General features: G+C 45.4%; 1 protein-coding gene across 8 annotated transcripts; it reads right to left on the bottom strand.

Moving 5' to 3' along the window:
• Window positions 1–90798: 90798 nt before the first annotated feature.
• Window positions 90799–254012, bottom strand: HIVEP2 (HIVEP zinc finger 2). Of its 8 annotated transcripts, none has more exons than XM_086631204.1 (11): window positions 253681–254012; window positions 250937–251029; window positions 217177–217282; window positions 154659–154756; window positions 117536–117580; window positions 110622–116248; window positions 109732–109886; window positions 104205–104380; window positions 101293–101394; window positions 99558–100468; window positions 90799–92477 (listed from the first exon to the last, which is right to left on the bottom strand). In XM_086631204.1, exons 6-11 carry the CDS (start codon window positions 116037–116039, stop codon window positions 91668–91670), a joined length of 7572 nt encoding a protein of 2523 aa, XP_086487330.1. In that variant the 5' UTR covers window positions 116040–116248; window positions 117536–117580; window positions 154659–154756; window positions 217177–217282; window positions 250937–251029; window positions 253681–254012; the 3' UTR covers window positions 90799–91667. The 8 variants fall into 8 exon arrangements, with proteins under 8 accessions (XP_086487330.1, XP_086487329.1, XP_086487328.1 ...); XM_086631203.1 differs by lacking the exon at window positions 253681–254012 and adding an exon at window positions 251289–251590; XM_086631202.1 differs by lacking the exon at window positions 250937–251029.
• Window positions 254013–254504: the final 492 nt, after the last annotated feature.

Here is a 254504-nt window from a genome sequence, read left to right as displayed (position 1 = left end):
AGCAGGTGGAACACACCACCATGGCTATCTCGGCACCTGCCAATTAAAATTAGTATTTTTGACCTTCCAGCTTTAAGCTGAAGATCAGCCGTGTTTCCTCAAGGAAGCAACTCCAGCACTTCCATGCTTGAAGTCTAACCTAGCGATAACATCTCTGTAGTTCAGGAAGAATGTAATGGCCCTCATGATGAGAAATCAGTCTGATAAGGTTCAAGTACCACACCAGAAATAGCTTAATAAATCTCATGGAAACGTTTTCTGGAAAGATAACCCTTCCTCAGGAAGGTCTGCTCGCTCAAAGACACTGCTGCTGGTGGCCTTAGATGAAGCCCAGATTCAGTACTCATGAGGAGGTCATGTTGCGGTGATGTCCATATGGACACCACCACAGCGCTCCAAAGGACACGGGTTTCTCAGGATGTTCTGGATGACCCACCCAACGAAACAAACGCCAGCTTGAATCTCTAGCGTGTACCAGCTACCGTATCCAGACTATCCGAGTTCCCAAAAAACAGAGCTCCAGACAGCGTTCTCAATGATCCCGACCGCATCGTGTACGTGACGTGCAGGAGAAAGAGCGAACGCTGACAACTGTGGTCTGATGCTTCCTGCCACCACCAGGTTGTTCCCATCCTGGAAGCCCACGGAAGCAAAGGGAAGCACCGTGGCAGCGCTGCTGCGCACCGACAGATTCCCACACCTTTTTCCCGCCGCGCCCGGGCGGGAGAGAGCTGTCTGCCTGCCTTTGGGCATATTCCGTGGAAAGAGGAACACGGAGCCTCCCTCTATTTTTGCTTGCTGGTTGCTACGTTTGCTCGTTTTTTTGCTCGGAGAGGATGCAGTGGAATCAGCAACTGCTGTGCTTCTGTCAGCTGAGCAAAGAGATGCAGCTCGCCATTTTGGGCTTGCACACTAGCTTATGCCAGTACTGGAGGAATGATTCCATCTGCTGGGCTGCCGTCCTGCCACTCAGGAGTTCACTGTGTGCATAATTATCCAGGGAGGAGACAAAAACCAGCAGCCTTCAGTTGACTGGGCACACTGGCCCATAGCTACGTACCACTTTTCCCTCGACAGCAAAGGGACAGAGCTGTGCCCCGTGCTCCACAAGCTCTCTCTCCCACAACACGTGTTCCCAGTTCAGCTCCAGCGCAGTGCGGAACCGCTCAGCTGTGCTCGGTCATGGGGCGGGACTGACCAGAAAGCTGCTCCATTGCAAAATGGCACCATGTTGAAATAAGATGTCTCATCTGCAATTCTGGCAAGATCTTCAGGGAAAAAAATTCAGAAACTGAATCTCCCCATCAGTGCTTGTCCCAGGAGTCTCCATGGCCTGTCCCTCTCACCCCACACTTGCACCAGTACCGAGCTAAGGGGAGAAGGGTAGTCTGGGACAGATTGGGTAGGGAAGGCAGGGAAAGACATGACCTGCTTTAGCCTCTCCTACTTTTTCTGAGAGAGCCCATAGGCATGGCTGCCCTGGCCGTGGGAAGAAGGAGCAGTGGGAAGGAAGGCCCAAGGACAGTCAGGACTTGGTGCAGAGAGCAGGGCACAAGGCTAGTACGACAGACATCGTGACACCCTCACTTCTCCCAAACACCTGTGGTCTTGGTGTTGCCCAAGTTCAGAGTCGCAGCACAGCTGCATTATGGTGTGTTGCCTCTCCGTGAGCTTACAGAAGCACGGCTCTGTACAAGGCAGGAGCTGGTGTGGGTTCCCCACCATTTCTCTGTGCTCCCTACAACCAACGCTCACTTCCCAGGAAAGCTGATCGTAGAATCATAGAATCATAGAATCATAGAATGGTTAGGGTTGGAAGGGACCTCAAAGATCATCTAGTTCCAACCCCCCTGCCATGGGCAGGGACACCCTCCGCTACACCAGGTTGCCCAAAGCCTCATCCAGCCTGGCCTTGAACACTTCCAGGGATGGGGCAAATGATGTGCCAGCACGCCTCTCAGTCTGACTGCAAACGTCTCGTTACTCATGACATGGTCATTTGCCAGAATTACCCAGGGTACAGAGTGATCTGGGCATTATGCAGATGCTGACAGCACTACCCAGATCACGGAGCTGCAGATTAGGACAGTGAGGGTGCTCAAGGAAGGAGGGCAAGCATGGGAAACCAGCCCTTAGAAAGCTTTGCAGGGGCACTGGAGGACAGGGGCTGAAATACTGTGGTTTCCCATGCAGAGTGCAGCTCAAAGATCTCTCAGAGGAGTTTTGTGTGCGTTTGCAACAACGTGGTGTGGGATGGGCCCAGGCTGAGCTCTGCAGGGAGGACAGCTCCATCAGCCTAGCTGGATCTCTACCCGTGGATGGTTTCTTCACCATTTCTTTGGTGTAACCTAGAGACAGCGGTAACTGTGGAGCAAGATTTGAAGCAGCCAGGCGAACACCTCGTGAAGGTTAGCAGGATGCATTTAGGCAGACTGGGCCTTAAAACAGTGATCCAAACCAACCCCCACCCCGTGGTCCCGTTAGATGGCAGCTCTTAGTGGAGATGAGGAACTTACATTTATTTTAGCTACATTAGAGGGAAGAGAAGCTGGAGTCAAGCCTGCCGGTTCCTAGTAGGTGACTCTAAGGATTACACTGTGCAGGTACTTCACTGGGTTTTCAAAGAAAAGGTGAGCCTGTTCAAGCCCCAGATGCATCTCTCCAGATCTTTGTGCCAGCTTCAGACAGCGGCACGGTGAAGTGAGTCTGTCGTGGTGCTTCTGAGGCAGCTGGGCAGAGCTGAGAGAAAAGTCAAACGCACGTTTCATTGCAGAGAAGATCAACTCAGGAAAGATCAGCCTTGGCAGAAGCCACCTGTCCCCGAGAGTGCGACGGTGTCAGATGCTGTTGCTGGGTAACAGCCAGCTGACTTTAATGCATCCTGCTCTTTTATTCTCATTGATATTTTTAATGCCTCCCAAAGATGGGCCTTTTTTCACTTTGCCTGTTGTTTCCACCCAAGCTGATGTGCGCTCTGGTTCAGCAAGTAAGCAATGCTCTGACCATATTTTATCCTACCAGATGCTGTACAGGATGTTTCCTACATTCAAGCAAAGAGATGCTCTCGCTGCAATCAGACTGGACATCAGTTGGAGACTAGTGTGAGAATAGTCTATAATTGCCTCTTGAACAAGGCAAAGGTGAAGGGTATGTCCTAGTGAAGCACCGGAAGACTTTGAGGACAGAGGAGACCCTCTATCACTGGAGGTGTCTGAGAACAGGCTGAACCTGGGCTTCCTAAACCCACTCGTGTGGGTGCTGCCATCAAGACCACCAGCGGTATCAGATGACACACAGACAACCTCCTGCCCTGTGATCCTCTTTAATTCCATGTAACTATTTTTACTAACACAGTACATGAGGAGGAACATGCTCCCACAATAAATTCATGTCAGTACCCTATCTCCACAGCTTATCTTCTTCTCCCCCCCTAATTTGTCAGCTGTAAACCCTTTGCCCATAACAGCTGCCCGATCCACGATATAGTTTCACCCTCTTAAACAAAGACCCCACACCCATCATTCCCATGCTACCATTAATCACCCCAGTCACCAGCCTCCCCCACTGAGTCAGCAGCCCCCATCCCTTCCTTTATCAAAGCCTCTGCTGTAGATTTAAGGCAGAGATCATAGAATCATAGAATGGTTCGGGTTGGAAGGGACCTCAAAGATCTAGTTCCAACCTCCCTGCCATGAGCAGAGAAATCCTCCACTACACCAGGTTGCCCAAAGCCTCATCTCAAGCCTGAGATGGCAGCAGCAGCAGGGACTCCCAGCTCCTGAGCATCCTGGTGCTGGCACAGTGCTGTGGCACAGCCGGTCCACAGTAACCTGTCGTGGGTAGGCAATGCATGTGCTAGAGGAGCAGTTGCAGGCACCATTGCCACCACCACCTCTCAGCCCTGGTCCTTTTCAGAGGTGGGTTGCAAACCTCTGGGTTGTGCATATGTATCCCAGGGTTGATTTTGACATAGGTAAGTTTGCCTTAAAGCATGGAGGGAAATTGGATGCCCTCCTGAGAACCTTTCTGGTTCCATTTTACTTTTCTATTTTACTCAGATTAACATCTTTGTAGGAGTGTTGCCATCTCCAGTAGGCTTGTGTAGGCTATTTACACTAGAAACGAGAGCTTCTGACTGGTGCCTTGATGGACCAGGTCAAATCTGTGCCAGAGCTTCCTCTGTTTCACTCCTTAACCTCCGTGCTAAATTCATGTGGTTGCCTGTGCAAGCTGCCACCATGAGCATGGTGGCCTGCACCTCCTTTGACTCTGCCAGCTGAAACTGGCAGGCCCAATATCTCCCAGTTAAAAGAAATCCATCCATTACTGAAGATGCTGCAAAAGACATTTCAGTGTCTTCTTTTGATGAGGCTGAAAAAAAAGAACATGAGAAAGAAGCTGCAGGGATAATGTTAACGTGAAGAAGTTTGACCCGAAGCTTTGACGTTTGCCAGGGATGGCATGAGCTTCTCAAATGTGCGGACGCGGAGGCTGCCGCGGTGCTCCCTGTTGAAGTGGCCATTTCATCAGGTGCTCAGTAGGCAGCGGGGTGGGAAGGATGTAAGCAACAACAAATATTGGCACCACATCTGGAGAGAGGAATATCCCGATGCACATACACGCATCCTGGCCAGGTCTGAAAAACAAGCCATGTGTTTTTTCTCTTCTTTTTTTCTAAACTGCTGCTTACACAGTCCAGCACGAAAGCGAAAACGCTGGCTGCAATTGTCCCAAAGCCCAGGATACAGAAACGAACAGATAGCTTTCCACGATGTTCAAAAGCAAATGGACCTACCTAGTTCCGCAGCTAGGCATTTAATTAAATGGCTCGATTTTTGTTATTTTTCATACCACAGGAAAATATTTTCTCCCTTTGGCAGAGAGTCCTTCCTCCTCAGATCTCCATCTCTGCCTAACAAGGTTTCTATGAGCATGAACCTCAAATTGTCTTGGCGCATACAAATCCTGAGGTTTTGGCTGCCTGATGACGGGAGCTGCGGTGGCATGTTCCCGTAAACCAGACATTTTCATGTGTGTAGAGCAGCCCTATGATTGTGATTGGCATGTGGCTACTTTCAACCAACTTGTTTCTCCCGTGGCTGGCCCAATGTCAAGAGAAGCATTTTAATATGAAGGTGGTTGTGGAAAAGCAGCAGATGCAATAGCTGAGGAACAAAAAAAAAAATAAAATACTGCTTTATGAAGTGTTCTGGCTCTTCCATCCATTCTAAATAATTACCGATGACTAAGTGCCTGAGTTCAGAAAACAAAGGTTGTTTGTCTAGTGCAACTTCATTTGTCCAGTTTTGGGTGGATGGGGTCCACTGAACCAACACCCACATGTAAGACAGACAGCTCTCCCAGAAATAGTTTTCTTTATATCAACTAAAATAGGACTAATTTGCTTTAACTATTTTGCCATACACTTGGGATTTATTTATTAAGCCACACTATTGAAGGAGGATGAGGAGCATCAGCTTCACTGAGGCTGAATGGAACCCTCCTTCTTTCTCTCCCCATATACTAGGCTCAGCCTGAGCTTAGTATTGTGCATATATAGCCTCCCTATATATTTTTTGGTTTTCTAGCATGGATATCCTTTCAGTGGATAATTAGTCCAGTGGTTCTACAGGCCTCGTTCACATATTGTAACAAAAATGTGCAAACAACCCCTGTGGGTTATTCACTTTTCCATTTTATCAGGATCCATTTTACTTTAGCAGAAAAAAAAAGGCAATAGCTTTTAAATTCAGGTAGTTATAGAACCATAGAATGGTTTGGGTTGGAAGGGACCTCAAAGATCATCTAGTTCCAACTCCCCTGCCATGGGCAGGGACACCCTCCACTACACCAGGTTGCCCAAAGCCTCATCCAACCTGGCCTTGAACACTTCCAGGGATGGGGCAGCCACAACTTCTCTGAGAAACCTGTTCCAGTACCTCACCACCCTCAATGTAAAGAATTTCTTTCTTATATCTAACCTAAATCTGCCCTCTTTCAGTTTAAATCCATTGCCCCTTGTCCTATCACTACACACCCTTGTAAAAAGCCCCTCTCCAGCTTTCCTGCAGCCCCCTTTAGGTACTGGAAGGCTGCAATAAGATCACCCCGGAGCCTTCTCTTCTCCAGGCTGAACAGCCCCAACTCTCTCAGCCTGTCTTCACAGCAGAGGTGCTCCAGCCCTCGGATCATCTTCATGGCCTCCTCTGGACTCGTTCCAGTAGCTCCATGTCCTTCTTGTGCTGGGGACTCCAGAGCTGAACACAGTATTCCAGGTGAGGTCTCACGAGAGCTGAGTAGAGGGGCAGAATCACTTCCCTCGACCTGCTGGCCACGCTCCTTTTAATACAGTCCCGGATACGGTTGGCTTTCTGATCTGCCAAATGTGATGTGATGTGTGTTCTCACTGTAGAGGCAGCAGAAGCTTAAAGGCACAGGGCTGATGCTTGACTGCGTGTAATCTCCTTGGCTTGCCTCTCACATCCACAAAGTCTGGCATCTTTTCTCAAGTTGCCAACTTTCCCTTTCCATAAATCTTGGGACTCAGACATACAATGAAGTTATTGCCATTTAAAAAGTTCGTCCAATCCTCCTGAGTCATTAGGACTGCTGAAGTGAAGGTTCTTCATCCACCTCTTTTTCTCTTTAATGTGTTTTACTGTACGCTTGCCACAAGTTAAGAATCGAGCTGGCTGCTGCCAGTCCTCTCTCAGCTGATGCACATTGAATTTCTGGAACAGAATCGTGTGCCCCAGACCTGAATGCACTGATTTATCGCGTGTGATGTGCTACTGATGTCTTCTTGTTGTGCCTACGAAGCAGGGTGTAACTAGCTTTACCAAAAATGGTCAACGATTGCTTGCCTTTGCAATTATTTTGGTCCTAAGAATAAATTATTTCAGAATGGATGAATGAGGCAATTCTATTTGTAGCCTTTATAGTTGAATGTTTTCTATATGTGAGTGAAATTATCATTTTTAAAAGGCAGGAACATCCACTTACAAGACCGTTGGACAACACATAGGTAGTGTTTAAAAATATCTGTACTTTTTTTAGCAGTATGCATTATAACCTGTGGGGAGGAAAAAAAAAAAAGGAAAATAAATTCTCTATCATACTGGATTTACCATACTTTTGTTGGTAGAAGGAATACTGCTTAGAAGTTTATGTCAGTGGAGTTTTAGATGAAAACAGATTTCAAAGTCCTGAGTAAGAAAACTGGAATTGCAGCTGGTCAGTCACTGCATGAGGGCGAATGAAAAGCACATCTTGCACTCCTCTATCTGGGAGGACAAAAAAAAAAATCATTTGCAAGCACAGTTACTGAAATGTAAATTGACTGTCTCCACTTGCCCTGATAAATCTATCGATTGCAAGAAACTGTCAGATAGCTTAAACCAAAAGCAAATTTATAGTTAAGTGTTGCTCACGAGCCTAGACTGCGGCTCCAAGGATGCCATTGCATCTTCCGCAGCCAGGAGGAAACGGCCCATCTTTTGTAGGCAGGGCCTAAACCTTAATTAGATAATTACAAGCCAGCTGGGTGATAGCCATAATTCCCCCTTTTTGTTTTACAGGTTTATTTTTGTTTGCTTTCAGAAAGGCTTTACAGTGAGCAGAGACCCAATTCATTCATTCCAACTCCAGCTCGCTTCCCTCTTTTGGGGTAGCAGCTTTACCTTCTTTATCAAAGGACTTCTCACTCCAGCTTTGGCTCTGGCTCTTTTGGCTCCGGCAAGGGAGTCAGGGTCATGGTCTTCAGGGTCTCTCGTGAAGGTATCACATCAGAGTCACCAGATGTTGCTCACCAGCCTAAGCTGTGGCTCCAAGGATATCATTGCATCTTCCACAGCCAGGAGGAAATGGCCTGCCTTTTGTAGACAGGGTCTAAACTTTAATTAGGAAATCAATCAATTCAATCCAGCTGGGCAATCTGGGCAATAGCCACAGTTGCAATAGCCATAGTTAAGACTCAGGGATGAGTCAAAGCTAAAAATCAAGGCAAAGGGGTGCCTTAAATTGTGTCATTTGTCTCCTGCAGCCATGAAGCTCTGGGGTAAAAGCCGTCCTGACTCTGGCCCATGAGACTGTCCCCAGGATGGGTGGTGGGTGACTCCTGTGCACCAGGTGAACGGATCTCTGGGCTGCTCTGCTGGAAGAGCACTAGACTTACAACATGGGGTCCAGGCTTGAGCATGGCCCTGGTGGGAGAATTTGTGCTTATTGCTCGGCAAGAGGCTTGACACCTGGCATCACCCTGAGGAAGCAACCAGCCAGGGAACCCACCTGAGCTGCCCTTCCCCTGGAAAGCAGGGAGCGAGGGAGGAGAAGGAGGTCAAGCATTCAGCCTGTAGCCCGACACTGGGACACCATGTGCGTCCTCAGTGAGGATCCGGCACTCTGCACTGAGGCTAACTGGAACCCGACATGAGACAGGCATCAAAGCACTACAAGGGCAACGGAATCGCTAATAAATCCTGAGTCCTGTGAGCCCAGTTTGCTCTTCACAGTGGGAGTCTTTCTAGGGCAGCACAGGATGAGAAGCATTTCCCCCACCAGGAAACTGCATTACCGAGCAAGACACCATCTCGCCTTTCCCTCTCATTCCTGGCCCTTTTCATCTCGTGGTCGCTTTGTCGCTGAAACAAGACCTTCCTCCAGACAGCAGCGTTAGGCAAAGCTCAGTTTCTGCGAGTTCATTAGTCCGACTCTCATCTTGTCCTCAAACTCCCTGCAGATCTCCCGAAAAGCACTCCGGCACTCCGGAGCACACCGACGCTGGGAGGCAGACACATGGGCAGAAAGGAGATAGTGCTTTCAAAGCATCCCGCTGGCACTCTAAGAGCCTCGTGCTCTTTATCTCAGCCCCAGGCTGCCTCTGTGACCCTCAGCATAACTGGGTTTTTCACTGTTTTCCTTCGTCGACGCTTTGGAGATAACACCAGCCGATGGGGCACTATTCTTAGCCGGTGGCCGGGTGGCAGGTGCAGCCGTGGGCACAAAGCTGCGCGTGGGAAGGTGGCAGAGCCACAGCGATACCATCCTGCCCAGCAGCCCCGGGGCTTCGGGCGAGTTGGGACTGTTCAGGGATGGGTGGATGATTAAAAATAAGCTAAATCGGGCCCAGGGTACTGATAGACTTAAAGAAAGTTAGAGAAAAATCTCTGTGGACAGAGAATTCAAACTCTAGTACGATTAAACCGACACACTCTACAATGTCAAACTGATCGGAAGAAAGTCCTCCTGAAAAGAATAAAAAGTTGGTAATTAATTTCAATGTGGTCATGGATTGAAATTCTTTTCTTTCCAGTCATTCAGTCAAGGGAGGTTTCAACTGTTTTAGTGTGAGATTCTGAGAAAAGATATTTGCAAATTCTAGGATCGAAAATTTCTAGGAATGTTTGTAGAGGATGCAGTCAATCAATTTCTCCAGATGAGCAGGGGGTAATTTAGTTACTACGTTCCCTACATCTGCTACAGTCAAACTTGCCTAATTTTTATGCTAAAGCTTTCTTACCTTAAGTAATGTTTACTGTCTTTTGGCACTGTTTGAAAGATGCACAAAAATACATGGGAAATTATTATTATACCAAACTCCTATCGAACCCTCAAAATAGTCTGAAAAAAATAGGAATCATTTTCTTTAAATACCACAAGATTAAATAATAATACCATTATTATTTAATTATTTAATAATAATACCATTCTCTTATAATTGCATTCTACTTGTTTGCACAATTAGATGCACTTCTGTTTTCAAGCACTTCTCTGCAAACATGAGGGTTAGAAATGAACGCTTTACTTTGGAAATGCAATTAAGACAAGCAAACAAACAATCCCAGCTTCAGTTGGCATAAATCAGCACAGTCACGCTGGTGGAATTACAATTTATGCTGAATTGTTTCAGTTAATAATGACAGGTTCTTGCCATACAACTTTTTGTCACTCCATTTATCTCACATGCAGCTTCTTTCCCAGCCCTGTAATAAATTCTAAAGAATTATGATGTAAATGCTTACAAAGCAACGTGTTTACCCCCTGACAAGCTGAATCCTTTGCTGTTAACTATAACTGGTGCAGCTAGAAAATTTGTCACTACAAGAGGTCTTGGTGTTCACAAGTGCTTTTAGTAAACTTTCTCAGAGCTTGAACAGCTAACTCACGGTCTTACTCTCATATTGCAACACTCCACAACCAATTGCAGAGCAACAGCAGTGCAGTAGGACATCAGGTTAGGTCAGAATTAGCCCCACGGGCTCCAGTGACCCCATACGCACCTGCAAGGGGCACCCAACGCAGTCCACAGTCATAGGAGTGCCAGCATCTCCATGTCTGCTCCTCTGCTGGGCCTGCCTTGGTTTGGGTTGCCTTACTCCTCTTCCTCTGCGTCTCCGGGTCACTTGGGAGGGCAAGTTTGGGGGAAAGGTTTCCGGACACCAGGCTGGGAAAGCTGCAGTCCTTTTGGTGTTTACCTGTACAGACCTGCTGGTCCTCGGCCCTGGGCTCTCTGTGCTATCTTCTCACTGGAAACCAGAGCTATTCCTCCTTTCCTCAGAAAAAATGACCCCAGCACAGTGGATAGTCACAGACCCCAGACTGGAAGATCTGAAGGTGAACTGAGAGTCACAGATTTCCGTGCCCTTGACACTCAGTTTTTGCCCTTTTTAGGGAGTTTGTTCTGTTTTCCTTTCTACGTCGTCACCATTGTTGGGACCGGAGCAAGCTCAAGTGGTGTTAAGAGGACTCCTCGTAAAGCTCATTTTCTCAGCTTATTTATTCTGTAACTTGAATTTGCTCATAGCCTTTTATAGCCACAAATAACACAACTGTTCGAGGGTCTTTTGGTGCACAGTTGTCAAAGTAGCAGCGCAGTGTCAAGTGAAAGGTCTATTTTACATTAGCCATAATCCCTTTTCAACTGAGTGCTTCAGTTTGCAATTTCCTACCCTATGCTACTGGTGTTTATTTTTGTTCAACTTTCACGTTGAAAATATCTTATTTCAGATATTTCAGCACAGTAATGATTCTACATAAGTTTAAAAATTTCAATTATAATATAATTTTAAAGAGTCCAATATTGTTTTATGGGCTGCTCAGTACACTTTTTTTTTCCTTCTTCTTCTTTTGTTCTTTTATAAAAAGAAAATTCTCGTTGTGAGTTCATGAGCTGTAATAGAAACGAAATAGATATCAAATCTTTGTTCTGGGCTCAATAAACTACAAGTGCAATCCAGAGTTTATGAAGGGGAATTCTTTCTGTATAATTTTTTTTTCTATGTCACCAGACAGAAACAATTTTCTGATTTATTCTTCCTCCCTTTCGAGAGGTTCTGTTTCAGCAACAGACGAGGTTCCACTCCCCGCCACACAAGGACTGCAAAATGCTTGCAACCCTTGAGCTTATGATTTACACAAAATAGTGCTTTTCAAACATGTGCAGCACATTCCAGTGTAGAACCAATGACAGCATCTGGGGGAAGAGCAAACAGGAGAAATAAATATCAAGAAAAGGAGAAGAGATGCCCCTCACTTCACGGCATTGCCTGGCCAAGAGGGCACAGCAGAGTGTGTGGTATCTGTTCCACTATGGCTCTTCAAATGCAGAGAGTGGGCAAGGGAAAACAGAATATCCTCTGTTTCTGAGGGTGGATGTCACTCCTTGATGCCACCTTTCCATCTACTCTGTGCACGGACTACAGCAGAGGGAAAGGGACAGCTAGGACATTTCCAGAGGACAGCCTTGAGTCAGGACACAAGTCCAGAGGAGGGCCACGAAGATGATCAGAGGGCTGGAGCACCTCTCCTATGAAGACAGGCTGAGAGAGTTGGGGCTGTTCAGCCTGGAGAAGAGAAGGCTCCGGGGGGATCTTATTGCAGCCTTCCAGTACCTAAAGGGTGCCTACAGGAAAGCTGGAGAGGGACTTTTTACAAGGGTGTGTAGTGATAGGACAAGGGGCAATGGATTTAAACTGAAAGAGGGCAGATTTAGGTTAGATATAAGAAAGAAATTCTTTACATTGAGGGTGGTGAGGTACTGGAACAGGTTGCCCAGAGAAGTTGTGGCTGCCCCATCCCTGGAAGTGTTCAAGGCCAGGTTGGATGAGGCTTTGGTCAGCCTGGTTTGGTGGAGGGTGTCCCTGCCCATGGCAGGGAGGTTGGAACTAGATGATCTTTGAGGTCCCTTCCAACCCAAACCATTCTATGATTCTATGATTCTATGACACGGTCCCCAAATGAGTCTTTCCCACGCCCCTGATCCTTCCCCAGTTAGTGCTGGTGCATAAAGGCCACTGCCCAACAGTTTTTGGTATATGATAACATGACAGCACCTGATTGAAAGGCCATGAACAAAGCACTGATGACGCTGCTTTTCACTTTTGTCCTCCAGAGAACCTTGATCCTCTAGAGAACTTTGGTCCTCCAGCACAGAAAGGAGCCTCTGAAAGCGCCGGATGAATATAACGAATGCAGGTGCAATACAGTGTCTGTACAGGAACACTTTGGAGTACTAGAAGCTAAAAAAAAAAAAAAAAGGAAAAAAAGCTTAAAACTATCTATGACATAAATAGAATATAACCATCCATGTTAGATTGAGCCAGTCTAGTATTAAAATTCATTTCTGGTCCAAAATATAATATTTTATCTGTATCCGCAGGATCAGAAATGAACTCTCAAGAGAGTCAAAATGTGATTTTTTAATGTCTTTCCCAAACCAGAAACATTCAGGTATTTACATATGCTTACATTTTGAATCTTGTCACCTTTGCAACTTCATCTTAGTTTCCTCTGCTTTTTGATTGCACGGTGAGAATGTCACAATTTATATGCACTGTCCTGTAAGTCTGTCTTCTGTCAATAGTACAGTACTAACGGTTCAAACGTTTTAAGATAAAATTGATCATTACAGAGAGAATAAGAAAGTAGAAAACATTTAAAGTGGGCTCATGAGTTCTGCATCTCTTCCCAATTTTTCTGTCTAAACTTCTAACGTGTCCAAAATGCCACATGGGTTCAGACTGAAAATTCATCCAGTTAGTACTTTATCAGGCCAACGGAGGTTACCTGCAGGTACTTTGGGAAAAAGTATAAGAAACAGACCATGTCTGAAGTGACCGCTGGCACCTGATTTTGAGCCCATTTAAGGGGGTTTGTCATTCCCCACCACCACCCCCCCTTTGCAGTACTTTACTTTGCATTTTATCTACTGCTTTAGTGCCCCATCGAACAATACTGTGATACCACACTCCAGCTTCTTACTGTCATCTTTCCAGTTGAGAATCCCAAATCAACTTCAGACATCATCACCTCTCCGTTTTCTTCACAAATCATGTGTAGGTATTTTTAACAGTTCAACCTGCAGTAGTGCATCTCTTATGGGGCTAAACTTCATTCCATTGCTAAAAGTTTTCATTCTTTATCTTTTAGCAGTTATTTACCCAAAAGGGGCTTCCTTCTTAGTTGTTGAGGTTTTTAAGTGGGTTCAGGTTTTTTTAAAGACCTCTGGCAAATGGTGTTGGTGAAAGCTTGTAGAACATCCGTGTATGCCACGTGGATCTACATATATTACTTACAAAGGACTCTAACAGCTCTGTGAGACGTAACTGCCTTTGATAACGTCTATATTGCCCATTCCTTCCTGTAACACATTATCCAGTATCTGTCTATTCTACTTTTGGGGGGTTTTTTACTGATTTCCCAGAATGGAAAATTAGACCCACTGGTCTACATTTTCTAAGACCACTCTTTTAGTGACTGAAGTTACCTTTGCCAGCTTTAATTTCTTTGGTATTGTTAAAGGTTTAAACTATGTGTTGTCACCAGCCTTTTCTCGGTGGCTAGCACCTGATGGGATCAGGAGAGGAATAGTTTAATGCCCATCTCTATTCATCTAATTGCTTTTTATTTGGGGCTACAAAGTGTGCAGGACGATGCCAGTCATTTAGCATTACACACCCAAAAATCTATATACCATCTATACATGCTGCCCCTCCAGCCACAGTTGAGCATAACTTCAATAAAGTCTGTGTCCGTCAAGGTCTGTAACTGGTGTTGCCCTATAGGTATCCTGCAGCTAACTGGGTGCTGAAGGAATCTTATTCCATAACAGCTAATCAAAAAACCCATGATTTAGGCATACTCTATGGGGCATTTAAGGGAACAAGACATCAAGAACGACAAGGAGAGGGACTTTTTACAAGGACATGTAGTGATAGGACAATGGGCAATGGATTTAAACTGAAAGAGGGGAGATTTAGATTGGATATAAGAAAAAAATTTTTCACTCTGAGGGTGGTGAGGCACTGGCACAGATTGCCCAGAGAAGTTGTGGATGCTCCATCCCTGGAAGTGTTCAAGGCCAGGTTGGATGAGGCTTTGGGCAACCTGGTGTAGTGGAGGGTGTCCCTGCCTGTGGCAGGGGGGTTGGAACTAGGTGATATTTGAGGTCCCTTCCAACCCAAACCATTCTGTGATTCTATGACATCTGAGAAGGTGAAAAAAAGCCCTCATTTTTAATGACAAAGGATAAGGGAGTGTTCTGCTGGAGCAGAGCCACATATTCTGACGCAAAAAATTTCAACTTCTTAGCAGTTAAGCCTGGATTCTCCCTTTCCATGATCATGACTCCTAAAAAGCAAAAGAAATTAATAACCACATAGATATGAATTTAAGTGAGGCTAGATGAGTCACTCGACAACATCACGTGGGAGCCCTCCTGGAGTGATACCTCTAAATTACATGGACTAACAAGATCTTTCCATCTCCAACTTCCGTATTTTAACTAAGATTTTAGTAGTTTTGCTGAGTGCTAATTCACAACTTTTCCTCACATACCCAATCTCCTTTAGAAAAATCTAGTGTCAGCTGTATCTGGAGAATAAATGTAGGTTTTCCTGAGTCTTCATCCTCATTCAAGTTCATATGCTCCCTCTCCACAAAAGGTGTGTTGAGCAGTCTGTAACTTGACTATCGATGCTAACTACGCGTAGATTTGAACAACATAGGGGAGCTCATTCTGGACTTTTCTCAGCTCGTTTCGATATTTTCCCCAACTTCCTTACCATTCCCACCCCAGGATTATCTGGCTTTTTTAATTGTCCTGCATACCCCCTTGCTCAGAGAGTAGAAATAATTCACAGCTGGTGTGTTCCTTAGTGCTTTAGCCAATCAAAACACACAGCTTGCTATTTACTGGCAACAGGGTTATCATGATTCAAGCCACTTGGCTCTTCTGTTAGGTCCCTCTGGCATGTGAAGGAAAATTCACACCAGTGAAGAAGAAAACTATCAAATCATTAAATATTTATTTGAATATTTAAATCTTTGGCTGCAGGGAAGTGTCTAGGGAGAGTTCCAGATTTAACAAGGGGCTTACTGAAACTGCACATGCAGACAGAGCATTTGCAATTTGCTGACACATTTGCTGGTCACCTCTCTGTAAAAGAGAGGTGGAACTCTATTACCAAAGACATTCTTTTCTGAAAGATCCTGATTTGGGATTGCAAGATGATGCTGGTGGAACAACAGGAAATCAAATTGTCAATGATGTCACATGTGGAGACGAGGAAATTATTTTTCTCTTGGTCAGACAGACTCTGGGTAGTAAGCTGGAATTCAAATGCAATGATCCAGAGTTGACTGGAAGTAGAGTGTGACCTGTCATATCTCATACATTGAGTATTTTCCGACTTAGACAAGCCATACTTTTTGGGATCTTTGGCCTCAAGCTGAACCTTGCTCACTTTCAGAGAAGCTGTGTTTGGAGCACAGGCTCAGCAGCTGAGAGACCACTTGGCCACAGTGTTGAAGGAGCTACAGTGCATACTAAGAGCTCTACCTGTCCCAGATGCTGCCTGGTATCGTGGTCCCTCCTCATCTCTCCTCCTTCACATAACTGCTATGTGCCAAGGCAGTATCCTTTACGTGCCCTCTTATGACACTGTTTCCTGCTACGAAGCAGAAGAAACCTTACAGGACTATAAATGAGTTAAAAATGAGAAAGGTAAAATCAAGAGCATCTGCTAGGCATGCAGAGCAAAGAAAACATTTTTGTTCCTTCTTTTGAATGAAAGCTATTGTATCATAAGAATTATCACAACATTAAGAAGAGAACTTAGAGAAAATCAAAACCCAGACAGGAAATAACAGTAGAGGAGTATTTTTGATCCTTCCAAAAGTCTTCATTTTGAATGAGGTCTTAAGCACACAAGGGCAGGCAAAAAAAAAAAAAAAAAAAAAATTTTACAGTTGTATTTGTTTAGCAAACCAAATGGGCCAAACTCCTAAAAATAATATGTTCCTAAGGCAGGATCCAGTAAATCAGTTTAATGCTTGGAAAAGAGGGCAGTTTATTCAAAATTGGGAAAGTCTTCTTAGGAAGACTTCACCGGCTGTCTAGATGAGAAAGAATAATATTGTGATGACAAAAAAAAAGCCTTTCTTTTTTCCTTCTTTACCCATGTAAGTACTAAGGGAAAGTTTGTTTCTTGTATGGTTGAATGTTATAGATTTGTCTAAACAAATCTGAACTGACATGAGTGACAAACAGAGGTCCCTTTCTGTGAAGTTATTCAAGATTTAAATCCTTTTCCTAATGAGTGTCCTCTTATCAATGGCAAGGAAACGAGACTAATAAGAGAGATGATCAGCTGAAATCATCAATAACCATGGGTTACAGTGCTCAGATATTCTTAGAAAATCAATCCTGATTTTCTAAGAAAATAAACCAGATGTTGGTTGCTGGCACCACTGAGTTCTTGGTCTCACAGCTGACATTGCCCGCAGGAACTGTGAGTTTTGTGCTAGGCTGACTAGTCAAATAAAAAAAAATGCACTGTGTTCAAGAACTCATTACCACACACTTAAACATATTCATAATGCCAGGCTGGCACAGCTGTGTACCAATGCAATTAATGTCTTTCAAAAACTAAGTTAAAATTAAAAAATCCCTAACTCAATAGAAGAGGTTTTTTTTTTTAATTTTATTTCATTCTTGGCAAAAGTCTAGCCTTTAGGAAGCCAACAAATAAGTAAGTTTAAGAAAGTTAAATAAGCTTTCAGGATCTCCTTAGTTTCTTCATCATTAAGGGCATAACAAATTAAAATTGGAAATAGTCCCCGCTGCCCTAAAACATCTCATCCATCACAGACTTGTGTTTATGTCGACATCTTTTTCTTTTCCCTCCAAAGAAAAGAAGTTGGCTAAAGAAACCATCTGTCTAGAGCCAATCTTTTCCCCAAAGGAATCTGGTGCTTATTGGAGTGAAATGAAACTACTGGTTTCCAACGAATATTTGTGAGAGGGGAATAGGAATAAAAAAAACTTTTGCATAAGAAGTAATTGCTTGATCAATTTAAATATTTGCATAAGCCCTCTGCTTTCTTCAAAATGGCAATAATTATAACTTCAACCCTCTTGATAGTAAGTTACTTACTGCCTAACGATTCAGACTGGGGCTACAGATATGCTTACTATATGTTCAGCGTATGTCATAAAAAAATTCCATCCCTGAAAAGAATTTCCAAACACTGAGTGACTCAACTTGGAGAAAATGAGCAAAATACATCGGACGGAGACATACTTGTTTCATTCCAGTTATCTATTGTACATGAAAGAGAAGTAAACTCAACTGGAGAAGGGAAAGGAAGGCTTAGGATAGGAGGCATAATAGCATCTCGCTGATTTAAAGAACCAAATCCTACTATGGGACTTAGACTCTACATCTGACTGCATTCTTTTAGAATGTGTTTTTAGAGTTAATAAAAAATACAAGTGAAAAACTGTAACTAAATTTAGACAAGGATGAATCAGGAATGTTATGCCTCCGTCTTTGTGCGGGAGAACACTACAGAGTCAAATAAAGTATTCTGTTGCCTCTTTTGAGAAAAGAGAGGATGTATTTGTAGGCAGTACTGACCACAGATGACAGACATAGAGGGACAGAGGCTCTCATTTTGCATTTCCTTAGCTTTTGCCAGTTACCACGGGAGCTGCTATATGTCTGCCCCTGGGCAGTGCAAGGCTCCCCATGCCTTGATCGTACTGACCTTGCCAGCCCCCTCCTCATCACCAGGCCTCCTAATGCCCACAGATAGGTGGGCTCAGCATGCCCCACTCTAGGTATGCCTGCAGGGAAGCATGGAGGGGTCCTGTCCATCTTTTGCTCAGTTTGGCAGTTAAAGCACGTGGGAAACGTGAGGCCATGCTTCAAGGTCCTCTTGGCTTGGACAAAGTGAAGACTGAATTCAGGCTCCATGCGAACCATCTTCCTGTTGCCCTAGGTTAGGAAGTTTGGGGGTTCTATATCGGATCCTGGACCTTCTCCATCCAACCCATCAAAGTAGTTCACGTCATTCCTCCTTTTCTTTTCTCATATCTATTCCAATGGTCTGTTTGCCTTTTTTTTCTCCTGGCTATTGTCATAGATTGCACACTCCACTCACAAGCATTGGTTTAGCTTCAGCATGCAGAGTTGAGGATGGAGAGGGATGAGGAGGGATGGAGAAGTTCTCTGCTGCTGCTGCTGTCAGCAGTCTGGTCCATACTTTCTTCTCTCCCTGCCCCATCAATGCCACTTCCATCGCTCCAGGCCTTGCCGTGGAAATCTATTCCCATGGAATGACTGTCAGGGAGCTGAGACAACATTCAGACTCTCACTTACAAACTGAGTGCCCCTTGAACGTTTTGTATTTAAAACTTTTGTCTGCAGACCTGATACAGGCTGATATACAGAGGATTCAGTGAGGTTTTCTTATTGTGTACAGTGAGAGCAACCAGCACCGGCCAGGGTTCACTTCCTTTCTGGCCAAAATTTTGAAAACAAATCAATTTCCAGCCACTGACAAGCTTACTGAGAAATTCCCCTCCACATTTCAGCGTGTCTTAGTAAAAATCTCATCATTTCTAGGGCCAAGGCTTTGGGCAACGTTATCTTCCCTTTCTCCTTTGCTATCGAAGAAAGGGGCCATCCCACTGCTCTGGGACCTAACACCATGCACATCATGGCATTTCTCAGACCAAAGGATGTTAGTCCACGGTAATGGACAAAAATTGTTTCTGCCACAACGGAACTGTCCTACCCACAACTAGACATCTGTATTTTTTTGTCTTTTCAAGGCCATATGCATTTGTTATTCAGGGAGTACTGTCATTTCTAATGTGGTTTGACCAAGAGGAGATGGACACAGTGATCACAGATAGCCGAAGGACACCTGCAGGCACTCAGTTGTAGACTGCATTTCAGAGCTGCTCTGGCATTTGGGTACTCTGTGCCTGTCTCTCTAGGACACTCACCACACCCTTTGTCCCTGTCAGGGAGCACATCCCCTCATTACAAGAAAGACATTGAGGTGCTGGAGCGTGTCCAAAGAAGAGCAACAAAGCTGGTGTAGGGTCTGGAGAACAAGTCTTATGAGGAGCAGCTGAGGGAACAGGAGTTCTTTAGCCTGGAGAAAAGGAGGCTCAGGGGAGACCACATCGCTCTCTACAGCTACCTGAAAGGTGGTTGTAGCGAGGTGGGTGTTGGTCTCTTTTCCCAAGTAACAATAGGACAATAGGAAATGGCTTAAATTTGCTCCAGGGGAGGTTTAGATTGGACATCAGGAAAAGTTTCTTCACCAAAAGAGATGTCAAGCCTTGGATCAGGCTGCCCAGGGAAGTGGTTGAGTCATCATCCCTGGAGTTGTTTAAAAGATGTGTAGATGTGGTTCTTAGGGACATGGTTTAGCAGTGGACTTGGCAGTGTTAGATTAACGATTGAACTCAATGGTCTTACAGGTCTTTTCCAACCTAAATGATTCTCTGATCTAGACAGCTTTCTGGCCAGTCAAGCCATCAAGGCAAAAGTATGAGTGGGTTAATGCTCAAATAACTGTTCCACCATGTAGTTTCATACCCTGATCATTAATTCTGCATGAGTAAAGGTCTGCTGAGTTGCCTATGCAGAGTTGCCTATGCAGCACATGACCTCGCCGGGGGCAGCCGAGTTGTGATTTCTGACCTTATGATCAGGAATAGGTGAAAAGTGGTTGCCTTTCTGGCTATGCTTTAAGCCAGGTTTGCTGTTCTATCTGGACTTCTCTTTCACTTTAAAATTTAACACTGAACATACCTGCCTGTATGTTCATTTCTTTAGGTAGTACCTCTTCTAATCTCCCAGGATGCACAGTGGCTTTGTTTGGTTCAGTCATGCAATTTGAAAGACTCTTACAACTGCAAATAGTGTCATCATGTGACCTTTTTGGGGCACAAGCTGAAATACAGGAAATTCCATTGAAACATAAGAAAACCCCTTTTTTACTATGTGGCTGACAGAACATGAGAAGAGGTTGCTGAGAGAGGTTGTAGTATCTCCATCTTTGCCGAAATTCAAAATCCAGCTGGACAAAGCCCTGAACTCCCTGCTCTGAGCAGGGAGTTTGAACTAGACAAGCTCCAGAGGTCCCTTCCTACCTCAGTTGTTCTGGGATTCTGTTTTACATGAGCCATTTCATGCACATAGAATCATAAAATCATAGAATGGTTTGGGTTGGAAGAAACCTCAAAGATCATCTAGTTCCAACCCCCCTGCCATGGGCAGGGACACCCTCCACTACACCAGGTTGCCCAAAGCCTCATCCAACCTCTCCTTGAACACTTCTGGGGATGGGGCAGCCGCAACTTCTCTGGGCAACCTGTTCCAGTACCTCACCACCCTCAGAGTGAAGAATTTCATTTTTAGATCTAATCAAAATTTCGCCTCATTCAGTTTAAAGCCATTGCCCCTTGTTCTGTCCCTACACGCCATTGCAAAAAGTCCCTCTCCAGCTTTCCTGTAGGCCCCCTTTAGGTACTGGAAGGCTGCTTTCAGGTCTCCCTGGAGCCTTCTTTTCTCCAGGCTGAACAACCCCAACTCTTTCAGCCTGTCTTCATAGGAGAGGTGCTCCAGCCCTCGGATCATCTTCAAGGCTCTTCTCTGGAATTTTTCCAACAGCTCCATGTCCTGTTGTCCACATAGGACACAACAAAGTCTTGTGATGGCCTTTCACAGCCTATGGTGGTCATTAAGAGTTCCAGTTTGGGCTTTACCTCATGCCCTTTACCATGCTTGGTGTTGGAGCTGAGGCCTCAGCTGCTGTTAGATACCAGAAATAGCTTCTCAAGGAACAGGGAGGGAGGGCTGTGTGGCAGCACTCTAACAAAAACATGAAAAAATCTGATGCAATGGTTTTGGAGTCTCTACTACATCAGAATGCAAAGCATATGTTGAAGAAGTTTTAAATTAAAAAAAAAAAAAAACCTTATGGATATTCACCACTTCAAAAAAAGGTTGATTTGTTTTTTCCAGACTAAAAATGTTTTTCCTGCTGCCATCAGTGAAGAATGCATTCATGAAAACAAATTTCCCACGGACCTTTGATGCCATCTGAAAGTAAGAAGAGAAATTGCTGTTCCTACTCAGATTTTGGCTTCCATGACGCAAGCTGTCACTAGCAATGATGTCATACCACCACTTCCACAGCGTACATTTATCCAGCACTCACATATCCTGACTGAGTTGTAAAATTTGATTAATTCCTTCTGCATCCCCCACAAAAATGCCAGGGTCGCTTGCGTTATGAGAACGCAATGACAATTCCTTGCACATTGTTTGTGCTTCTCTAAATGAAATGTGATTCCACACCCCACCCCTCAAAATGACCACCAAGGTACTGGATAGCAATTTCATACACTTACTGCAATATTTACATTATTCTGGAATATCTTCTATAAGGCTTATGTTCCAATTAACTGAAATTACTTACACTATATTCTGAATGGTAAGCAAAGATGATCACCATTACAATGAATAGCAGCAAATTAACCCCACAAACTCCCTTAAATGGGAAAATATTTGGTAAAAAACATATTACTGAAGTCAAGAGAAACAACTTTCAAAGAGACCTTTGTAGTAATTTGTATAGCTTCATGCTCATTAGCAGCAGCATAAAAGCTGAGAAAATCTGTGGAAATATACTTTGGTAAATAATCACCAACTTTTCCCATGGCTGCACTTTTTGTCCCTTGCCTACTATTTTTAATGGCTCTGGACAATAATTCCCGTCTATTTATTCGCATCCTCATCCGTGAACCAGAATTGCTGATGATGTAAGGATAGACTTTGGAACAAAGCTCGTTAAATATTGTTAGCCTAACCCTGCAGTCCCTAAATGACTAAAATTTCTTTCAAAATTAATGTGAGGTTGCTCTGTGAGAGGACTTAGCATCATTGTTGTACTGCACTGTGCTTCATTGTTCCAAACACCATCAAGCAAGGTGCACAAACACATGGTGAAAACCTGCAGAGCACGAGGAGCAAGTCCCTGAAAGCCACAAAAATACTTATTCCTGGTGATGCTTCACTCTGCAGCTCTAATAATTGTTACAATGATAGGCACTTGATAGAAATGTTGCTGTGTAATTTTTATTGTTAGGTTCCGCACACATGTAATCAGGAGGAATTTTTTTCCTTCTTAGGAGAAAGGATTGCAAAAACAAAAGTGGGGGGAAAAAACTCTAAAAATGCCATTATCTTAGCTGTAGAGAGAAATAATCCTTGGCTTCCCCAGGGTTTGAAAGATGAGATGAATGGGGCAGGCTCCACACAATGCTGCTTGAAGTAGAAAATGTGGAAGGATGAAGGGCACATTTATATCTTTACCTGGAGCTCTCATAGCCTGCAGCACGCCTGCTCCAGTGGAGCAGAAACAAAACTTTCCGTAGGTTTCTAGCAATAAGATGCAGACATTTATACTAAGAGCCTGTGCAATTCCTTAGGTAGGACAACCTTGAAGACCTGGTAGTACTGATGTTTCAGGGTGTCACGGAGCCACCATCATGGCCAACAACCTCTCTCTGCAGACTGCTGCTCACGAACCATGGTGTGCGTTGGGGTGAGAGGCTTTTTGGTGCCAGTCCCTTTGTGGTGGTGGGTCCAGCGGGGCCTTTGGAGCCCCAGCTACGCCTGGCGCAGCAGGGGTGCATCAAAGCAGAGCCCACCACGTGCCGGGGACCTGCTCACACGCCTTGGTGCAAAACCCTGGCTGCGGCCATAAAGAGTCGTGCTGAGGTTGAAGCCCAAACAGATGGCTGGCAGGGCAGCCCGAGGGAGCCCGCGTACCCCAATCTGTTCCCACAGCCAGGAATCTCTGCCCCAGCTGGCACTGCCCCTTGCAGCCACCTGGCATCACGAGGAGGGGGCTCTGGGGGCCATAAAGGCACCACACACCCCTCCCATCCTCCTGGCCACATGAGACACCTGAGAATTGAGTACCCAGAGAGAGAGCAGGCAGCCCCCACCGAAGATTTTCCCAGTAGCTATGACACATTCCTCGGTGCACAGTCCTTAGATGAAGTCTGATATGGAAATGTCGGTGTCCCTCTGCTGCCCTTCGCCTTCTGCATCACTGCCAGCTTGGGAAGCCCAGCTCAGCACGCAGAGTCGTGCTTCCTGCAAGAACAGTGGGTTTGTTCTGTCTTCTTTCTCCTGGGATTGAAGTTTAAGCTGTTCAGATGCTATTTAGGCCTAGAGAATCTGGGTCACTTCAGAGAGCCTTAAGTTACACGCTGAGCCGTGCATAACAGAATCATAGAATCATAGAATGGTTCCATAGAAGGGACCTCAAAGATCATCTAGTTCCAAACGTCCTGCCATGGGCAGGGACACCTTCCCCTAGACCAGGTTGCCCAAAGCCTCATCCAACCTGGCCTTGAACACTTCCAGGGATGGGGGGCAGCCACAGCTTCTCTGGGCAACCTGTGCCAGTGCCTCACCACCCTCAGAGGGAAGAATTTCTTCCTTATATCCAATCTAAATCTGCCCTCTTTCAGTTTAAAGCCATTGCCCCTTGTCCTGTCACTACGTGCCCTTGTAAGAAGTCCCTCTCCAGCTTTCCTGTAGCCCCTTTAGGTACTGGAAGGCTGCAATAAGATCCCCCCGGAGCCTTCTCTTCTCCAGGCTGAACAGCCCCAACTCTCTCAGCCTGTCTCCAGAGCAGAGGTGCTCCAGCCCTCGGATCATCTCTGTGGCCTCCTCTGGACCTGCTCCAGCAGCTCCATGTCCTTCTTGTGCTGGGGACTCCAGAGCTGAACACAGTATTCCAGGTGGGGTCTCAGGAGAGCAGAGCAGAGGGGCAGAATCCCCTCCCTCGCCCTGCTGCCCACGCTGCCCTGGATGCAGCCCAGGACACGGTTGGCTCTCTGGGCTGCCAGTGCACGGTGCCGGCTCATGTTGAGCTTCTAATGAGAGGCCAGAATAATGAGAATAATGAGAAACCAGAATTATTTACAAGAAGAACAATTTGAAGTTTATTTTATTTGATAATACTTTTATAAAATGGCATGATTTCATGTTTTAAATAACGATATGTTTTTTAAATAATGAAATTGCAGGACCTTTTTTTTTCAATACACGTACTAGAACTTCTGTTCTAAATTGTGTATCAGTTGAAAATGTGCTCATCGGTCCTGGACATTGCATTAAAAAGTAATTCTAAATCAAAGGAATTTGTCCCCCCCATTCATTTACTAAGTTTCCATGTATGATTAATTTACACAGGTCTGGAATTCCTGGTTGCCAGACTTCAAGATTCATGGAAACATTTGTTTCTGAGTCACAATCTTAACAGATTGTGAGCTATCACAATGTCACAAAATATCATATCATAATTTGTCTTGGTTTATGTCAACGTTTTCTCTCCAATGTAGATGTCTAAAGAGTCAATAAACATAGGACTCTATTCCCTTTTTTATAAGAAAATCTATTTTGTGAATATCTGCTGTTTAAATTATTAGTGGTCATACATGCACCACCACTATACATAGAAATCTTCCAGTGAAATATGGATGAAATTTTATCTGACAACCAATGTTGTTTTGTCTGCATTGTCCATGTCCTTCATATTCTATTGATTAAGTAACATTAATTGGATAATAAAAACAAGGAGGTTTTTTTTCTAGAAGTTACGTTTACCACAGAACATGGCTGATTCAACAGGTCTAATATTCAGACAAAAATCTTAGCAATCGACACTGAATTAATCCTTAAAGACAAGGAAGACACAGAAACTTTTTGGGTAATCATTTGAGCTTCCACTTAGTTCAATGCTACCACAGATGCTGCTTTATAGTAGATGTCATGATGGATTTCAGACCCTGTTGAAAAGTAATCAAAGTTTATTCTGACAATGTCCTACTGACAAAAAAGGTCCAAGGTACAAGAGAGGGAATTTAACATTCAATATTTTTCCAAGTAAAAGCTTTCAGGGATTGATCCAGGGTTGGTGAAAGCGTTTGATGTCTTTCCACTGACCGCAGAGGAGTTTGGATCAGCTTTTAAGAGTGGCATAGGGGTCATCAGAGCTAAGATTTCTTTCAACTGAAATAGAACAGACTGATGATTTAGAAGCCTACAAAATAATTTGGTTCTGCAGGAATTTTCTAATTATTTAAGTAGGAAAATGCTACTTATATATATTTGCTTTTGTATCATACTTTCACATCGTATTACTTTCTTATAATTCTTTTCACAAGAAAATCTCCAACTGTTTGAAAAGCATTAATAAAACTTAATAGGATAAATAATATAGAACCTACCTGTCCGAATGCGAGCCAAATATCTGATCTGCAAATTGGTTGCAACAATGTGGAGAAAGAGTTGCAACTAATTTTATTCCGATGCCTAACACATTTTGGACATCAACACTACAGTTTTGAACAGTTTTGGTTTTACATTTACATAAGCATGTTAAAAAAAAACACTGCTAAAAAGGCTGTACATAGATTGAAAAATGGGATCCAAAGTTGCCAGATAATAAAGTCTTGGACGTTTTCTGCTTGGCAAGCTCACACATAATGTCAATTGATTTTATCTGTTTGGAACAATTTTAGTTATTATCACTTTTAACAATCTCTTTACTACATGAATCAATTTACCAATACCAAAAGGCACTTGTGTATTGTTTGTGCATAGAACACTTATTTGGCCTCACTTTTAAAGATCTCCTTCTAACGAGACACTAATGAAAGTCATCTGTATTATGCAGGTGCTCTACAACTGGACCTGATGGGAAACAAAAGAGAATTTCCAGGGTCTGTGATACCAGGACAGCCAGCAGTGCCAGGGTCCCCCAGGCATTCTGCCATGAAGACAGGTACCTGCAAGGCCACAGACTTTCCTGCTAGCTGGAAAATCCACATTTGGAAAAACAAACAAACAAACAAACAGAAAATGACTTCTCTTTTTGGCCAACCATTTAAAATAACGGCTGGCCCCAAGAATAAGCTCTCTAGAGTAAATTTCTCTCTAAATGAAGGAAGGTTTAGCAAAACCAGTGAAAAGGACCAGGCCTAAAGACCCAGAAAAACACACTTGATCAGTCCCTTCAAACTTCAAAATGTGACAGTAGATCTTTACCTGTCCACACACTTGGTCTGGTACATCATAATCTGGGATATGATTTCTGATGGTTCTAGGAAAATGGTTTTGATAAGTAATGGTATGTGATTTGGTTCTTGGTTGGGTTTTTTTTTAGTGATTGCCATTGGAAAGATGTCAATGCCTATTTAGAGGAACTGATTCGAATTTTCATTAGAATTCTAGCACTTCCAAGATAATGAATCTTCATCTCTTCTCTTTTCTTCACAGAAATTAAAAGACAGGTAGGAGTGATACCAAAATTATTGATTAGCCAGCACAGCAGAATCAAATGACCCAGTTGCAGAAGACATATGGGACATATAAAGGTGATATAATAACGTTTAACAACCAAATGCCACAGCAATTTCCCTCCAAACAGTGTTCTGATTGAGCCAGCTCACTGCAAGAGAACACAAAAAGAACAAGGCATGGGTTTCCCCCCCAAAAAAAAACTGTCATTGCCAATGGAAACCTGGCTATAGGGAACTTCCCCTTGCTGAACCTCTCTGGATGTACTCTATCAAAGAGTGTCTCTGGCTACCAGAACTCATTGTGTACCTTCAGAGTGTAAACTCCCAGCTAAGAAATTACCAGCTTGCTATTTTCATACAAGACCTGCTCACAGTGAGCATTTTAAGGAGAGCAGAGGGGGCTCCTTAGTGTTTAAGGCACTTCTGGAAAGGCTCTTCTCAGTAAGCAGCAGCCCATATAGTCTAAACCCTCCCTCCAACAGCAGCAGATTTGCAGTTGACCTTACTGTAAAAAAGAGAACAAAAAGAGATTATATCTTATAGTTGGGTTATTATGATGGTCTAAATCTTCAGGGTCTTAAGCTTGCATTCATTGAATCTGATTCTTTCTACGCTCCCTGCAAAGTACCTCTTCTGGCTTCATTGCAGTTACAGCAGACTTTAAAAAAATGTAAATACCAGGAGAAGCCAACTCAGTCTACCGGCACAGTGCTTCAGAAAGATAATTTTGTGTTTTAAGATGTTTATTTCAGGAGGGTAATGCGTATGGAAAATCGTTTAGCAATCTAATCTCTTGAGTAATTTCCATGAGATTATTGATGGATGTCTCTCACTGAGCATTGTAAAAAACAAAGTGAGTGGAAATTGCCCTTCAGAAAACATAACGCAGACCCAAGGATGCTCAGAAAATACGTCTGGGTTATAATGTCTGTCAAAAGCAAGTGAAATGTAAGTAACAGGTGATTCCTCGGTCTTGCTAGAGATGTGAATGTGCAGTGTTGAATCAGAGAAATGAAAATAGAAATGTATTTTCTATTGCCTCCTCTGTAATGATAGACTGGCAGCCTAGATCATCAATTAGCTCAATATGACCAGAATTTATGTAATGGGCAGTTAAAGTGGATCTTGAACAGTCACTGCAATGAGTAATGAATTCTGAGCTGGAACAAAACAAACTGTTCTCAATGTCTCTCGTTTACCTGCCACAGTTTCCCTTTCCTCTAATCCAGGCAAGCTTTCCAACAGATTCCTTGTATAAATGTAGATGCTAACAGTAGAATTCTGTCTATCAAATGCAATGAAAGTTATGCCCTTCACTTCAAAGTAATTGGGATTTTCCCCTGGAAGTGATGTTCGAATTACTGCTCAAGCTTTCATTCTTGGGCTGATCTGAGGTTCTTTTTACTTTTTTTTTATGTCAAGGTGTCCTGGTTACACAAGAAAATTATTTCACTTTTGTTGATAGTGCTTCCTGTGTTATTGCTTGCTGAAGTATTTTTTCATTTCTACTCTCGTGAGACCCCACCTGGAATACTGCGTTCAGCTCTAGAGGTCCCAACACAAGAAGGACATGGAGCTGCTGGAACGGGTCCAGAGGAGGCCGCGAAGATGATCCGAGGGCTGGAGCACCTCTGCTATGGAGACAGGCTGAGAGAGTTGGGGCTGTTCAGCCTGGAGAAGAGAAGGCTCCGGGGGGATCTTATTGCAGCCTTCCAGTACCTAAAGGGGCTACAGGAAAACTGGAGAGGGGCTTTTTCCAAGGGCTTGTAGTGATAGGACAAGGGGCAATGGCTTTAAACTGAAAGAGGGCAGATTTAGATTGAATATAAGGAAGAAATTCTTCACTCAGAGGGCGGTGAGGCACTGGAACAGGTTGCCCAGAGAAGCTGTGGCCGCCCCATCCCTGGAAATGTTCAAGGCCAGGTTGGATGAGGCTTTGAGCAACCTGGTGTAGTGGAGGGTGTCCCTGCCCATGGCAGTTGGGTTGGAACTAGATGATCTTTGAGGTCCCTTCCAACCCAAACCATTCTATGATTCTGTGATTTCTTTGCATAGTCAGATGATGAAGTTAAATGCACTGGTAAACAGAGCTGCAGAAAACTACAAACAATGGCAATGACATTTTGACCCGGGACACAATATACCCAGCAGGTCACTGCTGTGCTCACAAGGCAGTCATCTGTACCTGGCTGATTCCAGCTGCCTGCAGAGTGCCTCTCTCAACCTCTCCTCCTCAAGGCTGAGTACCAGTGCTGGAAAATACAACGCAGGATGTGGATAATGTAGCATGGTTAAGAAGAATAAGCACAGAGATGGGAGATGAAAATGCTAATTCCCATTTGGCCTGGGATTTTTGTATAGCTTTTAGCACATTTCTTCAGTCCAGGCCTTGATTTCTCCATTCACAATGTAGATGTAGCAATTTCCACCTATTCTATTCCTCTAGTTGTCACAAGGAACGTGTGATGTTTGTATCACACTTTTGAGGCATAGTCACTGGCTTTATTTATGCTTTTCTTTTTTTTAGTAATGCTTACGCTAGGTCACACTGTGCAATCTAGAATTTTTGAGCACCTTCTTGCCACAGCACCAAATACGTAAATAAGACATCAGACAGTCCCTGGAAACCTGCTCAGATTTGTTCATAATATCAGCTCTCAGGCACTAACCTCACTACGTGGGAGGCAGTCTGGAGGGGACGGAGCGTGCTGCACTCCAAAGCTGCACAGAGTGAATGAGCCCCTTCTCCCAGGGTCTCCTAACTTCTGTGGCTAGGAAAATGCCATGGGAACTGCACAAGGAGATCGGTGCCTCTCTCTTCCACAGGTCTTCTGAAGATGTGATGATCACAGCACGCTTTACGGGAATCTTCTAAATGCACTTGTGTGTGTGTGTGATTCTGTGCATATATGGTGAGAGAGGATGGATCAGTCTTTCTGAAGCACTGATTTTGCTAACCTAGCAGAAGATCTACCAGCAAATGTGTAGTCCTGCACTTGGAGGGTGTCTTCATGAGCTATGCACACACTACAACACAGGCAGAACAAACTTAGCCACTCACTAAGTCACCATTGCTGAACACATCAGTAGAAAAATCATATTTGAACATATGATTGCATTCTAACATAGCTGTAACGTGGCACATGTAAGGGGAATTGAACTGAAGCTGAATGGTCAGAATCTCAGTTCTACCATTTCCTAAGTTTCACGTGCTTGACTTTGCAGACTTAGTGTTTCTCTAATGAAGTTTTCTCATTTGAAATAAATTATTTGCTTAGATAACATTATCTGGATGATTCATAGCAACAAACCCATCATCTGTATTTGTACTCAACGTGTTGCCACAAGTGCTAGTTACAGGCAGCACTCATTGCCTTACAGTCCTACTTAAAGGTTGAAACAGAAGGAAGAGCATTATAATGGTCTTGCTGGCTGAAGTCAGATTTTATATTTTGCCGCTTCATTAGATGGCATTACATCACAGGATACAGACAAGCAAAGCCTGAATTGATCCTACTTGACTGAATTCTAAATGAATGGCAAATGACTGCGTGGTTTGCCAAGGAGCAGCAATAATGGCATGACAAACGTCTGATTTCTATGAAGATTTGTATCTTATAGCACTTCTTTCCAGTTTATGTGTTTCAGCTGTGGTCATGGAACTTGAAAAATGAAGACCATCTTGCAAGTTGATTTTTCAAGCAAATTGAAAAAATATATTGATTTCTTGGTGTGTAATTTTAGAGTTTTTTTCATTTCACTTAAAGAATTGTGCCTTATCCCAAGCACAGAAACCTCATGGTATTTTGGGAACTTATTTCCAAAATAAGCATTGATAATTACCAGTTATCAAAATGGCTTCTCCATCCCCCTCCTGAAAGAGATGGGAGCAGAAAAAAAAAAGAGTATATATGTTGTAGGAAGGTATCTGGAGAGGATGAGTTCTTTAATGAGTTGATATTCAGGACAAACTATTAGGAATTTGGTTTTGTGGACTTTAGTTCAGTATGATTTTGAGTAGGTCATCTCATCTTTAGGTCTGATTTTACCCTTCCCCAGAAAATCTCAAGAGGAGCGTGGCCAGCAGGTCGAGGGAGGTGATTCTCCCCCTCTACTCTGCCCTCGTGAGACCTCACCTGGAGTATTGCGTCCAGTTCTGGAGTCGCCAACATAAGAAGGACATGGACCAGTTGGAGAGGGTCCAGAGGAGGGCCACGAAGATGATAAGAGGGCTGGAGCACCTTTCCTATGAGGACAGGCTGAAAGAGTTGGGGCTGTTCAGCCTGGAGAAGAGGAGGCTCCGGGGTGACCTTATAGTGGTCTTCCAGTACCTCAAGGGGGCCTACAAGAAAGATGGGGAGAGGCTGTTCAGGAGGGCCAGTTGTGATAGGACAAGGGGTAATGGTTTTAAAATAGAGGGAGGAAGGTTCAGGCTGGATATTAGGAAAAAATTTTTTACCATGAGAGTTGTAGAACACTGGAACGGGTTGCCCAGAGAGGTGGTGGATGCTCCATCCCTGGAGACGTTCAAGGCCAGGTTGGACGAGGCCCTGAGCAACCTGATCTAGTTGGAGATATCCCTGTTCCTTGCAGGGGGGTTGGACTAGATGACCTTTGAAGGTCCCTTCCAGCCCTAACGATTCTATGATTCTATGATTCTATGATATTCTTGCAAGGAAAAATCTCCAGAAAACCTCAGAAACCAGCTTATTCAGAGGATGTAGAGAAGATATGACATCTCGGTTTACTACTGTGATCACCACAAGAAGTTGGATTTCTGAAGAAGTTCTGAGCAATAAGGAATACACGAGTTTTTCGGTGTGTGATAAACAGACAATTTTATTCTTTTCCACCTCCTGCCATGTTTTTTCAGGCAGACTCTCATCACACAAAGTAAAAACAGTGTATTGAAAACAGTTTTATTAAACATTCCAACTGGGAGATTCACCTGCATAAAGTCGTGTAAATACACAGGTCTGACTGGGAAAGGGCAGAACAACCCTCTCTTTTGACAAAACTCGTTTTCAGATAAAATCCCACATTTTTCTCTCAAGGTAAAGAAGAGTCTCTTTTGGAATTCAGGAAGCAATACTTCTCAACCACTTGGCATGACAGAGGATGGTTTGAGAAGAATCAGGCATTAAGTAACCCTTCCATTGCCAAACTGAACGTGCTAGCACGTGCTGGGATTTGAAGTTCTACATTTTCTTTGCCAGTCTCTCTTGGAATATGTTTTGACCAGGCTGGGTGAAAAGAAGGAACAAGACGTCATCTTGTCACATTCTGTGGGTGTGTTGTGAGTGGTGTGGGGTTTGTTAATAGAAGGTTGATGTTATCTCTTATATTAAACTTTCCTCCTTTTTCCGCTTGAGATTACTCCATCTCCAAACCAGATTCCTAAACTAGCAAAACAAGTCTAACCTTGTGACATGCTTGTACAATTAAAGCAGAATCTGAGTCCCCAAATCTAGCTATGACTTGCAAAGTTTGTGTCCAAGAGTGAATGAAGGGATACCATGACCAGACAGAGCAATGCCTGCTCTGGAGCTGGAGAAAGAAGAGCATGCCGGGAGGAAGATGTCCAAGAATTACACTGCTCAGCCCTAACACCCTGGGCTTTTTCAGGAGAGAGCCTGAAGAGGAGAAAGGAATACATATAGGTCAGTGGAAAAGAAATGAAAGTCCTACAGAAGCAAGAAAAAAGCCTTTGAATTTATTAATAAACAGGAGCTCTAAACCTTTGAACTGCTATTAAAGGCATCATTTTTATTAAATATGGAAGAGTAGAAGTTCGATACTAGTAGAGGTTGACAGCAGAATGAAGGAATAGGCTTCACTTGTAGAGTAATTTTGATTCCAAAACAGATTATAAATTTTAGCCTGATTGTAAGAATTATTTTGGCCCTCCATGTCAGCACCCTTCTGGTAGCGTAATTCAGCAGCATCCGTTACCAGAGCCTGTTTCTGTGGCATTGGGCTGTCTGTCAATATGCATTTGCAGCAAAGAAGCCTTGAAAGTTTTGAAGGTTGCATTTGGTTTGAGTAACCATCTAAACATCTGAAAGATTATCCAATCTTTCTGCATCTTTAGTTTCTTGAAAAAGAGAAAAAATTATTGGAAATTTCACAAAGACAACCCTTCTCTGAGTTTTCTGCCACTTCTGATTCTGCTCTTAAATGAAAAACTGGAGGAAAAAAAAATCCTCATCAAATATATTAGAAATATAAAAAAGTTTGTTTGTTTAACTTTTTTCTGAAATTAATTCAAGTGAATGAACCCAGTTTCAGTGTTGAAGGCGCAGGCAGATGTGGGCACAATCATCTGAAAAGACCCTGGATATCTGAAAACTAGAAGAAAGAAAACGAGATAAAGAACATTTAGAAAGTAGGAGGGGAAAAAAAGCTTTTTCTACAGTAGCTGTAGTTCTATCATATAAGAGATGCTGACTGGGGACTCTAATAGCAGGTCAAAACCACTGTGACCAGGTGACATAAAATTGGATCTGTTATGAACTCACTCACCAAAACAGTCCGGTTATTCAGCCCTCACTTCAGTGTGAGCATCATTTGTCCTCCTGCAAGTAGCCTGAACCTGGAGAAAAAGTCCCCGAGGTAACATACAACCTACATTGTTTTACACCACAGAAATTCAGCTGTGTACCAACAACCAGTCTGGTTTCAAACTAGGTGCCATAGCAAAATCAGAAAATGGGAAAACAGCAAAATTAAGGAGAAAGACAATTTGGGTATAAAATACAAAGTAGATTGCTAAAATGGAAAACCAAAGAAGGAAGTATTTTCAAACTCTCTAATCAAGTCCTTCAACAATTCTGTTTTTCTCCTTTTTCTCCATCAAATAACAAACTATCTTGTTAAGAGATGTCAACAAGCCTGGAAAAGAAGTACAAAGCTGCGGCACTGCGTAGTAACATAGTCCATTTTCAGAAGTGATACAAAATTAAATCAAGAAGAAACTTGCAGATAGCAAGGAAAAGTCTTTTTAAAGAAATGAGAGACTTGTTTTCTAACAACTGTTCAGCTTTCAGACAGAGCTGCCTTTTCTGTGCAACAGGAGCAGAGGCATATCGGCTCCTGTGCTGGGACTCTGCTAGGGCACAAGGATGTTGTACACGCAGGAGCATCCCAGTGTTTTTAAGAAATCAGCTAAAAAGCTTACAGGAGGGGAAAGGGGGAACAATAAAGTCCCGAGACCTAGCAGCTGTGGGATCCCTTTTTCCCCACAGAGAATATTTTCCACCTTTCCTCATATAAAGAAGATAAAATACATACGAGAAAAGTTTAGTCTCTTACTATATTAAGTCATGAATATAATATTTTTCCCCTTGCCTTTCCAAACTGGAGCTTCATCAAGACTTAACATCTGAATGGTAAGGTACCAATGCATTCTACCAGTAAATTATCTTTATTGTGGATAATGTCCAAGTCTTGAAAGCCATTTTTTACTTGGATTAAGGTTTAGTGGCTAACCTATTGCAGTTCAATTTCACAACAGGCGAGGTCATTTTCCATGAGAAATCCCTAACATTGCTTTCTCGCTATATTTTGGAGATGTGTACTTCTCTTTTTCTAACATTATGTGCAATAGGAGAGATTGGATGATGGATTAGAGAAGCTGATAGTAAAATACACATTTAAAAGTTCTGGAAGCAAATCCTGCATTGCTTGGCTACAGGACTCTGTCAGTGGTAGTGGTACACTGCACCGATCCATGGAGCAAGCATCCGTGCCGAGCTGTTTCACGCTCTGCTGATGGGAAGGTGCTAGCAGTGAAGTGAGATGTATTTCAGCATGACTAATGATTGTGAGATCAGACATTCCTCAGTCTTGCTGGAGCACCGAGCTGCTGGTGATGGGAGAAAAGAAGTGCAGAGATCCTGCTGGTCTCCCACCCAGCAACCATCCCCAGGGAAGATGGGTTTGGAAAAAGCAGCAATGAAAGTGTGATGGCCCCGTGTCTGAGAGCCGTAGTGTCACTCTGGGTACAAACTTCACTAGTTTATGTATTACATATCAAAATTATTAAAAAAAAATAAACACCACCAGGAATGAGGCTGGACTTTTTGCTGTTTTCTTCCTCCTCTTCTCTGACAGCAAAGACACTCTGCATCATGAAGACTGTTCTGCCAAACCTTTTCCTGATAGACAAATCTCTGGCCACCACTTTTTCCCACCCATAAATGATTCTTCTGTGTTCCCTATCCCTACTCACAACCTCCTTCCTGCTCTATGGATATACATCTAAATCCTGATTACCAGGCATCCCTTTTCTCTCCTCTGTCTAGATACCAGATGGGCCTTTGGACGTCATCACGCCGACATCCAGGTATCCCGCTGATCTTCCTTTTCCTGTCCAGCCTCTCTATCACCTATCTCCAGCCCTTTTTTGTTTGGTTGGTTGGTTGTTGTTGTTGTTATTCTTTGTGTACTACACTTTGTTTATGTTTGGGACTGGGAGGAAAAAAAAATCCTCAGCTGCCTGTCTATAAGGAACATTTCTCCTGAGCTGCCCTGTAATGCCCCACAGGGCATCAACCATGTATCCCTCTAGCAAGTTCCTGAAAAATCATGGGAAACAGGGGATGGGGTGAAGAAAGAGCCTCATCTTCTGTTGCTCTGTACTCTGCATCTTCTCCTAAAAACACATATCCTTCTCCTGTGCAGGATACACAGCTCTTGCCTCTAAAAAAAAAAAGCTGCAGTACAACTCAGCACAATGCGAGAATCCTTATGGAATACTAAAATATCTGGCATTACAGTATGAGTCTTTGCAATACCCGAGTTAGTTTTTTAATGACTTCATTTCTCAATCCATAGTGATGTCAAAACTGAGAGTCAGTCTTTTGGGAATTTTCGTCTGAAACGTCACTTTTTTTGAAGACAATGTTTCCCTTGACAGGGACCAGGATTCCTGCCAGCATAAACACAGACATTTTTTTTCATTGGACTGTCTGTATGTGATTCAGTGAAATGGATGCTGTAGTCCAGAGAGAGGTTTAAAACATCAGCTATTGTGCTTCTGGCATTTTCGTCATCTTTGAAAAGGAGCAATCTTGGGCTTAGAATTTTTTTTTTACTTTTTTTTATGAGTATACTCTAAGCAATGGCCTGATTGCAAATTCTGGGCAAAGAATAATGCAGAAATATCTTGCTGATTTTTGAGAGAATTTTTGAAGTTACGATTCCTTCAGTTCTACAGGAAATAAGAAATATTAAGGTAAAACAAATGTCAGCTTCAAAGGTGGAGGGCTCAAGGCACTTACAGTTTTGTATACCTCAAAATTTTCTGGTGATTCTGGTGCAACGATAAGATTCACATAAGTCAATTGAGTAAGAGACTGTTTACAGAATGCATAAGGACAACAAAGTCCATATGGTAGTGGCCAATATTGATTGATTTGGTGATTAAAGCATCTTTCCTGTTCAGGGAAAAAAAAAACCATATATATATATATATAACCTGCAAATTCAAAACTTCTGTGATGTAACACAACTAACCACATTATTTGGTGTGAATATGGTCAGGAACTTTGCTACTGAGCAAAATGCAGTAAATATAGACCAAAAAAATTCCTAAGGGAACGTACCTGGAAAAGAAAACCAACAGGAGTTCTGGAGGGAGCACTAAGGAAACTGTTTATTGAACCATAACCTCTTCCCTATAGGGTAAAAACTGGTCTACTCTTCCCAAGCTTTGTAGAGTTTACTGATTCACCAATTTAGGTCAGAAAAGATATAGTTACCTAAAGTATTTCTTCTTTAATTTGTATTGCATTGATATATGTACATATTTTTATATATATATATATATACACACACACACAACATGTATATATTTCTTTTAGCTAACATGTTTATTTGATCAAAGGCTTTTTCTGGGTCACATTAATTTATGAATGAGACTCCCATGATGCTTGAGCACTTATGTTAACTGGCTTAACATAGCCTTTGCACGACCTCTGAGCTTGTAAACTATTTAAAAAAAAAAAAAATTAGCCGTCAGTCTTTGAACTTGTCAGAGATGATTTATGTATTTTGCACTTTTAAATGTCTGCTTTTAAAATTTGCCAGACAAATACCAGTTATGAAGATTTGTGTGTCTGGTACTTCAGTACTGCTCCATACAAGATAAGCAGATGAGATTAGCTCCTTTTTATAATGTGCTATAAACAAGAATGGATAGAAACACACACACACACACGTATATATATGCTGAGCTTGCTCAGTTTCAGTTACTGACAATCCATAAGTCCAAACCAAGACTTGCCAAAGTACACTTAATGGGTCATGGACTTCAGAAACAATCAATAAGGCAATTGAACTGCACAATGTTAATTTTCTGGAGTGTTTTTCACACTAGAAATGACTAATAGACCATGTTACGCTGATCATCTGATCTCAGCATATCCAGGTTGCAAAAGGTTCTCCCACTGCTGGACTTAGTCATCTTCTTAAAATAAAAAATATTTTGAAGATTATTATAATAGATGGCAAATTTATCATCTGCCTTGCTAAACCGTCCAAAGGTCTAATCATCTCCACTGATGGCATCTATGTCTTATTTCAAGACTAAATGTCTAAATAAAGACTAAACAATGGATCTAAGCTGCATTTATGCAACCTCTTATCACACTGCTACGTACGTTTAACAAAACATTGAAAATGTCTAGCCTTTGACATCTCTAGTCTTCGTGTAAATAACTATAATATGCTGTTAAGGTCATCTCCCAGCCTTCTCTTCAATACACTGATGAGTTTGAAGAAATATTTACACCATGTAAAAAAGCACAGCGCAGAGGCCCCTAACCAATGACCATTATGGGAACCTGCGTGGCCTGCGTGCTTGATGGAGGTAACAGCTCAAGCTCACAGAGATCTGGCCACATCTCTGCACCTCAGCTCGTTAGTCCAGATGAAAGCATCCAGGAAGTTATCTCTATGGGGTGTGCATTTGGAGATCTATATGTAACAGTTAAATCAGCAGCACAACTGGGCAAATACCTCAGATCAGCTTTCAATGTCTATAGGGTTCCAAAGCTGCTCAACACCTTGTTATACTACTTCTTTTCCAGTTTCCATGCAAAGAAATATGTTGTCACCCATGCTTTGTCTCAGTGATGGAATAAAGTCAAGAGTAGGATGGAGAAGTAAGCAATGATCCAGAGTCTGGAACTTAGTCACACTCTTCTGTGCTTCATTTTTCTGCCTTTAAAACAGAGACAGAATTTTCCAGCTTATCTTATGTAAAGGTAAGCTTCACTATGGAGCATTAATTATTCAGAACAACAATAAAACCAATAATTTGAATTAAGAGAGAAAAGGGGGAAAGATAGTAAGACAATTGTACTTGCCACTGAGAGTTCATCATTCCGGCACAAAAATTTGAATGGTAACCATGCCAGCTGAAATACTGGACACAAACCAAACTTGTTAGGCAGAAGCCATTTAGGACTGCGTCCAGTTCTGGAGTCCCCAACATAAGAAGGACATGGACCAGTTAGAGAGGGTCCAGAGGAGGGCCACGAAGATGATAAGAGGGCTGGAGTACCTTTCCTATGAGGACAGGCTGAAAGAGTTGGGGTTGTTCAGCCTGGAGAATAGGAGGCTCCGGGGTGACCTTATAGCGGTCTTCCAGTACCTCAAGGGGGCCTACAAGAAAGATGGGGAGAGGCTGTTCAGGAGGGCCAGTTGTGACAGGACAAGGGGTAATGGTTTTAAAATAGAGGGAAGTAGATTCAGGTTGGATATTAGGAAAAAAATTTTTACAATAAGAGTTGTAGAACACTGGAACAGGTTGCCCAGACAGGTGGTGGATGCTCCATCCCTGGAGACGTTCAAGGCCAGGTTGGATGAGGCCCTGAGCAACCTGATCTAGTTGGAGATATCCCTGTTCCTTGCAGGGGGGTTGGACTAGATGACCTTTGAAGGTCCCTTCCAGCCCTAACCATTCTATGATTCTATGATTCTATGATTCTATGATTCTATGACTGATTTACCCTGCAATAGGGTAGATGTGCACCATCCCGTAGTTAATGCAGCTATGACAGTTTTGGTACTTGGGTACACAGCGCTAGATGCTACCAGGTAGATATATCTCAGGTCTCATTTGAACAGCCGTAATTTGATTGTGGCTTAATAAATCTACAGAAGAGAATAATTTTTTTTCCATTTACTTGAGAAGCTTTGTCAACTGAAATAAATCACTTCACCCTGTTCAACCATTTCACAGTGAATATGCACGAGGAGGAGCAGAGCCCGTTTCGGAGCATTCAGCAGTCAGCCAAACTGACATCTCTCTGACAGGTGACACATTCCTCCTTGCAAGTTTCGGAAATTTAACGCGGTGCGTAGACTCTTGTTGGATCGTTATGTAACGCTCACAGCTCCTAAGGGAAAGACTAGGACAGCATACAGAAGGAGAAGTTCTTGTGTACATAAGATAAGCCAATATTCAGATTCTGTCAATATAAATGAGTCGGTGTCTGTTTCCTAGTCTATTGTAGGAAAGAAAAATTATGCACGCAGCCTCTTCTCTGTCATTTCTAGCCTCCTCCTTTTCAGCCAGTCAGCAAGGCAGTGCCATACTCAGTGACCTGGACTAATTATTTATTTATGGCAACTGTTCGTGTATTAAGCAGTCATAATGCTTAAACAGTAAGGTTGCTTCCTTCCACAACATGTTTGCCATCTGAATTAAATGGATCATAAAAGGAAAGGATAAAAAAAAAAAAAGTAGCAAGCTTACATAATTTCCCAACAAAGCTCTGGTTCTTAAAGGCATTTAAGTATCTAACTCCCAGTGAAATAAGTGGCTTCCCCTATTTACAGGTACAGACCAAAGCTTTGGCACAGGTGCCAGAATCCACACATACCTTTTTGGTCCATCAGAGTAGCTCTCTTTTTCGTATTTTAGTCAATGTCAATAGAGCAGAGGAATTCTGAAGAGCAGTTTGAATGAACCAAAGAGGGATATTGGTTAATATAAGCTCAGCAGTTCCTGCTGGAGAAAACCAAATGAATGGCTAGAAACACTATGCCCTCCAAAAAAAATGCTTTCTCCAGATGATAAAATGTTCTCTCTAAGCTCCAGTTTGTTTCCCATTTCTGACTTCAGCACGGACGCGGTGAGTCACTTCAGTTCTGCACTAATTTCGTCTTTCACCTTTCAGTTTGCTTCATTCATGTGGATTTCATCTCTCTTTTGGCTGAAGTGTCAAGCTGCTAAATAAATAGGAAGACAGTATTTACTAACAAGCAGCGAGAAATAACTAAGGAAACAATTCTGCGTGTAAAGAGAGGAAATACTCTCAAATCTGGAACATGACAATGGCTCCTGAAAACCTTTCTTCTCTTTTCCTGAAGTCAGAGAAGAACAGAAGGAGCTCAGCCTGTTGTTTGGGCTACTGAAGTCACAATGAGAATATGGTGTAAAACTGATCATTAAAACACAGCAATTTAAGAGGCAGAAAACCAGCACTGGGTGATCAGAAGTACTCTAACATATTAGGTACAAAATTAGAAGCTCTTTGGTGTGTTCCCATAGGCTTTATTCAGGCAAGTCAACTGTTTGAACTTCATTTGGCTGCTTGGAACTCTGATTTCACAAAGGGAAAATGCCTGCAAGACATGCAGGTATATGGGATTCAGATGATTGCAGCTGGTGGCTTCGGGGTCATTATTTTTAACATTTTGGACAATTTCTGCCTGGAGCAGACATGGATCCAGCGTTGCACAGAAAACGCTGGTGCTTCAAGCATAGTGGCACCGGCTCGAGGCTGGAAAGTTTGTTCAGCAGACCATGCCCTTTTTTGTTCAATAAACTAGCATTTTTTATTTCCAGAAATAATATATATTTTCCAAATAGCTGATAAATATTCTGAAGTCAGAAAAGGCTGCAACATGGAAAGGACTTTAAGATGCAAAGGAAACTCTGCTGCTTCCCATGAGGCTGGCAGCCAGAAGTCCCAAGAGGAAGCTCTCTGGGGTTGAACGGTGGCTGCCCGGTTGCTATTTGACCAAGGCTGTCAGGGAAGGTCTGTTGGCTTCCTGCATCCATCAGTTGGTCATGTTTTTACTGGATTCATCATCTCTCTTCTGGTGTTTGGCTCTGACTGATCTGTGTTGCTTGGGCAGACACATCAGGTCAGAGAGTTGCTTCTTGCTGACAGTGCCTGGTTTGATGCAGTCAAGGAGGAATAGCTACAGCACAGTCTGGGGTTACTGCAGCTACGGCTCCAAACCTATGTCAACATGAAATGGGGCATAACCGCGCAGAACTTGTGGCTGACCTGCAGAATAAGTCACCAGGCATCAGCTGGCCTTTGACAGCAGGCAAGTCAGAGGAGCCACCCTGGAGGGGACAGCAGCCGGCTCCAGGCCCTTGTGCCTTTTCTCAGTCTTGATACATGTTTTTACATACGTAGGGGCACCACAGTGCTGTCCTCTCACTAAATGAAGATACACGGACAGCCCAGCCCAGCCTGAGGATCGCTGACCAGGACAATAGGCCAACCGTTGTGTCTGGGGTCAACCAAGGCTCCAACCGCACAGATTCCAGCTGTGACAAATAAATACACTGAATTCACAACCAGGGATTCTCCAGATCAAAATAACGAGTTCTTGGGCAGGAACAAAGACTAAGATTTCCAGTGATCAAATTAGGTGGATAAATAAGAGCATCACAGAAAATAAGGCTGGCTGGGTCATCTAGTTCATCCAGCTGACAGCCCAGGACAGAACTGTTGATGTCAGTCTTGCAATGAGCTGGAATTAACTCAGTGCAGGGCAGGCAGATGAGCAGAGAGCCGGAGTTGGAAGAGTTAAACCTCAGGAGCAGCCAGGCACTCAGAACATTTACTGTAGGTGGAATTTCATTACACAGAGAAACTCATGGCTTGAATAAGCTGCCAAAGGAAACAATAGAAGCTACTACCTTACTTTAAAGACTTAAGAAAATATTTAAAAGAAATAAATATTTGGTAGTACATCTGCCATCTCAAAGGATACCTAGCTTCCTTTCATCCCTACAGTGTTCTCTATTCCAGCTGCAGGATATTTTTCCTCATTGCACTGCTAATTCTATTTTTTTTTTTTCTTAGACACCTTTTATAGATTAGGCTTAAAAGCAGCATCTGCTACATTTTAAGTTGGTTCTCTATGCTCACCCAAGCTACCATTACTCCTGTTCCCAGCAGAAGGGACATAAAAGCAGCTTTACTCTGCCTTTTGGCCTCTCCTCAGCTCGAGGACCAAGAAAATGGATGTGTTGCACCCCAGTCCATATCCCAGCAGGCTCGGAGCTGCTCTACTCGTTGCCTGGGAGCTATGGAGGGTAGAGCACTTCAGCATCTGCTCCAGGCTGGAGAATATGCTGACACTTAGCCATCACTCTCTGTTTGCAAGTTGACCAGTAATTCTGAAGTTTGGCTTAGGTGTTGTGCTGGCAGGTGGTGCATAAGGCACTTCATGGCACCATAACGGAAGACTCTCTCCATCTCTAACCTCAGCTGCGACAGCAAAAAAGAGTTAAAAAAAAAAAAAAAAAGTTCTGAATTTGGAAGTTATGATTAATTTCTGTGTGGGGAAGGAGAATTATACATGTATTAGTTTCACCATGTGAGGAACATATTTTTGCCATTACCTAAGTAATGAACCTCCAAGGACAAGAAAAAGGAACTTGGAAGCCCTATTTTTCCCATTTTGATCCAACAGCAGCGGGGGTCGGTGCCTCCTGTGTCAGCTTGTTATAATGAAGAGTTACTAAGAGGTTTTTCTACTTGTCAGCTTTCTGACAACTCTTGAATGTGGTAAAGGTGGGCTAAGAGATGATTAGTCACCACCTGCCTCTAACAAACAAGTTCTCTTGAGTAACTCGTGTGAAACGTTTACCTATGAATAAACTCATTTAAAGCACCAGCTCCCTCGAAGGCCATCTGATGGATATCCAGCCCCGCTCCTCTTCCCAGGAGGTATCTTGATCACTGTCCCACCGAGCAGCTCGGTGGCCACATGCTCCAGTCCTGAGCAACTCTGGATGCCCATGAGGAGAAAGCCAGGGGAAGAGGCACGGAGAGCGGTTTATGCTCAGTGCATAAAAAGCATTCTGCTCCCTGTCCCGTTAGGAGTATTTGGACAATACAAGAACACCGGGTGTAAGGACCTGGACACCGTTCCTTGACCTCGAGCTGCTTTCCCTGCAAGGAGAGCGTGTGCATCCCTCCTGCAGTACGACAGCCACAGCTGGGACGCTGCCTGAGGCTGTCCTGCAGGGCTACACTGTGCTGCTTCAGTGGTGCAAGGAGCTTCAGATGCCCTTCCTGCGTGTTTTTGTGCCAGGTGTGTTTCATATATGCATATTGTGAATAGGAACAACAAAACCAATAATATGTATTATTTTATTACATCCTGATTCCCTTTACTTCCTCTTCTACCACTATAATTGAGTTCCCAGCCTTGTACTTTCAGTCCACTACACTTCTTACCTTCTTTCTTCCATCTCCTTTATTTAGACTCTCTGGTTCCACTGTATGTGTCAACTTCAGTGTGTATTTTGTCCCGAAAGACTAATATTAAATTCATAGAGCACCGGCACATATACTTACACACAGAGGAAAGTATGGAAAGACGTAACAAAAACAAACCTTACGTCTGAAGAAGTCAATGTATGTCTTTAGACTTCATACTTTTCTGGCAGAAAATGGTTCCCTAATTTTTTACAATACTGGTCTAATAGTAGCAGGTAGTCCCAAAGCCAACCCACACAAACCACTGCAGTCTGGGCTACTGGTACCTGAACTAATTCTTTTGCATATTGTGTCTTGGGCTGTATTCAAAACCAATTTTGGCAGCAGCTTTTTATCATTTAATTTGGAGTGTCTCATTCCTTTTCTCTGCTGGACTTGCCTTCTAACATATTTCATAAATACACTGGGCACCAAGGGAAAGTTGACAACACTCATTCAAAAGACCTGCTTGAAGGGAGACCAGAAGATGATAACTGATGTCTGTGTAAGAGGATGGAGAAAAGGCCTGAAGAGCAAACATGAAGATAAACAAAAAAGTGGAATTCGTTGTAAAACTCAGAGTTTAGCTGCAGTGGTTGAGACATCAAAAGCTCGATGCACCACCCCGCACAGTGACGGCATGTCAGCTTCCATCCACATTTATCTAAGGATTGAGGTAAATGCTACTCATCCCTCTTCACTGGGCGGTGGGCTCTGCTCTCTTCTGAGAAGGGACTATGTTCCCTTCCACACCATCCTGAAGTGTGATTGAGGGCAGCTTGTTATGTTTCTACTTACTCGTTGAAAAGTAGATTTTGTGTAGTGTTTTCCTTTCTGAGGAGCTGTGGGATGAGCTGGTAGGCTGCTAGATAAACACCCAGATGCATACTTGTGAGATCTATATGGACGGAGTGACAGTATTGTAATTCAGCTGTTAAACCAAAGATTGTACCTGTAGCATTAGCTGAGACATTTTCCAAGGTGAGAGAAACCAGTACCTAAGCATAGGTACCATTAAAGGAATTCACATTGTAAGGTAAAAGCAGCACAATTTTCTGAAGAACAGGCAGACCAGAACCAACACTGGTATTGTAATAGACGCTCATATCCAGGTGAGTCTCAGAGAGTTTGAAACCTTTGGAGAATAAGATATACTTTAGCAAGGCATATTGACCAATTGAATGTAATTTTGATCATCTGACTGTGGATTTTGGTTCTATCCCATTCAGTTCTCCCATATTTGGATGAGGCTTTGGGCAACCTGGTGTAGTGGAGGGTTTCCCTGCCCATGGCAGGGGGGTTGGAACTAGATGATCTTTAAAGTCCCTTCCAACCCAAACCATTCTATGATTCTATGATTTTCCTATACGATGTTGAACAGAAAACCACCTTCGTGGTGTTCACAGATCCCAAGGATTGTATGGTTTCATTCAGATAAAAAGGCTAGGAGATTTACAAGGGACAAGCAAGTATCTAATACACTTGTTGCGGTTCTAAGTTTCTACATCTGCTCCAGGCTGGAAGAACGTTTTCAGGTCATGAAGGGGAGTGAAATCAGCTAAAGAAGAGCAGCTTGCATCCTTTGGCAAACACTACAGGTGGAGAGCGGGTGGAAGCAGGGGCAAGGGTCAGAAAGTTCCATACAAATGTCTCCATCAAGCCTGGAGATACCGAGTTTTACTCTAGCATGGTCCCTGGAACACTTCCCCATGAAATAGAGTTTGCCATCCGTTTTCTGGAGAGCACACTTCTTTGATTCCCACAGAAGTGTATGCTAAAAACTTGACGGTATAATTTTATCTTTACGTAAGTCATCATCTCTATATATAAAGAATATTTTCAGTATTTTCTGTATTCAGTTATACTATGGAGTGGGGTTCCTGGCTGCTAATCGGGACTTTGCTGTCTGTGTTTAAATTCCACAGGATGATTGATTTGTGAGCAAGCCATGTTGCATCCGTTTTACGAAGCGTTGGGGCAGTTATTCATTTAAAAGGCTTTGGTTCCAGTTTTGCCCCCAGATAAGCAGACGCAGCTGCCATTGAAGTGTAAGGGCACATGAAAATCAAATGATCCTGACACCCACTCCCCTGTAATCCATCCTCCATCATCTGATACAGGATAGTCAGACAGTTGTTGAATCCACTCTGAGATTAATGCAATCTTGTTTTAACAAGCAAAATGGCCTGAGTAGCTTTTTCTGAGACTGGACTTTGTATTTTCCAGCACAGGAAAAAAAAACACATTCTGTTTGTAGAAAGCTAATCAAAGAGATGAAGAAATCTTCCTTGCACTGATTAAAACCTTTTAATTCTCAGATTTGCTGAAAGATTCAGAGATATGCTAGATAACATCTGGGGTCATAGTAAGAGTCTATAGAACCATCTCTGAAAAGATGTGTTAAATAAAACAATGAGGTACCTTCAGTGCTAGTGAGGGAGAATAATTTGTGCTTCTGCAAGCATCAATAGCTTGCAGAGTGAACGAGGAGCCCAAAGAGAGAAAGAAAGAAGTAAATCAAGAAAAGCTCAGCTGCACCAAATCCACAAATTCTGTGTGGTTTATGGACATGTGATGATTGCTATAGCACTGATAATTATATTCACATTACCAATGATGCTTTCAACTATAAAGCCCTCACCTCAGCCCTAGTGTCAGCAAACTCTTTATGACAGAAGGCAAATAATTGGTTCAACACAAAGATAAACCAGCACATTGTCCTTCTGTACCAACACTTCCAAAGAAAAGAAAAAACAATCTGCATAATGTCTTTGCTCTCCTCTGTCACTAAGAGTGAAAACTTTATGGAAGACATAACAAGTCTGCAGGAAACCTTGAAAAGAAATCAAATTTAGAACTTCTTTATATTCTATACATTAATTGAACTTCCTGAAGATGAAAAATAGATGAAAAGAGTGGGTTTCATTGATGGTAAAGAAAGGAAAAACTCTTGCTCTAAAATAATTATAGTTTGCATTTCTGAAATCATCTTCATTTTAATGTTTCTGACCTGGATTGGTACAGCTTGGCTGGTGGACTGAAACCAACTTCAAGCAGAGCTAAAATCTATTATTATTGTCATTAATTAGTAACTGTTGGTTTAAAACGTACTTAATGTATTTTCCCAGTTTCTTTACAGTCCGAATATCCAAAGGGATTTTATGTTTCTATTAGAAATTTAGTTTTCTTCAAATGCTTTTCATATCTTAAAAGGGATTGCAGGAACTTACAAGTAGCCACTAGATGAGCCCAAGTGTCACAGCTAATATCTGTGATCCTAACCCAAACCCACAGAGTTCAGTAGTTTTTGCATCAGGCTGTGAAAAAGGACAGATCAGGGTACAAAAACTCTAACCTAATCTAAAAACTAAACCTCAATGAATATAATTGACTCTACACAGCCTTGTATCACACTTGTATTGCCATGCTCAAAAATAAAATAATAACAACAAATGTGCTAGAATTTAAAGATCTCTTTATTCTTCAGCACCCCAACACGCTGTATATGGTTCACAAAGGTAATGAATCCTGGTCCTTGATGCTAAGTGTTTAAATAACATGCCTACATTAAAATTATTCTATTCACCTTAATACTTCTGAAAATTGCCAGAAAACTGCCCAAAGGTGACGAACATGTACATGAGCTGATTTTATTTCTTTTCACAGAAAGTCTCTGTGAAGCTGATGCAGAGCGGTGGTCTCCTCCACAGGGCCAGTTTGCACAACAAAGTGATCCAAATTGCATTTTGTGCAATTCTTGAAGTATCTGTGCTCCCAAAAGAAAGTTACTTTTTGCCTTTTCTGTTTGTTTGCGGGTATGTTCAGGATGGTGAGGTAAGATTTCTTGTGCCTGTGGGAGGAGTAACTGGACTCGTGAAACAAGCTGACGTGTCTGTGCTGTGATAAGACATTTCCATGGTATGTCTTTCACTAAAGAAAGAGGAGGACAGATGATTTTTCGTCAAAAAAATCAGAGCGTTCGATCCAAGCCAGGTAAGTAGTGATGGACCAAGTGGCAAGTTCTCGCTGGCTTTTGAGAGAGCTTCAAATTCAGCTCAATTCATTACTGTGGACACAGCCTATGCAATTGTAGCAAGAGAGGCCTTGTCAGATCAAAAGTCAGTTTAATGACCCACAGGAGAGACCCTTTTAGAGGTGAGTGGCTGGCTGGAGGGAACAGGGGAAAGGGGATTAGTGGAGAAGTCTGCTGTTCCTCTTTCCTTGCTACAGCCGTTTTGTGGATCAATGGAAAACCTGTTTCCAGATTTGCCAGTTTGTCATTTGTCAACCCAAGTAAACAGGCCAGTTAAAGAGACGCCATTGCATGGCAGGAGCCCAGGACTCATTCTGTTCTGCTAGCTCTCTCCAACGCCAAGATTGACACCTGCGGTAGGAAAAGTAGCGTAACTGCTAACGCTGCGTGTCGGCGTTCCCACCAGCCCAGAACAGGCTCTCACTTGCTATAGCCAAGTGCTCCCTCTTTCCCCCCATCTCCTTCTCCTCTGGAAGGAGAGATTTTTTAAAACTCAGAGGTAGATAAAGACCTTTAGCTGGTGCAAACTGGTGTGGCTTCTCCGACTTTTTGCCCAAGCTAAGGAACCGGTGCCGAGAGCAAGGAGTTATTTTCTGTAAGGAAGCAGGAGAATATAAATTTAATCCTCACACTCTGTTCCACTGAAGCTGGCATGAGCAGTCACTGCTGAGTGACTGCTGTTTACGTGTCCCACTTCCAGCTGGTTTTACGAGCATATGTTACATCTAGAGGAGATCTGTGTAGGGAGCGGAAACAAAGACGCTATGGAGCGATCTGTCTCCATCGACTGGAGAAATGCTTAAAAAAAGCACTTTTTACACATGGAATCAGAACTGCACCAGTGCCCAGGAAGGAGTTTTACAGGCAAATTTGAGCACCAAGGGGGCACCACTAGCAGTGAAACCAGAGTGGTTCCGCTTGGGGTGGTGGAGCCAAGCAGGTATGTCCTAACTGTGCCCTGTCAGGAGCCCAGGTTAGTTCCATGGAAATCTCCTCTCCATCACTTCACTAGGGGCAGAAAGGACCAGAAGATGTGGAGGAGACCTTGAAAATGCAGGATCTGCCAGGGTGGAGACCAGTCACACCGTGCAGCTTGCTGTGGAGGCGCGCTGTCCCCAAAGCCCAGGCAACCATGGGAGCTCAGACCGTGGCTTTAATTGAAGATGGGACTGGGAGGAAAAGCACTTCCACAGTCTCTGTGGTTGTGAGCAGCCAGCAAAGAGGAGGATATTCTATCTCTTTCCAAGGTCAAAGCTTGTCTGCAGAAAAATATCAGTCAGACCCTCACGAATCGTTATCAGCTGTTTTTCTTTCCCAAGCATTTCGTTGGACTTGCCAGTAACAAGATCGTTTCAAATTTCAAAATGTTTCCTGAAGAAAGGAAACCTTTTGTTTTCGATGCTACGTGTCATCCTACAATTGGTTACTCTTTATTGTGAGTGTTTGCTTTATGTTGTGACAGCATGAAGCACTTGATGGAAAATAGGTAACTCATTCAGGATAGTTCACTTCAGATAGAAGAAATCCTGCACACCTTCGTAAGTCCAGATCAGCAGTTCCCATATTTTTCCGGTTCTTATTCCCCTAAATCAGCTTTACAAGGACACAGAGATAAACCTTAAAGCAGAAAACGGTATTTATCTAGCATTCAAACAGTTGAAGACCACCACTGTGAAGCTTTACTAGAATAAAGACTAAATCCTGCTATCTGATATCCAGCAGATTTTTAGGAAGGAGCTTAGCTGAACTTACTACCCCAATGACCAGCTATAACATTTTTGAGCAGGCACATAAAGTACCTTTTCACCCTCTCCTCTCCCCGCTGCCCCCACCAGTGCAAATACTTTCAAGCTTTTCTCCCACAGAGCTAGTTGAGGATTTTGAGGAGAGCTAGTGAAATGATTCATCGGGCAAAAACTCGAATGTAAATGCCTTACTTTAGGACAGATTTACAAACTCATCCGGGAAACAGTATCCAAATTCCCAAATCAGTGCAGCAAAAGAGTGCAAGGCAAGGAGCAGACGCAGTTGCTGGGTTTTGACCTTCCTTTCCATTTGGGGAAAAAAAGCTCAGTGCTTCCAAAAGACACAGAACTCCCACTCTCTCTTCAGACGATTAACGTAAGAACAGTTCTGACATATGTAGAGAAAACTTGCCAGATTTATCTTCTGTACCTTTCTAGTAATTGCTTCCAGTTATGTAGCATGGCTGCAGTATCTGGAAAATTAAGTCAAAAGTAGCAATCAATTCAACAAAAATCTTCTCTAGTTAAAATGGTTTGTTACAGAATCCTCTTGCAGGAAGATTCACAAGTCCTTTAAAATCAACCCAGAGAAATAAAAACCCTGCTCCAGGACTTGCTCCAAAGACCTTTGAAATCCTATAGTCAGACCCTTACAGTCTGAAATGCTTTTCCATACTCAGCATCTTTTCCTTCTTCTTAGGAACAACTCCAACGTTTCTGTCTACACCTGCAATTATCTGAAATAAAGTTCAACATGGAAAACTCATCTAGAGGGGAAGCATGTGTTTAAAATATCTAACTCAGGTCACTCGAACACCAAATTTATATTCTTTAATATAATTATGTAGTCACAGGGGACTGGACTTTTAAGCTACTTTTAGGCATTTACAGATTGAAAGATCCTTTAGAAAACCCCATTTGGCATCTAAATGTCTCTAAAAAGGAACTCTGGCATCTAATTTTCAGTGAGCACAGAGGTGATGCTTTTGCCAAGCAGGTGAGTAACCAATGACCAAGGGCTTGGTTTTCTAGTGCCCATAACTGAGTTTTTCCAGTGAAAAGCATCTGAGCCAGAGGTTCACAGTGACAGAAACCATCAACCTCTGATATATCAGCATAGACTGTAGCTCAGAAGAGATTAACTCTGAAAGATGATACATCTGGTAAAAACCTTGGCATTTCTGAAAAGCTGGCTGAGATTGTGTTCCTTGAACCAGCTTCTAGGTATTCATCTTGAGGCTCTTTTAACCCAGTCTGGGCAGCGTTCTGAATATGGCTCACCTTCAATGAGATAGGCTCAGATACTCAGTAATCTGATGTCAAGATGTGGACCTAAGGAAAATAACATATCCTGCATTTCTCAATAATTGCTAAGAGGGAAAACAAAATATTTTTGAACTCTGTAGTGTTCGTGCGCTTCTTCCGCCTTCTTCCTTTTTCACATACAACTCACGTAAAAATGTGAGCTGACATTCTCTCGTGCTTCAGGATGTGAATCACCTGTTAGTAGACTTGGAAGGAAAGTTTCTCTAACAGGTGAAGGGGGAATTTGAATTGTAACTAACTGCTCAGCAGTGGTAATTTGTGACCAAGGTATGATCTGGCATGGAGGGCAAGAAGGCCCAACTGCAGAAAGGGTTGAGCTGGCTGAAAGCAGGAATGCCAGAGATAGATGACTTCAGCAGGGGAGTGAGATTTCCCTCTGCACTGAGATAAAAAACAGCTGCAGTGTCATAAGGGGCCACCTTTGGGCAGCAGAGGTGGGTGAGGTGATGGACCCACCACCGGACTGAGGCATCTGATGCTGATGCTCACAGGATTGGTGCTGGTGCAAGTGTATATAAGGTATTGGTTGGTGACACATCTTTGCAGACTCCTTGGAGAGACACTTACAGTGGTAGGACTCTGTGCAACGCGTTCTTCCTCAAATCTTTATATTTAAGCACAAATCCGTGATTAATTTTCCTCAAGGGAGACAATACAAATTCCCCAGTAGGCGAACACAAGACTTGTCCAGTTTAACAGCTCATATCTTGCTAGTCAGCTGATGGCCCTCTGACCCAGCAACGGCCTTCTCTGCACCACCTGGCATACTCTGATGGAAAACTAGTTCTACATAATTTTTGCATACCTACCTATGTTGAAACCATAAGCCGTTCCAAGTATTTTTGTGATGCTTAATTAAAGCATGTAACTGGGAAAAAACTTTCTCGATGAAAAATATGGGGAACTCATTAGGTTATGATCATCAACCCATTTATTTTCAACACGTAAACCACTATATTGCTCATTTCTCCAGAACAGAACTTTAGTTGAGAGCTCTTATGTTGGCCACAAGCAACTTGTAGAAGACAGGTGAAATTCTGGTCCTGCAACTTAAGGAAAACTTACACTGCATCAGGAAGGCCAGAATGATACCTATTATTTAAGCTTCCATAGAGCCACTAGCCAACAAGTCTTTCTTTTTGCTGTGTCCTGGGGATTTTACCCTGGCTTTCAGGACCATCTCTTTAAAGTTCAGGGCAGAAAATTGTGCCTAAATACAAGAGAGCGAACTAAGGGCGTTTTACACTACAATAAAGACTCTGTATCTCCAGCCTGTGGAAAAGGCCAAGAACCACAGTGGTATGTGTCAGAGAAACCACACAAACACCATAAAGGGAGCTACCTAGGATCCCTCAGTAGGAAGCACCAGGCAAGCCTGTTGGTAGAATTTAGCATATTTGAATGTGGCCTTTAGTAGCATTAAGCTAGGAGTTGTCTACTTGACTTCCAAAGGGAGTAAACAAGGGAGATCTAGACTTTAGATATTTCACAGATCAGCTTGCTCATCTGAATTTTGTGACACAAGCAGGCCCTTGGTCTTTGAAAGCTGGGACTAGTGAAACCTCTGCTATCCACATAGTCGTTCCCATCATCTGTCTGTGCTAGAGTAAAAGGACTCAAAGGCAGTAATGTGTCACATTACTGCAAGATTGCCATCTTGCTATCAAACTTGTCATCAAAACTAGATGCACACAGTTTGCTTTTGTTTGTGCTTCCTAACAAAGAGCTGGGAGAGGCCAAAATGAGCAAAGTGTACGTCTTTAAACAATATAAGCTAAAAGCTCAGACCTGCAGTAACTCAGTTGCTTGCAGTGGTCTATCCAGGCTCTTGGGTATGATGACAAATTTTACTAAGCCAGGGAAACCCATTACAGTATGCTGGTCATTAAAATAAGTGTCTCGGATATATATTAATGTAATAAAAGACTTAATAACAGTTCCATTTACTTTGCTGTACCTTAAATAGTCATTTAAAGAAAAGACACTCCACATCTGCTCTCTAGATGTGCAGAAGAGCCAGCAGGCAGGTGGGTCTGTCCCCAGTTGCACCACTGCTAGTGTAGTGCACATGCATTTTGGAGACAACGAAACCACAGATAGGTTGGTGTGGTGTTAAAGAAATTTTTAAACACAGATGTATAAAGCCATCAATGGATGATCCAGAAGTGATTCAAGCAAAGTATCTCAGAACTTTGGAGAAGGCCATCCCCTGAGCATTTCCTGTATGTGAAAGGACAATTTTGGTTGAATCCTTTACACAGAAGGGAGCATCTTAAGCCTACCACTTGCAACTATCTGCTGGTGACCCTGTTGCCATGACCATGTCTTCATTGCAGAATCCAACCCTTTGCCTTGCAGTTAGTGCCTTTTGGGCCAGCCTGGCTGGAGAGAGAGCACGCTGTGAAATAACACCTGTACTACACTACATCCTGGAGAAGAGAAGGCTCCGGGATGATCTTCTTGCAGCCTTCCAGTACCTGAAGAGGGCCTACAGGAAAGCTGGAGAGGGACTTTTTACAAGGGCGTGTAGTGACAGGACAAGGGGCAATGGCTTTAAACTGAAAGAGGGGAGATTTAGATTGGATATAAGGAAGAAATTTTTCACTCTGAGGGTGGTGAGGCCGTGGAACAGGTTGTCCAGGGAAGTTGTAGATGCCTCATCCCTGGTTCAAGGCCAGGTTGGATGAGGCTTCGGGCAACCTGGTGTAGTGGAGGGTGTCCCTGCCCATGGCAGGGGGTTTGGAACTAGGTGATCTTTGAGGTCCCTTCCAACCCAAACCATTCTGTGATTCTATGATTCTACACATAGGGACTGACTTGCCATGTAGGGAAGTTGGATTAGCAGCTGGGGAGCTGAGCTAATACACTGTAGCTAATGTTCCCTTGTGCGCCCACTAATTTGAGTTAAAAATGACATCCTGCTCGAATTAAGGGGCTTGTATGTAGAAAGGATTTGTGATGGTAGCAACACACAGGTTATAACAGCAAAAAACTCTGACAGTTATTATGACCTTTAAAGCTCTGAGAAAAAATACGAAATGATACAAACTTATAAAATGATCTAAACTAGAGATGATGTGATAACTTCTCTGAGTGTCACTCAGAGCCAAGGAGAAGGAAGGAGGAAGTATCTTCACACTGTTGTTAGACCTCTCCAGATGTGCAGCCAGCTTGGGAAAGAAAGGGGGCTTGGCAACCCCTGTCAGTGAGGCACATCCCCATCTGTCCCAAACACCACAGAGCCGCAGTGACAGCCACCACCCTCTTCTTACGTGCCTCAGGCACAAGAAGCATGAGGATGAGAGCCACAGGATTACCCTCCTGGCCTTTTCCTGCCCTAGAAACTCTGCACTTGCACACAAGCACAGAGAGGCTTTTCCAAAAGCCTGTTTCAACATCTAAGTCTCCTTGTAGGCAGCAAAGCCAATTTTTAATAGTGTTCTCTATAACTGGGGCCAGAAATACTTCTGTCTTCCAGGACCAGAAGCGAATGCCAGAAGACACTAAGAGTTGCACCTCTGGGATGCATTGACAGTCCAAGTTTCGCTTTACGTTAAACGAGCAGACAAAGTCCCGTAGGACTATTCAAGTCTGCACAGCACAATCGTATGCAGTATATAGGGCCCTGAATTGATGCCAACGGAGCCCACAACAGAAGCAGAGCAGGGTACTGGTGGTGGTCAGCCCCTGTCCCCCACTGACAGAACAGCTACTTCAAGGCCCAAGCTAGCACCAACCCAACCACTTTGGGCCAGGATCAGAGTGCAAAGGATGCAAAGGATGCAAAGGATGCAGGATCAAGCCTGCCGTTCGGGTCACTTTAGGATCACTCTACCAGAAACATTTCTTAGAACTCCTGAATGGATTGGTTTTTTTCTCAGCAAGATACAGTATCTTGCTGACCTGGTATTGATACTGCATCTGTTTGCAATTAGAGGATATGGTGCAAAACTACAGGTTTTACAGAATTAAGCCATGTAGGGAGTGCATTTACGGTCTTGAGTGGGGCTTAAGTTGTTTCCAGGTTGTGATTAAAAAACCAGTTTAAGAACAGGAAAAAGGCCAGCTATCTTGCTGTGTTGACCTTTCTTTCACTTAAATTTCTGTTACACTTTCCTGCTTTTTACTGTATCACTCACCTCATCTTTTGTCCAGAAATAAACCTAGGTGACTCTTAAGTTTATTTATGCTCCTTGCTTCAATTTCCTTTCTTGGTAATTTATTCTAAATGTCAACTGAAATTTTTGAATTGTAATATTCTCAACTTTTTGGAGCAATTTGTAAATTGTAGGTGTAGTCACAGAAGTGGAAGTCTCACCTGAAAAGGGAAAGCCGGATCTGATACCAAACCCCCAAAGTATGGTTTTCAATTTGACCTGCTCCCCTATTGTTCTCCAACATACGAAACTTTTTGTAATAGCTATTGGCTATGATGAGCCTATGGCTTTTTCAAAAACCACATGACTGTTCAGAGGAAAAAAAATACCAATTTGGTAATGAGAGATGTGATGTAGACACCAGCCTCACATTTGTCATTGCAGGCACAGTCTTGGGATACTGTTCATGTTTCCAAGAACAAAATGTAGGTGCTGCTAACACTTTCTCATGGAAATGTATATTGTTAAATCAACATAATTTAGAAGCAGCTTCCTCTAAAGGGAATGCAAGATTAGGATTTGCAGATCTCTTCACTTTCCATGCCTCCAGGTCTAATCTCTTAAGGTAAAGTTGGCTCTTGGGTTCTCAATAAAGCTAATCCACATATTTTCAGCACTATTTTTCACTTCCAGCATTGCCATTCTGCCAAACCTAGAATGTTTTGTTAATCAAAAAGGTTTCCTATAGCCTATCACAGAAGAATGCAGAATAGCCAAAAGTGTTATTTATAAGGTACTCACCTTACTGGGAGCAGCTGTTGTTTTCCCATATGCCAGGTTAGTGCCAGGTTCATCTTTTGATTGTTTTTTCTCTCCTGATTCTTCTCTCTTTGTTAATGCTAAAAGGCTCTGAAATTCCCATTTTCATTCTACCACATGTGGACTATTTTCAAAACCTCAGAAATACTCACCAAAAGAAACTGCTGCTTTCTGGCCAGGGGTAATCAACAATCCTAACTACAAATACTCTTAGCACAATAAGTTAATAGAAGAGCAGGGGAAATCTCACAACGAGTGTAAACATTCTGATTCTTGCAAACCAGTCCCAAATGTATTTTCAAATACATTCCTTCGTCATTGCTCGGGATGCTGCCTAATGAGTTGACAGTAAGCCAGTGACGGTCTAGCACAACAAAAGTTTAAGGCTTCCTTTTTTGGGTGTTCAAGTATTCCCTATTGTTTTGAAACCCTAACTCTGCTTCTCTGCCTTTGCCATCCAACAAGCCCTTCTCTAGCAGTGACTCATTCAGGTTCTGGCACAGCGTAGGATAAGGGAGAAGTGTTAACAGAAAACGCTTGGTGACACAGAGAGGAGGAGAAGGGGAGGAAAGATGCAAAGCAGAGTTCTGGCTTTGTCACGTTCCCTCTGATTGTGGAGTTTTCTACTCTTTTTGGAAACCGTAGATGCTGGGGGTCACCGCACTGCATTCCCTGGATATGCAGAACGATGAAATCCCAAAGAGCATAGTGAACATCACGTTACTATTTCATGTCATTCTTGTTGAAAAGATCTTTTATTTCAGTGTTACTTTTGTTCTCTGCAATGCACGTTGGGTTACTTTGCTGTCTCCTATAGCATAAAGCTTCATAATTATGGAACACTGAGCCTGCTGTGCAACATTGCTTTTCCAGGGATCTACCAGTTCGTTACTAGTCGACACTGATTTCAGATTAGGGTGGGCAAGAACATCACTTTTCAGTTGAGACATGACCATTGCACCCTATACCATCTATGCCTTGTGTAAAATCCTCACACATGAAAGGCAAGAGGGAAATTCTCACTGCCTTTGTCTGTGTCAGTGTTTCACTGTAAATTTTATTTTTTAGAGCTCCATAGGGTAACAGGCATCTTTGTCCTCTGCAATTTCAGAGTGTTCAGCAAGGCAGAGGGACACGACTACGAACACAAACTGCCTTCAGGAGTTTACCTTCTTTTCATATTTTTGTATTTTCTCCATGTAATTAAAGAATTTAGCCTATTGTCTTCTGTGCCTGCTTCACATAGGACTAACACTTCTGTGTTGAAGAGATACCTCTAATCTGCAAGTTGAAAGAGTCCCCAAAATACTGGTAGGATAGAATTTTTCAGGCAACGTGGATGTGATTCTCCTTCTTGATGTAGTGCCGACGATTTAATGGAGTCCTGTAGCTAACGGAGTAATGTAACCTTGACATCAACAATCTGAAATTGATGCAAGAGGAGAGTCAGGTTCTGTATATTTTATTAGCTCTTAAAACTAAAACAGTAAAAGTACTTTTGAAAAGAGATAGAGAGGTGAAGGGGTCTGAATAAAACCTAGAGGAGACTAAGTTTGGTTTATTTCTCTTGTATTTTCTTGACTATATGTCACCTCGAACTCCTATGAAGAGCATGCTTTTCTGTACTATTCTAGTTTTTCTGCTTTCTGCTCTGCAGTGTCTTGGGACACCCACTAAAAGCGTGTTAAAGGAGGGGTGGAAGGGTGGGGGCTTAAATATTTTAGATCTATTAAATAAAATAACACTTTTGAAATACTAAAAAACATATGGAAATGTGTTTCCCCCCATATGGGAATTCAGCTGTTCCCAGGAACAGCCTGGGTGTCAGGAGACCAGAGCAACATATGAGGAATGTATTAAACAAATGACAGAGGGAGGATTGAATAGCTTGGGGAGCTGGAAAAATATTACATAACTTTTCATCTTGAGTCTACCCCAGACTGACAGTACAAATGAAAATCATTAGGCTCTGAAGACGGTTTGGTGGTCCATGTGGAATCACTTGGTGGTTTCTCTGGAGTTACTAATAGACAGCTTTCTACATCACAGAAACTTCCATACATTTATCATCCTTTTCAGCAATCTTAGTGGAAGCCAAGAATAAGGGTTTAAGAGAGAAAAACGTTTAAGCATATGCTTAAAATTAAGCACCTGCTCAAGTACTTTACTGGATGAGAACCTTAAAAACTGCACTGCTAATACATGTAGTAAAAATATGAAGAGCAGAAAGGAAAGCTGGACTGTTCATGCCATACCTGTGCTGGAAAAGATTTTGTTTTCATTAAATAGCTTTTAGTAACATCACATTGTGTTAAAAAAAAAAAAAAAAGAAAAAAAAAGAAAAAGAATCAAAGCTATATTCCAAAGGCTGTCAGTAATGGACTATCAGAAAGGAGCATCAGTTGATATGATATGCTTGATGTTGACCATGATGTTGACCATCTCACCAGATGTTGACCATGCTGAGTCCCCTCATGTGCTTGTATTTAGATGTCGATTCAATTAGGAGATCCCATCATATTTTCCATTTCTCTTCACTGGACAATGTTACAAATACTGAAGCAACTTCCAGGTAAACCAGTAGAAGTACAGAGCAAAGTGCAGTACCAAAGATCTCACTGGAGTCCTACCAACCGATGCAGCTGCGTTAGCGCAGTGCAGACACATCAACGTTGCTTCCAGTTTTGAAGCCAGCTGAAATGTCACAGGTTCCTCTGCCAAGTGCTGCCTAGCATGGGACAGATAAACCTTCCTCTTCCCACAGGGCAGGGAATGGAGCTGCTCAGGGGGTGACTGTGCAGGGCCCTGCCATAAGTGACAGAAGCAGAGTGCTCATCTGTCCTAAGAGACACATTTTTCATTTATTTATCACATAACTACAAGGAATGGTGAGTGCATCGACCCAACCTCAGCAGGAGCACCCTAAGCAACATCGTCCAAACTTGCTTCCAGTTCAGAATTTACACTAAAGCTGAAAAAAAATAATCTAACACCTAATCAAACTAAAAAGGGTTATCCTTCTTATCTCACCCAAAGACTGGACTTCAAAACACTCCTGAAATAAAACTGAAGAGAAATAATTCATTGGTCCATGATTATTTTTGGACTGCACTGAAACTGCGTCAGAAGTATTTGAAAAAGTGTAAAAAGCGTTCTGCAGTAAAATGGGCTTAATTTTGTCAATAGATGTGAACTTCTTACTAGTAACATTGATTGTGGCAGACCATTCTTCTACCTACACTCTCTTCTTTCCAAAATTTAACTAGAAAATGAGAAGATATATTTGCTTCCACCTGACTACTACTTCATATAATACATTACACAGCTAAATACCGTAGTGATAAGACAATTTTTCATCACCTTTCCTTACTTTCCCTGACAAAGGATTTAAGAATCACAGGAGCTATTGCATTTTGTCAGCCTGAAATGCATGGAAATGCTGAAGCACGTCTTGGTCAGCTGTTTTTGTCTGTTCCAGCTGTTAGATATTACATTAACAGAAAGATTTTGAGTACAGTTTTTAAGTTCTTTAAGAATGGTAAAAATTGAGAAGATAAGACAAGAAAACATGTTTATCTTTCATTCATAACATACTATTTTTTACAATACCATTCAAAAATCAGTCTGCTCTGGTATTTGCTGAAATTTATGACCTAATGGATTACTTAAGTGGCAAAGTAAGGAATTGACAACAAATTCTCTGGCCATAAAATGTGATTCTTACTTTAAAATACATCATGATGAAGCAGGGGAAAACAAAACAAACAAAAAAAACCACAGATTTGTTCAGGCATATTATCATGGCTCATGTTCCTGACTTCACTTTTCACTCTACCTAAGTTATCCTACTCCAATTCAGCCAAATTCATAGATTCATAGATTCATAGATTTCTAGGTTGGAAAAGACCTTAGAGATCATCGAGTCCAACCATCCCTAATCCCCATTAAACCATATCCTCAAGTAGCTCATCCACCCTATTCTTAAACACATCCAGGGATGGGGACTCAACCACTTCCCTGGGCAGCCTATTCCAGTGGCTGACAACCCTTTCAGAGAAGAAATACTTCCTAACATCCAACCTGAATCTCCCCTGACTAAGCTTATGCCCATTTCCTCTTGTTCTATCTCCCATCACTAATGTAAAGAGCCCTTCCCCTACCTCCCCACCATCTTTTCTCAAGTATTTATAGGCCATAATCAGGTCTCCCCTCAGCCTCCTCTTCTCCAGGCTAAACAGCCCCAACTCCCTCAGCCGCTCCTCATAAGTTTTATTTTCCAGCCCCTTGACCAGTTTAGTTGCCCTTCTTTGGACTCGCTCCAGGAGCTCAATATCTCTCTTAAAGCGAGGGGCCCAAAACTGGACACAATATTCCAGGTGCGGCCTCACCAGTGCCGAGTACAGGGGCAGGATCACTTCCCTGCTCCTGCTGGTCACACTATTCTTGATACATGCCAGTATCCCATTGGCCTTTTTGGCCACCTGGGCACACTGCTGGCTCATATCAAGCCGGTAGTCAACCAACACCCCCAGGTCCTTCTCCGCCAGGCAGCTCTCCAGCCACTCCTCCCCGAGCCTATAGCGATGCTTGGGGTTTTTATACCCCAAGTGAAGGACTCTGCACTTGGCCTTATTAAAGCTCATGCCATTGGCCTCAGCCCAACGATCCAGTCTGTTCAAATCCCTCTGAAGGGCCTCCCTACCCTCGAGCAGATCGACACAGCCTCCCAGCTTGGTGTCGTCCGCAAATTTACTGAGGGTACATTCAATCCCCTCATCCAGGTCATTGATAAAGATGTTAAACAGAACTGGACCCAGCACTGAGCCCTGGGGAACCCCACTGGTGACCGGCCTCCAGCCGGATTTAGCCCCATTTACCACCACTCTTTGGGCCCGGCCATCCAGCCAGTTTTTAACCCAAAGGAGGGTGTGCCTATCCAGGCCAGCAGTTACCAGTTTCTCCACCAGAACACTATGAGAAACTGTATCAAAGGCTTTACTGAGGTCCAGGAAAACTACATCCACAGCCCTTCCCTCGTCAACCAGGCGGGTCACCCTGTCATAGAAGGTGATCAGGTTTGATTGGCAAGACCTGCCTTTCATAAACCCATGTTGACTGGGCCTGATCACCCGGTTAACCTGTATGTGCTCATTAATAGCACTCAAGATAACCTGTTCCATGACTTTGCCCGTCACCGAGGTCAGACTGACAGGCCTGTAGTTCCCCGGATCCTCCTTCCGCCCTTTTTTGTAAATGGGGGTAACATCCGCCAGCCTCCAGTCCAGCGGAACTTCCCCAGTGAGCCAAGACTGCCCAAAGATAATGGACAGGGGTTTGGCAATGACATCCGCCAGCTCTCTCAGGACTCTCGGGTGGATACCATCAGGCCCCATAGACTTGTGGGCATCCAGCCGAAGGAGCAGATCCTTGACCCGTTCCTCTTGGATCACAGGAGCTTCAATCTGCTCTCCCTCCCTGCACTCAGACACCGAAGGCCAACTCACCTGGGAACTGCTGACCTTATTATTAAAGACTGAGGCAAAGAAGGCATTAAGGACCTCAGCCTTGTCTTCATCCCTAGTGACTAACGTACCCCCCGAGTCCAGTAGGGGCTGGAGGTGATCTTTAGCCCTCCTTTTGTTATTAATATATTTATAGAAAGACTTTTTGTTGTCCCTTACGGAGCAGGCTAGTCTAAGTTCCAATTGGGCTTTTGCCCCCCTGATTATCTCCCTACATGCCCTAACTTCCTCCCTGTATTGATTCCTGGATGCCTGCCCATTCTTCCAAGACTTGTAGACATCCCTTTTTCTTTTGAGATGTTCCCAAATCTCCTTTGTCATCCAAGCTGGTTTTCTACCCCGGCGGCTCGACTTCCAGCACACAGGGACAGGAATTCTGAAACATGAAAGAAGTTGAAAGCATGGTCTTCCATCTTGTCTAGAAGAACACGTCTGAAAGATGTTTGCAGACAGCAGTGAGGTCACCACCCAGTCCTCTGGGGTCCCATTCCAGCTCTGGAGACTGGAGCATGCCTGGGTGGGTGCAAGCTCTTCTGTCTGTTTTCCATCCCAGCACAACCCTTCAGTTCAAAGCCTTTCAACTTTTTCCTCCCGCACTCTGTTTCCTGACCTCTTCCCTGACCAGTGCTATGATCCCCTCACTGGGTTTCTGGACCCAGTCCTCTTCCCAAACACGAGAAGAGCCCAGCTCCACAACTCGACGTTCTCTCTGGTCCCTGTCTAATCTCAGCCTTTCCACACCCTCCCTTCCTGGCTTCCTCTCCCAGTTTCTTTGCCAAGCTCGTGTGTCCCCACCCCAACGTCCCCAATGACATTCCTCCCTCCTTAGGTCAGCTTCCCACTTGCCCTGACTCCAACTACTCATGTCATTACTCTCCATGTCCTTATCTGCTCCTTTCTTCTCTACATAAATCACACGGCTCCCTCCTGTCCTACTGCCCGGGCTGACCACAGCAAGGGAATACAGGGGCAGAGGGCAAATGCTTGGGGTTTTGCATCCCACCCTCCTTGGCACGGTGCAGTGGGAAGCCACCCTGGCGAGGAAAGCCCTGGCAAGACCTTTCCCAGCTGCTCTCTGCAGCCACGGTGTGATCAGCCACAGGCACGGAGAGACTCAGACTTGCTCACCATGGCTGCAGTTGAATTTTGGAAGCCCATAATGAGCAGGCATACTGAGGTTTTCTTCCCCCAAATCTTGTAACTTCACTGATTTTCATGGGGGTTTTCCTTGGCATTGGGAACGGGCACATTATGACAGATTAGGAGCTACTGATGAGAATCATGTGACAGTAGATGATGCTACTGATAACCCATGGCCATTCCAGTTTGGCTGGTTATACTTTCTGCTTGAAAAATGTTGCCTGAGTCTAGGGGAACTCTACCAACCTGTCTCCTGCTACATGGTTTCACGTGTCCAAGTGTCCAGGCACGTACATAGCCCCAGTCCTCATCAGCTTGCAGTTTACCAAGGAGACACCTAAAATGGAAATTGTAAGAGGATCACCATTATCTTCCACAAGCACTGTAACATAGGCTTTATAGATTTAATTATAAATCCTGAAACAAACCAAATAATGCTCAGCCACTGCAGATGACTGGAATTAGTCCCCATTTACTTCTGTGTAGTAAAGTGGAAATCAGAGACGTGCAGTGTGAGCCTTCTCTTGGCAGGCACTACGGAGTGTGGAAGTGTTCTACGGGCCTGGCAAGAGATCCAGGAATGTGCAACGCTACCCTCTTCGCTACAGGTGCTGTACCCATATGACTAATAAGTCTTTTCTCTCCAAGGGTTAATAGATACCATGCACTGGGCTGGTAGCACACTTATTTTTCTTGGGATTGCTCAGTACAGGAAGGTATGTATGCCAATTCCTGCCTTTTCTGTTCCCCCTCTATTTTATGTTAACCTTAGCTGACCTGAACCAGCAGAGCATCCTGAAACTGGACCAGAATTTTCAGGAGAAAGATGGGGAAAACAATATGGAAAAGGTTTTTAGCTACAGACAGATTGTAGGAGCGCTTTAGCTGACACAGTCAGTTGTCTGCCCTCTCTTTCCTTGCTCCAGGTCTTGCCTAAGGGGACAAAGAGGCAGGGCAAGTCCCAAGTGAATCAGTTATGAAGTATCTTTCAGAAATTTGGCATTTGCTTCAGGGACAACGGTCCTGAAGGAGTGAGGATGGAGGAGCAGGAGCTGGTGAGGACGCAGACATCCTGGCCTCCACAGCCCCCCGAGCAAACCGAAGTCCCAGCAGACCATGACAGCTCCAGCAGGGAAAAGACACATTCCCAAAGAGAGAGAAATACAGCCCTTTGGGCTATTTTGTTTCAGTCGTGCCTTTCTGGCCTTACAGAAGCACAGGATGGACTTGAGGAATTGCAGACTGTTCAGGAAAGAGTTAAACCCAAAACACAAGGGTGCCCTTATTTTCATGCAGGACATGGTGATTTTATTATTCATAGATTCATAGATTTCTAGGTTGGAAAAGACCTTGTAGATCATCGAGTCCAATCATCCCTAATCCCCATTAAACCATATCCTCATTATACCCTTCTCTAAAAGTTGACAGGCTGCACGCCAAGCACTTTTCAATTTATTTTTTTTTTTTATTTTCTCACATGCAGAAATTCTCCTCAAAACCTCTTACTTTTAAGCTAAGTGCCAAAAAATGCTCAAGTGCCAGCCAGTGACTCATCTTCTAAAAGCCTGGGTTTTGGAAGGTGGTTTTCATTTCAGGAGCTTGGGATTGCTTCCTGGATACTAAACATTGTGGGATCAATAATTAGACTAGAAAAATGTCGAAAAAGGAGGAGTTTAAGTATTTAAACATCAGGCATCTTTGGGGTTTCTGTTAACTAGAGATACGTGGGAGTTCCAAGAGAAGGAAAAAACAGGAAGGCCAAGAGTTTGGCTGATGACTCAAAATGGCCAACATCCACTTTTTTTTTTCTTTTTTAAATACTGAAACATATTTTAAATCATTTTAATCTCTTTTTAATAATGGAACCAGACACATACATCACATTGCCTTGGAAAGAGTAGAAACACTATCTTTTTTTTTTTTTTACGTGGGTGCAAATGGAAAGCATATGATGACATTCCAGCTCTTCCTCCCCTGTGCTGCACTTCACCCATTTCTCAACGCACAACACAGGCATACGGCCTTTATTAGTGCTGTACTTACATGTCATCATTTTGCCATCACGCAAGCCAAACTTTTGAAGTGCTTTTTTTGCTTCTAGGGATTTCCTTGTTTACACATCACATAAAACCTTACTTGCCCCGAGACAAAGACGTGTGGGAGCATGGCAGCCTGTACACAGGTGAGGGTGTCTATCAGCAGGCAGGGAGGAGGAAGGGCACAGATCTGCTTTCAAGCCTGATACGAGCATGGATTACTTCTGTTTGGAGGCAATACTGTTTGTCAGCCCCAGCAGGACGGCGGCTGGACAACTCAACAGCAGATTTCTAGAGGGAATAAACAAAGCAGCAGAAGAACAAGAAGGACATGGAGCTGCTGGAATGAGTCCAGAGGAGGCCACGGAGATGATCCGAGGGCTGGAGCACCTCTGCTATGGAGACAGGCTGAGAGAGTTGGGGCTGTTCAGCCTGGAGAAGAGAAGGCTCCGGGGTGATCTTATTGCAGCCTTCCAGTGCCTAAAGGGGCTACAGGAAAGCTGGAAAGGAGCTTTTTACAGGGGCGTGTAGTGATAGGACAATGGCAATGGATTTAAACTGAAAGAGGGCAGATTTAGATTGGATATAAGAAAAAAAATTTTCCCTCTGAGGGTGGTGAGGCACTGGCACAGGTTGCCCAGAGAAGTTGTGGCTGCCGCATCCCTGGAAGTGTTCAAGGCCAGGTTGGATGAGGTTTTGGGCAACCTGGTGTAGTGGAGGGTGTCCCTGCCCATGGCAGGGGGGTTGGAACTGGATGATCTTTGAGGCCCATTCTAACCCAAACCATTCTGTGATTCTATGATTCTAAGAAAATCCAGAAAGCAGAGAGGAAAAAATGAGATATTTATTAAGTCAGAAACTGTGCATGAATTACCTCTTGCTATGTTTGATGCAGGCTCTCTGGCATAGTATTCAGGGTAACTGTCTTTTTTTTCTTTTATTTTGCTGAGTTCATTTATTCTTTATATACCAAGACTAGCAATTATGACTTATGTGGTGCTACTCTCAAAAGTTGCCTATAAACACAGTTCATATCTTACGCATAGGACAGTCTCACAGTGTGCAGATGCCCTTGTCCATGGGTGTTCTGGGTTAAATATATATAGCTATCTGGTTATTCTGGGACTGCTAACATCCTGGACTGACACTGCAATCTGTTACAAAGCGGTTTTGAACAAGTCTGATGACATGGTATAGATCTTCCGGGAGTAAGAAGGGCTATCAGAATTCTCTCCCACCTAATCTGCTCTTATATATCAAAGAGAAACTCGCATCAAATGTTTCAAAGTAAGGTCAAGAGTCCTCGATTTTGCTGGTTTGAGCACTAACTGTCCCTAGAGAAAATTATTGCTAACCACTCAGCTGAAGCATATGTATGGTTAGCAATTAGGCAGCACGCCACAACTTTGGGTCCTTTTTATCTGTTGCTGTGTTTTGGAGTAACTACTAATGGAACCATAGCTTATTTTTTTTCTCCTCACACAAATCAACCACAAACCAGAAATTTCTTCTATCCTGTCAAAAGAAACAACCAACCAAACACTACATCCATTTAGCCACAGCCCAGTTTTAGTTCCCAGAAATGAAGACTTTCAGACCACGGTACTAAGCATCATAAAGAAAACATCCCATGCTATCTTTTTTTTTCCAGTGTGTTGACAGCTGCAAGTTTGGTAACTTTTTTCTTCTTCATTTAAAACGTATCAAAAACATAGAGCACAGGGTTCTCTCTAAAACCTCTCAGTGTGCCACATTGCAAACACAGCCAGCAGCGAGCGTCACCTACTGCCATGGTGCTGGGGGCAGGTTTTTATCTGCACTGGTGAGCTGGTTCACCCAGCGGCAGGCTTCAGACCTCCACTTAATTTCCTGCTTAATCACCCTTGCTTGCAGCGTCCAGTCTCACAGGATGCGCAGGTCCCAGTTTTGCTACCAGGAGCAGAAGAGCTGCTTAGCTTCCTACACTAGGTGGCATGGAAGGACTAAGTTTCGCCACCCCCACCACGGTCTGATGGCAACCGATGCTGCTGTTCTGTGACTTACAAACTCTTCTGCTTGTGTTCTGCAGAAATGTCTATTTTTTAATCACCTGTCACAATTTTATGGGGATAAATGCCAAAGCTCTTCTTCAAGGGGTTCGTTCCCTTGTGACTTTTCCATTCCAACTGAGTGGTGAGCTCTTCAACGCCCTTGGTGACTTTCCCTCTTGACTTTCCAACATTGACTTTCAGTTGTCAGATATTATACACTCTAACTCTGTACCTTATCCAATTAAGTCTCAGGGTTCCCATTAGTCCTCCTCATTTCCCCATTAATCTACATTCACATATGCCAAGAAACAGCACTGACATCTCTGAACTTTTGCAATTCACAGAGCAGGAACTTGGAAGCCTGTGTCTGAATCAAATACTTTCAAATCCTCAGACTTTAGATGTCTGAAATACTCCACCTTCTTGAAGAGGTCGATTTGCTTCTTACCTTGCTCAACTACTAAGCTGATTACTACAAATTATTGACCCTATAATGCAACCAAGCTGGATCCATCAGTGCTGTCTCTGGGAAGGGCGGCGTTGCTCAATACTGTGCTTGCAGTAACAGCTCGGCATGTGCACAGCTACAGCCCTGCTGTAGGACCTCCTAGTCCTTACCCCTACCCCACGGCGCATACAGGCACGTAATGAAGATCATCTCAGTCAAGTCAAGAGGTCCATCTGGCCCTAAAGCATTTGGACGACAAAACTTAGAGCACAGTCATCACCTTGCGTTATTGTTTCTCCACTGTCACCACAGAGCACCTCATTTCTACCTGGTGGTTTCCAATACTCGATACGTGCAATGCCATCCCCATTACCTCACCGTTCTCCCAACATGCTACTTAACAGCTCTCCAGCAAATAAACCCTGCCCATGCATCCCCACACACACACACTCAGCCCACATATGTAATCTGCCTTCCTCTGTCTGGGGGAACAAGAGGGGTTAGATTACTTCTTGAGGTGCTTTCCATCCCTGTTCTCTATGATTCCCTGGGGACAGGCTTATCTCTGAGGTAACATCTTGCAGGACTCCAGGGTAACAATGGTGAGCGTGTTAAGGCCAGAAACAGGGAGGGAGATGTTTAGCATTAATGGCAGAGGCATGACTTTCCAAAGTGGAAGATTTTCTCACCATGTGAACAGGGTTGAGTCACTCAGGTTTTGTCAGCTGGAGGTTCAAGAGATGTCCCAAGATCTTTTACTGTATTTTTTAATCTGATCCTGCAGTCTCAGCTATTTAACTCTGTCTTGCCCTACTTTCTGCTCTCTTGTCCTTACTGAGGCAATTTTCCTTCCCTTTTCCTCCCTGCTGTACTGAGCTGGCACCTTCTCCATTCCCTTCTGCCTGGCCTGACCCTCCACGGCCCTCGCCAGGGTACAGAGAGAACCAGAGAGACCACCTTTACCAGGAGCAGAAAAAGAAAATGTGAAAAACACCTGGAAGCAGGCTGATGCCAAGGAAGGCTGGAGTCAAGAACAAAGCTCAAGAGTATGTTTAACCTCAGTTTTGGTTCAAGAAGATGTCTAGTGAATATACTCCATGGCCATTATAAATGCCTGTGTTTCATCACTTGTTCTAGAGTGATAAGCACCACTAGCACATTTCAGTTTCCATGGTATCTACAGAAGTATACTTTCTGGAGGAAGAGAGTTCCTATGAGGAGCTGTAGACAACGGCACTGCCACCATTTGGCATGGGGGAGACCACTGTGCAGGACGAAAGGGAGAAGACAGTGCTACACACAGCTCCCTCCCAGCTGCCTACCGCCCCTTTTGTTTCCAAACGGGGTGAAAAAAACTTCAAAGAAGACATGGCAACAAGCAAAACAAAATCATGCCTCTTGAGTGACTGTATGGCAGCTCATGCTGTCCTCAGTTTCACCAGTGCAGGTGTAAATAAGAGCTAAAAATTACACACAGGGCACAAACAAACACAGGACGATGTGAAACACTGTGAAGTTTTAATTGCCACTTATTTGGTTAAGCCCTTCGTAGCTCTGTGCTGGTGAGTCTTGAGCAATGTGGTCATTCCATCCTCGGTCTCATAAAAATTTACTGCATGCCTTCACGTGTTCTCCCTATATAGCTCTGCTTTATTTCACTGTCAAAATACGGCCAGCTGGAGTTGCAGCTCTGATTATTTGAACGCTCGAGATGCAGAATGCAGTCCCTGGAATACATCATATGCATGGCAATATTCTGAGTGTAAAAAAGGCTTGACTTTTTAAGCTGCTCCAGAGATGCAGATAAATGTAATGTGTCAGAAATAGGGACCACCTACACATCAGATCACACTTCCAAGGATAATGTATGCAGGCATATAAAACTGCCAAGGAACACGAAGCCACCCAGAAAGGGGTACTTCCCCAGGCTACTGACTGGTTTATTCCATGTTTCACCGACTTTATAAGGCAGCCGAGTGACATTTGGTTTCAGCAGAGCCACCTGAAGGGATGCAATTGCACTGTTCTTGGATGGCCAGCACCAGGGACGTTAGGATTTTAAAATATCTTGCCAAAAGACAAAGCCACAAGCAGACAGCATTGCAAATCAGAACCTACTTACTTCAAAAATCATAAACAAAAAACGATGAACATAAGCTTCCTGGTAGAGGCACTGAAACAGCTCCATTAATTTTTAAGATTCCAGTTCTCAAGATTGTTTTTAGGGGGAGGGAAATGAAAAATTTTTCTGATATTTAAAAAAAAAAAAAAAAGAAAATAAAAGAAAATGGGAAGAGAAGAAGAAAGAAATGCAGTTCTGTGACTCAGAGGTGCAACCGACATAAAAATCTAAACGTTGCCACAAGTGGGATCACTGAAGCCCAAAGCAAAAGTCTACGTCTTGGAAATTTCTCGAGGATCTTGGAAAAATTCCGTGCTTTTAGACAAACAACAGCAAAATGAAAAGAATGTCTACAGGAGAACTTGAGGATGAAACAAAATGGAGTAGTTAAAGCTAAATCTTCATTATTTCCACAGTTGGAGCAGTAAATATTGATTGATATATAGCTTGGTGTTACAAACTTATATTTCAAGCTTACTGCACTTGTTCCACACATCCAAGGAGCAGAAGACAGGAAGAGTCACCATCAGTGCGTTAACACCAGGTACTTTCTCATCTTTCTCAACAAATCTGAACACTGTTCTTGCTTGGTTTCCCCAAGTTCATTTGATGACCCCTCAAACGAAAGTAGCCGGCTTTGCTTAATCCAGATATGATCCTCCAGTAAGCTTTTGGAAGAAACAGCAGGAATGAAAGAGGTGTAGTAGCACCCCAGCTCCCACCCCGGACACGTATGTCCATCACCACGGACTGTTTTGTCCGAACTCTCTGTCTTGTCGAATTTATACCCCATGGCTATGCTGGTGATTGAAACTTTGGATAGCACAAGAGGGTCATGCTTAAGCCCTGCACACACCACGGGGTCCCTGCACTTCCCAAATGGGTGCTCTGTCCACCCAGGCATCATTCTGACTCTTGCCCTCAGCACCTGCAAGAGGAGGGCTTGCAAGGAGCTGCCTGAGGGACACGGGTGCCTTGTGGCTCGGACACTGCTGGGGAGCGCTGGGTGCCCACTCAAAGCTCTGGTGCTACCTTTAGAGGCAGATCTGAATCTAGCTCCTCTACCTTGCAGGTGAATGTCCTACAAACCCCTGTCCAGTCACTCTAAATTCAGGTAGGTCTCCTTAGATACTCCACTTGAAGCCAGTCTCCTTGGAGTAAAATACTTTCAACAGGCGCTGAAGCAGAAAACAAATGTGGAAATGATTCACATGGCTGGGAAGTGGATGTTTGGCTTCTAGACTACGTTGCAGTGAACGTAAAATGCTGCACACGGAGTGGATGTCTCATCAGGAGAGACCAAGGAGCAACGCTGCAAGTCTTGCATAGGCCCAACCAGCTTGTAGGTGGCTAGTAAAAACATCGTCCTCTGTGGCCCATGCACTCAGATTTCTTCAAAGATGGAACAGAACTAGTTCTTCTAAGGCTTGATGCATGCTCCAGGCTACTGGGTAATACATCCTCCCACAGCAGCTTTTGTGAATCTAGCATTTATTTCTTTGGTCTGCAAGGAGCCAAATGAAAATCTTTTGAACACATGAAATGTTCTGAGATTTTGCTCCACCAAGAAACCAAATTAAAAAAAAAAAAAACAACACTTTTTTTTTTTTTTTTGTCTTAGAATGAGGGCATGAGTTGGCAGCTGAGCCAAAAAAATCAGTTAAATGCACAGCTCTTCTGGTGGCAGATTGTTCCCTGTAGGAGGTCTCTGGTTGTTCTTCACATCTCATGGGTGTTACAGAAGTAGTTCTCAGGCAACTATAAAAAAGGAGAAAGGAAGTTTGTTTGGCATATTCAGAATAGAGTGTTCATGTAATCAGAAGAAAATATTGCATTGAGTTCTGTGAATGGTACACAGATACTATGGGCGATTTGAGCCTTATACATTTATATAACTCGTAATTACTTAATTCAATTATTCGAAGAAAATTACTTCACACCCCCACAAAATACCCTGTATCTTACTAAGGAGACAGATATGCCTGGTTTTACTCTCAAGTAATGTCACCTCCAGCAGAAGCTCCTTTATTAAAATACCAGAGTACTGCCGTATGATGCCTGTCGTAACACCCACCTCCCACACACGCAGGGCAGCGTGAGTCTTATAACAAAGGAGGCATTCATAACTGTTATCTTGAAAGGTAGTAAGGGCGAAAAATGAATTAAAGGGACCAGAGAAATGTTCACTCCACCAAAGAAAAGCTGAAATAGCTTAGGGGTGTTTTTACTGGAAGTTGAGGTGCCTCCACGCTCGCTATCCTAGGACCAACTTCCCCTCGCGTTATCAAAAACCTTATTGTAGCTTTGAACTTCACCTGAGCTTTACAGCTACCAAGAACTCTGAATCCAAACACTTCAGCCTGTGCTCCCAAAAGGTCCAGAATTAAATTAGGATCTCAGCTTTTTGGCTAGAGCTCTTGGTCTAAGCTGCTTTGCAGCTTTGCCTGGACTGGTTATCACCAGGACATCTGCTGCTGGTTCAAGCTCTGCTGCAGGCAGGAGCAGGAGCAGGAGCAGGAGCAGGAGCAGGAGCAGGAGCAGGGCTCCTGAGAGCCCCTTTGGTTTGGGTTAGACAGATTTAGCGACTGGATTCACTGGTCCCTGCAGCAGGGTGCTAACTGCAACTCATTTTCTTTTTATTATCACTACAACAGCTCTCAGCCTATTAATATGCCTTTTGTGCAAAAACCAGTCTGGCACTTTCAAGAAGGAGAAGGTGGTAATGAAGAGACTCTCAAGCTCTTAAACTCACTCCAAACTGTTAGAAAAATTTATTGAGAGCTGTAAAATCTTGGGACAGAATTAAATAAAAAAAAGAAAAAGCAAAACGACCTCACTCACATCAGGTCACTCTAGGCAAAGTGAGTTCTCCGATTTATTCCCTCACCATTGCTTTTGTTGAATATTTGAAAAAAAATAGCAGATTTTCAGTGAAGCAGCCTGACAAGTGACACTTTTAAGTTAGAGGTCAGCCCTCCGCGATGGCCACGTGAAGTTGGCGACAACCTGTTTGCCCAGTTGGTAGGTGCAGGTGCTCAGCAGGTTGAACTGCAAAGGTGACAGCGTTGCTTTCTTAGCTCCACGTGTGCCATTCGGAGCAACCTGCTGAGTCCCTGGTGTCGAAACTCACCAAGCCCCCTGAGACCCAACCCGGCCACAAGCTGCTTCCAAACTGGAACGGCCAGATTTGGGGGTTTTGACATTAGCCACAGGACAGAGATCAGCAGTCTTGAGGTTCACCTAGGTTAGACCTTCCCCTTTCCTTTGTCGAGTTTAACCCCTGAAGCACAGCAGATGCTGCACCGTCCCGACGGGTGCACGCAGGCGGCAGGAAAACTGAACGCGTGCTATATAAAGCAGCAGAAACACACACGTTGTGTAACAAATGTCTGTTGAAAGGAGATAAAAAGACAGCCCAATTTCTTTTCCTTTTTTTGTTTGCCTGTGTCCTCATTCCCCTCCGCCCGCCCGCCCTGCTGTCTGGGGGAGGTTTCACATTGCATTAGCGTTACCGCCCGCGCCCCAGTCGGCATGGCGGAGGCTGGGCCACCGAGCCACCGCCGCGGGCTGCCGGGCAGCTGGTGCAGGGACAGCCTGCGACAGGCAGGACAGGGACCGCTCTGTGGTGGCAGACCCTGGGGACGAGGGGTGGGAGAGGGTCTGGAGGCAGATCTGCTGGGGAGCAGAGCGGCGACACCGCGTCACGGGGCTGGAGCACCTTTCCTATGAGGACAGGCTGAAAGAGTTGGGGCTGTTCAGCCTGGAGAAGAGGAGGCTCCGGGGTGACCTTATAGCGGTCTTCCAGTACCTCAAGGGGGCCTACAGGAAAGATGGGGAGAGGCTGTTCAGGAGGGCCTGTTGTGATAGGACAAGGGGTAATGGTTTTAAAATAGAGGGAAGTAGATTCAGGTTGGATATAAAAAAAAAAATTTTTTACCATGAGAGTTGTAGAACACTGGAACAGGTTGCCCAGAGAGGTGGTGGATGCTCCATGCCTGGAGACGTTCAAGGCCAGGTTGGACGAGGCCCTGAGCAACCTGATCTAGCTGGAGATATCCCTGTTCCTTGCAGGGGGGTTGGACTAGATGACCTTTGAAGGTCCCTTCCAGCCCTAACCATTCTATGATTCTATGATTCCAGCTGCCGTAGGTAGGGCAGATTTGGTAGCTCTCAAAGCCTACCGTTTTAACACTGATGATCCCCGGTTAGACTTTGACTCTCAGCAGGGAAAAGATATCTTTTTTTTTTTCCTTTTTTTTTGTCCCCCAGGGAACTCCATGGCACTGCGCAATGCCTCTGGTATCTAACCTCATTAAAAGACCTCATCTAACTCCCCTGGACTGAGGGAACTCTCACCTCCCTCAAAGGCAATGACTCAGGATACTAATTGGTGCAACGAGGATGTCTGAGGGTTTTTCCATCCACTACTTCAGTCTGGGCTTTACTTTTCCTTCCCCCATCACCGCAGCCGCAAACACCGCGCTCTCGGTGCAGAGGAAGGCACCCAGCCACTGCCTGGGGTACATTGAAATTTAAGCCAAGCAGCAAGTAATTAAAAGTGACCCTGAGCACACCCGGGAAGAGACCATTTTCTGCCTTTCCATACTCTTCCCTCTTTCCCGCTGTTACTGTTTTCTTTGGTTTCTGTCACCATTTTACCCTCGCAGCCTGTTGGGGTTTGAGCAGAGGAAGACAGCCCTTCTGAAGAAGACCCTTAGAGGAGATATGGCTCCTACGTTTAGCCCTGAAATGTAGTCGCAGCTGCTGACAGTCATGGCTTTATCCCCGGCTGTCAAGGAGACGAGATAGGATCACCCTCAGGATTCAGAACTGTGTCTTAGCAAGTCCTGACCTAACAACATCGCACCGGTTAAAGTCGCTCTGTTCACATCTCTGGAGACAAAGTTGGGTAGTTCTGACCTTCTCAAAGCCACAAGTAGTGAAGGGACTGACAGCAGCCACACACAGAATACGGGGGTTTTCTGAAAAACCGAGGATGCCCCCACTCCCACTTCGTCTCCCTGACGGTTCCTGTCCCCGTCCTTCAGGCCAGTACAGCAAATCCTCTTCAGGACTTATTGCTCACAACGCTGAGCCACCTCCAAGAGGTTATTATTAAAAGTCATTCATTACATTAATTTGCAACCCTCATTTAACGTCACCAGACCTTTATCTTTCAGCCCGGGGGGTTGTGCTAGCTCCTGCAAGCCAAAGCCCGATCCTAACGAGTGTCTCAGGTTGTAATTACAGGGTGATTTCCAGCGATACCAACTGCCTAGTTTGCCTCCATACCTTTTCGAGGCCAAGGGTTGCCTCCCTATTTCAATTCCTGTGTGTCTACACGAGGGAAAAAAATAACCTTTAATAAATAGATAAATTATTGGAAAGAAAAGATATTATGAATAAATCAACTGGACCGCCTACATCCGTGCTGGAGGCAGGAGGAGACGGGGACCGGCTGCGGTGGGAGCAGCGCACTCTCGGCGGGCAAGGCCAACCCTGGAGCAACCGGCTGCTCTCCCTAGAGTTAGGAGGGGAAAGGAGCGGTGCAATTCCAAATTCCACACTTCTCTCTTCGTTTCTTTCAGGCTGCTGAGTTGAAATCAGTTCAGGTTCCTCCCACGCTTCTCCTCCTCCACCACCGTGGTGCGTTAAACTTCTCGACTCGAAAAAATGATGCCTGCTACTCCCTCAGCTCCATCCTGCACCCTTCAGCGGAGGGAGCAGCTCGCTAGGCAGGTGCTCGAAATTAAATACGCAGCCAAGTGCTTGGTTGGGTCAGGGCCCTCCTAGTTCAGAAAAACATACTTTTGCAAGGGGTGTTTTAAGAGATTTAGGATGCTCTCTTCACCAAGTTCCTTCATAATTCCCTAGAATCTTTCAAAATACTGCTGGGTTAGGTTCTTTTTATTTCCTTCCAAAAATAAATCAAGGGGAAATTATATTTCAAGAAGCAAGGAAAGGAGCCGAGGCATATTTATATTCTGATTTACACAACAATTAATGATAAGTAACATAATGAAATCCTAGATTAACGGAGGGGGAGACAGTTATGAATATAAGCACTGCTGAAACATTTGTGATGTATGTTTTCTGGTCGGGATGAACAGTTATGTTTAACCTGAGCCAAATTTCAGGAATGCAATGATTTCCATCGAAAAGAACATTGTGTTTCACATTATTTTTTTACGGTTATGCAAATATTTGATAAATACACTGTTGATGGACTACAAGAAAGAGAATATTTCACCTGGAGAAGGTGTGCTGAGCCTAAGACACAACAAGAGATAATGAATTATTATGTCAGAGAGTAATTTATTTTATTGGTTGTATACTAAGAATTATAGTTTTTTTCTACAACCTGTCACATATACTCTTGTATTCAGATCTGTTACAAGATAAATCACTTTTTTCTAAGTCCAAGCTTTTAAAAATAATACAGTAAGAGTAGAGCATAGAAAGTGGAAATAATTGCAAGAATTTTTTTTTTTAAGTTAACTATAGGCATAAGGAATTTGGTCAGATGTTAGAAACACATCTGACAAGACGATCCCAGCCTATTTAAAGGTTGTGGAATGCATCTCTCCCTTCGACAATGGAACTGTTGACAAGCTGCCAAAACTCTGAATTGCAAATCCTCCAACCATGAATAAATCAAAGGAAATTCCAAGATATAACTAAGGCAGCTTAAATGACTTATTTTGCTATAGTAACTGTAAATTCTCCATGAAGATATATGGGATCTGCCACAAAAAGTCAAACATATTCAAACCTCCCTCGGTGGGAATGATGACTCTGCTGGTAAAGACACGTTGGGTATAACCTAGGCATGTCTGCAAAGACCTGGTCTGCTGAAGACAGTGAATTTTGCTGTAGACTCCCTAAGGTTATTAGAGGGAAATGGCCAGTAGGCTGCACTGTGGATCTGGGAACACCATGTGCTTTTATTTCAGGGGGTATTTGTGTGGCTGGGGAAAAATCTTTTCCTCCTAGGGAAGACACCTCAGAGGAGTGTGCTCAAGGCAACAAGTTACTTGGAGAAGCACACTTATTTAGCAGGATCTAGCGAGTCAACCTGCCATCCCGGGCCCTGCTTTGGCCTGAGCAATTGGCAGTATGGGCCATGCAGCCTGCTTCCATTAGGATGGCTGGCTGGCACACGTCAAGTGTTTCCAGGGCACAGACTGGTTTATTTACTGAGGAGGTGCAAAGACCTGTTTCCCTTAACGGGGAGGAAGCAATCCATGAGAAAAATTGGGATATGCCCAGTCCCAGAGGCACAGTTCTTCACTGTGAAGACAGCCAAGCCTCAATGAACTCTTCCCCACTCCTGTAGGACGTTGCGGTGGGCGGACTGCTGATCCCTCAGCTCTCGTAAACTCACCAAATAACTTCAGTTTCAAAACCAGCTCTGTAGACGACTTTATCAGATCTGGTCAAGAATTTTATTGCTCTCAGAGTTTCTTGGCTGCTTTGTGGAGAAACTTCCAACCATTTTGTGAAGTAGTTGGCTGCTGACAGCAAGTATTGATTGCCTACTTCTGCCTCAAGCAAAGGCTTACACACATCAAAACCAAAACAAAACAAAGCAAAACCGTGATCCGTTGATGATCCCATGGGATACAGCTGCACAAGGGCTGCTCTTGTCTTACAAGGATCCTTTTCTGTAACACAAATATCACCTCTCCTGTGCCAATGCTCTTTCCCCAGCTTGCATTTTATGTAGTTCTTTGTGTGCAGGGAAATCACCGAGTTACTGCATCTAGTTTGCTGTCGTTAGGGGTTTTTTTAACCAGGAGGCTGAAGGATAGGGTGATGTTAGGCCACTTCCTGCTTTGAAGAGAGATATTTTCATCTCTTTGAACTTTACAGCTTTCTTATAAATGATCACTTATTAAATCTTATGGCTCACTTTTTCTTTTGGGATTGTCATAGTTCTCTTTTATAAAATAAGCAAAATGTTTGTGTGGAACGGAACTATTGCACAAACAGGTAAGAATCCATAGCCTGTGAGACCTTTGATGGCTAAAATTTAAAATTCATCTCTAAACCTGGACTTCAAAACGAGACTCAGTGACAGCTGCATTTTTGTTTTTCTTTTTCCACTCTTCACTAGAACGTTATCACAATATGAAACTTATTGTCTTCTGCTTTCCAATGCAGGGCCACTTTACCACAGCGAACCTTTTGCCTACAAACTATTTGCTTGATCTGTTCATGTAAAAGTCCTCTTTCCTGACATTTATGACGTAACTCAACAGCAAAGATATCCGTTGTTCTAGCTACTCAGAGATTATTGTTCAAGTTTCAGAAATCTATTTTCCAAATTTCCATAATTTCCCCAGACTTGAAGAGCTGCACAACTCCATGTCCCGTTCTGCACTTATGAATATATATTTGAGGCTTCTTTCAGGTCCCTTATTCTCTAGCATTGCTCTGCATGACCTGTCTCACTACAGTCATGTCATCTTTGAGCTGGCACTCATACTCCTGTGCAATCCCCAGGTGTCACTGCATTTCAATCCTCAAATTCTCATTCTCATTTTAGAGTGTCTCATGCCTCCAGCCGTGCCCATTGTATTGGGGTACAATGCCCTCAAGTGGCTGAGTGGCCTTCACAAAGCTTTTGGGATGATCTGTTGCAAACAGCCACAGTCTTATGAAAGTCCTTTCATGACCTGTTTTTTCCTCACTGCACTCAATTGATCCATTCGCCTCAGGTTTCTGTATAGTTGCCAATTCACATGGGTTTACCAAGCCCATATAGTGCTTCTTGAAAGCCTTCAAAAATATCACAGCCCAGTTTTACATCCTCCTTTTCCTCATGTTTGTTCAACAGAGAGTCGTCCTTGCCAAGCTTGTGATGATGGGCTGCTGTTCGACCAAGGGCTGCTTCCGCTTCCACTGGGCTACTGCAAGGATTCACCAGTGCATCGCACGTACCCCCGGCACCTCCTCTCACCCTCCTCTCACCACCTTTGCCCTGAAAGGCAAAGTCTAGCTCAATACCCAATGGTCATCCAGAGTCTGTTTATCCTGCAAATCCACGCTAAAATGAAAGCGTGCTCTCTCTCTCGTGCACTCCTGCATGTGTTCCCTCACTATCTCTTGAGGCTACAAGGGTAAGATGGGATCAGGTCCCCTGGGAGGGGATTTCCTGGGATGACAATGATCTCACTCCCCAGAGGAGATTGGTAGCTTCTCATAATTGTTTTAAGTCGAGTATATCTAGCGTGCACATCAGTCTCACTGTGTCTGCAGCTGCAGTTGCAACATCTGGCTCGGTGCACCTGGTCAGCCACACAATAGAGTCAGCTGCAACACCAGAACCTCGTGTGTCTTGAACCTTTGGGGCAGAGCAAGAATCCAGACATTCTACCTGTCTTGGGCCTCAATAAACAAATTCTTGAGGAGGAGATCCTCCACCTAGTAGTCTTTCCTGAGCAGAGGGACCCACAGGAGAACTACCTGATCCAGGGGTCCAGACAGAGCTCCCAGAGTTTCACTTTCCCAGAGTTTTAGGGGAGAAGAAAACTTTCTGGTTCATGTATTAACTCTTCAAGAACACTAATGCAATGCGTAACCAAATGTGCAAAAATGAGTGGATACATGCAAATAAGTATTTTGGGGTTTTGTTTTCCTTTTTTTTTTTTTTTTTTAAAGCTTTAATTGAATTCCATGAACAAATATCTTCACTCAACTGCTTTTGCCCCTAGCCCCTTGGCACATCCACCCTGTTAGGCATCCTTGGTAAGTCATGAGCATTTGACAGTGCTGGGATTTTCCTGTCTTAAGGATTCCCTCCTGCAGGCTGTTCCTCAGCTGTATAACCTGGTCGAGGTTTGAAAGGATTCAAGAGGGTACACTCTCTGTCCTCTGTCAGATCAGTTTCTGATTCACCCTATTTGATGACGACAATACCTTGCCAGGTGACAGCATTGCCAAACAAAGTTATGCAGTGATGAACCAGTTTGACTTGACAGGAGGGAGCTTATTGCTCAGAATGAGTACATTGCAGTGGGATCACTAATTATCATTGTGAGCCCTGTGCCAGGTCCTCCCAGGAACGTTAGTCCAAGTCAGAGGGTGAAAGCAGCAACAAAAAGATCAGCCTTCTGATAAAAAGGAGTTTTCCATATCATACAAACGTACAGGATCCATAACCCATAAACTGTTCTTAGATAGATTCCCCAAATCATTACTGCTGCCACAGACACCAGCTGCCTCCAGCATAACAAAATATGACAGTACTTATCCTCTCGTATGTCCTGCCTAACACAGCTCACTTGGCTCACTTGAGAGCACTGGATGTTAACGTGCCACAAGCACAATGCAGAGAAAGATCCAGCAAAATAAATGTTTAGTACCATGGAAGTGACCTATCCTTCCATGATATCAAGAAGCACTTAATGAGAGCAATGACTTATAGCTGTTACCCATGACACTGGTTCTAAATTAATGCATCTTCTCACTCAGAACACAGAAAAATAAAGTCTGTATTTTCTGGTTTACTCCTATTCCGCATATCTCATCTTATAATTGAAATCTGAGTTCTTCCCTACTGAGTTAGAGTCTTAAATGAAACTTTCTAAATGAAGGCTTGGATGTTTACTTGTTGACTTCTCGTTCTGTCAGGAATGTTCAATAAGTCCAAAGCTTCCAAAAAGCAATTAGCTCCAAATTAGAAGTCAGTTTCAAATATTTTTCCTGGCCCCTTCTCACCAGCAGCCAACCCCTCACGTACAGCTCTTTGTTAGAATAACTCTTTGAAAATTTGGATATTTGAACTTGCTCTCACACATAGACGTGCTGTAATTTCATTGTTCGTGCGAGGGACTGATATCTGGATAGGAACATCGTGAAAAGATCACGTAATAGGAAATATAACCTGATATAAGAATAGGTGTTTCCTAGGTTTGGATTTGGTTTGTTTTTTTTTTTTTTTTCTAATTGGTTTATTATTATCTCCCCCTGTTTTGGTTATCAGCTTGCACCTTAGAAAGACAAATGTCCTCTCCCTGACTCTTGGCAAACTGTGAGCTTTGCCCTTTTTTCAGAGCCTTCCTCTAGCTTGGGCATTTGTAGCCTGGAGCTCAGTCCCTTCAGACCTCCCTGAACGTCTGCCAGATTTCTATGCTGATGTGAACAAACTCTCCAAAACATGCAGTTTTTCTTGTACCTTCTTGTCAGCTGTCAGTAAACTGTCACTCGGCTGGTGACGAAGGACAACCATGAAAATACCACTGAGACGAGAGGAAAGTGTTTAAAAACTGAAGCTTGCTGTGATACCATGAGTTTGCAGCACTGAGGGTTATGATAGCAACCGTCATCACAGTGTTATATTCAGCGAGGTGGAAACAAATAGATTTTTAAATACAACTGTGTATGGTTTGTTGAAGCCACGTATAGTCCAAGGAGAGATACATTTGGTCCACAAAAGTCCAGATCTGGTTTTGGTTGCGGTTAATACATTTTTGTACCCACCTGGAAACCTCAGAAAGTCAAATCAAAACTCAGCTCCTGGCAGCTTTCTTCATCCAGCTGCTCACCAAAATCATGCAACGTGAAAAGCCAAATCCTCAGCTGAATTAAATCGCAATAGCTCTGTCACAGGATCTACACCAGCAGAGACGAGGCGCTCTGGAGGGCTGCACAGGAGCAGAGGGCTCCCAAACCCTCCCCAAGTGCCAGAGATGGGCTCACATCTCCCCAGGGGCCAGGAAATGTGCTCTGGGAGGAGATTTGGCCTCCAGCAGACGGCAGAGGGTTATCTAACCCGGGAGCGTGGAAACAACCGCTGGGTTTCCTGTGCTATAGAAATAGGGTTACCCGTTACGCTGCCACAAGTGTTGTGCTTGGAAGGCTGCGCTGTCTGAAACAAAATCTTGGCCAAAGAGGCAGACAAAGTCTGTGACTAAAAGAGTTTACAATTTAAGGCACAGACCATAAGATGATTTTAAATATGTTTAGCCAATGGGGCCTCTCGGGGTATGTAAAGTTAAGCACATACCTCCAGCTTTGTAGGACCAACCCCCCCCTCAAATTTCTCTCCGTGTGAGTTTAGTACAGAGAGACAGTTTTTCCATCCTCTTGGTCCTCTCTTCTTACGAAGCATTTGCACACAAAACCTCCCACAGCTCTTCCTGAGGTAGGAAGCCTTTGGAGGGTGTGCTGGAGAGCTCAGTTTTTCCTTCACAACGAGCAAAGCAAATACAATTAATGCACAGAAAGTAAAGCCTTTCTCCCCAGGAGCTGGAAGCTCCTTCTCTGGCACTCCCAGCATTTCTTAGCAAGCACCAAGCATTAGTCATGAACATGAACTCCCCAGCCCAACTGGGGTGCATTTAATGCTACATAGCACAGCCCTTATTCACTTTAATAAACACCCGCTCACTTAAGTAATCCCATTGATGTCATCGGCGTGAGCAAGAATTGTGAAATCTTGTCTGCTTTTAAGTAGCACTGTGCGTTATAGGGTTGGTTTTAGTGCAGGTATAAATTTTTATCTGTTCAGCTTATGCAACCTGTCTCATCGTTCAGCTGAGCTCCGGGTTTCCCACTAAGGTGACAGCTTCTTGCTCATCCCAGAGGCCACGCAATCTCCTGAGCTTCCCTCTGCCTTCCCAGAGGATTTCTGTGGGTACAAAGCAACAGCCTTAATAGCAACTCTCTCCCTAGCTTCAGTCCCTGGTATCACTTTCAAAATTACTGACAGCCAACTCCCCTCTATCATTAGGATCCCAGATGCCAGCAGAAACCAGGTGCAAAAGAAGGAAATAGCTTTTCCAACTGAGATACACAACCTGAATTCCTGAAGTGCAAAGGGTTGCACGTATGCTGCACTGCAATCCCTGGGAGGTAATGTTTGCCTGTAGTTTGGCTTTTCACTACGATAACGAGGGAGTAAGCACACCTTTGGGTTACCAGTAGAGCAGGTTGTCCTTCTTCAGCTGAGCCAGCCTGCTCACACATCAGGGCAGCTGGTAGCTGGGCAGAAGCTTAAACTGCCATGGGAGAGTCCGAAGCTGGTACGACTGTGGCAGGACAATTTGGGCAGGCTGCAGTCATGTGCGCCGACTCCAAAGGCATTTCCACCGGGGGAAGCAGGTCACTCACCAAACCTTGCAAGGTGGGATGCTGTGGGATCACATAACCACTTTGGTTTAGCCTTTTACTAAGTATTAAAAAAAAAAGCCTGCCAAGAAAAGGGCAGTGGTTCAAGCTGTGGTTTAAGCACTGAGTTTTCCAGGCAGAGAACACGAACAAGGCCCCGGCCAGTGTCACTCACCAGCCTGGGCTGCAGCTCCAAGGATGCCATTGCATCTTCCACAGCCAGGAAGAAATGGCCCACCTTTTGTAGGCAGGGTCTGTACCTTAGTTAATTAGTTAATTATATTCAATTCAAGCCAGCTGGGTAATAATAATTGGATGCCATAGGGCAGCTCTTTTGTATCCTTCTGGAAGACAGCACAGCATAAAGCAGATGCCTCACAAGTTCTGCAAGGAGCTTGCCCACCACTGAGCAGGACTCCACCTCCGAGGAGTTGCAGCAGGGCCAAGCCACATGCCAGCCCTGGGCTGTGCCACGAGCCCCACGCTGCAGGAGCCTTGGCAGCAGGGCACAAGGAGGGCTGGGGCTGGGAGGACAGGTGCAGCAGGGCACCATGTTCCGGTGAGGTGCTCACTGTTTGCTCATCATGCGGTGTCCATCTCTGGGTGAAGGAGATAGCTTGATTTATAGCCTACCCTGTCAACTGGTGTTTGCACCTGCACTGCTTGCACCAAGCGGATTGTGTCACTCTTCAAGGGTATGTGACCATTTTCCCCTATAGGTCTTGAGCGTATAAGACATTATTTCATTATTATTTGGGCAACCTGGTGTAGTGGAGGATTTCCCTGCCCATGGCAGGGGGGTTGGAACTAGATGATCTTTGAGGTCCCTTCCAACCCTAACCATTCTATGATTCTATGATTTCCATTCAGACCAGGGCTAGCTAGGCTTTGCCCAGCGGGGAGCTCCAGAGGATCTGTCTTAGCTGTAGTAAGCAGTGATTTTATGTGGGAAGGAAGGGAATCTTGCTAACTCGAATTCTGACAAAGTTCTCGACATCCTACATGGTAAACAGGGAGTGAAGGGCTGGAGGAGTTAGGAGAACAACAGGAACAGGGTGAAATACAACACAAGACTGGCAAAAAGGAAACACTATCTAGGGCTCAAGAGTCAAACTCTTAAAAACTGATGGGCCTCTGTGCTAAAAGCACACCTCTGCTATGGGTGCACAACATAGCAATGGGTGCACAAGGCACGTACCTCTTGATGCAGTCACAGAGAGCCCTTGACACGCAGCAACAGCAGCAGCTGCACCCAAAGAGCTGTTGGCCCTACTAATGGTGCCGAAATGCCCCCAGCCTGCCCGCACCCACTGCGGTTCACCAGCTCTGGTCCTCCCCTGTTTACCCGTTGCCTTGCCACAGGCGGTTGAAGCTCTTGGCAGAAGACAGCCCCCGATGGCTCCTCTCCCCATGTCAGCTGTCATTTTCTTGGCACTTGTGTTGACTTGTGTGTGTACAGGCATATGCACGCACGCCCTCCTCGCAGATACGGTTACGAAGCATCCGTAGGGTTTCTTCCTAGGCAAGGACACGCTTCTACCAGCCTGTGTCTACACAGGACTTGGAGAACAAACTAAAGGCCAACCCTGCAGATGCTAAGAAATACCCTGAAACCAGGAGACAAACGAGCAGCACTGGGAATCATGTTTTAATAAGTCACAAGAAGAAAAGAGCTTGTGCAAGGTATGAGCGGGTCGGGTGGAACTGTGCCATCGAAGGGCTTTGAAACAGACAGTCCATGCTGGAAAAAACTGTTCACTAATATGCACGTGTAAATTTTTCACAACGAGGTGGAAGCATCAGAAATAACAATATCAGCATCTGCCTGAGGACAGTTGCTACCTTCTTATAACTTTTTTTTTTTTTTTTTTTTGCATCTGGTTTCATTTATGACTCATACTTCCCAAACAAGCCATATGTCACTGCAGAAGGCCTTTAACTTTGCTTGATTCGTATTGAGCCGTATTCCTGGCTGTCAGCCAAGTGAATGCAATAAAACCGCTTTTTCCATCAAAAAAAATAAAAATGAAATCCCATTTGCAGTGAGATTTAATTAGCAGCCAGTAAGTCATTTTGGTGTTGAAAGCGTGCACGCTCATGTTTTGTTATAGCCTGATTTGCACCTTCAAACTCCATTGTAGCATTTTATTCGTTATAATACAGAAAAGTTTCCTCGCTCCCCCCCCCTCCAGCCTTCATTTCACTGCAGCTCCTGTAGCATTTGAGCGATGATAAATTTTTGGAAAACGTTACACCCTCTGAGCTCTTCTCTTCGGATGTCACATTTTGCATCACCTATTTAGAACATTGTGACATTGATGATTTTAACACCCCGAACACCGAGCTGACAACAGTAATTTCTGCTGAAATAGGCAGTCTATCAAGAAACTTGTGTATAAGATCAGGAGCTGGCATCCCATTAAAGCCCGCAGAATACAGATGACTAAATCAGCATCACTGCTGATGTTTCTGAAACTCACAGGCCAAAGCTGGGGGCAGGGAAGAGCCTCCATCCTACCTGTTTCAAACAGTCAGAGACCTTCTCCTTCACTGCCCTTTTTGATTTAATGACATTCTCAGGTAACGTGCATTGTGACAACACATTTTTGGCTCATATTCCCGCGGGGAGGGGTAACGTTTGACACCGTTGGCATTATTCTGAATACCATAATTTTAAGAAAAACACCCAGCCGATCCGTTGGAGGGTTTAGCTTGTCCCCTTTCCTGGAAAATCAGACTGCAGGAGCCAGGAAACTTGGCGAGCTCTAGGATACAGAATTTCCAAGTACTTTCCGGGAGCTCACGGGGCACCGACTGGCCAGAGCAACCCGGAACGATGCATCCCCCAGGAACGGCCACTCTGGAGCCCCCCTGCCTGCCCTGTGCTGCCCCACGGGGGGCTTTCCTGGCACCATCCCAGGAAGTGCAGCCCGGGAGCACACACGGCCAAAGTTTAGGCTGCTGGAAGCGGCACTCACGCTCGCTTGGATTTGGGCATGGAAAGGCCGCGGGTTAGCGCAGGGCAACGCTCTAGACAGCGGCTGATCCTTTGCTCTCGCAGCCTGGCGGGGCTCCAGCCCTGCAGAGAGCCAGCAAAAACCTTTCACGGGATCCCGCGGAGCAGGGGTGATGCCATGGGGGTGTTATCCCCCTCGGCCACTCCCCGCTGCTGATGGAGCAGGCAGCAGGGCTCCGTTTAGGATATCACCCAGCCCCCCTTCACCCCCCACCCTGAGAGATCGGCTGGAGCTCAATCCCTTCTGCTCACAGCAGGACCAGAGGAAATAGAGATGGAAAAAAAAACTATTAGACTATTTAGCTCATCTCCTGCCAGAGAAAGACTGCTCCCTGCAGTACACCGTGCCTTGGCCTTTTTTTCTTTTGTTGTTTATTTATTTATTTATTTCAGAGTTAAAACCCTCCCTCTCTACAGAGTATCTGAAGAAAACTTCTGAAAGATGTAAGATGAGTCCAAGATGGCTCTCTGTACCAGACCCATGAGTTAAAATGTCATCAAGAAATATGAAACGGAGAGGAAAAACTTTGTCACGAAACTGATCAAAGCCTCTGCTTTATCATTTTCATTTTTCCTGGCAGTAAAAAGGAACAGGCTATTTCAGTCATGAATGTTTGCTCATTGTTGTTTCATTCATTTGGGGTTTTTTCCCTTCTTTTTTCCTGTCTAAATATGGTTGTTGTGGAGGGAAGAAAGATTGTGAGAAATAATAAATGGAAGTGAAGTGCCACATGTCATTAAGTTAATCATTAAGAAGGTTTTAAGTGCTGGATTTTCACGTGTGCCCAGAATCCAGCAGTTTCTGCCGAGAACAAGGGCTCAGCACTTCTGAAAACTCTGACCACTTCATCTAAGTGGCTCAGCCAAAGAGCCCAGCTCTTCAGAAAACCTGGCTTTTCAGAGAGTCACTCTTTCGAAGTAACCCTTTGGAGATTATTTAGGGAGAATAAGCACACAGGTCCTCCCTCGAGCCTTCATCTGCCTGGCAGGCTGCACAATGCCACTGTTCAGAGGGGCCAATGCCAACACGCCTGGAGGATTCAGGGCATTTACACCAGCACTGAGGTTATTCCATGGCCCGGAGCGGCCCCCTACAGCCCCCCTGCTCTGGCAGAGCGTGGCTGAACCAGGCAAAGACCTTTGCTTCTCTAGGAGCAGATGGGAAGGGAAGAAGTTGAAGTGGCAAAACGCCAAGTACTCTGACATCCCTGCAACTTCAGCAGCGAGATTTCTCATCACCTCATGGAAACAAGCCTTCAGAGGCTGCACCTCCTGCTGTTAACATGAACGTGGAAACTCCATCAGTTTCTACAGCACGGTGTCAGTCACTCATATTCTGGCAGAGGACAGGGAAAGGAAATTCTGTGCTCCAGTACGGAGCTGGATCTGCCCTTGCTGGCTTTCTTCACCTTGCTGGGTGTTCATGGGGCTGTGCACATTCATCCTGGCTGCTTTGCTTAGCAATACTCCTGTCAGTTAAGTGAAGTCACTCCTCAGGAAAGAATGTGAAAAGGCAGTTTATGTGGTAATATTGTTTTTGTTTTTGATGAAGGCTGCTGCTGATCAAGCTCCCCTCGTCAGGTCGGCTTCAGAATGAATATTCATACAATGCAGAAAAACAGGGAAACTCACTGGAGCAGAAATTTTTACTGGTTTTCAAAAACTTGTTGTTTTCTTCTACCACTGCTCCCACCAGCCTGCAGTCCAGCCTGCAAGCAGCCAAGCTCAGGCAGGTCATTTGTATGCTTGAACAGACCTCAGAGGTGGGAGGCTCTCCAACTCCCTTGGCTGCCCTACAGCACTGGCACCCCTGGAGCTCTCTTGATGTGCGCTGGGTGAGGGGCTTGCCTGTAGGAGACGAATTTACGATGTACAGCAGCGCACAGTGCAATTGGAGGCCATTCCTGTTTCCTAGAGCTGCAGGGAAAATGACACCAAGGCATCACGTTCAGCCAGTTGCCAGCACGGAGAGCCAGCAGTCCCTGGACGCCAGTTCATCCTTTATGGAGATTCCAGTGGTCCACGGTCCTTGCAAGGGTCTGATCCCAAGGATGTGTTTAATCCAACTGCGCCTCCACAGTGGTCCAGCTCAAGATTATCTTGTATAAAAAGACAAAGACTGTTCTCTTTTGCATAAATCCAAGCACATGCCTAATAAAGCCCTACGCATGTGAAACCTACGTACAGGGCACCTCTACACTCACAGATTAAAGAAACTCTGAAGCTTCCTCACCAAGCACAATCATTTGGAAAAGACTTATGTACACACAACAAATCAGCTTCTTATATCTCATGTAGGCATCACACGGGCAAAAGCCAAGTGTTTCACAGAGAAAGCTGTTTCCCACATTCCTGGTGCTATCGGTGGTACCGAATCCAGTCAAAAGAAGGCAAATTAAAGATAGTGCCAACACACATGTCAGATGTAGCATATGCAAAGCCCCCAAGAATAACTGCAGAACAAGTCGAACTATCCAGCACTTTCATCTTACAGCGAGCCTACAGTAAGCATATGTTCAGGGCGCGTGTTTAGTGTATGTAAGCTGTGCATGAGAAAAGGGCACAGGGACATCGTCACAGTAATAAACTCAATTAGTACACAGGCTGCTGAATTTTTCATGCAGGCACTTTAGCTGAAAAAAAAAAATCTCCAAAATAGTGGCTGGACTAAAATATATGATGCGCTGTGCAGGTTTTGCATTGAATGTCCTGGATTTACTTTAAGGACATTCTTTAGAGAATATTGATCGGGATTTTCAGGGGTGGCTAAATGACTTAAAAGGATAACTCCCACGGACTTGTTTCACTTTGCAATGGAATAAATCAATAAGGCTTGTTCTCCCTGAGCTATTTAGGGCAAAACCCAATAAAGGACTCAGGCATTGCAGCACCTAACTTTTGAGGCTTGGTCCTCACTCTGAAGCCTAGAACTGTTACTCTGTCGTCTGGCCCCCCTCCATTGGACATGGGAGAGTCCATCGCCCCAGAAAGGAGCCTGATGCTAAGTGGGAAGCAGGTTTGAAATCGTGCTCTCCAAGATGTCTAGAAAGCTGGAGGCAGGGAACTGCTTGAGCTCGGTCCCTGTCCTCCAAAGTCTCTGTCACACCACTCTACTCACTGGCCTTCCAGACAGCCCTCTCCCTCCTGAGCAAGGCACATCCAGACAGCTTTTCTTCTTGGGGACAACAGGCTATGATCTTGATGATCCAGGGAATCTTGATTTGTTCACTTCACAGCAGCAGAACTTCAGCAGGAAAGACAAGACTCTTCTACTCCTGGTGGAGTACTTAGGGCACTCTCCTAGGAGACTGGCGATGTTGATCTAGCCAGTTTCAATACAGACTTTGGAGTTTCTTTAGGTATCCAGGGAGGGAGATCAAGTCATTAGGCTAATCTGTAAGAGGTGGTGACAGCACTTCCCAGAAGTATAATTCAACAGGGAGCCCCGTTTCATCACGTCAGGTATTTTCAAAGACTTGCTCAGTAGCACAATTCCCTTGGAGGATCTAGGCCAAGAAATACATCGTTTCTGGTGCCCAGGTCAGTGTGGGAGAAGAAGAGGCACGAAGCAGTTCTGAGAAGTTCAACTCAGGCCCCAAAGCAGGAAACAGCCTCAAACAAGGAGGCACCGTGTAAGTCAAAGTGCTGCTGGGGTTAAACGGGAGCTGACTGCAGCATTCTTGGATTGAAATTTTGGTACTTAAGTCGCTTGACTCCATTTGGGCCCGTTATAGCTAACGATGCCCTTTATTGGTGCTAATTCTTATCCGCTGCTGGCAACGTGTCCTGCAGCGGGCAAGTCCACATAAAGGTATTTAACATGCAACAGAGTTATTGCCCTGAGTCAGAATCTAAAGCTTCGCAAGAGGATTGTGCAGGCAGTTATATGAGAGCAACACGCTCTCTGTTCTGCTGACGCAAATAAATCCTGAAGTGACTCTGGTGACAGTATTTTGCGAGAAGGGAATAAAGGGAGCTTGCCAGAGCATCTGTATTTCCCTTGTGCTTTACAGAAAGGACATATGGATCTTCATAGAAAATTATAACCTCCTTGAACAATATAATAGGTAATTATATTCCTGACTTAGAAATTCTGTAGCATATAAAAATCCTCACTCGGTTCTGCAGTTCTCCAGAGTGCCCTGTTAAATCTCTTCTTTTCATCCCTTTTGAAAACACAGAACTTTTACAGCGGAGACATCAGTTACTCTTCTTGGTCCTATCAGACCCACGTGCATCCACCGCATCAAGTATTTTGGAGAAACCCCCTCCCCATCGCCCTTGGAGGGGCTGTCAGCACTCAGAGGTGCCACCAGGCTTGCCCAGGCACCGAAAGCCCTGGCTGGGAGCAGCACTGAGCCCAAGCCCGCAGGCTCGAGGGGCGATGTGTCAGCTCAGCAGAGCTGGGCACAAACGCAGCCCCCCCCGCCAGTGTTACCACTGATGGCTCAGACTGGGCTGTGCTGGGGAGCAGGAAGAGCGCTCACGACATCTTCTGCCCCTGGCCCCAGTTGCTGTACCCACTAGGTTGGTTCCAAAAACTCCTCGTGTCTGGGAAAATTTTGTCAGATGTGTTTGCCTTCCTCCCTGACACCCCTTCCAAAGCATGAGAAGCGGTTACCATCACTGTCTAGGCCTTGTAGGAGGGTATGGTTTTTTTCAAAGCACTGTATAAACAATAACTCATTAAGAAAATACAATTAAGATTACAAGTACCTGAAACCTCACCCTTTCAATGATACTTGCTCAATGATTATATAAAAAAAAAAATGCCCCAAGGCTGAAAAGCTGGATGGTGAATTGCAGCTGCAAATTAATTAAAATAATCAAACAAGGCAGAGGTAACTCCCACAGTAAGGGGGTTGCTTGTAAAGACAACGTTAATAGAGCATTTACCATGGGGGTTGCCTGGTTCCCTTTTAATAAAATATCTGTGATTACCTGGTCATTGTGCAGAACACTTCGTTCTCAACACAGCCGTGCAGCCGAGGAGGAGAAGAGAGAGGTTTTTATCAGATAAGGCTTATTTCTTTAAAATGTATAATTGACTTCTTTTTTTTTACAAAAGCATGATCCAACAAGCTGCTCGCCTCCAACTGCATCTCCCGCTTCTCCTCTCTCCAGTCTGAGATGAGCCAGTTTTCTGGCACGCGCTCATCTTGGCAAGGTTACCATAATGATCTGGAATAAAGGTAGGAACACTGCAACGGAGAGGAGAAACTAACCTTTACTGGTCCATTACGGCATTACGCTCGTCATGTGCCATCACGCTAGAACTACGACAAGGTACCAGCCGTGGTTCTGCCCCCACATGGTATTACTGGAGAAATAAACGGGTTTAGTTTGATAATATCTGAAGTGGCCAAAAGCTGATCCATATTTTTCGCTGCTGCTCACGTTCTTAAGGGCGCTGCTTGTGCGGGAAAGCAGCAGGTTCTGACGACCTACTGGAACGCCAGGGAACTAGGAAAACTCAAAGAACACATGGAAACTAGACACCTCGTGCATGTAACCGTATATTTATTTCTTTTTAAAGAACACTCCTTAAATGTATGGTAAGTCAATATACAAACTTGGTTTCACAGATTTATAATCCACTAAATAGCACAAAATATAACCCGGGTCGTTGGGTTCTTTCCTCCGCGCGTGCGCGTTTCAAGCGTGTTGTGTGCACGCACGCACGCTGCTGGTGGCACCCGTAACCCACCGCACGCCTCCGAACTCAAGCCTGGGCTCCTCCTGACCCTCCTCTGGAGCAAACCTCACCTGGATGGAGACCCTGCTCTGGAAGACGGTGGCTTTCTTGCCTGTCAATCCCGCTCCTCGGAGGCCGAGGCAGCGCGGTGCTCTGCCCCACCAGCACCCCACGCTCTCCCGCGGCTGACCCAGCTGCTGCCATGTCCGAGTGCGAGGAGGCACCTCGTTCTCCTGCTCCAAGCCCCTCTCTCGCACCCCAGGGCACCCTACGCCTCTCAGCCAGCCCTCGCAAGCCGGGGGCTGCCGCCCCGCTCCGCCAGCGGGGTCCCGGCTCCGTGCCCAAACCTCGCCTGTGCCAGGGGGGTCGCAGGGACGGCAGCGGTGATGCACATATTTACACGGGGTGGAATGTTTTCCCATAGCTTTTCAAAGGAGTATATCGATCAACATGTTCACATAAGACCAAATACTTTTAATATATTTATAACTGTTTTATAAAGCTTTGAAAAAACTCACAATAGCACATTGTTTTACTTTAATGCTTTACGGTACTATCGGTTTAAAATCACAATCAGCACTTTAAGTTATAGTCAATCCGGCAAACGAGAGACAAAAAAAAATTACAAGAGTTAAGAACTGACTGATACATCCTTTATCTTTTTTTTTTTTTTAAACTAATGCATAAGTGCAGAATAAGATAAGATACTCTAGTTTAAATATCTTGTTTTACAATATACATTTTGTTCTAATTACGCAACAGTAAATCCCATGCTTCACATAGAAAAGCAATCCACAACATTAAGAAAAAAATTTACAATTTATGAAACAAAGTAAATAAATATTAGTATTACAGAATCAGAGCTGTACATAAAAGCTGTTCAGTTTTACTCATATAAAAATATGTTTTAGTGCAACCTCACATATATTGATGCTGTTTTGCTTTACATCATTTAGATCCAAGTGTCCAAAAAAGGAAAGAAATTACATTTATTACAAAGCAGATACACAAATTCTAAAATATGTACAAATTACTGCTAAAAAAATGCTTATAAGAATATAAGCAAAGTAAAGAAAAGGCACAAACATCTGTACAATTTAAAAGTACCAGACCCAATAAGAACTTCAAATTTAGTTTTGGTCAGGCTCATGATGACTTGTTATTTTATCTAATTCTTTTGATATAACAAAAGTATATATAATAGCAAACTACTGTAACTTAGAACAGGCATGCTGTAAAGTTGAATACTTCTATCTCTAGAAAAAAAAAAAAAAAAAAGTGGGGTAAATGATGTATGGGTGAAAGTCTCCATGCATCTCAGATCAGTGTGGCTTGCTCTTCTCAGATGACGGATCTTTTCTTTCCTGTGTGCTTGACGGGGGGTCGCTCCTGCTGTGAAAGCCCAGCTGCCGGACGTCCACAAAGCTCTTGCTGTAAAAGGAGGGGTGGGCTAACGCAGTCTGTGATGTACCAAAACTGTCCTGTTCACCACCGTGCAAGTCGGGATGGGTGGCTGAGGCACAGGTCTGGCCCGGCTCAGATCCACTAAAGTGTTTAATGCTAAAATGTGCACTTTCTACGGGTTTCTGGGGAGGCTCAGAAGGCCTCTGCAGCTGCTCTGCCCCGTGCAGAACGGCTTCTTCTGTGGCGATTCGCAGAGAGGCTATGGCTTTTGTACAAGTCTGGATGTTCTCCTCCTGCTCCCTCTCGGTAGCCACGACACTGTCCTCCGACGTGCTCTGCGCCAGCAGCAGCAGCGGAGAGGAGGGCGTGCTGGAGGGGTGCAAGCTGTGCGGGGAGGCACGTTTCTCGTGGTGCTTAGAAATGCCGTACGATTCCTTCGTCAGGATTTCCGCAGTCCCTCTTTGCTTCTCCTCGGAGCCCTCTCGCTGCAGGGCCAGAGCGGACGGAGGATGTAAACCTGAAAGGGCCACCGGTACTGAATGGACCATCTGGATACCCCCGATAGGCATCATGGGGATGGGTGCTCGGATCTGTTGCTGGGAGTGTAGTGGAAGATGACTGAAGACGTAGTCACTCGGACCTTCGGGGAACAGGCCAGACCCGCGGTGCTCCATCCCTCCTTTTTCTCCATACACGTTGAAGTAAGGCCCCTGAGACAACCCCCTTCTCTGTAACCAGAACAAACAAAAGAAACATCAGTGCTGCCACCGGCAAAACCCCTGTCCGGCTGCCAAACCACCTATCTGCTTTCCTCTCTGACACAACCTCCCATTCACGCAGCACCTTTCATCCAGACGGATCCCAAAGCGTTTGGAAAACTCCACTAATTGCTTATCCAAACAACGGAGGAGGTTTTGCTTAGCTCAGCCCTACAGGGCTCTTGCCTCTGAGGTGGAAGGCAGCAGCTAGTTAGGAGTGTTCAGCAACACAACGTGGCAATTTAGGTCAGGAAGTGAAGAGTATTATATTCAACCCAAACTGCGGAGAGAATTTGAGGCAGGTAGAGTTTCTCTCCCCAGGGGAAGTTTGGTCAGGAGATCCATCTTCCCCTCTCTTTTGGCAAACTGTGCAAACTGTGCTGGTACTGGCAGTCCACGCTGGGTATCAAGACTTTGTTGCAGAGAAATACACACCGCAACGCTCCCTGCTCTCCACCACTGCTTGGCAGTACTGGAAAAATCTGACTGCGTGTACGTCTTTCCTGCCTGATGAAACATCCTGCTTTGGAGCCTCAGAGAAGGCACTTGCTCCTCCTAACCCTCCACCGTGAGCTTTACCCAATCCCTGACGAGAGGGGATGGGTATCTCCATGGATGTTCAAGTGCCTCTGTGCAAGGAAGACCCAAATTTTTATAGTCGTTAAGACAATGGAGCACGACTGTGGCCTATCTGTAGTGTAAACAATAAAAAATAACAAAAGCTGAGTGAGTGAAAGTGATGACTGTCACAGGGAGACTCGCCCACTCATAATGGGATTGAGAAGAATGAGGGATTTTGTAACGGCTAATAAAAAACAACCTCGCAACATTGACATTTTCAGTGCCTTCCCATTAGTTCCTGCCTTGGAAGAATGAATAGTTCCATCTCCACTCAGTACTAAATATGCCCTGGGCTTTTGGGTTTCTCTTTTTTTCATTCTTAACTTTTAAAACTTGTTTTCCATCTGATGATTAAGTATCATTTATTGCTGACCAGAGGAACAACGATGACAGGAGCGCGGGATGACATTTTGGTAACTGTGCGTGGGACTTGGCCACACAACTCTCGGGGACTCCCACAGGAAATTAAACGACCGAAAACGCTCATCTCTGCTCTGCAAATTGACCAAACACCTATCAATTGCCCCAGAGCTGTACTGCTGCCACAGCCTTGGTGTGGCAGCCCGAGGACTGCGCTGCTCGATGCCAATGCATTAAAGTGGCAGCACTGCCCTGCTGGGAAATCCTGCCTCTCAAGGCACTACGCAACCTCTTGATCCCATCCCAGGCAACTGGTTTAGGGGGCAATTAAAGATTCAGCTTCTGTGCTGCCCAGGGGCTCAATCTCACTGTGCTCAGATGCTTTGTCCTGTTTGATATAAATCAACGTCGAGACAGGAAGGGTGACCCATAATCAGCAGACTCGAACCGAAGAGATGTTGTTATTCAGACTAATCTACGTTGGGAATTTTCCTATTCAGAAAGTGAGACACTTGAGGCTCATAAAAGAGAAACTGTCATAAGAAAGCACAGTGACAGCGCGTTACACCGCTGAATGGGGAAAAATTTACAGAATAAACTGCAGTTGCCAAGCCACAAGACATAGTTCACCTCCCCTGTCAGTCCTTCCTATGGCCAACCTCACCTCTGCACAGCTGCTTGCCCCCTTTTTTTTTTCCATCTTTGGTCTGTCAACCCGTTTCTCAGTCATACTGTCCTCTTGGCTGTTTCCTAAGCCATGACATTTATCACTATTACATCTGATGTGAACTCGGGCTAAGGGAAAGAGAGCAAAAGCAACCAAAAAAAAGAGTAAACCTCGTCAAAGAACAAACCTAGTCACACACAAATCTCTAATTGAGAAAGACACTGGCTTCATGATGTACCCTGCCACAGTTTCCAAAGGGAACAGAGCAAGTCTGTCCTTGTCAGATAGAGGTGGCTAACGAGACAGAAACTGCAACACACTTCAAGATCAGCAGTATCATCCAATATATGTCTCATACACATAATCTTTACATAGACAGTGACAGTGTGTGCATGTCCACTGGATGCCTTCCAAGCCTGGCTGAGCATGTATCGGGTTATCTCTCTCTAGTTCTGGCAGATAAGTTTGGGAACGGCCAACATAAATGGTTACAGGCATTAACTGTTCATACTTCTCACCCTGCTTTTCTTTCCTTTACCAACATCCAGCAATTTCAGACCTACAAGCTGACACACATATACGTATTCATGGGGAAAGACTGAATATTAGAGGAGCTGGCTTCTTTTAAGAAACATTCTGAAAATCCAAAGACTTCATTCTGTTGACGAGTATTAGATCCCATCACTGAGCACAGTGCAGAAGGTCACGGTATCTTTTCGTGGCGGAGCCAGAACGGGTTGCTGCCACTGCAGTGAGCTGAGCTCCTCTCTTTGTCAGGTGATGGGAATCCACTTCCTCTCCTATTAATTCTCATTTGTTGCAGTTTAGCATATTTCCTCCAACCCCAGATGACATATAACTTCTCAAGCAACAATATTCTACAGGAGCTTTTCACTAAACTCTCTGACCTGGTCATAAAGCTAGACTGCCTGAGCAAAGCCATATTCAGCTTCACAGGTCCCTCCAAATGCCTCAGGGATGAGATAGGGTTTACCCTGTATCTGGTACATCACCCAAAACAGGCCACGGGGGATAAAGAGGAAGATGACGTTTCAAAGCCGAGCACCCTTCACAGACATCCTCCTGGCAGCCTCAGGCCACAGCTTGCAAAAACACGGCGGGTGGAAAACAGTCTCTTTGATTGCCATACCGTAATGTACTTGAGGCTTTTTAAAGTTAAAAACCAGAAAATGTTGAACTCTATTGTGAAATTCAATAACAGAGAATATTACCAATGTGGTTTCTAGAAGACATGATGCCTATTGAGTGATTATAAATCCATGTGGACTTCAGTTTCAGGATCAGCTCAATTTGCAGTCCTACTGAGAAGGCACCATAGCTGCCCACTGTACACCAGTGGACCTATTCACAGTTTACCTGGACTTTAGAAGTTTTATGCTGGCTCTCTGTACAGGAATGCATTTCACTCAAGATGATAAAGCACTGAGTGCCTGGGAAGGGATTTAATATCCATATATCTGGGATGATCAAAGGACCTTACGTCCTATTGACTTTCAAGTGGATATAGAAGTGCCTAACTGCCTTCAGCCTTTTTGAATGTCTCGGGACAGGCTTCAGACTTCAAAATGAATGAGAGGTGCAACAAAACAGCAACACAAGCAAAATCCACTACCTCCTAGAAGCTAAAACGGTTGCTAGAGACGAGTCTGTTCTGCCCACAGCAAGATATATTCACAGTCTCATTGCGTCTAGCCCTGGGGCTGGAAGAAGAGGCAAAAGCCCTGGTGCACACTAGGAAGTAGCAGGGTGCACTAGGAAAGAGGACAAGCAGGAACAGAGCGAAACTGTTGGTGCTGGATCCCATGCTCACAATGTAAGTGTCATAGATTCATAGATTTCTAGGTTGGAAAAGACCTTAGAGACCATCGAGTCCAACCGTCCCTAATCCCCATTAAACCATATCCCCAAGTAGATCATCCATCCTATTCTTAAACACATCCAGGGATGGGGACTCAACCACCTCCCTGGGCAGCCTATTCCAGTGGCTGACAACCCTTTCAGAGAAGAAATACTTCCTAACATCCAACCTGAATCTCCCCTGACTAAGCTTATACCCATTTCCTCTTGTTCTATCACCCAACACTAATGTAACACCCTCCCCTACCTCCCCACCATCTTTTCTCAAGTATTCGTAGGCTGTTGTGGGGTTGGAGGGGAAGGTTGCTTCGGACTAACCCTGGGTGGTCTCTTCTCGTTCACTCACGGTTTAGGCGTACCTGCCGCACTCCTGGTGCACATTCTGTGGTTTAATTTCATCTGGAAACAATCCAGGTCACTTACTGCGAGACCGCTCTGCAACATGAGTCAAAGCACCTTAAGTGTGATGACAGAGACATACGCCTGATCCAAGCTAAAATGCTGAGAGAGATGCACTCAGGGTGCACAAAAGCAGCCCTCCCATCTCTCCTCTTTCTCTTGGGACTGACCAAAAATGACTGGGGAGAAGAATCAGCCCTTCAATAATGGCACCAGTCTCCTCAGAAAGGACAGAAACCTCTGGTGTTGACAGAAGATCCCAAATGTACTTAGAGAGAAATGAGGATCTGCCTTTAATTTTAAAGACGGGCACTTAACTTGCCAAAGCCAAACGTGCTCCAGCATCAACCAGAACTTTATGCTACTATGGAGAGAGTATCCTGTTGCAAGAGTGTGTTCTGTTACTAACTGCCAAAGAATAAGAAGTATATTTTTCTGTATTTTTGTACAATCTACAAAAATAATTTCTTTCCCCATGCTCTTTTCCACTTCCTAAAGAAATAACTGCAATTGCTTTCTATGTGATGCTTTCAATGCCAGAGCACTTTACAAGCTCTTTGCACAGGACCACCAAAGTGCATGAGCTTTCAAGGGGAAGCACCATGAAGGGGAACTAGACCAGCACTGGCCAAAGAGACTAGAGCAAATACACCGATTTCCGGGGAGAAGAAAGAAAACTGGCCTCTTCTTGGAACTGCAGGCAGCAGAAGCACAAACCCACTCTTATTCCTGCAAGGACTGGGAACTCATTGCGGCTCTGAAAGAGGATGCAGGATTGTAAGCCGGCATCTGCATCACTGATGCAGTTGCTAATCATGTTCTGATTTGCTGGATTTCACTCCTCTGAAAGTGAAAAACAGCCTTTATTCCTTTTTCTTCTCTGACAGCTTTCATTTATAGCAAGCTCAGGTGTTATTTGTCTTCCCACACACTGAGTATAATAACTTGTGTTTCACCTAAACCCAACTACTGTTTGGCTGAAGTTAGTCTTCCAGAAAGGCATCAAGAGCTGAGGAATCCATCTTTCTTTCCTTGCAGTGGTTTGTTGAGATGGACAATCATCCTCACTTGCCATTTCCTTTTTTAAATTCACCTGGGCTTCCCTTCCAGTGATGCCTGTGTTCAGGTTCCAGTGACTGTACTGGGGTCTGGGCTTCTCTCTCAAAACATTCAACGTGCCACTGAGTTACCGATGCCTTCTGTAGGACAAACGATCTTTTACATTGGGTTTTTTCACTGCCACATGCCTGATCCTACCTCAAAAATAAGGTAAGTGTTAAAAGCCCATCTGGCACAGTGGACTTTCCAAAAGAAAGGAGCTAAGGGTGCTAACAGAGTCCTTACAATGTGCTAAACGCCTTGCTGGAAAGTGTGCATAACACACAAGGCAAACATTACAGCAAGAACTGTCAGATGGCCAAGGGTGACCGTCACATACCCTTTTGCCAGCATCATCACACATCCAAAAATCTCTACTACAGGGTGCCAGTGGAAGTGTCTCAGGCAGGGACTTGGGCTCCCTGCACAATGTCAGCTGTAGCGTCTCATATAACCCCTTTCATCTGATACTAAGACATCATGGCTGTTAAACTGGTGGCTCTTTATCCTCTTTTTGTGCTTCCCTGCTTTGTCAGTAGGACAGCTGGTTGGATTTGTATCCTCTCTCGGCTACGCAGCCACCACCTCTATGAGTGCAGCAGGGTTTCAACATGCCCTTCCTCACGGACTGCTCAGCCAGCCACCCTGCTCCATGGGGTGGGGGTGAAGACGTGGGAGCAGTACCTGCGTTGCTCTCTCCTACACACATGGCCATCACGTTGCAGCTTCCCCTTCTCCCCCTGAAAAGCTGGGAAGCCACTTTAGGATCTGCCAGGCTGGGGGCATCTCGGCTCTGTTTGATCCATCCCTGCTCCAGCCACCTTTGCCCAGCTGCATCCCTCACTCCATTCCCGGGTGCAGGCTCCATAGAGAAATTCACCCCAGAGCTCTGGAAACACTGGTTTTATGAGCTCAGGGTTCAGTTCTTTTCCTCTACAGAGAAGAACTACAAAGATTACACATAAAGCTGAGAAGACTGGCAACAGAGAAGCGGGGAGGAGAGCCTGGCCGGTCGGAGAGCGGGAAGGCAGGAGCCCTGAGGCAGTGGGAGCCTGTGCCAGCTTGCCCGGGTTGAACCCATCCATAGGGGCTGACGAGGCAGGCGGTGAGATGGCAGCAGCAACATCAAAGGTGGCGAGGGAAGCACACTAGATAAATAAATAAATGCACAGAGAGTGAGGCCATTCCTTAACGCTAAAGACTAAACTTATTTGTGGAGAGAGGGCTTTGTGAATGCTAGGACCTGTCAGAAGTGCCAAGTCAGCAGTTTCCGAGAGCTGATTTACGGAAAGGGAACAGCACAGATGGCAGCTGTGCAGGTTTTGCATATTTCTGTTTCCACCCAGATGGTTGTGCCCGTCGAAACGGCCCGTCGTGATGGCGCTTTCTGCAGGGCAGACAGCTGCCTGCGCCCGTCACACGATAACATCTTCTAAACTCCAGTCAAAGATCTTGATTTCGACGAGCACCCTGCTTTTCCGAGAGGTTCCATTTATTTTAGTGTTTCTATTGCGTTAAACAATACGTCGGTGATGGGCACCGTACTGCAGTATCAGGGCCTTAAACCCCGATCTGGGCTCGATCTCATCTGACAGTCTGAGAGGTGAAAGGTTTTGCAGTGCTGAAACAAGCCCCACATGCCCCATGAGCCTCCTGGTCCATTTTAAAATAAAGACAGGGCCAGTTAATGTAAGCCAGCTGTCCTGGTTTCAGCTGGGACAGAGTTGGCCCTTTACATCAACCCATCACACCAGCCTAACTTCATGGGAGTCAATGGAGCTACTCAAGCTTAGACCAAGGAAAGATTTCACCCTTAGGCTGACTCTATGACATCTAACTGCATCAACATCTCGACTTGGTCCCCATACTATTCCAATTTTCTTGCATTCATTCTGGACTTCCCGCTGAGGCTCAAAGCTTACACCGCCTTCTTCTACAAAGCTGCAAAGTTTTTTAAAATACTGTGCACAGATTAGGTAAGAGCACTGGTTTGGACAACAGGAGTGAAAATACTCTTTCATACTTACTGAATGCCCCACCGGAATAGATTCGGACTGTAAATATTGACCCATGGACAACGCTGGATTATGGTACAAGCCCCTCCGGGGCGACGCCGCTCTAACGGAGGCCATGTATCTCCTCTCCCGCCTAGGTGACAGATCTCTTCGAACAGACGCATCTTTCCCGGGTGACATCGGTCTCCTTGGCGATAGGTGACGTCTTGGTGACACGTCCCGTCTTGGCGACAGCTCCCTCCTCAGCACAGCCTCCTTCCGTGGGGAAAGGTGCCTCATGGGTGACATATCTCTTCGGGGTGACAGATGCCTCTTGGGTGACAAATCCCCTTTTGGCATTAAATACCTCTTTGGTGAGTTATCTCTATAGGGCGAAGAATCGTAGCCGGGTGACGACTGTCGACTGGAAGGTGAGAGGTCTCTGGGAGAAGAACTGGGGTCTAACGAAAGCACGTAATCCTCATCCATGCAGCTCGGGATGTCTAACCTGTCTTTATCGGGCTCTGAATCGATACTCTTGCTCTGGAAAAACCTCTGATATTCTGTCATCTGTGAGTCTTCACAGGAGTCGCTGGGTGTTATAAGCTGAGTGACCTGAATGCTAGGTAAGGTGACCAAGTAACTGATGAGGGACGAGTGTCCCACGGAAAGGGAGCCCTCAGGGGAAGCCCCCTGCGATGCCCCAGCCGAGTTCACTGACAGGGAGGAGAACCGAGGGGGCTGCGGGCTGGTGCTTCTTGATCTGGTTTTTGGTGTCGAGTCTCCCTGAGTATCATCAAAATCATCCTCATCCTCATCGTCATCATCGTTGTCGTCACCATCCTCGCCATCTGACTCCTCCGCATCAGAAAACTGGTGCTCTGCTGACAGGCCCGCCAGGTTGCTGCTCTTCTCTGCCTCCTGCTGCATGTCCTCCATGTTTTCTGAAACAGCCACGGCAAGTCAAAACGGTGAGCACACACCACACCTCTCGCGCCTTCCACCACGTTCATTCCCCACCCAGTACACCCATGGGCATCACCAGGTGCTCTTCATCTGGCATGGCTGCATAAAGCCATTCTTCAGAGTCTCAAACTATAATTTTTCATAATAATATCTTAAAACCCTGTATTTGAAGCATAAAAAGCAAATTCACCCTACCCCACCTTGCAACTTCGCTAAATGTTGCCATCCCCGACATCCAAACTGAAAAGACTGGGAACATTGCATGAGACAGATAACAACAGATTATGCTTTTTTTTCTAGCTCCTCCTCATAGAATCATAGAATAGTTTGGGTTGGAAGGGACCTCAAAGATTATCTAGTTCCAACCCCCCTGCCATGGGCAGGGACACCCTCCACTACACCAGGTTGCCCAAAGCCTCATCCAACCTGGCCTTGAACACTGCCAGGGATGGGGCAGCCACAACTTCTCTGGGCAACCTGTTCCAGTGCCTCACCACCCTCAGAGTGAAAAATTTCTTCCTTATATCCAATCTAAATCTGCCCTCTTTCACTTCAAAGCCATTGCCCCTTGTCTCATCACTATATACCCTTGTAAAAATGTATCTTAATAAAAAATGTAACTCAGACAAATGGATCGGATTTATTTTTTACACTTTCTGTTTATTAAAAAGATGCCTCTTAATTAAAAAATACCCCAAATACTCTTCATATATTTTCCCATGCCAGCCACTGCACTAAAGTGCAATGAGACATTTGCATACTCTGGAGGCCATTCCAACAAAATTCAGTTATTCTGACATACCTGCTTCTTCAGTTTCAGCATCATCTACAGATGTCATCGATACTCCAAGCTCCAGGCATTTTTTCATGTGTGCTTTAGACTTCATATGTTTTGTCAGGTTTCCTACGGATCAGAGATTAATCTAATTAATGGACAACAGCAAAGATCGCTCTCCAAGTCAGATTTTGGTGTATCTTAACTTCGTTATCCTGCAGATGGGGGTTTTTAGTTTAAAAAAACCCACAACAGACAGGGCTGACTCATCCAGCCTGTTGCCCTCAGAGCCTGTTTTAATAAAAGTGGGTTTTTACAGCCTCCAAAAACACCCCAACATTTCAAATAAACTTAAACTCAAGGCCTGAGAGGTATATAAGCATCTCTCCAATTTTCCACATGACAGTTAGGCACCCCAACAAGCTAAAAAACTCACTTTTGGATGTTATCTATCCCTGGGCTCAGTGTTCGTGGTATGTACAGACTGCCCGGACATCGAAGCAGGACCAGTGCACACCAGCTGTTCAGGGCTCACACTCCCAGTTTCACAGTGGTACTTTGAGGCTAAGGGCTCTCCAGGGCTCTCCCACTTACTTTGCATGTAGGCTCCAAACGTTCAGTGTGTTTGAAGCATTTTGAAGCAAGAGTGCCCCACAAAAAAGACATTCATGGAACACTCCTCTATGCAAGTTTACTGTCTAGCTGCAATCTCTGAAGTGAGAGGAGCTGTACTTACAGCATTCACCTGGGATGGAGGAAATCCAGGTTCAGCTCCCTGCTTTGGAGTACGGATCTGAACCAGGCACAGCAGGGATTTGAAATCAGATCTCCTATTCCCCTGAGGGAGCAACCTAACACTAGACTATTGACCTTCTGGAGTTCCTGTCTTGGTCTGTTTTTTCACAGATAAGAAAACTGGGTTGAGACTGGTCCCAAGAGACATTTCATGGCAAAGAACCCTGAGCACAAAGCACAAGCTGGAGAAAGAAGAATATCACTCTGATCCATTAGCCACTTCAGTCACAAATGCAACACCCAACGAGGAAAGCACGGCACAAATGAACCCAACCCACTACGAAGACACGGTGCTTCTTAGCTCAAGGAAAGCACTCTGCGAATGTACCTACGCTGCTTTTGGAACCCCACCAGCATCTCCAGATGGTGCCTGTGGCACATGCAACCTGGGGGCAGGAACACTGCTCCACTCTGTTGGATAGCGGAGGTGTGTTTAGAAGCTCACAAGCCAGGCTTCTCTCCTCTCACTTTCAGTCTTAGCTAGTTCAAGCAATTCCTTTCTCAGTAAGAGTTTCCTATCGTGCCTGTGCACTGCAGGAAATGTCTAACTTGGACACTGACGCCTCTGGACGGCTAAATGAAAACCTGAGTACATCTGAAGGTCTATCCTCTACTGTTCTCAGCAAAATAGCGACAAGTTTTGAGGCTGACAACTGCTCACAAGCAGTAATGCACCAGTTAAACACTTCTTGTACTTCGAAGGCTAACTTAGTCTCTTCCTACTCATGCCCTTCTTGTGCAATAGCATACCACCTCCTCCCTGCTTCTTCTTCTCTGCCAGAAATGCCAGCCTCAGCAAGCAATTTCGCATTTCTTTCCATGCCATCTCTTCTGCCTGGAATGTCCTCTCTGAACACAGCTGCAAAACCACAACCCTCCTTCAAGTGCCTCCTCAAGACCCATTCCTCCAACAATGCCAAACGTAAACAATGATCTGAGAGCAACTCACCAGATGGTCCATTGGGACTATGAATGAGCAGCTCCTTGTCTTTGTCTCTACACCCCCATGAAAGTTCTCATCTTAAATTAGGCTGATGGGTCTAGTACCACCCATCAGCTATTCCCATCTTTGGCAGAGGAAGAAGTGCTGGAGTCATGGAAACTATTACAATTCACAATCCTCAAAACAGCCATGAAGCTGCACTGGGATCTTGGGAGAAATTTCCTTCAGCTTCCTCTCTCCCCCTCCAAGTAAGTTCACCGCACTGGGACCAGAATCCATTTCCCTTGTCTGTCAAAGGGAAGCTAAGCAACTGAGAAAATAAGGCTCATTTGGGCTGTGCTACAAAGAAATGCTGTCAAAGAAAAGGATTTTTTTTTTCTTTTAAGGAGATAGTTGCAACGCAAATCCGAATTCCGAAGAATATCATTATCTGTGGCCTCAGGGTGACAAATGGAAGCTTTCTTCTGTGCTGACAAATACATGTGAACACAAGCTATCAGATCTCTATTCATAATTAATGCCACAGTGGATGGAGTGGCCCATCTGGGAGACGTACATTATTTATAAGCTTGAAACTGACCCACTGCGAAGCCCACGAAGGCATGTTTTCCTCAGCAGCTGATGCTCTGCTTCTACATTATGTCACGACAAGTGTACTCTCCTGGTAGCATTTAAGCGTTGCTGCAATTAAAATTTGCACCACGTAACAATTTTGGCAGAAAGTATTATTTGTAAGGGAGGTTCTTACGCTACTACATTTTCTCTGCAGACAGATGGACCAGCCAAGAGCCTATAGCTCTTAATGAAGCTATTCAAGGAGTCCTGGAGTCTCACAAAATCCCTGGATCAATTAAATGGAAGAGAAAAACCTCTCTCATGAAGTCCTGTACACACAAACACTAATCCTATGCTGAGGAAAACTCTCTCCTTGATTGCAAAGGGTGCTTGGATCCCAGATGGCAAAATAGAATCATAGAATCATAGAATCATAGAATGGTTAGGGCTGGAAGGGACCTTCAAAGGTCATCTAGTCCAACCCCCCTGCAAGGAACAGGGATATCTCCAACTAGATCAGGTTGCTCAGGGCCTTGTCCAACCTGGCCTTGAACGTCTCCAGGGATGGAGCATCCACCACCTCTCTGGGCAATAGCTCAAGATTTTTTTGGGAAGTGGCAAGAGTTCAGCAAAAAGGGCCAAGTACCTTTAGTTTTGAAGGCAAAATTGCACAACTTGCAGACATAAGGCCGGACATCAGTATGAGTGCGGATATGTTTTTTGAGCATGCTTGGCTTTTTGCAGCGAATTCCACATTCTTCACAAATGTACTTTCCTCGGCCACGACCTCTGACATAGACATAATCCTCATTTGATTTATACCTGTTGGAAGAGAGCAAGTGTTTAAATCATGCAGGCTCTAGGTCACATACAGGCACAAACATCACCTCTATCCGTCTGATCCTCATCCTGTGTATATCTCGTCACAACAAATCCAGAGAAGTCCATAGGAACTGCTGAATTTTCAGGCTGGAACTCACAGAATATTTGTCTTTCAGGGAGTACACTGGTCCCACTGTGTTTTAACATTATGAGACCAAAGGGCTGCAGTATGAGAACAGTATGAACACCTTGTCAGGAAACAGATGAACTTCCATTTCTATAGACATAGCCCAACTCCAAATATGAGCCTGCAGGATGGATTTATTTCAGCTAACTGTAGTCTTGCACAACACAGGCATCTACTGCCACTGAAAATCTGCATTTATCCCTTGGGATCAGGTAAATCACATCCTGGAAATGCTCGTTTCTCCCCATTAATCATAGAATCATAGAATCATAGAAGGGTTAGAGTTGGAAGGGACCTCAAAGATCATCCAGTTCCAACCCCCCTGCCATGGGCAGGGACACCCTCCACTACACCAGGTTGCCCAAAGCCTCATCCAACCTGGCCTTGAACACTTCCAGGGATGGGGCATCTACAACTTCTCTGGGCAACCTGTCCCTGTGCCTCACCATCCTCTGAGTGAAAAATTTCTTCCTTAGATCCAATCTAAATCTCCCCTCTTTCAGTTTAAATCCATTGCCCCTTGTCCTATCACTACATGCCCTTGGAAAAGGTCCCTCTCCAGCTTTCCTGTAGGCGAACATAAAGGAAGCATAAAGGGAATGCATAAGACTAGCAAGGATGTACGCATTTATACTACAGATGCCTGAAATTCCCGAAGATGGATCCCCCCCCAAGGGACACCGAGTTGAGTTCACTCAGGTACGTGTCGCTTTAGAAATAAAATAGGAAACTTCCAACCTGTGTACTTAGCAGAAAGCTGTTAAAGGAATTTTCCTTAGCACAGGCGTAAGCGTTCCGTGCTATTTTTGCTGATTACGTGGTGTGTAGTTAGACAATAAATAACACATGTAAATCTACGTAAAGAGGCACGTTGCCTTTACGATCATGATAAATTGTTAATACAGAAATCTAAAAGGACCCAGGGGATCTGCTCAGGCTGTTCTGAGGTTTGAAGGGTGCTGGGCATTCCCTAGAGGGAGAACTTCATCCTCACTCATGCAAAGTCAAATCCAGAAATTGCGAGAACTGAGAAATAATACTTTTTCTGCCCTCTGTCCTCCATTGCCCTCTCCCCAAGCAGCACAAAATACTTTCAGTCACCCTGCAGATGCACAGCCCACAAAATACTGTTGGTACCAACAGTCAGCATTTTAAATAAATAAGGGACCGTGTGAAAGATTCTCTTTATGTGATGACAAGTCTAAGAGAAGCAAGTGGCAATTTTTGGGTTACAGAGAGAAATATTTTTCAAGTGTGCTTTTCTTAGATGAACACTTCTTCCATATGTTCAGCTATATCACAGGCAATATAAATACTAAAGCTAATATCTTAGAAATACATAAAGCACTGTCCTGTTCTCATGTCCATCTTGTTATCTATTAAAAACATCAGCTCCTCTTTCAAATGTGGATGCCCAAATTCAGTTTTTTTCTTCTCCTGTCCAATAAAGTTTTCCCTCTCCCTTTTCTTTCATTGTCCTTGGCACCATGGGCAAAACTGGCATAGTCTGATGTCATTTAATATTTAGCCATCTCTTTAGCTGGTTTTTTTTTTTAACATTTCTAGGATTCTGCTTTTCTGTCTGCCCCATTTCCCAGGTTCTCCTTCATACACACATGCCAACAACTCCTAGTCATCTTTCTATCCACTGCTCCATCAACTACCTCCAGGCTTTCTCCCACAGACAGAAAAAACGTCCATTACTGTTTGAAAGACTGCCATTTTATCTTCTTTTCATCTCTCCTTACAGCCTGATTTTGCTGGGATGCAGTCTACCATACCACTCCTGATTGATACCGGGAAGATAAACACTGTGTTATAACGTGCTTTTCTATTGCTCCATCTCTGCTGTTCCTCTGCCTGACCTCATTCCATTGGCTTCTGTCACCTGTCAGATCCCATTGGGCACAAAGACAGCTAGACAAGATCCATCTCTTCATCATTAATATGGCTGGTTCTTGGCCATAACTGACCTTAAGTCCCTAAGCATGCTTCACCGTAACACCAACGGTAAGAGAAATGACACATACAAATCTGACATTTAAAGAATGTCTGGTCCAAAAACTGAAACACCAGAAGACCGGGTCTATGGTGATTATCTTTCTAGCCCCTAGGAACATTAGATCTTACTATTAACTCATGCTTCTCTCAAAGCTTTCAGCAATTTCCCCTTCCCACTACACAACTTTCATGTAAGGACTACGGTCACTGCTGCTCCGAGCTTGACTTGAATGGGACTCTAGAGTTAAAAAGCATTAACGAGCTTCAGAGTCCTGCAATTTCCATCCAAGATGTTATTGTATTGGGGATTTTCAATTAGAGTCTATTACTGACAGATATAAAAGAGCAAACACAAGCCAACTGTGAACTCTTGCTGCCAGCTGATAATGTCACGAAGCCAGATGTCAGGTGAGCAGGCATGTTTGCCCTGTCCCTCCTTTCTTTTCACTTGACACCATCAGCAATTAACTGTACTGCAGCAAGTACTGAACTTCAAATTGCCGCATTTCTTTCAGGAATACTGCTTCATATCCCATCGGTTTTGCAGTCACAGATGATGGAAGGCAGATTTTGCGATTCAGATCATTTTATTCGAATCAAGCCACCTGCCAGAGCTAATAATATGGTTGTTAAAAATCCCCTCTGCTGCGATGCTTACAAACCGCTCTTGATGAGCTTTGGTGCAGCGAGGTGGTGATGTGCTGTGACATCTACTTTTCAACTCAACTCTGCTCGTTCTCTTCCTTCAGCTTCTCACTCATCCCCAGCCCCGTCTATTTGCCTTCTGCCCACCCGCCACAGGAGTGCTCCCCTCCCCTGGCACAGGGCAGCTGCACAATTGCCCTTCCCGGCCTCTCCGACAGGTTCTCCCACAAACCCAACGCCCCGACAATCCCAGATTCTGAGTTGCCTTTTTCACGCTTACAAAACAAAAGCGCCCAAGAAGCCCAAGCAAATCCACCCCCCAAGACAAACGAAAAACAAACTGGAAACTCCCTGCTGAAACAAGACTTGACCACGCACGCTTGTGTGCCCAGGGGAGGAAAAGTGAAACGAATGACAGACATTTGCTGCATAGTTCAGTGCGCTCCTGAGATGGTACGAAGATGAGCTTGATGAGAGCAGAGCACAACAGAGAAGGACAGAACAGCTCTACAAACTGAGCAAGTGAAGAGCAAGCAAGCATGGAAAACCACTCACGTTAAAAACTAGCTTTCGGAAGTCAGAAACAAAAACCTGAAGAGGAGGACAACTTCAATAGTCAGGACAGAAAACAATGAAAAGACATGGTTATAATATCTAAAGAATATTAGATCCATTAAAAAAAAAAAAGCCAAAGTATTGAAAAGAATGAATCTACTCTTCCACAAATAATTCCTGTGAAATGTACTATGAAATAATGATGTATAAGGAGAGAGTGGACCCATTAACACTACATCATCTCATTCATTGTGGCTTTGCAGAGGTTATATGCTCCTACTGAGGAAGTCCCAGTCTATTGCACAGATTATTTGTCTCCTCCACTCCGGAAATTAATGTGCACATCAAGGTTTCATGCGTTTTGTTTTTCTCAAAGCATATCTAACCATAGCCAAGTATTACTAGGACACGTTTCTAGGTGACGTGTGAATTACACGACTTTACACAAACAGTTTCATAAACCTTACTGGTGTACAGGGAAACTTCAGATGGTGCAAGTACATACAGAATTCCTTAAAGAAGGTACTAGATGGTAGAGGCATTTTATACAGGGTTCTGTTGCAGCCCACACTGATCTGAAGTCTCCTTTAAGTTGCTTGTCTTAACACACTTCTACTCTTCTGATCTCTCAACACGCAGCTTACATCAGTGCAGACTATCTTCAGCTGGGTGATCCAAATTCAGAAATGGTCCATGGCGGGAAGCAGGCAAATTTTATACTTCAAAGTGGGTGTGAGTTGAAGCAACAGCCCTTTAAATTTCTTGTAAACTTAGGCTCACTCCTTGATTTGGGTCACTTTTGCGTAGCCAGCCTACTGGCTTGGGTACTAGGATAATGTACAACTACAGAGAACAGCCAGGATGAGGGGGTCTGGGCCAGCATGCCTATAACCATCTCCAAAATAATATCTTAGTCTTTCAGGCAAGATGCAGGCTATACTCCATCAGTGTTGCAGACTACAGAGAAATGCCAATTTTCATTTCATGGAGACTATTCAGATGGAGCCAAAACACATAATGTTAATGAAAGACAACTGAGATTTTAAAGGGTACAAACTGGTGGAAGAAGGAAATGGATGTACAAGTTTCGCATCTCCATCCTGACCTATTTGGTTACCCCATGAAACAGTGCTGTGAGACCATCTGAGTTTGGTAAGACAGAAAATCCCAGCTTGTTCAGCCACCTGACTATTCACTACTAACAACTGGCGAACTAATTGCATCACGTCAGAATTCTGTAAAAGAAAACAAACAATATCTTCCATTTTAGAGTATACTGCAGAGGCAAGCGAGTGTCCATTTAATTTGCTTTTTATAACAAGTTTCATAAGCCTCAAAACATGTTAATGGGCTTTCAGGTCTCCTTTTTCCCTCTCTTCGTTATTTGTTTCTGTTATCGCTTGAGTGATAGATGGCCATGCTAAAATTAAACATTATTCTATCAACCATACATGACAGATCTATGGATTAGACTTAGATACCATAGATTTCATTGTCATCTTACATTTTGTCTCCAAAATCCAACTTCAGTGAATAATAAAAAATTACAAGAATAAGAGCGAGCACGCCATTCGAGTCAGTGGAGGTACACAGAGTCTGAAAATGGAAAGATATCCTCACGGAAGCCATTAAATACAAATAAATGGTATAGAAAATATTAGAATGTTAACCGTTTATCCGTTTCTTTATGCCCTAAGGAATGAAAGTAACAATTTCGAGTAAGTGCTCTCACACAGATAGAAGATATAATTGTCCTAATAGCAAAGTAGAGCCAAGAGTAAGTATACAGGTACCCTGCAGTTTGTTTTAAGACTGACATATACACAAAAAAAGAAGAGGCTTGGGAGCTACAAGACATGGCAGGAACACAGGAGACTGCTCACATCCTAATTCATTCATATTCATTTTCAAATCTCTTTAAAATGACAGGCTGAGCTTGAAATTTCCAGTTGCATTTTCTTACCCTCCTTCAAAGATTTTAATTCGTATCGGCTCAGTTTGTTTGGATGTAATGTCTTTATCTCCATGAATGTCTCCTTTTACTCTTTCTTTTATAATATTCCCCACTACTTTCTTTTCAAGCTTGCTGCCAAACAAGAAGAATGGCTCGTGTTTCATCTGTAGAACAAAGTCAAGGAAGGGTGTTACTGCTGGAGCACACAATAAACGCACACTTCATTTCAAGTACTTTTAACATTCCAGGTCAAAGCCAAACTCTCATTTTGGTGCAACTCTGTGAGATGAATTCATCTGTCCCATTTAATTTGATGGAGAATAAGAGAGGGGGCAGCATGGACAAATTTTTACGAGCGTCTTGACAGAAAAGACAGCCCCGTATCTTTCCTCCGAAAAAAATCATGGAAAATAAAGATGGAAAAACCTTAGAAGGTAATTTATTGCCATTACAGAATTCTCCCTGGCACCGTTATCTAATGCTTAGTCTGTAAGGAAGAGTCAGTATGTAAAAGACATTAAATGGATCTGAAGATCCTTACTCAATTTTAACTTAATCTTTACTTACGAATGCACGTGGATATTTCTCTGATACTGTTTGAATCAGGACATGGGAAAAACAAAGGACAAAATAAAAGGAGATAATTTATCAGGCTCTGGTGTACAGGAAGGGAGGGCTTTGGAAGCCCCACTTTTCACATTGGATTTTGAAAATGGAGACAGAGACAGCAGAAGTAGCAGAGCTTGCAGAAGGGTAAATTGAGGCTCAAAAGTTGTCATGGGAAGATGTCAATGGGGAATCGTTCTTTAAAAAAAATCACTAATTTTTGTTTCATAGTTTACTAACATTTTCTCAAATAAAGATAAACAAATTTAATTTTATTAAAACCTCTTATTTACCTGAGCAAACTGCTTCCATGCACTTGATGATGTCAGTTTACCAGCTCCAGGTCTATGCATAGCAGCCAGAGTGTAGATTTCCGTGGTGTTTTTTTGCTTGGACCTTAAAAGTGCTAAAGTGGTCTTTGTACTTAGCCCAGATGGGTTTGGGTTACACGAACTTATACACCACGAAGCATAAACAGAAGATTTGAGGGTCGGTTGCTGAATGTAATTGGGTTTCGTATAGTTTAAGAAACACCAGCTCACAGTAGTAGTAGTGCGCAGACTTGGGAACTGAAGGATCTGCTGAAAATCTGCTACGTCTGTCAGAAGAATGGTTGAGCCCGTGACTTTCCCACTGGCATTGGATGACATCTGGACTAACATCCCAAGGGGCAATTTTTGATGTTTCAGTTGGTCTTCTGGCTGATTATCTCCTGGTGGCAATGACGACCTCTGTGGACTCATGCTCATATCCGAGGCTGTTTCATCTACATCCAGTTCTTCTGGTGAGTCTCTTCCTTCAGAAGGGCCACTGGACTTCTGCCCTGGTGACGTGGAATCAAAACTGGAAAGTTTCTCCCTGCTCGGTGGGAATGCATCAGCTGTTGGCATGCTGACAGGTGGGAGATCTTGAGATGATGAGGACGGCAGTGGTGAAGAGGATGACACGGGTGGCAGACTTTCTTTTGGCTCGGTAGCACAGCTCTGCCTTACTAGTTGAGGCTTCTGCACTCTTGGAAAATCTTTCTTGATATCTGAGTTAGTTAACTCAACTGCACTTAACTCCTCAACTATCTGCCCATACATTTTTTCTTCTTTGACTCGTTTCTGCTGCTTGGTCTCCATGAAGAGCTCCAAGCTGCTGGCAGGGGAAAGCATTCGTTTGCTTCCTCCCAAGGTAGAAGCCATGTCAGAAGTGGAAGGCAAACACAGGGGAATCGGTGGCTCCAGTCCAAGCGGTAGCGTCTGTGGCACTTTCCACAAAGGGCATTTTTCCAGCCCTCCATGCTGACCCAACATCTGAGCTATGTTAAATCCAATTCCTTGCATGGTTGCATTAGTTGCCAATGTTCTTTGAGAAACAGTCTCATCAACTTTACAAATTACAATCGCCGGACTGTTGCTCTGTCCAAGGATCTGGGAAATGCTTGTGTACATGACACTACCGTAAGATGGCACATGGGTTTGAATCCTGACGGGAACAACTGTTCCTGGCAAAGACTGTACAGATCCATCACTTGGGGAGTCAAAATCTGCCTGAAGATGCTGCTCAGAGGAGGTATCTGTTGGTTTAATGCTATGGTCTGACTGGTACTTCGCAAGAGTATTTTTTGAATACTGCCCAGATGCTCCTGAGTAATGCTGGTATGCTTGCTCCTTACCGTGCACATAATCAGCTGGTTTCTTTCCAGTAAGCTCCGGCGCATGTTCCAGGTGATAACTTGGAGGAATATCTGTTTGGAAAGGCTGTTTGACATAAGATTTCTGCAGCTGTTGTACAAAATGATGCTGGAAGTGCAGAGGTTCTGTGCATGACTGCCACAAGACAGGCTGCTGAGATGGTGGTAAGTGAACCATGCAGACAGCTGGATAGGGGAACTGAAACTGAAAGGTGCTATGAATAGGGGGAAATGCGACTTTTTCCTGATGTGCAAATAGCTGCTGCTGCTCTGATGGATGCTTGGTAGGAATATAAGGTGCTTGTTGGATCAAGGGAGTCCTTAACATCTCTGGGCTGTCTGCAAGAAGAGCCTGTTGCTGGGCAAGGTGGGATGAGCTATTACTAAGCTGAGCACAAGAGCCAACAGCCTGTTTTCCAGAGTCATCTACCTGAACGGGCTGAAGGACAGAGGAAGGGGAGTGATGCCAGGCAAGCTGGGAGGAGCGGAGACCAGCCTGTGCATGTTCCATCTGCTCCTGCTTTATACTTTGTTCTGCACTCTGATCAGTCTGGGAAATCTCTGGAAAACCACTGAAGGAGGCCTGGCGAACCAAGAAGCATTTCTTCCTTTCTCGGGATGGAGACAGTGCTGTAGTAGGTGTCCCAGCAGAAGAGGCATGAGACAGGTTCCCGTAATCAAAGGATTTACTTCGGATCTCTGGGATTTCAGCAGCATGAGGACAGGGCATCTGTTCAGATGAGCAGCGTCTCATTTCCCTCTGATGGTGATGCCCAGGGACGGAAAGCGAGTAAGCACCAGCTGGAACTGTTAAAAACTCAGACTGTTTTCCAAACTCATCTTGTTTGGGAGGCGTGATGAACTTCATATTCTCTTCTCTTTCAAAGGACATGGAAAAACTCGAACTGTGGGACAAATTGCTTTCTTGGCTAGGGCTGCGAGAGAGACTTGTACCTGTGGACTCAAAGCTGGATTCTCCAGAGGAGTGCTCCATGTCAGCCAGTCGTAAACGCTTCTTTTTGGGTGGTAGCTTTTCGGCTGGAAGTTGAGAAAGAGTTTCACTTCTCTGGGGCCACTGGAATTCTTCGGCGGGTCTCTCCTGCTCTTTACTCTGCACTTCCTTATCTTTCTCAGGCTTGTCGGGCTCCTCTGTGACCCGAATTTCAGGTACCTGTATGTTGTGCTGGCGAACCAACCTGGGCTGCATGTGATACGGCTGAGGCTGCTGGGATGGGGATGGTTTACTGGTGTCGGCGTTTTCCGTTTGTGGAGCTCGGTCTGGGCTCATCGGGGACTCACAAATCTCACTCTCGCACGTTTCAGATGGCGAATAGATCTTTTCCTGCTGGCACGCAACGTGTTCTGCAGATTCAGACCTTTCAAATGAGTTTGGCCTGCTCAAGGAATTTGTGTGCTGAATGACAGAGATGACATTTCCAGGGGGCTTTCTAGCCAGAGATTCCGCACTCTTTTCTTGCTCTGCAGTTAAGGGTGAGTCTTCCAGAGAAGCTGCCGGGCTTCCAGACTGCAAGTAAGGCCTGCAGATCTCAAAACGCTCCGCATGGCAATGGGCAGCATTGTCCAGGCTTTGAAGGGCAAATCCGCTCCTTGGCACTTCCTGGATTTGGGATTTGGGATCCAAGTCCAAAGGCTGAATTCCCCCAGTGGTGCCAGTCGTACTGCTGCAAAGCATGGGACTGTCTTCCTCATCTCCAACGCTCTCCTCTTTCCTGCGCTTTCTGTTTTCGAAAGTCGTTCCAAGCATGGATGGCACTGCCTGAGATGGTCCGAGTGGATCGACAAAGTACTCTCCCCCCTTGTTCACCCCACCTAAGGATGGCGAGTCCCTGTAGTTCTGTTTCTGAGCTTCAAATTCTTCCCACTTTCTGTAGTGCTTTCCGCTGGCATCGTAGTCATAAAAGGTCTTGTCTCCTTTCTTCTCTTTCAGGGATGGTCCTTTGTCACCTGATGTCTGTCTGCTGGAAGCAATAATGGTATTTTTCCCTGGTCTTCCGTGATAGTCCGAATCTGAGTGGCCCTCCTGCACAGAGGGCAGTTCAAAGGCAGCTTGTCTTCTCAGCATCCTTTGGTGGGATATTCCCACTGTCCCGGGGTAAAATACATCATCTGAGCCAGTCATCTTCTCATCAAAGGAATGGCTTCCTCTCAGAGACGGGGGAATACTTAGGCTGTTTGCAGAAGAAGTTGGCATGGAGTTACTCCTGATAAGAGGAGAGGAATCTACTGGGGGCTCTAGAAGGACGGGCACGTCACCCTGCTGACTGACTTGGTACAGGCTGGATTCACTTTTGATGGATGATGTGGTGTTCTGGGATTGTCTAGATTCTGTATTGCTGCCTGGATAAACTTGTGTAGATTTAATAGTGCTCAAACTACTGGAGTCAATGAGTTCATCTTTATTTGGAGTCAGCTGAGAAATATGTTCCTCAAGCATCTTGATATCTAATCTGTTATTTAGAAGAGGTAATGGCTCTGCTTTGCCCTTTCTACCCATCAAACTGTGTTCCTGATTCGTTGTGGCTACTGTTAGTGCTGTCCTTTGATTAATCCTATAGAACTTCCCAAAGATGATTTCTTCGTAAGACTTTGCATTAGTATTTGGTGGGCTAATTTGCTGGTCAGCGCTTTCCGAGCGGGAAAAATAACCAGAGTCGGTGCTTCCTTTACTGTGTGGGCTCAGGAGGTTTAACGACTGCTCAGAATCCTGCCCTTTTTTCTCTGACAGTCTTAGTGCAAGTCGCTGTTTAACTGTGTGAGAGTCATCAGGCTTGGTACTTAAGGATGGGGTTTGCAACATGTCAGAGCCAATATATGGTGAACTCTCACTGGGTAACTGAATTCCACTTTTCGGGATAATCAATATGGGCACTTTCATAGGCCCCACCAAGGACTCTTCCATGGAGGAGTGAAAACTGCTCCTGCTAGCAATGTCCAGGGGGAGCTGCGGGATGGGGCTCAGTTTGTCAGACCCTTCCACTAGGAGTGGGGTCTCCTCATCAGTGTCGGTGCTCTGCTCGCCGTCTGAATGTATTTCAGCTTCCACATCGATGTAACTGGCATCCAGGTCCAATTTAGAGACTGCTGACTCCGTGAAAGGTACCAGTCCTGCTTTAATTGCGTGGGCATGTGACTTCCTGTGCTTGTAAAGGTTGCTCTTCGTCTTGAAGGAGAAACCACAAGGAACACAAGGGTACGGTCGCTCCCCAGTATGAGACCTAATATGCTTCTTAAGTACACTAGGTTTGGCACAAGCCCGATTACAGTAAGGACAAATGTACTTGCCAGGCTTTTTGGGTTTGTGCTCCTTTTTGTGAGCATCTTCTGATGGTTCTAAAGATTTCTGCGAATATTGGCTGAATGCGGGGTTCAAACTTGAAATCTTCTTCCTGGAGAAACCTCCACTATGGCTATGCATATGAAAAGGAAACAAGTCCTCTGAGGCAACTGATTGCAAGTGGCTAGGAAACTGCCACGGAGGGCCTTCCAAGCTCTGATGCGGCTTTATGTTGTGCAAGAAGCCTTGTGGCAATGAATGCTGTGGGAAAGAAAGTGAATGTTGACATGAGTAAGGACTTGGACGATGCTGTGGGTATTGCTTCTCCGTGACTTGCTGTGCAGCTTCATTCGATGATACCAGTTTCCCAGAACTAAAAAGTTGTGCTGATGCTGTGTTTCCTATTTGCTCGTGATCTATTTGTGGTTGCCTCTGTACTTCTTGATTGCCAAAAGTGCTCATCTTAATAACAGCTGAATGTTCTTGCCTCCATCTACTTGGTACTTTAGCAGTTTCTCCAGACCTTGAGGTAGCTTTTTGCCCTATAGCTGTGTCCCCAGAGTCCATTTTGTTACACAAGGTCTTAAGTGCTAGTTCACTTGAAAGCTGTGCAGACACATGGAGTGTGTCCAAAGCTGTGCTTTTCAAAGTTTGGTTGCTCCCATTTTTCCAGGGCTGTTGCAAGTTCACAGATTTTTCTTTCTCTTTGGAACTTTCCACGCAGTAGTCTATAGGCATTAGATTTGTGTCTGTACACTAACAGGAGTATTATACAGTTCTGTTCATGGCAGGAACTTTCCTAAACAGTTTATTATACATTTGCAAAGACGTTATAGCATTTGGACATTTTCCATTGTTATTAAATACTGAGGTGCAGAATGCCCCAGAGATATTTGTGATCTACTAGAGCAAAGTTCTCTTCATCTCTTCCATGGCGACACAGCTATCTGCACAGAAAAATCAAAAAGAAGAAACCCCCCCCACCAATTAATACAGCCATGCTAAATAACACTGATGCAGTCAGTTGCACTTTTATTGAGCCTTACCTGAAAAGTATGGAGGGGCTGAACCAAAGCTAACTACACTTCAGAAAACTTCCTTCTGCGAGCAGACACAGTAAAGTCTGCCTCCAGAGATTGCACACCAAGTACAATCACTGCTCAATAAAAGCCCTAGGAATAGAAAACAGAGATCTCCACTTTCCAAATGAAACAGTAGCTTTGGAAGGCTTTCTGGGGACAGCTCAAAGGCTCGAGTCTCAGAAAGTCCACCACCTACTTTCAAAGCTCTTTCAGCAAATCACTGCTGAAAATAGAGCCCTAACACCGTGGGTGGGAATCACCTTACCCAGTATTACGTCCCTACAGTTCAGACATGCACTTTAATCAACTGGCCTTTACCTAAAGTCAGAGGAAGGTGATCAGTACTTCCAGAGGAGAAATGTCTCCGTAGCCTGATGGGTGCTTCAGTCATAGGGGATGTCTGTGCACATGGCCCTCCACTATGGAGATGCCCGTTTCTCACTGTTGGCTAGGCAGAAATCCCAGGTGACTACCTTGGAGGATACACCGAATTTTAAGATGGCTAAAGTGAGGTACTTCTTACCTTAGATCATCTAACCGGTTTTACAAGAAGGTGTCGATCACCCTTTTAAACTACTTTTAAAGAATCAAAAACAAGACATCAAATAAGCGCTCCAAACAATGCACTGTTGGTACCCTTCCACATCTCCATCTTCGAATCATCATGTGAAATTCTAGTGAGAATGTCTTGCTAGAGGTAAAACATGCACTAGAGAAATGAGCTACGACTGTGTTTATGTGACTTTAGTATTTTAGATTTCAGTGTCAAAACATTTTCATCCAGCTATACATGCGCTTTTTATGCTTAAATGCAATAGATTTCCACAGTTCTATTATAAAGAAGAAAAGCTCAGAGGTACAATTTTCATAGACGAGGACAGCATTTGAATTTGAAAAACAATATAGACTTCCTGCTTCCATATTATCCAAACACAGGATATTTTCTGGATGAAACAGTGAGAATTATGAAGACAGTCATGACTTCACAATAGCAAGGAAAAGGGTAAAAAAAGCAGTATGAGAGATACTATAATATTTTTCATTCCTACTGTAGAAAAACTGAATTTGGCTTGAAGAAACATTAGCAAAGTGCAAGAAAACACATAGGTAATGGGAATATATGATTATTTTTTTTCAGTATAAAAAAATTACCTGCATCTTCTAGGCATCTAATAGGCATGACTATCTTCAAATTTCCTGTAGAAAAAAAAAATAAATACAGGCATAAGAAATTCTGGATATTCAATACAGATGCTGAAGAAAGTTTTCTGTTCTTTACAGTGGAGGCCTGAAAATGTCATTTATCCATCCACTGGAAAAAAATCATGTTGTGTCTCAGTCTGAGTAACTACATTTTGAAGAATATGAGTGTGGGTCACTTTTAAGTACCTAGGTTTCTACGGTGTAGATGAATAACTGTAAGTCTAAACTAATGCAGCCTCACCTTCCTGAACCGGTAAAAAGAAAGCTGCCAATGTCCCTCTTCATTCCTACGCCTTTGTTAAACCTGGATTATCCCTGGATCCCATTGGCAAATCCCCTTCCAGTGCCTCTCTGCAGCTAATTCTTTTAGACTGTGGACCTCTCATTAAATGTTGCAGGGACCAGAACAGAATCCTGACCAGGTACAAGAAAACGTAGTGAAGCGCGAGGACGTTTCCAAATCGGTTCACACCGGTGTGACACTGCTCAAGGACATACAGCTGCCTTCTCAAAGAAGAAACCTACAGACCAAATACATGGTTAAAGGACTTCTGGGACTGTCATGATTTGCCACCTGTCTGACCATCACCAGGCTGCAGGCTCCTCTCTGTATTGCTGAAAAGCGTGGCACAGACAACAGGGGGTCTGAAGATCATCCCACTACCCTAAAGAGCATTTCTCCCATCAAAGGAGGACTTTCTCTTCAATTTTCAACAAATCATAGAATCATAGAATCATAGAATGGTTAGGATTGGAAGGGACCTCAAAGATCATCCAGTTCCAACCCCCCTGCCATGGGCAGGGACACCCTCCACTACACCACGTTGCCCAAAGCCTCATCCAACCTGGCCTTGAACACTTCCAGGGATGGGGCATCTACAAATTCTCTGTGCAACCTGTGCCAGTGCCTCACCACCCTCCCAGTGAAAAATTTCTTCCTTATCTCTAATCTAAATCTGCCCTCTTTCAGTTTAAATCCATTGCCCCTTGCCCTGTCACTACACGCCCTTGTAAAAAGTCCCTCCCAGCTTTCCTGTAGCCCCTTTAGGTACTGGAAGGCTGCAATAAGATCCCCCCGGAGCCTTCTCTTCTCCAGGCTGAACAGCCCCAGCTCTCTCAGCCTATCTCCATAGCAGAGGTGCTCCAGCCCTCGGATCATCTTCGTGGCCTCCTCTGGACCTGCTCCAGCAGCTCCATGTCCTTCTTAAACGTTATGTTGAAAACAGATTTTGGCTTTTGTTTCATTAAAAAGGGTGTTTGTTCAATTGTGATAACAAAAGCAACAATTATGGCTTTTCTTTAGGCTTTTTATTTAGGACAAAATTCAGAGCATCTCTAAAGAGCAGATCTGTAGGAACAGCTGGAGCATTAGCTTCGGAGTGTGGGATGGAGGCTACTATGATCCTCAATTAGAAACTGCCAGAAAAACAGGTAAAGTGCTCATTCTTTCTCCATTGAATAAAACCAAGAGATGATAAAATAGTAAAGCCTATAAAAGAAAAAAAAATCACCAAAAATTTAAAATATTTTTAATTCTTTGTAATCAATAACACTTTCAAAGAAGAAATGGATGCTAGTAAAGCCCCATGACGTAAGTAGAATCACTACTGTGCCACCAGTTATCGATTATTTATTTAATAGTACAAATAATGTATCAGTAGTGAGGACAGCAATAGCTAATGGACTGTTTGTTTAATCAAATACAGATAACATATTTTTAAATTCTAACTATAGAGAAATCCCCTATAGCACAAAATAATAGTAAGCCATCAGATACAAACTGGAATATTTTAGGTCATAATGCCATTCAGCTTTGATGCACTAATGGCTTTTTGAATAACTCTCTTGTCTGATTCTCTACAGGAAAAAAAAAAAAAAGTAATTCGAGTAATTTTAAAAAAAATTTTCCTAATCTGTTTCCTCAAATAAAAAATGTCACTACAAATGGAAAAATAAATCCTCGTGCACGATATGCAATCTATCAGAAGTGGTGACTGCGGAGCAGCTCCACGGTGAAACGGCAGGAAAGTGGCAAACCATTCCTGGCAGCTGAGCTGAACTGGCATCTCAGGTCAGTAACGCTGCCAATATACAAGGAGCACGGATGTAAAGGAAAATGTGTGGCTCTGAGGGCATAAAGTTATTAGCCATCTTCAAAGAAAAACACTTTTCTCCTTATTAGGCAATTTTGCAAACGGCGAGAAGAAATTTCTAGAACATGGGAGTATCCTTCCTGTTCCAGACTGCCTCTACTGAGAGCACCTTTGGAGAAGAAATCTGCCAGTCACGGAAATGTGACAGCAATGGTTTTATTCGAGCAAAAGACAATGCTAACATACTTCCAACAATTTTCTGTTCAGGACTGAGACCTCCGTCACAGAGTTCAAGCCATTCTGCGGTCCTGCTATTTTCAGAGCATTCCATATAATTTTTCAACCTACACTATGAAACAGGTACAGACTAATTACAGGGATTATTGATGGTTTACGTTTGGTCACAATCACTCTCCTGGGGAAAATAAATCCCTTTCCAGAACCAACATAATCATTTCTGGTTTGGTTTGAGCTGCCATCCATCCTGCATCAAAGATGGCTTTAATGTTATTTCTTTCAGTTTCTTTTTTTTTTTTTTTTTCCTCCCCTCTCCCTAATGGGAGACTGGCCTAACTGGAGAAACCTAAGACACTGCAATGCCAGTTTGCATTGTGTTTGTTTTTCCCAGTCAAGCCTCTATCTCACCTGCCTGCACTAGCTTGAGCCGACAACAGACTCCCATTTTCCAACTGATTCATGTTTCTGCTTCAGAAAACACCATAAATACACTTTTCAGCATTGCCTTTCATCAAACATGCACTGTTCAACAGCCAGAAACCCCCTATATCTCAAGTACTACATATTTCAAACTAAGGATGATAAAAATGCACGTTTTCTTTCCTGCCTTTGGCACAGTTCAGCTCCGCTGGGGTGTCTGAGAGGAGCCCACCTACACGGAGCAGGAGCCGTGGGGAGCTGTGCTGGGCACATCGTTTGACAGGAGCTGCAAAGTCCTGCCTGGTTGGGAGCCAAGCCAGGTTTCCCAGTAGGAATGTGGCCCAGGAGCCAGCTCCCCCAGCCACACTAACTGCACTATCTGCCCGCTTCAAACCGGGACATTTTACTTCTTTGAACATGAGAAGATTACTGGGAAACCAGGAGCTGTACTTATGTCAGATGCACCTACTAAATCAAGACTTTTAAAACTTTCTAGAAAGGAGCATTTTCCTTTCGCTCCTTTTCCTAAGGTGCCTTTGTGAGCTGCATGCAGGGGACGTGTATCTGGTTGACTGCAGAGCTCCAAGATTATTCCTTCCTTCCCTTTTTTTTTTTTCTCTTTTTTTTTTTTTCCCAGACCATTAAAACGGTTACACTCAACAGCTTTAAAATAAAATTTGGCAAAACACAACTTTTACTACTTCTCAATTTGTAGCTCATATTACAGCTCTTGCAAGTGAACAAATTGGAAGCTTATGTCTTCCAGGCTAAATCCTAAGTGCACCATACAGAATAAATATTGACTCTAGCGTAAGGACTAAGGGTCAGATCCAGCCCTGTTTTAAATCTTTTCTGTCCAGCTCTGCCAGCACGAAGCCGGCCCAAAACCACAGTAACTGGCCCCTGAAGAATTTCTGTTCTATAGGGCAAGTGTTAGCATAGACAAGCTGCAGTGGCTCCTATGAAATCCTTACACTCATGCACAGACCTCTGCCAAGACTCTTATTAGGCAAGTCTAGTTTATGTCTGGGATAAGCCCAGCAGCCAAGAGAGGCCACCTCTGAGCTCTTCCCCACCTGCAACTCAGAAGAAAATTGTCTTGGCCGTTTGGGAAGAAAGATAGCACACCTTGGGCTTGCTGTCCTACCACACGTTTTCCTCTGCCTCACTAATGATATTCCCCAAAAAGCTGTTTGGTGTTGACATCCCAGTGGAAAAAAAAAAAAAAAAGACTGGGAAGCCTAATAAAACATGGATTTACAGCTTCTTCTACCTAGGCAAAGTCATAGGTGGGCTAAGTCTGAAGAAGAGCTCTCGACCAGCATTCAGTGTGCATCTCTGAACTGAAGGATTTAACTGGCATGAAGATAGATAATCATAGAATCATAGAATCATAGAATCATAGAATGGTCAGGGCTGGAAGGGACCTTCAAAGGTCATCTAGTCCAACCCCCCTGCAAGGAACAGGGATATCTCCAACTAGATCAGGTTGCTCAGGGCCTCGTCCAAACTGGCCTTGAACGTCTCCAGGGATGGAGCATCCACCACCTCTCTGGGCAACCTGTTCCAGTGTTCTACAACTCTCATGGTAAAAAATTTTTCCTAATATCCAACCTGAATCTACCTCCCTCTATTTTAAAACCATTACCCCTTGTCCTATCACAACAGGCCCTCCTGAACAGCCTCTCCCCATCTTTCTTGTAGGCCCCCTTGAGGTACTGGAAGACCGCTATAAGGTCACCCCGGAGCCTCCTCTTCTCCAGGCTGAACAGCCCCAACTCTTTCAGCCTATCCGCATAGGAAAGGTGCTCCAGCCCTCTTATCATCTTCGTGGCCCTCCTCTGGACCCTCTCCAACTGGTCCATGTCCTTCTTATGTTGGGGGCTCCAGAACTGGACGCAGTACTCCAGGTGAGGTCTCACGAGGGCAGAGTAGAGGGGGAGAATCACCTCTCTCAAGATAAGCATTTGTTTGTCCTTCTTTGCAAGGTTCTATATTCATTCATGGCCTGAGGATGTTATGCAGCAACAAAACAAAAGGAATGCAGCCCTTGGGGTATATAGTTTTGGCATTTTACACAAATGAAAAAAGAGATGACCAACTGCAAGCTTTTTAATACTAACTGACACCACACTTGCGGTCTTCGAACTGTGCTAGGAGGATAAGGGAGAAGAAACACTTCTTAAATTTCCCAGTTTTGTAAAAAGGCTTCCTGGTCTTGACCAGAGAGATTCTCTTTGCATTTCCAACAGCCCCTGGTTAGGGGTCCCATCCGACTGCGGTTTTGCAGCTGGCCTTCTACCTGTCTGTTTGAACACCTCTAGGAATGACTGCAAATTCCTGTGTCAACCACTGGCACTTGACAAAGTCCGGAATTACTGGGGAATGCAAGGATGCCTGTGCTTCTGCTGCAGTTTGGCAGGAGTCGCAAGACATCCTCTTACACACGCAATTCCAAGGCGGCAGCCCTTTTCAAGCAGGTTAGGGGTATTTATTTTAATCTACCACTTTCTGTATTGTAATTGCTGTTGTTACCTTTTCACATCTGAAGACAATACGGGCAAATCCTGCCTGACTAATTTGGTGGCCTTCTATGATGAGGTTACAGCATTGATGGATAGGGGAAGAGCAACTGACATTGTCTACCTGGACTTATCCAAAGCATTTGACACTGTCCCACACCACATCCTTGTCTGTAAACTGGAAAGACGTGGTTTTGATGGATGGACCACTCGGTGGATAAGGAATTGGCTGGATGGTCGCTCTCAAAGAGTTGTGGTCAAGGGTTCAATGTCCACGTGGAGGCCAGTGACGAGTGGTGTTCCTCAGGGGTCGGTACTGGGACCAGTGCTATCTAACATCTTTGTTGGAGACATGGACAGTGAGATCGAGTGCACCCTCAGCAAGTTTGCAGATGACACCAAGTCATGTGGTGTTGTGGACACGCTGGAGGGAAGGGATGCCATCCAGAGAGACCTTGACAGGCTGGAGAGGTGGGCCTGTGAGAACCTCCTGAAGTTCAACAAGGCCAAGTGCAAGGTCCTGCACGTGGGTCGGGGCAAGCCCAAGCACAAGTACAGGCTGGGCGGAGAATGGATTGAGAGCAGCCCTGAGGAAAAGGACTTGGGAGTGCTGGTGGATGAGAAGCTCAACATGAGCTGGCACCGTGCACTGGCAGCCCAGAAAGCCAACTGTATCCTGGGCTGTACCAAAAGGAGAGTGGCCAGCAGGTCGAGGGAAGTGATTCTGCCCCTCTGCTCTGCTCTCCTGAGACCCCACCTGGAATACTGTGTTCAGCTCTGGAGTCCCCAGCACAAGAAGGACATGGAGCTGCTGGAGCGGGTCCAGAGGAGGCCACAGAGATGATCCGAGGGCTGGAGCACCTCTGCTCTGGAGACAGGCTGAGAGAGTTGGGACTGTTCAGCCTGGAGAAGAGAAGGCTCCGGGGTGATCTTATTGCAGCCTTCCAGTACCTAAAGGGGCTACAGGAAAGCTGGAGAGGGGCTTTTTACAAGGGTGTGTAGTGATAGGACAAGGGCCAATGGCTTTAAACTGAAAAAGGGCAGATTTAGGTTAGATATAAGAAAGAAATTCTTTTCATTGAGGGTGGTGAGGCACTGGCACAGGTTGGCCAGAGAAGTTGTAGATGCCCCATCCCTGGCAGTGTTCAAGGCCAGGCTGGATGAGGCTTTGGGCAACCTGGTGTAGTGGAGGGTGTCCCTGCCCATGGCAGGGGGGTTGGAACTAGATGATCTTTGAGGTCCCTTCCAACCCAACCATTCTATGATTCTATGATTCTACTCTGATTTGCTCATTTCATTCCACCCCAGATGTTCTGCCTGCCCTCTGGATATCAGTGCTCACATATTGCATGCATTGCCATTCTCCAAAACCAGCCAGAGAATCACAGTTTTGAAAGTATCCTGAAACTTTTAGAATAACACACACGTTTTTGAAATTTGGGCAGCTGAACTAATCATGACAATGTATTTTTTTGAATCATTCTAAGCTTACTTGAGGAGAAGCAACAGGGCAGGATCTGTTCTCCATGGCCACGTTGGGAAAACACTTGTGCTCACACGGATTCCCCAGGAAGCCAGGAACTGAGGGGACTGATGGAGAGGATCCAGTTACAGATCCGTCAAGGGTAGACTGCAAGCTCGCCGCGACCAAACGCCAGCTCCAGGCTTTTACTCCCAGATTTCTATGAACACACACTTGCGTCCCTGGTAGGTGCTGATTTCAAGGGATAGAATCCGCGCACGTAAAACGAGAAGTGGTACAAAACCTGGCATCCTGATCTGTGCAATTATTATTCCAGTGCTTGCTCTAAATCTGGCTCATATTTCAAGAACTATTCTAGAATCTCAGCTGTTGAGAGATGGTACATAACAGCACATTTTAGTGACTAGTAGTAGTATTGATTATTTCATTCACTTTAAGGCTTTACTAAACCCACCTTCATCTTGTTAATTCACATAATTCAAACTGTTATCCGAGACCTTTATCTGAGCATGTTGAAGCAAATAACTGGAACCCGTCTTCTTAAAAGAACGCTGAATCCAACTAAGAAAACAAATAAATAATCAAATCTGTTGTACTCTAACACTCATTAACCTTAACTGTAGGCACTCATACTTGTCTCAGACATCTCATACCAATGTCAACAGGTATATGCTGAGAAGAAGAAGACTCTCCTTCCCTCCTCTGAATGTGATCCTATGGAATCAGAGGTCAGGCACGTTCTATCCCTTCTGTGGTGACCTTACAGAAAAATCAGGTATGAAACAAGAGTCTCTCGTTTGACTTCGAGGAGCTTTGAACAGATACGAGGTTTGACTCAGAGCAACTAAAAGGAGATAAATTATTCCAAAAGCAAATAAAAGTAAGAGCCTAATTCTGCTCTACATTATCCGGATATGAATCCGAAGCAAATCCAAGGACATAATTCCAGATTTATTCTTCATAAAAACAGACAGAATCAAACATCACTTAGGTTTAGGCTCTTACATCCTACATTCTAAATATCTGAGGCTATTTGTTACAAAATGAAAATAAACTAATCCAATACCTCTAAGATGTCTACAGAGAAATTCATAACATATATTGCAATAAATGTTCAATTACACAGCAGTAAGAAAACAGGGACGATTTTCTTTAAGAGATGCTGGCTTGCATCATAAATGCTTAGAGCACAGCTGCAGCAAAACACTTAGTTTTTGCTGTGTTAAGGATCTCAAATATAATTTTAAATTGCCACTCTCTACAGAAAAACAGCACCCCCCAAAAAAAACTTAAATTCAAATTGAGTGTATTTTTAGAAGCCGTAGAAGAAGCCTACAGCAGAAATGCTTTAACACTGACCTTTTCACTATAATGACAAGGATTGCTCACTTAAAGCACATCACTACTTCCTGTTTCAGCATCATACACAATGTACACATTACTACCGGATGGAAAAAAATGTATAAAAAAAGCTTTCACGTTGCCAAAGTCCAACTGAACACAGACTTATTTCCACAGGATGACTATAAAAAAAATGAGAGAGGGGAAAAAAAAAAAAAAAGCTACGCAGGAGCCAAATTAATCTGAAACATTTCCTTTATAGGTAAAGGTTTGCAAACAAATCACAGTTGTTCTCCTTGAATTCAACAAAAACCTGCTATCAAAGGGATGCCAAAACAGCCAACCGGACAAACAATCTTGTCGGGCAATTAGCAGCTAATTGATCTCTCTGATCTCACTGCTTTTAACGGATCAGGTAAATATTTTGCTTCTGGTGGCCTAACCTTGCTGTGCACATAGGAGTCTGTCAGAGGTGGTTCAGGATGCCAGATAGTACAAAATCTACCTGTTCTGGCTGACTGTCTTCCGACATGGACATCCTGAATGTCTCTATACAAAAGCAAAGGATTGGGATTATTCAGATACGAAACTAAACAGGAGAATTATAAAAACTGCTAATTTTCTCACACTTCTATATATTTCATAGAATCACAGAATGGTTTGGGTTGGAAGGGACCTCAAAGATCATCCAGTTCCAACCCCCCTGCCATGGGCAGGGACACCCTCCACTACACCAGGTTGCCCAAAGCCTCATCCAACCTGGCCTTGAACACTTCCAGGGATGGGGCAGCCACAGCTTCTCTGGGCAACCTGTGCCAGTGCCTCACCACCCTCACAGTGAAAAATTTCTTCCTTATATCCAATCTAAATCTGCCCTCTTTCAGTTTAAAGCCATTGCCCCTTGTCCTGTCACTACATGCCCTTGTAAAAAGTCCCTCTCCAGCTTTCCTGTAGCCCCCTTTAAGTACTGGAAGGCTGAAATAAGATCACCCCGGAGCCTTCTCTTCTCCAGGCTGAACAGCCCCAACTCTCTCAGCCTGTCTTCACAGCAGAAGTGCTCCAGCCCTCGGATCATCTCTGTGGCCTCCTCTGGACTGGCTCCAGCAGCTCCATGTCCTTCTTGTGTTGGGGACTCCAGAGCTGAATGCAGTATTCCAGGTGGGGTCTCATGAGTGCAGAGCAGAGAGGCAGAATCACCTCCCTCGACCTGCTGGCCACGCTGCTTTGGATGCAGCCCAGGACATGGTTGGCTTTCTGGGCTGCCAGTGCACATTGCCGGCTCATGTTGAGCCAAAGCTTCATCCAAAGTGTTCAAGGCCAGATTGGATGAGGCTTTGGGCAACTGGTGTAGTGGAGGATTTCTCTGCCCATGGCAGGGGACTTGGAACTAGATGATCTTTAAGGTCCCTTCCAACCCTAACCATTCTATGATTCTATGATTCTCATTCACCAGCACTCCCAAGTCCTTTTCCTCAGGGCTGCTCTCAATCCATTCCCTGCCCAGCCTGTACTTGTGCTTGGGATTACTCCAACCCACGTGCAGGACTCTGCACTTGGCCTTATTGAACTTCAGGAGGTTCTCACAGGCCCACCTCTCCAGCCTGTCAAGGTCCCTCTGGATGGCATCCCTTCCCTCCAGCGTGTCCACAACACCACACAGTTGGTGTCATCACCAAACTTGCTGAGGGTGCACTCGATCCCACTGTCCATGCCGTCAACAAAGATGTTAAACAGCACTGGTCCCAGTATTGACCCCTGAGGAACACCACTCGTCACTGGCCTCCACTTGGACATTGAACCGTTGACCATGACTCTTTGAGTGTGACCATCCAGCCAATTCCTTATCCACCGAGTGATCCATCCACCAAAACGATGTCTTTCCAGTTTAGAGACAAGGATGTTGTGCAAGACAGTGCCAAATGCTTTGCACAAGTCCAGGTAGACGATGTCAGTTGCTTTTCCCTTATCCACCAATGCTGTAACCCCATTGTAGAAGACCACCGAATGTCAGGCATGATTTGCCCTTAGTGAAGTCATGTTGGCTGTCACCAATTACACCCTTCTTTTCCATGTGCCTTAGCATATTCGTCAGGAGGATCTGCTCCATGATCTTGCTGGGCACAGAGGTGAGACTGACTGGCCTGTAGTTCCCTGAGTCCTCCTGTTTTCCCTTTTTAAAGATGGGGGCTGTGCTTCCCCTTTTCCAGTCATTGGGAACTTCACCAGAATGCCACAACTTCTGAAATATGATGGATAGCAGCTTAGCAACTTCATCTGCCAGCTCCCTCAAGACCCATGGATGAATCTCATCAGGTCCCATGGACTCGTTCACCTTCAGGTTCTTTAGATGGTCTCGAACCTGGTCTTCTCCTACAGTGGGCAGTTCTTCATTCTCTCAATCCCTGACTTCTGTGACTCGGGCAGGGCGTCTAGAGCTCTTGCCAGTGAAGACTGAGCTAAAAAAGTCAATGAGTATCTCAACCTTCTCCATATCTCGGGTAGCCAGGTCCCCCGTTTCCTTCTGGAGAGGGCCCACATATTCCCTAGATCTCCTTTTATCACTGACATACCTACAGAAGCTTTTCTTGTTGTCCTTGATGTCCCTGGACAGATTTAACTCTATCAAGGCTTTCCTAACCTGATCCCTGCCTGATCAGACAATTTCTCTGTATTCCTCCCAGGCTGCCTGTCCTTGCTTCCACCCTCTGGAGGATTCGTTTTTGTGTTTGAGTTGGTCCAGGAGCTCCTTGTTCATCCATGCAGGCCTCCTGGTGTTTCTGCCTGACCATTTCACGGTCACTGCAGCCAAGACTATCCTTGAGCTTCACATTCTCCACCAGCCTCACCATTGTTGGTGAGAACAAGGTCCAGCATAGCACCTCTCCTTGTTAGTTGCTTTATCACTTGGAGAAGGAAGTTATCATCAACATATTCCAAGAACCTCCTGGATTGCTTACGCCCTGCTGTGTTGTCCCTCCAACAGATATCAGGGTGGCTGAAGTCCCCCATGAGGACAAGGGCTTATGAATGTGAGGCTACTCCTGTCTGTTTATAGAAGGCCTCATCTGCTTGGTCTTCCTGGTCGGGTGGCCTGTAGCAGACCCTACTGTAACATCATCTGTCCCTGCTCTCCCTTTAATTCCGACTCATAAGCTCTCAGTTGGCATCTCATCCATCTCCAGGTGGAGCTCCATGTACTCCAGCTGGTCACTGACATAGAGAGCGACACCTCCTCCTTGTCTCCCCTGCCTGTCCTTCCTAAAGAGCCTGTATCGTTCCATTCTGACACTCCAGTCATAGGAGCCATTCCTCCACATCTCCATGATGCCAATAAGATCATGGCCCTGCAGGCGTGCGCACGTCTCCATCTCCTCTTGTTTATTCCCTACACTATATGTGTTTGTGCAGAGGCATTTGAGTTGGGTCCCCAATGAATCTGACTTACTGGGAGTGGCTGGAATTCCTTTCTGCTGCTCTTCAGGCGCTCTCAGCTTGTCACGGGCAAGCCTGGTATTATCTCCCTCCCCCTTCAAGTCTAGTTTAAAGCCCTGCCAACGAGCCCCACTAGCTCTTGAGCAAAGACCCTCTTTCTCCTTTGAGAAAGGTGAATCCCACCTGGCTCCAGCAAGCCTCGTGCCTTGTAGGCCATCCCATTATCAAAAAACCCAAATTTGTGGTGGTGACATCAGCCACGGAGCCATGTATTAATATTAGTAGACTGGGGGCATCTGTTTCTTCCAATGTCGCTGCCTGCAACTGGGGAACAAGTTGACAAATGAGAAAGGATGAGTAAAATACCAATCATTTCCACGTGGACCTTAAAACGTGCTGGCAGAGCAATGGCAGATCCGACAGACAGCATTTCCAGTGACACTAAAATTTCAGAAGGCAACAAAAACATCACAGCCATTTTGTCCCTCGCCCCGATTTTCTTTTGAATCACGGTACACAGTGACTCACGAGAGTGAGAGCAGTTCCCGTGCGGCCAGTAGCCAGAAACAGACGCCCACCACCGAGCTACTCTTCAAACACGACTTCGATGACCCAAGTTGGGTTGATATGATGCCTAACCCCATTGGTCCTAACCTGCAGAAGAATGAGTTTCTCTCAAGGGTGAGTTAAGTAGCAAGTAAATAGCATTTACTAAAGACACATTAACGATGTATAATAGTATCCAAAACGGTGCTGAGATACAAAGGAGCTCGTAATTCTTGGGCTGCTCTCTTCATCAGCAGAAACTCCACTCTGTCTCACTTTCTTCTGAGCCACAGCAATTGAACGTAAGGATACCGTGCCAAACTGTAAAAGTGTGAAGTAGTTTCTGGTCACTCCTTGTAGGATTATTTTTTTTTCCACATCTGCAGCGTAGAAAAGGAATGGAGCTTTGGCCCTGCTGTTGGCTCTAAACGATTATCATGTAAAAGAACAGACACTGTGCAGCCCCCAAAAGGCTAAATGCCTAAAATCCATGAAAGGCAAAGGCTCAGACGCCAACCAGTGACGCTATGTGATGCCATTGGGATCGCAATGAAAGCTTTGCATTTGCAAGTACTGGTGAAAATCACTAGGATTAAAGAATTTTTTTCTGAATGCAATACAAAGCAGTGTGTTAATCAGGAATTTTGCACCTTATAAAGGGCAGATGAACTAAACTATGAATTCAGCAGGACTCGTGAAAGATGAAGTGTGTGCAAAGAGGAAGATTCCCATGTGGACGTGGTTTGTAGTCATTTCTAGATTTACAAAACATCATTTACAGTAAGAAGGGTAAGAACAGTGTCACTGGAGAATCATAGAATCATAGAATAGTTAGGGCTGGAAGGGACCTTCAAAGGCCATCTAGTCCAACCCCCCTGCAAGGAACAGGGATATCTCCAACTAGATCAAGTTGCTCAGGGCCTCATCCAACCGGGCCTTGAACGTCTCCAGGGATGGAGCATCCACCACCTCTCTGGGCAACCTGTTCCAGTGTTCTACAACTCTCATGGTAAAAAATTTTTTCCTAACATCCAACCTGAATCTACCTCCCTCTATTTTAAAACCATTACCCCTTGTCCTATCACAACTGGCCCTCCTGAACAGCCTCTCCCCATCTTTCTTGTAGGCCCCCTTGAGGTACTGGAAGACCGCTATAAGGTCACCCCGGAGCCTCCTCTTCTCCAGGCTGAACAGCCCCAACTCTTTCAGCCTGTCCTCATAGGAAAGGTGCTCCAGCCCTCTTATCATCTTCGTGGCCCTCCTCTGGACCCTCTCCAACTGGTCCATGTCCTTCTTATGTTGGGGACTCCAGAACTGGATGCAATACTCCAAGAGTTCAAACTGCCGAAGTTGTCAGATACAACAATTTTCCTCACTGAAATGATTTGCAAAGGCTGAAATGCCTCTTCATTTTCACACAAGAACTGCAACCTTGGGCAGCCGCTGGGGAGAACAGATCTGTGCTGGTAAGTCCCTGCTAAGATATCACACAGCTTTTCCCCAAGTTTTCCCAGGAAAATAAAAAAAAAATCAAATTATTGTGTAAATTTTGGATCATTTTTACGTACAAAGTGATTATTATTCTGTTGCCAAATGGAAATTTTCGGCAAACATCAGGTTTTTGCGCAGCATTTTCATCTCGGAGGGAAAACGTCGCTGAATTTTCTGGGAAGTGAGGCTTTTTTTGTTTAAAAGTTATGCAATCCTAATTATGCAACCACGGCAGAACAGCTATGCCTCCTTTCACACCGTGTCAGAAGAAGCCACTTGCACCTCACACGAAAATATCAGTGTCTTTCAAACGCTTTCCTGAACGAGCAAATAAATTGCCTCTGACGGACGCCCTCACCTCAGGAAGAATTACATGGGAGACATTTATAGCATCTGAGCTTGTGTTTGTTTGTCACTCACACCAATTATTATACAAGGTTATTTCAAAACCTGTCATTGTTTACGAAGCCCTGTGGTCACCACATGTCAAACCAAAAACAGACGCATGCTAAACATCAGCAGCATGTTCTTGCACTGGAAGTCGGTGTGTACAATATCCAATTGCATCAGAACACCTCAAAAAATTCCGTAAAATATGCCAATGCTTTCTGCTGCGTTTTGCAGGCATACATGCAACTTCACTCTTTGTTAGGTTTCTTTCTACAAAACACAAATCAATTGTGTTTATTAGCATGAGCATCACTCTCCTGAGCAAACACCTCCGAAAATATGAACGTCTACCAAAATGCCTGAATCCACACATAAAACCTCAGTTATTCCACAGGGTCGTGCTGATATTCGAGGGACAGGCCAAGCTGCCAGCTCGGTTCCAGATTCTCAACAAGCGCAACACAATAAACCCCAAAACATTTCTTGGGAAAGACACTGCTCAGGTTTCATGATGACTTTGTATCCGACAAGGTTAGCCCAGGGTGCAGCATCACAGGGCATTCCCAGTACAAACAGCACCTTCAAGTTTCGCGTACGTATCCCACAACCCGATGACTTTTGAAACTACTCCGAGGAAACCTGCAACGTGAAACCATTACCCTCTACTTAATAAGGGGCACAATAATGACCAATTCACTGCTACCCAGGAAAAGTCGAACTAAGGACAGGAAAAAATCTTAATTTCGGCCACCCAGCAAGAGCTCAGCAGGCTCTAAGGGGACATTTCATAGATTTCATAGATTTCATAGATTTCATAGATTTCTAGGTTGGAAAAGACCTTAGAGATCATCGAGTCCAACCATCCCTAATCCCCATTAAACCATATCCTCAAGTAGCTCATCCACCCTATTCTTAAACACATCCAGGGATGGGGACTCAACCACTTCCCTGGGCAGCTTATTCCAGTGGCTGACAACCCTTTCAGAGAAGAAATACTTCCTAACATCCAACCTGAATCTCCCCTGACTAAGCTTATGCCCATTTCCTCTTGTTCTATCTCCCATCACTAATGTAAAGAGCCCTTCCCCTAACTCCCCACCATCTTTTCTCAAGAATTTATAGGCCGTAATCAGGTCTCCCCTCAGCCTCCTCTTCTCCAGGCTAAACAGCCCCAACTCCCTCAGCCGCTCCTCATAAGTTTTATTTTCCAGCCCCTTGACCAGTTTAGTTGCCCTTCTTTGGACTCGCTCCAGGAGCTCAATATCTCTCTTAAAGCGAGGGGCCCAAAACTGGACACAATATTCCAGGTGCGGCCTCACCAGTGCCGAGTACAGGGGCAGGATCACTTCCCTGCTCCTGCTGGTCACACTATTCTTGATACATGCCAGTATCCCATTGGCCTTTTTGGCCACCTGGGCACACTGCTGGCTCATATCAAGCCGGTAGTCAACCAACACCCCCAGGTCCTTTTCCGCCAGGCAGCTCTCCAGCCACTCCTCCCCGAGCCTATAGCGATGCTTGGGGTTTTTATACCCCAAGTGAAGGACTCTGCACTTGGCCTTATTAAAGCTCATGCCATTGGCCTCAGCCCAACGATCCAGTCTGTTCAAATCCCTCTGAAGGGCCTCCCTACCCTCGAGCAGATCGACACAGCCTCCCAGCTTGGTGTCGTCCGCAAATTTACTGAGGGTACATTCAATCCCCTCATCCAGGTCATTGATAAAGATGTTAAACAGAACAGGACCCAGCACTGAGCCCTGGGGAACCCCACTGGTGACCGGCCTCCAGCCGGATTTAGCCCCATTTACCACCACTCTTTGGGCCCGGCCATCCAGCCAGTTTTTAACCCAAAGGAGGGTGTGCCTATCCAGGCCAGCAGTTACCAGTTTCTCCACCAGAACACTATGAGAAACTGTATCAAAGGCTTTACTGAGGTCTAGGAAAACTACGTCCACAGCCCTTCCCTCGTCAACCAGGCGGGTCACCCTGTCATAGAAGGTGATCAGGTTTGATTGGCAAGACCTGCCTTTCATAAACCCATGTTGACTGGGCCTGATCACCCGGTTAACCTGTATGTGCTCATTAATAGCACTCAAGATAACCTGTTCCATGACTTTGCCCGTCACCGAGGTCAGACTGACAGGCCTGTAGTTCCCCGGATCCTCCTTCCGCCCTTTTTTGTAAATGGGGGTAACATCCGCCAGCCTCCAGTCCAGCGGAACTTCCCCAGTGAGCCAGGACTGCCCAAAGATAATGGACAGGGGTTTGGCAATGACATCCGCCAGCTCTCTCAGGACTCTCGGGTGGATACCATCAGGCCCCATAGACTTGTGGGCATCCAGCCGAAGGAGCAGATCCTTGACCCGTTCCTCTTGGATCACAGGAGCTTCGATCTGCTCTCCCTCCCTGCACTCAGACACCGAAGGCCAGCTCACCTGGGAACTGCTGACCTTATTATTAAAGACTGAGGCAAAGAAGGCATTAAGGACCTCAGCCTTGTCTTCATCCCTAGTGACTAACGTACCCCCTGAGTCCAGTAGGGGCTGGAGGTGATCTTTAGCCCTCCTTTTGTTATTAATATATTTATAGAAAGACTTTTTGTTGTCCCTTACGGAGCAGGCTAGTCTAAGTTCCAATTGGGCTTTTGCCTCCCTGATTATCTCCCTACATGCCCTAACTTCCTCCCTGTATTGATTCCTGGATGCCTGCCCATTCTTCCAAGACTTGTAGACATCCCTTTTTCTTTTGAGATGTTCCCAAATCTCCTTTGTTATCCAAGCTGGTTTTCAGGGCTGATGGTCTGTCGAAAGGGAAAGCAACTGCTGCTCAGCTCTAGGAAACTCCAGACAGCTTCATACGGGGTTTTCCTTCTCCTGCATCATGCTTGGCACATTCCACCAAATTATTTTTCATTCCACTGGCAGAAGTGGAAGTGAAATAAGCTAATGATCTGGCCCAAAAGTCTCTTGAGTGCTTGTGCTGCACCAATGAAGCTTGTAGACTACAAACAAAAGAACGCATCGCCAACATACAATCATATAAAATGATTTGGGTTGGAAGGGATCTTCAAAGATCATCGAGTTCAACTTCCAAACATCTCCCAGTCCAACCCCCAACATCCCCTTTGCAGACAGGAAAACGAACACATAGCGTACGCACACAAGCCTATGGGGCTTCATGTTTGCTAAGCGACGCTTAAACTAGTTAATCATAGAATCATAGAATCATAGAATGGTTAGGGCTGGAAGGGACCTTCAAAGGTCATCTAGTCCAACCCCCCTGCAAGGAACAGGGATATCTCCAACTAGATCAGGTTGCTCAGGGCCTCATCCAACCTGGCCTTGAACATCTCCAGGGATGGAGCATCCACCACCTCTCTGGGCAACCTGTTCCAGTGTTCTACAACTCTCATGGTAAAAAATTTTTTCCTAATATCCAAACTGAATCTACCTCCCTCTATTTTAAAACCATTACCCCTTGTCCTATCACAACAGGCCCTCCTGAACAGCCTCTCCCCATCTTTCTTGTAGGCCCCCTTGAGGTACCGGAAGACCGCTATAAGGTCACCCCAGAGCCTCCTCTTCTCCAGGCTGAACAGCCCCAACTCTTTCAGCCTGTCCGCATAGGAAAGGTGCTCCAGCCCTCTTATCATCTTCGTGGCCCTCCTCTGGACCCTCTCCAACTGGTCCATGTCCTTCTTATGTTGGGGGCTCCAACTAATAATAATTACTAAGTGTTCCTTGGGATAGCTCCTAACAATCTGAAAAACCGCGCTGCAAAATAAAAGCACGTAGGCTATTTTCATTAAGAGTGAAGTGCAATGTTTAGCACTCAGATCACCTAAGGCAATTAATCAACTTGCTTATTCAGTTGAACCCGTCCCCCTACTTCTCTCTCCCTCGCCCCCTCGCAGGATCTGAGGACACCCTGTTCGCCGGGCGATGGTGAATCACTGCAAGCCAGCGGGCCCGCTCGGTTCCTCAAAAGACACAAAACGTGTAAAAATAGCTCGCCCTAATGAAGCAAGCACAGCGTCAGCAGCCAGATGAGCGTGGGTGATCAGATAAGGGTCTGTTGTTGCAAAGGGCAAATTATTAAGAGAATGCTTCTCCCTCTCTCTCTCTTTTTATTAAGCTTTGTTCTCCCCTTGCTGAAACCAGCCCTCTGCAACGTGTGATAAATGACACCTGACAAGATCGACTCCTCCTGTAATTGCAAGTTCCACACCGGCGCAGGAAGCGGTGCCTCACTACCAGCTGAAGGTACAGTGGAGGTGTCAGTAAAAAAAAAATAAAAATAAATAAATAAAGAGAGGCAAAAAATAAAGCCTAAAAATAGCCAGGACTACCCACTGAGTATGACTGTGTGGGTATATTTAGCTGGTCTAACATCAACTTTTCTTGTTAAAAACACAGCCTTACCTTTATGCAAAACAGCTTCCTGTTTCTAAACATAACTTGGGAAACTTGAGAACATTCAGATTTTGAAATTTTCCCTTTTTCACCGAGATTACGAAACGTTTAAATGTGAAAAGACCAGGTAGACCTTCCATATGAGTTTTGCATCCTCGCACCCTGTAACGAATGGTCAAAAAGAGTTTGCTGTTAGAGCATCCTAACACGGGCCATCGGACCAGGAAACAAATCAGACCCAAAACCAGAGCTGTACCAGCAAACTTCTCCAGGGACCAGAAACAAGACTCAGAGCTGAAGGAAGGGGGTCGAGTCCTACGCCAGCTCCGCTGCCTGTGCCAGCACTGCCCTCGAGAGAAGGCTCTGCCCCACCAGAGGCAGACACATAGGCCTAAAGACTGATGAGATGCAGTTGTGCTTTCACAGCCCTGTTCTGCAAGTCTCATCTACTCTTTGCATCACTCTACATCTAGTTTACATCACTTTACCAGCACAAAGGAGCTTTTAGGAAGGGTGTAAATTCAACTTACTCCCATTTAAGGCACTCCTACGCTGCCTATTAAAGTGGAAAGAGTATAAACAACTGTCTGGCCAAGTGATACATCTCATGAGCAACACCGAGAAGCGCTTCGAACCGCACATTTGAATTTCTGATTCCCGAATACCTGTGCTCACAGGCATTAATGCAGATGCCTTTGGAGCGCTGGCGCTGTACCTGTGCACGCAACCTGGTGTAGTGGAGGGTGTCCCTGCCCATGGCAGGGGGGTTGGAACTAGACGATCTATGAGGTCCCTTCCAACCCAAACCATTCTATGATTCTATGATTCTACGCACGCACGCCACGGCGAGCGGAGATCTGCAGTCGGTCACCACACGGTGTCTGTCCGCTCCGCTCGGCGTCAGCCAAGGGCTTGCCTTGCCCCAGGAACAGCAGGGCTTGTGCCGCGTCCCAGCCCACCTCCGCGCCGCCGGCACTTGCCAGCCTTGCTCACCGTGCCACGCCGACCACGCTTTGAGCCCGCTGCTCATCCCTCCTACTGCGCCACGACTCCTGAAACTTTCATGGGTTTAATCGCAACAGGATGAATTATAGAATCATAGAATCGTCTGGTTGGAAGAGACCCTCAAGATCATCGAGTCCAACCATTCACCCTGCACTGTCAGGGTCCCTAAACCATGTTCCTCAACACCAAATCCACACGGTTTTTAAACACCTCCAGGGATGGGGACTCCACCACCTCCCTGGGCAGCCTGTTCCAATACCTCACAACCCTCCCTGGAAAGAAATTTTTCCTGATATCCAACCTAAATTTCCCCTGGCGCAACTTGAGGCCATTCCCTCTCGTCCTGTCATTCCTAACGTGGGAGAAGAGACCGACCCCCATTTCCCTACAACTTCCTTTCAGGTAATTGTAGAGAGCGAGAAGGTCCCCCCTGAGCCTCCTCTTCTCCAGACTGATCAGTCCCAGCTCCCTCAGCCGCTCCTCACAGGACAAGTTCTCCAAACCCTTCACTAGTTTCGTTGCTCTTATGATGAGCCACAACTATGTTCAGCAGAGATGCTCAGAGACGTTCAGCAACCTGTTTCCAGGGCAACTTTGCACTGCTGCACGCCATGAGTTTTGCTCCCCCTAACCCAAAGGGACTCTCCCAAGGATCCCAAGGCTTCTCCAAAGAATGTCTGCAACTGTTTACAAAGCACATCACTGCAACATGACTACTGGAAGCAATACACGTGCCAACTTCCTAGTGCTCCGCACGAGCTGTGCAAGGAAATGCTCTTGGTTTTTCTGTTTAATATCATGACTCCTTTGGCTGATGCTTACATGAGGGTTTTGTTTCATTATTATGCAGCCTTCCTGTGTGGCTCCACACGCCTCTGATCATTCTGGGGCCAGGGTTAAACAAAAACACAGAGGTTTCTACCAGACCTTTTCTCTCATTTACAACAGGAAAAAAAGTCCACGGTAAGACATTGCCAACTTCCCGTGCCAGATTCAGTCAAAATTATTATTTTGAATTGACAATTTTTATTTTGTTCTGATTCTAAAATGAAAAAAAAAAGTAATTGAATTTGATAAGATTGTATTTTTAACTTTAAATCCAGTGGGAAATCGAGAACATGATCTTCTCTTGATACGCCACGATTAATTCCCATTGATACATCCATTCTTTGTTCAGCATCATAGTTTTGTCTTTTCCTCCTATGCCTTAGCAGTAAATTTAATAGTCACTGATTTTTTGACTAGAATAGATAAACATTATGATGCAAGACAATCAGCTGATGACATTATTCTTCAGACAACTGAATTTTCAGCTGAAATGAAGAGTAAATGTTATTACATTAAAGGAAATATGAACGTAAAAATAATTATTAGTAGGTTTAAACACTGAAGACCATACTCTGGCAGTATATTTACATAAACTTAACAGGAGACTGGACCACGTATTCCAAACCACTCTGAAGTTATAAAGCTAAAAGCACAGTGATCAGAACCTCAGCCTGTGCCCCTACTCGGATTTGGAGCAGAAATTTTGTGTAACAGTTATATATTACCTATCTTTTTAAGACTTTATCTATTTAAAGAAAAATGTACAAAGCAGAAGGTGAAATTATAAAACCAGCGGGAAGCGTATTGGAAAAATGAAAAATTACCTTCACTGTACACTTAAGAAAATATTCGTTGTCACGTGGTATTTTCCAAAACCGTGTAGAACAGGCAGGTGCCTTTTCCCCAAAGCTCTGCACCCCGGGGCCAGCCGCACGTGGTGGGCAGAGCCTGGCAGCTGCCCCCTGGCTCCCCGCGCAATGGGGGCACCAGCAGTGCTGCTGCACCATTTCAGGGGGGTCATGATGGTGAGCCCCCCTACACCCACATGGCCCTTTGGCCTCTGGGCTTTCAGTGTCCCCACAATAGAGAGCTTCAACCGTGCACAAATTCAATTTAGAACCAGGAAACAAGCTGACTGGAGAATAATTTGAGGGAATGAAATGGAAACTTTTCAGTCAGACCCATGCCCTGGTGGTTTGCTGACTGGCCAGCAGACGGGGTGGGAAAGGGGCAGTCACATATCATGGTGGAACAGGGCAAGGGGCTGCATGAGCACATCCAGCCCAGCCCTGTTCAACACCACCTCCCTCCTTGCCCAGGGGCTCCATGGCTGATGGCTCACCTTCTCCTTGCCTCCTCTACTGCCCAAACAACGATGAGGATCTGCTGGACCAGTACAAACTCCACCTGTGGGGGGTTCAAGTGAATGGAAAATTTCTGGTTTCAGTGTCACATACAACACCTGGTCACGGTACAGGCAAGATAATGAGCAGAAGGAAAAAAAAAAAAAAAAAAGGGTGGTAGCTCTTCTTTTCAATAAGTTCCTGTTGTTCCTCTTTCTCCTTTGGCCAATATTTGATGATGATGATTTGATGATGATCTTTGAGGTCCCTTCCAACCCTAACCGTTCTATGATTCTATGATTCTAATATTGAAACTGTGGGTGATGGAAAGTTATCTTCCCGAGTGTAAACCAGTCCCTACCTTGTGCCTCCACAAGCATGTGGCACGGGCAGACTGGGAGCCTGGGCTCAGTGGCTGCCTGCATCTCAGAGATTTCCACAAAACAAGAGTCTACACTCGGTGACAGCACCACCGACGTGGCTCCCGGGGTAGGGGCACCCCACGGCGAATGGAAGCAGCGGCCACCAGCACAGGACAGCAGGGGCGGCTGCAGCGGCAGCCACGGGAGGCAGTAAGAAGATACGGCGTTACGCGACGAGGGGCTGCACCATCTCACATCTTCCTACGTCCTGCCGCAGGTCGCTTTTCCTGCCGCAGCCTTCCCCCCTCCTGCCCCTGCCCGGTGTCACTTTCACCGCTGCGTGCTCCCCTCCCACTCACCGATGTGTCACGCACACCATGATTTATGTCACCTCTCCAGTCTGGCCCGGGATCTCCGGGGTGCCAGCAAGAGACGCAGTCTACGGAATCATAGAATCATAGAATGGTTTGGGTTGGAAGGGACCTCAAAGATCATCCAGTTCCAACCCCCTGCCATGGGCAGGGACACCCTCCACTACACCAGGTTGCCCAAAGACTCATCCAACCTGGCCTTGAACACTCCCAGGGATGGGGCAGCCACAACTTCTCTGGGCAACCTGTTCCAGTACCTCACCACCCTCAATGTAAAGAATTTCTTTCTTATATCTAACCTAAATCTCCCCTCTTTCAGTTTAAATCCATTGCCCCTTGTCCTGTCACTACACGCCCTTGTAAAAAGCCCCTCTCCAGCTTTCCTGCAGCCCCTTTAGGTACTGGAAAGCTGCAATAAGATCACCAAGGAAGGTTGGGATTAATGTTTTATTGGCAATTACAGCGGGCAAGCGGCTCAGCTCATAAGGCAGCTCTCCCCTTGTGAAGACCTGCGGGAGGTGGGAGCAGGTCGCCACGGACCTGGCGCCCGCTGCGCGCCGACACATGTCCTCGATGCTGGGCAAAAGGGCAGGTCCAATTAGGTGTCTTGTATTATTAACGTTCTGCTGCTTCATCTGTTGATCACGTATCCTCCTCTCGGCCTCTCTGCGCCCCAGCTTGTGTAACGCACCGACGTCTGCGGAGGAGCTGCTCTACCCGGGAAAGCTCGATCGGAAAGCTGGTGGAGACGGGACACCCTCCTTTGGCAGACCCAAGCCAGGGGCAGAACGGCCGAGAAGTCGAGCAGACCACTGTAACTAGGATCCTCAAGCTAAAAGATGAGAAATACGAGATATCTGCCCTGCCGACAGCAATAATTACAATGTATTATTAACAAAACTCAGGTTTCATCGTTAACTTGACTCACGTTTCAAGAGCTGATCTCACCCTAACCATCCTCCAAATTACATCCAGCGTTTCCTTCACAGCTGAACCAGTACCAGCAAGGAAGGCTGCTGGTAACTATTACACCGAAAAGAAAGCACAGGTAAAAGTGAGCTATAAACACCACAGTCAAACAGGTGCAAAAAATTACAGACATATTTTAAGTTGCCCAAACCCAGGGCGATCTCACCACTTGGATCTGATCCTGCCAGAAAGACGGAGGAGCCTGTAACTTCAAAGCAGTTGAGAGGAAAGGGCTCGCTGTCCATGTGTGCTGCACAGGGCACAGCTGACGTGACCCTGCTTCTGCAAAGGCTTGACCCCGCTCCCCTCAAAGGTGTCAGTAAAGTCACAGCTCCTCTCTTGGATCTCAAAACATCAGAAAGGCCACCTACATGTTTGCTATAATGAAGCAGCCAACTGTCTCAGTCACGACCCGACCGCTGCAACAAAAGACCCTTGTTTGATTTTGTTCCTCTACCAAGCTCGTCATCAGAGCAACTAAGATCTTCAAAAGCTTTTTCTCAACCTCTAAGTGTGAGATGAAAATGCTGTTTTAATTGTGGATCAGTGAGGTCTGCTTGAGTAAAATAACCCCAATCACTTGGATGCAACTGCGTAAAAACCACCGCTCTTCTAGCAGGGAGCCTAATTGCTCTGCTAGCACCAACAAAGAGCTGCTGGTTCATTAGAGCAAGCTGGAGGAGCTGCCGCTTGCATCTTCACAAGCTGGGAGTATTTGATTGCAAAACCGCTGCAGATGTTTGATCCAAAATTCAGCCTCTGATTTCTGATCAGCAAAACTTAAAAGCAAAGAAGCTACCAGTCTGGTATTTTTCTTCATCGCTTTCTTCAGGGCAACAATTTATTTTTCTCCTTGATCTGTTCAAGGATGTCAAGTCTAATCTTAAGATAGGATTTGGACTTTTATATTCCATACAAACCTGCTTAGCAAAAAAAAAGTAGCAAGAACAGAACTGATGTGAACCAAACCGCCGTTTCAGACGACATCTGGAAGAAGCTGGCAGTTACGTCGCTATCCCACAGCCTGACCGCACCAGGACCTTGCCAGAAGGTGCAAAGGGCAGAGGAAGGCCAGGAAGAGGCCAGCAGTGGCCAAAGGCAGCCACGCTTCCTGCTGGCTGCTCAGAGCAGGTTTGGAGGGCAGGTGACCGGGCAGATGGCAGAGGAAGCATACTTCCATCTTGTCCAACCGGGAAACGATTTGCTGAATCACACTAAAGGGGAACGTGGCAGCTGGTCCCGCCGAGACATCCAGGAGCTCATCCGCCTGTTGCAGGGGTCCTCAGGTGCAGGTCTGTGCCCCTTCTGGGAGCCCACGCTGCTGCGCCCCGCTTCGTCTGTCCGCTCCCTCCTTCCCTCCCCATACAGCTTGGATAAACCACTGCCATGCTTTACGCTTTAAGAACATGTATTTCTGTTTCTTTTTCCTTCACAACCAACTTTCTGAACGGAAAACATAAATCTAATTTCAGGCAGATGCCTGCCTCAGCAAGTCTAACAAAGCAGCTTATTTTCTCCAACTCAAACCCCACAGGTGAATAGGTTCACGTACGGGCTCAGGCATATCTGCACAAAGAGATCCATTTGCCTGAGCTTTTGCAACGAATTCTTGGCAGCCAGAGGGACACCACAAGTGCATCCAGTTGTTTTTCATTTTTTAAAGAAAAGGTTACTTACACCTCTAGGAACAAAGAGCTACTGAGGTTGCGTACGAAGTGCACCACCCATGGATTCAAATCCAAATCTTAACATTGACATGAAAATTCAAGGTGCAAAGAGTAACTTTCCCCCCCTCCCCCTTTTTATGCAGTTTGAATCAGCTCGTGGGAAACTTAAATATTCTACCAGTGAAATGGAAAGTGGATTAAATCAGTACAACATAAGCCTCCAAGACAGCGGAAAACTCCACATGGGATGCTCTCGGGAAAATCACTCAAACGCACTGCTTCTCAGCACGCTGCGGGCTCGGGTAGGTCGGCTCTTTACACAGCCAGGACCATGCTCTGCTTCTCACCCAAGGTGCTCGTCAAGATTGGAAACCAAAACCTTCTCTTCTGACAGGTCATGAATTAAATAACTACAGCTGGTTTCCACGCTCTCTTTCCTTCTGCAATCTCACATGGAAACAATAAAAGTACTGGCACTGTAAATTAGTTCTAGAGGTATCTTTTTAATCCCAAAGCTGCTGCAAGATATTTCTTCTCTGGTAGCAGTAACAGTGAGCTCAGGAAGCACGAAGCACCTGCCAGCATTAAAAGAAGAGCACATCTAAAACCACAGGTCCCAGTTGTTAAAGTGCTGCTCGTTACAGGAATTTCATCTATGCTCACACTCTGCCAGAGCAGTCCAGGTAATAACAGCAATACCAAACAACAAGGAAAAAGTTAAAGGAGCACTAATATAAATGGGACAGCATTGTTCACTGACATTTTTAATACCCAACAGTGTTGATCCACCCATGAGCACGTCTGGATTTATAGCAAGGGAAAGAGTAAATGCATGACTACTCCACAGAAAGTTTCTATTTCAAAAAGTATCTGTGTTGCCTGAAAATCAAGATCACACTGCTGAAATTCCCACCCGTCCAATACTTTTCTGTTTCCTCCTTGGTTTTCTTTTTCTCTCTACAGTGAACTGAGCTGCTCTAAGATTATTTTTCTGGGATTTTCAGCCAAAGTAGATACAGGAGCAACTGTGGGCAAGCACTGAGGGCATCGAGCCCACAAGAGATTTAGCCTTTGTCCCCCATGAGAAATGGATACAATGCCAGCTTGAGTGGACTCTGAGTCGTGTTTCTAAATAGAGAGAAGGTGAAATCAGGCGAACCTACCTCTTGCTCAAATACTATTCTTTCCTCAGTATCCCTCTGTTCTCTAGAAAACTGGTCTTCTCCCTGTTGGTGACCATTTGTGCAGGCACAGGATCCAAACTCTTTCCCACTGCGTCCTCATCATCTGCATGTTGTCTACCTCTCTATCGACAGCTTCCAATAAAAGCTTCCTTTAATAGAGTTGTCCTGACTCACAGGTAGGGGGGGAGGGAAGCTGACCTCGCTGCAGCATCAAGAGTCTCTGACGCATTTTGGGAGGCTGTGGTTTCGGGTCTGAAAGACTTCAGCCTTGTTTTCAGCTAAGTTTTACACATTTAGCTTCCAAAACATCACCCTACAGCTCCACGTCCATGTGCGACTCAATGTTTAGCGGTTTGGCGTAACGCTTTTCAGGGCTTTAGCCGTACGCTCAGCAAATTAGCAGGACTCACCAGCAGAAGAGAGTTTCTCAGAAACGCAGCCACCCAGGCTCCTCGCTGGCTCCACCTCTTGTCCACCCACTCCCAGTTTCAGACATTTCACATTCCAAAACTGGAAGTGTCTATGCAACACAAGGTCACGTTATTGCACAATGCGCTCCGCTCCTTCTAAGAGTCACCGCATCCTCAAAAGTGCATCAACTCTAACAGCAGGAGAGCTGTTTACGGTGAATTTCTATCTGAGTGGGAGTATTTGCTCCAAGAATCTTATAACGAGGACATGAAGTGTATGAATCTCCCCTACATTTGGTAAAATTGTTACCAAGACGGCATTTATTTAATATTTCCTTAGCAGTATTCCTTCCCCTTTTTAGCTGCTTTTTGAAAAATTGAGAATTAATTTTTACACATCCCCAAAGTATTTCTGTGCTGGCTAATTTTAGGACACACTAAACAGAACAATTTCTGCCTCTCTCAAATTTAGAACTGAGGCCATTCGTAGGTTTTGCAATGCAACTGTGAAATACAACTGATCGTCACCACGGTAGGTTTTGCTGATCTTTTTTTCTTGCCAAATGGTCTGAATGATTGCTGTGATCCCTCTTCTGCACTTAATCTTCACATTCTAACAGGTGAACGAAAACTCCAGTTTCGATTGCAACTGAAGAACTTCTAGGACAGGGGATTAAAAGTGAGGTGGGCTTTATTTTTTTCCCCAAACAACAGTACACAGGTGGAAATGGTGGTGTCCTGTGTTATCTTTGAAACTGTGTTCAGCTTTTCAGGTACAATTAAGTCTTCGCTGTTAGCATGGAAAGCCTATCCGGTGCTTCCTTGAATGCCAGTGAGTTATGTTGGAATCTCCTAAAGTTCTTCATAAGCTGTCAGAGTATGAGGGAGAGGGAAATAGAATCCTAGGAGAGGGGCAGAACGAGGGACGGAGGAGGACTTCTGCACTTATCTGTTTCATTAGATGCCCTGGCACCGTGCTCTGCTGTAGGTAAGGGCAGCCCGGGATTTTCACTCTGAGTCATTCATTTGGAAGATCTAACATGACCGAGAGTCAACTGCCCTTTGTCCCATGGAAGAGATACTTAAAATGGAGCTAATGGTTTAAAGTTACTTAGCTTCTGTTCTGTCTCTGTGCAAGCCAAAGGTTAGACTGTAATATTTAACCACAGCTCCCGTGCCTTTCTGAGAAGCGCAGAGGAGGCTGCCCGAAGGAAAGTCAGACATCTGCCACGCTGCTTCCTGTGTGCACGGGGTGAAGACATCTCCACCAGCCTTCAGCCTCGTGAAGACAGTGAGTTTCCTCCAATACAGTGGCTGTCATGCAGCGTACATTCTGGTCCAGCCCATTTGCTCCCGAGGGAGACATCTCCCTCAAGGACAGCAGGGGCTAGTCCTCTGTGCACGCCACCAGCCACAACTGTCAAACATGCCAGGTGGCCACCATGCCACATAGCCAAAGTAGAACCGGCTGCACGTCTGCATGAGAACAGGATGAAGAGCCAATGAGGGAAGCAAGAAAAAGATTCATAAAAGTCTGGAGACACAGTGCAGCAAGGAGAACGCAGCACCGACTACAAATCTTGGGGAACTATTCAAACTGTTACTTTAAAAACCAGAAGTGGTACATGCATTCATCCTTTTTAAACGTTCATCCATAAGAGGTCACTGTGTCATACAACGAACACCCTGGTGTCAGCAGCATTCCTCTCTCCCTTCCCACATGCTCAGCACCAGGTGTCCAGTCACCTCCAGCAACGTCCCAGCCACTACCCAGCTGCCCTTCCCAGGGACAGTGAGGGCAGGCAATAAAGCAAGACGTGTGGGAGTCCTTCACTTTGATCGTGTGACCTTAGTCAATTTTACCATCACTTAAACATACTTACTTTTTATCCTCCGTTAATCTCAAACGGAATCCAAGAGTTTTACAACCCACATAGATGTTTTAAATAACCAGTAAAAAACACAGAAAAACTTTGGCAACTGAGTTTGAACAGCAAACATACAAGCTCACAAGTGGCCAAAGCTCCTCTGGTTTCCCAGATTTTGGGGCCTCTATTTTAGAATCTATTTCACTATGACATTATTTTTTCAGTAGTTAGTAGACTTTTTCACAAGGGTGACTACAATACAGTGTAGGACATGGAGGACTGTCAAGGAGACCTGCCCACAGGAACTCGTTGAGCATAAAGTTTTCATACTGTCATTCACCACGAGGTGAGAGGGAATCACAGGCAGATGTGACTTAATGGCAACTGAAACTGGTTGAGCTCAGTTCAGCTCGCTGGAGATCTTCCTCACAGAGTAATGTGACTTAAAGGGAAGTATTTCATTCAGAGATTTCCATGGGAAAACAAAACTAAAAAAATAAAAATAGCAATACGGAGATTTTCCAGTGGAAAACTTGTTCTTGTGGAAATTCCACTTTCAGTTGACAAATTGTTTTTATGGGAAATTCCTAAGGAGCTGTAGGCACAGCCCTCATGCTGAGAAGTTTAAAAGCAGCTCATGTCTGACCCTGTGCCCTCAGATTTCCCACATCAGATAAACTGCAAGAGCAGAGCCCTCATCTCTCTCTTACTCCCATGCAGACCCCGCAGCACACACGTGGTCCCACCGTGGGCATCACAGTGTATTGACCACAGCAGCAGTCCCCACGTGGTTACAGATGGGATGCTTGAAGGATTAGTCTTTTCATGTCCCAAATCAAGATTAATTACAGGCTCTCATATTTAAGCTGCCCCTAATGCTCTGATACTCGTAAAGCTGTCGTTGACTTCAGCAACAGGTTTACCTGTGCTAGGGACTGCAGGCTTGGGAGAGTCTTAAACAAAGCTCCTCATAGTAGGCTGTACAAGGGAGACAGAACTCGGGGCTGATTTATGTGGGATTATGTGAACGGTCCCAAATCATGGGTGCAACTCCATCGTTATTAACTGTTTTACACTGGCTTAAACTCATCATTAAGATCTACACACTCTGCAGCTAACATTACAGAGAGTAAGACAAAGATTTTTACTAAGCGTGCTAAGGGTCTTCTAAATTTGCAGGAGGAGTACTGAGTAAGTGTCTCCTTTACGGAGTGATATTAGAAAAGTGTAAACCATTCATTATAATGCATCGTCTTTCTATCAACCATTTTAGCATGAATCATCATACTGTGTAAACAGGCTAGAAATCATATTTATAGAACCACAGAGTCATAGAATACCAGGTTGGAAGGGACCTCAAGGATCATCTGGCCCAATCTTGCTTGGCAAAAGCACGGTCTAGACAAGATGGCCCAGCACCCTGTCCATATTTACAGCAGAGCTCAAGGGATCTCAGAAAGTCAGAGGAAGGAAAAAGCTATTAGGCAGGCTTGTACAACCCCTCACAGTCCAGAAAGGTCCAGAAAGCACCTAAATCATTCACTTGCAGCGATTTACAGTATTTCTGTACCAACCCTGTATTTTCACACTAACGCATTTTTAACACAAAGTTCAATGTAGATCCCTGCGAGTAAAAAAAAATAAAATAATTCTACTGACAGCACAGGACTGGTCTTCAGTTTACTCTCAAGGGTAGACCTTGCCTCTTTCCCCACTGCCTCCCGTCCCACGTAGCCTATCCAACAGCAGAGCGGCTGCAGCATCCCCGAGCCGAGCTGAGCTGGCGGAGCCGTGGCAGGAGCGGGAGCCCCAAGGTGCCATTGAGGAGGCTGTCGGCAGCTGGCTGCCTGCCAGGCGCTGCGGGCGACGAGGTGAAGGAGTGGACAAAGGCCACTGCTCAGCTGTTGCCGTGACCTTCAGCTATGCTGATCTGCAGCAGAAAGGCACCCCCCGGCCATGCTCGTGTTTCTAAACCGCGTGCTTGCTCGGCTCTCCGCAACGCTACGCACGCACGTACGATGCCCAGTGCGTGCGCGTGCATGGCCCGGCTCCGTACTGCGCACGGGGCCAACGAGTTCCCCGCTACCCCTAACCAGAAAATGGCTGGCCAGCTCCATCAGGGTTACTGCTGCTCTGCACCCAGGGAGCGCGGCAACCGCACGTGCTCACCGAGGCGTGAAAATCATAGAATCATAGAATCATGGAATGGTTTGGGTTGGAAGGGACCTCAAAGATCATCCAGTTCCAACTCCCCTGCCATGGGCAGGGAAACCCTCCACTACGCCAGGTTGCCCAAAGCCTCATCCAACCTGGCCTTGAACACTGCCAGGGATGGGGCACCCACAACTTCTCTGGGCAACCTGTGCCAGTGCCTCACCACCCTCACAGTGAAAAATTTCTTCCTTAGATCCAATCTAAATCTGCCCTCTTTCAGTTTAAATCCATTGCCCCTTGTCCTATCACTACACACCCTTGTCCAAAGTCCCTCTCCAGCTTTCCTGCACCCCCTTTAAGTACTGGAAGGCTGCTATAAGATCACCCCGGAGCCTTCTCTTCTCCAGGCTGAACAGCCCCAACTCTCTCAGCCTGGCTCCATAGCAGAGGTGCTCCAGCCCTCGGATCATCTCTGTGGCCTCCTCTGGACCCGCTCCAGCAGCACCATGTCCTTCTTGTGCTGGGGACTCCAGAGCTGAACACAGTATTCCAGGTGGGGTCTCACGAGAGCAGAGCAGAGGGGCAGAATCCCCTCCCTCACCCTGCTGCCCACGCTGCTTTGGATGCAGTCGCATCAAAAAAAATCATACACACGAGATCTAACTGCAAAGCAACATGAATTTCAGAGATCAGTCTAAAAAATCCTACATCTCTCCACCCGAAGGAGTTATTCTTTTGGGACATCACAGTAACAAAATACAATCGGAATGAAAAATCTTATTGATACAAGCTTTGTTATTGAAGTGACAAGAAGGGCATTTATTTTCAGAGTCAGACGCTCAAAGGAATAACCCCACATGCTAGCCAGTGTAAGATGTCTTTTCCAGTATAGAACAGAGACAGCTCTACTATGCTGAAACACATGTGGTAAGAGAAGAGGGCCCAGGCTCTTCTCCATATTCTCCGCATACCTGCTACTATCGCACAGCTGCTCTCGAGTCTACAGTTTCCTGTGCAGTACAAACTGCATACCACTTCCCCTACAGAAAAAAAAAAAAAAATAAAAGCCTTGCTTGTTCTTAATTGACGATGGAAATACTGTCATATTTTCCACTAGCCAAGCTTGAAACCATTACTGAACGAACCTTCATTAATTTTTCCACAACATTTTGCAGAAATGTCAGGAAACAGCTGCACCAGAAATGATTAACTGTCCTTATCGTTAGGGCTTCATTGGCCAACTTCAAATTAGATAGGTTTTCTTCTTGCAAAACTCTATGTTCAGTGATGTTTTCTGTCATTCTTTAGTTGACTGTCTCAAGACACTATTTTCTCTTCAAAAGTCTCCGATTACACAGGTTCAGTGGCACACAGACGTTTTACGACCAGTGGAAGAATTTGTACAGTTTGGAGCTGCATACTTCTAGGAAAAGATTACTTCCTGCAGATTGCTCAGCTGTGTCTTTCTTGGATCAAATTCAATGAAATTCACAACTTGCAGTCAAATTGTATTTGCCAGTCAGACTGAATCCATTACACTGACATAAACTCTTCTTGCTGCATTTTCTTACTCCTTTCCTCTCCTGTCCTACTCTTTTCCTTTCCCCTTTTCTCTCCCCACACTCTCTCACCTCTTCTTTGAGCTATACCATGTGTCAAAGCTTATCATACAATGCCCTGCACATTTTCTGGCAAAAACAAGTGGAACAGCATACATCATCATTCCAAACATGCAACCACCGAGATGCTAGAAGGCTTGGTACAAAATAAGAGTGCAGCCATCTGGAGATAACTGCTTAGCGTGGATCTGAGATTCCCAGCTGGCTGAAACTTTGCAGTCTCAGAACTTTTTAGCGAAGCACCAGTGAGCAAGAGTCTCTGCTCACATGAATTTGCACAGGGCACTGGATATTATGTAATTTTTCAAAATGTAAATTCTTCCAATTTCTGATAAGAACACGGCAACAAAAAACGAGGTTCACGGCATTACTTTTAAAGATGGACAACTGCTACAGTTCCTTGTTTCTGTTTTGAAATATTTAATTTAGCATTGCTACAGCACGGAACGTTACAATAATTCTGCATATATGTCACCGGCAGATTTAAAATTGAAGTTGTTCACTCTACGTCTTCACTGAAGCTGCAGGTAACCTTCTGATACTTTTAAACAGAGGAAAATATAGATGCAAATAGGGAAATACATGTATCAAAAGTTACATGAAACGAATTCCATCAAGTGTGGTTCGGTGTTGATACTGTTGTCACACCCTACCCCTAACAAAAGGTAGGTTACTTCCAGAAATGACACTGGCACATAAATAGAGGTTTATCTAGGTGTTACAGAGAAAGAATCCTTCCTGCTGCCTGTAATGCAAAACGATTTGCAGTTCTTGCTTTTTAAACAGGTCTCTTCCACAGCAGCATGTGTTGCAGCACTCAATCCACGGGCAGCTCTGCTCAGAAGGAGCTGGCCACCAATGACCTCACGCTGTGCTAGGTCAACTCCTGAACATCTTCATTGCCTTCAGCAGGTACACGTACAGCTTGCAGATCCTGGCCCAGAATGCCTAACACAGGCCAGCATTGCTATTTAATTGGTGCAGTGCTACAACAGAAAAATAAACCTGTTTTTAAATCACTCTACCAAGATACTTGCTTAGATAGCAGAAATTGCAGTACGCTATTTTCTACTTAAAATACGCATGAATATAGATGAGTTCTATTTACAAGATCAGAAATGCTGCCAAAAGTAGCCAGGGTTTTTTTTAAGGGTTCAATTTTATAACACGCAACGCCGAATTTCTCCTTCACGCCATCCTTCTCTGCCTCTGCTGTAGTTTGAAAAGAGCAGCTGGCGGTGCCGGAGGATTTCAAGGACCGTGTCCTTCCACGACACGGCACGCTAACACGCTGCCGGCCATCGTACAGCCCGTGGCTGCAGGCGAGACGCACGAAGCGCTGTCGTGTACGGGGAAAAAACCAGAAGCTAAGCTGTTAGACCTCATTAACCAAGCCCTGATTTTTAGTTTTCGGGGGAGGCTCTGACATAAACGGAATCAGAAGAGAAATGTCGCACCTCCTCGCCAGCACAAGGGTGTCGCGGCTTCCCGAGGGGACGAGGGCTGGCAGGGGCAGGATTTTTTGCTTCCCGACCTCATCCTGCACCGGCCCGCGGCGGGACGCAGCGCTCGCCCGCAGCCGGCAGCACCGCCGGCGCCCGGGGCACTGCGGTGGTGGGAGCAGCGAGCAGCAGTTCAGCCACGGCGGCGTTTGGGAGACTTTGCAGCAGCCGTTTCGGCCGCCTCCGGATGTTTTTGAGTCTCTTTCTTCCCACCCCAGGCCGTCGGAGAACTAGGAAGGGGGATTTGTTGTCCCACCACCCTGCTCAGCCACCTCCTGGACGTGTGTCATGGTTTTAGGCTGATCCAGCAACTAAAACTCACACAGTCTCTCCTTCTCCAGTAAAGTAGAGAGGAGAAAAATATAATAAAGGGACAGAGGGATGAGACAAGAACAGAGGGAGCACCCACCAACCATGGTCCTGGGCAAAACGGGGGGGGGGGGGTTTCAACCTAACCCACGACAACGTGGAAGAAGAAACATGTTTCTCTTCGCTCTGACTAAGAGCGGGACAAGAAATGAGTGTTCTTGCTTCCCCCCCACCCTCGAGTTTGCACCTCTTGAGCTGAAACCGCAAGGAAGACGCAAGCCTCCTCCTGTTCACACCACTAGCGGTGAGCAGCAGGATCTAGGGGCGATGTCACAACAAAAAGAGAAACCTTGAACTTGCTTCACCCTTTGCACAGCCATTTCTATTTGGGCAAAGTGGATAACGGCTCCTTTAGCGCGAGGCGAGCGGCATTTTACGCCCGCTCGGCATTCCCTTTACCCAGGTATAAACAGCAAAAGGTTTCGGGGTAGATAGAGAATCGGGACCAGTATCTCCGAAGGATTCTCAGCCAAGAGAAAGCAGCTAGTCCTCCACACCACAGCTTGTGCAATCTCGCTCTGCCCAAAGAATCATTCCCTGCAGGGTGCCTGGGACTGCTGGTTTGGCAGCGTTGCATGATCCGGTCTTCAGAGCAAAGGTGCCTTCCTGTCGCCCCTTATCTAGCGGTGCAATCGGACTGCAAGCTTTCACCTGGGAAGTAGGCAGTAATGGGGTGCAGTTTCTTAATGGGAGCCTTTTATTAGCTCACACAGCTATTCACTACCCTACCACTACCAAGTGCTCGCCCTAATACCCTTAGCACGCGAGGCAGTGGTACGTATTGTCACCGTTACAATAACGTTGGTCTGAACTACGTTCGTTGAGAGCATCTATTCTAAAATCCAATTGTTCCAAACAAAAAAGCAAAGCGTGCCGTTACTCGACTGGCACACTGTCAGGGAGAGTTCTCAGCGTACAAGACAGACACAGCAAGAAAGCCCAACGCACAGAAGTACCATGAAGATACACCTGAAAAAAACTGTGCTAAAACCCCACTTCAGAGGATGGCCGCCATGCTCTTCTGCACCAAAGTTCTCAGTTTTCTACGTAAATCCTGCGTGGTGAGTCAGGCCATGGATAGTTTCTGTACTGCAGGAATATCCCATTACTTCTGTTTATAAATTTCACACGCTCTTAGTGCTTCCCAAACTGGCAACAGAGCTCAGGGGTGCATGAGGACAGTTTGTTTTCCTGCTGAACTTCCAACAGAAATTCCACAGGACCTCTGGAGGGGATGATGCCATGGTTTTTTGCCGACATGTTTATTGGTGACACCCCTGCTGACAGCTGTCCATTTGCACGCCCCTCACCCACCCAGCTGGGATGCCAGGCTGCACGGAAGGATCTGGGTTGGCAATCAGGGACTGCAGAGGGGGAAGAGTGCAGTGCAGACACACAACTTCCATTGCAGGGACTTGGAGAAGGATCCCTAAGAAGAGACAGCCCATACAGCACCACTGTGGACTGCAGAATATTTGGGATCAGCTCCAGGTTTGAGTAAAGGTTCAAGGGATAGCCCGTCTCAATTTAACCCCCTCTGTTCTTTCCTTCAATTCATATATAAAATTAAATGTAGGTTCAACACCATTTACATAGTTCCGAAAAACCTGGGAGGTTTATCTCAAAATATGTTCTGCGTTTTCTTTGACACCTTCTCCTGTGGTCATGATATCACAAGACAATCTCTGTTGTCTTCCTTATATTCCTACCTCCTATGGTTGCAGCTAAATACTGGATAATTAAAAAAAACTCCAGAAGGCCAATGAGAAAGATCAAACTTTTTCTTAACTTTTCACTATTTCAAGCCAGTCTCATTAAATTCTGAGGGTTAACAATTCTCTGACCAACAAGGATGCACTTGTATGGAGAAGATGAGAGCAAATCATAGAATCATAGAATCATAGAATGGTTAGGGCTGGAAGGGACCTTCAAAGGTCATCTAGTCCAACCCCCCTGCAAGGAACAGGGATATCTCCAACTAGATCAGGTTGCTCAGGGCCTTGTCCAACCTGGCCTTGAATGTCTCCAGGGATGGAGCATCCACCACCTCTCTGGGCAACCTGTTCCAGTGTTCTACAACTCTCATGGTAAAAAATTTTTTCCTAATATCCAACCTGAATCTACCTCCCTCTATTTTAAAACCATTACCCCTTGTCCTATCACAACAGGCCCTCCTGAACAGCCTCTCCCCATCTTTCCTGTAGGCCCCCTTGAGCTTCTCAGTGCCTCAGGTCTCCTACAGCCACAAAAGTAACCGTCCGTACTGCACGCGGGCGCAGTTTTTGAGACAACGTAAAATTGAAGGTTGTCCAACCTGCGACTACTAATCCAAATAAACATGGAGCTGCAACGAGTAGCTGGGAACGGACCTTTTCTTGACAAGATAAACTGGCTTTTGAATCATCTGATGCCATGGTAAGCCTCCTGCTGGGATCACTAACTTTAAGCTAGCTTGGGTGTCATTATACTGCACTGTCAGCACTTTCGTAACTGCAGTTTATACGTGCCCAAGTGTTCAAGACCCAAAGGAAAAAAACCAAACACGTGCCCAAGTGTTCAAAACCCAAAGGAAAAAATAAACCTTGAACACTTTCGCAAATGGTGCAACTCGAAACAGCAAGATGGTCAAACAGGAATCACCAATCCACACTTTAGTTCAATTTCAAAATGAAAACAAAAAACACGTTTCAGATCTCAAAACCCCACCCACCATTTCCTCTTGTATTTTTACAAGTACATTTTTCTGTTTATTTGGTTCAAAAAGCGTGCTCCCTGGATACTTGACGCAAGAACTGCACAGAGGTGGGAAAGTGGAAAACCAAAGACCTGGACAGAGCAAAGACAGCACTTCCAAATGAACACAACCCATAACCTGCCCGAAAAGAGAAACGCCTCTGATCTCAGCAAGAGCTGACTTCAGTTGAAACAAAAGGACACACAATCAGCATTTAAATGTGACTGACTTCCACATGAAGCCTTCTTAGGATGAAAAACTATTCATCCAGGGGCTGTGCCCTCGGTTTGCTCAAACCCATCCTTTCTCTGCTCTCCTACCTGGCTACTGCTGTCAAAGGTGCAAGTGAGTAGTGGTTCCAGTCAAGGCAATTTGGTTCACTGCTCCAGCGACTATGGCTGCTGACTCTCTTCTCCACCTATTTGGAAAACAAATATGGAAGATTTTTAAGGACTGTGGTCAATTCAGCCCGCTGTTTGATTTCAAAACCTAATTGACATTATGGCATTGGCTACATCAATATGTGTAAGAACTTCAGAGATTCAGTCACAGTCCTTCTTGCCACTCGGGCCTCTTCCCCTCAGAGCAACGTGGCACCAGCAATCAGGAGCTGTCCTCCAGTTCACAACTTGCTGTGGGCTAGAATACATGTCAACTAATATATTCCAAGGTGAAAATAATAAACATACAGGACCAAAAGGTGCACACAATGAAGCATTTTCAAACACGATGTATACAACAAGCAGTGTAAACACACAAACACGGAGTGCCTTTGTAGTGTATTTACCTTTAGGTCTTGTGGTTCCAGGTATTCTGCCTAATTTCTGCCTAATTTTGCAAAGATCATGCCCAAATCAGAATTTAAGAGCACATATTTTTGATTAAATCATAGAATCATACAATCATGGAATGGTTAGGGTTGGAAGGGACCTCAAAGATTATCTAGTTACAACTAGATGCAAATCCAAATGCAAATACTTTTACGAAATCAGAGCAGTACAATTGTCTTTCATTCCGCTTCTTTCCCGTCTAGCGCTGTGCTTTAAAAGTGAGATCATCTCTAAAAATTCCCTCTCCATATGATGCTAGCCTGTCTTAGAAAATAAGTTATTAACGTACACTGTGAAAATCACTCTGGTGCTCTAGGAAAGACCACAAAAAGGCATTTTCTGTATACAAATGACCTGCTGTACATGTGTATGCAGGAGTGTACGCACATGTGTGTGTCCCAGGCACAGAGCACCAGTAGACATGTTCATTAACGTGTTTGACGCGTTAGACAGCTCCAGGCTGCCCTACTTACACCTGCAGGGAGGGCGTTATTGAACACATGGAGGTTACCTGTAATCAGGGCATACAGGCAATGCGCCAGGAATTGGTTACTTCCATCTAATTTCATAGAATCATAGAATCACAGAATGGTTTGGGTTGGAAGGGACCTCAAAGATCATCCAGTTCCAACCCCCCTGCCATGGGCAGGGACACCCTCCACTACACCAGGTTGCCCAAAGCCTCATCCAACCTGGCCTTGAACACTGCCAGGGATGGGGCAGCCACAGCTTCTCTGGGCAACCTGTTCCACTGCCTCACCGCTCTCTGAGTGAAAAATTTCTTCCTTATATCTAATCTAAATCTCCCCTCTTTCAGTTTAAATCCATTGCCCCTTGTCCTATCACTACATGCCCTTGGAAAAAGCCCCTCTCCAGCTTTCCTGTAGGCCCCCTTTAAGCACTGGAAGGCTGCAATAAGATCCCCCCGGAGCCTTCTCTTCTCCAGGCTGAACAGCCCCAACTCTCTCAGCCTGGCTCCATAGCAGAGGTGCTCCAGCCCTCGGATCATCTTCGTGGCCTCCTCTGGCCCCGTTCCAGCAGCTCCATGTCCTTCTTGTGCTGGGGACCCCAGAGCTGAACACAGCACTGCAGGGGCGGGTCTCAGGAGAGCAGAGCAGAGGGGCAGAATCCCCTCCCTCGCCCTGCTGCCCACGCTGCTCTGGATGCAGCCCAGGACACGGTTGGCTCTCTGGGCTGCCAGCGCACGGTGCCGGCTCATGTTGAGCTTCTCACCCACCAGCACTCCCATTTGTACATAATTTGTACATAACAGAGCTGACTGCAATACTTGCCTCATTAATACTGAGACAACGAACCTTCAGTGATCTTCTAGTGACCAAATACTCCTGGCAATTCTGATTTTGTTGAAGACCGGTGTGAACACACAGACAACCACAGTGCGCATTTTGCCCAGGGCACTTTCTTCCAGGCTTCTCCGTGTCCTTGAACACCCGCACGTGAGATGCCACCCCAGGTGACGTGACAGAGATGGGCGATGAGTGTGGGCATCCCAGGGTGATGTACTCCCGGACAGGGCAGCACTCCAAGGGAGCACAGGGCCTCAGTGAGAACCTTCTCCTGCGCTTTGCCCTGGTCACGATGCTGAGCCCTGGCTGGCCACTGTCATGGGGCAGCCGGGTCACTGCAGCAGGATAAGGCACCTGCTCCTCAAGAGCTTACAAATGTCAAGGCAGAGGAGCATGCCAGAGGACTTGCACAGGAAATCTTGAATGCAGCACACTGGACTTGCAGATCTGTGCCCATGGCCTGACCACACTGGCACCGAAGCCAACAGCAAACCTCCCTCTGCTTCCAGCGAGTGCGACGGCTGCCCACGCTGCCCCATACACTGGGCAAAGCCTGTCCACTGTGGGGTGGGCGATGCACGGCGCTTCCATCGCCAGCGGAGCGTGGATGTGAGCTGGTGGACGCAGGGTGCCAAAAGCTGAAGGGTAAAGCAGGCCTGGAACCATTAGCAATGAAAGGTGTATGCTTATGCTTTTCTTTTTTTTTCCTGCAACGTTTGCTATCGGCCACAAAAACAAACAGCAAATGATAACACGTTACTGACCAGCAATGTCAACAGGGGTCTATGCAGGAACCTCAGTATATAAAATACTGTATGCTCTGGCTCCAGACCTTGACACTTCATCACAGCAATACACAACTTTCTAGGAAATGACCTGGATGTGGAGCCAGAAACCACTTTTGAACCTTCGAACAGGCAGGGCCCAATATGGTTTTAAGCTGTGGGTGAAGCCTCGGCACGGCTGGACTCAAGGGCAAAACTCTGTTTTTAGCAGGGCCAGTATTTCACTCGCTATTTTTATAACTGGTCTGAGAAAAGTTCCAGTGAAAAAACAAAGCAAAGCAATAAAGAAGTCTCGAGTCCTTATTCCCTCATGCTTCAGTAGGACCTAGGGGTGCTCTGGATTGCAGGATGCTCCCTCTGGTGTGATATGGACACCTTCCAGCCCCCAGGCAGGTCACCCTGTGCTTTCACTGGCCTAACTGGCTTTCACGATGCTGGCTACACTGGCACACAGTTATTTTTAATTAACGTGCATTGTGAATCAGTTTACCTACTCCACGACCCAAACACAAGGCTCTTTATTCTCATTTACACTACATCCTCTCAACAGCACCCTTGCAGGAGCAGAGGGGACTTTCATGAAAAGAGAACGAAGCCATAAGTGAAGATGTCATTTATGAAACAAAATTATACTGCTGCTGCTCCAGCTTCAAGCAGAGTTTTTAAACTGAAATCCATGAGGAACACTATATTCCGTTTTCCCTAATTTCTTTTTTAGCTCTTAACTAATCATAGAAACATAGAATACCTTGAGTTGGAAAAGACCTTAAAGATCATCTAGTTCCAACCTCCCTACCACAGGCGGGGACACCTTCCACTAGACCAGGTTGCCCAAAGCCTCATCCAACCTGGCCTTGAACACTTCCAGGGATGGGGCACCCACAACTTCTCTGGGCAACCTGTGCCAGTGCCTCACCACCCTCACAGTGAAAAATTTCTTCCTTATATCCAATCTAAATCTCCCCTCTTTCAGTTTAAATCCATTGCCCCTTGTCCTATCACTACACGCCCTTGTAAAAAGCCCCTCTCCAGCTTTCCTGTAGCCCCTTTAGGTACTGGAAGGCTGCTAGAAGCAGCCAGCTGACTGGTGGGAACCAGCGTCTTCCCTCTCACTGGGGTAACCTCACTGACCTCAATGACAATCCTCAAAGGATACTTTAGCCTCTGATTCAAGTGTGAAAGACTCCCCCTGATTTCAGTGAAGGCTGGATCAGTTTCTGAGTCTTTAAGCAGCTTAATCATTACTTACAATTAGCAAAAAATATCATCCAGAGCAAGATCTGGTTAAGGACAGTAAGATTTTGTCTAGGCAGTACCACTGCATCTTCTTACTAATCTGCCATCTCCCAGCAGCATGGGTGCTGGCCAACAGGACGTGGTCTGAGGGAACAGCCAACCTACAGAGCCTCTCACAACCCCACATAATGCCCGTGTCATCAAACGGGATTTTACTGCCCAAGGAAAGCTCCCAGAGGCATCGCTGCGATTCTAAAACCAGGAACTTTCAATTTGTTTTTATCACCACGTTAGCAGAATTTGTGCAATCCTCAGTTCTTCGGCAGCAAAAGGAAACAAGTGTGCCTTCAAGGAGCGCCCACCAAAGACAGGCAGCAATGCAACCACTGCTGCTGAGCGTTTGCTAGTATTTGGTCGTGACTCCTCATCTGCTGCAGTTGTTTTCCAGCCATGGAGACTAAGATGAAATAAGCACATCAGAAGGGAAAGGAGAGTATCACACAGAATCCCAGAATGTCAGGGATTGGAAGGGACCTCAAAGGATCATCTAGTCCAATCCCCCTGCTGGAGCAGGACCACCTAGGTCAGATCACACAAGAACGCGTCCAGGCGGGTTTGGAACATCTCCAGACAAGGAGACTCCACAACCTCTCTGGGCAGCCTGTTCCAGTGTTCTGGTACCCTTACTGGGAAGAAGTTCTTCCTCATGTTTAAGCAGAACCTCCTGTGTTCCAGCTTATATCCATTTCCCCTCGTCCTATCATTGGATGCCAGTGAGAAGAGCCTGGCTCCATCCTCATGGCAGTCACCCTTTCCATATTTATAAACATGAATGAGGTCCCCCCTCAGTCTCCTCTTCTCCAAGCTAAAGAGACCCAGCTCCCTCAGCCTTTCCTCACAAGGGAGATGCTCCACTCATCTTTGTGGCCCTGCACTGGACTCTCTCCAGCAGTTCCTTGTCCTTCTTGAACGGAGGGGCCCAGAACTGGACACAAGATTCCAGATGCGGCCTCACCAGGGCAGAGTAGAGGGGGAGGAGAACCTCTCTCGACCTACTCACCACATCCCTTCTAATACACCCCAGGATGCCAGTGGCCTTCTTGGCCACAAGGGCACGTTGCTGGCTCATGGCCATCCTGCTGTCCACCAGGACCCCCAGGTCCCCTTCCCTTGTGCTGCTCCCCAGCAGTTCAGTCCCCAACTTGTACTGGTACCTGGGGTTGTTCTTACCCAGATGCAAGACTCTACACTTGCCCTTGTTGTATTTCATTAAATTTCTCCCTGCCCAAATGTATGGCATGTATTACTCCTTGAGAGAGTCTTTTTTCAGTTTGAACTTTGTATCTTGGACACTCAGGATCAGCCTTTTACGCGGGACCTGGAAACACGCAGGTAGAAGCGCTCCGATAACGCCTCTTACACCGTCTGCTTTCCAAAGACTGTTAGCTTGTCCTTTGGCAACTCCCGTCGTCATCTCGTAATCGTAAAACTACACCTTCGGGGTGAAACACAAAGGTACCAGTAGGCATCAGCATCACCTGACCATGAAGATTAACTCATTTCACGGATCACCACGAAGAAGGACCTTGTTTTATATTACTTCGTATAGATCTGTTACATCGACACTGTAAGGTCAGGTGGGGGTAGGGGGGTGACAGGGAGACTCCTGTGCACTTTACAGGGTAAAAAATGTCAGAAATCTCATGTATATTTTAATCAGAAACTAAAGTAACTGGATAATATTTATTTTACTGCTAATTATTTGAAGGTTCTGAACTAGCACAATAAATGGGTGAAATTGCCTGCAGAGCACAAAGGGCAAACAAAGCCATGCCCGTGTTACTCCTCAGCTGGCTTGCAGCAGACAACATTCCATAGATTTCATAGATTTCATAGATTTCTAGGTTGGAAAAGACCTCAGAGATCATCGAGTCCAACCATCCCTAATCCCCATTAAACCATATCCCTAAGTAGATCATCCACCCTATTCTTAAACACATCCAGGGATGGGGACTCAACCGCCTCCCTGGGCAGCCTATTCCAGTGGCTGACAACCCTTTCAGTGAAGAAATACTTTCTAACATCCAACCTAACCCAACATTCCAGCACAGACTGTACCTTTCCATGGCTTGGGAATTCACCTCAGTCTCACCAGGTCTGTAGGAAAGCCAGGTGCCATTTCAATTGCAATCGGGTTCCAGGACTGTACAGGATAATTCGTACCAAAGAAGGGCCAGGCAACATGGGTAGAAAAACGTGCACACCTCTGTAGCATGCCACCCAGGGGCTTGAATTCATGGCTGGCAACTCAAAGCAGTGAGGTTATATGCAAATCTCCCACTTCTCCATGGGTTCAAATCCCCCTTTTTAGATGTTTTCCTACTAAACACAGCGAATTGACCATGCAAGCTGCTGTGCTGCACTATGTAGACACCGCGAATCCAGTCTGTGTGGATTTTCTAACGCTCTCTTCGCCCTCTTTCTCCTTTTCAAACACAGAAAGTCCAAAGAACTCCGTGAGTTATGATTTGTAAAGGGAGAAGTAAGAAGTCTAAAATTCGCTTGATTGCAGCTAGGATGCTTTGAGCTCCAGGCATCAATCTCCATCTCAGTGCTTTTTCTCTGAATGGGCAAAATTTAACCGTTATTGCTCTCTAAACAAAGCACAATTTATTATACACACAATTTGATAGCTGCAGCAACTAAGACTAGCAGCAAAAATGAGGAAGGTAAAAGCAATGTCATACCTCAAATTGACTTCTTATGATCAATGGCAGAACACAATCATCTGAGAAATACCATTCATGTCCTGATCAAATGCAATCACACCGTATACGATTGAATTTGGAAAAAATGGAAGAAAATTATTTCTATTTCTTTACCAGTGTTCCTAATGTGCTCACACAAATCATCTGTGAATAGATGAAATAAAATACTTACAGTGTCTCTACCTTTGCCCTCTTAATTCCAGGTCACTCTGGCAGCTCTCCATACTGCAGAAATAACTTTTCCTACAAGCAGTTTGATGAAACTGGTGGATCAAATCTTGAACTACCTCCAAAGTTAAAGGGATAGAATTTATTTTTTGAACCAAATGTCTCTATGCTGCGAACATTTTCGTCTTCATTACTAAAACAGAAAGAAATTTGAAGCTTAATATATTTTTCAGTATTCACGCTTTTTTTGTTTTCCACATTTTTCCGAATAGGAGTACGATAGCCTATTTGAATTTTGTTTATTGACTGTTTATTTTTTGTTTATTTTGCTATCCTGCACGCTAGCACCGTGTTGCAGATCTGGATGCAAAAAGCACCAAGAAATCGTCGTAAAATTCTAATGTGTTGAAATTGATACACGCATAAATTAATATGCAGACACACGTGTGTTTATACATATGTATGTATATGTGCATATGTATACATATTCTATAAATACAAATAGCCACATTTACTAACGCGAGTGTGTGTTAGCAGAGCTGGCTTTATTGTCTCTCAGGCTTTGCAGAAAGTTAGCCATCAGAACAAAATTTACCTAAAAGACGTTACCGTGCCACATGACTTTTGGACATCACCTATGAACTTTCTTTGTTTACTTTACACATAGGTGATTCTCTTTATTAAAATCAAGCACGTAATTTCTTCTTTGGATCCTCGCTACGTTATCTCCTCTCTCCCCAGAGCCCACTCTGCACAGGATCTTATTTTGCTGCCACCACTGGAGCTATGATTTTGGGTTACTTTTTTTTTCGCTCCAGCCAGGAGCTAAATTAGCAAGAACACATCCCCCTAAGTATAGGTCCATAACCTCGCTGCAAATAACAGTTTAGACCCTGCCAGCTGAGATCAGTGCCCTCCCTAACCAGACTTGATGCTTTTAGACAATGGTCAGGCTGACGATTGACACCGTGTCCACACACACACATTGCTCAACCCATTTGCCCAGCCTGCTGTTGCCAAGAGAGGAGGGCTGTTTGTGCAGGCAGCTGGCAGCCAGATGTGAGGACATCTGGTGATCCTCTGAGAGTGGGCAGACAAGGTGAAAACACCAGGTCTCAGCTGAGCCCAAGACAGGATTCCAGGTAAAGCTCGTGCTCTACGCGATCCAAGAAGGCTTCAGCAAAATCACCACCACGAGGAACCTCCTACACCGAGCGCCTTGGCTTTCCTTCCCTCTTTGAGTGACTACCCTGCTATGACATCCGTGTTTTGGGAAAAACCAACACAACCAGGCGCACAATGAAGAAACTGAGGCAGAGCCCCTCGCAGCCAACAAGCAGGCAGGCAGCAATGCGGGAGGTGTCCCGCATGCCCATGACAATCACTACAGCTGTCAACATTATCTCCATCTCCATGGAAAGCCCATGGCAAGCTCAAGCCCATGGCAGAGTGCTGGCAGCAGCGCTGGACAGTCTCAGTGGTAGATGAAAGCTAACTTGCCCCTGAGAAGTTGGCAACTCGTTGGACATGCAGGACACCAGGAGGGAAGAGTGATGTCTGGGAACAACAGAAATTTGTCAGCAGAGAACATAATCCAAGGACTTGGGGTCTGTTTACAGAGTTTTGTTTGTTGTTGCCTGCAAAATCTAAGCCAATGTTCTCTAGAAAATAAAACCAAGACCAGTGAGACTGGTGTTAAGTCAGACTTAACTAGACAGACTTCGTTCAAGGCACTCTGGATTTCCACCAGATAAGCTGAGATCAGCCTCTGACACCACGCTCCTGGTTGCAAAGACAGCTTGTACAGCACAGGATACGCCACAATGACGCACCATCACTGGCACCTGATCATCTGTCTTAAAAATCTGAACGGGCCACCCAAACACCTCTGACCACACACTTTGTCAGCACTTCTGCTGGATGTCATGCGACTTCTTTACCAGGAGACGATCGCTCTACCTCACCATGCCTTGTTACTGCACATCTAGGAAAGGACTGTTCAAAGTGTCCTCCTTCCCAGTACCTCCACGCTGGTCCTCCAGGTCTAAAGACAGACAAGAGAAAGGTGGCACTGGAGTCTATGGTCCTCCTCAGCGAGGCAAGATCCCTCTGCACTGATGTCACTCTGCTCTCGGTGCGTGCTCAGTAAGTCAGTAATTTGTCATGAGCGTGGGCCCTATCCATACATGGCAGGCTGGAGGAGGAATGACCTCAAACTCCGTGTCTAATCCAGGGGGCGTTGCCAAAGCTCCGTGTTTGAGTTTGATGCATGAAGCGCAGAGATATTTTCAGCTCCTGAATCACGCTTTTGGCTCCGCAGCTAACTTGAACCTCTCCTTAGTTTTGTTTGCAATTTTTCACCTTCTGCAATCGCCGTGGACTCCCAGAAAGAGAAAATGAGCTGGTGTGTTTAAGAAAAAAAAAACCCAAATGGTCATAAACACAAAGATTTTTTAAAAATCCCTTTTATTTTAATAAATTCTATTTTGTTCTCTAGCACGTGTGGAGAAGTGGAGTTAAACAAATCACTAATAGATTAGCGGTGCCTCACAAATGTGTGGTTTCTTTATTTCACATTCTAAATCTATGCTATTAAATACTGCCAGTGAACGTTTTCTAATGATTTTGGTGTCCAACACAAGGATGAAACAGCCTGAAAAATGAGGCAGTGCAACAGCAAACAGCCCGGATACAGCTACAGGAGAGCTTTTAGCTAAATATTCCTATAGCTGAAGCAAAAATATTTTGTACTCGTCCCATGAAACCACCCTGACTTGACCACGAGTCACAGCCATAATTTGAAACTGGCAGTAGTGAGAAAGCCAAACCTCACTTTCCAATACAAAGGGAATAAGTTTTAACTGGCATGTCCTGCCAGTTACAACTGCATCGCTTCTCTGTCACCGTGGCCTGAGTCTACTCGCACTGAATCCAACGGGAAAGCTCCAGCAGGCCAATTATGCAAGCTCAGTCACAGATAAGCAAGTCATTTAAGCATTTGCTTAATTCCATCTCTAATCAGTAAAGCCAATTCAGCAAAGTGAAGCACGTGCTCAAGTCAAAAAGTGAATAGGCAGCGTGCATCTTTCCGAATATGGGTTTTTCACAGACTGAGGATGTTGCACAAAACTTCCCTTGATTTTCTTTAGAGCTCATCATGCTGGAAGAAGGTAAAATTCAGCTGTTAATCAAACTGTCACTTAGGCATGTGAAGTACTCGTATTTTTAACTCATCCACAGATTGGTTAAGCGAAAACAAATTAAAAAAAAAGCCATGGGATGTATCCTTGGAATGGGCAGAGACACAGATACATACTACCCACGGACTGCAGGGGACCACAGAGGTGGAAGGAGGTAACTCAGAAAAGATGAAGTAAGAAGCTACTGTAGAAAATCCCATAGATCCAGAACTGCTGCTGAGCCTCTCTGAGCCTTTTTGCAGAGTGAATTGGGAGCTTTCTTATCCACTGGAAGAAGAGTGGGAAATAATGGGTGTTCCAGCTCCTCCATTTCTATTTCCCTCCCGTGGCAATGAGTAAAATACTAAGGATAAGGAACATACAGCTTTGATAAGGACTGTGGCTCTTTCCTTGATGCACTGAAGTAACCTGGCAACCTCTAAAGTCATCTGAAACCTTGCTTTTCCTTCAGATTTCCTTCAGTCTTAGCAAGCAACATTAATCTAACAGAAACAACTTCCAGGCAAACACGGATCCCCAGGAACATTCCTTGACTGCAGACGAATGGGAAAGGAAAAGCCTGTTGCAAACAGGGGGCTGTAACCAGTCACGGGGAATTTCTGTACCGCCCGCCTACCTCTGCCCTTCTCCCCAGATGACGGGGCCTGATCTACCTTCACATCACATCTCGGAGATCAGGAATCAATTACAAATGTTGCAGGGCTCCCCCTTGCTCTGCCCTGGTGAGGCCACATCTGGAATCTTGTGTCCAGTTCTGGGCCCCGCAGTTCAAGAAGGACAAGGAACTGCTGGAGAGAGTCCAGCGCAGGGCCACAAAGATGATGAAGGGAGCGGAGCATCTCCCTAACGAGGAAAGGCTGAGGGAGCTGGGTCTCTTGAGCTTGGAGAAGAGGAGACTGAGAGGGGACCTCATTCATGTTTATAAATATGGAAAGGGTGACTACCATGAGGATGGAGCCAGGCTCTGCTCAGTGGCATCCAATGGCAGGACAAGAGGAAATGGATATAAGTTGGAACACAGGAGGTTCCGCTTAAACATGAGGAAGAACTTCTTCCCAGTAAGGGTACCAGAACACTGGAACAGGCTGCCCAGAGAGGTTGTGGAGTCTCATTGTCTGGAGATGTTCCAAACCTGCCTGGATGCGTTCTTGTGTGATCTGATCTAGGTGGTCCTGCTCCGGCAGGATTGGACTAGATGATCCTTTGAGGTCCCTTCCAATCCCTGACATTCTGGGATTCTGTGAAATGATGCTCAGCTGCCGGAGGCTGCTTCCTCCGAAGCGGGACCCCCTGGCCGAAGGTTGAGGGGCACGTGGGGAGGGGGTCGCTGAGGGCCAGGCTCTGCCTGTTCTCCAGCTCCTCCAAGCTGCCGGGGACAGCCGAGGCGGGGTCAGCCCTCTGAGATCACAATCTGTCCCTGCCCCAAAGGCACTGCGAGCTGTAGAGTATAAAACGTTTGCAGAAATTAAAACAACTCCAGCAAAACACACATTATGCAAACATCTCCCCTCTTCCCAGATGACACCACACGGAGCACCGAGCGCAAACAAAAACCCACCGAACAGAGCGCGGAGGCACTGCGGGAAAAAAATCATTTAGCCAAGAGCTTCTCTGCTCTCCTTACAGCCATTAGGACAGCGATAATGCTGAAATGGCTGGCCAGCCCTGAAAATTGGATAAACTGAGACACGGAAGAGACAACTGAAAGCGAGGAGACAGACGGTAAAAATAAGTGAGACAGCAGATGGAAAGCAGAAATGCAATGTCTAAACTGCAGCTGTAATTCTGCTAGGAACAAGCACATTTAAGCATCGTTCAGCTTGCTTGCTTATTGTGGAGAGGGCAAGAGTTTTCTTTTAAAAAAAACCCCAACTTGTTAGCAAAGCTGCTGTGGGTTCTCCCCAGACAGTTTGCAGGACAGGAAAATTTTTTCTCGCCATACCTCGGAGTGAAACAACACTTCTAAGAAAGGGTAAAATTAAGACACTTTCTGGTGTCCTAGTTGTCCTAGTATTGTTGGGGGTGATGTGGGGGGGGGTCACATCATTAAAAATTATATCCACAGTGCAAGAGCTGTGTTTTAGTTGCTACTGGCCAGGGGTCACTCAAAGGAACCGAAAAGAGCTCTCCCGTGGCAGCACAGCTTCCTCAGCCTTTCTCTTTTACTGGCAGGACTGTTACAATTAGGCAGGAAAAGGGTCGCTGTTGTTCTAGCAACATTTTTATGGACTAATTTGGCATTTTTTCTAGCAGGGTTTTAGTCTAGTTTCGATAACACGCTAGCATGGGAAAGAAGGATTTCCACATTGGCCAAAAAAACGGTTGTGGCAAGACTACCTATTTTTAACACGGTCTATTCCTAGCGCTATTTCAGACACAGCATTTTCTCTCCCATCTGTTGACACAGTTGTTTTGTTTCTTTAAAGACACAGTTGTCTGCCTCTTGGGGACAAAAAAATAAAATAAACCACCTTCAATAGCTGCAGAGAAAAACACGAGGCTAAAACCCAATCGAACGGTCATCTGGTCAAAAGGTAATGCTGGCAAAGCTTCACGGCTGAAATACAGAGCAATTCTTCAGATGCCTCTTAAAATTTACGTCAGGTTTTGGCCTCTGTGGTATTTTAAGTGCGAGTGTGGAATTTTAAAATTCAAATCTGGTATACTCAACAGCTAACTAAGATGGTTTATTGATCTAAGGAGTCTGACTGCGAACCTGCCGTCAGAGCGACACACCAGCCTGCTCAGGAGGAATGCTGCTGCCACAAAAGCACAGAGCAAGATGCAAACACTTTCACTAATGAGGGAAGGAAAATGCAATGAGAGCACCAAAGGGAAAAAAATGAACCCCAAAGTCTGATAAAAATTAAACTGCTGTAACAGGACAAAACACCAAACAAACCTTCTGCCGCTTGGGTTGCCGGGCTGTTTTCTCTCATTTTTGATGATAATTTTTTTCCTCGTTGACTGCTGGAGTTCATGCTTATGATCTCCCAGGCAATCTGACAACCTTGTCTCCCCTCAAAGGCATTTCAAGCAGCTTGAGAGTTTGTAGGTGCAAGCAAATAAAACTGAAGCATGGTTGAGGTGGGACCTTTGCAGATCACTAAAGCAACCCCAGTTCTTGTAGGGCAGCCTATTTGCTGGCAAAGTTGCAATATGAAAACCTGATATATTAAAGGTCAAGACTACAATACGGAGCAGACTCATCTGGTTTGGGTTTTAATTTCTTTTTACGCTGAGAGGTGCCTAGAGACCTGAAGAGGTGACAGAAGGATAAATCATGCATGACAAACTGGAACAGAAGACAAGGCTGTATCCAGATTAGGATAGCTCTGCTGGTGCAGCTGTCCTAACAAACCGTACTGACAGCACGTTCCCAGCACAGCCTCCATTCGTACCAGCAAAATCACGTTATTTGCTGGCACAGCTTTTTCCTGAGGTCCCTCTTCTCTCATCCAGCAAGCGAAGTGTGTTTCGGGAAAAGTCAAGGTTTGTCTGAGTGTATCCACAAACAAACTCTCAGCGAGAGCTTTTGTGCCAGTCAGGGATCAAGTCAAGGATCGAGCCTCTTTACCCCTTTGGCCACGACAGCTGTGACAGCAAAAAATCTGTAAAATTGGCACGTTCCTCCTTTGACTGGAGCGAGAAGTCCTTTGCAAAGACTTGAATCCTGGCTTCTGCCACTAATGTGGATCTCACCTTCTCATTCGCTTTTGCAGAAACGCAGAGATAGAATGTCTCACCACGCGTGCCCTGATTGATCGGAAAGGTTATGGTATTTCCACAAGCAAAAGAAGTCTCCAGCACGCCTATGACTGACCTCAGCTGCTGCTCCACCACCGCTTCGGAGGAGAAAGCTCACCCACCCATCCCTGCCCACGGCACCAAGGCTCAGCCCGGGCTCAGCACCCTTTCCCGCAGCCACGGGAAGGGGGAAGCGGATGGGGGGCTCGGTGCCACTGCCTGCTGCAGGCACAGCCTTCTCCCTGGGTGGAGAAGGGAGGACCACGATGTACAGCGACACGGGAAAAATTATGCCAAAGCAAGTGCCTGGGACTTAAGTGGGTGGCTTTAAGAAAACAACCAAACTCACTAAGATGATGAAAACCACAGGTGATTTCAGAAGTATTTTAAAAGGAACTTGTGAATCTGCTTTCAGGAGATTTTCACACGTGAAAAGATATTTTCCAAGTGTGCTGTGTGGCACGACCTACTGGTCACAATCACCCAAGTGACTGACGATTAGAAATCTGTTGCCCATGAGTTTCATAAGAGAACAGGCAGTGACTTTAACACGCCTTTGAGGAAAATAAGATCAGTGAGGGATCTGGCAGCATATTCATACACGGTTTTCAGCCTGTTAAAAGGGCTCACCTGCTTACCTGCCTTTGGTTTGGCAACATCTAGAGCTGTGGTCCTTGGCCACCCAGTATTATCTAATTTCTTTACAAGGCATGCAGTATGTATTTCTGGAAGGCTGGACCTAATCCAGGCTACTATGGTTTCCATGGACAGGAAGCTTGAAGGTTTGGGATTAAAACGGCAGGAGGCTGAGAAGAAAATTGAGGACCTGGAAATAACAACTGATGGTCCTGACGCAATCATCACCGAGAACACTGCAGCTCTGAAAAACGTGATCAACAGCCTGGAGAATAATCTTAGGTGAAAGGGTAGGTTTTGGAGGACAGTGGAAGGCTCCTGCAAGTACAGTTACAAGACAGGTTCTCGTACACTTTTCCCTACGGATTTCAACCAGTTCCCCACAGCATCATGTAAGAAAACACACAATACAAAAGCTTGTAGCTAGCGGATCTACCCCAGTATGTCTCATTTTAAGGAAAACTGTTGCTGGCTAAGACCTATGACAGAAGCCCTCTTCTTCCCCTACCTGTGGAAGCTGAAGGTGCTCCTGTCCCCACTTGCTCCTCGCTGGCCGGAGGCTCATGTTTCCTACCTCAGTCAACGTGAGCCTTCCGCTGACCTTCAGCCAAAGCCAATCCAGACGGCTTTGCCTGGAGCAAGAAACGGAGCGCTTCCACAGCTCTTTCAACAAGTAGAGTGGTGGACTACTAATTCCCAGCTAGTAAGCAATGATGATCCGTGGGCAGAGTGTCGTCTTCAACTTTTGCGGCCCCTTGCAAAGGCAACACCTGTCCACTCTCTGAGATCTGCAGCACAGATGAAGAGTTGTAGAAAAGGCAAGAGGGAAAGTTTCAATTCCTGTATTGCTACAGTACTAGATGAAGAAATAAGCTTACCAGCAACCCGACTGATCTTAAAAGCCCTAAGTAACAATTGCCCATGATGCAGTACTTGACAGAAGACTCATTGCTTTAGGCAGACACACAGGTTTTATCCTGAATTTTCAGGACTCGTGAATGTTGTGGTGAGCAAAGCACCACCGTGATATCCTTTTGTGATGGCCAAGACAACAGAGCCAGAATAAGATTAAGACTCTGAAACAGTGTACTAAATCGATCCCTCTCTAAACTATCTTTATTTACTATCCCCAGAAAGGTCACTAAAAAGCAATATATTTTAAAGGAGAAAATTATTGACCTTTGAAACACAAATGGCAATGCAGGCAAGCAGAGCCTGCACTGAATTTATTCATGTCTGTGTCCAAAAGTCAGGTGCCAGCTCACATGGATGCCCTACCACTAAATGACAGAAAGAGGCCTTATGGCTGACTTAAAGAGACCGCCAGGGATTAGCTAAACCTCGTTTCTGAGAGTGTTTCCTATCAACGTGGAGTATCTTCAAGGCCTGGTTGCCCCAGGAACCAGGCAAACGGAAAAATTGGTTTTAAGCTGCCTTTGCTCACTCTGCTGTAGCAGAGCTTTAATGCAGCTGCAAGCAAAACACTAAGGACTGCAAGGTGGCAATTTCACCCAGACTTGCCTCCTTAAAACCTCAAGGTTTGATTCTATGTAAGAGCTTCTGCTTAAAAATTTATAAAACCAGGAAAATCGTGAGGCCACGCTGACGGTAGAAAGCCCAACTGAGGAGAAACTGCCCTAAGAAAGGAGCCAAGAAAGTGCATGGGACCTAAAAACGCTTTCAGATAACACAGTCGGCAAAAATATTTCTGCCAGGAAAATTCTGTCACTGCTAAGAAACATAAGAAATCAAGTTAAAAGCTTGTCATGAGGAATAAAAGGCACAAGAAACAACAGTGATCATTCAGAAACTCAGACACAATTAAAGACTAAGAAAGGTGATAAGTTAGAGAAAAAAGGGCAAAAACGACCCCTACTGAATTCTACATCTCCAAAGAACTGTTCGAATTCCCAAGTGAGTGTTTCCAGAGGTGAATACCACCGGTTCTGATTCGGGAAGTTACAACGGATGTATTAAAATTCAGTCAATTATATCCCAAACCATTATCGTGCTGCTCCAGAACCTTTGTGACCAGCAGAAACCACTTTTATGATAAAAGAGCAAGCACTCAAAAAAACCAAGCTATTTTTCTATCAGAACTACTTCATAGGAGACAAGCAGAATTAGGAGACCCCAGGAAAAGGCTCCAGGCAGGCTCACCACACCTGATCTACCCAGCATACTTTTAGGATACGGTAAAGCACTTCTCATCTCCTCTCTAAGGATTGCTTACTAATACGCCAATCCTACAGTAGTTTCAAATGGGATTTGAAGAGGATAAGTAAATGGGGTCAGAATTACCTTTGCTGGGGCTACTCTTCATTCTGACAAGTCACAGAAATCCTTAACTGCAGATGTAGGTTTCAGCACCTCCGTCCCAGAGATTTTCATATCATTTCATTACGACTAGCCCTGGCAAGGAGCAACCAAGTCCCCAGTGGGTTTGCAGATCATCACAGCAACATGATTAGGAAGCTTGATCCAAGCATCGTAAAAGCCAATGGAACTTGGATCGAGCCCAAAGAGAAATGATTTTCCCTGCTATGGGTGGTTAGCTATACATTATGCTGCTTCTGTTGATAAAAGTGAATCTTTCCCCGTGCACTGATTTTAATGACTTAACAATAGAGCCTGTTTTTGAACAATACAGTGCCATGAAAGAAATCATCACCTGGAATAGAGAAAAAATATCTTCTGTGCCCTGAGATCAATTAAAAAAACCCACTGACTACAGTAACCATTGAGTAAGACTATCACACCATTACCTAAATGTATGCACATACGTACATACACACACACACGTGCATCAGCTCACTGTTCCATAGGTCCTCTGAACCCTTCCCTGGCAACTAGCACTACGATGAACATTTGTAGAAGGAAAGATGTATTTCGTGTGGTCATGGCGACACAGAGTGTATAATCTCAGCTCCTGTGTAACATTATTCTCTAAAATTTTATATATTTCCTACCGTCAAAACATGGAGACATTTCTGTGGGAAGAAAAAGTTTTATTCTAAGGAAGAAAACAAAATGTTTTAAGAACGGTCTAAATATTTGTAAGATATTTTAATCTTAACACAGATTTCTAGAGATTATTCATAACCACAAACAGACTATTGAGTTTATGTAATAATTATTTTGCATTTTACATCTGCTATAACATGCAAAGTAGTATAGGTAATATTTAGCTTACATGCTGTTCTTAGCACGGAGGGCTTTTTTGTCAATAGGGCTGTAATAATTCACATACTAACTGGAAGAATAAGTCAATCCAACAAGAGTTGTACCTGAAGAGAACAAAAATCTCAGAAACATTTGGGTTGGAAGCTACCTTTAAATGGGTCATCCTAGATCACCTATAATAGACACTTATCTAGTCTAGCCACGACTGACTCGACACCCTCCCGTGGCTGTTTGCTCCACTGACCTAAATGTTGCGTAGTAGTAACCCCTTTCCAATATCGAACAGTCCAGCAAAGTACTCCCTGCTGCAGCTTAACCACAGCATCCTTCCCCTTTTTCTGTCCAGTAACATGTGAAAACACCTGGTCCCGTTCTGTCCAGCCCTGTTGCATATAGATGTGCAGTTAAAGTTCTGACTGACACTTCCTCCAGACTCAATGTACCTAGATTTCTTCTCTCAAATACTCTATCATCGTGACTTTGGGCTTTTCCATCTTCCTGAAGAGTTTTGTGCATTGAGGTTACCTTTTGGCTCTTGATTTTGTGGGGTGAGGAGGATTTGTAATGTTTGCACCAAGTCTAGTTAAGGAATTTGTTTTACAAGGCTGGAAGTTGCAAATATGTCATCGCACATCTCCCTGCTTTATAGTGGCATTTGTTCTTTCAAATTTAATATTGTTCTCCCAAGAAACACCTTGAGAAAATACACATACAAGATCAATACACACATTAATGAGACAGCTGGAATTTAATACTGCTGTTCTTCAGGACATGCTCTGTAATTCCAGTGAACTTCCACCCAAACTTGAACAAGGAGTTTTACCTCCTTACATAAATGTATGTCATCTCCATTAGGTATTGCTAGGAGTGAAGCCACGTCAGCACCAAGACTACCTGAGCATTTACACAGAGTCTGAAGGCTGTTGAGGCCACACTAAGCTCCAGTACAGGAACTTAAAAGCTGCTTCTGATATGCCAGCTTGGGCTGCAGTCACGGGAAGGGCACCATATACTTTGATTTTTAAATAACACCCTTCACCTGACACAGATGAACGACTGTGACACTGTATGGATCATCCCAACAGGATGATGATCCCAACAGAGGAAATGGGTATAAGCTTAGTCAGGGGAGATTCAGGTTGGATGTTAGGAAGTATTTCTTCTCTGAAAGGGTTGTCAGCCACTGGAATAGGCTGCCCAGGGAGGTGGTTGAGTCCCCATCCCTGGATGTGTTTAAGAATAGGGTGGACGATCTACTTAGGGATATGGTTTAATGGGGATTAGGGATGGTTGGACTCGATGATCTCTAAGGTCTTTTCCAACCTAGAAATCTATGAATCTATGAATCTATGAGGAGGTCCAGGAGCACAGGAGAAGCTGGTGGCCTGCTCACGCTTACAGAGAGAGTCTTTGGCTGAGCTGCTGGGAGGCGCGTGCTACCAGTCACCCATCCGTTCTAACACAGACCCCTCTGAGTGATTTCTGAGAAATCCATAAAGGCAGGCTCAGGTGGTCACATTCTCCATCCGAGACAGAACACCTGTGCCAGTTTCAATACCTGAAGAGTTTTAAATCCACAGTCATGGATTTAAAATACAATATTAGAATCATAGAATCACAGAATGGTTTGGGTTGGAAGGGACCTCAAAGATCATCCAGTTCCAACCCCCCTGCTATGGGCAGGGACACCCTCCACTACACCAGGTTGCCCAAAGCCTCATCCAACCTGGCCTTGAACACTTCCAGGGATGGGACATCCACAACTTCTCTGGGCAACCTGTTCCACTGCCTCACCGATATTCATCTGGTGTAGCACTGTACCATAATGCATATGCACTGAAGTAGAATCTGGGACTTAAAATCAATTATTTGCCTGTAACGTAAAACGAGTCCATTTTCCCAATGAAAATATACGCATAAAGAAAGTAGTAAAGAAGGAGCTCTCACACATGAAGAAGAGATTTTATTTTCTCTGTTTTGTTAAAAAAAAATTGGCAGAGGGTATTCGAATGGCTCGCTGCACAGTTGCTTCAAATAGCTGCAATAAAATACTCATCCACCTTGTTTTCAGAATCAATATGAGGAAGGTTTGGGTTTTCTAGTTTTTTACTGTTTCAACAAAGAGAAGACACCACTGCCGGGACCGCCTCTGCCTATTGCCAGAACGAGAAGCTGAAAACACACTTCACGACAGCATGGCACGAGCAATTTCTATACTAAAGAGACAGCTGTAAAGTCTAACACAAACAGACAAGCATTATGTTTCCCAATATGCAGCTCAGGAGACAGGCTTATTGACCATAAAATGAATTATATAACCCAACATGTATTACGTCATCTGAGACCTTGGTTAGGCCACTACCTTTTTTATATATACATATATTATTTTTTTTTCCCCAGAGAACTGGCAAGTTACATTCTTTATATAACGCTGCTGCAGTGCTAACCTGAAGCATAACAATTGCACTCATTATAGGGTTATTATGAGCTGTGGGGTGAAGAGCTGTCAATAATTTGATTTGCTCCATATAAGGCAAAACATTGTTGTAAAGGGAATCCCAATTATATCTTTTTGAAACAGCAATTACAGTAATAAACAGATTAAGAGTGGCAACCACAGGTTTCCCCCCAGCAAGACATGCAAGCCCGTGTCTCAGCAGGTAGGTGGGACAAGAAGTCATGGTGCTGCAGTCTAAACTGCTGGGTCAGGCCTTAGCGTATGATCCTCCGCATCCTTGAGACAAAGATGGTACAAGGAACTGCAGTGCTTATGGCCAAATAGATCCAATGTTTTCTGCATGAATGAAAAACCTATACACAGTCAATCCCCTTGGTTGTTCAGTCTAGCTTTTCTTTTCTGTTGTTTTCGCTGTCAATTCTCTGCAGCCTATTGAAGACGGTGAAGAGAAATGGCCTTCAGTAGGAATTTATATTCCAATCACACAATCTCCATGACTTCCAGAAAAAGAGCTATTAAACTGGTTCTCCAGTTTTCAGACGTCAGGTCCAACTTTTAGATGTTGCCCTTATGTTGTGATTATGTATCGCCAATGAATTCTTATTTAATATGCTGCAAGATAAAACTGATACCTGTGCAGTAAGGTTCCAAGTATGTTACATCAATTTGATAACGGCAGTACAAGCAGGTAAGTCTCTAACACCTTCCTGTCAATTTATACAGAGGGTTTTTGGCTATCTGTTTTTTTGAAGACCTCTGATCTAAAGGTCTTTTAAAAGCCTCACCTCTTGTGAACTGGGAAAGAGGCTTTTTTTGCTATGAGTTCTTGCAGGAAAACAGCAAAGGTCTTCCTTTCCCAGGATTTCAGTTTAGCCCTTACCATCAACATCCAATTGAGTTGCAAAGTATACATTGAGTTCTGTTCAAAACCCTTACTGGTTTTCATCCTGGGAAGTCACAGAATCACAGAATGTCAGGGATTGGGAGGGACCTCAAAGGAGCATCTAGTCCAATCCCCCTGCCGGAGCAAGACCACCTACATCAGATCACACAAGAACGTGTCCAGGTGGGTTTGGAACATCTCCAGAGAAGGAGACTCCACAACCTCTCCGGGCAGCCTGTTCCAGTGTTCTGTTCCCCTTACTGGGAAGAAGTTCTTCCTCATGTTTAAGCGGAACCTCCTGTGTTCCAGCTTATATCCATTTCCCCTTGTCCTGTCATTGGATACAACTGAGAAGAGCCTGGCTCCATCCTCATGACAGTCACCCTTTCCATATTTATAAACATGAATGAGGTCCCCCCTCAGTCTCCTCTTCTCCAAGCTAAAGAGACCCAGCTCCCTCAGCCTTTCCTCACAAGGGAGATGCTCCACTCCCTTCATCATCTTTGTGGCCCTGCGCTGGACTCTCTCCAGCAGTTCCTTGTCCTTCTTGAACTGAGGGGCCCAGAACTGGACACAATATTCCAGATGTGGCCTCACCAGGGCAGAGTAGAGGGGGAGGAGAACCTCTCTCGACCTACTCACCACACCCCTTCTAATACACCCCAGGATGCCACTGGCCTTCTTGGCCACAAGGGCACATTGCTGGCTCATGGCCATCCTGCTGTCCACCAGCACCCCCAGGTCCCTTTCCCCTGTGCTGCTCCCCAACAGTTCAGTCCCCAACTTGTACTGGTACATGGGGTTGTTCTTACCCAGATGCAAGACTCTACACTTGCCCTTGTTGTATTTCATTAAACTTCTCCCCGCCCACTCTCCAGCCTGCTGACTGCATTTGTGTCCCCAAGCACCAGCAAGGCCATGCTCGCTGCCGGCTGATGGATCAGTACCAGGTCACAGACCTCTGAAATGCTCCCAGCAGCTGCCTGTTTGCCTGCTCCCTCGCTCTCTCGCCTAAAGACCGTGGGCTACTTCATCGCAGCCAGGGCTTGGGGCCCGGGCTGCAGGATCAGACCCCTCTGCTATCTAAAAGAGCAGTTTTGATGTCTAACATTCACACGTAAAGGCCACTGAGGCTGAAATGAAACCTCAGAAGCCACACGGAACGCAGGTAAGTCTGTTTCAGTGTATTATCAGTGGTTTTAATTTTTTAACAAACTAGGAAAAACCAAGAAATTCTGAATTTAAGGCTTCTGCTCCATCCTTATCACCTTCCTGTGTTGAGTCAGTTCGTCTGATGCAGCAAAATACAAACCAAACACGGTAAGACAGCCTTGTTTCACAAGCTCGCTAATATAACGCACTTCCATTCCCTAGCTCCAACCCACGACCCGCCGCCCTGCCGAGCCTCCTCCCCAGCCCGGTCCCTACGGAGCCAGCAGCTCCCACCCTCCCCTTTCAGTCGAGCGACACGGATTTACAGCCAGAGGTAGGAGAAAGGTTGCAAAGAAAGAGGAAATCTCATGACCACAGTGTCCCTCCCCATCCCCGTCACTCTTTCCAGTGCCACCCAGAGCCTCCTCTTTCAGGATCAGCCCCCACCTCCACTGCCCCCCAAGCCCTTTTTCTGGGGCTGGCACAGGCTCTGCTCCCCGCCTGAGATGCTGAGGAGGGACGACCAACAGTTTGGTCCTGCACAACCCACCCCAAACCATAACTCTAAATGTATCTTCCAATTCTACTCACGTATTTATAGGCCCCTCCATAGGGACATATTATTCTTTCAAAAATATTACAGTAAAATGCTGCGAGTGATTGTCATAAAAAAAAATCCATCATAATTTCATTAAAAATTAACAAAAAGAACGCATTAGTGTTGTCCTGCCAACTCTGTGTGTGTGTCTCGTATTATTAAATTGAAAAGGGCAGCAATGGAAAGTCTTTTTAGATTGGTGTTTCCATTCTTTCCTCTTTTGCTTGGTTCAAAAGTCCTGCATAATTAATACTGTAGTACTTAATAAATGCTTAGGAACCTACTACCTCTCTGCTCTTTCCGTTTAATTAGGTGATTGACTTCAGGCGTACTATAAATTATAATGACAATTTAATTACTTTTTTAATGTGCACACTTAAAAGATTTATAAACAGGAGTAGAGTAGTACAGTGCACTGAAAACTAGAAGTACTGGGAACTGGAGAACGGCACAAAATAATCCCATCTAAAGTATCTCTCCAGTGCCTGAGCACCTGCAATGACTGGGAGATGTGGTATCTGTGGTGTCTGCTACAACCATATTTATGGTACAACCATATTTATGGTACAACCATGTGTTTTTTTTATCCAAACACCTGTGCACGCCCCTTTTAACTTTTTCTTCTAGTACTTGCGTATCTCACTCGGCTTCACGGCAGGAACCTAAAGCAGTTCCAGGGAGAGGTGAGGCGATGGACTTCGCCGTCTCTTAGGTAAAGTGTTCGTAAAAAGTGGAAGAACATTTCCCTTCTTTCAAAAAAACTGTAAAAATTCTGCCTCGTTTCATCATAACGCAGTCATTGTTAAAATTTGCAGGGGGTTGAAATTTCCCACGGTATTCCAGCTGCCACGGGCAAATCGTCAAAGACCATGGATCTCACGAACAGACCCTCCCTAGTCAGGAGACAGAAATGCCTGCCTAGAGAGTATTGCACGCCACCAGCACCACACGCAGCAACAGCCAAAGTCAGCTCTTCCGACACTGTTGTTACACCATCTAGGACTCATTGCCCTGTCACTCACAGGAATGTAAATTATAACTAAATTCAGAAAGCTAAAAGAATCGTGTATATAAAAAATCAAATACGAATCAGACTCCGGTTTTCACTTCGAACCAGTTCTTCGAGAAGTACAATTGCTAAACTAAAAATAATCTTTTGAATCATAGAATCATGGAATGGTTTGGGTTGGAAGGGACCTTAAAGATCATCTAGTTCCAACCCCCCTGCCATGGGCAGGGACACCCTCCACTACACCAGGTTGCCCAAAGCCTCATCCAACCTGGCCTTGAACACTTCCAGGGATGGGGCAGCCACAACTTCTCTGGGCAACCTGTTCCAGTGCCTCACCACCCTGAAACTCAAATAGTTTCAGATACTAAGAGAAGAGTTAACCTACCTAGACGTCCAGACACTTCCAACTCCTGGTTGGTCACTGAAAACAAAGAAATCACCACTATTTTCTACAAGTTACTTGTCACTGACATAGAGAGACGACAGCGTTTCTTTTAAATCACACTGTATGCTATATTGGTGAAACTTTCTCATGTAAAAAAGTCATTAAAATTTGGGCTAGAGGAGACGCTTTCCCATCTGGGAGCTGAATCTGGTTTGGTGTGACTATTCCTGTCTGTTAATTTAGCAGTATAAAGTATAACTGTACATTCTTGGCATGCTTACTGGGGATGCTGGCATCTCTGTAACCAGAACTGCTTTCAGAAAGGGAAAACAAAAAAACTCTGGGCAATTCCCAGTGTGCTAGAAAAATGATGGGCAATTCAGTGTTTTAAGCATCATCTATCAACAGCGTTGAATAATCAGAAGGGAAATAAATTCAACTGTATCGCCAAGGCACAGCGCTGTGATAATTGTCTCTGGTTTTCCTTTTTAACACGGGAAAAAAAAAAATCCCAGACATTAGTCTCATTCGCGCCCCGTGAAGCTGAGTGGAAAGCAGAGGGATCCATCAGCTTCCTCGTGTGTCTGTCTACCTCGGCCAGCACAGAGCTGGGCCAGAAAAGGTATAGGTGAAAGAGCAACGAAACTAGTGAAGGGTTTGGAGAACCTGTCCTATGAGGAGCGGCTGAGGGAGCTGGGACTGGTCAGTCTGGAGAAGAGGAGGCTCAGGGGGGACCTTCTCGCTCTCTACAATTACCTGAAAGGGAGTTGTAGGGAGATGGGGGTCGGTCTCTTCTCCCACGTTAGGAATGACAGGACGAGAGGGAATGGCCTCAAGTTACGCCAGGGGAAATTTAGGTCAGATATCAGGAAGAATTTCTTTCCAGAGAGGGTTGTGAAGTATTGGATCAGGCTGCCCAGGGAGGTGGTGGAGTCCCCATCCCTGGAGGTGTTTAAAAACCGTGTGGATTTGGTGTTGAGGAAGATGGTTTAGGGACCCTGACAGTGCAGGGTGAACGGTTGGACTCGATGATCTTGAGGGTCTCTTCCAACCAGATGATTCTATGATTCTAGGTGAAAGAGAAAACAGCGGGAGGCCGAGCGGGGCGATGAATCACAGGGAGCTGCTTTGTCTGCAGCTTCCGTTCCTGGAGGAGCTGCTGAAACAATGGCTCTCCTACGGAGCTGCGTCTCATCTACCTCATCCACAGCCGGTGATGGATGATGGGTCAAGAGGGCAGCAGACTTTGGGTGCACAACCCTTCAATACTTTATCAAAGATGGCAAAGGGCCATGTACTACATTAACACAGCAAATACTTCCTTTTGCTGGAGAGCAGACGAATTCCTTCCTCTCTGCTGGCTAAATCTGAAGCTTTCGGTTCGCGGCTCGGAGTGTGTGCAAGTTCTATACGTGCAAAACACACCCGTCAAAAAAGCTGCGACTTTATTCCTGAGACCGTTCAATTGTAAACATTCTCACCGAAAGGAAAAGTCAGCCCTATCTCTGCTGAAGTCCTGCACAGTCATAAACATGTAATTCCAGGGATTTATGGGGTTTATAGACAATAAAAGAAGGCATGTTTCACTCGTTTTAAAAACTGAAACTCCATAGTAAGAATTGAAAAAATTTGCAAAACTGTGTAACTCATCCGGAGTTTTCATACTGAAAGGGTTTCCTGAAAGAAAAACATACTTATTTGATAGAAGTGAAAAGTTCCATAAAAAATAAAAGTTTTCTCCCTGGTTTAAAGGAAGTAATAATAAAAGTAATAGGCCTTGTGATATAACAAGATGCTCCAATACCAACAGTTTAACAGTATTGCTGTGCTACCCAGTGAATTATAGTTTAACAAGACATACAAGATGAGTCGGAATACCTTCATGCCATCAAACACCTTTACGCAAAATAAAACTGAAGCAACATTTAAAATGTTCTGAAATAAGATAACTTACTGCATAAGACTTGTCAAGGGTTTGTCCCAGGTTAAAGCAGAGGTAAAGTATTTCAGAACCTTCTGCCGTTTCAATGTTCTTCCAACCAGTTTTGTCTCCTGTTTCTCCTTAGCTGCTTCTCTCTCTGCTTATCCCCCTAGGTATCTTTAAAACTCGATCTAACTGCTCTGCATTTGACAATATAAATTAATGCTCTAACAGGACAGAAAGTTGTGGCCTTGTGTTTGGTTTCTCAAGGCAGCAGCAGAAAGGAATCTCCAAACAAACCTCCAAATCAGCTGTGACCATTTCAGCTCCCTTCCCAGCTGACCAGAGCACCAGCAACAGAAGAAGACCACTCAGCTGCCCACCCCCGTGGCCCCAGAAGCCAACGTAACGCTGCAATAATGGAATCATTGATTAATGGCAATGACACCCAATACTGGCTCCTAACTTTCCCATTTTGGAGACGTGGAAGAGTCCATTCACATCGAGGCGCTGAAGCGTTAAGGTGGAAGAAATGGGCGGTTTCCCTCCCAAAGGTCTCACACGATTTTACGCTGCAGCAACGGATTTGCATAATTTCAATCAAACGACGTGTTACAAACCTCGCCACAGATTTTGAACTTCAGAACTGAGCAACATAAACGGTGCGTAAGTTCAGAAAATGGAAGGTCTCGGGGTGGAGGCATCTCGACTTCCTTACAGCCCTGTTGAACAGACTACAAGCAGGCCTGTTGTCTCTCATTCAGCCAAGTGTACATTTCAGATGAAAAAATAAGTTATTTTCATTAATAGCCATAACGTGTACTGTGAAGCTTCTAAAGCAATAAAAGCTTTTGCACAGCCTCTACCACCCAGAAAGCAAACCTGCACATAGGTAACCCGCCCTCTGCGTGTTTTCATTCCTTTTTCAGAGGGTGAAACTAAGATTGGCATCAAACTGCACCGTATTTTTCATGTGTTTTCCATCTGAACTTAGAGGCACTTGAGGAGCCACAGAGATGCTCCAGAGAAGAACACTTTGAATATAACTTTTCTGCTACACCCACCTTCAGCTCGTGCCCCAGCACTCTGCTCCCTTTTATTCATCCAGGTAAGGAGAAGCTGACAGCCGAGGGAGGGAAGAGATCGGGAGCCATATGGAGCCAGAGTCAATTTTCAGTACGTATTTGTGAATAGACACAAAAGAGATAAATGCTGGCATGCATAAATTCATATTTTATCAATATCTATTCTGGTACTTACTGTCAAAGTAATTTATGCAAAAAAAGGCTTTTAAAGACAAACTCTGGTTTAAAGGAAAACCTAAATCCTTAAAGAGACACTTTCCAATCCTGCCTTATTCCTTGCCACAGCAAGATCAGGATCTTGAAGGCATGAAGCAGGAGGCAGAAGCCCACTCACTGAGTTTATCTCCCAAAGCCAAAAGGGAAACCGGTGCAAACAACCCAAGAGAAAGTTTCTCCAGGCCACTGCCCAAAACAAGTCCCCTGGGAGCAGGGCTGCTCGAGTAGGGGTGGGCCACCAGGTCGGTCCACATCCGAGCTGCTCATGCAGAGGGCAAGCGGAGCTGATGGTTTTGCATGCAGTATTTTGTAATGACAGAGGCTATCAAAATGACACGGATTCGCTAGTTTTGCTGCCTGTCGTTGCTGCACCTACCAATGTTCAGTTTCACTTCTCAGACTTATTCAAATTATCCAGCCCTCATGGGTCTGCGAACACGAGCTGCAAGTCTCGGCGCGGAAGGGGATCTATTAAAAGACTGCTGGTGCATCCGACCGTGGCAAAAAGCTAAAAAAAAAAAGTAATGAAACACACAGAACATTTCTGAACTCCAGATTATGTCTGGCCTGGATCCAGTGGACGCATCTGATTTGCACTGACTCCCCTATCACAGATTGTTTTCTCCTCGAACTGCGATCTAAAGCCACTACACATCACGAGCAGGAGGGCAGCGGAGTAAAAGTGTCTGTGAGAGTCACTTATTCCATTAGTCAGAAATCGAAAATTCAAAGAACCACTTCAAAGGCTAACAGAACGCAAAAACTCGTCACTTCCTTCCAGAGGAGGGCAGAGGACCTTATTTGCAAGTATTGATCACAACACGTGCCGTGGCAGAAACTTCTGCACTCTGTTCACGGCTCTTAACAGCTCTGTGTCTGGATTCGGGCAAACGGTTTGAATTTTCTATGTTTTTTCAAAACAGAAACAAAAACACACACCCACCTCACAGAATAGAAGCTTCATCGATGTTTCTAACTCACTCTCAGCTCTTAAGTAGACAGGCCTGCAAAAGTTGGACGTGGACCAATTGGAGAGGGTCCAGAGGAGGGCCACGAAGATGATAAGAGGGCTGGAGCACCTTTCCTATGAGGACAGGCTGAAAGAGTTGGGGCTGTTCAGCCTGGAGAAGAGGAGGCTCCGGGGTGACCTTATAGCGGTCTTCCAGTACCTCAAGGGGGCCTACAAGAAAGATGGGGAGAGGCTGTTCAGGAGGGCCAGTTGTGATAGGACAAGGGGTAATGGTTTTAAAATAGAGGGAGGTAGATTCAGGTTGGATATTAGGAAAAAATTTTTTACCATGAGAGTTGTAGAACACTGGAACAGGTTGCCCAGAGAGGTGGTGGATGCTCCATCCCTGGAGACATTCAAGGCCAGGTTGAAGGAGGCCCTGAGCAACCTGATCTAGTTGGAGATATCCCTGTTCCTTGCAGGGGGGTTGGACTAGATGACCTTTGAAGGTCCCTTCCAGCCCTAACCATTCTATGATTCTATGATTCTAAATGCAGAGTAGAGTACCATTATTTAGATTTGAATTCCTTTAAAAAATTTTAAGCCTGTCTGTTTCTCGAGTTTTTTTTGCTCATAGGAATAATGGTGGATGCAAAACAAAGTGAAGGAAGAAATTCTTCACACTGAGGGTGGGGAGGCACTGGCACAGATTGCCCAGAGAAGTTGTGGCTGCCCCATCCCTGGAAGTGTTCAAGGCCAGGTTGGATGAGGCTTTGGGCAACCTGGTGTAGTGGAGGGTGTCCCTGCCCATGGCAGGGGGGTTGGAACTAGGTGATCTTTAAGGTCCTTTCCAACCCAAACCATTCTGTGATTCTATGAAAATCAGCATCTCTGCCCCCAAGCCAGTCTCAGGCTCCTGCCTCATGCATACGTGTACATACATATTCCTACATCTTCCACAATACATACCACAAGCCTACGAACAGGTCAGCAGGACACCAGCCAAGCAATGCACATCTAAATCTGAATGCAAAACAAACAAACAAAAAAGGTGGATATTTTTAAGATCAAAACTCTCCTCTAAGATCCTCATTTCTTCCCAGTCACACAGTCTGGGCGTGACATGTAAGAAATGGCTTTCTGAGGCACTGCAGTGCCTTCTGAATCCCTGCCATCACCTGAGAAAACCCCAGGAAGTGGTTTGGATGAGAAGTTGGACCCGATTTGCGTAGGTATCAGCTGATGTCAGAGCACACACAGCACAAAGCCCTGACAATACGGACATTGTGAAATCAGGAGTAACCTTCTCTTATCTCCTGCAGTTTGGGAAATCATTTCTAACCCGGTGACTACAGAGCTTAGGAACAAGTCAAACAGTTAATTATTCACTGCACGCTTCATAATTAATCTCCGTTTCAGGCCAAATCTTTGTATGCCCGTAACAACATGAAGATCTCCAGTGAGGGAAACAACAGCATGAGCTTTTGGACCTCCTTCTGCAAAGCAATTCATTTTTCCATAAACAGTTACTATTAAGCAAGGACAAAGCAACAAACCAGCCAGCCATCTGTGTAAACCGATTTAAAAGCATGGTGACCTCATAGAATTTTTCAAACTAACTCTCTCCATTTAACTTCTGCCACCCTGTCCTGCCCCAGCAGAGGCTGGGTTCCAGCAGGTCCTTGGGCGAGCGCAGTGCTTCCCCTTTAGGGAAAGTTGGTACTTTAAAGCTGCAGCGATTTGGAACTTGTGAAAAGAGCATGTCAGTGACAATAACTCAGCAGGCTGAGAGAGTTGGGGCTGTTCAGCCTGGAGAAGAGAAGGCTCCGCGGGGATCTTATTGCAGCCTTCCAGTACCTAAAGGGGCTACAGGAAAGCTGGAGAGGGGCTTTTTACAAGGGCGTGTAGTGACAGGACGAGGGGCAATGGATTTAAACTGAAAGAGGGCAGATTTAGATTGGATAGAAGGAAGAAATTTTTCACTGTGAGGCACTGGCACAGGTTGCCCAGAGAAGCTGTGGATGCCCCATCCCTGGCAGTGTTCAAGGCCAGGTTGGATGAGGCTTTGGGCAACGTGGTGTAGTGGAGGGTGTCCCTGCCCATGGCAGGGGGGTTGGAACTGGATGATCTTTGAGGTCCCTTCCAACCCAAACCATTCTGTGATTCTGTGATTCTATATAGAGAATCAGGACAATCTCACTGGCAGCCCACGCACCCCAGAGGGTGCTGCCACAAAGATCTGCACTACGTTTGCCAGCTGAGCACCCTGGAAGTACGAGGTCAAGTGAGCAGAAAGGTTCAGGCCACCAATGATGACACAATCCCTGCTGAAGGGTGTTCTTTTTTATGACCAAGAGGGAAGACAGCATGAGCACTGGCTGCAAGCACGTTGGAAAGGAAGACGAGCTCGATAGCCTTAGAGCAAGACTCACAAATTCATACATCATAGCGCACCCGAGACGGCCACATGATCCACAGAGCCTTCGGCCTCTTTAGACTTGAATCTCACAAAGCTTCAGGTAAAACATGCAAACCAAAATACCAGGTAGAACACCTACACACAGGTGCAAGTAATAAACACTCAAGGCCATGTCTTGCACCAGGTTACTTGCAGAATCGCCCCTTATTCCATTTACTGAAGTCAGCCAGTGCCACAGGAGAGATGCTGGTGATGCCAGATGATTGGTAGCACAATGAAAGAAAGTGCACAAATTCCTTTACAAAAGCAGGTAAACTACAAATAGCAGTCTACAAACTTCTCGTGAGACCCCACCTGGAATACTGCGTTCAGCTCTGGAGTCCCCAACACAAGAAGGACATGGAGCTGTTGGAGCGGGTCCAGAGGAGGCGACGGAGATGATCCGAGGGCTGGAGCATCTCTGCTATGGAGACAAGCTGGGAGAGTTGGGGCTGTTCAGCCTGGAGAAGAGAAGGCTCCGGGGGGATCTTATTGCAGCCTTCCAGCCATTTAAAGGGTCCTACAGGAAAGCTGGAGAGGGACTTTTTACAAGGGCGTGTAGTTATAGGACAAGGGGCAATGGCTTTAAACTGAAAGAGGGCAGATTTAGATTGAATATAAGAAAGAAATTTTTCACTCTGAGGGTGGTGAGGCACTGGCACAGGTTGCCCAGAGAAGCTGTGGCTGCCCCATCCCTAGAAGTGTTCAAGGCCAGGTTGGATGAGGCTTTGTGCAACCTGGTGTAGTGGAGGGTGTCCCTGCCCACGGCAGGGGGGTTGGAACTAGATGATCTTTGAGGTCCCTTCCAACACCAACCATTCCATGATTCTAAATATCTCAGTAGCAAAGAAGGTAACTGGCAGAAGTGTATATTCTCTTCCCATTTCCAAGCATCAGAACATAACAGTACATTAATTTATTTAAGTGGCGGAAGGAAGCGTTTGCTTCTCCGTTATATAAAGACGGGATTTCTAATCCGTGTCATGCAAACATGGATCACCTTCCACAACACCCAGGCTTGCTACATTGACTTTTTTTCCTCTTTAGCCTGCATTTTCAAACACTCCCTTTCCATAACGCCGGATATTTGTGTGCCTGATAGTGGTGTTTGCTTGAAAACAAGTGCTGCGAGGCGAAGGCAACGTGCCCTTTTGACCCAGTGTGCACCTGTACGAGTGTCTGTGCAGAAATAATCCATCGTACGCACAAAGTGACATTTCTCTAATTGGCATTTGCTGGACGTGGGGGCACCCTCTGCGAACACGGTGGCTTTTTTATTGGCAACCTCTTTAATTATCTCACTCTCTCTACCACAGAATCTCCTTTCTATCATTAGAGAAGAACGAACCGCTCCCCGCCACAGCCACTGTAACAGTATGTATTCCGTATTACGTATCAGGGATTGCTATTAAAGACCAGCCTTAGGAGACAGAGTAGTATTAACTGCCCTGGGGATTCGTTAGAGAAAAGGGAACAATTCCGACCTTTGAGTCCATGTTTCAGTGTCTTTTCGATACGCGTCAGAACAAAAGTTCAAGCTGCGTCCCATTTCACTTTGTCACATCTTCTTGCATGTACAAGTGAGGAAACAAATCCAAGAGAAGACAGGCTGGTGCTGCTTCCCCTTGCCTCCAGTTCTGCTGGGTCGACTGATGCTGGCACACGCAGCGTATTTCTCCGCTTCGTTTTCGTCTTTCCTTGGTCACTGCTTTGAGTTCCTACTCACCCATCTCCAACAGCTATCCTGTTGGCTGCCACATGACGTAAAAACTCAAAAATGGCTTAGAAAACACTTAAATCTGCACTATCTTGGCAAGCAGTTAATCCTGGAGGCAAAGGCTACTTACACAGCGGAGCCCCCGCGTTTCCTAGCCCGCCGTGGAGATGCTGTGCCCCATCTCGTGAGGCTGGAAGGAATGCAGAATGCTCTGTAACATACCTCTGACTTTCTGTTTCTACTATATAAGCATCTTGTTATCAATTTTTATAGGGAGGGAAAATGGGAAAGGAAATTCCTGGAAGAGATTACAATTGTCAAACAAGCTTTTGATATCTTTTAAACAGCTGAAGCATTAATTTTTTGGCGGCGCTGTCAAAAGTCTATGAGGGCTTCCTGGCTGCAGTGGAAGAAATAGTACATTTAGTTCAACTACAAGCTGTACTTTTTAAAAAATCCATATGAAAACAGACTCATTATTCATTTTTCTGTTAATATGTTTTTGCCCTGCAGTTTCAATAATATTTTTTGTAGGACCTTGCAGTCTCAAGAAAGAACTGCAACTTAGAGCTAACTCTTTAATAAACTCTTGTTTATATTATAGTCAAACCAGAACAAACAAAATAAAGCTATAAATGACATTTTTATAGGAAGTCAAGAAAAAGATTCATGTGTCTGAATATTTTAGCTACAGTATGGCAGGCATGATTATTATTTCCTGTAAAGCCAAAGTGTAGCTTTAAAGAACTGGAAGAAGGCTACCCTGGGAATAGAGCATGGATATGACTTGGGCCTCTAAAGAGTAGCTAGATACAATTTTAATGCAAAATTCCCATCAAGTATTCTGGGAATTTTACAATGGAGCCATGGCAAGATTTGGCCATGGAAAATCTGTTTGGAGTCTTCAGAACACCACTATGTTGGATTTCTGCAAATGCCTCTGTGGCAAAATCTCTAAAAGCCTTCAGGAAGAAGGTTTGCAGTGAGACAGGCAAGAAAATGACCTTTTTTTAAAAGAGATCATAGAATCCGAGAAATTAGATCAAAAAGGAAATGGCCAGTCTATCAGATTATCTCGTACCCAAAAAAAAGTCTATGTAGTGTATTTTACAGTGTTTTGTCCAGGTCACTTTTGAGTCACTCAAACTCATCAGGTCTTCTGGTTTCCATCAGGAGAACAGACCTTCACCATAATAATTTTTTTCCTGGTAGTTAACCTAATACTGCTTTTGCTCTTTTGCACCATTTTACTCCTTTGTACCTCTTTGAGACCACCATTCCTTTCTAGGTGATCTTGGCCTTGATGCTTTTACCACTGTGACATCTAATCTAAGAGCAATCACGGTAGAAAACGCTAAACTAAAAAGAGCAACTGATTTTCTGATTTTCAGCCTTGCTCCCTCTGTAACCAGCAGCAAGGTTCCAGTGAAACTGAACTCCTGGTCAAGAGTCAAGAGCATGAACAAGATGCACGCGCATTGAAAGACAGGCTGTATGTCTTTTGGAGGACGGAGATCTTCTAGTACAGCAATCCTAAAAGTTCCTATTCTCTTTACTCAATGTGATGCTCCAAGATTTGGTTACACTAAAAAAATGTGGTTACTATTACTTCTCTTTGCACCTTAGCGAAAGAGGGTTTGAAGAATTTTGTGTCTCCTAGTTGCCATAACCCCATTTCTTTCTCACTCCCAAAGTACAGACTTCCAGATTAGGATTTCTGGCTGGCCTTTGTATATGGAAATGGAATACCTTGGAGGGGGGGAAGGAGTTTCACACTGCAGATTGATAACCTACCTCCCAAGACAGGGACAGCAGATGTCAGGACTTTACGGACTAACTTTGTATCTCCTCTGTCCCTGAACAAAGACCGTCACTGCAGCGTGCAGAGCAATCCCATTTCAGAAACGTGCATTCACTTCACTGCCTAGAAGTATAAATAGATGTACAAGAAGGAAAGCTGCAGAGAGTCCACCCTTCAGCACGTTGGAATGAGTTTGGGAAAACAGAATGACTACCTGATAAGGAATTTCACTTTTTTACCTTAGTCGCAATTATTTCTAGCCAGCAGGGTAGCAATCGGCAATTGAAAGAAAAAGAAAGGCTGGATGAGTTTCTGGAAAACTCCTCAACGCTAAAGGCCTGTCTGCAAAGGGACAAAGTAATGGCATGAAACTACAGACACTTGGCCAACTCCTCAGCAATCTTGAATTAGTGCCTTGTACTGCACTCATGTTATTAGCTGTCGCAGTATCGTGTACATACTTCACGACAGTGATATTTCTGAAGTACCACTGTACTGTCAGGTGTCCTGACATTATCAAGGCTCCTGGGGATGTCAGCCTGTGGCATTTCTTTCTCACCTCATTTACACCAAGTTTCCCAGCCAATCCAAACACTCTGTGAAAAGCCAGGATCTGCTTCACAAAGATTTTAACCCGGGTTGGAAGGGAGCTTCTTCCCTCGTTTGCTGTTTGCTTGGGGTATGGCACCTCTTTACCCAGGACAACCCCGTCCCTTACCCACTCCTATCTCAGGACGCACGTACCGCTCCGCATCGGAAAGCAGGCGGCTGGTAGGGAGTGCTCGTGGCTGCGAGCAGATGGGCAGGGACTCTGCACTGAGTCAACACCACTTGTTGAGCTGTTTGAGGTCCTGCAGGAAAAAATGCTCACTTTGTGGCACTGAATCATAGAATCATAGAATCATAGAATCATAGAATCATAGAATGGTTGGGGTTGGAAGGGACCTCAAAGATCATCCAGTTCCAACCCCCCTGCCATGGGCAGGGACACCCTCCACTACACCACGTTGCCCAAAGCCTCATCTAACCTGGCCTTGAACACTTCCAGGGATGGGGCAGCCACAGCTTCTCTGGGCAACCTGTGCCAGTGCCTCACCACCCTCACAGTGAAAAATTTCTTCCTTATATCCAATCTAAATCTCCCCTCTTTCAGTTTAAAGCCATTGCCCCTTGTCCTATCACTACAAGCCCTTGGAAAAAGCCCCTCTCCAGCTTTCCTGTAGCCCCTTTAGGTACTGGAAGGCTGCAATAAGATCCCCCCGGAGCCTTCTCTTCTCCAGGCTGAACAGCCCCAACTCTCTCAGCCTGTCTCCATAGCAGAGGTGCTCCAGCCCTCGGATCATCTTCGTGGCCTCCTCTGGACCCGCTCCAGCAGCTCCATGTCCTTCTTGTGCTGGGGACTCCAGAGCTGAACACAGTATTCCAGGTGGGTTCTCACGAGAGCAGAGCAGAGGGGCAGAAGAGCAGAGTAGAGGGGCAGAGAGAAATACTGCTAAGAGCAAGAGTCCCTGCAGGAATTACTGTGCTGCATATATACAGGAAACAAAACAGAAGACGCAGAAAAGACTTTGCTAGTTTGCAGGAGTTGCTGCCAGGCTATTGACAAAAAGGAGGTACCTTCTTGTTTGCCACAGTACACAGGCTTCATCTGCAAGATCCTCCTTCTCTCTTCTTCCCCACATGCAAACAAATGGGTGGATTCCTTTCAAACTGACTCGATGCCAGGGTAACACTTACAAATCTATTAACTTACTGACAGCCTGGTCCTGGATCTCCAACAGTCTTATAAAAGTTGCAGGAAGGACTGAGCTGATGAGTGAAGGTTTCAGGACCAGAGCGTGCAGGAAGAGCTGAAGTGCTGTCTGCCTCCATTCATTCACATTATTGTACACAATAACATCAAAAAGATGGAAGGCTCTTCATTTATCTTATCAATTGGATTAAAAACATGAAATACCACAAAAACGAAATACCAATACCTTTTTTCACTTTTCCAACTTTTCTTTACGCTGTATTTTCCTTACGCTATTTCAACACATTGCTTTTCTTCCTCTTCGCTCTTTATTACTCCACTTAATACAAACACCAACAACGTTTATGAGTAGCTCCTTATTTTTCCCTACTGCAAAATAATGTCGAAATGAGGTGATGGCTAACCCATATTTCCTCCACGACACCTGAAGAAACAAAACTCAAAACAAACCAACGAAACTATCCAAGCCCTTCCTCACACAAGCCGACTAAAGTTGGAGTTTCCTAGTATCTAGGAACTGTTTTAACAATTTCAGTGGGACTTTACAGAAACACAAAGATCACCTCCAGAGGTCAAGCATCTACAACTGCAATAAGATGACGTCGAGCTAACACAACCAAGCGACACCACATGCCCTGAAGTAGTGAAATCACTACTTTGCCTCGTATTTCAGAATCCTTTTACAATGTGTAGCCGGCTTGTAGTAGAGACATAGCTCCACTTGCATGAATGATTTCATGAATGACTGAGCAGCACCGCCTGCTCCATACTCTTCAGGAAAAACAGTGCTGCCAGAAGGGAGGGCCATGGGCAAGGTGAGCTTACCAGTCCAGGGCACTTCTTTATTCTCAAGAGTATTTAAACACTGAGAGTACTTTATTGAAACAATACAAAACTATAAAAACACCAATTCATAGAATCATAGAATGGTAAGAGTTGGAAGGGACCTCAAAGATCATCCAGTTCCAACCCCCCTGCCATGGGCAGGGACACCCTCCACTACACCAGGTTGCTCAAAGTCTCATCCAACCTGGCCTTGAACACTTCCAGGGATGGGGCAGCCACAGCTTCTCTGGGCAACCTGTGCCAGTGCCTCACCACCCTCAGAGGGAAGAATTTCATCCTCAGATCTAATCTAAATCTCCCCTCTTTCAGTTTAAATCTGTTGCCCCCTGTCCTGTCACTACACGCCCTTGTAAAAAGCCCCTCTCCAGCTTTCCTGTAGCCCCTTTAGGTACTGGGAGGCTGCAATAACCCTCAACAAATACCCGACACCACAGCAGCTGTACAGAGTGCGCAGTCATAGATTTAACAGGGAGGAGAGAAATGAACTGTATTCAATCTTTTACTTTGGCTGACACCTTAAAAAAATTTCAAAATCAAGCCCCTGATATTCCCGTGTCAGATTCATTTTCTGTTTTCGCCTCCCAAGAATGGTGATTACAACCCTGCGCCCACTGGGAACCAGTTGCACACCAACACGCCTCCGTGGGGGAAGGAGAAGTTTGCCAACAAAGTTAGTAGAAGATGCAGCAGCGGATGCTTTCACTTCCAGTCAACGTGCAGTATCCCTTGCTCACGACACCAAATATTTTAACCACCAAAACGAAATATCTGGTTAGCCGTTGCCCAGGGCAACTGACAATATTTTAAAGGTGGCCATTGACTAGGCGAAGGCTCTTCTGCAAAAACAAGCCTTTAGCCATCGTGGTCGTCATTCCATGATTCAAGCCGGGCAAGCAGGACTCGGTGCCTGGACTCAGTCACTGAGGCCAACAGGGCGCAGGCATACGGATCCAGGCATCTTCCTGGTGGGAGTCCACTGCAGGGCCAGCACCTACAGGAGTTTATCCCCAGCATGACACCTCTGCCACAGCACAGAGGGAGCTACCTACACTGCCACACGTCAGCTTGGACTTCATCCCTCTGCCTCGCAGGCAGCCCCAGTGCCAAGCATCGGGAATCGGCAGGTGACTTTCTCATGCTTCTTCCTAGCAAACAGCAACCCTCTCTGAAACGTTCTGAAGGCCTGCAGAGTCTTTCTGGAAACTTGGTGATGCTGAGCTTTCACGTAAATGTTGCAAACAAAACCTACCCTAAAATACTGTCACTACCCTAAAAATACAATCCCCTTAAAAACGGCGGGAAAGGAGGTCATTATTAGTCAGAAGATGTTAACGGGCATAATCATAGAATCATAGAATCATCTGGTTGGAAGAGACCCTCAAGATCATCGAGTCCAACCGTTCACCCTGCACTGTCAGGGTCCCTAAACCATCTTCCTCAACACCAAATCCACATGGTTTTTAAACACCTCCAGGGATGGGGACTCCACCACCTCCCTGGGCAGCCTGTTCCAATACTTCACAACCCTCTCTGGAAAGAAATTCTTCCTGATATCCAACCTAAATTTCCCCTGGTGCAACTTGAGGCCATTCCCTCTCGTCCTGTCATTCCTAACGTGGGAGAAGAGACTGACCCCCATCTCCCTACAACTCCCTTTCAGGTAACTGTAGAGAGCGAGAAGGTCCCCCCTGAGCCTCCTCTTCTCCAGACTGACCAGTCCCAGCTCCCTCAGCTGCTCCTCACAGGACAAGTTCTCCAAACCCTTCACTAGTTTTGTTGCTCTTCTCTGAACCCGCTCCAGCACCTCAACGTCCTTCTTGAAGTGAGGGGCCCAAAACTGGACCCAGTACTCCAGGTGTGGCCTCACCAGTGCTGAGTACGGGGGGACAATCACTTCCCTGCTCCTGCTGGCCACACTGTTTCTGATACATGCCAGGATTCCGTTGGCTATATGGGCATAACGATTCCTAGAAAGCTGTGGCAAATAATACCTATAGCAACATCAACTAGTTAGCAACGTTTTACATTTTCTAAGCACAGTACCCCAGGAAAATTCATGGAATTTTAATGCGAATGACTCAAGATTCATGAAGATTTTTGTGCTTAACCTTTTACGGATTTTGAATTACATAACCAGTTTGTCATGAATCACAGTCTTATCGAAGTGACTGCAAAATAAATATGACACAGAAACAAAGGAAGAGTACACTCATAAATCACGGCTCAATGAAAACCTTTTCATTCCTTCCTCTCCCTCGATCTCCCAAGCCTCTTTTTAATTGCCGCTTCTCTTCCTACTACTCCTGCCGAATGCGATTCCCAACCAGCACTCGACTAGCCGGAGAGAGGATGAGGAAACCTGCTTCAGACCCAGCGCGTGTGTTGGACCAGGCACCCATCTGCCGGGAACGGGAAGGTGTACGCAACCTGCATCCCTCAGAGGGAGAGCATCCACGCCACGACAGCCCGCGCCGTGCTTCCGATGCTTCCGAAGGCGGCTTCATGCCAGCACTGTGTCACCGACCGCACAGAGGTGGGTCCCCGGCTCCCGCGGGAAGCCTGGTTTCATTCATTAACTGCGACCTCGGGGCTAGGACACGCGGGGGAGGAGACACACAGGCAAGTTAAAAACGAAGCTCCGATCTCCTTCTGAAAGTTTTCAACTCTCAAAATCCTGCGGAAAAGCCCGTTCTGCTGTCAGCTGAGTGAAAAACAACAGCAGGCGCTCAAATAAGACCCGGGTGAGAGTCTGCAGGCGCAGCCCGTGGGGAGGGCCACCTGCCAACAGGAAGAAGTGGTGAGGAGGAATTTGGATCCAGCTGCTGTCCTCCCTCGGCCAAACAATGCCGCACGATAAACAGCATTAAGGACTTTTTTAATCATCAATCACACCGAGAGCATCCCTGTCTGTCATTTTTACTCCCTGGTTGCCCGGAGGAGGGCTTGAGAGACTTCAGAGCTCGAGTTCGCAGAGAGCTGATCTCTGATTTCCTATCCCAGCTGTATCAGAGGGACTGAGCCCGGGAGAGATGGGAAGAACAGGAGGGAAAGGAGAAAAAATGACAAAGTGCCCCACCGTAGGGCTGACTCAAGCTGCTAAATTCATCACAGGTAACACTCACAAAAATCTCGTAGCCCCATTTCACATGTCAGCTTCTGACAGAAAGGCAGAGTTGAAGGAGAAAGAGGGGATAACTCAGCCTCTGCAGTCCTTATTTTCAGAATATGAAGTGTTGAACACTGGGAAATGAACTGCAACCGCATGCTCAGTGGGTCACTGTGGCAGGTGCAACTTCACCTTAAAACCGCGTCGCCTACCGCACCTTCGGATTTAGCCCGGACAGCACCTGGGTTAAACACTCCGATAAATCCCTTCGCTGCTCACAGGCAGTAACAAAAAGGGTTAAGAAAACAACCAGGCTGCAGCTGAAATTCCACAGCACTTCCCTCCGCAGAGCTGCAAACGCTCAGTCTCCCTGGGATAAGACAGCCCGACGCACACCGAAACGCCACCGCCGCCGGTGGACACGTACGGCTGGAGAGCTCGGGAGACTTGGTCAGAGCATCACCGTCGCTCAGCGGTCCTCCGGCACGGCCGCTGCCCCGGCATCCGGGGCAGGGTACCTTCCGGCTACGCGTCGGAGCAGGATCCGCTGCCTCGCAGCCAAGGAACCCCCCTCTCCTTCCTCCCCGCCTCGGCCCCCGGCGAACACCCAGTATCTGGGTACTACCTGCGTTCATCATCAGAGCCATCCCGTGTCTTCAGTCATTCAAGGAATTTAACAGCCGGGAAATTCCTGTTGTCCATTATTTGAGGTCACAGATAAAAGCTGAACAGCAGCCGTGACTCCCATCAATCATAAGTCACTCACTGATGGAGTGTATGGTAGGAGACCTACTGATGTAAGCTAGTCACCAGAGAAAATACCCACTGATGACGCATATCCAGGCACAAAAATAGTTACAGGGCCCCCAAAGGGATTATTCAACAGCCTACATTTAGATATTCTTACAAGAGCCCCGCAGTCAATTTGCTGCTATTAGATGGCTGGGGCACGCTGAAGTTTAAGTTTCCTCAGCAGACATAACCACAAATAGCTGGTTTAAATAAGCTACTGCAATTACAAGCTGTTTTGTAAATTTTAACACTGCGTTACAGGGATTAAGTCTAAACAGAACCACTGGCTATAAAACGCTGTATAGCCACTGGCTGTACAGCCTTTGCTCTTACTATCGACCCATTCCGTCCACGTATTAGCCAGCAACGCAAAGAAAATTTAAAATGAAATCACAAATGCTCAAACTAAGTCCCTTGTGCTACCCAAGAGCAATGTTTGTTCTAAAAAAAATATCGTATGTGAAGTGGGGTGGGTTTTTTTGGTGACACCTCAACGCTATCTGGATCAACTTCTTCGTAAAATACGTCCGGCTTGATTTTTACCTCTCTTTGGCGTTTGCCTCCCTACTATTCAAAAAAAGACTTGAAGAGTTAATCTTTCTTGTACAAATCAAAACCACGGAAAGGTAATGCAAAACCACGTACCATGCACCTGCTTTGAGCAGGGGCTAGAAAGATGACCACCAGAGATCACTCCTAACCTAAATTACTCTATGATTCTGTGCAACTGGATTTTTTTTACTGCATTAATATCGAGTTAAAAACGTAATCCTCTAAATTAACCAATCAACTGGTAATCCCACAATACTCCTGACCCCTTCAACAGTTTCGGGATCCTTCACATGCCCTCACAGCAACCAAACTTACTAGGATATAGCTGAGCCTACTAACACTGCCGACGGCGAAACACTGACCGTGCATTTCTGGCTACATTAAAATCTTATTTTATATTAATCTTAAAATCTTAATCTGTATTAAAATCTAGTTTTTTTAATTAACTTATTTTAACATCCAAGCCCCCCCTTTTCAGAAGCAATTTTGGTGCTTAGGAGTCTAAAAGTTAATGACTTGCTATTGCATATTTAAAATCTAAACATAGGAAAGTATTTTATGACTTCAATGCCTACTTCATCGACATACTTCTGGAAGGCATTACCTAGCCAAACAAACACTCCAGGATTTACAGTGTTTACCTTGTAAAGAAGGAGAAAGAAACGTCCCAGGCTACAAACTTCAACCTCACTTTCTTCATCTGCGATAACGTTATTAAAAATAACACCGAAAATGATTTTTATCACTACTGTTTCGCAAAGCCCTCATGTTTCTCTCCTGCATATATACGCTGGCAGATCCACATGGCCTAATTTAACAGACATAAGAAGAAATATTCGTTGGTGCCCTCTAGCTGATTATCCTAACCAATTTGCTGCAGACACCTCATAGCAGTCTCTCTTTTCTCCTCCCGTCATTCCTGGGTCTTTCGCTGGTGCCCACTCAACGCAACGCGCTGGAACAAAACAATTCGCTCCCTTCAGAAGATGTGGGAGCCAAAACATTCAAATCCCCTAGGGCTCTCAATTGTAGGAGCTCTTACCATCACACAAGCGTCATGAAAACTGGGAGAGGTATGAATGTGTATGACACCACGTCACCGAGAACCTGTGAAGTACGACCTAAAAATACTTCGTATCAAGTTTGCAAATGCCATGGGAAAACAACTCGCACCGTTCCACATGAAACGCACGAAGCCCCTCACCTGTTCAGCAGTGCTATAACCCCCCACTTCCTCAGGAGCCTTTAAACAGCTTATAAGCCACGCACGATGTTTTGCCACATGTTCCGGAATTGATGCAACGTCAGTCAGTGCTGGATCAGGCAGTGTCACAACTCACAGCCCGGGACCTCCCTTGTGCCATTGTGGGAGCCTGAGCTTCTTTCGCTCTCGTGAGACCCCACCTGGAATACTGTGTTCAGCTCTGGAGTCCCCAGCACAAGAAGGACATGGAGCTGCTGGAGCGGGGCCAGAGGAGGCCACAAAGATGATCCGAGGGCTGGAGCACCTCTGCTATGGAGACAGGCTGAGAGAGTTGGGGCTGTTCAGCCTGGAGAAGAGAAGGCTCCGGGGGGATCTTATTGCAGCCTTCCAGTACCTAAAGGGGGCCTACAGGAAAGCTGGAGAGGGGCTTTTTCCAAGGGCGTGTAGTGATAGGACAAGGGGCAATGGCTTTAAACTGAAAGAGGGGAGATTTAGATTGGATAGAAGGAAGAAATTTTTCACTGTGAGGGTGGTGAGGCACTGGCACAGGTTGCCCAGAGAAGTTGTAGATGCCCCATCTCTGGAAGTGTTCAAGGCCAGGTTGGATGAGGCTTTGGGCAACCTGGTGTAGTGGAGGGTGTCCCTGCCCATGGCAGGGGGGATGGAACTGGATGATCTTTGAGGTCCCTTCCAACCTAAACCATTCCATGATTCTATGATTCTATGATCTGTCGAAGGGACGCACTCCCCGTTCCACCTGCCGTGCTCCCCTCCCCTTCTCTCCCCTCGCCCTCCAGCCCCTCTCCGCAGATGCCGCATGGGACAGGACGGAGGCACATGGCCCCATCAGCCCACCGCTGCACGGCGGGGTGGGGACGTGCCTGGAGTGCCGCTGCACCTTCAAAGCGGCAAGACAGGGATGCCAACGCACACCCCGGACACCACCTCCAGTGTGACAGGTGGGGCAAAGCAAACGGTGTCCAAATCCTGAAAGGGAGATCCGCCAGTTGGAGGGAAATCCCTGCCGTGGCCGGAGCTGGCTGTCCCCATGCATTTAGTTAAAGCCACACAGATGTCTGTAGCACCACATCAATCGTTATCAACATAAATGTGAAGGGAGTGGAGCATCTCCCTAATGAGGAAAGGCTGAGGGAGCTGGGTCTCTTGAGCTTGGAGAAGAGGAGACTGAGGGGGGACCTCATTCATGTTTATAAATATGGAAAGGGTGATTGTCATGAGGATGGAGCCAGGCTCTTCTCAGTGGCATCCAATGACAGGACAAGGGGAAATGGATCTAAGCTGGAACACAGGAGGTTCCGCTTAAACACGAGGAAGAACTTCTTCCCAGTAAGGGGAACAGAACACTGGAACAGGCTGCCCAGAGAGGTTGTGGAGTCTCCTTCTCTGGAGATGTTCCAAACCCGCCTGGACGCATTCTTGTGTGATCTGATCTAGGTGGTCCTGCTCCGGCAGGGGGATTGGACTAGATGATCCTTTGAGGTCCCTCCCAATCCCTGACATTCTGGGATTCTGTGTAAACGTAGAAGGGAGACCAGGATCTGAAGCTCAACATAAGTACTGTGAGACGGACTAATTTTTAGGGCTGTGTTCGTAATTCTCAAAAGGTCTGTTTATACCTCGATTGGGAAGAAGAAAGCTCCCTTATTTCTGTGCCCGAACAGCAGCCGTAAGGCAGTAATGGCTCAAACGTTTGGGAAGCACCAGGCTGCTCCTGCCACATCCAGCTGTGCTTGGAAAGTTAACTTCCCACATGCCATTTGCCCGTTGAAACACAGGACAGGTTAATCACAGCAGCCAGGCAGTTTGGAAGGGTCCTGGGGCTCCGTTTCTCTAGCACCTTATTACAGCATCACAGCCAACGGTACTTTCACACGCTCCCCCCGGGAAAAGGACACCACAGACTCCATCAATACTCATTAAGGGGATGCAATCCAAATCTCTATGTCATTGAAAGACCAAGGGGTTGCTCGAACAAGGAACACTCAAAACCCTTTGTTCACATAAAACAGGCATTTTACTCCATGTGGAAAGTGAAATTTTTTGCATAGTTCACTTCTCTCTTTTTTTTTAAAAAAAAAAAAACAAAACAAGGAACAGCTGTCGGTTCTGTCAGTTCTCATGCAGGAGACTTAGCACAAGGCTGGTTTGTGCAACTACTTATGGAAGCCAACAGGCTTTTCAAAAGCCTGTTTTCTTGAAACCTAAAGGAACTCCAAACCCTTGTACGGAACAGGTACGGATGTGGGAATGTGACAGACGGGGAGTGAAGGTGGTATCTAAGGGGTAGAAGGAGATGTGGGAAAATAAGGATGTGGCAGGAGTAGCTTTTACTGTTCCCAGTAGCAAAAATGTACTGCTTTTCAATGGAGAGAAAAAATAATGAAAACAGGTAAAGAACAGAACAGGAATCATGATGGTAACTCAGTGTACCCATCTAAATAAGTATAAAAGAGTGCAGAGAAGTCCTGTTGTAACAAAGCTTCGTGATGGTTTTAAAAATGCCATATTTGAAGTACGAAGCTGAGTAATTATCTTACTGACCCATGAGTATCTAATCGGGAATATACATTAATGTGGTGTAGGAATATTGTTTAGGAAAAGTAAAGAAACTATTAGCTTTCCAAGCAGACAGCAAAAGAACGCCTCAAATGAGCAAATTATTTTTTTAAAAGTTTCTGCAAGTTTTGAAACAAGGGGCAATACTGGAAAAGATGTTTGGCTCACTGAGGATGGAATAGTATGGAGCATTTAGTCACTGTGTCACACAACATCAGATAAACCAGGACACTGATGTCAGAAACGTAAAAATAGGCATGCTATTCTCATTCTGCCTGCACATCAATCTCTTAGGGCTTTCCTCCCAATGCTAGTGTTGGCAAAACAGGTAATATTGATTATAATTGAAAAGCAAAATATTACAGAAATAGAAGCTTCTGAGACAACATAATGGTTTTTCTCCATTTCCAAGCAGGAATCTGATACTTTCCTTTGCATGCAAGAAAGACGAGAAGAAATCTAAGACGAGGAACAATGGATGGTGGTGGTGGGAGTTGTGCTTATTTTAGATATTTAACATGAAAACCAAAGTTTGTATTTTGGAAATAGTATACTTAAATTTCAATTATCTCTACCTATTATACAGTCTAAACTGGTTACATTTGGTAGCATAGTTAGCAGTAGATTACAGGAGTTTATGCTGAAGTTTTGAATAAAATCAAACCATGAAACCCAGGAAAGCTATTGCCTGAGCACCTGGCACCAGGTTTTGCTGAAGGGAGAAACCAGCATTTGATAGCAACTGCCTCTTCTGCAGCTGCAGCAAGAGCATCTGAGGGTTCATTCCACTGTATTCAGGTCAGGTCTATGAAATAACTAGCTCGTTTCAAGTTGAGGAACTGTAAGTTGAGGAAAGCATACTTTCCTATTCCGAGATATTAATTAAAAATAATTTTGACATCTATTCTTTACCCAAATTCTTGAAAAGTATTTTTAGAGTATGGTGATGAAAAATACTAGTAGCCTCAGCAGTCTGTTCACATCCTATACATGCCACTTGATTTTACAGGACCAAATAAAGTTAACCATTGAAACATAGAATCATAGAATCAGAGAATGGTTTGGGTTGGAAGGGACCTCAAAGATCATCCAGTTCCAGCCCCCCTGCCATGGGCAGGGACACCCTCCACTACACCAGGTTGCCCAAAGCCTCATCCAGCCTGGCCTTGAACACTTCCAGGGATGGGGCATCCACAGCTTCTCTGGGAAACCTGTGCCAGTGCCTCACCACCCTCACAGTGAAAAACTTCTTCCTTATATCCAATCTAAATCTGCCCTCTTTCAGTTTGAATCCATACCCATATGACAGGTTCAGTCTATGTATTATTCTCTAGTGACTGCATTGGTGGATAACAGAAGAGCCACTGATGTAATTCTGTTAAGGTCTCTGACACAGTCCCACACAACATCCCTGTCTCCCTACATTGAAGAGATACGGATTTTATGGATGGACTACTGGATGGATAAGGAATTCGCTGGATGGCCATATCCAAAGAGTTGCAGTCAATGGCTCAATGTCTAAATGGAGATCAGCATCAAGTGGTGTCCCTCAGGGGTCCATATTAGTACCAATACTGTTCAATGTATTTATTAATGACAGAGACAGTGGGACTGAGTGCATCCTCAGCAAGTTTGCAGATGACACCAAGCTGAGTGGTGCAGTTGATACACTGGAGGGAAGGGATGCCATCCATAGAGACCTTGACAGGCTTGAGAAGTGAGCCAACATGAACTGCACGAAATTCAACACGGCCAAGTGCAAAGTCCTGCACATGGGTTGGGGCAATGACCAGTATCGGTACAAGTTGGAGGATGAATGGACTCGGAGCAGCTCTGCAGAGAAGGACTTGGGGATATTAGTAGATGAAATATTGGACATGAGCCAGCAATGTGCGCTGGCAGCCCAGAGAGCCAACCATGTCCTGGGCTGCATCCAAAGCAGCGTGGTCAGCAGGTCGAGGGAGGGGATTCTGCCCCTCTGCTCTGCTCTCGTGAGACCCCACCTGGAATACTGCGTTCAGCTCTGGGGTCCTCAGTACAGGAAAGACATGGACCTGTTGGAGCGGGTCTGGAGGAGGGCCATGAAAATGACCTGGCTGGAACACCTCTCCTATGATGAACTGCTGAGAGTTGGGGCTGTTCAGCCTGGGGAAGAGAAGGCTCCAGGGAAGACCTTATGGCAGCCTTCCAGTACTTAAAGGGGGTCTAGAAGGAAGATAGAGAGGCATTTTTCTACCAAGATCTGTAGTGATAGGACAAGGGGCAACGGTTTTGAACTGAAAGAGGGCAGATTTAGATTGGATATTAGGAAGAAATTTTTTATAATGAGGGTGCTGAAACACTGGAACAGGTTGCCCAGAGAAGCTGTGGATAGCCCATCCCTGGAGTGTTCAAGATCAGGTCAGATGGGGCTTTGAGCAATCTGATGTAGTTAAAGACATTCCTGCCCATGGCAGCAGGGGTTGGACTAGATGATCTTTAAAAGACCATCCAGCCTAAACCATTCTGTGATTCTACGTGATTCTAGTGCACAGTAACTAGAATCATACCTCGGAGCTACTGTAAAGCCTTTTATTTCTTTGCAAAAAATAAAAACAATGACTGCAAACAAACTGTTATGAAATCATGCTCATTTCAGTCTGAAGCTGATTGCAAATCTGCACAAATAATCTTTGATTGTTCACAGGTGCTGCCAATAAAAACCCAATTCTGAATGTACATCCATTTCTAACTCCACTTGGAAAGGGAACCACTGAGAGTGACCTGGGGTCACCAAAAGTGGGGAGTGGGAAAAGGCAGCACAGGAAACACTGCTGTCCTCTCCATCGTTTTCTCAGTATCCATTCCTGATCCCCACGATAATATAACATCATACTCAAGTGTGAATGACCTCACACATACAAGACATGATCTGCACACTGAGGACGCAGTTTCATGCTCCGGCGAGGGCGGTCCAACGGCGAGCTGCCACCCAAGAGGAGGAAATGCCACTTTGCTTCTTCCTCCCCCACGGCAGCTGTGTGCTCCTGCCAGCTCTAGAGTTTGCCTGTGCCCATGGGGAGCCGATCCGAGGTGTTAACCATCAGAAACCCCCATCGGTCCAACAGCTTGCTGCCCATCCAGCTGCCCAAACCAGCCCAGCGTGGGCTCAGGCAGGCAGCCATGCAGGATGGGGAGCCAGAGCAGTCACTCTGGGATGTGAAACCCCAGCCAGGACAGTGGGAAACCCTTCCTCAAACACCAGCCGCCCTGGCGCTCCGAGTTTCGGCAGTGCTGGATGGAGAGCTCAGCTTGCGGAGAGAAAAGCCAACCTCTCAAAGTCAAAGAGTCTTTCAGATGTTGCTGCCAACAGCTTCAGCGAGGACCCGTCAGGAGATCAGCAGGACCGTGGAGGAAGCAAGGACACGGGGAGGAGAGGGGAAGGTCCAAAGCAGCCCCTGCAAAGGACAGAGCCCCACCTCGGCTGCTGGCAGCCCGCCTGCTGGTCCCCTCCACCAGCATCCACCGAAAGGGCAACTTGCCCTTGGAAGGTGAATTCAGCTCTGTGTTGATTTGCTTATTACACTTGTCTGAAACCAAATACGTCCAATGTTTCACAACTGTCCATTTCTGATATTTTTCAAAACATTTCTCCTTTTTTTTCCTTCCTGTCAAACTATGCAGCTTAAATCCACGAGTGGTTTCCTCTAAAAGAGGTGGCTTCTTTTCCTCCTGCAAGATTTTTCCTATTACTCAACAATCGGGGAAAGAAAGCCAGGATCAAACTCAGAATGTATTCTTCAAAAATCAGATTTATTGATAAAAGTACAATTACCAAATCACACTGCTTCTTTTCATTAAAAAAAAAAAAACAACCAAACAACACAGATAACAATACGAAATTTAGTAGAGACTCTCCAGGGATTTCTCCCCAAACAACAGTTTCTCTCATTAGTTATATTCAAATTCCTCTCTTCCTGGGACTCCCTCAAACCACCAGCTATAACTGTCATCTGGAACATCTTAAACTAAGAAGAAACCACCACCTTACCTATTTGGCATAAGAAGAGGGGGATTCCTCTCTTTGCTCTTATGGGAATACCAACTGAAAAGAAAGTTTGTGGGTTGCTCATGCTTATGCACTCATAAATTTGACTCTTCTCTTAATGACGGCTCCTTTTCTCATGAGAAGTTCCAAAGTTCAGTTAGCAACAATCTGATCAGTCCTGGCTTGCTGCACAAGCCTCTGAGTTAGTTAACCAAGAAATTAGTGGACTACAGCCCATTAGAGGTACACGCACTGCATTCATAGAATCATAGAATCATGGAATGGTTGGGGTTGGAAGGGACCTCAAAGATCATCCAGTTCCAACCCCCCTGCCATGGGCAGGGACACCCTCCACTACACCAGGTTGCCCAAAGCCTCATCCAACCTGGCCTTGAACAGTTCAATATCATGAACTGTTGTTAATAAGCTGAAACAAAAACGCCAACATACACTTATTTACGATTTTAATTATTTATAGTAAACCTAAGCAGCCTGTCTGTAAGAAGTTAAACTTAATCTCTAACAGACTTCCTGCTGCTGTGCTGCCAGTGTCTCGGTGCAACTGTGGCCGTTCTTAATTAAATAAATAATTCACCCTGGAAGAGTTCATTGAGTGCCAGCCACAAGCACCAGGGCTGGGTGAAAATAAATCACTGCCGGCGGCATGCCAGCACTCCTTCCTGGAATTGACGGAAAACGGTGATTTCCCTACAGTGAACATTTTGCACAACCATTCTGCACAGTTTAATTGATCTCTGCCATAGCGCCGTAGTAAAAACCCCTCCATTTCTACCTATTTTAAGACAGTACTTCATGTTCTGTTGGTTTCATTCTCTCTATATTTGGCTGGCTTTCTGCATCAGTTGTGCAGCTTCTTGTACAGAATCATCTGCTTCTTGTCTTTTTTTTTTTTTAATTTAGGGTTAAAGTCCTCCTCATTATTACTTCTTGTTACGCCACTGACCCAAACCCATCCTTCAAAGATGGCATGTTACTGCTTTGAGTCTCAAATCATCCCCTGCTTTGATGTCCACCACACTCAGGTTACTTCCTCCTCCACCAATCTGCTCTTATCAGCTCACACACAACCAGCTTTTAACGTTTCACATTCACTGCACTATACTGCTATTTAGGCGTTTTCATAACTGCAGAAAAAACGAGGAAAATTCCCACTCCGTGCTGTGATATCGATCTGGTTTAAAATCCATTGCAAGACACCACAATAAATATTACGGTGTGACTTCAATACCTGACAGCAGTGTAAACATCAGCAAATTTTCACGGGCAATCACAGGCATCTCAATTATCCCAGTACTGTCTCGGTTACCAAAAGGGCAGCCTGACCTCCTCCACGGCCAATGTCTTTCTATGCACTGGTGATTTTAGAAAACCTACACAGAAAAACGAAAGTCCTTGGGTGTTCCTTCATATAAAATTTCTCCTTACATTTTTGCATTCAAAACGAAAGATGTGAAGTGGCCAAGAAGGCCAGTGGCATCCTGGGGTGTATGAGAAGAGGTGTGGTGAGTAGGTCGAGAGAGGTTCTCCTCCCCCTCTACTCTGTCCTGGTGAGGCCGCATCTGGAATCTTGTGTTCAGTTCTGGGCCCCTCAGCTCAAGAAGGACAAGGAACTGCTGGAGAGAGTCCAGCGCAGGGCCACAAAGATGCTGAAGGGAGTGGAGCATCTCCCTTGTGAGGAAAGGCTGAGGGAGCTGAGTCTCTTGAGCTTGGAGAAGAGGAGACTGAGGGGGGACCTCATTCATGTTTATAAATATGGAAAGGGTGATTGTCATGAGGATGGAGCCAGGCTCTTCTCACTGGCATCCAATGATAGGACAAGGGGAAATGGATATAAGCTGGAACACAGGAGGTTCTGCTTAAATATGAGGAAGAACTTCTTCCCAGTAAGGGGAACAGAACACTGGAACAGGCTGCCCAGAGAGGTTGTGGAGTCTCCTTGTCTGGAGATGTTCCAAACCCGCCTGGACGCGTTCTTGTGTGATCTGATCTGGTGGTCCTGCTCCAGCAGGGGGATTGGACTAGATGCTCCTTTGGGGTCCCTCCCAATCCCTGACATTCTGTGATTCTGTAACATTCTGTGTCATTCTGTGAAGTGTAGAAGAGCTCAGACCATTCTGGGGTCCAGGCTCACCGTCGCCTGCCCATGCCCCAGAGCCAAAAAGGTGAGCTCCTGGCCTCCCTGCCAGGCCAGGCTTCAGTCGCTGTTCCCCAGTCTTCCAAAAAATTTATTTTTCCTTGGCAAGTTTGGCAATCAGTATGCAACGCTTCCAATGTAAAAACACACCGACATAGAAAGAAAAAGCCAGCCACCTTGGTGAGGCTGCCCCATGAAGAAATAACATTCTTCTCTGCATACTATTTACCCTAAGGCACATCACCTCCTAAGTGCTACCGGTATTTCACAGCTCTCAAAACTCTGCTCAACCACCTACCACTTTTTGGCCAACTGGTTGACCCAGAAAAGCAGAAGAGAAACGATGGCCACTGAAGGGAGGAAGCAGCGAGCACAGCTTGCGAACTGGCATGGGAAGAAGCCACTCGCTGGGCACAAAGAGCGTCGGCTACGGCGTGCCCTGGAACCAGCGATGCGATGGAGGTCGGGCCACAGAGGTCATGAGAAGAAAGGAGAGGGAAGAAAGAGCACACCAAGGCAAAGAGCTTTCCACTTCTACTGCAGTTAACTCTCCTAAATTTCATCCCTCCTCCTGGTTCCCTAGCTTCCAAAAATAACCTATATAAAGGCAAGAACTGAAAAGGCAGGGAGCCTTTAAAGAGCTGCAGTTCAAAAATACAAAAAGGTGGCAAAGGAACTGGAAAAAAAAAAAAAAAAGACATTCTTTTTGGATAAGAACACTGACATCTTTTAGCACGGAGGCATATCGGCAGGGATGTAGGTCGGTAGCTGGAACCAGCATCCGTGGGGTCTCAAGTTCTGGGGGCTGGAGCAGGCAGCTGCAGCAGCAGAGCAGCCAGAGGGGATGGGGGGTTGTTCGGTCTCTCTTGGGGAGGCTGGCAAAGGCTTGGACTGGCCTTGGCCCTCCCTGCCCTCACATGCTGGCATCTGTTTAGGCAACCACACGTTTCGAATGTCTGGTATCAGATGCTTGACATTTTCCCTTAAAAGTAAAGGCGCCTTAATGTGAAAAACATCTCTTAATGACTAAGAAGAGAGTCAGCAGTGAGCATTTGCACCCAAAGAATTCAGTTCCTCCCACATCAAAGCAACCTCTTGGAGAACTGATTATAAACAAATTAGCAAACAACTACCCTGTCTATCAAAAAGGATTGTTTTGCTGCTGGAAAAGAATTAAAGACTCACAGGGCCTGAAACAAACACTGAGGGTTAAATCTGATTCCTAATAGCTGGACTGGACACCAGGTGAGGGAAAGGGAAAAAAAAATCCTTCTGTCATGAAGAAATGGCTGGCTCGCTCACACGGCATCTGTGGAAAGGGTGATTTTTCTCTAACAGCTGAGAAGTAAACTCAGCTACTGGTTGCGAGTTTTGGGGTTTCACAAACATCAGCCGTTGGATTTCCACGTCAAACTGGCTTTGATTTCAGGCGACTCAGCATTGTACTACAGCACCCGAAAGGCACGTTCAATTTTTTGCATCTGTTTCTCAGGACTGATCAAAATAAGCAAGCATCAGCACATCTCTGCGTAACTACGGTGTGATGCGCAAACATCCCTACTCACTCCACTAAAGGCAAAAGGTCTGTTTTCACCAACGTTCCCCTCTTGTGCCTCTTCACCACTTGCTTTCTCCTAGTAGGAAAAATTACAGAATGTTACAGAATCCCAGAATGTCAGGGATTGGAAGGGACCCCAAAGGAGCATCTAGTACAATCCCCCTGCCGGAGCAGGACCACCTAGATCAGATCACACAAGAACGCGTCCAGGTGGGTTTGGAACATCTCCAGAGAAGGAGATTCCACAACCTCTCTGGGCAGCCTGTCCCAGTGTTCTGTTCCCCTTACTGGGAAGAAGTTCTTCCTCATGTTTAAGCGGAACCTCCTGTGTTCCAGCTTGTATCCATTTCCCCTTGTCCCATCATTGGATGCCACTGAGAAGAGCCTGGCTCCATCCTCATGACAGTCACCCTTTCCATATTTATAAACATGAATGAGGTCCCCCTCAGTCTCTTCTTCTCCAAGCTAAAGAGACCCAGCTCCCTCAGCCGTTCCTCACTAGGGAGATGCTCCACTCCCTTCATCATCTTTGTGGCCCTGCGCTGGACTCTCTCCAGCAGTTCCTTGTCCTTCTTGAACTGCGGGGCCCAGAACTGGACACAAGATTCCAGATGCGGCCTCACCAGGGCAGAGTAGAGGGGGAGGAGAACCTCTCTCGACCTACTCACCACACCCCTTCTAATACACCCCAGGATGCCACTGGCCTTCTTGGCCACAAGGGCACATTGCTGGCTCATGGCCATCCTGCTGTCCACCAGGACCCCCAGGTCCCTTTCCCCTGTGCTGTTCCCCAGCAGTTCAGTCCCCAACTCGTACTGGTACGTGGGGTTGTTCTTACCCAGATGCAAGATGCAAAAATTATTAAGGTCTCCAGGTAAGCTCAGGCCCCCATGCTTCTACCATACAAGCATTCCTCTTTATCGTAAATAGTACCGCGTACCGCAGAGTATTTCAGACACAACTGCCCAGTGAGAACCATTCCCCTTCTCGTACGACAAACCCGCTATTCAAACGTACGTCCCTTCACCTCCGCAGACATTCGCATCGTCTCTCCCAGACAACAAACCTCACTAAATCTCAACAATTACATCCTCACAGGTCTCAAGAAAATCGGTGGCTGGCTCTCGAGGAGGAAAGCCAGAGGGACGCCCCGGGCTCAGCCCGCAGGTGTTGCACGGCCACCCCGGCAGCGAGCAGGGGTGCACAGCCCCAGCCCGGCCGGGCAGCCTGCAGCCTCCCACCTGCTGCCAGGGACAAAAAGGAGTGGGGTGAGAAGTCCTGGGCTGGGAAAGGGCCACGGGAGAACGCATACTGGCGCCGCTGCCCACAAAACAACCTGTTGCAGAGAAAGGGTATTTCTCACCTTTGCGGTTCTGGAGGGAAGTTTAAAAATATAATGAAGTACGGATGGCCCAAGAGTTGAGAAAACGGGAAGCAGAAATGGCAGGATTTGGAGGTTTGGGGCTTCGGGCAGAGTTTAAATCTCATAATCCTTGATCCTCTTCTTCTCTTTCACACTTAAGTAACGATTTTCAAATGGCACAGATAGCGGTGCCCAAGGCTTATTCCACGGCAATGTTCTTCTGCCTCCCATCATGATGGAAGTCACCCCAATCTGAGGAAACATCCCCTGGCAAACGCTGGCATGACGTGGGCCAAGCCGTGCCTCCTTCAGAGACACCGCAAAACCACTGAGGGAGAAGCAGTTTTAGGGTTTTTTAGCAGTTTTAGCTGCTTCTCCCAGCGGAGCCGAGATTGAGAAGGAAAAAGCCACAAACCTCTCATCTTCTTCAGCTTGCCACAGAAGAGGGATGTATTTTTCCGCAGGATCTGGTGAGTGAGACACTGAACTTAGCTCAAGTGATATGAAATGTTAACGTTTAGGAAGAAGGTAGGTGGAGAGGAGGAGGAGGAAAGAAGATATTCGCTATTTGATGTCGAATTCATTCAAAAGCTTCTTTTCACAGCCAGAACCAAAATTTCCATTCAGCTGTTTATTTCTGGTAGCCCAGATAGCCTGAACGAGTGGAAGAAGAGGGATCTAGAGGGAGCCCCTCACCCTGCCTGCATGGCAACAGCCCTTCCTCAGATACCTTCAGAGAGAACCGGACACGTTTTTCTGATTGCCAGTTTGCAAAGGCAGGAGGGGCAATTTTCCTCGGGGTTATTCTTACTGGCTTCAGGCTTTCAGCCAAGGTGCGCAGAAGAGATCTGCCTCCAACCACTCACTCTGGTGCCTGCAGCAGCTTCCTGATGTGGCCCTGTTGCACCCCACCAGCCCCCAAAACCTCCACGTGGAGAACGGCACAAGATCTTGATGCTACCAACTTAGCAGCTGGACTGTATATGAAATAAATTTGTATTTTTTTCTGTACTTTTTCTGTTCGTATCAGCCTGAATTCTTCTCCTTCATCACTCTGATATCCTCTCCCACTTCATGTATTTTAATTTTCTTTTTTTTTTCGGTTTTTTTTTGGGTCTACATTACATCTGAAAAACAACTTTTCCCTCACAGGCACCAGAGCATCATCTCTTTCCTGCGCTGTGCTCTTCCCAGCCCCCTGTTGCTTCTCTGCTCGACCTTCTGCCTTTGCTCTGCTTCCTCACTCTTCCTGTCCTTGATTTCTCCCCTCCTTTTCTTCTTCCTTTGATGTTCCCTTCGGTGCTTTCTCTTCATCCTTCCTGCCAAGCTGAACGAGGTGCTCCGCTGGGAAGGTGCTGCAAACAGCAGGAGCCTGTTCAGAGGGTTATGCCAGGTCGGGACACCTACAAAGGAATCCTTCACCTCCCTTACTACGCTGTTGGCTGGAGTGATCCCTCCTCTCCATTCAGGGTTGTATGCACAGTTCCTTTGTCAAAGTCAGGAAAATGAAGGTGCCACATAATTTGGGAAGCATACCCTAGTATTTATTTAATGAGTTACATCTGTTTTTTTGTTTTGGGGGCTGTGCAGAAACTAGAAACCACAACAACAAGAAGCTCGGGAGAGTGTCAAAGGCAGCACTAACCAGTGTTTCCCAGTGCTGCTGTCTCTCACAAAGCGGCTGTTTAAAAATGACACCACCTTACTTTGCAGTTCTGCTGCCTCGAGGGTGAAATCCACCCCTTTGTAGAATGCCAAGACGGGATCATTCAATCCTTGCAATTCTATTTATTCCCTTAGAAAAGATTTACCCATGTTGGGCTGGTCTCCTGAAGAGGGACAAATTTCCCCCAAGTAGAATCTCAAAGACGGGGTTCCCATTGCAATGAAAACAAGCCTTGTTTTTAAGAAAAAAAAAAAAAAATCCTTTTGCTAGTTGGAAAAAAAAAAAAAGGATACAGATAAGAGAGAGACTAATTTTCTTCCTCCTGGCACTGCAACTTCCAACTGCAGAGCTATATTCTCTCCCCAGTTACACAGTGAAACCTCGCAGAAATCCATAGGCCAGATCCACTGATATGTTCTGGCTGCTTTGCCTGTTTTAGCAATGCAAAGCAGCTGTAAATCCAGTTTAACTTGCCAGTTTCTGTCGGCTTTCCCGTGCCAGATTAGCACTGCTGGTAGCCTCAGAAATACCAACATCTGGAGGTCGTTCCCCCACCACCCAGTCTGACTCTAAACCCTGGGAGCCTGCAGCTCGCCCACCCGCTGGCCACCAGCACAGCTGGCAGCACCAGCCTTAGGCAGTTCTTCACCCTGAGCAAAACACATTCGTTGCAGCCCCCCTTCTCCATCCCAAATTTGCACAGCCAACCCAGTGGATCAAACAAGACCCACGGAACAATCAGCTCCCGGTTATTCCCTGGCTGATTGCCCAGCTGCTCCGGAGGGCGACTCCTGACCCTGCCTGGGAGCAGGTGCGTTCCCGGTGCGGGTCTGCGAACCCGAGCCGGCTGGCAAAACAAAACACGCCGTTTCCTCGTGCTTTTCCATTTCTTTGGATGTCAGGAAACAGAGCTCAGCCTTGTTTCCTGCTCCTCAGCCAGGGGAGGCGGGGGAAACTGGAGGTGGATGCAGAGAAATGCAGAAAGAGGGCAGATCAAAAAGATCAAGGAAAAAAAGAAGAATAATAAAACAACCCAAACACTGCGTCACTCTGCTCTGTAAACCAGTACATCTCAGAAAAAATAGCAGACCCCCTCCCCCCTCCAAGCCTTTCTCTCCAGTATTTTCTTGCAACATTCAAGTGCTGCTATACTTGCAGTCTTACAAAAAAAACCCCAACAAAACAGTCTCTTCATTTACTTTTTGCCTGAGAAAAACATATTTAAACAACAATTGGAGAGAAATGAGGAGGTGAGGGGATGTATTCATGTCCGTTAGGATTTTCTAAGAACAAAGGCTTTATTTTATAGAGGAAAAAAATAAACAAATGGGAAAATTTGGCATGTTTCATTTTCCCCCAGCCCACTCCCAACCCCTCCCACCCTGAATGCACTAATACATACACCTTGAGCACAATCGGGCTCTTGGTGTTGCCATGGAACTGAAACCTTTGCAGTTTAGAGGGTGATGTACGCCAGGACGCGTACTGTTCTTTACACTTCTATAACAGAAGCAAAATCGCTGCATAGCATTAACTCCCCGAGCATTTAAGGCGTTCGGTGTCTTTCTTGTCTGCTCGTCTTCACAGAGAGTTTGCTTTTTCTAGCTTGCCACATGCAAATGAAACACATTTGACACAGCTGTTCTCGTCGTGGTGAAGTCAATAGCTCACACGCTGAGCACATCACGGAAGGTCCACAAGACTACGGACTTTCCCTTTTTAATAAGAGGCTGTTTGCAGCCACACGGCAGCTGAGGCAAGGGCTGGAAAAAGCATACAGAATCCCAGAATCCCAGAACGTCAGGGATTGGAAGGGACCCCAAAGGATCATCTAGTACAATCCCCCTGCTGGAGCAGGACCACCTGGATCAGATCACACAAGAACATGTCCAGGTGGGTTTGGAACATCTCCAGAGAAGGAGACTCCACAACCTCTCTGGGCAGCCTGTTCCAGTGTTCTGTTCCCCTTACTGGGAAGAAGTTCTTCCTCATGTTTAAGCGGAACCTCCTGTGTTCCAGCTTATATCCATTTCACCTTGTCCCATCATTGGATGCCACTGAGAAGAGCCTGGCTCCATCCTCATGGCAGTCACCCTTTCCATATTTATAAACATGAATGAGGTCCCCCTCAGTCTCCTCTTCTCCAAGCTAAAGAGACCCAGCTCCCTCAGCCTTTCCTCATAAGGGAGATGCTCCACTCCCTTCATCACCTTTGTGGCCCTGCACTGGACTCTCTCCAGCAGTTCCTTGTCCTTCTTGAGCTGAGGGGCCCAGAACTGGACACAAGATTCCAGATGCGGCCTCACCAGGGCAGAGTAGAGGGGGAGGAGAACCTCTCTCGACCTACTCACCACACCCCTTCTCATACACCCCAGGATGCCATTGGCCTTCTTGGCCACAAGGGCACATTGCTGGCTCATGGTCATCCTGCTGTCCACCAGGTCCCCCAGGTCCCTTTCCCCTGTGCTGCTCCCCAACAGTTCAGTCCCCAACTTGTACTGGTACATGGGTACCATGTACGTATATTTCGTATGTATATGAAATACATGTGGATACAGCAAAGCATTATATATCAAGGTAACATTTCAGCAGATTTTTTGAGATCTAGTTAACATATTTATTGCTAACGGTCTTGACGCTCCTTCTGGATATTCTTTTGCACTCATTTGTCAGGACAACCAAATTACAGCAGGCATCAGATCTTTCCACGCTGTTTTTTCATAACCTAGGCTGGTGGGCTTTCAATGGTGAGCACAGCTTCGGGCACTTCAGTTAGAGAAAAAATTAGTCAGTACAACTCTGTCACCTAAAGATTCAGGCTGCAGTGATTATCTTCAGCAGACCTGAGCTTTTTGTCAAAGCTTCTGAAAATGGCTACAGGCACATTGCGAGTCCGTAGATTTGTATGTTCAAAGCAGAACCAGGGTACACAAATATCTAAGTTCATTGTAAAAAGATTACCATCATAAACAAACAAACCAACAAATAACCATTCGTGTACATAAACATTGGATCTGTACCTGCAGAAACAGCTGGAAGCCAGCCCATAGTCTGAAGCCAGCTTGAGGCTTTTTTGACCCGAGTTAAATATTTGCATAGTATTAAGCTTAAAATTGAAGCATTTGCTAGAGAAACTTGCTGACTTGTGTATACGGAAAAACAAGAGGGAATTTAGCTTCCCTGCACACAGGGGTAGATTCTTGGGATGCCTTCTCCATCCCATGAATTCCTGAACAGCAGACCAGGGAATTCCCCTCTTGCTTTCCGGAGGGTTTTGTGTGCGGGCTGCACAGAGAGGCAATAATCCAGGTAGTTATTTTATGAAGAAGGCGTTTGTTGCTTAGGTGCCTGCCCCTCGACCACCTGGTAACACTCCTTCCTTTCAGCATTCCCCTCGGCACAGAAAGGATCCATTCACCCAGCGCCTTGGACCGAGCGGGTTTGCCCGGTCCCCATGCCGCAAGCCACCTCCTCCTGGCCGGCAGCCGGCCGGCCACGGGCCAGCTCCTTGCAGCTCACCACCCTGGGGATGCTGGCTGGGGGCTGCTCACAGAGGGGCTTTCCAAGGCAGGGTTTTGCCCCCGGTGCCCCACCGCTTGCCAGCAGAAGACACAAAAGCCTTGCTGTCCGTCTGTCTGTCTGGGCCAAAGCGATGTGGCTGGTCCCTTGCTCCTGGGTGCCAGCGGGTGCACACCAGACCCTGTGAGTGCCTGCGCCTTTGGGTGCCCTCTCCCTCCCTCCCTCCTTCCCCCCACCGAGGGAAGCGCCACGCTGGCAGAACGTGCTCCCTCTCCTCTTTTCACCTGGCAGCTGCACGTCCCCTCTGCTGCATCCATCACCTCGAGTTTACGTCAGGTTTTTGCCATTGGTTTTCTAGTTACAGGAAAATGTATATTGTGCTGCGATGAAAGGCCAGTGCAATGTCAAGAGCATTAAAAGGACCCCAGGGACTGATTGGAGTCAAAAGGGAAAGGATTAATGATGGTTAATAAAGTTCAATCTGCCGGAGTCCTGCTTATTCTTCCCAACTGCAGGTAACCAGATCTTACGGGAAAGTTATTAAAATGTTGCAAGTGATTACCGTCCCCTTCGAAAGAAAACCTACGTTTTGCTGTGAAGCACCTGGCCGTGAGAAAGCCCTGCGTCGACCCGAGGACACCAAGAAGGAAGCTCCTGCCTCCTGTTCCCAGTCTGGTGTCATGTATGCACCTTCTGGAAGAATGCAGCCCTAACTGGACTCCAGAGGACTGCTCGGAAACTTGTTTCAAACGCTTTATAATCTCACATGCCCAAAAGTCGATGTAATTTTATAAGACAGTCATGTTTTTCCACATTGAGATAACAACACTGAGAGAGGGCGAAAGAAAGTGGAGGACCAAATTTAAAAAAAAAAACAAAACACAAACAACTATTGGGGATTTTGTTTCGGTATCTAAATTACACGCACTTCATTGGATCTCAAGTTTTCATTTTTCTACCACTTAATAATCTCAAATGCGTTATATACGCCCTTTCCATTTTGTCATTCTTTCACTGTATTACATCAAATTTAATTTCCTGTGGAAGTGTGTAATCTTTTCAGCTGTGACAGTCTCAGAAGCTTTTCCTGGAACAAGCAGAGCCTCATCCTCCGGCAGGCCAATCTTTCATAAGCTGTGCTCCTGCAGATTAGTCTCCTGAAATGTCCGCAACGCTATATGAGAACTGGCAAAAGAGGAAAAACCATCACACCCAAAAGGAAAAAAAACAAACACAAAACCCTTCACTTCCTTCTGACTCCTGTATTTAACAGTCAAAAGGAAATTTCACTTTGATTTGGGTGGATGGCAAACCCGTGAAGGTTATTACCGTGTCTCAGAAGAAGCCTCCCAAGGTGCGAGACACAGCATCCCTCGCTCCACAGCTCATTAAAAGCACAGCAGCGAGACGGCCGCTCGCTCTCCGTGCCCAGGGAACAGGGAGATCTGCAAGCGGTCACCACTCCGACAACCGCCTCTCCCCGCCAACCTGCCCTCCACTCTCTGAGAGGTCCCCTCCACCGGCGAAAAGACGCGTTCCACCAAAAAAAGTGAAAATGTCAACCAAGACGCATTCGTCCTTTTCATGACGAGATACCTGCGAGGGCAGGAAAGCAGACCAGCTGGCCTGCTGGGTCCTTGCCAGACCTCTGCCCCTGCAGAATGCAAAACTCATCTTCTTCAAACCAGCCTTCCGTTACCGGTGCTCCCACACACACCAAAATGACTTATTTACAAAAATATGTATCAACCAACAACTGGGAATATTTAAAAATGAATCAACTCAGAAGAAACAAGAGCAGTAGAGATTATTGTTCCTATATCCCTCCTGAAAAGGTGCTTAGATATAGATGATAGAGAAGATGTCTGAACAAACTCATGGAAAAAGTCTGCAAAGGGCCAGGTGAATGGCATTTGGCCAGCAGGGCTTCCTGAGGGTGGCTACACCGGTATGCCAGAAGCAAACGACCCACATTTCTGACAAACACTGTCTTCAAAATTACATATAAAAAGCCACCCAGACACATACTTTTGGAGCAAACAGTCTTCTCTCCTCATCACTATAACTTTTGAAGCTAGAAAAGCATTTTCCTTCATTGAGTCCTCTATCAGGTTATTCTGGCAATCCATTTCCTTGTAATTTTGTTTTAGGCTTAGATCTTTAATATTTAATCTCTAAAAAGTGGTGAGTCAGTAAAAAAAAAACCACACCAGGCAGGGAACACTACTTAAACAAAAGTCTCAGGTGCTATGTGGGGTGTGATTCAACTCCCATCAGCACGAAGAAACGTTTTTCCACCAGCTTCAGCGGGAGTTGCACTGGGGCCATAAATCAGATGAAGATGCTCCCTGCTAACGGTTATGTGGTGTGCTACAAACTGCTTCAGAGCATAAACCAATGATGTAACCACTCCCATAAAACCCGTTTGCTCACGGTTTTACAGGACCTGAGAGTGTGTTAACAATTTCAAGCCAGAACAGTAGAAAAGAAAAATATGCCAGCTATCAGTGACCTTACATATTTGGCCTTGTAGACTATAAATTAAATAGCCTCCCTTCAGTAGATGTGGGTCTCAGTCTCCAATTCCTCATACAGAGCGAGGAAAAATGACTCAATACATGGATTTAATCAGGATTGAAACCTTGGTCAAAGATGATGGGTGATGTGAAGCTAAATATCAAGGGAGTAACTGCCATCATCTGGCTAAGTTTGGTAAAATGGAGGTAATTTACACTTCTTTAGGGGTTCACTGGTGTGTGAAATTAATCTAATTTAGATTGACCAGAAATTGAAAATGGAATGAAGGAGAAAAGCAATTAAAGACCCTTCCTAAACGCAGAAATAGTACTGCCTTAAGTGCAGCGATACAGTTGAAGTACAGAACCCTTCATGCTACTGCTACCACTGCCTCCTGCTTGAGGAAGGGAATAACAGTCTGTAGCTCTACATAGCATCACTGTACCAGCACGACTTCATCCAAAGGAAACACTGGTAGAACGTTTCTACCCATACCTGTAAATAAATACATTTTCAAGATCACACACGCAGCTAAAACAGCTCGCTATTCTGCACACAGAGCAGATAAACATCTGCTGGAACGGCTCCCTGCGACTGATTGTACATGTGGCTTAACATTTACTCCAATGATTTTTAACACCTTCATGTTATTGTTTCTGTGTTGTTCCAACAAGCAGCAGTTAATGGAAGATGCAGACGTTCACATACCGTATACTTATGAATAACTGGTTCCCAGAGATGTGGCAGTGATAACATTGTCATCGTACGACTCAAAGTAGCTCGCTGTAGATCACATATCAGAAGAGGGTCCCACCTGAAAACATGACAAACCCAGATAGTAAGATCATCATAGTCAGAGGTTTACATCAAGCTCTGCTAAAATATTTCTATGTTTTCACACATTCCTCCTCTCTGTTAATAGGGTCTACGCACTTCCCAGGCACACAGAAAACATTTTGCTGTTCACAACGGCCAGCAAAAGTGTCCTGCTGTAGCCAAACCACCTTGGCCCACTGCTCCGGACCAGATTTCAGGCATGCTGTCAAAGCAATGAAAACTAGTTTTCAATGTTAATGTAGAAGCTGTTAACTGTCTGGTGGACAGATACAGAATTTCAGATTTCCCATTTGTCAGGTCCTTGACAAGCACGTAATTCCTTTCTCCAGTGCATTATCAGTTTGCCTCTGATCTATCTTTCTTTTATTTTTCCTTTGTTTTTTTTTTTTTAACATAGAGAATTGCTGGTTTAGAAGAAGACACAACATTGGACCTCCCTCGTGAACTATTCTCTTGAGATCAAGGGGTCTTAAAAAAGCATTGCTTTCCTACTGGTGACTACAATCAGCTTATTCATGATCATTCAATCATTTAAAATCACTGTTCAATATTGTGATATATATTGTAGGTAACAATACCTACAAATACCAAACAGATATGGAAAATGAGCTTGTACTAGCAGTGTTGTCTCCAGTGACAAGATATGTGGCAGCACACAAGCTTTCCAATTTCAGAGCTGAAGAAGTTTTTTCTACTAAAACTAATTGAAAAACAGGACTGATTGAAACAAATGTAGAATCATAGAACATCTCAAGTCAGAATGGACCCATAGGATCATCGAGTTCAACTGCCTGCTCCTCCCAGGACTATCTAAAACTAAACCCTATGAGTAAGAGTGTTGTCCAGCCACTTCTTGGACTCTGACAGGCTTGGCGCTGTGACCACTTCCCTGGGGAGGCTGTTCCACTGACCAACCACGGTAGGTTCAGGCAACTTAAAAATCTACAGCGTTAAATAAAGAAAACTCACTCGGACTGTGTACCCCTGTAAACAAGTGCTTGAAACAAGAATTAAGAAACTCTTGCTTGTTAATTGTATTGACTCATCTTGTGGTGCGTGAGAATGTGGATAAAGCCATAAAACACAGTTATTGATACAAAAGGCAGATTAATTGGGTTCTCTTTGTCTTGAAAATGTGAATAAAATGACTTACAGGACACTCAGAAATATACCCAGACACACACACGTACAGACATGCACACAGCGATGAGAAGTCACGTCAGAGATAAAGCTGGGGTCGAACCTTTTTAAACTAAGCCTCCCCAAACACAAACCGACCTTCTTTCTGCTCTACAAGCTGCGTCTCATCCTAGAGTAAGAGGTTTCCAGGAGGGAAGTCTGGTAAATAACAAAGAATTTTAAAGAAATGATGTTTTTAGATTTTAGCCACAGTTTACATTGCTTAAATCACTCTAATGCTTCTTTGATTCTTCATACCTCCAACGTGGCTTGGCTCCTGCCTTTATTACGCTTCACTGGCCAACTACGACGTCACGCCGTTCACCACCACCATGTACATCTTCATTTGCTGCCACCTAAGCAAGTCAGTGTCTCCTGTACTATCTATTTGGTCTTCAACAGCAAGCATAAAACTTTGTAAAGTCAGGAAGAACACGCTCCGTGGTCCAAAACAAGAGGAAAAAGCCCAGAATCGGCACAGAGTAGAGGACATATATTTAAGTGTACACATAGTTAAATGCCAGACACCGAGGTGAGCTGCTGATCCCGAGGAGGGGATCCAGCAGTAGGGAGCAGGACGGTGGAGCAGCGGCTGCTCGCAGCACCCGAAGGCAGCCCTGGCTGGTGGAAGGCACGGTGCTCTGCCGGGCTCCATCGCCGGGATTTCAGCAGCGCTCCCCTTCCTCGGGGAGAGCTTTTCAGGTGAATCATTTATTTAAACATTTTCCTTTCTTCTTTCTTGCTGCCTCTGTTAACAGTACTCTTGGAAAATGAATACTGTAAAACAAAATGCCTAAATCACCACATGAATCGCAAAGAATGACCGCGAAGTAGCTACGTCGTGAACAGAAATATATCCCAACACGTGGAATCAAGTGAAATGCAGCCTTTCATCTCTAGTGGGTCAGTTCAAACCTAATTCGGGTTAGTAGCTGTCACCAGCTCTCGCTGCCTTCCTGCTGTTCAGTGTCCTGTAGGAAATGAGTTTGTAATTCTGCATTTGATTCGCTTTTGCTCAGATTGCGACACCGAGTCTTTAGCCTCTCCTTTGGCCAGGTCAACGCCACGGTCCAGATTTCCAAGGCCACAAGTCATGCTCCACTGTCAGCACTTATTGCCTCTCTGCTTACAGTTGAGATGGAGGGATTTTGGGGACCATGTAGGAGAAAAACAGACCACTTCTGGTGGAGCAGGAGGGACTAAGGAGCAGCTGCTAAGAGTGGACCAGACTACTGATGAACCTGACAACTTTCAAGATCTTTCACAAAGATCTTTATGGCAGACGCTTCCCGGTGCCTTTCCTTCGGTGAGAAGGAAACACCGAAGTCCTCAAAACACACTTAGAAATTGCAAGTCCTAGAAGAGCCTCCTTAAGGCGAAGGCAAAGTCTTTCCAGGTGAGGCAGAAGCATGGAAGCCGTTGCAAAATTTGAAAATGGAAATTAAATGGGAGGTATTTAGGTACGTGGTTCTGATAATTACAGAAATAGCTAGTGCTGATAGGAATACACTGGGGACTCAGCACTTAAAATCTTGGTGGGAGAAAGATTGGGAACTAAACATACAAATCAATACAGTCTCTACATAAAAAAAGAATTGTAAGAAAATACACACAGTTCTTGTCTAAACTGTTTTTTTTTTCTATGGCTAGACAGTGGCAATCTCCAGTGCCATAGAATCATAGAATGGTTTGGGTTGGAAGGGACCTCAAAGATCATCCAGTTCCAACCCCCCTGCCATGGGCAGAGAAACCCTCCACTACACCAGGTTGCCCAACAATCAATGAAGACCTTCATTTTCCCGAGTAATGTTTTAAGGAAACACAAACATTAGGCACAGTTAGAAAAATTAATGGAAGATGAAACGTAATTTTTCTGCCAACTTGCTTGCACATAAGTGTGTCACCACTTCTCAAAACTGAGTCTATCGGTCTTAAGACAATCCTAAAATTGTATCTATACATATTAAATTACAGATAAGTTGCTCTCTCACCCCAAATATCTCCTTTCTTACGACAAAGTACAAGACTGAAGAAGCAAACATGTAATCTTCTACATTATAAATATTCATATTAATGCACACAGTATATTCACACCAACGGAGCCGAAGAGGCCTTACAAACACAGGTATTTAGAAAGTGCCTATAAAACCACTGCTGTGCTCTACAACTTAGAAGGGTTTTGGCAATCCTTTCTCCACCTTCAATAAATACTATTCACTCATTTGAAAAATGAACGAGGACTTACAAAGTATCTAAACCAAATGTTTAGATTGTTTAGATAAAGGCGTTGAATTGTTTACTAAAATCGGGTCTAAAGTATTAAACCTAAAAAACTCCCCAGATCGTATATTTTATTACGAATTTTAAAAAAACTATAGCTTCTCATTTCAAAAAGATATACCTGTGAATAACCTCTCAATAAATTTAAGGAATTAAGAAAAAAATGACAGTCTCAAGTCTTACTTTCCCAGCACGTCCTTCTGTTTCAGAACTTTAGCATTTTTCCAATAAAGGCTGAGAAAGCTGGTATTTAGTTCTCTCTGATGTCAGAAGCCACATTACAGACACGACAGCACTTGTACACTCTACTGTGCAACGCAAAAAATGAGCAGATGAACCCTGTGAAATATGTCAGACTGACATTCACACAGGCTGAAGCCCTCTTCTTCGTACAGAACGAGCACAGTGCCCAACGACAACACAAGCTGCTTCCCAAGCCATGGCTTCCCATACACCCCAGCTATACTCTGGAAGGAACAAGAGCAGGAGTTTTTCAGTAACCAGGAATTACGTTGCTGATAACAGCAACTCAGTTCTGGGCTTGTAAGGTCTGAACAAAAATAAGCCGCATCAACAAGTGGGAGGGGAAGCGGGAAGAGAAGGAGAGAAGGAAAACGCAGCTGCAAAGAGGAGTGAAACTGCAGCAGGAGGCTCCACGGTGATGCACACGGATCTGCTGTCCGATGGCATCAGGGGATTTGGAAAGAGCAGATCCCAGGCACTCCCTGGCACAAAGCGGCACAAAAGGAGCAAGGGACATGCCAGAGCAGTAGAAAAAATAATGCATAAAAATCCTCAGACGACAATGTTTTTTCTTTGACTTTCTTTCATAACCTGCATAGAGGGACTTTAAAATGAAAAAATACTCACCAGATTTTCTCTGGCATGATATACTCCACCATCACGACTTAATTAATCAAGTCATAGAATCACAGATTCATAGAATGGTTTGGGTTGGAAGGGACCTCAAAGATCACCCAGTTCCAACCCCCCTGCCATGGGCAGGGACACCCTCCACTACACCACGTTGCCCAAAGCCTCATCCAACCTGGCCTTAAACACTTCCAGGGATGGGGCAGCCACAACTTCTCTGGGCAACCTGTGCCAGTGCCTCACCACCCTCTGAGTGAAAAATTTCTTCCTTATATCCAATCTAAATCTGCCCTCTTTCAGTTTAAAGCCATTGCCCCTTGTCCTATTATTCTTTTCCACACTATGACTTGCTTTGACCTTTCTCTTTTTTTGACTTTTGTTTTTTTTTTAATTCTGCCTCTCGTTTTCATGAATGTTAGTGATCACAAAATACATTGAGAGTGACAGACAGTAAACATTACTGGAGGCTGTTGCACTTGGACCACGATGTGGTCGATCATCCGGAGGCTGGTATACAAGCTGAGAGTTAGAAGGTCACTTGAATACCCGTCCCTCCAAAGATCAACACTTTTGAAAAACCAACTCTGAAATCAAAATCTAACACCAAGAGCATTTCACAATAATTTCTATTTCTATTCCAGCAGTAGTAATGAAACTTTCATTTCAGAGAATGAAAGTCATTAAACGGAGGACATTGTCAAATGTGATAGTAGATGCTGGGGCTATAAAAGTCATGAAAGTTTTTTCCCCATGACAAAAACCACCCTGTTCTCTAACATCACAGGTACAGGTGAGCAACACGTGGAAAAACACAGACGGAGAGTCAGTCTAAAAAAGCACAAAGAGATTTGACCACTAATCAGAGACAGAAACCCGTCTGAGAGTCACAACCGTCTCTGCAGGCTCTGAAAGACAGAATTAAATTGGCTTAGGACTATACTCAAGAATGAATTTAATTAGCTGACATTAATCAGGATAAGTTTGCGGTACCATGTTGCTCTGACGAGCTGTCTCCAGAAGGGTAAGTGGAAGGTAAAAATCTTATTTTTTGGGATATTACGGCCATGCACGGAGGCAGAATCATAGAATCATAGAATGGTTAGGGCTGGAAGGGACCTTCAAAGGTCATCTAGTCCAACCCCCCTGCAAGGAACAGGGATATCTCCAACTAGATCAGGTTGCTCAGGGCCTCATCCAACCGGGCCTTGAACATCTCTAGGGATGGAGCATCCACCACCTCTCTGGGCAACCTGTTCCAGTGTTCTACAACTCTCATGGTAAAAAATTTTTTCCTAATATCCAATCTGAATCTACCTCCCTCTATTTTAAAACCATTACCCCTTGTCCTATCACAACTGGCCCTCCTGAACAGCCTCTCCCCATCTTTCCTGTAGGCCCCCTTGAGGTACTGGAAGACCGCTATAAGGTCACCCCGGAGCCTCCTCTTCTCCAGGCTGAACAGCCCCAACTCTTTCAGCCTGTCCTCATAGGAAAGGTGCTCCAGCCCTCTTATCATCTTCGTGGCCCTCCTCTGGACCCTCTCCAACTGGTCCATGTCCTTCTTATGTTGGGGACTCCAGAACTGGACGCAATACTCCAAGTGAGGTCTCACGAGGGTAGAGTAGAGGGGGAGAATCACCTCCCTCGACCTGCTGGCTACGCTCCTCCTGATACAGCCCAGGACGCGGTTGGCCTTCTGGGCCGCAAGAGCACATTGCCGGCTCATATTGAGCTTCTCGTCCACCAGTACTCCCAAGTCCTTCTCCTCAGGGCTGCTCTCGATCCATTCTCCGCCCAGTCTGTATTTGTGCCTGGGATTGCCACGACCCAGAGCAGAAGGTAATGGCAAGTCTGCTGAGGGCAGCTTCAAGCTGCTGCTGGACGTTTCATCTCGCACTGTACAAGGACGGTATGTGATGGATGAGCCAGAAGGGCGAGTTCCAGATTCTGCACTTTTATTCACACGGCTGCGCAGCTTCGTCTTTTTCTAGCGTTGCCGCTTACGTGGAGAAGGGAGCCTCAGTAGAACCTCTGCCAGGAGTTTTTTCTGCAGCTTCTCTCGGTCAGAGCTGTCCCCTGGCAAGACTGTAATACCCTAGGTGCAATTTATTCGGTTTTGTTTGTATGAGAGCACGTTGGTCCTTAGTTGGAAAAACAAGATCTGGGCGGGAGGCGGCTTCTGCGCCAACCTGGTGGGCTGCCAGATCTGCCGGCTCCTGAGCATCTGTCATCTGTTTTATGGGGTCACCCACCACACCCCTCCTCTGCTCCCGGCATCTACCAAGGCTTCTGCCTTCCTCTTTGCCTGGCACACAACCTACGGATCACGGTGCAGCCTGCAAGTAGAGTGGCAGGAGGACAAAGTAGACAGAAACTATGGCCACAACCTAGAGACAGATAGTGACAACTGAAGAACTGATGGCAAAATGCACAGGAAATCCAAATTCAGTGTTTCCCCGAGGAAGACTAGGAGGAAATGGAATAACATGTTTCAAAGCAAGAGTCCCATGCATACGAGACTTCACAAGTCTCGCCTTCTCACGCCTCTTTCTATGCAGCGATAAATTCAGTTCTGGAAAAAGGCTTCTCACTGTCAGTGCTAGAAATTCTGCTTATTTTCAAAGCAGGCACGCGTACCCCAGGCTGTGACCAGGGAAGCTACTGCTCACATCACTTGTATCACTGTCTCAGCTCTGTCACACCAGAACCAAGCCAGATTTCCCAGGCCAGACAGAGAGGCTTCGGCCATCCCATCAGCAGCAGTCACTAGGAAGGTGTTCCTCCATCACACCACACACCTGCACGGCAATACAAGCTCTTGATTGAGGCTGGCAGTGCCCGTCCTCCTCCCTCGCCTCCTCTCGCCAGCACCATATTTAGGCTGCGTGACCTTGTGCGGCACTTTGTAGGTTTTAAAATCTACAACACACCGCGTGCCCTCCTCTGGCACCACATTCATCACCCGACTTTAATGACTTCTTCTACCACCAATAAACCACCCTGCGAGCCTCACCATCCTCCCCGGCGGCCACATCTACAGCAGGAAATTCAACGTGCCCTTTCCCATTCCCTGCCACTGTGTAATCCACTAGCAGAGACAAAGCCACTGAGAACTCCAGCTGGCAGTTAGGGGTGAAACCAGCAAGGAACATGAGATCCCAGTCACACCAGCCATTTGATGGGTGACCTTGAATCCCTCAGCCTATGTTTTCTCCTACTTATAGAGAATAATCGTATTTCTTTTCAGCTATACTGAGAACCACAGACACCAGACACTACTTATTACTGGTATGTATCTACACCACCTATGACTATACATAACTACAGAGAACTGCCTTCAACTAAACAAACCTAGCTAGAAACAGAGAACATATGATTTTGTAGTATTAATTCTTAATTATTTCACTCTCTTCCAGGAAACTCAAGTCCACAGCTGAGCACGAATAAAGACACAAGATCTTTATGATAAGAAAAGCCAAACAATGGCCTGACATGACCTAACGAAAGCACAGGATACTACCCCCCCAGGGTAGAAATCTCCTTATTCCAAAACTTCCTTTCAAGTGCTCTGGATACGTTACTAGACAAAGAGGCAAGAAATTCCCTTTTGCAAGGCAGAAACATTTTTTAAAATAGCGGCATCTGACAACGTTCCATAAATCTTCCCCAAAATCAATGTGCTTTCTGTCAGACGGGACCTTTAAACTTCAGAATAAAACAAATTTAGGTCTGAATCGCAACATGAAGATACATGTAATAAACTTGAAGTTCTTTTAAAAGTCAAAAGCTTCACTGGAAAAAGGTCTGCTGAAGGTTTAACACGGAGCTGAGGGCTCACACAGTATCGCAAGGTTGACCTCTGTGCTGCTAAGCGACGTCTGGTGCTGGGAGTGCTACCAACTCAGAGCACTTGAGAAACAGATGGAGATCTTGGCTGCCACAGACTCCGTATCTGACCATGGAGGGCATCTCACGATCTGTCTCCGTCTTTGAGCCCTGCGACAACATTTCTTTTGCCTCTTCATCTACCAGATATTTACATTGTAAATTCAGTGTGTCTGAAGATGTAAAGACAAGCCTACATCTTCGTAAAAGCCTTTAGAAATTACCACAGGGAAAATAATAGTTATCATCATAAAAAATCACTTGGATCACACAATTCCAACATTCTATCATTTTCACACAGTTTCCTATCCGGAAAATATTCTCAAAGAAATAAATTCTGTGTTCCTCCCAAGATATCTTTTGTAGCCTCGTTTCCTACATTGAAAAAAACTGCGATCACACGCCATGTATAATGTCATGCCTGTGTCTGTCTCCCCTTAATAACTTCTTTAAAGACATTTAACAAAGAGGTAGTCATCTAAGAATTACTTAGTTGCCAGAAGTTCCTTTCAATTCTAACTTTTGCTCAAGAGACAAGACGATCGGCATCCACATTAAGGGAAAAACGTTCCGCGTTGACTGCTAAGACAGCACAGAATCTGCAGATAGAACAGACGTACAGAGATGCAAAACTGGGCTGAAAGCTGAAGTTCACAACTACAGGTGCACCAGTATGACTAAATAAATAAAAGCGGGAAAGGAAGCAAGTTTGAGCACTGCAGTACGCTGCTCGATAGCTTGCCTTCTGCCTGGTTTTGCACCGCTCCAACCACCGCCTCAGGAGACATGCCTGCTGTCTGGAGGGCTGCCTTAGCAGCGAGGATGTCACCTAGCCAGGGCGACCTGGCTGCCAGTTCAAGGGCCAGTCCTTTGCCTCCTCTTACACAGCAGCCCAAACACAGCCAGGGACTGCATCCAAAAGACAGGCACTGACAGGAAGCTAAGGTTCATGATTTCTGCTGCACAGCAAGAAATTGGAAGCGTTTTCATAGAATCACAGAATGGTTTGGGTTGGAAGGGAACTCAAAGATCATCCAGTTCCAACCCCCCTGCCATGGGCAGGGACACCCTCCACTACACCACGTTGCCCAAAGCCTCATCCAGCCTGGCCTTGAACACTTCCAGGGATGGGGCAGCCACAACTTCTCTGGGCAACCTGTGCCAGTGCCTCACCACCCTCTGAGTGAAGAATTTCTTCCTTATATCCAATCTAAATCTGCCCTCTTTCAGTTTAAAGCCATTGCCCCTTGTCCTATCACTACACGCCTTTGTAAAAAGCCCCTCTCCAGCTTTCCTGTAGGCCCCCTTTAGGCACTGGAAGGCTGCAATAAGATCACCCCGGAGCCTTCTCTTCTCCAGGCTGAACAGCCCCAACTCTCCCAGCCTGTCTCCATAGCAGAGGTGCTCCAGCCCTCTGTTCATCTCCGTGGCCTCCTCTGGACCCGCTCCAGCAGCTCCATGTCCTCCTTGTGCTGGGGACTCCAGAGCTGAACGCAGTATTCCAGGTGGGGTCTCAGGAGAGCAGAGCAGAGGGACAGAATCCCCTCCCTCGACCTGCTGGCCAGTTTGAGTTGTTGATCTATATCTCACTGGGATAATGTTGCAAAGCTCCCATCTCTTAAGTGTCTCCCACGGACTCTTCCAGGGAGGATGCACTGCAGTATTTGAAAAATCCTGAAGACCTAAATGAGATGCTACTGCTTTGAAAACGGTGGGAGAAAAGCCATGAAGCTGTAAGAGGTGTAAATACACCCCCCCCCCCCCCGAGTACTCATTACAGTTGCAAAGAAAACCTTGCAAACCTGAGACGATACGATATCGTCTCTCCAGTTCTGTCACAATCGCCCGTTCTACCAAAATGTAACAAAACTAAAATAAACAAGACAGATGAACTTCACTGCTGCCCCGTGGAAAAGCAGTCTATGTGCCAAGAAATATGTCTGTGCTACTGCCACTGCCACACAGAAAAGGGAGATCAGCAGCAAGTGAATTATAATTCGCAGCACCAGAATTATAATCTTATTTTGCTGTAAAAATTAAAAAAAATAAGAAAAATTGCTATATTTTGTTACACATCACATATTTGTGTTGGAAATTATATTAAAACAAATATAAAAGACAGACATTGATACTCCAAGTACTGTGCAATGAAAAATATGAAGAAACAACTTTTAAAGTAATTTACTACTTACTCTGACACTTGATAAGAAAAAACTATTATATCAACTTATTTATTTTATACTATGAAAAGCATCTTATTTTGAAAGCGATCCTTTCTTCCCACTACCAGTTTGTAGCATCCTGCTTCCATTTTTGCAGTTTAGGCAATTCAGAGTTACATCTGCTGGTGGGAGGGAAAAGATTTGAGCAGCTAGAAGTAAGTGCAACTACAAGACATGGCTCGTAGTTGAAAGACAGATGACAGCAGGATGGAACACGTAACCAGAATATTTTAGAAGTCTGAAATTTTTATGCCTATTGATATAATATGGACAACAGATGGGTTTTTAAATGCAGCTCTTGGTACAACTTTGCATGTGAGAAGGAAAATAATTTGGAGTTCACGGGAACAGGAGCAGATTGTTCTGCAGATCCAGTTGGTGTCATTCTACAGCCTTAAATTCTCCTGCAAAATACTGTAAGCAGAACAGCAGGAGTCCCAAAATTCCCTACGCTGGCTCCAGTTCAAGAAGCCATTCCTGTTCACTAAGTATATAAGGACGTACTTAACTTCAGGAGCATGTGTAGGATCCAGAGATTTCACTACGACTTAGGAATCTGCCTGAAACTAAAGTTGCACTCGGAGGTTTTGCTAAGCAAGCACCAGATACATCTGGCAGGTACTTATGGGCTTCTCTTTTCACTGGGTCTGCATGTTTCATTTTCCACCTGCCATAGCATTTTCTCCATTTCCTAAGCAATGCGCTCACCAAACTGGCCAAGATGGGTGCAGCTGCATGTAGGAGGCACTCGAGCAACAACAGCTGCTGGGCAGAAGAAAAGACAAGCAGAAAGGACTGAGAACAGGTAGGACATCCTCCCAAGTACACCAGAAGCATCACAATCAGCATTTCCCATCTGGAATACTGCGTTCAGCTCTGGAGTCCCCAGCACAAGAAGGACATGGAGCTGCTGGAGTGGGTCCAGAGGAGGCCACGGAGATGATCCGAGGGCTGGAGCACCTCTGCAATGGAGACAGGCTGAGAGAGTTGGGGCTGTTCAGCCTGGAGAAGAGAAGGCTCCGGGGGGATCTTATTGCAGCTTTCCAGTACTTAAAGGGGCTACAGGAAAGCTGGAGAGGGGCTTTTTACAAGGGCATGTAGTGACAGGACAAGGGGCAATGGCTTTAAACTGAAAGAGGGCAGATTTAGATTGGATACAAGGAAGAAATTTTTCACTGTGAGGGTGGTGAGGCACTGGCACAGGTTGCCCAGAGAAGCTGTGGATGCCCCATCCCTGAAAGTGTTGAAGGCCAGGTTGGATGAGGCTTTGGGCAACCTGGTGTAGTGGAGAGGAATGATGGCAACAGAGAGGAAAAGAAGACAAGCAGTATTGAAAGTGTAAGTTTAATTACATTAATTACTTAATTTTTTACTGTTTAAGTCTTAAACTAGCAAACGGGGGGAAAAAAACCCTGTTGGTCTGCCTTCCCTTGCTGGTAAGGTCCAAGCCCGACCACCACAACCCAGGCAGCTGGGAACAGCCAGACACCGCAGTCATCGCCCACTCTCAAGCCACCGGAGCGCAGCTGTGAAAGACTACGAGCTCTCTGCGTGCAGCAATGATGATTAACATTTTCTCAGAAACGTCCGTGAGTGAGAAGCGCACGTTACTAACGAGTGGACGTGGTAAAGGTTACGAGTACTGCGTCAAACCGGCCCCATCGCGGGTCTCCTGAACACTCCTATCGGCACCACGGACACTGACAGAGCTCAGTCGCAACATCTCAACTCAGGAGGAAAACCAGAGCAACCATGCTCTCTTCAGACGCAGAGAAGATGTATCACTTCCCACAGATCGGGGTGGCTTTCGGGCTGTCCGTGGCGCCGAGCTGATTCACGTTTCCCGCAGGTTTGGCGCAGGGGAGGCTCAGAGCATCCCCGTGGGCACTCTGCTGGTTTAGGATGTGCTGATGTGCCCAACAGACCCCAAAACATTTTGTAGTGTTCCCAATAGCTATCTTAAGTAAGGCTTTGCTCAGGCAGTTACCCTCTGAATTGCTCAGGTCCTTCAAAAAGCAAATTTCGCAAAGATGCACAAAGTCAGAGCAAAACTGTCACGTTCTGCACTGCCCACATGCGCCCACTCAACAGCAGAAGTATCTCTTCTCTCCACTCTGCAAGCCTGCTACTCACTCTAACGCTACCCGCAACACAATGTCTCACGTTACAAATTTCCTCCTTGAATTTTACCAATTTGTTTGGGAGGAATATTTACCCTTTCGTCTTCTGGACAGCATTTAACATCTGGATCCAGGTGTATGCATGCTGCCCTCCTCTAATGCCTCAGTAAAGCAGACAGAAGAGGACTCTGAAGCAGCACGTAGCCCGAGTTCTGCGATGACCTGTATGATCTTTAACAGCACAAATAGTATGAGCAGAGGTGCTCATAGTAAATAGCACGACTATTGATCGCTCTGAGAATGGTCCCTTAAAAACAGACACGCAAACAAAAAAAAAATAAAATTAAGGTTCAAATCCTGCAGTAAGTTTTGACATGAAACTCCTATTGGCTCCTATGGATTGATAGCAGAATACAGCACCCAACCATTCTATAGTAGAGGGCAGATTTAGATTAGATATAAGGAAGAAATTTTTCACTCTGAGGGTGGTGAGGCACTGGCACAGGTTGCCCAGAGAAGTTGTAGATGCCCCATCCCTGGAAGTGTTCAAGGCCATGTTGGATGAGGCTTTGGGCAACCTGGTGTAGTGGAGGGTGTCCCTGCCCATGGCAGGGGGGTTGGAACTAGATGATCTTTGAGGTCGCTTCCAACCCAAACCATTCCATGATTCTATGATTCTGTCTACAGCGCGTCTCTGTAAGATAAGGAAGTGGAACACTGCACAACAATGGTATTTTTGTGCCTAACTCACATTCATGAATACAATTCGCATGAAAATCAGTGTAAGGTGTTGTGAACCTCACCCCAAACTCATGAACTGTGTAGCAGAAGCAGGAATTGAAGCTGTGGGTATCAAGCCTGTGCCTCGCCCGCTAGTCAATAGACCATATTTCCTTAGGTAAGAATGACAGTAAATACATCAAGTCAGCTGTGCACTGTTGAGCTGGTGAGACCACACACCACAGACAGTAAAACATGCCACCATCAACTAAAAGGTATATTCTACGCATCCGACTGTCACTCCCAGTTTTGATGCAAAGTGTTCAAACTCCAAACGCAAACGCGTGAATTAAAAGTCAGGTGAAATAAAATACACACTGAAGCAGCAAGTGCTATTCTACTTTTCAAAGTATCTTTAAAAAATGGTCATAAAAAATTGTCATTACCATTCTGAATTTACGAGAACGACACGTCAGCGGAAATGAAAACTTTCCTTTCTCACTGAAGCACCTTGCTGCAGTAGGCTGCAAAACAGGCCTGCTGCAGAAAGAATTGAACTGGCACGACCACAACAGAAAGGGTTTTCATCTACAAGCGCTGCTCTGGGGAAAGCAACTGCTCAAGCAAGCAAGCTCCATGCAGATAAACCAAATCTTTCATGCCGCGCTTAGAAAAACAAATTCCATTCACAACGGAAAGTCTCACTACAAACATCCCCAAAGTTTGGGAAGGTTCAAAGCCAAGGTCAGCTGAGGTAATGAAAGACGGCACGTGTATTTTTGGAGGGTGAAACAAGTTCTCTAAGACACAGAAAGGTGTTGTATTCATAGAATCATAGAATCACAGAATGGTTTGGGTTGGAAGGGACCTCAAAGATCATCCAGTTCCAACCCCCCTGCCATGGGCAGGAACACCCTCCACTACACCAGGTTGCCCAAAGCCTCATCCAACCTGGCCTTGAACACTGCCAGGGATGGGGCAGCCACAGCTTCTCTGGGCAACCTGTGCCAGTGCCTCACCACTCTCAGAGGAAAATTTTCTTCCTTATATCCAATCTAAATCTGCCCTCTTTCAGTTTAAAGCCATTGCCCCTTGTCCTGTCACTACACGCCCTTGTAAAAAGCCCCTCTCCAGCTTTCCTGTAGCCCCCTTTAGGTACTGGAAGGCTGCAATAAGATCACCCCAGAGCCTTCTCTTCTCCAGGCTGAACAGCCCCAACTCTCTCAGCCTGTCTCCATAGCAGAGGTGCTCCAGCCCTCGGATCATCTTCGTGGCCTCCTCTGGACCCGCTCCAGTAGCTCCATGTCCTTCTTGTGCTGGGGACCCCAGAGCTGAACGCAGTATTCCAGGTGGGGTCTCACGAGAGCAGAGCAGAGGGGCAGAATCCCCTCCCTCGCCCTGCTGCCCACGCTGCTCTGGATGCAGCCCAGGACACGGTTGGCTCTCTGGGCTGCCAGTGCACGGTGCCGGCTCATGTTGAGCTTCTCATCAACCAACATCCCTAAGTCCTTCTCCTCAGGGCTGCTCTCAGTCCATTCTCCGCCCAGCCTGTACTTGTGCTTGGGATTGCCCCGACCCACGTGCAGGACCTTGCACTTGGCCTTGTTGAACTTCATTAGATTCTCACAGGTCAGTATTGGTGCTTCTGAAGAAACACAGAATCACACAACGGTTTGGGTTGGAAGGGACCTCAAAGATCATCTAGTTCCGACCACCCTGCCATGGGCAGGGACACCCTCCACTACACCAGGTTGCCCAAAGCCTCATCCAACCTGGCCTTGAACACTTCCAGCTACAGTGTTGAACTCACCTCGGTAAGAGCGATGGCGCACGCAACCCACCCCCACAGCTAACCTTGTCCATGACCGTGCAAAAGCTTCCGCTTCTCATCCCGGGAAACAACGGAGCCATCACCACTTGTGATGTGCCCTTCCCAAAGCAGAGGCACGTTCCCGTGGGACAGGCTGTGGGGCAGTAGGACTGCAACAAGCACAACTAGAGGGACCAGGCAAAATCCACACTAAAAACCCATTCCTGTGACGAGGAGCTGAGACCACGAACCTGCTCAGGTTATGTGTTATGCAAAGTTCAGTACTGGCTCGAGGTCCATTTTGCACACACACAATAGCTTTGGGGAGGCTACAAAATGGTTGTGTGTCAGCAACACAACCGGAGATCATCCAAGGCACGCAGAGTAGCCAGAGCTAAGAGAAAGTAAGCCTGCAATAATGAGAAGATTTTATTAAAACTCTCCCGTCTTAATCTATTCAGGCTAAAATTTTGTTTTTATCAGTCTAACTGTACATTTTTGTTTTTTTTTTCTTGAAAAAAAACGCTTCAATCTGCTAAGAGAAGTCTTCTTGCAGATGGACTGGTAATGAAATACAAATAGAACACTAAATGTGAAAAATGTAATGCACTGCTTATTTTTTTCCTTTACTTATTTAATCTTAATTTGCACCTAGTCATTTTCATGCCGAGCATCTCATGTAGTTAAGTAATTAGTGTAAATTAAATTTCACCTTTTTTTAACCGGCAAAAACGGTGAAACTGAGTTGGTAACTATTCCAAGTTTCGCTGCGATACGGGAACAACTCAATAACCCGAAGACACTGAAGGGTTTGAATGGACAAGACAGGCGGGTTTTTAACAAAAGCAAGGAAAATGGAACAACTGTGCACAGCAACTTGCAGGGCAAGGAGCCCTCTCTGCAGAGCCTTATGGCCGGGTCTATTGACCTCTGAAGATACATTCCAGGACCTCGGGATGGGAGAGTTTACTCCTGTGCAAACCACCGCCTGCACACTCACGGATCCACCCTCTCCGTGTCCGTGCCCGCAACAACCCCCTCTGCAGCTCTGCCCATCCCACCGACTCTGCCGAAACACGGGGTGAAAGCTCCCACGGCGCTCCCTCCCGACCCTACAAAGCTCAGAGGACTTCTCATCCAAAAGAGGAAGGGAAACTCAAGCAAAGGACACTCGGACTTTCCTAATTAACCACATCGAAAAATTGCAACCATGCTACTAGTGATCCCGTACCCAAAAACTGCAACAATTTAATATGATGCTGGTACAAGTTCCTCATGTGCATTACAAAAACCGTGGGGTTGCACAAAGGACATTGCTACTACCCACCCACCAACCACTACAGAGTCAGAAGTAAAGAGTATTGGAGAGTCAATACGAATAAAAAGCATTTGATGAACTCTGTATTTGGCTATTATCATGCAGATTGGGGAAAAGGTCTTTCTCCACCTACAAGATCTTGATGTCCTCAGATGGCACTACTTAGATCCTCAGCTTTAAGCTGTCGCTGTAACAGTAACACATAACTGCACGAAACTAAGTCAATTCAGTACCATAAATGAAAACTCTCCAGAAGACTAAAATTTAAGTTTTCATAAAAAGCAAGTTCCTTCTGAAGGATGTTGCACTGACAGTCCGAGAGAAATCCTGCATTTGTTTGGAAAATAAGGACATAACGAAGCAACACTGTCCACTTCCTTATAGTGCCTTTCCGACATCCCTTGGCCATGACCTGAACGGCCTCCTGTGTGAGAAAATAAATGTTTCCGTCTGTGCTTGTTCATCTCTTCTCCATGCTGGGACGACCAGCGATGGTGCTAGCTGCAGAAGCTGCTCACAGACACAACTGTTTCTCGTTATAACATCTCAGCTGTTGTCTGTACTGAACGCATAATCAGCCACTGTGTACGTACGCACGTATGGTAGCATATAAGAGAAGACCATAAATATCGACACCCATGTTTAGTATTGGTTATTAGTAACAATAAAACCTCAAAATATAGTAGTTAATAACCCTTCGGCCTAGTTTGCCGCTGTTTTATCTATAGACAAAAGGAAGGAAGGAAAAATATGTAATTATTTGGTCAAAATGAGAGGGGGCAGGACAGTTTGAAGAGGAATTCAGGAGCACTAAGCCATTTCTTTCCTAAAAAGTCATTATTCCCACTCCTTTCCTAAAAATCTGTTCTTCTCATGCCTTTATTTCCTAATATTATTATTTAATATTTGTATCCGCGCCACTAAAGCAAAAGGTCATCCCAGGCTTAACAACTCAGCATAACTTTGAAGATCAAAACCAAGTAACAGCAGAGAAAATTGTCAAGGAAATATTATTCAAGGAAGATCTAACCTAAAATCAATTGCTTTTATTCTAATGCATTCATACAACTACTTGCTTACCCTTTTCCATAAACTGGTTGTTAAGCCTCTTGAGACAGAGGACTATTGTAGTGTATACTTGCCTAATCACCCTATAGGGGCATATTTAAAAAAAAAAGAGATTTATGTAACACTTTATAGGGGCAATCACAGCTCATCAAGTTATTTTCTTTAATACATGAAATCAGTCCCATTTAAGAGACTTTTCCCATTTATTATTCTACAGTGCTTTTCCAGAGGAAAAACAACAGCCCGGGGGTGGGTGGGAGGTGGAGGGGGATGGAATTTGGCATGCACGTATACAAAACCCTCCAAGGACTGCACATGCCTGAGCAAATTCACTCTTCTGCCTGTTAAACATTCCTGTCTGAAGACTTTGTTTCAAGACACATCCTCATAAGGAAGAGCTGGACCTTGCCTGCATGGCTGAGAGTACCAACACACAGTATTTAATTTCAAAATCCAGTCCCATCCTATTCCACTAAAGGTTGAGTGCTGTTATTTCTTTGCCTTTCTTGCTTCTCCCTGCTTGCAAGCATCTCACCATGCACGTTACATAACTACAGCTTGTCAAAACCAACAGTTATTTAGCTAGGTAGTGCGATAGATTAATGAGGTAAATCCAGAACTTGCTTATTACAGAACCCAAACAAAAGCTGCTCCTCAAACAACATGCCTATGCAACATTAAACAAACGAACAAGCAAGTGCACCGGTGCTGTTTACATTCAAAGTTAATTAAATCTTTCAAATTCAGGATACTGTACTCGAGACTGCTCAGTGCCTCTTCTCACGTCACAATATGCAAACTCTCTAGTGCACGAGCATTTTATTTTTTAAAAGAGTGACCCGCCCACCCAGTCATTACAGAATAGCAGTCGAATATTGAACCAATTAATTTCACTCGCAAGAACGCTGTATTGCTTTAATGTTTGGGCTGACTTTGATGAGTCAAAACCCTCCTCCCTGAGGCAGCTGCAAAATGCTCGTGTTTCTCAACAACCATTCTTACTCATCTCCCTGGTTCGGTTACAACGTGTACGAGCAGCAGCCAGAAAGGGTTAAACCCTTTTCACGTCAATGCTCTGCAGGAAGCCAGCCTCCGTATTCCAGCAGGGCGAAGAAATCCGTTCAGGCCCTGTATATCCAGCATTATTCAGCACTATTGGGACCGTATTCCAGGATCCCTCAACGCCCACCTGACAGTGTGCCCTCTGCATCACGCAAGTGATGTGGTCTCCCCAGGGCGAACCATCACCCGACCATCCTGGTCTTTGCTGCTGAGCCGTTTCCAGTGACACGCTCTGTGGAGCAAGCCATTGCCACATAACTGTATTCTCTTCTCAGTCACTTCTCCAGGGAAAAAAAATAAAATAAAATTAAAAAAAAGCTATTAAAAGGTTGGTATTTCTGGCATCACCGCCGCAGCGGAGCAACGGGAGGCAATGTGCTGCCCTGGCGAGGAGGTAGCAGCAACGGGCGCCCTGGGCGAGCACCGGCTGGCTGCCGAGCCCAGACCTGGCACTGGGTCTCAGCCCGCTCGACTGCAGGGGAAGGCAGGGAAAAAAAAAAATAAAAATAAAAAATGAAATTAGAAAAAAAAAAAAAGCAGCACTTTCTCAGAGCAGGAAGAAGGGGAGGCCGTGAGCGTTTCCTGTTGTGCAGCTGAAACGAGCAAAGACGTCATTACATTTACACTCCCTCGGGGTGTCAGCAGATCCAGGGCCAAAGTTCAGGCATTTCCAAGGCGCTGCAAGGAGGGAGGTTTTGGAGGAGAAATCAGCAGTGGCTTGATTGCTAACAGCGTTCTCCGCGCTCGCATAGCAAAGCAGCGAGGCAGCGTGTTAGCAGGCTCAGCTGCAAAGCATCCTATGTGACCAGAAACAATATTTGCTCAGGAGCCATGCTGCTCTTATTTTTCTTGTACAGCTTGTGTAAGAATATTAATAAAATAGAGAAAGGCACTAAGCTCTCGCTACAGCCCGTACTTCTGCAAGCATCTGGAAATGAAGCCTTGCATATTTTTGGATCCCACGGAGCAAAGCGTGTTTGGGGAACGCGTTTGCGGCAAACGTGGAGTGTAAAACTACAGGATTCCCTTGTCGGATACGGCTGACAACCCGGCAAAGTGAATACAGATGCTTTCTTCCCAATTTCAGCCCTGCCTTTCTGAAGCAGATAAGGACCCAGCTCAAGGACACGGGTGAAGGCTCAGGAGTCATGTAGTGGCACGTGGGAGTTGAGCATTCAGTAACTGCCTCACAAGCTGTCCATCTGCCCCTAAGGAAACCATTAGCAAACCACCTGGCAAGCGTAGACTTCAGTCCTACCCACCATCGATACCTTCCTAAAAACATTAGACTTTTTTAACGGAAAGCATCGTTAAGAATCCAAATAAGACCATCGGGGAGGTTTCAGAGTGTCCACCTCTGGAAGTTTTAAAGAGCAGTCTGAACAACCACCCGTAGGAATGGTTGGGTTTTCACTGATCCTGCCCTGAGGCAGGGGGATGGACAGGCTTACAGTAAGCTCTCGCTCATGAATCATAGAATCACAGAATCATGGAATGGTTTGGGTTGGAAGGGACCTCAAAGATCATCTAGTTCCAACCCGCCTGTCATGGGCAGGGACACCCTCCACTACACCAGGTTGCCCAAAGCCTCATCCAACCTGGCCTTGAACACTTCCAGGGATGGGGCAGCCACAGCTTCTCTGGGCAACCTGTGCCAGTGCCTGACCACCCTCTGAGTGAAAAATTTCTTCCTTATCTCTAATCTAAATGACAGATGAGCCACATTCCAGACCCTTTTTTCTTAGGCTCTGAACAACACGTCAAAATACAGTGCTAAATACAGCCATTCCACAACAGGCATGTCCCAGTAACCACCTCTGGTGTCCGGGACGCTAGACTTTTCCTCTGCACACTGAGACAGACTGGGTAGCAGTGCTCTGCTTGATAGAAGCTGATTTTCAAATTGAGGCCCTTGATTCAATAAACCTCAGTGGAAAAGGTTATAAGGAGTTTGGAAAATGCTTTTGTGGATTCTCATCTCATACCACCATCACTAGCTGAAGAGGAGTATTTTTGCTGTGTTCCTGCAATAACCACCCTGTGGTCACACCGGGAACTGAAGCCAGCCTTTCAGCTCTCGTAATTCCGAGTATTAGAGCTGAAAACTAGGGAACCACTAGTATACATCTTGGAGTCATAAAAAATCGCATCTTTTGTGGGACGTATGCCGTGCCACTGGCTTACCAAAACTGCTCATTTTACTAAAAGAAGGTCAAAGATAGTATTTTTAATTATTTATAAACGAAACATTTTGGATATGCTTTTCAAAACATATTCTTCTACAAGGCTAAGAGCTGGTTTGGTTGTTTTCTACCCTTTCCTTTAGAGGTAAGATTTTTCAAGACAGCTTATCTTGAAGATTCACTGCCCAGTTAACATGAAGAAACCTCTACTGCTTCTTGTTCTGACACTAGCTTGAAGACTTAATCCTGAAGGTCGTCAGCCTGGCAGTAATCATCAGGACTGTTTTCAATATAAAAAAAAAAAGCAGACAAATGAGTTTTTGGCATTGGCAATGATCTGCAGTACACAATACACAATGTGAGGGAGAAAATCTGATTTTAACTCTGCATCGAATCAAAGAAGCATTAACTTCAGCAAAGACAAGTCTGGATTAGTTCAATTAAAGTGATCAGAATCTGGCCGTTAAAAATGTGGGTGCTGAAACAGAATCCAGCCCATATCATACACAGCAATAGGTATAAGTAGTGATGATCTCCTGAGAAAATAATATTTTAAAAAGAACTGTAGCTATCGTCTTGAGTTTTTTGCATTTAAATTTCAAAAGCTAAAGCAAACGGACAGATGCAAACTGTGAACTGGCCTCACTGTCGGTGCCCTTGGTGGACTGATGAAAACACGAGCTCTTCCACTCCAAAAGAGAAACTGGCTGCAAAGAGTACAAATACATATGGAAAACAACTCTTAAATAAAGTTGGCTACCTACAAAATATTTATCACCTTTAAAGATTCTTTTACTTTTTACAAGGGCATGTAATGATAGCACAAGGGACAATGGATTTAAACTGAAAGAGGGGAGATTTAGATTGGATATTAGGAAGAAATTTTTCACTGTGAGGGTGGTGAGGCACTGGCACAGTTGCCCAGAGAAGCTGTGGCTGCCCCATCCCTGGAAATGTTCAAGGCCAGGTTGGATGGGGCTTTGGGCAACCTGGTGTAGTGGAGGGTGTCCCTGCCCATGGCAGGGGGGTTGGAACTGGATGATCTTTGAGGTCCCTTCCAACCCAAACCGTTCTGTGAAATGTTTCCAGTAGTCCCGGAAACTACTCATGGGGAAAAGGCAAACCTTCATTTTGGACCTTGCTGAAGTATTTATATTTCAAATGTCTAACCAAGACAAAGCAGACTGAAACCCGTGTTTAAGAACCTGCAGTTTTCAACAACAGGGAACCTAATTTAAAGAAACCAAGAGAGATTGCTAAAATATTTATTGAAATCGCTTTCATGGAAACAATGAGAAAACACCATAAAAATGTTAAAAATATTAAATCAACTTGACTGCTTCTGTATCTCATGAATTCAGCAAGATCCTAGGCAACAATAATATTTAGAATAAATATTTTTCTTATGGGAATAACATTTTCACTCAAATTGACCAGATGATATCAATTAAAAAAACAAAGATTAGTTACACAAAGCACATCTACTGACTTAAAAACGAAACTGTACTCCAGTGAGTACAAAGCTTGTTTAATAAGACATTTACTTTTTCCTTTCAAAGATCTTCTTTCATGCGCTTTTTTCCCTTACAGTATTTTGAACGGATTTCGAGCCAAATGACGAAAATCTGTTCTCTAAAACTTCAGAAAGTGCACGCTGCTCAGTTTAAAACACTGTGCACATGCACAAATATAAAGATTAAAATATCAGAAGCAAATCCAATACCAAGTTCTGCACTTATGCTATATGCCCACTTTAAAAAAAAAAAAAAAAAGGGAGTCAAACAGCTAAATAAATAAATAAAAACCAGTGATACAAAAATACAGAAACTTTCTACGTAATACACCATCTGTTCCCCCAGAAAACCACGCCGCAGCCAGCCACAGGGGCTACAGCTACGAAAAGCCCTTGCAGAAGAGCCAGCGCTGCGATGGGCACTTCCAGAAGCTGTGGAACACCGTACTGGCTGCCGCTGGGAGAAGGCTGGAACTCGCCGTGCCCCCTGCCCCGGGGAACCCGGGCTGCCACGGCGTCCTCAGAGAGCTCCCCGCATCCTGCAAGCCCAGAGTCAGGGGTTTACGACGTACCAGTAAAACTGGGCGGCACAGAGGGGCGAGCGCCAGTTGCTTGAGGTCGTGGTGTTTTGCCATGGCTTTTTACGGGAAAGTTTTGTCTCCAGAGCTACAGAGTAAACTGGATTTCCCCGACTCCTTCACAAACCACACCTCCACTGATGCTGCTCCCTGCTCTCGCGCTACGCATCTAGCATCCGCACCCAGAAACAGCTTCTGGAATACTGGGAACAGGCACCCCAGTACGGCTGCCGCCCCTGAGGCTCATTAGAAACAGGAGCTGCTGGTGCATGCCAGATGCTTGCTCAGTGTTGTGTGCCTCCGAGCAAACGGAGTGCAAGAATTCCAGCCACGCGGGGAAACAGGCAGGCGGGAGAGACCCGGATCATGGAATTACGAAGGGGTGCTCTGTTAGGGTGAGGAAGGCCAATTAAGGGGCGCGTCCCTCTCCTTCCAGCTGGCAAAGCCTCAGGTACTCGGGATTATGTAGTAAGAATTTACTTCTGCTGCTTCTATTATTATTCATTAGGTGTGTGTTAAAAAGTCATCCCACCTTTCGAGCCTGTGGTTGCAATATCCCACCAAACACAGGCTTTAGGGCAAGGTCTCAGTTCTTTAAACCATGCTTAAACTTTGCTTTTGCTTTCCAACATCATCCCCGGAACAAAGGATGGAATCACAGAACCCTGGGCAATTAGGAGACCATACCTGGACTGGAGGGAATTCATGAGCCAACACATTACCATAGCTCTCATTAATAAAATAATAAACTGTGCAATTACAGCGGGTTGTACACATACCTCAGGGTATGCAGTAAGGCACAAATTTAGAAATGGAATGTTTCCAGCAACCAACAACAACTTAAACAGGCAAGGATCCTTATCAAACAATTAGGTTACTCAAGAACTACTCCAATAGCTGGCCCTTTTTGCCCAAGGTTATGCATTCTAAAACCATGTCATAAGATTTGGTTTACCTGGGCTTTTTCCTCTTCCTTTTATTTTTTTGTTTGCAATATTTAAAAAAAAAAAAGAAAATAGCTCATCTCCTCTCTAATCAACCCATCAGGTGCAAGATTCTTTCAAAATTACATCTGAAAATGGGAAAGTGCAAAGAGAAACCCAGTTATCAGTGATATGCCAATACGGTTCAGTGCTACTGGGCTTCAGAAGGACTTCTGAAGGTCGAGGGAGGTGATTCTGCCCCTCTGCTCTGCTCTTGTGAGACGACACCTGGAATACTGTGTTCAGCTCTGGAGTCCCCAGCACAAGAAGGACAGGCTGAGAGAGTTGGGGCTGTTCAGCCTGGAGAAGAGAAGGCTCCGGGGGGATCTTATTGCAGCCTTCCAGTACTTAAAGGGGGTCTACAGGAAAGCTGGAGAGGGACTTTTTACAAGGGTGTGTAGTGACAGGACAAGGGGCAATGGCTTTAAACTGAAAGAGGGGAGATTTAGATTGAATATAAGAAAGAAATTTTTCACTGTGAGGGTGGTGAGGCACTGGCACAGGTTGCCCAGAGGAGCTGTGGCTGCCCCATCCCTGGCAGTGTTCAAGGCCAGGTTGGATGAGGCTTTGGGCAACCTGGTGTAGTGGAGGGTGTCCCTGCCCATGGCAGGGGGGTTGGAACTAGATGATCTTTGAGGTTCCTTCCAACCCTGACCATTCTGTGATTCTATGACTAGATACACAGGACAGGTAAGTTACGCTATAATGAAACATCACTCTAGAATCTTGCAAACCTCTTGTAAATACTGTTTTCTTGCGTCTTTTCAATGCTGAAGTGTACTAGAAGTAGGAAATAAAAAACTCTGAAATTTTGCCACTTGAAACAAGAAGGTATTGGGCTCAAAAAAAAACCCAAAAACCAACAAAACCAAAATGACATCATGCAGAAACTGAATTGAAATGCAAGTTTCTTACAGCTTAACAAGCAGTTCCAAACCCAGATAACTGCATTTCACTGGGGAAAGAAGCATACAGTACAGGTAAGGTACAGTCCAGGCTCCAAGCTCACAAACTGCTGGAACTACGATGCCCTCAGGAACCCAGCAAGTTCCTTTCTCAGATGGGTTATAACTACAAAAAAAAAAAAAGTTAAAACCACAGCTCTAAGCCACTGTCAGTTCCAACACTTGTACCTAAGACTTCACGTGTTTTATATTCAAATCACAATGAAAGCACCTTGGGGTAGATAATATACCTTTACTCTTTCTTTCCAAATTACTTTATACCATCTGGCAATGTAACAGTCATTTCTGTTGAGAGTGCCTTTTGTTTTCTATCTTCTCTGCCTGAAGTATCCAGAGGCTATTTCCATGTAGACAGTTTTCCCAGTATTCTCACCTAGTGGTACCATACCCAACGAAGAGCAAACCTCGCGCGCTGGAGGCTTCTGTTTAGAGGCTGAGACAGTCACGAGGAGCACTGCTGCAGCAGTACCTGTCCTGTCTCCTGCTGGTGGCAAAATCCTGGCCTCACGAAAAATCAGTAACAACTCGCCATTCTGCACTTTTATTGAAGTCAGGATTTGATCCAAATCGACAGAGTTTTCATTTTATTCACAAGAGACAAGGCAGTTCACGCAGTAACAGAAGCTCTGCTGAGCAGAGTTCGGTGTCGTCTTCTCAGCTGTGGGGCACTGATTAGAAAACTGTGACACGAAGGCAAGATGGTTTTGCACTTGACACCAGAGAAAGGTCAAGCAACAAGATTAGAAGTGCTGGCACGATGCAAGGGGTTTTTATGCTTTCATTTACATAATCTGTTTACACAGGTAGTCTGTTCATGGATTGACTTTCTGGTCACATTTCTACAGCCACGAGACCTGGAACCACGAGTTCAGCCATGGCACTGAAGTGGGTGTCCTACCAGAAGAGTGAGGGTTCATGAGCACCACGCACAAGTTGGCTGTCACGCACCATCAATGAAAGGGGCCTCAGAAACCATCCTTTAAACTTCTGACTAGACTACGAGTGATACAGCTACATCCTTCAGAAACAGGAGGATAAAAAAAGAATTCCAAGTGCTTGAACTTAGAAGGCAAACATCTTCACGGTCCAGCAAGACATGACCTTGGCTGAATCAGTCACAGGCAGTAAAATGGGCCACACTCAGTTACTGACTCTGCTGGCATCATTGTATCAGCAATGTCCCAGCAACAGTGAACAGCACTTTGGAAAGATCACCTGGCCACACTCTTGATACCCAGAGCACCAAAGTGAAATGACAGCAATTCCTCACAGAGAACTAATATGGTTTTTCACCTGTTTAACAAAACGTGGCTGCGTGTATGAATCTGTATGAACATTTGTGAAATAAATGCTAACACACATAAATAATGCAAATAGGTTTATTTATTTAAAATACTTTCTTTGATATTTAAAGAATAGCAGAAGTTGAACCTACGCTGAATCTAGGACAAATCCTCCCCTCGGTGACTAACAAGCCAGACCTACAACCGCAAGCTCCCATGAAGTTATTCCAGGGATACTGCACTGTGAAGGAGACAGAACATGACTGGAGGCAAAAGCTATGATCACATAAATGTGTATGTACATACTTATACACACATGCTTAAATATTTCTTCATGCAATACAGCAAAATCTCTCCATTTTCTGGTGTAATCTGTTTACTTTTATAGGAAAACATCAAAGCAGGAGCCAAAAAAATGCTTTTTTGGCTGAGAAAAAGCACAGGTGTAATCCCGTCATCTGGATGTGACACTGCCTGAATTATGTAATGAAACTGGGAAGCACGGAAACTTTTCTAGTGTGAGTCTGTAAATAGCCACAAAATCTATTTATTACACTCTTGGCTTGCCAGACAACCCACTTGACTGAGAAAGAGTTAGTCAAAATTGGGTTTATTTATTCCCCTGCTTGCTAGTTAAGTGAGTTGAACTATTGACCAGGATCAAATGATACTGCAACTAAATTAAATCAAAACAGTGCACAGGCAAATGTAAAGAGAAATACCTGCAAGCATCAAGCAAGATAAAAGGCCTTGTATTCTGTGTGTAAATTATCTGCGGAGATGTCAAATAATGCAAGTCGGAGGATGCTACCACTGTATCAAAGATGGTGCCTTCTGGATCTTAGCTACTCATCAAGACATGAATGTACAACTTGCAACTGGACAGGGATTTTAAGGGCTGTACTACAAAAATTCTTTAAGTTGAGGACTTAATGTTAGTGGGAGACTTCATCTGATAAAAATAACTTCTTGAAGGCAGTTATAATCCACTGTCAGTCACATTCGAACCTTCCTTCCCCATCTTGTTCATCTCCCCCTCTAGGCCCCATTCTCAACCACCATACATCAAAAAATGTGTATTTAGCATCCTTGTTTTCTTCTTTAATTACTGAGGCTGTGAAAGAGAAAGAAAATTAAAAGAAGAAAGGGAAGAAAAGGAAGAAAATTCTCTCCTAGTCACTCCATTTGTGGAAAATACGCTGCACTGAAGCTCTGGAGCGGTGTGCGTAAAGGAACTCCATGGTCCCATGTGTCTTTCTTTTTCCTGCCAGGCAGAGGGTGATCTAGGGAGCAAGGGAAGGAAAGTCAGGGTGTATCTACTGAAAGCTACTTCGTCGTCACTACAGAAGAACAAAGACCCCGGACACACCACTGTAATACATCGCACAGAGGACACAGATAAAAACTAAAGCAGAGGTTCTTCTCCTTGTACACCTATCTTTTACACGTGAACGCGTCTGGGCCAACCTGCCATCATGGAAGGTTCAGGTTTATCAGCTCCAGATGCTGAAATCTGTGCAATCCAGGAGCAAAACAAGCCTTTTGAAGGTGCTGTATAAACGCACCTTGTCCTTGCTCCAAAAGAGAAGTTTTGGAGGATCTGATATGCTTCCATTTCCTTGTCTATGACTTTCTCAACTTTCTGTCAAGCCTGTTCATAAGAGCAACATACAGAGTGATGAATTTTTGTCCACAGAGAGATCAGTAACTAATTTAATGGTACCACTGAACAGCTATTGGCAACATTTTTCAACTATTAGTGAGCTGAGCTAAAAACAAAGCAGAGAAAATGAAGGTACTGCATGTCATCCTGTTGACTCCCGACATTTCGCAGATCAAAGTCCAGTCAGTACCAAATAAGAGGAAAGAAAGGTGCTGTGGGAACCTTCATACTACTATAGATCAGTTCCACCTTACAACCTTACTCCTTTACAAAAACACAGCTGACTCAAAACTCCCCTATTAATTACTCCAAATAATGTAGTAGTTTTACTAATGCGTGACTGATTCTGAGGTTTTTCACCAATAATTAACATTACCCACTATGATAAAGTAGTTCAAAGATGAGTACAATTTGTGTATCTTTTTAATTAGTAATTAAGTGAATCAGAGATTAAAAACTAAACCAGATGTGAACAATATGTAACGACGTGTACCAAACACGACAGACAACTTAGAAGACCAACCCCAACACAAGAAGGACATGGAGCTGCTGGAGCGGGTCCAGAGGAGGCCACAAAGATGATCCGAGGGCTGGAGCACGTCTGCTCTGGAGACAGGCTGGGAGAGTTGGGGCTGTTCAGCCTGGAGAAGAGAAGGCTCCGGGGTGATCTTATTGCAGCCTTCCAGTACCTAAAGGGGCTACAGGAAAGCTGGAGAGGGGCTTTTTACAAGGGCATGTAGTGACAGGACAAGGGGCAATGGCTTTAAACTGAAAGAGGGCAGATTTAGATTGAATATAAGGAAGAAATTCTTCACTCTGAGGGTGGTGAGGCACTGGCACAGGTTGCCCAGAGAAGCTGTAGATGCCCCATCCCTGGAAGTGTTCAAGGCCAGGCTGGATGAGGCTTTGGGCAACCTGGTGTAGTGGAGGGTGTCCCTGCCTATGGCAGGGGGGTTGGAACTGGATGATCTTTGAGGTCCCTTCCAACCCAAACCATTCTGTGATTCTATGACTCTCTAGAGCATCTCTTGTTCATTGCTGATGCTCGTACAGAAAGAAGAAAAATCACTCTCTAACCTCACATAAATCGACAGCAGTTAGAGTAATTAAAGATGTATTTTCCAACTAACAACTATTTTAGCTGTCTTGGAAAGACAAGGAACGTGAAACACCACACACTTTTAGGACTTTTGTGAATGGACTGCGCTGGAAACGAACTTCACTGAACCATGATATGAAGACTGTTAACAGATGCCACTTCGTCACTGTTAAATTCTGATTTTGGTCTAACTGACTAGTTTTCCCTCTAACTAAATAGTGTCATGCCTTGTTGTCAGGGAAGGGTAACCTCAGTTATTATTTCATGCTGTTCTTTCTTGATACACTACACGTGTTCTGTTTTAATGCAAACCACAAATACAAAATACATAAATACAGAGATTGGGCCATTTCTCTTAATCAAATGAAAAAAACAATATGCCAGAAAACCCCACTGTCTAATAAGACTAATTCTGATAATCCTGATCATGTCCTTTTAGAGCTTTTTAAAACATAAAGTACCTTTCTGTCTAAGTGCAGATACTACTCTATGGGAAAACTGCTCATTAAATAATATTATTTGAACAAAATTAGGCACTCTGTTCTACTAAATTGTCTGAGATTACATCATGTCCTACAATGTGTAATCGGACATTTTTTTCAGCTTTTTAAATTTATTATTAGAAAACAGCCAGTATTGCTCCATAAATCACTTGATAAGGATGGCCCTCAAGATCTGACGGTCCACCACCAAGCCCAGCAGAGGAAAATTTCAGGCACTCCCCTCAGATTTGGGGAGGCAGGGAACATTAAGTCAGCCCAGCCAGGCCAGCAGCAATACTAACCTCTGTAGCCAAAAAAAGTCTAAACTTCACTACAAATTACAGGAAATAATCTGGACTTTTTGTGCTTTGTTTTTTTCATGAGTATTTGCTTATGAAGAGTGTCAAACTTTACCTCACTGCATTATCTTTAAAATGTCACCTGACACTGTAATTTCAATTCCCTTTAGCTCCTCTAGTGTTCACTTTTCTAGTGAAGTGAACTATACATGCAAATTATCTAACTGCTTTCCTTCATATGGAATTTCCAATAAACCATTCTCTGGAAGTTCCTGTAGCAATCAAACCTTGAGTTCCTCCTACACGACACAACTGCAGTTAACGCCTATCTTTCAAAAAATACTGCACATCCCTTTTTTCCCCCTTTGGCAGCTTACATAGAACAGACATTTCAACCAGAGCTGCAGCAGTTTATTACAACTTACTTAAGTTGCAATGAAGTGAGCTTACATTTTTAAGAACAGAAATATTCTTTAGTTTTTTTTCTTTATTTTTTTTTGTGCAGGCTGAAATTTCTTGTATATTAGAGTTGCATTTTTCAGACTCTGTAAGCATATTACGACAGAAGTGTCAATCAGAAGAAAAACCAAAACAGTAAAATAATTTTCTGCTAAACACAAATCAAGGTGCAGCAGAACAAACGCGTGTGCACGGCCATAAACCCATGACTAACTACATTATTACATTACTTACGGCTTCTACGTCGTTTTTAGCAAGAACTTTTCTGGTGAGACCAAGTCTACGCTGACAGAGGTAGAACGTGCATAATCAAACTCAGAAAAATGGATATAATCACTACACAAACTGTTCATATCAGTGTAACCACGTACTGGGGGAATTTACATCAGGTAATTACACCCACATGGGTACACCGTGTTGCTTTAAGAATACCACCATGTGAGCGGCACATTTTTTCGGTAGGGACGTCCTGAGAGCCTCATCCAGAGAAAGTGGAGAGAAAATGGCTTTAAACTGAAAGAGGGGAGATTTAGATTGGATATAAGGAAGAAATTCTTCACTCTGAGGGTGGTGAGGCACTGGAACAGGTTGCCCAGAAAAGTTGTAGATGCCCCATCCCTGGCAGTGTTCAAGGCCAGGTTGGATGAGGCTTTGGGCAACCTGGTGTAGTGGAGGGTGTCCCTGCCCATGGCAGGGGGGTTGGAATTAGATGATCTTTGAGGTCCCTTCCAACCCAAACCATTCTAAAAAATACGTACAGATTTTTGCTTATTCAGATATAAATCTATGAAAAAGTAAAAGGCACTATTGAGTTTCAAGAAACAGTGAAAGAGGCATGTGCAGGGCAGAACAAGGAAACACAGAAAGACGAGCCATGTTGTGACCATACAAACATTGTGGTCCACACTCTGCTGCTCCTACCCTGGCACGCAGAGAACAGAGAGCGACCGTTTTGCAGATGCACAAAACGTGCCTGAAAGACAAAAAAAAAACAAGCACCAAGAATCCACCAAACTTCCTCACAACAAGAAGAAATTCCTATGTTCAGATCTTATTAATGACGGTGAGAAATTAATCACAAGACAAAAAAAAAAGGCTAAGAGACTTTTAATTTGACATGCAAAGTTGCACATGAAACTTGCACATCTTCTGATTATTTCACACTGGGGATTTGGAAACACCGCATCAGATCATTTCCCATGCCCACAGCCTCTCACCTCCTTTCCATGCTCATAGCTTGGAGCGAGAGATTTCTGGGGACAAATCTTACTGGGGGCAACTTCCTACAAATGAGTGGTTAGGGTAAACTCAATTGTTTCATTTATGAGCAAAAGAACTGAAAGAGGGGGGATTCATGTTGGATATAGGGAAGAAATTTTTCACTCAGAGGGTGGTGAGGCACTGGCACAGGTTGCCCAGAGAAGTTGTGCCTGCCCCATCCCCGGCAGTGTTCCAGGCCAGGTTGGATGAGGCTTTGGGCAACCTGGTGTAGTGGAGGGTGTCCCTGCCCATGGCAGGGGGGTTAGAACTGGATGATCTCTGAGGTTCCTTCCAACCCAAACCATTCTATGATTCTATGAAAAGTTCAGAATGCTAAAATAAGAGCTACGTGGTGCCTCCCACTTGCTATTTCAGTAAAAAAAAATAAAAAATAAGATGCTTCCAGATATTAACATACTCTTTACATTCACTGATGATTTCTTTAGGTCCAAGTAGGGGCTCGCCAGTTGGTTATCATGGAAAAACTTCTAATACTTCTGTTTACGATGGATTTTTGCTCTCAGGCTGTCAGACCAGCACTTTTACAAGTCCTAATTTCACTTGAGAATTAAAAACATGGCCCCAGTGAACTGCTTTTTAATATTTCCTGTTGAAATAGAACAGTTGCTACAAAGTCTTATAAAAAATGTCTAAGTCCCAAAAAGAGAAACAAAACTGCACGAAACTGCTATTTCCTATTAAAATGGCAAAGCCAGCTTGAAACTTTCATTCTTCTGTGATAATTCTGTTGTACTTTAATTCAATGTAGCATCTAAAATTACTGATTGAAACATGTGAAAAATACTACTCTCCATTTTCCATTTAGCTTACACTTCCCCTTGCTGTTCCTTCACTTCTTCAGGAACTGCTAGCTAGTTCCTTCTACTGAAGGAAAAAAAACAAACAGTCATGTTGCAGGGGAAAAATCAAATTACTTCAAAAATAGTTATTTTCATCTGTAACATGCTACTTCAGAGATGCTGTTTAAGAGATCTGTCAGGAAAAAATCACCTGCCTCTTTAAATAAAAGAATTTTTAAAGCAGTTTCCTCATAACGTATCGGACCTTTTTCAAATGACAAAGGTACGCACAGCCCCTGCACTCAACGCTTCCGTGGAGCTTCCGAGAGTACCAGCAATTAACTCTTGCTGAAGAGTTTAACCCATCAGATCTAATAATAATTACGTATTCCCCCTGCTAGGAGGACCAAGAATTTAAAACCACACACTGTCAGGTTCACCTCTTCTCAATGACTGCGGTAAGATGGATAAAACACTTCCCTCTCTTCACCCTCTGTGAAGGCCATTGACATGAAGAACCAACTTTTGCTGGGCCTGATTTACTTTAGGAGCTAAGACAGGCAGAGAAATACTCTGTACTGAGAAGTACTCAGCTCTGGCAATTTTACCTGGAATTCTCACGTGGAATAAAGTGAGAACTACATGGAAGTAGTGTGTGCTGAGCCCTGCTTATGGAGCTGCATGGATAACTACCAACATAACCGACCGCGGCTTATTACGAAGCCCCACCATACTCAAATTTGGAAGACAGCTTGCCATATTTCGTAACACCAGTCACATAACTGTGACTTGTATACTCTACGGTAATGCTCCTAAAGAGCATTTTTCCCTTTGATGGGTCAGTATTGTAGTATCCCACTAGGCAAACCAATGTGCCAGACACAGAGCTCCCATATTCCCACTGCCTCACCCGATATGGTTAAATTTCAAAAGCAGTAACTGCCCCTGGTGATGACACTAGAACGATGAGGAGAGGGACATGCAAAATGGGACTCGTTACTTTCACTTTTGGTGAAACCCAATTCACCTTGATTCTTTTGAAAACAAGATTTAAATAAACGAATAAACAAGGAAGTTTGGCAAAACGCTCAGCAATAAACCTCTTGCTTTAAAAATGTCTACCTTAGTGACAAACACGTGGACCAGTGTCATGAGTTTATTCATATGAGTCCAGCCAACGGTATTCGAAAGGGTTAAAAGCCAAAAAAGAATGGCCTTGTAGGGTGCCTTGTAGGGTGCCACCACATAAACTAAACATGATAGACTGCCAAGCACTCCAGCAGACACATGCACCATTATTCAGCAAGGACCACATGAATGCCTATGGCTCTCTGTTTTGTCTTCATAGTAACAAGGAGGTTTGTAAACACATCTTGCGTATGAGGCAATCTAGTCACTTGAGAATCTAAAAATCTGCCTTTGCAAAGAAGCGTTCCGCACGGCTGCCACACAATTGGACTTAGATACACAATTAAAAGTCCTCTGTGTTTGTGTTTCGGGACAAGCGCTGCTCAATTTTATTCTTACCCATAGCAATGATGCTTTAACATGCCACCTCAGCCAGGATGTGTATGCCTGCTGTGCCAAATAGCCACGGGAAAATAACGTCAACACAAAAGCCTATAAAATAGTAAAAATTTGGATTGTTACATCAACAAAAGTAATGACATCCTGACTCTGTACCACACCACTGCTGCCTTTGCACAGATGAAAACCACAGTAACCTTAAACGTATTTACAGATGACAGCACTAAGTTTTTAAAACTCATGAGGAAAAAACCCTCTCAGTCTAACCTACAACACTAAATTTTTTTTAAAAAAAAATAAGGCAAAGCAAAAAAAAAAAAAAGCCACGAAGAAAGCTTCAGATAATCCTCACCTGAAGTTTCAGAAGTATCTCCTGACTGGAAGGCTAAGGAAAGATTTAACATCTAACTGTAAATAAACATAACCCTCAGGTTAAAGCACACCTATCTACATATGCCCACACGCTGCGAACCTACCAGGCAGAGACTCTCCTATCTCTAAAAACAGATGCACTTTTTTAGCACGTCTGCGTATCTATCTCACTATCGAAACGCTGAGGATTCCGCACTGCATCCTCATAACCCGAGGATCAAATTCCTCCGGCAGTAATTCGCAACAACGACAGAATTTAAAAACGAGGCCCACTGAATCCGAACCTTTTCTTTCCGTTTAGCGATTGCTGCCGTTACTCGGTGCCCCCAGAACTCCCGACGCCGACCGGAGCCCCCTGGTGCCAGGAGCCGCACGGGCACGGAACGGGCGGAGTAACACACACCCGCCGGGTACTGGTTTGCTTTGGCCACCCGACCGCTCCATTTTCATCTTTCGTAATAATTCACAGTATGGATTTATTAAGGGGGGGGGTGGGGGGGGGGGGGGGGGGGGGGGAGGGAAGTCACACCCTTAACTAAGTAGGCATAAAATGTTTGCCCTATTATTTAATAACGCTCAAAACCAGACAGGCTTTATATTAAAGTCGACTTCATCTTAAAACGAGAGAAGGGAAATTATTCAGCAAAACGTTTCTGAAACTCATTAGTATTCCTATTAGTTTAATTTCAAAGGATATTTAAGAATCATTGTAATAAAAAACCTTTAATGTTCGAGCACGAATTTAATTTCTGCCATTACCATACGAAGGGAAAAAAAAAAAACAAAACACATCAAAATGACGTTTGACCAACTAATAAGAAAACCAGAGAACCCTTTTTCTGGGAAATTAAGCTGGGAGGACTTTTATCGTTGCCCTGGGGCGAGCCCCGGCCGCCTGCCCGCGGAGACAAGGCGGGCTCGCCGGCGGCCGGCGCGGACCCCGGGCCGGGCGGGCTGAGGCGGCGGGGCCCCCCGCCGGCTTCCCCCGCCGCGGGCCGGAGCTCTTCGGGGCACCACCTGGAGCAGAAACACCGCCTGCTTCCCCTCCGCCCCGCGCTCCCTCTCACAGCCCAGCCGCGCCGGGCAGGCCCCGGCGGGGAGGTCGGAGCGGGCTGCGGGGCATCACCCGGGCGACACCGGGGCTTCCCCCTCCCCGCGCCGGGGACGCGCCGCCGCAGCCCGCCGCGTCGCTGCCTGCGTGAGGCGTCCTGTGCGGCAGGCGCGGACGTGCCGCTTACATAATCCCCGCCGGCCGCCCGCGTCCCCCGCGTTACATAAGGGACCGTGCCCCCGCCGGCCCCCGGGCAGCCCCGCCGGCGGGCGGAGGGAAGGAGGGAGGGCCCCGGCGGCGGCGGCCCCGGCCGAGCCCCTCGTTAACCCCCTTCCTGTGGCGTTACACGTCATGGAACATTCCCGGAACGGGCCAACGTCCCACCCACTTCAGGGAACAGTCACCGCGGCGCAGCGCGCACACACACACACGCGCGCACCCCCGGCACGCCGGCGGGTCTGCCCGCACTGACGCACACCCCCTGTGCCCGGCGACCCCCGGCGCCCCCCGGCAGCCGGAGCCCACCCCATCCCGCCCCGCGGCGCCCTGCTCGCCGGGTGCCCCCGGGAGCCCCCCCCCCACCACCACCGCGGGGTGCGCCCCCCCCCCCGCCCCCCCTCCTCCCACCGCGGGGCGCCGGAGGCCGCGGAGAGAGCCCCGTCGGGGCGGCCCCCCCGCGGGCGCCTCTCGCCGGCGGTGACCATGCCCATTCCCCGCCGCAGGAGGGGATTACGCAAGGCAGCCTGCTCCTCATCTGCATACACTTACAAGCTGGGTATTCCCCACATTTCCTAACGGCGTGTCACCGACAAAGGCCTGGCCCCGGCCCCCCGGCCCCCTCCTGCGCCGGCTCGGCGGGGCGCCGGGCCGGGGGAAGGGCCGCCGGCCGCGGTGCCCCGCGGACGGCGCCGGTGACTGCCAGCGCCCAGAGCCGCCGCCACAGAGGTGACTTACCGGTCCGGCGGTTTTACAGCCCCGCCGGCGCCCTCCCCCACGCCTCCTGCCCTCCATTTACCCCTGCAGCCCCAGGGCCGGGGGGCGCCCGGCGGCGCCGCCAGTTGCTCCGGCGACACCGGGAACGCTGGCGTCAGACCCTCCCCCGCCGCTCGGCAAGCACCCTCTCCGCCGCGGGCGGCCCGAAACCCAGCCCCGCGGCGCCCCGCACCCGCGCCCCGCCGCCGGCGGTGCCCCCCGCCGCCGGCAGCCGCCCCCCGCCGGCGGCTCGGCGCGGCTGTCAGCTGGTGCCGGTGACAGGGGACGAGCGGCGGGCAGGCGGCCGGGAGGGAGGAGGGGGCTGCCCGCAGCAGCCGCCGCTGCTCACCTGGAAAGTCACCGAGGAGGAAGGAGGGAAGCCCTCCCGGTGCCCTTGTTGTTGTTGTTGCCGATCCCGCCGGGCGCTCTTGTTGCTCCTTTGCTAAGGGCTCGCCTGGACTGAGGCGGCTCGCGGTGCTTCTTTATATATAAAGACTGACAGAGATATTCCAGCGGCCGAGGGGCGCGCGTTTCACGCATTTATCTTAAGGCAGGTCGTTTCTCTCCCTCTTTTTTTGGGGAAGGCTCATCGCCATCACCCTGACAGCGGCGGAGGGGCCGGTCCGGTGTTGCACGGGGGAGAGGCGGAGGCCCGGGAGCCGCAGCCCGCCCTGGCCGAGGCGGGAGGGAGCGCTCTGCGCTGCAGGCAGCTCCGCCGGGCTATTCCTGGCACCACTTCCCAGAACAGAAGTTACAGGGCGGCGAGCGCGGAGCGAGCGCGGGGAGCGCGCCGCCCGTGACGTCACCGGGTCCCCCCGCGCGCCGGCGGGGAGGGAAGGAGCGAGCGAGCGGGGCGCGACCGGCGGCGCCCGGTGGCGGGGTGATGGGCGCTGCCCGCCCGTGTGCGTGTGTCTTGTCTGTGCGTGCGCGGAGCCGGCGAGCGGAGAGGTGCGCCGTGCGGCCGCGGAGGGGAGGCGGGAGGCAGGGCTTGGGAGGGCGAAGCCGCGGCCTCTCCCCGCCGGCGGAGACCGCCGCTCCCCCTCCCCCTCCCCGCCGAGGGAACTCCCAGGAGAGCCAGTCCCGACTTGCCGTGCACCAGCCGTGCCTCCTCCCGGCCTGAGAATTTCCTCCGAGGACGCGGGATCCTCCTGCCCCCTCCCCTCTCTCGGCTTC

This window comes from Tauraco erythrolophus, chromosome 2 (genome assembly GCF_009769465.1).
Source record: "Tauraco erythrolophus isolate bTauEry1 chromosome 2, bTauEry1.pri, whole genome shotgun sequence".
In the NCBI taxonomy this organism is placed as follows: Eukaryota; Metazoa; Chordata; class Aves; order Musophagiformes; family Musophagidae; genus Tauraco; species Tauraco erythrolophus.
Note: the sequence above shows the minus strand (reverse complement) of the source record. Positions and strands in the feature narration are given on the sequence as shown.

Excerpts from the sequence above, each read along its gene's own strand:
- HIVEP2 (XM_086631204.1), bottom strand. The coding sequence starts at position 116,039 with ATGCCTATAGACTACTGCGTGGAAAGTTCCAAAGAGAAAGAAAAATCT. Across the intron at positions 109,887-110,621 it reads CATGGAAGCAGTTTGCTCAG|ATGAAACACGAGCCATTCTT; the intron begins GTAAATAAGAGG and ends TTTGTTCTACAG. Across the intron at positions 92,478-99,557 it reads CTATTCCGGTGGGGCATTCA|AGAAGGGGGTTGTCTCAGGG; the intron begins GTAAGTATGAAA and ends TTCTGGTTACAG.